General features: G+C 43.9%; 4 protein-coding genes and 2 long non-coding RNA genes across 8 annotated transcripts; 2 read left to right on the top strand and 4 right to left on the bottom strand.

Annotated features, from left to right (window-relative positions):
* The first annotated feature begins 96,860 nt into the window (after positions 1-96,860).
* On the top strand, positions 96,861-112,869 carry GJA5 (gap junction protein alpha 5). The gene is made up of 2 exons (XM_082662304.1): positions 96,861-96,974; positions 109,755-112,869. Exon 2 carries the CDS (start codon positions 109,787-109,789, stop codon positions 110,861-110,863), a length of 1,077 nt encoding a protein of 358 aa, XP_082518430.1. The 5' UTR covers positions 96,861-96,974; positions 109,755-109,786; the 3' UTR covers positions 110,864-112,869.
* Positions 110,360-177,732, bottom strand: LOC309827572. Of its 2 annotated transcripts, none has more exons than XR_014297226.1 (3): positions 177,647-177,732; positions 172,432-172,521; positions 110,360-110,475 (listed from the first exon to the last, which is right to left on the bottom strand). It is a non-coding gene; the product is annotated as an uncharacterized lncRNA (long non-coding RNA). The 2 variants fall into 2 exon arrangements; XR_014297227.1 differs by lacking the exon at positions 110,360-110,475 and adding an exon at positions 171,370-171,499.
* Positions 177,733-177,949: 217 nt separating this feature from the next.
* On the top strand, positions 177,950-196,706 carry ACP6 (acid phosphatase 6, lysophosphatidic). The gene is made up of 10 exons (XM_082660930.1): positions 177,950-178,554; positions 185,439-185,567; positions 185,686-185,816; positions 186,398-186,477; positions 189,570-189,657; positions 190,511-190,643; positions 191,883-191,983; positions 194,108-194,203; positions 195,705-195,870; positions 196,515-196,706. The coding sequence occupies exons 1-10, from the start codon at positions 178,357-178,359 to the stop codon at positions 196,656-196,658; spliced, it is 1,266 nt and encodes a 421-aa protein (XP_082517056.1). The 5' UTR covers positions 177,950-178,356; the 3' UTR covers positions 196,659-196,706.
* Positions 196,707-207,935: 11,229 nt separating this feature from the next.
* Positions 207,936-210,949, bottom strand: LOC309821911. The gene is made up of 3 exons (XR_014296664.1): positions 210,788-210,949; positions 208,466-208,592; positions 207,936-208,064 (listed from the first exon to the last, which is right to left on the bottom strand). It is a non-coding gene; the product is annotated as an uncharacterized lncRNA (long non-coding RNA).
* Positions 210,950-218,730: 7,781 nt separating this feature from the next.
* BCL9 (BCL9 transcription coactivator) lies at positions 218,731-233,645 on the bottom strand (the record flags this gene model as incomplete). Of its 2 annotated transcripts, none has more annotated exons than XM_082662091.1 (7): positions 218,731-221,076; positions 222,405-222,665; positions 223,849-226,090; positions 229,853-229,952; positions 230,847-231,036; positions 232,458-232,552; positions 233,520-233,645. In XM_082662091.1, 7 exons carry the CDS (start codon positions 233,570-233,572, stop codon positions 219,959-219,961), a joined length of 4,059 nt encoding a protein of 1,352 aa, XP_082518217.1. In that variant the 3' UTR covers positions 218,731-219,958. The 2 variants fall into 2 exon arrangements, with proteins under 2 accessions (XP_082518217.1, XP_082518216.1); XM_082662090.1 differs by having other exon boundaries at positions 232,236-232,552; positions 233,520-233,572.
* On the bottom strand, positions 233,614-238,300 carry LOC309827458 (uncharacterized protein; the record flags this gene model as incomplete). The annotated part of the gene is made up of 2 exons (XM_082662110.1): positions 238,207-238,300; positions 233,614-233,832 (listed from the first exon to the last, which is right to left on the bottom strand). Exon 2 carries the CDS (start codon positions 233,818-233,820, stop codon positions 233,614-233,616), a length of 207 nt encoding a protein of 68 aa, XP_082518236.1. The 5' UTR covers positions 233,821-233,832; positions 238,207-238,300.
* Positions 238,301-288,358: the final 50,058 nt, after the last annotated feature.

Below are 288,358 nucleotides of genomic sequence, written 5' to 3' on the forward strand. Positions count from 1 at the left end.
AGCAAACAACTCTTGTTGAGTTCCCTGCTGTCTCTCAGCTGCCCTGTTAGCCCATCCGACATCTGTAATATCATAAATCAGAAGGGGAGAAAAAAAAATATTGTACTTTTATCTCCATTTTATCAAGCTCTAGTGAGGCTAAGTAATTTGCTCATGGTCACAGAAAGAAAGGGGCAGGGGCAGGACTGGAACCAGATCTGCTTGACTCCAGAGCCCGTGTTTGCTCTGGCTGCTCATCTTGTCTCCTTTAATTAGGAGATTCAAGTCTACAGTGCTGACCCTTCAGAGCATTTGGGATCTCCGGTCTTTGTGCTAACCAGTTAACATCTGGGTATTTAAAAATGTCTTTTCGTTTGTTTGTTTGTTCTGAGATACCAGCATCATTGCAAAGATTTTCTAAATAGATGAATTCACTAGGCACATATCCATATTAAAAAAAATTACAAAGGTATGGCTTGTGTACTTGCACGTCGGAAAAAAAGAAATCAAACAAGATAGGAGCCTATAGGATAAAAAGTAAAGATCTCTTTTTACCCCCTTCTTCCTATCCCAAGATCACTGTAACCATGCTTAACAGTTTGGTGTGTGTTCTTCCAGACCCTTTTTGCTTTTTTCACTTGATATATCTTGATATCTTTGAAGTACACATAGAGATCAAAGGCATCCTTTTAATGTCTGCAAGAGTATTCCGTAATAAGGACATCCTATAAATTTGTTCAGTCTGTTCTCTATTGAAGGACATTTAGGTTGCTTCTTTTTTTTTTTTGGCTATTACAAATTTTAAAAATAAACATCCATATGTACATATTTTTGAGCACGTGTAGGAATATGTTTGCAGGATGTCTTCCTAGAGGTAGCATTTTTGGTTCAAAAGGTAGGTAAAATGGAAAAGTTGGCGGGTACTCCCAATTACTCTCCATACAGACTGCACCAGACTATGCTCTCAATATAGCTTGTGATAGGGCACTTCATGATATATTCTTACCATCACTCGCTATTGTCTATCTTTACATTTATTTGGCAATCGGTTGAGCAGAAAATATTTTTTTATTTTAATTTGCATTTTTCTGATTACTGGACAGAAGGAGTGACGCATTACATGTTTACTAGCCACTTGCATTTCTTTTCCTCTGAACTGCCTACTCATATCCTTTGTCCATTTTTGATGGGTTATTTGCCTTTTCCCTGTTGATTCATAAGCTCTTTTTATAGACTATGGTTATTATTTCTCTGGCATGTATGTTGTAACATTTTTTTCAAAGTATCCCTTGTAACTTCATTTTTAGTGTGTTTTGCTATAACAGAGGATTTATATATATATATATATATATATATTTTTTTTTTTTTTTTTTTTTTTTTTTTGCGGTACGCGGGCCTCTCACTGTTGTGGCCTCTCCCGTTGTGGAGCACAGGCTCCGGACGCGCAGGCTCAGCGGCCATGGCTCACGGGCCCAGCCGCTCCGCGGCATGTGGGATCTTCGCGGACCGGGACACGAACCCGCGTCCCCTTCATCGGCAGGCAGACTCCCAACCACTGCGCCACCCGGGAAGCCCCTATAGACTATGGTTATTATTTCTCTGTCATGTATGTTGTAACATTTTTTCAAACTATCCCTTGTAACTTCGTTTTTAGTGTGTTTTGCTATAACAGAGGATTTATATTTTTATCTAATCAAATCTGTCATGAAAAAATTTATGGTTTCCTGACTTTGTGCCTGGCTTGGAAAGGCCTCTCTACCTGTCATTCAAATTCAGGAAACCAGTTAGAAAAAAAAATCTGCCAGAGTAGATTCTGTTTCAGTTCAGCGTTTAAACCCGTATCCTTGAAAAAACTGAATTGTCAGAGCAATGTGAGTACTGCTGATTCTCCTCCTAGTTTTTAACCTCTTTTTTTTTTCCTCCTGGCCCTTTTTCTTTATAATAAAGGAATTATACAATTTTTATTCGTCAACTTTGTGTAATTGGCCACAGATTTCATCATCATCTCCATTTTCAGGGGCCTGTTCTGATTTGCGAATCAGAAAACCAAACCTGGGAATCATCTGTGTCCTTTTGCTTCCTGTAGGTGTTTTTGCTTCGCCTCTTTATGATTCTGGATGCCTGATTTTTACTTATATTCAGATATCATGTGTGGGTGGAGAAAGAGAGAGCAAGAGTGTTATTATTTTCTGTTTTACAGGCATATTTTCTACTCTTTTATGAGGAGGAAATTTTCTCTTTTACAGGCATATTTTCTACTCTTTTATGAGGAGGAACTTTTCTCTTTTTCTTTTTCCCTTTGCCCCCTTTTTTTTTTTTTTTTTTTTTGGTGGCAAATAAAATAGCTATAGTCTGGGCCAGTTACCGTGAATTCCTAAAACGCCTGACTCTTACCACTTGATTTCTTTCTTGACTTAAGTGAGGGGTTTGTATCTGACCAGATTCATCAGGAAGAATATGGTTCTGGCAGCAGAAAAACTTCATTGTCTAGGGCTTAGTCTAGTTGCTCTCTCAATCACTAAGGACTTCAGTTTCTCCATCTTTGGAGTAGGGATAATGCCAATCTCATGTAAATCATCTAACATGGCTCCTAGTCCAAAGAAGACTCAAAACAAGTGGTAGTTCCCATCAAGCCCTCAGTTTCCTGACCTGTAACATGGATGAACATTGAGACACACCTTGCTGAGTTGTTCTGAGTGTTAAACAGGAGAATAGAGAATTTAACAAATAAATGGGACACAAAGGTTCTTCCGAAGCAATCTTGGTTCCTTTTAGAGTCATGCTGCACTTGTACCACTAGATGGCGTCATCAACACGGCCAGCTGGCTAAGATGGTTCTGCCTGAAGTCCGAGCGAAAGGGGATCCCTAATTCATTTTCTTCCCTCTGAATGCAATCAGTGTGGCAACAATTATCACGGTTTAGCTTTCATGTTTGCTGTAAATCATTTATTACTGTCAGACCTTTTCTTAGGCAATAGACTTGCCCTGAGGAATGGTTGGAAGTGGGACCCAGAAGCCAGAGAGGTCTTTCTGAAACACAAACTTGACCTGCCTATACTAAGAACCCTTCTGTAGCTTGCTATTACACACAGAGGTATTGTTCAACATTTTTACTTCAAATTAAACCTTACTCTGGAAATGAGTATGTAAAATAAGTCACTCAGGTGGAGGGAGACGGGCCCCAGATCCTGCCTCTCAGGAGCTCCAGGAAACAAGGCTCATTAACCACTGCAGGATGAAGCTTGTGCCTTTTAACAAGGCGTATAGGGCCCTCTGCCGTGTGGAGCCTGCCTATTACTCCAGCCCATCTCTTGCCACTCATAGCTTTGCCCTTGACCCTCAGCATCCATGATCTACTGAGTTCCCTGTACATGTCACCTGATTTTTGCCTCCATTCCTCTGCCCATGCAGTCCCCTCTACTTCAACCTCCCTTCCCCAACTGACTCATCTGTTAAGGCTCAGTTTGGGCTTTACCTTCTCGAGGAATTCTTCTCTGACCTTATCTAGTTTGTTTTCCAATAGCTCATTTATGTTTCTGTCTCCCCCACTAGTCTATGAGGTTTCTGAGTGCAGGAGATGTGTCTTCCCTGTGTCTATTGTAGGGAGGCTGGGCAAATGAAAGAACTCAATTTGTTTTCAGTAAACAAATAAATGAATGATTGTTGAGTAGAGGGAGAGCAGTTCAGGTGGATGAGATGGCAGGAGACGAAGACGTAGAAGTGGGAAAGGAAAAGGGTGCTTCAGGGAGTGGATGGCTTGAATCTGGGAGTAAGGGGAGCACTTCCCAGGCTCCAGGCTGAGCCTCCCCCGGGAGACCAGGGTGAGCTCTCTCCTCTCAAAGCCCCAGTGGTAGCCCTCATGAGGAGTCACCGGGGGTGGCGGATTGTAACTCCTTCAGCCATACGGAAGCTGTAAGAGAAGCTGCAGCAGTGGCCTCTTCTAAGAATCATCTTAAGGAGCCTTGGATTGAGGGTCTAGAGCCATATAGGTTGCACCTAAAAGCAAGGACCCTGCCAGGGATGACCCCTGCCAGAATTCTCTTTTCCCTTCCTCTTCTGTGGTAGAAAGATACCTGAGGATGTCCACTGAGGGTACCTGAGAAGGATAGGAAAAAGTCCCTCCAGGTTAGTGAAGGTGACCTTTCTGTGATGGGCTGATATAGGGGAAGCAGCCAGTATAGTTCCGGGGGAAAATCCTGCAGGGAAAAAGGGGCAGAGAAGCAGACAGGTGATTCTGGTTACTTGTGGTTTCAGGTATGGGCATCAGTCCTGAGCTAGCGCTGTGGGTGGGACCCAAAAGAGCTGACCACAAAGCTGTCACCCTTCGGTCTCTAGCCTTATAGGGCATGAAGCTTTCAAAGCACTGGGAGATTTGTTTTCCCCCTAAAAACAGCAATGGAATTGCCGTACTCCCTTGGTTCCAGGTCGGCCTTTTGAGGTATTATGTCACCTTCCCGTTGCCTCGTCCTGAGCCTTTCCCATGCGGACGGCACCACAGTGTCCTGTCGTCTGGTCCCTGAACGTGGAGTCTTTACTTGTTGACGCCTGTGAGGTTATAAATCCCTGCAAAAGCTTAGTTTGAGGGTCTCTGGCCAACTCGTTCCCTACCCCACCCTCCAAGGTAACGCGGGGAAAGAGGCTGCCCATTTCCTGAAAACTGGCTACCTCAGGGCTCTGTACTTCCTCAGATACTGTGGCTTCTGAGGGATTTCCCTCAACTTTTGTGCTTCTGACATGACTCGCCAAGGCCAGTCTCCCAGGTACCTGGCCCTTTTACTCTAGGCTGTCCACCAAACTAGGTCAGAGCCAGGTTATACTCTCACAGGCATGAAGGGACTCTGGACACATAACAGGGAGGGTGTGGGAGCCCCAGAGGAGGGACCTCTAACACCCCTCGCATTCCTGCAGTCAGAGGGCTTCAGATGTGCCCCTGGGACCCACTGAGGCGTGTTTGTTGCTCCCCCAAACTGTGTAGGGGGACATCCTGGTAACAAGCCCTGTTTTACCTTATGTGTGAGAGCTGGCAAAGGATAGAGAAGAGTGTTGAGAAAGCAGAGATGGAACTGTAAATCCTCCAAAAGGAGGAATTCCGCTGGTGGGTAAGTGCAGCTCATGGCCGGTTTTGCTCACATTAACCCAGGGCTCCAGGGAGGCAAATGCCTTCCTCTCTCAATTTCAAACAAGAACCTCCCTGAAGGGCTGAGGGGGCTCTTGGCCTGAAACTGGGAGGGAAGCCACTTGGAATTTATTTTTTGTTGAATTTTTTCTTCCTTTTCCTTCTGAGAGGGTCCCCAGGCATCCAACACAACAATGCCTCTGCAGGCAGCCTGACACGGCTGTCATCAAATGTAACTGAAATCCGTATCTATGGAAACAGGCTGACTCCTTCTGCCTCCCTCACTCCCCGCTTCTGCGTTGGCCAGGATGGGTCTAGACTCTGATGTAAGGGCTGCTCCAGCCGGCGCCCTGACCATCCTCTGGGGTCCACCCACCTCTTACCTTCTCCTATCAGATACAGATGAGGTGCTGGGAGGAGGGTGACCTCAGTGTGGCAGCAAAGCCTCAGACAGTGCCAGAGAGACGGTGCAGAAGGAAGAGTGCTTGTGTGCAGGGATTCCAGGGAAGGCAAGCAGGGCAGCTCCGTGGAGACAGAGCAGACCTGGGTACTCAGAGCTCGATGCTCCTATCCTGGCTTCTGAGCTCTGGGCCCAGACATTTACGCGGTCAACAAAATGTATTCCCTGCCTCCTTCCACTCCCTCCCAGGCTTGGCTAGCATTCTCTGGGCCTTTCTTTCCTTTGCCTAAAAAGGTAATTCATTATTCCTTAGGGGTCATATGTGATGGTGTTTGGCTTGAGAGGTTTATTTATTTATTTGGATTTGAGACAAATGAAAAACAGTCTGCTTCAACTTGGCCGAATGGACCGAAATGGAAACAAAGACAGCAGAACTGTTTTCCTCCCCAGTCCTGATCTGCTGACTTACTAACTCACAAGTTTTCTTGCAGAGGCAGCATACCTAAGAATATGATACAAATGAATTTATTTACAAAACAGAAATAGATTCACAGACATAGAAAACAAACTTATGGTCACCAAAGGGGAAATGGGGGAGGGGGAGATAACTTAGGAGTTTGGGATTAAAATATACACAGTGCTATATATAAAATAGATAACCAACAAGGACCTACAGTATAGCAAAGGGAACTATATTCAATATCTTGTAACAATCTATAATGGAAGAGAATGTAAAAGAAGAATATATATATTTATGTATGTATAACTGAATCACTTTGCTGTACATCCGAAACTAACACAACAGTGTAAATCAACTATATTTTAATAAAAATTTTTAAAAAACCAGACACTGCAAACAGTTTTAGTTTGTGCGGGGAAGTTGGCTGGGAGGCGGGGGGTGGGCAGGGTGATGATATTTGGAGACCTCGCCATTCAGGCAAAACATGTCATTTAACAGTCAGAGGTTCTAAGGAAATTATTTCGATTCCATCTGCGTGCCTCTGCCTGGGGAAGTCCAGGAAAGCTTCTAGAACTCCACAGGTATTGGCCTTGCGTCACTAGGGGGCGATGCTGTCTCTCTTTTGCTCCAGGCACAGTTTTTAGGACAACTTCAGACAGTGGGCCAAGAGAGAAGCCAATTCCAGGTCTGTGAGGAAGTTGAGTGAGCCTTATTTATCACACCAGAATTGATGGGCATGGTCTCAGTGGGACAGGCTGAGATGATAGGAAATGCAAAGGGGCAAGACCTGGGCCTTCTCTGGGGTACTGTGTATTGTGTGACCACATTTCCTGGGCTAGTCTTCTGGTGCCCTCCCTGGTGGAGCTGGATGCCCCAGAGGACATCCTCCACCCACCCCCTGCCCTCCTTTTCTTCCTACTCACTAGCCCCTTTCATCACTGAAATATTCGTCCTGTCTCCCACAGTCCCCCAAACCCCAAACTACCAAACCTCAGAGTTTCTCTGCTACATCTCCCTTCCCTCTCCCAGGCTTGCCCCTGTTTCCTCTGGTCCTGCACAATTCTGCTATATCCCTGATTATACCACGGGCAATATTCGATCATAAAATGGCAAAAGTTGGGCTTTCTTGGTGGCGCAGTGGTTGAGAGTCCGCCTGCCGATGCAGGGGACACGGGTTCATGCCCCGGTCCGGGAAGATCCCACATGCTGCAGAGCGGCTGGGCCCGTGAGCCATGACCACTGAGCCTGTGCGTCCGGAGCCTGTGCCCCACGACGGGAAAGACCACAACAGTGAGAGGCCCACGTACCGCAAAAAAAAAAAAAAAAAAAAAAATGGCAAAAGTAGATTGTATAGAGTGTTGGTTCATGTCATGGCAAAGCAAAGGATAAACTTGAGCAGATGGCAGACCCCGATCTCGGAGATTAGAGGCACAGGAGATAGAAACATTCTGGGGCCATTCTGGTTAGAGTAACAGAGAGTCCATTCTAAGAGTCAAGGCTGAGACTGTGTGAATTTAACTCATCCACCTGAACGCTACAGGAAGCCTCTGTTGCTGGGGGCAGAGTTGGTGGATCTGCTGGGGCTGTGGAATGTGGTCGGAGAGGACTTTCTCTGCTGTGAGCTACCTACCATTAGCCTTGTCCTCCAAAAGCCTGCTGGCTGATTACAAGCGATAGCTTGCATCAACAGAGACTCCAGGCACCTACTTGGGAGTTCATTCTCCCCTTGGCCTGTCTGCACACCCCTTAGAGTAGAGACTCCAGAGGAATTTCTCTCCTCACCAGATCCAGCAAGCACATTTGCACCACCTTCTGCAGGATGAGGGAGTCTTGCATGGAAGACCCCGTAGTTAGAGTTCATCATTGGCTTTCTCAACATGGTCTAGTATTTTCTTTGTTCTCAGATGCTAAAGCCAGACAGCCTGGCTCTGAGCCTCCCACTCACTAGCTATGTGATATTTGGCAGATTAACTCTTTGAAGTCTCAGTTTTATCATCTGTAGATGGGGATGATTGTTATGGGGATTTAATGAGATAATCTCTGTAAAGTACTTGGCCCGATGGCTGGCACAGAAATGGTCGTTATCATTATCTGGAAATACAGTAGAGTGTGGTGGCTAAGCCAGCTGGCTCAAATCTGGACTCTACCACTTACTAGCTGTGTGATATCAAGCAAACCATTTAATCTCTCTGTGCCTCAGTTTCCTGGTATATAGAATGCAGTTTAATAATAGCACCTACGTCATAGAGTACTTGTTAGGATTGAAGAGCTAATGCACGTAAAGCACTGAAAACAGTTCCTGGCACATAGTAAGTACCCAAAGGAGGCTATAGCCCTCATTGCCTGTGGAGCAGTGGGTTAGATTATCCAAATGTGATCTGCATCTGGCTCTGGAATGCTATGATGTGTGTTTTAGGAGAAGTATTTCAACTTACTTTGCACTAAGATGAATCTGTGCTTGTTGCTTATACAGCTAGTAAATGCTGGGGCCAGGGACTCAGTACACAGTTGAGGGAAGCTTGTTAGAGATACAAGATGTGACACAGAGGGTTCAGAAAATGGATCATTTTGAGGTGCTTGCATGGCAACTTTTCACCAGTGGTCCTGGATAGTTTATGTTTTACTATATATCCACGTGGAGAGACAGATTTTATTGTCATACCAGTTTTGCAGGTGGACAGATAGGTGAAAGAGACAGATTATGTGCCCTGCTCCAAACTGGCAAAGGCAGGATCTGTACTCCACCCACACACCAATTGCATTTAAAAATAAAAATTAATCAAAGCCGCTTTTGGCATTGCCTGACAAGACAGGTCATCTACAGTGTGTATGACATGTCATTCAGCCCTGTTGGCAGCCTCAGGCACAGCTGCAGTGCACCTGGGGTAACGCCAGGAACGAAGCACGTCTCAGGGCTTCTATCACACATCCCTGATTATTTATTTATTTTCAGAGTCTCCAATAAGAAAATGTTAAGAAAAAAAGAAAAAATAAAAGAAAGAAAGAAAACCTATGGGTAGGAATCAGGAAAGCCCAATCTAGAGCAATCTAAGAATTTCTTAAAATTTAAAAAAAAAAATGTAATGAATTTTAGGATGCTTTCTAGGTCCTGGACCACTTTGATAAGAAAATCTCTAAATTATATTGTTATCTTCTAGGAGGAAGATATTGAAGAATAGAAAGATCAGAGTGGGGGTGATGTGCCGTCAGTCGTTCTAAAAAAGTGAGCAGAATTAATCTGCAGAAACAACCTATTAGAGTCGACAACTGTTTAAGTAAAACTGATGAAGTGGAATTGGGAAGAAAATACTCTGCTCACTTCTTAAATGAGATGATGATTCATTAGCAGAGAGAGTTAAGGGGGTCTATAGTCCTTTTCTGATGATCTGTGGAGCAGTAGCCTGGATTATCCAAAAAGATACTTACTTTTGGCTTTGGGAAATGTCATGACATTTGTTTTGGCAGTAGATTAATTTTCCAGCTAAACTTGTTAGCTTGATTAAAAATATTTTATTGAAGATTGATGGGCAGGGCTTCCCTGGTGGCGCAGTGGTTGAGAGTCCGCCTGCCGATGCAGGGCACACGGGTTCGTGCCCCGGTCTGGGAAGATCCCACATGCTGCGGAGTGGCTGGGCCCGTGAGCCATGGCCGCTGAGCCTGCGCGTCCGGAGCCTGTGCTCCGCAACGGGAGAGGCCGCAACAGTGAGAGGCCCACGTACCGCAAAAAAAAAACCAACAAAAAAACCCCACTTTGTGCCAGGCACTGGGTTAGGAGTGGAAATACAATGTTACACAAGTTAGACATGGTCCCTGTCCTCCTAGAGATAGACATGGACCAAATAATATGTATAAGTAATGGGTTAATTAATATTTTCTCAATGAAGAAGACATAGGGAGAGTTAAACATACATACAGTGAAAAACTGGCCTTCCCAGAAGGTTAGAAGTATGAAAGCCCTTTGAAAACTGTGAAGTGCTAACTGAAAGATGGAGCAATCCCCTGCTCTGTCTTTGTCTAGACTCATGGTTAGTTTCTGAATGGACACAAGGTTGCTCCTGCATAAAGTCTGGGCCACTGTTTCTGCTGGAACTTTCTCTCTTGAAGGAGGCCAACTTCCTTCTCCAAACTCTACATGGTGAATGTGAAAGGCCCCAAGGTTGGGTGGGATTAGGTTAAGAAATTGTTCTGTCCATTACTGGAGCAGAAAGATCGGTTCAGCTGTATGAACTCATCACCCAGCTTGGCTGGAAATCTGACACACAAGAAGAAAGCACAACAACTTCTCCATCAAAATTATAAGTTGGAAGTTCTGCTACTGTCCATCACTCATGCTATCAGGGACTGACGCAATGTAGTTCTCATTCACCAATAATATTCTAAGAGTTAGACATAGTGGATGTGAATGTCAATGTTATTGTGAGAATGAAAACAGTACACGCCTAAAATTCAAGAGTCTTTTTTTCCTAATAGTTAGCACTTACTAAATATACATTAAGTGGCTTGCACGTTTACATTTAGCATTTCGTTTAATCATGGAAGCCCTATAAAGTAGCTCTTTTATTCCCATTGTACAGATGGGGGAATGGAGGTTAAATACATTGATTCACTTGTCCAAGGTCACAGTGCTAAGAAGTGACAGAATCAGGATTTATACTCAGTTCCCCCTGAACTTTAAAGCCTGTGTTTTTTCCACCACGTGGTACTTGTCCTTTGGAGAATGTAGAGATAGAGATAACAGCTGGAGTTCAAGACCCTGGTAACATTATTTGCTTTCCCTTGATAAAGAGACAAGCAGGCGAGGGGAGGAAAGAGTCTACAACTGAGCTTTAAACTGGGGATTAGTGGAAGCAGATCCTACATCATTTTAAGTTCAGCATGTTTTATTGGGTGGGCCCTGGAATGAAAGGCTAGGAAATAAGATGTCTGCTCTGAGATGGGGGTGGAAGATCCTGTACTCTCACATGCCCATTAAAGTGAGAGATAAAATATAATCAGTCAGGAGAGGGCTTGGATAAAAGAAACCGAGACACATAACTGGCAAATATAAAAGAGCATACAAGGGACCAAGAGGCAGAGGATCACAGAAAAAAGGGACACATAGCTCATCGCCAAGCTCGAGTTATTTCTGTTTAGAGAGACACCAAAGTCCTCCCCTTCCCCTTGTCCCTTAGCCTTGGGAATGTGAAACTCTGGGGGTCATTCATGCCAACTCCATCTCCTTTATGGCTCCTTGTATAATTAGATCCAACCTTTTAAGGAAGAGGGCCCTGGCAGATATGTCTCATGGTTTATGCATAACCCAGTATCTTTCCTGTTTCCTGCTGTAAATTTTTGCTTATAAACTGCATTTTTGAAACTCTGTTGCAGCCATTCCTGGGGGTGGGGAATTCCTTTGTAAACAGACCAGTCAGCTGCTATTTGGCTGACTGCTAGAGTAGATTGGAAGAAGAGGCTGTAGAAGAACTGTGCAGGGAGAGCAAAGTAAGAACCTTGAGAAGGTTAGTGTCTGGGGATTTCTCTTCTCCAATCTTCCTTCATTTTGTTCTGTCCATAAGAAATCAACCTTGGGGGACTTCCCTGGTGGTGCAGTGGTTAAGAATCCTCCTGCCAATGCAGGGGACACAGGTTCGAGGCCTGGTCCAGGAAGATCCCATATGCCGCGGAGCAACTAAGCCTGTGCACCACAACTACTGAGCCTGCGCTCTAGAGCTGGCACGCCACAACTACTGAGCCTGCATGTCACAACTACTGAAGCCCACGCGCCTAGAATCCGTGCTCTGCAACAAGGGAAGCCACTGCAGTGAGAAACCCGCGCACCGCAACAAAGAGTAACCCCTGCTCGCCCCAACTAGAGAAAGCCTGCACACAGCAACAAAGACCCAACACAGCCAAAATAAATAAATAAATAAATTTACAAAAAAAAAAAAAAGAAATCGACCTTGGACTGCCTTCTCCTCTGAGTCCTCTCCATGTGCCTTATAAAATGTTAGACTTCCAACCGTATGATTTTGCCTGTTGCCATTTCTTCTATTCTTAGAAATGAAAAAGCTTTTGCCCCAAAGGGATCTTTTTTCTCCCTCATGTTAGTTTTAAGTTTAATAATTTTTATAACCTCTTTAAACTGGCCTTTTTTCCACTAGCATAGTCAAATAGAGTTCATGATTATACCTGCTTAGGAGTTAATTAGCTTAGCTTAAGAATGGACTTAATGTGGCTCTAACTTAAGAACCACTGAAATAATAACCATAATAATGATAACACTGAATATAGTCAATGAAAGAAAATTGTAGTGCAATAGGGGATAGTGGCTGATTCATTTGTAGTATTTGTTTCAACACACCCAGCTGTTGGTCTGACAAAGATCTAAAACCCATCATTCTTGACAATCTGTTCAAAGTCTGAAAGTGTTTACAATGAAGATGATCACCCTTGTCTCTTGAAAAACTTGAAAAAACAATTAGTTATCCCCTTGTTTTGTTGGGATAATCCCATCCTAGCCATACCTCTATTATGGAGTTTATTAAATTGCATTATAATTATTGGTTAACTTAGCTAGCACCTCCAATAAAATGCAAGTTCCTTGAGGGCATATTAATTAAAATTCATGTCAGTAAAATTTCACTGATTCTTAAATAGTGTCCAAAAATTCCTTGAGGGCATATTAATTAAAATTCATATCGATAAAATTTCACCGATCCTTAAAGTAGTGTCCAAAAATTCACTAACAAATAAAAGAGGGGTCAAATTAATTAGGTTAATGAAATAATTGGGGCTAGCCAGTGCAGTCAGCCAGCAGGGAGTTCCCATCCAAATTTATCACCACCTGGCTGAGTTTTGGCAACTCCTGGTGGCAGTTATCTTTTCTAGCTTAAATATTGATGCGGATGCTTCCGGGTCCTATTGTTGAAATTTCTAGGGCAAGAGCAATAATTCTAGCAATGTCCTGGTTAGTAGTGCCCATTTGTTGGCCCAGTTCAGGTAGATACATCCAGAAGATACTGGGGATGCTGGAATTCATTCTCTACTTCTCTGCTTCCAAAGGGAAATTTATCTATTATTTCCCCAATTTTTCCCCATCCTGCCTTCACTTTCATTCCACATTCCTTCTCTTTTCCCCAAATTAAAAACAAAAAAAATTAGACTACCATATTTGAGAATGGGGGCTGGATGGAGGATAGGAGCCAACGTTCAATTGTCTTAATCTAGTTCATTGTCACTGCAGGAATTTTACTGTACTAGGTGCTCAAAAATTGTCAAGCAAATGAATAAATGTAGTTTGTCTCACTTAACATTGCCAAGCACTAACTTGAACTTCTTTGAAACTTAGACAAAAAAAAGTATAGATAACCAATAGAAGAAATCAACGTTTGGCCCCATTAAATCTTAGGTATCTAGAATACAGACTAGCCAATAAGGTACAATGACATACCAGCAAGTCTAGATTTAAAAACCTGAAAGAGCTACGTTGCATATACACCAGATTAGCCTAAATTCTATAGTCAAAACTGTGACTAATTCTAGCCTAAAGGGAGGCTTGCATTTGGGTGGAGCTGAAGGTGGCTGTGGTTGTGAATCTGGATTGGATAATTGGTGCCAAAATAGAGCAAAGTGTACTAAAGCTTCCAACATGGTTGATGGCAGGAGCAGAAAATAAATGGCAAAGAAAGAGAAAGTAGACATTTAATTTTTGAATATATATTATTAGATCCTGGGACCACAGCATTCATCAAATTATGTTGGCAAAGACTATGTACAACCATTTGTACATAGCGTGTTAGGAAAAGCATGTTCAGATGTATTGGAACAGTGTCATCATAACAGATCAACAAATCCTGGCCAAAGATGAACTAGTTTAACAAATGATGATGAGACTTAGTATTAATGGTTAGCAGGTAAATTGTCTGTGGTATAAGAAGAAAAGCAAGAACAAATGTGATGGCTGAGACATGTGGAAGTGTTTCCAATGATCACCTGGGTGACTACAGTGGTTTTGGCTTCACTAGGTAAGCAGCTTTGGGAACTGGGGTTTCTTTACATGATACTATCAATTTATACAATATTCCTTTAGAATCATCCACATGTTTATCACTTCTGTTGCCTCTTTTCCTTTTTGCATCTCCAATCTACCATCTGGGATAATTTTATTTCTCCCTAAAATACTAACTTTAGTTTTTCTCTCAGTGCTAGCCTACTTTTGATGAATTCTCTGTTTTTGTTTGAAATGGAAGAATTTAAAATTCATTTTTGGTGATGGATTTTTTTTTTTTGATGGGTTATAGAATTCTAGACTAGCAGTTATTTTCCTTCAGCACCTTAAATATGTCATTGCCTTACGGTTTCTATAGTTTCTGGTGGGAAGTCATCTGTCAGTCTTATTTTGCCTCTTTGTAGGTAATGTGATTCCAACTCCCCCTTCCCTTGCCCCCTGCCACAGATTCCTTTAGTTTTTTCTTGATCTCTGTTTTCAGCAGTTTTGCTATAATGTGCCTAGTTGCAGGTTTTTGTTTTTTCTTGGTTTCATTTTGTTTTTATATTTATGTTGCTCGGATTCATAGAGATTCTCAATATGGGGTTTGATGCCTTTAATGAGTTTTGGAAAATTCTCAGCTATTATCTCTTTGAATATTTCTTCTTCCTGTTCACTCTCTCACTTCCTTAAGGACTTAAATATCATGTCCATTGGACCTTGCACCATGTCCATATGTCTCATGCTCTTTTTCATATTTCTTTCTCTCTCTCTCTCTCTCTCTCTCTCTCTCTCTCTGTGTGTCTGGAAATTTTCTATTGATTTTTTTCTAGTCTGTGAATCTACTTTTCAACTGTGTCTAATGTGCTGTCAAATCTGTCCATTGAATTCTTAATTTGAGTTATTGTATTTCTTTCAGTTTTAGAATTTCCATTTGATTCTTTTAAAAATAGACTCCAGTTCTCTGGAGAAAGCTTTCCATCTTATCTATTTTTTGAATATATTATTCATAGTTATTTTAATTTGAGAATGTCAAGATCTGATTCTCTCATGGGTCTGGGTCTGGATCTCTCATGGGTCTCTCATTTTCTGGGTTTTTTCCCTCTTGTTTTTCACATATCTGGTCTTGTCTCCTGATGCACCCATACCTTTTGTTTAAATGCTAGGCATTGTGTATAAAATTGGGATAATTTGAGGTTCTTACTGACATTATTTTACTTCAGAGAATATATACATTTGCTTCTAGCAAAAGTCTAGAGGGAAATTATCGCAATCCAATTGATGATTGAGTTCATTGAGAACTGAGATTTATCCTTTTTGAGATTTATCATTTTTTGTCTATTTCTAGTTCACATTGACTCCTAAAATGTAGCCTTTCAGAGGTCCCAAGTGAAAGCCTAGGGTGTTATCCGAGCTTCTCCTCCTTGGTGGACTCTGACCCCAGTTTTTGTTTCCCCAGTGTTTAAGGCTGCCATGGCTCTGCTCAGTCTCCCAGCCTCACAGACAGCACTTTTGAATCAACAAACTTGTCTAGGAGAAGAGTGAAGCTGAACGTCGTACTCATCTCTTCCTTGTCAAGTTCTTTGTCCTCAAGTGTTTGATCCCTTGGTAGATCTCTGAACCTTCAAATTGATGTTTTTCTTTCAAATATTTTATCCAAATTTTCTATCTGGAAGGAGAATTGATCTGTACAGTTCCATTCACAGCTGGAAATCTCAATTATGTCAATTTCAAATATGAATTTTCCAGATGCCTCTGATGTGGTCAGTCTGTATTGAGCTCAGCAGTAAACCTGGCTTATAATGCTCATATTGCATTAAGAATAAACAACAACAACCCAACAACAATAACAACTTACTTTAGGTTAGGTGCCCAGGGTAGCATGAGGATGGTTTTTCATGATCCAGTAATCAGTATGATCCCCCACCCCTGGTCCAAGGTAATACTGCAAGGAAAGAGAAATTCACCTCCCTTTCTGTACCTTCTTCTCAGAAAATCTACAATCTCTCCATCAGGGTAGAATCCCTGCTTGATTTATCCTTGTCACCACAGCACTTACAGTATCTTGCACAAGGCTTGTGCACGTGTTCGATGACTTACCCCTCCATTACTTTCTGTTACGTAGTAGCTGGAGCAAGATCTCATTATCCAGTGCAACAATAGCAGTCTGGTGGTTTGCAGACTTGTATTCTTGTCACTGTGTGACACAGGGAAAATAATTTCCTCTCTCTGGGACCCAGTTTCCTTATCCACAAAATGAGAGGTTTGGACTAGATGCTTTTAAAGAGACAGCTTAAATTGTAAATATTTATAAATATAACCATCCTAGCCATATTTCAATCTTTAAAGTAATTTTTAAAAATGAATTTCTAAGTGATAGGATATGTGCCGGATGATTTTGAAATAAGAATTCCTTCCCCTAGGAAGTTGTTCCCATTATCATTACCTCTACTACTTCTACCTGGAAGGAAGAACACTTACTGGGAGCTTGCTGTGTGTCAGACACTGTGCTAGTGATTCTCAGCCTTCATTCTCCACTAGAAACTACTGTGGAAATTTATACACTGTCCAGACCACATCCCCAGAGAATTTTTTAAATGACCTAAGTGGGGCCAGGGATTAGTACTTTTTGAAAGCTCCCACATTCTAATTCTAATGTATAATCAGGATTTAGAACCACTGTGCTTGGCACAATGATGCTTACTGCATCCTTACAACAACCTGATGAGGTAAGTGTTACCAACTCTATCTTATAAGTAAGGAAACTGAGCTCCATTAAAGAAAAGAGTCTGGCTCATGGCTACACAGCCACTAAGTCTGATCTTTTGATTGTAAGTCCAGAGCACTTTCCTCACTCAGCAAACACTGATCGAATATTTTGCAAGTTCAAGATGCTAAATTAGGTACTTGGAGGGATGCAAAGATGATAGGGATATGGTGTCTGCTCTCCAGGTGAAAGAACCCTGGGCCAAATGCCTATTAGTTAATTAGTTAGGTGTTTTTATACACATTGTCTCTTCTGGTTCTAAGAATTACTCTCTAATGGGGAATATCATCAACTCGAATTTAATACGAGGAAGCGGAGAGTCAGAGAAATTCAACAATTCAGTAACTTGCCTAACTCCAAATAGAAGTAATAAGTGATAGAGCCTGGATTTGAATCCAGATCTATCTGTCTCCAAAAGCTGCTTCACCAGGACTTGTACTTTAGTAAAGTAGGTGGGAAACATACACTAATGACTATATTATGAACTGGAATACAATTAAGTGTAATAACAGAGCACAACCTGGGTTAGGGAAGGTTTCTTGAGGGATGTAGCAGTGTTTTGGTAACTGACTTCTGAGGGATTTCCAGCTCTGCCTTCTCCTGTAGAATGTAACTACCAGGATATTTTGAAGAGTATGATAAATGTAATCGTGTCAATAGTTTCCTATAGAATTGGTAAGAAGGACAACCCTTTAATATCCAATTAGCAAGTGGAAAAACATCTTCTCCAGCAAACCACAGGGTGATCCTGGCATCAGAAAGCAAGTCAGTGTCACCCTGGTCAGGGGATTAATCTATACTGCCTCACAACCCTGGAAGGAGGCTGGACCCAGCCCGAATGAAGACTTTAATTGGCAGTAGTATCTATCTCCTCAACAGGAGCACTGCAGCTCAGTCATTTGAGACATGTTGCTTGGCTCTGAAGGCTCAGGGTTCTGCTATTCTCTTCTCTAACCTGGTAGTTAGGACGCTCCATGTTCTGGGCCAAGATGTGTCTTCACTGAGTGAGAGAGCATGCCATGGATGTCCCCTGGCCAGCAGAACCTAGAGAATTACAAACCCAGTCACTACATATACTTTGTGTATGATCATACTATAGTACAGTGGTTAAGAGAAGAGGCCTTAGAAACAGATCTGGGCTTGAATCCTGATCTTGCTGCTTACTAGCAAATTACATTTACTCTCTGGGCTTCAGTTTTCTCATTTTAAAGTGTTAATAACAATACCTAGCCATAAGGTTGTTGAAAGGAATGAATAATATAATGTATTTAAGATACCTAGGTCTGTATATACATAGCACATAGTAGATATTCAGTAAATATCAATGATAATAAAGCATACTTTTCTAAGTCTGGCTTTTAGTTCTGGGAAAGCATTTCATCATGCTCAGTTTCCATTTTAAAAAAAGGGAGAAAGAGATCTGTCCATCTTGTAAACCTAGCTTGATTGAGATAATTGGTTCACAAGAATAGAGAAGATTTCAAGTGACTATATAGTTCATTCCTCTGTCTACAAGCATTGCCTGATTACATTTTAAAATGTCCCAGATAGATGAGAATCTATCCTATTTTAAAAGATTTACAGGAAAGGGATACAAATTACAAAACTGCTGTGTTGAACAACTGAGCAAACCCTTTCTTAGAGCTATTCTAAATCCTTAGTGCTAAAGCCTAGATTTATTTCTTCTCATCACTTTGCTAGATGAGTAAATTCCAGACAGAAACCATGTCTATTTTACTCACTGTGTTATTCCTAGCACTTAGCACATAATAAGCATTTGGTATTTGTTAAATAAATGAATGGATGAAAGAGAACCCCAAAATTTTGAAATTGAATTATAGAATACTAGAGTTTGTTGAAAACATGGATGTTGACTAGCCCATCCCTAGGCCAAAGACAGAGCCATCTTCTCCAGATTCTTTGTAAGGACTCTTGCTGCTCGTATTTCGATACTTCAGTGACGGTTAACTCACTTCTTTGAGATAGCCTATTTCATTATTAAACAACTCTGATTATAAAAATTTTACTTAGGTAGAGCTAAAAAATTGATTTAATTATTGTTAGGTATCTGTGCATTTTCTCTTCATGAGTCCTTTCTGACTCCTTATCTTTCAGTATAATAATACTTTAACCTTTTCTCGTGGCTTTTTTTTTTCTTGCCTCCTTGTTCTGGGTATCTAATCCCAATATTCTCCAAGGTCTTCAATGCCTTCTTAGCTGGGAAGCTGGGAAATAGGCTAAAGTATAAGAAGAAATGTTTCCAGAGATTTAATCTACAATCTGAACATGCTGGTCCAATTTCAGTGTTCATCAATTCAATTCCTGTTCAGGAAATTACATCCAACTGATGAAAATCCAAAATAAACAGAAAATCTTAAAGCATCCAGATGCAGGGAGTGGACAAATTAGATATAGGAGAACAAAGAAAAAATTAGAGTTGACTTCTCATAAGAAACAATGGAGGCTAGAAGAAAATGGAATGACATATGTAATAGGTGGGGAAAAAAACCCCTGTCAACCAGAATTCAATATTCTGTGATAATATCCCTAAAATCTGAGGTGGAATAAAGCCTTTTTAGATAAATAAAAGCTGAGAGAATTTGTTGCCTGCAGACCTGTATTACCAGAAATGCTGAAGGATACTTATTAGGCTAAAGGAAAATTATACCAGATGAAGATTCAGATCTACAGGAATGAATAAGGAACATAAATACGTAGGTAAATGTAGAATACTATCTTATTTTTTTCTCTTAATTTCTTTAAGAAAAAAGTGACCACTTAAGACAAAATGAAAAAATATATTGTGGGGTATATAATATAAGTAGAAGTATAGTATATGACAATAATAGCACAGAGAATAAGGGAGCAAATGGAAACAGAATGTTGTAAGATTCTTATATTTCATGTGGAATAGTACAATATTAATTCTAAGTAGACTATGATAAGTTAAGGGCACTTATGATTATATCTAGAGCAACTACTAAGAGGAAAAAAACCCCAAAGGGATAAAGCTTAAAAGCCAATAGATGAAATAAATTAGAATACGCAAAATGTTCAATTAATCAAAAAAACTAAAAGGCTGGGAAGGAGCAATAGAGAGGGAAAAAATCCAGATGGGACAAATAGAAAAGAAATAGCAAGTGGTAGACATAAACCCAATGATCTTGATAATTACATTAAATGAATATGGACTAAATACTTTATTTAAAAGATAGAGAGATTTTTTCAGATGAGAAAAAAACCCAAGGCTCAATTATATATATCTAGAGGAGACACAGTTTAAATACAAAGAACACACATATAGATTCACAGTCAAAGGATGGAAAAAAAGATACACAATTAAACAGTAGTATAAGCAACTTAATGTGGTTATATTAATATCAGTAGACTCAAGTCAAGGAGTATTTCCAGAGATTAAGAGGGATGTTTCACAAATGATGAAAGGGTCAATTCATCAGGAAAACATAACAATCCTAAATATAAATGCATCTAATAACAGAAGCAAAACGTGGCAGAACTAAAAGGACAAATGGAAAAATATCCAATTATAGTGGGAGATTTTAATAATATTCTCTAAGTAATTTATAGAACAAGTAAATAAAAAAATCAATAAGGATAAAAAGCTTAGAATAACACAATCAACAACTTGCCTTAATTGACATTTATAGAACACTCCACCCTATTACAGCAGAATAAACATTCTTTTCAAGAGCCCAGGGAACATTGACCAAGTTGGACCATAAGCTAAGCCATAAAATAGATCTCAGTACTTTGAAAAGATTATTATCTTACAGAATATATTCTCTGACTATAATAAAATCAAATTAGAAATCAGTAACAAAAATGTAACAAGAAAAATTTTCAAATATTTGAAAATTAAACAACACATTTATAAATAATCCATGTCTCAAAGAAGAAATCACAGGAGATACTGGAAAATAGTTTTCACTGAATGAAACAAAATGTTGGCATATATCTAAAGAAATGTTTGAAGAGAAAGTAAAAGCTTTAAATACTTTGAAGAAATGTTTAAAATTGATGGTGTACATTTCCACCTTAAGAAGCTAGAAAAAGAAGAACAAATTAAACACAAAGAAAATAGAAGGCAGGAAATAATAAAGAGCTGAAGTCAATTAAATAGAAAAAAAGGCAAATAATGGAGAAAGTAATAAAGTTAAAAGTTGGTTCTTTGATAAGATTAATGAAATTCACAAATCCTTAATAAGGCTGATCAATGAAGAAAACTCCAAAATTAGGAAAGAAAGAACATAATTATAGATACTACAGATATTAAAAGGACAATAAGAACAATTTTATAAATAATTTATGCCAATAAATATGACAATTTAGATTAAAATAGATAAACTCATTGAAAAACACAACAAATGGACCCAGGAAAAACAAAAAAAATTGGAAAAAAAGATCTAATTATAAGCCTTTTCATGAAGAAAACGTCATGTCCTTATGGTTTGATGGTGAATTTTATCAATCATCTAAGCAGGAAAAATACTATTCCTACATAAACTCTTTCTGAAAACAGAGGAGGAGAGAACACTTCCCAAATTATTTTATGAAGTCGGCATTTCACTGATTCCAAAATCAGAAAAAAAGACTTCACAAGAAAAGAAAACTGAAGACTGTTATCTTTCAAGAACATAGATTAAAAAAAAAATCCTCAACAAAGTACTGGCATACTAAATCCAACAATGTATGAAAGGATAATTTAAAAAAAAAATTTAAGGTTAATTTATTAAGACCAAGTGGAGTTTATCACCAAAAATACAAGGATAGTTTAATGTTTGAAAATCAATCAGTATAATTCACCACATTTAGAGAATAGAGAAGAAAAGTGATATGATCAACTCAATAAATACAGAAAAAAATGGGAAAAAATCCAACACTCATTCACGATTAAAATGCTCACCAGAGAAGGAACAGAACCTCTCCAATCTGATAATAGGCATCAATGAAAAATTCTACAGCTAACATCATATTTAATAGTAAAATATTGAATGCTTTTCTCCTCAGATCAGAAAAATGCTCCCTCTACTTCTACTCACTATTATATTGAAGACCCTAGCCAGTACAATATGACAAGCAAAAGAAATAAAAAGCATATAGTTTGAAAAAGAAGAAAAGAAGCTATCTTTATTCTCCAATGGCATTATTGTTGTGTATTCTAAGGAATCTAAAAAAAACCCCCAAAACCACAAAACCCTACTGGAACTAAGAAGTGTACTTAGAAAGTCATAGAATACAAAGTCAATATGAAAAGATCCGTTATGTGTGTATATACTAGTGGCAAAATATTGGACAATAAAATTTTAAAATATTGTTACAATAGTGTCAAAAACATCAGTTACTTAGGAATAAATTTAATAAAAGTGCAAAATATCTACCCTGAGAAGTACAAAACATCACTGAAAGAAATTAAAGAAGACCTAAACAAATAGAGAATGATATCATGTCCATGGACTAGAAGAATCAGTATTGCTAAGGTGCCCATTCTCTGCAAATTGATCTATAGATTTAATATAATCCTAATCCAAATTCTAGTGGGTTTAAAAAAAAAGTAAATTGACATGTTGATTCTAAAATTTACATAAAAATCCAAAAGACTTGAATAGTCAAGATAATATGAACAAAAAACATCCAAATTTGGGAGTTCCCATTATCGGATTAAATAAATATTTTAAAACTATAGTATTTAACACAGTGTGGCATTGATATAAACATAGAAAAATAGACCAATGAAAGAGAATATAGAGTCCAGAAAGAGACCCATACATATATGGTCAATAGATTTTTGACAAATTATCAAGTCAATTCAGTAGAGGAAAGGAAAATCTGGGGACTTCCCTGGTGGTGCAGTGGTTACGAATCCGCCTGCCAATGCAGGGGACATGGGTTTGAGCCCTGGTCCAGGAAGATCCCATATGCCACAGAACAACTAAGCCCGAGTGCCACAATTACTGAAGCCCGTACACCTAGAGCCCATGCTCCCAGCAAGAGAAGCCACCGCAGTGAGAAGCCTGCACACTGCAACGAAGAGTAGCCCCCACTTGCCACAACTAGAAAAAAGCCCACATGCAGCAACAAAGACCCAACGCAGCCATAAATAAATAAAAAGGAAAATCTTTTCCCAAATGGTGCTGGAAAAGCTGGGTAAATGTATGAAAAAAAAAAGAACATTTACTCTTCCCTCACATTACATGCAAAATTAATCTGAGATGGATCATAGACCTAAACATAAAAGTTAAAACCATAAAAATCCCAGAAGAAAACATGGGAGAATATTTTTGTGACCTTGGAGTGGAAAATATTTCTTAGAGAGGTCACAAAAAGAGTTAACCAAATAGAAACAAAATGTCGATAAATCAGATTCATCAAAATTCAAAACTTCTCATCAAAAGGCACCATTAAAATGAAAAGGCCAGCTACAATCTAGGAAAAAAAAATTGAAAAATATATCTGACAAAGAATTTCTTTCCAATATATGTAAAGAATTCCTACAAATCAATCATAAAAAGATAACCTAACAAATAGAATGGGCAAAAGACTTGACACTTCAGAAACGAAGATGTATAAATGGCTAATATGCACATGAAAATGTGTTCAACATCATTAGTCATTAGGAAAATGCAAGTTAAAACTGCAATGAAATATCACTACATACTCACCCGGATGGCTAAAATTATAAAGACTGACAACACCACATGTTGACAAGGATGTGGAGCAACTGGAACCCACATACATTGGTGGGGGGAGTGTTAAGTGGTACAACCAATTTGCAACAGTGTTTGGAAGTTTTTTAAGAAATTAAACATACACCTACTCTATAAGCCAGCAATTTAACACTTAGATATTAACCCAAGAGAGGTAAAATCATGTCAGCAAAAAGACTTTTGCAAGAATGTTCATATCAGCTATATTCATGAAAGCCAAAACCCATAAACAACCCAAGTGTCCATCAACAGGAGAATGATTAAACAAATGGTGGTATTTCCATACAGTGGAATTTTATTCAGCAATAAAAGGAACAAACTACAGATATACAAAACATAAATGAATTTCAAAAGCATTATCCTAAGTTAAAGAAGCCAGGCACAAAGGATTATGATTTTATGATTCTGCTTATATGAAAAACTAGAACAGGCAAAATTTTAGTGAAGGAAATCAGATCCATGATTCCCAGGGGACAGGGAATGGGGCAGGGGGAGGGGGTTGACTGTAAGGAGGCTGGGGGAATTTTCTGGAGTGATAGAATTGTTCTGTATCTTGATTGTAGTGGCGAATATATGACAGTATACCCTTGTAGAAACTTAGCGAATTGTATGCTTTGGTGGGTGAACTTTATTGTGTGTAAATTATATCTCACTAAAGATGATTTAAAAACACAATCTTGTGAGGATAGGCACTATTATCCCTATTTTACAGATGGGAAAACTGAGATCAGAGAGGTGATATTAACTTGATTAAGTTCATACAGCAAGTAAGTGGCAAAGCCAGAGTTTAAACTTCCATATGTCTTTTATGCCAAAGGCCAAGATCTTTCTGTTACATAAAGAAATTAAAAATGATTTGTGTGTGTGTGTTGGGGGGGTTTATACATGCAGGCATCTTCTATTTCTTTAACTAGCATGGAAGCTCTTCAAAGGCAGGGGCTTTCATATATTCCTCTTTTCTGGGTCTAGTTTGCATAATGCTCTGTAACAGAGTTAGAAAGTCTGTAGACATGAGCTTGCCCATCACTCCTGTGGGCAGTGACTTTGAATAGATCACAGGTGTGTCTCAGGTATTGATACCCTTTTCCTACGGGCATCTGGGGTCCCTGGGCTAGTTGCCCTGGCTGAGATCAGCTCCGTGTGTTTAACCCTGGGTGCTATACAAATATTTTTTTCTATTCCATGAAAAAGATAAAGAAGCACCGACTTAGGAAGTGCTGCTGGGATTTAAAAGTGAGAAAGGATAACTCTGGCTGAGATGCTCTGAGTCAAGGACCCATGGGGAAAAACTTGCTAATCAGAGAGGAAGGGAAGGGAGTAGGTAGAAGGGGAAGAGAAGGTTGGACTGGAGCAAGACTGGGCTTGACACATGTTTCGGGACAGTGAGCAGAGCCACTGGGTTGGAGCTGGGCTTATGGAGATGTATTTAAGTGAGAGAGATGGATGCTTTTCTGGTGAGAGTCTGTCATCAGGTCTAAGGAGCTGGAATGTGCTTTGCAGTACAGAGCTCCCTGTTCAGATTTCACACAGGATTTAACGTGTGAGGCTGGGAGTAGGGAAGGAAAAGTGTGCGTTTTTAAGAATAACATGCTGTTCCTGTACTTTGTGGCTAAGGGTCCTGCTGGATGCTGGGAAGGGCCAGTCCCTCAACCTAGAGCCTCTGGTGTAGTCCAGCTTTCCTTTCACACAGCATTTGTTCCCAGCCCCCGGCTGCCTCCCCAAGGGAGGACATCCGTGGGGACAGTTCCTGTTTCCCTGCCTTTGCAGCCCTTGCCTTCCTGAATGTGATACGATTGTTTCTCTGGGCACGGTGAAAAGATGCCAGTGGAGAACGGAAGTATCTCATGCCTCAGCAATTTTTTTAAGGCAAAATAGAAAAGGCTATTGAACTTGGGAACCCTGGACCTGGAGTCCTCTCTTCCTGGTGTGGGAGCGGGGACATTGTACGGAGTCTATCTATCAGCCCTGTGGGCCAGATACCCAACATGGGAACGATTTGACTCCCATCCATCAGCTAAACGGTGACAATAGTACTACATTCTTTCTTGCTCTCAAACTGCTATATTTATGCTTTTCCCCTTGGGAATCTTGGGACATGGAAATGGAGGACTTTATCCCCCTCCCCCTCCCCCTCCTCTCTTTCCACATCCTCATCCTCTTTAAATATTCTTTCATTCACTCATTTATTCACTTGTTCAACTAATATTTCTTGAGTATCTATTACGTGTGAGATACTGTGCTAAATATTGAAAAAAAAGCATTGCTTAAGAGAGACCCCCATTCTTGACCTCATGCACTTATAGTCCAATGGAAAAGATCCTCCACTGTGTGAAGGTATAGTTATCCCAGGCATGGAAAGACAGAAAATACAGAAAAAGAGATATGACAACATAAAGGAGTATATCTCAAAGCTCTTTGAAGGCCAGGTTTTTGTCTAATTGATCTTTAACCCTCTTATAATACATACATGCATTGCACATATTAGGTACACTATGATTGTTTGCTGAATTAGTAATGACAAAGTGGGTGAGAAATCACATAATATAAAAAGAACATAGGCTCTGGGGTTCCACAGACCTGATTTGGATGTTCAACTCTACCACTGCTGTGACCTTGAAGAAGTTGCATAACCTCTCTGGGTCTCAATTTCCTCATTCGAAAAATGAGGATGACAATACTATTGCTAATATAATATACTATTACACAGTAATAATAATATTACTATGGGAATTTGGTAAGAATCAATGAGTATGTAAAGTATGTAAGTATGGAAACTACCTGGCACGCAATGATCAGTAAATAGCTTACATAATTCTTTGGTGTCATCAACAGTGAATAATAAAGGTGAAATGAACAGTAGAGAAAAAACGTTAAACGTTATAGAAATACGGAGAAAGCCCTCTGTGGTTACAGAGGGCTGAGGCTCACATAGAGATGGAGAGGCACTGAGCTGTGCCTGGAAGTTCACCCCCAGGTGGATAAATGGAGAGGAAGAACGAGGTAGTGCAAAGGGCATAAGCAGCAGTGAGGTGCTGGACATGATCATGGCAAGCCTCTGGGACATGGCAGAGGAGGGGGTGGACTAGCTTGGAGGGCTCCTTCAGGACTTGGCTCCAAACCAGTGGAGTCTTAAAGGTGGAGCTGGCATGTGCTAAGAGGTGTTTGGAATAATCAACCTGGAGCAGCATCTAGGGTACCTAGAGAGGAAGGTGGGGAGAAGTTAGGAGATTATACAATAATCCAAGTGGCATGGGGGCCTAGATTCAGGGGACAACAGAATAAAAAGGAAAGTGTGGATGTGACAGAACTTGTGGTAGAACAATGAGCAGGACCAGCTTTAGAGAAGCTTGTCTAGGGTCACAGAGTCAGGAGGTAAAAAAAACTCCTCCTCCCAAAGAAATGGAGTTCACCAGGATCCTTCAGAGGTCTTTTCCAAAATCTCTGCCGTATTGAGTCTTGTTCTGATACTTTTTTTAAAAAATTTAATCTCTTCAGACTATGTTTTTCTACCTCTAAGTATGCCTTGTAATTTTTTTAAAAGGTTATATCATATAGACTATATTTTCTGTTCAAAATGCAGTTAAACTAGAAATCAATAACAAATTACAATATATATTTGGAAATTATGAAACATAATTCTAAGTAACTCATAAGTCAAAGAAGAAGAAATAATGGAAATTAGAAAATATTTACATCTTAATGATAATGAAAAATACTGCCTATCCAAATTTGTGGGATTTAGTTAAAACAATATGCAGAGGGAAATTTATAGCATTTAAATGCTTATGTCAGGGTAGAAGGGCTGGTGACTAATGAATATATTATAATAGTTTCTACTGTTGCAAGATGAATTACACCAAAAGCTAACGGTGTAGAACAACAATAAGTATCTATCCTCATAATTTTTGCGGCTCAGGATTTCAAAAGCATGGCTACGTGGTTCTGGCTTGAGGTGTCTTGTGAGGTTGCAGTCACATCATCTGATGCCTTGTAATTTTTTGTTGAAAGCCATATGTGATAAATCTGAGGAAAAGGAACCAAGGGAGATTGGTCTTTGGTGTGAGGCTTTATGTTTATCTAGTGAGGAGTTAGGCTGTGTTGACTATTTGCTGTAGCTTCAGTGTCAGAGGATAAAATGTTCTCTAGTGTCCTTGTTTTTGTCTCCCCTGTTGTCTCTGGGTTTCCTTAGAGATTCTTCCCAAATAAGGTCATGGAAGTTTCGAGGGGGCAGGAATTGAGCATTTTCCTTCCCCAGGTCAGTTAGGCTCTGGTAAAATAGCTTTCCTTGAGGGAAGGCCTTATTAAGGAGAACAGAGAGCTCTGGGCATATCTGAAAATGGTTACTTTCTCCACCCTCCACCCCCTTGCTGGAAGAATGACGAGATTTTTCTCTAATTTTCCCAGTGAGAATCCAGTGAAACTCAGGAAAGTGTGGGGGACTCCTTAAGACTGCCATCCCTTCAGGTTTTAACTCTCGAGCTATTCCTCACTACACCTCCAGCAGTTCATCAATTGTAATTTAAGTATTGGCTCCATCTATGGACTTCTGCTCCTAGTAAGTGGTGATTCTCTGTATCTGCCTAGTAGCCTCTCCAGTTTTCAGGGCAGAAGTTTGCTCTATGACCTCATTCTCTGATGGATCTGAGAAGAGTGATTGATTTTCAGTTTGTGCACATTTTTTTCTTGTTGTGAGGAGGGGAGTGATGACTTCCAAATTCTTTACACATTGGACGAGAAACCGGAAGTCCCAGGGGTCTTTCCCATTTGAAATAAACTTACTTTTAACTGGCTGGTCGGAAAGCCAGAGAAAAACAGTTACCGAAGTTTCTAGAGGCAAAGGGGAGGAATCGTTTTGTTTTGTTTTTTTTAATAATGATTATTCATCATTCACTTATTCAAAAACATTTCTTGAAGGCCTCAGAGTGCATTGCATTGTGCTGGGAGTAATAAAAAACAGTAAGATGTGGTTCCTGATCTAAAACTCATGATATCCTCCCAATTTCATTCTCCCCACCTAAAGTTGTCTTCCACATCTGAAACTTGTTTTTCCTCTCCATTTCAACCAGTGTAGCATAGGAACTAGCACATTATTGGAATCAGAGGGATCTCAGCCCAAATACTGGCTCTGCTACTCATCAGCTATGTATCTTGTTTACATTTCTTAGCCTCTCTCAGGATAATAGTCCATATCAATGGATTTTCATAAGGATTACTTTATAACCACATGGCATGGAGGAGGTAGTTAGTAAATAGTAGCTATTTTAATTATTTTCTCTGATAGTACCAGAATGCTATCACATAAAACACACACAACATAAAATTCACCATCTCAACAATTTTTAAGTGTATTGTTCAGTATTGTTAAGTATATTCACATTGTTGTGCAACCAATCTTGAGAACTTTTTCATCCTGTGAAACTGAAACGCTATAGCCATTAAACAATTCTTCATTTTCCCCTGCCCTCAGCCCCTGAAACCATTGTTATGCTTTCTGTATTTATGAGATAGCCTCTTTTCTGAAAAAACATGAATATGAGTATTCATCTTGAATGGGCCTCTGGAATGAGACCTGAAGACATTACATCATTCCCTGGGCTGGCCTTTGGTATATTCATGCAAGAAAACTACACTTTTCCCAGCTGAATCATGGGCTGAGCACTGGGTTCTCCCAGCAAAATGCCAGGCTCCCTGGAATCATCAGGAATAAGCCAGTGATCCCCCACATTGTGATCTCCATGATTTCAAGATGAAAAGGGTGGGGACACGATCCCTGAGCAGCTCACCTTCTCATGCTGTGTGTTAAGATCGTTGCTGGGTCGCTTGAGCTCTGATCTGCAACCCTTGTCCCCATTAGGAGCAGATTCTGACCTTCATGTAGGTGACTCCAAACTTCTGGCTTCAACTTTAGTCTTTTTTAAAAAACATTAATTTATTTATTTGGCTGTGTCAGGTCTTACTTGCAGCTCATGGGATCTTCATTGCAGCGTGCAGGCTTCTCTCTAGTTGCAGCATGCAGGCTCTAGAGCGCGTGGGCTCAGTAGTTGTGATGTGCGGCTTAGTTGCCCCGTGGCATGTGGGATCTTAGTTCCCCAACCAGGGATGGAACCTGCATCTCCTGCATTGGGAGGCAGGTTCTTAACCACTAGACCACCAGGGAAGTCAGTCTTGAGTATCAAACTCTTTAAATATTTCACTGGCACTTTAAACTTAACAGGTCCAAAGCTGAACCCATTATCTTTCCCTCAAAATTTTCTGTGCTTTTCTGTCTGTGCTCTTAATCTCTATAAATGATATTTCCATATTTCCAGCTTCCTATTCCTTATTCTTTGGAATCTTCTTTTAATTCCCTCCCTCTTCTTCATCCCTACATGCCATCAACAGCCAAGACCAGGCAAGTCTACTTCACATCTTCCCTGTCTTCCCTCTCCTCTCAATGGCACTATTCAAGTCTTCTTTGCTTCTCACCAGGGAATCATGTGTTCATCAAGAGTTTTGTATAATTTCTTAACTTGGAAGTCTTCATTTTCCAGCTCCTCTTGTGTATCACTGCGAGATCAGTGTTTGAAAACCTGTTTCTGTTCACAGCATTACTTACAATCTTTAATATTTCACAGTTGCCTATCAGATATTGGCAAGATATATCAGTCATAGGTCAGACATATCAGTCTGCTATTGAATGTCCTCCGAATCTTGCCTCTAATCCTTTCTATGTATATTAACTATCTGCGACTGCATAACAAATTATTCCAAACTTAGTTGCTTAGAACAGTGCATATTTACTATCTAACAGTTCTTATGGGCCTGGAATCTGGGTATGGCCTAGATGGGTTCTCCAGCTCAGGGTATCTCAGAGACTGCCATCAAGGCGTCAGCTGGGGTGACATTTATCTCCAGGTTTGACTGGGGAGGATCTGCTTCCAAGCTCACCTGGTGGTGGTTGGCAGGACTCAGTTCCTTGTGGGCTTTTGAACTGAGAGCCTCAGTTCCTCATTGGCTGTAGGCCAGAGGCTGCCCTCAGTTCCTTGTAAATTGGGCTGTTCCATAGGGCAGCTCATAACATGGAAGCTGGTTTCATCAAGTTGAATGAGAGAGAGAGGAGAGAGAGAGATGATGAACAAGATGGAAATCAGCCCAGTCTTTTATAGTCTATTGCATGGTGGGGGCGGGGAGGGATTACACAGGGAGGGAGTGGATATCAGGAGGTCATCACTGGGAACCATTTCAGAAGCTGCCTATTCTACCAGCCTTCTTGACTGCTCCTCCACTGTTGATGCCCTGGGTTCTGGCCCAAATCTTGTGCTGGCTGAGACTTGAATACCTCCCACTCTTTCACACCTCTATGCCTTTACTTAGGCCATTCCTTCCACCTAAATGCCCTCTCTACCTCCATAGCTATCTATTAATCCTTATGAGCACAATTCAAATGCCACTACTCCTGCAGAGCCTTTTCTGACCAGATCTAGAGTAGATCTTCCACTTTGGAGTCCACTTTAGGAGCGCCCAGGGACACATCTCTTTATTGGCTATTATCACGTTCTGCTCTGTGGGAGACTGGTTTGTTTAAGTGTACTCCTCAACCCTCAGTAAGCTGAGTTCTTTGAGGGTAGAATTATGTCTTAGTCAACTTGTAAATCTCTTCTGGCCCTAGCACAGTTCCTGAAACACAGTAAATAGTCAAACATTTGTTGAATTGCGTACAATTCTGAGGCCTGAGAGCCCAGGTTCTATGCTGTTAAGAGCAGTGGCAGGAGAAAGAAACCCCATGCTTCTCAGAAAAGCAAGTCCTGCTGCGATTCCAGGGATTAGTCAGGGACTGTTCTAGTCCCCCACAGCCCATGGTTCCTGTAGATGGATCTGCTGGGGACTAGAAGTCACTGATATCTGATCCTGTATAGGAACTCATGAAGAATAGAGTCAGGTTCCATTTAAAGAAACTCTCCTCATGACCTCAGCAAAGCCAGTGAACCTAAATACAGGACTTTACATTTATCTTGATTATATTTCATCTTGTTATATTGGGGAGGTCATTTTGGATCCTGACTCTTGTCAATCTTTGTGTTTTCTATTCTCAGCTTCATTTGTGCTATACGTTGATAAACATATCCCTGTGTTTCCATCCAATTTATTGTTAAAAATATTGAATGGGACAGGGCTGAGGCCAGTGGGCCGAGGCAGACAGCAGTGGGTCTATAATGTCTGGGTACAGCCCTCTCCTACAGCAGCTGGTAGGGCTTGGCAGGGACACCTCTGGTAGGCACAGTGACACACTTGGCCCCCTCCACCCAGAGTGGTCAGAGCAAATGAAAACAACCACTTTCAAGTGTTGTATAAGACTCTGCAACAATAAAAACTCACATGTCTGCATTTTCTAATTGCTTTCACATTGATTATCTTGTTTGGGCTTCACAAAAACCTCATGAAAGAGGGTGTAAAAGTATTGCTAAACTGAGTTTCAGAGAATTTTGATGAAATTAAGGCTGTCAGAAGTGACTTCCTGAGGCTCATGTAACATTAAGCAGGAGAGCTGGGTCTCAAATCCTCTTCTGACTCCCAAACCTGTGATTTTTTTTTTTTACTTGTCTAATAATAATAGCCATTTTCATTGAAAGTTAAAACTTCTTTTTTCTCTCTTATTGTCGCTCACCTCACGTGTAAGGACTGGCTAGTTGTGTCTCCCCACTAGACTCTATACCGCATGAGGGCAGGGACCATGCTGTCCTGTTTACAGCTGCGTCCTTTGTGCCTGGATGGTGGTCAGCACAGTGTATGTGCTCAATGAATATGTGTTAACAAATAAATGATTAAACACAAACCATTATCTATAATGTAATTGTTAATAATACCAATCTTTATTTTATTTAGAAAGGCTAGGGTTTAAAATTGCTCCCTTCCACTAAGCACTGAATAAATACAGCAGTAGGGCTATACCCTGTTCTCTTAATAAAGAACTCAAGACACTTTCTAAATACACTCTGTTTATCCTCACGTGCACCTTGACAATAGGTGTGGGGTAGAGGTGTTATCATCATATCATCCACAAGAATAGAGAGATCCTTTATCTCACCGAAGACTGCACAGACATTTTCAGAGCAGCTGTTAATAGATTTTATGTTTCTTTATCTTCAGTCCATTGCTGAGGCCGCTAAAGCCTACTAAAGCTATCAGGCACCAGAGCCTTAGGCAGCTTTTCAATTCTACAATTCTCCCAAGTTCATTCACGGAAATGGCTGCAGGATTGTGCAAAAACAGCTGGTTACCTCCCAGCAGAATTAGCTGTAACCAGTTTAGTCACTTGCTGAGAGAAAGCAGGAAATCTCATGCAAAAGTCAGCAACATTCCTCATCATATAATAGCAAGTAAATCTATTTCTGAGGAGACCCAGGTGCCTGGCTGGTTGAGGAATATTCAAGGGCAGACAGAGATCTGTAATCTAAAGAATGGGAGAGATTTTAGAGCCAGAACTGGGTCTTTGATTTGGTGACTCTGGTATAGATGGGCCAAATATTTTGAGAATGGTGAGAATGATTTGTCAGTGAAATTACAGCAGAAATGTGGACAGATGGAAAACCTTGAGCCCCACTCAGGCAGCGGCTGCTGTGCTGACAATAGCAGCTCCTTTCCCCAAACTGAGATGGGCAGCAAACTATTGCTCTCCATTCCCACAGGTCGGTGATGGCTTGCAAGGCAGAGATGGAGGACAGTTGCCCAGGGGGAGTCAGACCATAGCCTATTTTTCAATTATATATATATGTATATGTTTTGTTTTGATCTTGGTTTATAATTCCTAAAAGGGTTTGTTTTTGATTTTTAATTAATTAATTTATTTATTTTGGGCTGTGTTGGGTCTTCGTTTCTGTGCGAGGGCTTTCTCTAGTTGCGGCAAGCGGGGGCCACTCTTCATCACGGTGCGCGGGCCTCTCACTATCATGGCCTCTCCTGTTGCGGAGCACAGGCTCCAGACGCACAGGCTCAGTAGTTGTGGCTCATGGGCCCAGTTGCTCCGCGGCATGTGGGATCTTCCCAGACCAGGGCTTGAACCTGTGTCCCCTGCATTAGCAGGCAGATTCTCAACCACTGCACCACCAGGGAAGGCCCCCTAAAAGGGTTTTTTAAAAAATTTTTATTGAACTATACTGATTTGCAGTGTTGTGTTAATTTCTGCTGTACAGCAAAGTGACTCAGTTATACACACATTCTTTTTCATATTCTTTTCCATTATGGTTTATCACAGGATATTGAATATAGTTCCCTGTGCTATACAGCAGGACCTTGCTGTTTATCCATCCTACATATACTAGTTTGCATCTGCTAATCCCAAACTCCCAATCCTTCCCTCCCCCCATCCCTCAGTAGCATTATGTATTTTTCAATTAAATTTTTTGGAAAGAATTATGAAGTTCCAGAAAAGCTACAAGTACGGTAGAAGTAACTATTTTTTCTTAACCGTTTGAGAATTGGTTACCAACCTGATTCCCTATTACTCTGAAAACTTTGGTGTGTATTTCCTACAAATAAAGACATTCTTCTATATACCAACAATACAATGAACAAAATCAGAAAATTAACCTCAAAGCATAACTGTCATCATACCCCATTTAAAATTTGTCAAGTGTTGCAGCAATATTCTTTATAGCAAAAGTATCCAGTTCAAAATCATGTGTTGCATGTGTCAAATCTCTTTAGTTAACTTCAGTTTGGAAGGATTCTGTGATCTTCCTTGACTGTCATATCCTTGACACTTTTGAAGGATTATAGGTCAGTTATTTTATAGAGTGTCTCTTCATTTAGGCTGTTTCCTCAGATTAGATTCAGGTTATGCATCTTTGGAAGGAATAACACAGAAGTGATTCTATGTTCTTCTTAGTGTATCATACCAGGTGATACAAAATTTCACTTTTTCTGGTTACTGATGATGTTAACTTTGGTTGCTTTATTAAGATGATGTTCCCCAGGCTCTCTAGTCTTAAGTTACTTATTTCCTCTTTGTAACTAATAAATATTTTGTGTAAAAAAAAGTAAAACGATGTAACTATCCTATTCCTCAACAACTTCCAATTTATTCATTTACTATTTTACTTCTGTAAGGATTCACTGTTTCTCTCCTAATTTATTCAATGAATTATAATTTTTACTATCATTATTTTGACATTCAAATTGTCCTCAATTTGACCACCGGAAGCCTCTTTAAGCTGGCATTTGTGTGGTTTTTACATATCTTTATCATTCTTTGAGTACTCTGTTGTCTCTGGCCAAAAAAAAAATGTTATAGGCTCATCTTATATTCCCTGCCCCAGTCTTCAACTCAGACATTTCTCTAAAGAGCCCTAGTTCCTTTAAGTGGAGAATGATACTTAGAAGCCAGGATCTGGGCAATAGGTGTGCTTATTACTATGGGATGTTGCTGCTCCCAAGACCCCTCAATGGAAAGAGCTAAGGAATATGTGTGTATATATATATGCACACACTCAATTCTGTATTTATATGTATAACTATATATATATTGCAAATTATACCTCTACTTCCAATCCAACATCACGGAGTTTATTCTAATTTTCTTCTTTTCTATATTTGTAACTTTGTTTTGTGATGATGAGAAACCTGGCTCCCACTGTCTATAACATATATATATATTTTTTTATTTTTAATAAATTTACTTATTTATTTTTGGCTGCATTGGGTCTTCGTTGCTGCACGCTGGCTTTCTCTAGTTGTGGTGCACAGATTTCTCATTGCAGTGGCTTCTCTTGTTGCGGAGCATGGGCTCTAGGTGCGTGGGCTGCAGTAGTTGTGGCATGTGGGCTCAGTAGTTGTGGCTCGTGGGCTCTAGAGTGCAGGCTCAGTAGTTGTGGCACATGGACTTAGTTGCTCTGAGGCATGTGGGATTTTCCCAGACCAGGGCTGGAACCCATGTCCCCTGTATTGGCAGGCGGATTCTTAACCACTGTGCCGCCAGGGAAGCCCCTATAACATATTTAATTACTTGATCAATACCGCTGTGTGAAGCCAATCTCCCGTCTCCATGGCCATCCCCTCACCTGCAACGATGCTCTCCTCACTCTACTCTAGCTCTTCACACAGGCTAGGAAGATGGTCCTGAGCCTGGAAGGAGACTCATAAAACTACTCAACTGCAAATGTGTGCTACCTTGGGTGAAAAAGGAAGTATGACTCAGAGTCCAGAGAGTGAAAGGCTATAGAGGATTTATTCCCATGCCTTGAAACCTAATCAAGGAAGTCTAACATTTGCCTAGCTTAATGTCAGAACTGTCATGGACCAGGGACTTAATTTTTACCTTCTATTTTCCTCATATTTGAACCAGAATGTCTATAGATATCATCCTATGATGGTTCCACTATTGCATGTTGGGAGTTGATAATTGGTCTCTTTAGTTTCACAGGTCCTTAAATGGAGAGTAACTGTGTCCAGGAGTGGTACTTAATAGGTTACACCCAGGATCCTCATCAGCACCTGATTTAAATGATTAGATATTGGACTTTGAGATGATGAGATTTAGATTTGGATGATGAGATTTTGTTGATGATGTGATGGGATAAGGATCATGGGATGGTGTATTAATCAGCCAGGGCTGCCATAACAAAGTACCACAGACTGGGTGGCTTAAAAAATGGAAATTAATTTTCTCACAATTCTGGAGGCTAGAAGTCTAAGATCACAGTTCAGCAGGGTTAGTTTCTTCTGAGGACCTCTTCTCTTGGCTTGTAGAAGGCTGTTTTCTCTGTCTTTACATGGTCTTCCCCTGTATACCTCTGTGCCCAGATTTCCTCTTCTAATAAAGGCACCAGTCATATTGCATTGGGACCTACCCTAATGATCTCATTTTAACTCAGTTACTTCTTTAAAGACCTTATCTTCTAATACAGTCATAATTCTGAGGTACTGGGTGTTAGGACTTCAACATATGAATATTGGACGGGTACAGTTCAGCCCATAGCAGATGGGCTATTTTGTATGTGGGAGGGACATGAATCACTGGGGACTCAAGGGGTTGACTGTGGTAGGCAGAATTCTAGGATGGTTCCCAAGATTCCTGCCCTGCCTCCCTGGGGTGTATACCCTGTATAATCCTTTCCCCTTGAGCATGAGTGGGACCTATGAATATGATTGGATAGTCACTCCTGTGATTACCTTGTGTTGTATAAGATTCCACTCTAACTGACTGGAGAGAATGAGATTTTCCTTCCATCCTTGAAGAAATAAGTGGTTAGGTTGTGAGAGAGCCACATGTCAGGGAACTGCGAGGACCTCTAGGAGCTGAGATTAGCTCCCACTGACACCCAGCAAGAAAGCAGGGACCTCAGTCCTACAGCCACAGGAATTGAGCTCTGCCAACAGCTGTATGAGCTTGGAAGAAAAGGCAGAGCTCCATAACAAAATGCAGCCCAGCTGACACTTCAACCACAGCCTTGTAAGACCCTGAGTAGAGGACCCCACTAAGCCATACCTGAATCCCTGGCCCACAGGAACTGGGTGATAATAAATGTATGTTGTTTTAAGCTAAGTTTCTGGTAATTTGTTACATGGCAGTAGAAAACATTACACCATCCATAGTTTCTAGCCCTTGTCTGCTATTAGCTGTCATTCTCTGCACTTGCTACACTCCCAAGATCTAACCAACTTTGGACTTCCTACCAACAAACAAGCATACAAACAGTTTTTGCAATTAGTATTGGGATTCATTAAGCTCATTTTTGCTTCTTGGGAATCTCTAGGGTTGGGTTTCATGGAAGGAGCCAACAGCTGGTACCAGTTTGTTATCCTGTCTCCATAGTACCCAGATATGCATTTGAAGAAGATTGTCCTTGATTCTATGTGGTGAGTGAATTGGCAAGACCAGCTGCAGAGAGCAATTAGGAGGCTGCTGTAGAAAGCCAGGTGAAAGAGGATAGTGACTTGGTGATGGCAAGGAATATGGGGAGAAGGGGTTGGATTTGAGGAAAGGCAGTAGAAGTCACACTCAACCTCAGTTCCCAGAGATAACCAGTGTTAATATTAATATCAACCATGTTAATATTTTGGTGTATTTTCTTTCTGTCTTCCTTTTCTAAATATCAATATGTATATATGTAATACCCTATTTTTACAATGATGGGATGACGTTGTGCTTATAATTTTGTATATTGACAATTACCCTTATCTTGTTGTGATCCATTATCTGAAGCATTAGATATTGTTTTAAAATATTATATTTAATAAGTGATTGTCTTTTTCATGGTCCCTGGGGCCACACTAAAACATATTAATGGAAAATACCTAGAAGAATTTAGGAGGGGGAGAATGGAGTGAATGATGCTGAGAGCTAGGGGGAATATACACCCATAGATGCCACTGATTATCTTACTGTGAGAGAGGGTAAGAGTGGATGCCATCTGTATTGACCGTAAAGCTGGGAGGTGTGGTTTGGGGAGCAGCCCGTGACAACGGTACATCCCACCCACTGCATCAATCATAGCTCACTGTCCCCAGCTGCCAGATGCTGGTTATAATCTACAACATCCCATACCAGTCAATGTTTTTCACATTGTAACTACTCACTGGGTGCTTAATGTGATCTGGAGTGGATAAGGGTAAATTTTCAAATGGCCTTTTAGAAGGGAAGTTGGATATTAGGAGAGCAACTAGCTGTTAAATTAAAAAAAAATCCATTAAACGACAAATCAACTATCCCTCGAGAACCCATATGTTCTACTCAGGTCCCACCAACTTCCCTGCAATCTTCTTCTCAGAACTTGCTTTCTGCTTTCCAAGAGTCCTTACATAGGTAACACAACACACACACACACACACACACACACACACACACACACACACACACACACACACACGACCTTCTGCCTCTCCCCTGACCCTCTCCCACCAGTACGTAGGAGTGCAGGGCAAGCAGAGCAAGTGGTCAAGTTAGTGAAGACTTATCTTTGGTCTCCTCTAACAATTCTCCCTTCCTACTTTTCATTCTCCCAACCTATCTCCACTCTTCGCCTTCCCTTACCAGGGACAAAGCAGGGTCTCTTTCCCACACACACTTGGAAAGTTGTCAAATAATTTAAGCCAAGGTGTTTGCTGATAACAAAGGTGCTGTGGCTGATAAGGAAAGTGTTAGCTGATAGGCTTAACATCCCAGAAATATTTGCATTTTCATAGGGGCCTTCTGAAGGGAGAAGCTGTCTGGGGCCTCAAAGAAAGAAAACACGTTGGGATGGCTGTGGGGCCCTGAGATTTGGGGGCACAGTTCCCTGGCCTAGTCTCAGACCATGCTAGTCTTTGTTGAAGTGTTCCCCACCCACCTGCAGCATCCCTTTCAAATAAATGTCTAACTGCTCCTAGATGGATAGGCAGAGCAGCTAGCTGGACTCCTGCCCTGCCCTCCAGTTCTGCTTTCCTCCTGGTCTCTCTGGGAGGTTGGGGAGTGCTTGTTTCACCCAAAATTGGGAGATGTGATATTAAAAGATTATTTCCTTTGTTGGCTGCATAGGTATATGGGAAACAAGTTTCTATAAAGACTGAGATTTGAAATGAGCTACTTAAACAAGCTGGACTATCAAACTCCACTTCTTATCGCGCTGTTGAATATAAATCTCCAAACGGGCAAACAATCACATACAACTTAGTATCATAAAATAACAATTGATCTTGTACTTCTTCTGTGTTTTGTTGGTATAGGTTCTAAATAATCTTTCATGGGAAGAACTTAATTTTATTCTGAGATTCTCTCCTATTCTTCTTTTTTTAAATTATGCTACTATTTTTTAAAAAATAAAGTTATTTATTTATTTACTTTTGGCTGCGTTGGGTCTTCATTGCTGCCCGTGGGCTTTCTCTAGTTGCGTTGAGCAGGGGCTGCTCTTTGTTGCAGTGTGCGGGCTTCTCACTGTGGTGGCTTCTCTTGTTGTGGAGCACAGGCTCTAGGTGCACAGGCTTCAGTAGTTGTGGCACGCAGGCTCAGTAGTTGTGGCTCACGGGCTCTAGAACACAGGCTCAGTAGTTGCGGTGCTCCGCGGCATGTCAGATCTTCCTGGACCAGGGCTTGAACCTGTGTCCCCTGATTGGCAGGCGTATTCTTAACCACTGCACCACCGGGGAAGTCCTCTCCTATTCTTTAAAACATCCTTCTTTCCTGTGTTTGCTATTTTTCCTATGTTTGGTGCTATTATTTCCAACCCTTTTTCTTGTGTTTTATATTATTATTATTTCTATGTTTAGAAGTATTATCTATGTATGGTATTACTATTTCCCATGTTTTTATACTAACATATCTTTTAAACATCTTTTTGGTATTAAAACATCCTTGGTATTAAACATGATACGTGATAATGACACGAGGCAGAGGCTTGGCTTTTTTCACTGCTGTGCCCCCAGCCCCTAAGACAGTGCCTGGAACATAGTAGACACCAGTGAATATTAATTGAATAAATGCCTATATGAATGATATATCTTAGAAATTATTTTCTTATCTGTCACAAGGTTGGCAACTTTATATCACTTCCTAAATTTTTAAAAAGTTATTGATTCATAAAATCCATGGATTTAGAGCACAGCATTGGGAGTCAGACTAACCTGGTTCCACTTTGACTTGATCTTGTGCAAGTTGTTCAATCTCTACAGGCCTCAGTTTCCTCATCTGTGAAAAGGGAGTAATGCCAATAGTTACTTCACAGGGTCATTTGAGGGTGGCAGGAGACGGCATGCAGGTGCTGGGGGGTGGGGGTGGGGCCTCCGGTCGGGATTTTCAGATTCCATCCCGGGATGGGACTGGGTGCTCCTCACCCCGGGCAGTGAGGTGTGACTTTGCATCCCTGTTTATGCTTGGGTAGCCCTTTGGAGGCAGCTTATCCCCCAGCTCTAGTAGCTCTGCTCCTTACATCTGAAGACATTAGTGGTATCTTGATGGTAGAATTACCGGACACTAGGCTTTCCTTAGCGGTAGATAACGAGAGTAAACTGAGCATGCTCTTCAGTGAATTATGATTTTCTTTCTTAAAAGTTTAAAATTTACTTTAATTTTTCAATAATTCCTATTTTTATTACTCAAAAAACTAAAAACTTAATATTAGCAATTTTATTACCTAATTATTGTTTTTTAAACTCAAAATAACTAGGAAGTATTATTACTGTTTTATGGTTATGGAGACAGAACTCAGAGATATTAAAGAGCTTGTTCAAGGTCTCTAGTTAGTAGGTCAAAGAGTTAAGGTTGGACCCTAGGTCTGCTTGACTTCCACAACTGTGCTGTAACTACATGTGCTGCTGCATGGTAGAGAGAAAACATCTATTGTTTATTTTAGTGGAAATTTTGGAGATAGGACTCTCTTTATTACCTCCCTTGGTGAGATGAAAGTAAAATAATCCATTCAGCCTTTTAACTAAATCCCTTTCCACTCTCAGCGCTAAAGAACAAGCCTTGCTTCATTGCAGCTCTATGTACCATAGCCCGGAGATGGAAACAACCTAAGTGCCCATCATCGGATGAATGGATAAAGAAGATGTGGCACATATATACAATGGAATATTACTCAGCCATAAAAAGAAACGAAATTGAGCTATTTGTAATGAGGTGGATAGACCTAGAGTCTGTCATACAGAGTGAAGTAAGTCAGAAAGAAAAAGACAAATACCGTATGCTAACACATATATATGGAATTTAAGAAAAAAAAATGTCATGAAGAACCTAGGGGTAAGGCAGGCATAAAGACGCAGACCTCCTAGAGAACGGACTTGAGGTTATGGGGAGGGGGAAGGGTGAGCTGTGACAGGGCGCGAGAGAGTCATGGACATATACACACTAACAAACGTAGTAAGGTAGATAGCTAGTGGGAAGCAGCCGCATGGCACAGGGATATTGGCTCGGTGCTTTGTGACGGCCTGGAGGGGTGGGGTGGGGAGGGTGGGAGGGAGGGAGACTCGGGAGGGAGGAGATGTGGGAACATATGTGTATGTATGGCTGGTTCGCTTTGTTATAAAGCAGAAACTAACACACCATTGTAAAGCAATTATACCCCAATAAAGGTGTTAAAAAAAAAAAAAAAGAACAAGGCTTGCCACTTACTAGATGTGTGACTTTGAATAAATTACATACCCTCTCTGAACTTCAGCTTTCCCCCCTGTGAAGTAGGAATAGTAACTCCTGCTTCTCTCTCTAGGTTGTTGTATGTGAAGATACCTTGTAAAGTGCTATATACACCTGAGGTCTTTTTGCTGTTGGTGGGTCCCCATGATTTCCTAGCTGACTTCCTCTCTTTCACGGAACTGTTTTATTGATTAGAGTCCCTTGTAAGGCTATTCCTTATATATATATATATTTTTTTCCCTTATATATTTTTAATTAACTGGTTTCTACTTTACCCCTAATTGTCCGCTTTCTTCAACTTTCCCTTTCTTTTCCCCCCTTGGACTGTCTTTCCATTACACTCTGCTGATTAGTCAGGGAGCAGAAGTTTTTCAAGTGCCTGGTATTTTGGTCTGTTTCATACTCCCCCACTATTCCCCCACTAGTTCCCAATCTGCCGCTGCGCTTGGCTTTCAGTTAGTTGTGCGTAAGTAGTCTCCAGAGGCTTCCGATGCATTACTGCATTTTAAATTCTGCCTTCCAGTATTTTCCTTTTTTTTTTTTTTGCGATATGCGGGCCTCTCACTGTTGTGGCCTCTCTCGTTGCGGAACACAGGCACCGGACGCGCAGGCTCAGCGGCCATGGCTCACGTGCCCAGCCGCTCCGCGGCACGTGGGATCTTCCCGGACCGGGGCACGAACCCGTGTCCCCTGCATCGGCAGGCGGACTCTCAACCACTGTGCCACCTATTTTCCTTCTTAATACTCCCTGTTTTGCTACAATTCCTTTTTCCAGGCGAGACAGCTGATTGCACTGCATAAACGGCGGGGAACAGTGGCTCCTGACCTTGGACGGTGGCGTGGCTAAAATAGGTGATGTTGATACAGAAATGTCTCAACGTTAGGTGGGATTCAGTCCTGCTTCTAAATGGGTTTCAGCGGTCTGAGTCTGCATTTAGGATCGAAAATGTAGAGACATGCTCCCTTCAAAATGATCCTTATTGTAAGTGTTAAAGAAATTCTCGAGCCACCACCCTCCTTTCATCAGAGAGCGACTGCACCGGCTGCCAGGTTCTGTGTGTGTGTCAGGAAGGAGGCACAGTCCCTGACCAGCAGGGCGACTGGGGGCCACACCCACAGACAGCAGAGATACGAGCCACAGCTAAGCGGAGGCATTCATCCCCGCTGGGGCTTCTTCCCACGCCCCAAAAGGGGTCAGTGTCAACCTGAACTCTCCCAGCCTGTACAAACCCCAGGCTTCTGGAGACCTCACCAAAATAAAAATGAATTCCTCCTTTTCCTCCTCAAACAAATGAAAGTCAATCTCATCACAGTACTTCCAGGGGTTCATATGTAACCTCCAGTATCTACTCGGAGCAATCCTGTCTAAGGACGACCTCCCGAGTGGAGCCTGGTCTCAGAGCCCCGATCACAGCTGTGAGTTCGCCCCAGAGAGAGGCCTGGCCCGTGTGGGCCTTATGTGTGTCGGCCTCACACTCCTGCACCCTGTCCCCACAGTGCCCCAGGGAGTCAGGCTGGATGAGGAAAGCAGGTGTTCCCTGGATGGGGAAGGGAGGAAGACTTTTCCCATTTGATTTCTCCTAAGCTCTGGCCCAAGCGCCGCCCTTACTGCATTATCTCCCTGGACTTAGCTGGAAGCCTCTCTCCAGAGGCTGTGTGGCATGAGGAACACGTCTTCTATTTCCTGATGGGCCCAGGCCACTGTGCTAGTTTGCCAGGGCTGCCATAACAAAGTGTCGCAAACTGCGTGGCTTAAACAACAAAAGTTTATGCTCACAGTTTTGGAGGCTAGAAGTCCGAGATCAAGATATTGGCAGAGTCGGTTCCTTCTGAGGGCACGAGGGAGAATCTGCTCCATGCCTGTCTCCCAGCTCTGACAGTATTTGGTGATCCTTGGCTTCTAGATCTATGACCCCAATCTCCGCCTTCATCTTCACGTGGCGTTCTCTCTGTGTCCAAATTTCCCCTCTTTATAAGGACACAGTCACATTGGATTAGGGCCCATCCTGCTGACCTCATCTTAACTTGATCATCTACAAAGATTCTACTTCCGAATAAGGTCACATTCACAGGTACCAGAGGTTACGACTTCAACATCTTTTGGGGGAGATACAATTCAACACATAACAGCCACCCATCTCAGATTACTCAGCTTCTCCTCAAAATTCCTTGGTATTTCCACACTCTTGCCCCTCTCTGTTCCTGGCCCAGGCTAACTCCTTCCCTGGGCCTCCTAATTCCATCCTTTTTAACTTCCTCCTGAATCCTCCTATGTCAGTTAGCCTGTCTTAGGCCCCTCTTTAGGATCTCCCAGACTTATACATTTGTTAGGCTTTATGTCTGCTTCCCTTGGCCCTGCCATTGCTGTTTTATGTTCTCTTGTTTGTTTTTTCTCCTTCACTACCTTTTGTGTCCACTTCCCCATAACTCACTCCCCGCCCCCGCCTCCACCCCCCAAACTTGCTCTGTTGAAACAACACTTGTAGACGCAGTAGAGCCTGGTGGCCAAGACTTCAGGCTTTGGAGTCAGACTTCTTGGGTCCAAGTCCTTGTTCACTCAATCTCTTTAACCTGCAGTTTGGTTCCTCTGTAAATGTGGATAATGACAGCGTCTACCATAAGGGGTATTGAGAGGATTAAATGAGATAATGCATGTATTACCTTAACACAGCTCCCGGTACACAGTGAAGACTCAGCTATGCGCTAGCATTTCAATTTTTGGTGATTTCAACTACTCCTGTTGCTATGAAGATGATAATTATGTCTATATATTCAGTTGCAATTTATTTACTTTCTATATTTTAACTACCGGCTAGACAGTTTATTTAGATACATTACTAACATTTCAATACATCCCCAAACTAAGCCCTCTCCTTGCATACTGTCTCCTACCATACACAGTCCTGAACTTCTATCTGATTTTTCTATTTCTGTTAATGACACCGTTACACTTTTATCAGTTCTGAACACAAAGACTTGGAGTCACTACTCCCTTTTCTGTACTAAATGTATCCAATCAATAGCTATGTTCTGTAAGTTTTATCAATGAAATGTTAAAAATTTTTGTATCTATATCTATCCCCTCCTTCCATTTCATTGCCCCAAGCCTAGTTCAGGCTATTGCTCCCCCTAGACTATTCCAGTAGCCTTCTAACTGGACTCCTAGTCTCCAGTCCCTTCCCATCAGGATTTCTTACACACACTGCTTCCAGCCTACTCCTTTTAAAATGCAACTTGATCGTAAATCTCTCCTTCAGGAAAACATTCAATGGCTCCCTACTGTCTGCCAAATAAAGCCCAAACTCCGGCATTCAAATGCCTTTATTATATGACTTTTCTTCCTTCTAGCCTCATCTCCCTGAAGCCCCCTAAGAGCTGACTACACAAAACAAATTGCAATTGTTTCAAACATGCCCAGTGCTTTCCCACTTGTGGATCTTAGTTTAAGATATTTCTTTTTAATTGGAGTACTTTATCCCACACCTTATCTTTCAATGGTTTTCTTAAATATACTTTCCTTTGGTAGGCTTCCCTGAGCCACTTTTACAGGTGAGTTTTCTCCTTTTGCTGGCCCTCAATATCTTATTTAACATCTACCCCTCCTGTGGCCCTTAACACAATCTGTCCTGTATTTCCCAGTAGGTGAGAGGACAGAGACACTCCTGTCTCATTTTCATATCTCCTGTACCTTCTAAATCAGCGCCTCATACCCATAAATGCACAGAATTGTTAGGACTCCTGAGCTGACTTGAAGAGTACTCAACTTTCCACATCAGGTTTCTTTTTCAAAAGGACTTCAATGGGCTGAGAGTGACAGAGCAAATGTGAATGAATACTGCAATGAAGTGTAAAGGCAGATCGTTACCCTACCCATCACCTTCCAGTGGTATAAATGAGTAGAGTCTGGGGCTGGGCTGGGAATGAGAACAGGGAGAATCAGGCATTGGCTGGGGAAAGGCTGGCCCACTGGGCTGGGTCATGGCCCCTCAGGCTTCCTCTTTGTCATCTCAGTGCCTTCCTCACTAACTCAGGACCCTCAGACAAGCAGCAACTTCTCTTTGTCCTGTTGGCCTGAGTTAATCAAGAACAGAGAGGCTTTCAAAGCCATGGCTTTATTCACAGAGACCTGTGGAATGCAAAGTACTTTCTTCTTCCATTTTCAGAACAAACAGCTGAGGGTCAGGAATTCTGCTCCCCACCCCCCAAGCCCCGCTAGCCATCCCTTTCCTCCCCCTGGTGTCTCACCTCCAGATCCCTCTACCCAACAAGTGCACTATCATATGACTGTGGGCACCCCCAGGGAGGTGCAATTTAATCTTCAACCTGTTTCTCCAAGGAGATGACTTTTCTGGAGCACATTTTTGGGAGACCATAAATGTTTTAGGTCTGATCGTCCAGCATTCCTTTTCCTGCCCATGACCAGCCACTCTATTAATGCATGTCCTTGCTTCCATCAGCAGTCTCTTTGTAAACTTGTTTTGTTATCTCCAGCTGCACTAGTAACCCTTCCCTTTCTATCACGATTCCTCAAGCCTAGTTTACCCCAAATCACTTATGTGTTTAGAGACCACTGCACTGGGCATGGGATGGCTCACTAGGGCATGCCCAGGTGCACAGTCATCCTTGGTCTGTCATGGAAACAATCCCAACACACCGTGCACTTCAAATACTCTCAAATCAACCAAGTCTTTTTAACCATTTGTGAAGCTGAATTCTGCTTCTGGTGAAGTTGAATTCTGCTTCTGGGGCAAACATTTTCAGAAACTAAGAGGACACTTTGTAAAGTATTTAAGCTCACCAGAAACATTTGTAAATAAATCTAAGGTATTCTTTATATCCTTGTCACTACTATTATCACTCAGATGAATCTGGTTTTAGTACATTATAACAGAAAGGCAGTATTCCTCAAGGGCACTAGAACTAACCCGGTTCGATCCAAAGTTCTTGTAAATGTAGCAAATGTCAAGAGATTTTTGCTTTCTGAGCTGACCTCAGTAATATGATGTCAGTAACTCCCAGGGCCCTTGGGGACAGCCAGCTGGTGCAATAGCCATCTTTTGAAAGGGGTTGGTCAACTACAACCATACCCAAAAATATGGATGAATTTCACGGAAAAAATATTGAGAAAAAGAGGCCAGCCCTAAAAGATAAAATACTATATGATTCCATGTTTTAAAGTTCAAAAGCAGGGAAAACAAAACTGTTGTGCTAGGTGTCAGAAGTCATTACCTTGGGGAGGTAGTGACTGACACAAGATGTGGCAGGTGCCATGGATGTTGGTAATATTTCTCGAACAGGTATGTTCACTTTGTGAAATTCCATAGTGCTCTACATTTGTAATTTGTGTATTTTTCTGCATATGTGTTATATTCAAAATACAAAAGTAAAAAAAAGTGGGGGGAGGGGGTGGTGGTTTGTTAAGGTTCTGGCTGCTATGCTGGGGATCAGGGTGAGGTGAGAGCATCATGTTACTACAGCACTAAATTAGCTACTTTAATGACTCTTGAAGGTGGCAACTTCCTTACAATTCCCACACATGGCCATAGAAGGGCAAGTAAGAGCATATGGTAAAAACTTAAGGAATTCTAGGAATTGTACTGGGCATTCCTCGTGTTCTTGGATACTCTGCTTTTGAATCCCAAAATAAGGAGGCAGGCTGAGAAAGACAATTCTCCCACTAGGAAAGCCGAAGAGAGGAAAGCAGTCTTCTTCCTGCTCTCTGGACTGGGGCACGGCTATGTGGCCCAGGCTTGGCCAATGGAGGCTTTGGGCCTGACCTTTGAATCTTTGGGGCAGCTGAAAATGTTTAAGGCAGCAGAGGCAGAGATTCAGGTACCTAGGGATTCAGTGTTGAGTTTCCAGTAGAAGCAAGAGTCTCTCAGCAGTGGAGCTTACCACAGCTTTCTAGATAACCTGTTTCTGTTGCTTGATCTAAATGAGTTCTCAGGTACCTAGCCTTTCTTGGGTTCTGTCTGACTTTCAAGCCTCCTCATCAGTTGAAGATAATACCTAATATCCTTTCTAAATACCTTTTCTGATTAAGGCAACCAGAGTAACTTTCTGTTATTTGCATTCAAGGACCTTGACTAGCACAAAAGCCCCCCCAGTAAAAGAGATGTCCAATTCTGCTTGCATTTCTTTACCCCAACTTTACATGGCTTCTAATTCACTAACCAGAGATTATTTGGGGTTAACTATGCTCCTGTTTCAAAAATACCAACATTTTTGCAGGGCAATTAATTATTCATACTTCATTTCAAATCTAGTTGCTTTATCCCTTATACCTATATAAGATCAGTACTTTAAGAAAATAGGATGGAGGAGGGAGGGGGAGTTCATTTTGGAACCTGGGGCATTGCAGGGAGGACAGGAATGTGATAAGATTTCGAGGTGGGGAGCCTTGGGAAGTCAGAGGGTCTCATGAGGTCACAGGATTCGTATGGGGTGAGGAAAAGAGGACACCGTGAAATAGGAAAGGGCTCAGAGCTATGTATCAGGGAACCCGAGATAAATTCTACAATTTAACTTTAGGCTGGGCTTTTGCATTTAAGTAGTTTTTGTTTGTGTTAGGATAAGTAACTGGGAGCTCTGGCCTGTTAGAGTTCTGGGAGTGATTCTAAGTGATTTATCATGTTATTGCAACTCCCAGTTTATGTACAGACACCATCAGGAGAAGCTGTGTGGGTTCAGGATCCACCCTGCCAGACTTTGATCTTTGTGAAACAACAGGAGCTCACTCAGAACAAGTTATGCCAGGCTAAGCTCATTTCCTTTGTTGACGGGGTTACCAGGCTGGTGAGTTTCAGCAGGCTATAGACCTGGGAGCCCAGTACAGTTAAGTGGATTTGTAATTGGTTGAACAATCACACACAAAGACTGATGATTAACGAATCTGTGTCAACTTTAAGGGAGGTCTCTAGTCATTTGCTGCAGGGTCTCCGTCAACGTTTTTATTAATGACTTGGATGGTTTCAGAGAACATACTGATCAAATTTGCTGAGAGGGTAAGCGGCTATGTTGGACGATAAGATCAGGATTTAGAAAGCTCTCAGCAGACTAAAGGATGTCCCAGATATAACAAGATGGGATTTAATAGGGATAAATGGGAAGTCTTACACTTAGTCCTAAAAAGCCAGTCCTAAAAAGCGTGTATGTGGACAGGCTGGAGATGACTTAGCATAATAGGAACACAGCTGAGGGAGACTTACCCTGAAGCGGGGGGCACCATGTGCCCTAGTGGGTAACGCTGCTCAGGCCACACCTGGAGAGTACGGCTTGTTCATGGTGCTGCCTTGGAGAGCAACCGGGACAAAGTGAAACACGTTCCGAGGTGGGGGTTAGAAGCCATTTTGTAGATGTCTCCTGAAGGATCTGTAGCTTGGAGACGAGAGGGCTTGGACTCAGGCCACCTGTTTTTAATTATTTGTAGGCTGGTAAAGTGGAAGGTGAATTAGGTACGTATTGGTGGTCTCAAAGGGTAAAACGCACAACTGTGGGTGGGAGTTGCAGCTTCCACCTAAACTATAAAACTTAGGAAAACCTTCCCACAATTAAGGAAGCAGGAAGGCCTAGTGGTAAGACCACAGGCTTAGGAGTTAGACCGTGGCTCGAGTATCTCAAATACGTCACTTATTAGCTGTGCCTTTGGGCAAGTTTGTTTTACTTTTAAATTTTCATGAGAATTAACTGAGATACTATGGCACCTACATGTGGTGTGCTACACATAGGAACTCAATAAATGAGAGATCTTTTTCTTTTTTTTTTTTGTGGTACGCGGGCCTCTCACTGTTGTGGCCTCTCCCGTTGCAGAGCACAGGCTCTGGACACGCAGGCTCAGCGGCCATGGCTCACGGGCCCAGCCGCTCCGCGGCATGTGGGATCTTCCCGGACCTGGGCACGAACCCGTGTCCCCTGCATCGGCAGGCGGACTCTCAACCACTGCGCCACCTGGGAAGCCTGAGAGATCTTTTTAAGATGGCAGTTATAGTTGCTTAAAAGTCGAATGAGTGGCCTCAGGTGGAAGTGAGTTTGAGCACAACTGGAATGATGGAGAGGGGATTTTATGTATCTTATGTGGTGGTAGTGCAGAGGTTAGTTAGTAGGGCCCCTTTAATTCTGAGATGTGATATCTTTTGTATAAAGTGACGTGGGTGTCCCAGCAGATGAGGGAGAAAGTGGTATGCCTCATAGCTGTAATTTCTTTCATTTCTTTCCAGAACTGCTAGGTTTGTGATTTACAATGCCCAAGAAGTTGTTTTCTTCCCCTCAAACTGTGTACACGTAAAACTTGACCTAAGGGTTAGATATAAAGTGTAATTCATAATCTTAATAATAGCTTCTCTTTATGGAGGCTAGATTTTAGGATAGTCAGTGTGTAAATCATCTTCCACATACCTTTATGATAACATTTTAGTCTAATGACATAAGAATATTGTATAATAAATATTATATAACATTTTAATATAATCCCATGAGAATATTCTACAATAAATGTCACAGGAACATTGGGAAGGAAGCAATTAATTCTAACTGGAGGATTAGAAAAGGCTTCTTGGAGAAAGTGGCATTTGAGCTGGGTCTTAAAGAATGAGTAAAACTTTAATTGATGGGTGTCATGGGGCAAAGGCCTTCCAGGCTGGGAAATGGCTTAAACAAAAGCACAGAAGTAATTAGTGGAGATAACAAGCCATCTTCCCAGGGCAGACTCTGCCTTTTTTCTTATGGATGCCATCATCCTTGCCATCACTGACGGTAGTATGTTAATATGAAAATATAGGAAAGGTTTTGTAGTCAGTGACGTTATCATTGCCCCCATACTGACTTTTTTGTTTGTTTGTTTGTTTTATTATTAAAATAGATGGAATGCCTATAATACATATGCAGAGCCCTGAGGTCTGAGGCAGATGACCTAGGGCAACGCAGGGAAGGAGATTCAGACAGTGAGATATGCACAGCAGGAAAGGAAATGTCTGATCTCACGCTGAAGTGGGTCTTCTCTGCCTGCCTGGGAGAGGCTTTTGTGACTTTAAGAAGGCCATTTCTGGTGAGATTAAGTCCACCACCTGGAAGGGGCTCTGTGGATGGGAATCCATCAACACTCAGGCTTGGAGGCCCTTCACTGTTTTTTCATACATTGCTTTATCCACTGGACAAGGCCTGGAAGATGAAAGTGACTAGGGGCCAATGTCAGGTCACAGGGAAGCAAGACCCAAGGCCAGGGTGGTTTTCCTATAAATGGAAGGAAAAAGACACCCTCTCTGCCCACCCTGATCTGTTCGCTCCCAGCAAACTAGACCTTCTGGGAGACACTATACCTAGCTCTAGACCAGCCTTAGGATGGGACCACAGCTGGTCTATCAGTGAGCAAGGGACATGGTTAGTGATGACTCCAGAATTTCCATATTGGTGGCACTTAGGGACAGAAATTAGGTTGGAGGGGATGTTAGGATGCATGTCTTAAAGCTATTTTTGCATAGAAAGCACTGTTTTTACTTAGATTGTATAGTATAAATCAATAATGATGTGTCAATGTAGGTTCATCAATTATAACATTGTAACAAATTTTACATAAGATTAAGAAAATGACCATTGTCCACATCAATGGGAGAGGTGTCCATGGAAGTGAAAAGGATTGGGCTTTAAGTCACCCCTTAGCTGATGGGCCATGTAGAACCTGGGGCAGAGCACTGATTCCTGGGATTATTCCTGGGCTTGAGTCCCAGCCTAAAATGGGATTCAGGGGTAGGACTCCAGTGTCTTTGGTAGAGAAAATGTTTAGTCCTCTCTGGAGAACTGGGAAACTAGAAAGGAGCTCAGTCAGAAGCCCAGTTGAAGAGGAGCTGTAACTTAGGGAATAATTCAGGAGCCCAGGAGTCAGCCCCACTACACCTTATCTAAGAGTATTGGTCCCATTCCATCACCCAGCATTTGTTTATTATTATTATTATTTTAATTGGCTGCACTGTGCGGCTTGTGGGATCTTAGTTCCCTGACCAGGGATTGAACCCAGGCCCTCAGCAGTGAAAGTGTGGCGTCCTAACCACTGGACTGCCAGGGAATTTCCCCATCACTCAGCATTTATTGAGCATACACTTTTTGTTAGATGTGGGGAACTGAATAGGGTGCCACAGATGGACATATTAAGATCCTGACCTCAAAGTACTGCAGGTTCAGGGAGAGAGTGATCAAAACTAAGTATATGATTGAGGTGGAAGTCAAGAACAGGGGAGGTGAGCATAAGAAGGTGGGATTGCTTAGATCAAGAGTAATAACAGACACCTTTTATCAGGCACTTACCATGTTTCACGTCCAGTACTAAACCCTTTGTTCATATTATCTCACTCACTCTCACAATAACCCCAAGAGGTAGGTATTCATTGTACCCATTTTACTGAAAGGCTACGTGAATTTTTCAAGGTCACACAGCTAGACTCCAAAGCCTGTGCTTGTCACCATCACACTAACAGCCTTGCAGTGGGTCTGAGAAATTGGGGAGGGCTAAGACTGGAGGGAGGTGCCACTAATTAAGGGGCTGGAGAAGAGTAGGCAGAGGCAGGAGCTGACCTACCCCTTCAGACTAACAGATGCTAACTGATGTATATTTATCCAACATAATTTATCTCCCCAAGGATTCGTCCTGATAAGAAGAAGTAAGATCTTGGGCACTGTAGCCACGATGGAAGTGGGAGAGGAGGCAGCAGTATGGTGAGAAGATATGGGGGAAAAAAGAGTTTCAGACACATTTTGCTAAACTCATAATTTTTGTCAAGGGATGGCCCTGGCTATAGATAAGACTTGTCCAGCAATTGGGGTGAATTTGAGAATTGAGCCAGCCGAGAGGGACATCACTGTGCTTCTCAGTCCAGTCAAGCTGGAGCCATTCCATCTGAGGAAGAGAAAGCAGCTGTAGAATTCTCTGCGGACTTGGGGATTAGCTCCATGAAGAACGGTGCTGGCCAAAGAGAAATAACTAGTACAGGTCACCCAGCCGGGACTTTGACGTCAAATTCATTAGTTAAGTAATTAATTAGGACTTTCATTCAATCTTTGAGTTCAATTTTTTATTGGAAGGCACAGTCCTTGCCCTCAAGCAGTTTTTCTCTGAGATAGTAGGGAGGGTGGGGGACAGGAGGATGGGAGTAACCAGTCTTTTTACCTCAGCTAAAAGTTGTAAGAAGTGAGACACAAATGAGCCATAGCATTAAACCACTAAAAGCAACAAAATAATACAGTGATTTGACTTATTTCTCAACCTTCCATCTGTTTATATTTTATTTTTGGAGGATTTTTCCCTTCCTTCCCATCACTTAAACACTGACCTCTTTCCAGGCATCTCAGCTCAGTCACACTCACAGCGTGTGCCACCAGATCCATGGTTCTGAGGAAATGGCAGCACACAGCCAGAGGCCAAAATGTCCCAGGCTTCTGGGCAAAGAGAGGTCAACCTACAGCTGGCGACAGGGACATAGCATTGTTGGCAACCAACTCCAGCCATCCTCTGTGATCAGCAACTGAAAAGGTGTGTCTGTGATGACTGTGCTGTCTCATACAGTCCTGATGTCAAATAATCCAGGATTTTTTTTTTTTTTTGCTGAATTTGCTTTCTTTTGATGTAATTTCATTCTTCAAAAAGATAATTCTTTATGTATATAATAGAATGTACCTCAATTATTTTGCTTTTAAGAGACTTTTCACATAAATAAGTTAACATATCTGAAGTAGGAAAAAAACCCAATCGTCCATATGGGGAAGCCCTGCATTTTAATCTTTGGTTTTGGAAAATACGGTCATGGGACAGTGAGGAAATCAAGAATGAGATTTAGGAGTTTGGGCATGGTAGCTCCCCAGAGTGAGTTCTGGCTTACAGTCTGTTGAGAGAAATTGGAAAGGGAGCTAATATCCATGGCCACCTCCCTTGTGCATGGCTGTGGCCAAGTGCTTCACACACCACCTCATTTAATCTTCCTCTGAGGTGGGCACTATTAACCCCATTTGTAGATAAAGACACTGAGGTCCACCATTAGTGCCCCTTGAAAAGACTGAACAGTGGATTCCTTAAGTTCAAATTTTCTTTTTCCAAGGTGCACCTATAAAGAAACTACATTTTTCCCAGCAGAAGAAAAAAACAAAAGCAAGGGAAAGTTTAGTTTGCTTAGAAGGCATGAGACGTCCTTCCCTGCTCTGCTGGTGTCACAGCCCCTACTCTTCCTCCAGTAAATCTACAGGTGATATGTCATTTGGCTCGATGACAGCTTTGGAGATGATCTTATATTTGCACCTTCTTCACACCAGAAGGGGAGCTTTGAATCTCCCCCAGGACTCCGATATCTTGCATGTGAATTATTTGAGATAACTCCCTGGACATAGCATGATAAATCTGTCCTGGAACCTTCTGCTTTGACTCAAGAGAAACTAAATAAAAGCTTTCAGAGTGCCATTGTGTATTATCCACACTGTTTCAAAGGGATCCCAGGTGGAGGATACAATATATTGTTTTAATTACAAGGGGATAATAGCCTAAAGTAAAGGAGTTTTACCAAGAAGAACTGACTCTCACAAAAGGAGCAATAAAAGCTAGTGTGATTGTTATTATTGGTTTTATTCAGGGACAGACCTCAGTAAGATTGGGACAGTGGCCAACTTGTACTTGAACGCCATTCTTCCCTGCCCCATACATTCCATTCTTCTCTGGGCATCGTTTCTTTCCTCCTCTTTCCTAATTCTCAACCCCCAGAGGAGCCCAGTTCTTTCTATTAAGAGGAAAACCTGGGTTAAATGCATTTATACAAAAGTAATAGGGATGTAATGTGTTACTTCTCCCAGCGGTATTTACATTTTAAAACTTTGGCCCAGGGAGGGCAATACTTAATTCAAAGGAGCAAGTCTCCAGTGGTGGAATTGCAGGCCTTATGGAAGCGAGAATTTCAAAAGATCTTTTGAGAGGAGGATACCAAGGGGATCAGAGGACGGACAATAGTATCTTCTTATTTTTCATGCAATAGGATAATGGCCTAACATAAGGCATTTGAGTAGGATGAAATTAGTTTCCTCATTTCCCCATACCAAATTTATGAAGGTGTTTGTTGGCCTTGCCTCTGCATAGGTATAGCCCTGGTTTCACTGACTGCTTTCTAAATCCAAATGACTCATTTGAGAAGTGGCATAGCTCAGCTCAAGTCAATTCAACTGGTGAGGATATAAATTCACCATCGAGTGGTGACACAAAGGAGTAAAATGTGGTCCTTACCTTCAGTGAGATTATAATTCCCCTGGGAGAGGGTGATGATTCTCCTCAATCTGAGATAGTGCATTATTGAGGGCTGTTAGCTTTAAAACATGAAACTCAAAAACAGCCTTCCATCTTTTCCCTCTGCTCCCTTGCAGCAAGATTGCCATTTCTAACACACTATATAGAAGATTTGAGCCTCTACTTGGTGTTACCAATTTGCTTTGGGACACAAAGGCATTTACTAAGAAGTTTATAGTGTCCCTTTCTCTGCAACAAATCAGCTTGATGCCATCAACAGTTCTTCCATTTCTATGGTGTGATATTGTGGTTCATAATAAGGAATATATATTTGGTCTTCTCCATTTTTGGCACAGATCTCCTAAAACCCTTGGGATTTTCTAAGAGATAAGAATGATAAAGGGATCTTTTGTTATTAATAACAAGCTCCTTTCAACAACACCTGAGTTTATGTTAATAAAACCCCCGTCCATAACTGTCTTAACCTCCCATTCACTCTCTCTCTGTCCCATTGATTTGGGTTCCAGCCCTTTAGCCTCATCTTTCTTTCTGGACCATTGTGGATTGGACACTTTAGTTGGACTATCTCTGGGTCTCAGGCCCTCTTTTACCCCTCAGTGCTGATTTCTCTTCCCCGTTTTCTCAGTAATCCCGCTGCAGTTGCCTCTGGTCCCTTGACCAGTTCAAGCTCTAGGAGACCAGTGCAGGTCAGAACCCTAGGCCTGTGTTTACTTACGAGGGAAAGTTAGGCACCATGACCTTGCTTAGCAAGAGTGGCAGCAGTAGCCACTGTTCTTGGAGGTTATTTAGATCAACTGACAGGAACTGAGTGATTGGGTAAGCCCCTGGAGAGTCCTGAGATCCTAAAATAAATTTTGTACCATGCAGTTTCTCCATGAGGTATTGTGGAAGTCAGGAAATCCTCCCACATCACCCTGGAGGGATAGAGTGAGGAATATATAGGTATTAAGTGTAGAGGATGTATTAAGCTTTGTACAAAGGTAGTACTGATGGTCAAAACTAAAAAGAACTATGAATCTGAGGCATCTACCTGAGTCAATCGAGGTCATCCAGCTCATGAAAACGTGTTTTTTGCCATACAGATGGGATGTCTGCCATCATTTTAGAGCCAAGTTTCTCAAAATATGATTCCTAGACCACCTGTATCAGAATCATCTAGGGAGCTAGATAAAATGTAGACTCCTAGGATGGGGCCAAGTTAGGATGCTCTCAGCTGCAAATAAGAGAAAAACTCAACCCAGAGGGACTCTAGGAAGTCGTTAATTCAGAGGTTCAATAACCTCTTCAAAGACATCCTTTCTGTCATTCTTCCCTTGTGTCAGCTTTGTCCTCAGGTTTGTTCCCGTCATGCTTGGAAAATGGCTGCCACATCTCCCAAAGGCAGCCACAGTGATGTCCAGCAGAGGAAAAGACCCCTTTAATGAGCGATGAACACTTTTCCAGGAGTCTCCCCGCTAGGGCTGGCTTTACGGGCATGAAACCTGTGCAGTCACATAGGGCCCTGTGCTCAGAAGGGCCTTCCTTGTACTTGGTTTAATGCTTGCTTAAGACTCTCACTGTCTTGAAATTCCTGGTAATTTTATCTTTGAACTTGTGTTTTGTAAGTGAAGTCTGATGGGACAATGGAGCGTGTACATGAGCAGAACAGTTATGTGTCTCTGCCCTTCTTTGCTACTCTATTCGCATGTAGCATTCGCCGTGTCCCGTGAGCACAGAATGTGTGGACGTTCAGCAAGACTCAAAGCTTGTACAAAGTAAGCATGTTATGGAAGCTGTTGGCTTCAATGGAGTGTTCATAGAATGTGTGTACATCAAGAAGTAAAATAAAACAGTTGAGTTTTGTACAGACTTTTCACTGTTCTGGTAAGAACAAAGTATGTCTATGAGCTATATAATACAAACTGTGTGATTTCAGCGATTCTGCAAACAAGTTAAATGTTCTTATATTTGTATTTAAAATTGCTGTTACACAATATAAAGGTAAACACATGATAATAAAGAAATACCATGACAAGATTAGAGAGAGATTACAGAAGAAAGGAAAAATACAAAATCTCCCTCCATTTTCCTCAAAAGTCAACAAAGGCCTTGTAAGATTTGTGGGGTGTGTCAAGGAAAGGGACTGAGTTTCACTTCTGGGTTAGAAGAGGGACCACTTGCACAGGAAGGTGAGAGCTGATGAAGTGAACTAATTCCAGAACCAGAGACCACAAAAATGTAAGTGTTCTGAGAAAGTGCAGACATCTTGGGGAGGGCACTGAACTTTCCACAGGATGTGGACTGGAGATTCAAACCAATCTTATCTGGATCTCAAGTGGCAGAGTGCCTGCAGCTGACATTTGGGTTATGTTTGATTTTTATTTTATTTATGACATCAAATTCATTTCCTTGGCCTTCCATAATCTTGCCTCACCCTATGAAGCCAGCCTCAACACAGAATCCCTCTGCTCCAGCTAAGGTAATGCTGGAGTCATCTTAAGAACAGGCTTCGCTAACTTGGGGCACCCAGCCTTGCCTCCATTTTCCCCGGTTCTCTAATGCTCTTCCTTCCCTAGTATGCAAACTCTATGTCCCTCTGTGCTTTGCCTAAGCCTCCTCGTAAAGGTTTGACTGCTTCCTGTCTACACACTCTCTCTGTTTCTGGCTGCTTTTTGCTCCTATGAATCGTAGCCATGAGGTCTCTCTCTCTCTCTTCTTTTATCTTCCAATAGACTGTTTTTTAGCGCTGTTTTAGGTTCACAGCAAAATTGAGTGGAAGATACAGAGATTTCCCATATACTTCCTGCTCCCACACATGTATAACCTCCCCCATTATCAACATCCCACACCAGAGTGGCACATCTGCTACAACTGATGAACCTATATTGACACATCATAATCGCCCAAAGTCCATAGTTTACTTTAGGGTTCACTCTTGGTGTTGTATACTCTTGGTGTTGGACAAATGAATAATGACATGTATTCATCATTATTATATCATACAGAGTATTTTCACTGCTCTAAAAATTCTGTGTTCCACCTGTTCATCTTTGTCGCCCTCCACCAACCACTGATCCTTTTATTGTCTCCATAGTTTTACCTCTTCCAGAATGTCATATTGTTGGAATCATATGGTATGCATACCTTACAGATTGGCTTCTTTCACTTAGTAATATACATTTAAATTTCCTCAATGTCTTTCCATAGCTTAATAGCTCGTTTCTCTTTAAGTGCTAAATAATATTCCATTGTCTGGGTGTATCACAGTTTATTTATCCATTTGCCTACTGAAGGACATCTTGGTTGTTGGGTCTACTGTTAATCAACATACTGTTTTGCATATGTCTCCAATTACTGTTCAGATTTGCTTGGCTTTCAACACTGCCATGCTGTGGGCTCATTGAAGCCAGAGCCCTTCTTGTTCCTTGGATGCCCCACAGTGCTTAGCAAGGTGCTTCAGCCTGACTTACATCTTTACCTTTGGGGCAGTCCATGCACCAGACCCTCTGCTTGTTCTGCTGCCTTGAGCCTCGCAGTTTTGTTCCTACACTCAGCGAGGACCCTCCTCTTCTGGAACTGTTGAAGCCCCTGCTCAGCTCACTTTCAAATCAAATTTCTCTGCAGATGCACTGATACCCCTGAACCGAGGAGGTGGGTATTGCCCGGCAGAGTCCACAGCCCTCAGTTCATGAGCGCCCAGTTTGCCCTTAATGTGTTGGTAGGATCAACCCCAGCTTTGGAAGACCCTCTGCCACAGTCTGTAATAGGTACTGCTCTTTGACGGGCAGACTTTGTCATAAGCACAGTACTTCAAAGGGTGGTCACTGGGGAGAGGTGCTGGTTCTGGGTGATCCCTCCCCTTGCAGCCTCCTGCAGCCTTGCAAATTCAATGAAGGTAAAGAATTAGCACGAGAGACATCTGAGTCCCCTCACTAGTCTCTGGGCCAGGTGGGCAGCTTCCTGTAGAGTGACATCCGAGAATGGGTTGGGGGTTCTCTAGTGGGGGCTGAATACTCCATGCCTTGTTGTACTGTGAGCTCTGTGGACACTCAGGACAGTATCATGGTGGTGTTCAGTAAATGCTTATTGAATGGATAATTGAAGCGTGATGACCTCCTGTTTCCATAGTTCTTTTTTGGTGGCTACTGACAAGGGAAAGGCTCTGGGGAGAGGGACGATGGGGAGGAGGGAGGGACGAACACAGATTCTCACCACCAGTGACACTTCTGGGTGGTGAAGCAGCCAGGTGTCAGCCTTGCAAAAGGCAGACACTGGCCGGGGTGTCCCCTGGGCTCCCTCTGCAACCAGAAGTGAACCTTCTCAGTGAGGGTCAAGGGCAAATGCAGCCTTTTCATGGCCTTTGCCCGTGGACAGCATTCTTGGGGCTGAGCGGAGGAGAGACTGTGGGGCAGGAAGAGGGAGGGAGGTCCTGAGGAGATAACACCGGCTGTGGCATTTTATCAGGGATGCTGCTCACAAAAGAAGAGGTGATGAGGAAGCGTTAAAAGTCAATAAGGTGCTACTGATGTGCTCTGGGCCAACCTCTTCCTGCCGGTCATGGTCACACAGAGTGGACAGTGGCCCTGTTCAGCCCTCTCCCCAGGGCCAACCTCCCCACCTCCCAACTCAGTGCCCTCTCTGGGCCAGGACACAAAGCTCTGCAGGCCCGTAGGGTGCAGGGATCCTCTCCACGCTGCTGCCCTGATCCTGGGAAGCAGAAGAGGCAACTGCTGTGTCTCCATGGCAACCTGGAGGGCCTGTCTCTCCTTGTGTGGGAGTGTGGGCCACCCTGAGCTGGGTGACCTTGGGCAAGTTATCGAGTTATTTTAATTCTATTTAAGTGACCTCATCGGTTAAATGGGGCTTGACAATACAATATAGTTTCTGTGAAGATTAAAATGAGGTTAACTTATATAAAGTCCATAGCACATAATTAATTAATTAATTCAACAAATATTTAATGACTAGCTGTTACGTATCACTCTCTATTCTAAGTGCTGGGGATACAGGAGTGAACAAACCCTGCTCTCATAGAGCTTATATTCTAAAAGGGGGAGTGAGATAATAATTAATAACAAAAATAAGTAAATATATAAAACATCAGATTGTGAGAAGTGCTTTGGAGAAAAGTAAATCAGGGTAAGGGCCACAGAGGATGATTGGGGAGGAGGTTGTTATTTTATACAGACTGATCAGGGAAGGTGTTATGGACTAAATGTTTGTGTCTCCCCAAAATTCATATGGTGAAGCCCTAATCCTCAATGTGATGGTATTTGGAGATGGACTCTTTGGTAGGCAATTTGGTCATGAGGCAGAGACCTGATGGGATTAGTGCCTTTATAAGGTGAGATGCCAGAGAGCTTGCTTTCTCCTTCTCTTTCATGTGTGGACACAGCAAGAAGGTAGGCTTTGTAAGTCAGGGAGAGAGCTCTCACCAGAAGCCTGGCTGGCTGGCACTCTGATCTTGGACTCCAGCCTCCAGAATGCTGAGAAAATACATTTCTGGGGCTTCAGCCACCCCATCTGTCTGACATTTTGTTATGGCAGCCTGACTAGACTAACACAGAAGGCCTCTCTGACAAGAAGACATTTGAGCAGAGACTTGAAGAAGTAAGAGAGCAGGTCATGCAGATGTTTGGGCAGAATATTCTCGGAAAATGGAAGGGTAAAAGCAAAGGCCCTGAGGTGCCAACATGTTTAGTGGATTCAAAGACTATCAAGGTGGGGCTTCCCTGGTGGCGCAGTGGTTGAGGGTCCGCCTGCCGATGCAGGGGACACGGGTTCGTGCTCTGGTCCAGAAGGATCCCACATGTCGTGGAGCGGCTGGGCCTGTGAGCACGGCCACTGAGCCTGTGCGTCCGGAGCCTGTGCTCCACAACGGGAGAGGCCACAACAGTGAGAGGCCTGCGTACCGCAAAAAAAAAAAAAAAAAAAAAAAGACTATCAAGGTGGCCAGATTGCCTGGTGAGGAGTGAGAGGAAGTGAAATAAGAGATGAGGGAGCAAGAGATCTTAATAAATAAGAGATTATCATGAACCCCTTTAAATAATCAATTTTTTTTCACCTGCTCTTTTCCTGAGCTTTGCATTTGGAACAACAGAACAGGCTTGTGGGGAGAGGGATGGACTGGGGGCGGGTGGGAATAGGAATAGGGTTTGACAGAGCCCTGCCTTTCCTTCTGTCTCCATCCTTCTCTAAGTCCACCTGGACCTCTCAGTTACCTGTGAGTCTATTTACTGACTCAAGAGCAGTGGCCAACAGAAGGCCATGTGTGAAAGACTGCTTTACTTGTTGACAAATATCTCCCCTGCGTTTGCCTCGCTGCTCTGTAGGTGACAACCCATCCATTGGTTTCGGGCTGGGCCATGGGACTTACCTCTGGCAAGTGGAGCACGGGCAGATGCATCAGAGCTGAAGGTTTAAGTGTGCTGGGGTGGTTTGGCTTGTCCCCTTTGGAGCCTCTTCTCCTCCGGGAGTGGCTGCCCCTTCATCATGGGTCACTGAATGAGAAGACAGGCGGGAAACCCGTGGAGTCCCACCAGAGCCACAGCCAATCCACAGCCCTCAAGAAAGAATTGTCTGTGCTTGTAAACCACTGAAATTTGGGTTTTGGGGTTGTCACTGCAGCAAAAATCTGACCAATAGAATCAGATTCTGAGCTAGGCACTTTCAAATGTTACTTCATTTAATCCTCACACCAGCACTTGCCTGGACATTCTCGTCCCAATTTTGTAGATGAGGAAGCAGAGGCCCAGCAAAGTCAAGCAACTTACCATGATTGTACAACCCACAAGAGGCAACGTTCACACATAGGTCTGGCCGACCTCCCATTCCATGTGCCACTTCTGCTCTTTCACACACGATCCAGTGGAAGATTAATAGACAAAGCTGTCCCCATGACAACCCCCAATCCCCTCCGAGTAAGGTTGGACCTCTTTCCCCCGCAAGCCCAATGGACCCCTTTCCTCTCTTCGGGCCCTCCCTCCCCTAACCCCCACCCCTTCCACCTCCACTGCTGAAAGTGTTCTTTGCCTCTCACTTTCTTCCAAATGGCTATTCAAAACTACCTTTTGGGGGGAAATCTTTACCAAATGACAAAAGAGAAAGTTTGGTCTCTCTTGCATTTATTATTTCCAAAAATATGTGAAAAACCTCTTGGCAGTTTCCTCCCCATTCTTGATCCCCAAATGCACTAATTTTTTTCTTTATACCATAAATGTGTAAATGACCTACTAGGTACCAGCCACTGTACCGGGACTGGGGAGTGAGAGGTGAGTGAGATACTTTGTTGGAAGACTTTAAAACCTAGCGGGAGCCAGCAAGTAAACAGATCGTGTTATTAAAAGTGCTGTAAAGTAAGTAAGAAGAGGGTTATGGTTGCACAGAGGAGGGGTCAGTGCTCAGCTGGAGAGCGACGAATAAGAAGGTTCTCTGGGGAAGATGGTACTGAGGTGAGTCTTGAAGGAAAAGTGGGAGCCAGCCAGATGAAGAGGCAGGGAAGGGGACAGCATGAGAAAAGGCTGCCAGGGATTCTTGGAGAACCTCCAGAAGTTGGGTTTAGCTGAGGTATAAATTGCAAGTGAGGTCTGCAGTGGTGGGGGGAAGGTCTAGAGGGACAGAGCAGATGTGACACCTGAGAGCCTGGTACATATAACTCAATGGGTTAAAATGCCAAATGAAGGTAAGAGAGTCAGCCCACACCCTGGGGTGTAGCATTGCTTGAGTCAGAACAGCACTGCTGTGCAGGCCTTAAGGACAGTTTTCGTTTTCTTGAGCAGAATTTTTATTTATTAAAAAATTTTTATTTTATATTTGCAGGATAGCTGGTTTACAATGTGTTAGTTTCAGGTGTACAGCAAAGTGATTTAATTATATATACACACGTATCTATTCTTTTTCAGATTCTTTTCAAATGTTACTTCATTACAGAGTATTGAGTAGAGTTATTGTAGGTTATTACATATAGGTTATTACAGAGTATAGGTTGTTACAGAGTATTGGTAGAGTTATTACATAGTATTGAGTAGAGGTTATTACAGAGTATTGAGTAGAGTTCCCTGTGCTATACAGCAGGTCCTTGTTTATCTCTTTTTTATATAGTAGTGTGTATATGTTAATCCCAACCTCCTAACTTATCCCTTCCCAACCTTTCCCGTCTGGTAACCATAAATTTGTTTTCTAAGTCTGTGAGTCTGTTTCCGTTTAGTAAATAAGTCCTTTTGGGTCATTCTTTTAGATTCCACATGTAAGTGGTATCGTATGATATTTGTCTTTCTCTGTCTGACTTACTTCACTCAGTATGATCATCTCTAGGTTCGGTTTTTTTTCGATGCTTCCAGTCCCCTCACACCCTTTCCCCCGTTGCATCCTGTGTGTTCCTCCCCTGACCCCATAGCTTATCAAAACCTTTTCTGATAGCCTTCCTTCACCCTAGAGTGCAAGGGTGAAGCACCCCTGTTTCCAGGCACGTCTACATTCTCACAAGGGGTCAACGGTACCCACAGCAACAAACATCTGCCGACGCTCCATGAACCAGGCTCCGTACTAAGCGCCACATGGGCACACGTTACATCATTTGATCCTTAAGATTACCCTGCAAGGAAGGCACTATAATTATCCCTGCTTTAGAAATGATAAGCTTTAGGGAAGACCCTAGGAAAAAAGCAGCCAACAGGTGGGAGAATTTGGGGGGGAGACTCAGAGGGTGAGCAGGATTCAGGGGATGGGGAGCAACTTCCAGCTCCCACATCCCATCACACAGACTGACTATTGACATGTATTCCTGAGCTCATCGTCCTTTTTTTTTTTTTTTTAATATTTATTTATTTATTTGGTTGCATTGGGTCTTAGTTGCGGCATGCGGGATCTTCGTTGTGGCGTGTGGGATCTTTCGTTGCAGAGCCCCAGCCCCTAACTTGACCTACTCAGATTCCTCCTTCTGGTTCTCTGGGTTCCCTTGGTTCCAGCGCTCACTGGATCTGGCTCAACTCATGCAAAGCCAGCTTCTTACCCTCAGAGGCAGGCAGACTGGATGCTGAGCAGGGATGCTGATACAGTTGGGTGCTCAATAAAGCATACTGATGAAGGAAATATGGTAGCTGACATTACTGAGAACACCTCTGACCAAGTCTCATGGGTTATGTCAGTTAATCAACAAAATCCCCATGTTGCTAAATCCCACGGTTAGTTCTCAGTCCTCATCTTACTTAAAATGACCTATAGGCTACACTGACTTTCTGTATTTGCTCTCCAAGACACCACACTCTCTGCAGTGGTGCTCTAGTTCTCTCAGTGTAAAAGCCAAAGTGCTCACGGTGGCCTATGACACCATCTGGTCCCGTTACCTTTCCCACCTTATCTTCTACCTTTCTCCTACTCAGCTCCAATCACACTGACTTACTAATGAAGGGAATCAGAATATGCCACCCAAAAATATGCTACTTTGGTGTATGGATTATTCTGAGCAGAAGACAATTGAGAAACAGCAGATGTAGGCTGAGCTCTCTGTCCTCTCCCTGTTGACCTAAAAGCAGGGTATAAATTTTCCCTTGGGAAGGCGTCCCCTGATCCTCTTCCCATATCAGGAAAAGGAGACAACTCTTACTGGAGATGGCACGGACTTGAATCTGCATAAGTAAACGTTACCGAAAGAACTCTTATCTTCCATTAGCTTCTCTCCATGTGTTTACCTTCCCACAATTTACTTCCCCAAGAAGCTCTAAAGTGTTCCTTTGTCTTGTCACTTCTCCACAAATTTATTGTTTTTTTTAAAAATGGTATATAAGATGTTAGTCCTAACTACTTCTTTGGGTTTTCACTTCTTTTTCTGTGAGACCCCTGTGTACATGCAAACAAAATTAAAATGTTAACATCAAATAAAATTTGTTTGCCTTTCCTCCTGTTAATTTGTTTTTTGTCAGTTTAATTTGCAGGTCACCAGGTATAGAACATAAGAGGATAGAGGAAAGTTTTTCCTCCTCTACACTCACTATTCCTCAAGCATGCTAGGTGCACAGCCCCACCTTAGGGCTCTCGTACCAGCTGATCTCTCTGCTATCATATATAGGTTTGACCCACTCCCTTTACCCTCAATTCTTTGCTCAAATGTCACCTTGTCTACCTAAGAGGCCTACCTTAACCACCATGTTAAAGACTGTGACCCACCCCAGGCACTCTCAATCTGGCTTTCCCTGCTCTATTTCCCCCCTTAGCACTTGTCGTCTACTAACATATTGAAATAGTTTCCTTGTTTATGACTTTTTGCCCCTACCTCTCATTAGAATGTCAATTTCAACCAAGAATGCTGTACCTAGAAAGATAGCTAATAGTTATGTAGTACTGTGTTCCAGGCCCTCTTCCAAGCCCTTTACATATGTTAAGTAATTTAATCTTATATCAGCTCTATGAGGTAGGTACTCTTATCTCTATTTTATGGCTGAGAAAACCAAGGTATGGAGAGGCTAAATGACTTACCTAAGGTCACATAACTAGTAAGTGGTGAATCATGGACCCAGATATTATGACTCCAGAGTTCATGCTTTTAACCCCAAAATATACTGCCTTTTGTTGCATAGCACACAGTAGGTGCTCAATAAAGGTAAATAGTGTTATTGTTACCTTACAGATACGGGCACTGAGGGACAAAGCTCGTGATTTAATAAGTAACTTGCTCACACGGGGAGTGGCTGAGCTGGGCTCTGAACCCAAAGTGCTGCTTCTATTTCCAGCTCTTAACATCATGGATGGGGGATGAATATAAACTGCTGATAAACATCACTTTTCGTAGTTTCTCACTGCATGAGAAACTATGCAAAATTTCCCCTTAACGCCCATGTCCAGGAGTTCTCATTCAATGCCACAAAGGAGGTAGGAAAGAGCATCAGTCTCCAACATACTGATACGCAAACTCATCTCATACAGGTCAATTAAACACAACTCAGGAGCAGAGCTTCTGTTTCCCAGAAGGATTCCAATTTCCCAGTAACCTACAGAAATGCAGAGGAAATGAAGAATTACTTCCACTAACCTTACTCTTTTGTCTAAAGAAAAATGCTGAAGTTGAGACCTGCGTCATATTATGACACTAGATCTGGGTGGAGACTGGCTGTGCACGGTCATTGCTGTTCCTGATTCTGGCCTGATTAGTGGCTCAAAGTCATTTTTGTCAGTTTTCCAAGTGTGTGCTGGTTGTGTGTATTCCAAGTAGTCCTGGTGCTTGCCCAGCCAGCTCTCCATCTCAGGGAGACATTCCCACTCTGAGAAGGTCATTTATTTACATGTCTGCATTCCTGACTTTGCCCGCCATCAAATCCGTTAAGAAGCACTGAAGGCAGATGCCAGGGATATCAGGAAATGGGACCCTGGAAGAGTTTGTGTTGTTTCTGAATGCTGACCACACAGGGAGCTTAGAGAGAGAGGGCAGAAGGTAAAACCTCTCCTGGCTAGAGCAGCATCTGACTGCTAGGTCTTATGCAGAACTGTCCTGTTAAAGGAAGAGTCTTAAAAACCCCTCGAAATTTCTTCTTCTTTATCCCCAGCTCAGTCTGTGTCTTCAGCTCTCCCCGGCAATGAGTCATCTCCCCTGGGCTCCATGATAGCCCTCCTCACCTTGGATTGCCACCATCTGTTCCCTGTGTCTCCCCAATTAAACTGTGAGATCCTTGGTGGGCCTTATTCATCTTTGTATCCACAGAGCTCAGTACACAGTCACACAATATTGGGTATGAAATGATAACAGAAATAAAACCCCATGTGGTCTCAGTCAAAGGGAAATGGTGAGCACACGGCATTTATTTATTTTTTTTAATTAATTTTTTTGGAGTATAGTTGATTTACAATGTCATATTACTTTCTGGTATACGGCAAAGTGAACCAGTTATACATATACATATATCCACTCTTTTTTAGATTCTTTTCCCATATAGGCCATTATAGAGTATTGAGTAGAGTTCCCTGTGCTATACGGTAGGTCCTTATTAGTTATCTATTTTATATATAGTGGTGTGTCTATGTCAATCCCAATCTCCCAATTTATCCCTCCCCCACTTTCCCCCTTGGTAATCACATGGCATTTATGTTCAAGTTATGGGACCCATTTTCAGCTCTGACCAACCTGTCAGTTACACTTTTTGCAAGAAGTTTACAAGCCCTCTCTCCTCTGCCACATGACAGATAGGACCACACAGAACATGGGGGGCGAAAAGAAGGCAGGCAGCTGAGGGACTCTAAGATGATGAAGGGATGCTGGTGGATGAGGTACCACATGTATTGGAAAAGATCAAAACCTTCGTAACAGTGAGGATACATTCTCCGTATTCAGGGTGTGCTCAGACCAAACTTCTGGTGATGACGCTGAGATTTTCCTGAAAGCAGTGATGAGATTTTCCTGAAAGCAGGGAAGTGACCTGTCCCCCAGGTAGGGCTGAGACAAGGATAGTGGGGAACATGGGAAAGGAAGGATCAGAAGAATCAGGGTAAGGGAAGGAGAAAAATCTGGATCCACCAAAACTGGGACACTCCTTTGAGTACTGTTGGCTAAGAGCTCTCATCAGTTCCTCACTGAGGAGGGGCTGCTTGTCACCAGCAGGGTCCTGCTGTGAGGCGATTGCACCTGTATATAATTATGTCTGCCATTTACCAAACAGTAAACCATACACAGTTCCCATCCCCTCGCAAGGATGAAATTCATCCTTTTAATGTTTTCATCACTCTCCAGGTGTTGGATCTGAACCCTGTGGGTCTGACCACTATTTTGGTCCTGATCCTGCAGTTCAGTCTGGGTAGGACTTGGCTCTTAACAAAGCTTATTCTTGTACGTGTGTGCTCTGGCTAAGCCTGGAACATAGTAGGTACCCCATGGTTGTTCAATGGATGAATGAGTTTGGCTCAGGTACCTGATGCTATTACTGGTACAGCCTCTCCACAGTGCCCACTCAGGACCATCTCTCCAAGGCTTGTGCCCCCTACGCTGAACCCACCTGTCTCTAGTGTGTTTTTTTCAAATCCTAAACAAATGGCTAAGCATTAAGGAATCAGGGTACACCTCACAGTACAGCTCTCTGCTTTGTCACTTCACTGAAGAGAGAAAAACAAAACCCACTCAAAGGAGTATCTGAATGGCTGAAATTTATTCCGTCCAATCATGTCCTCAAGTTCAAGTTAAACAGTGACAGATTCTGTTTTGGTTTCCCTTCTTTCAATTCCCCAGATAGGAAAGCATCTGCCTTGATGAAAATGAGTTATCACTGGAATTGTGTGTAGTGGAGAGAGAGAAATAGGGCCTGCTTGGCGAATACTGACTGTGAATTTCTGGTGTGAACCAACCAGAGCAGCTCTTCAGGTGGAGGCACCACTGGTGAGGACAGGTGCACAGCCAGCTGACTCTACCCTTCGGACTCAGGCAGCTCTGCATTTGAGTCCTGGCTCTAATGCTTTCTACCTGTGGGAACTTGGGTGTGCTCCTCAGTGTTTCTGAGCGTCACTTTCCTCACCTATAAAATGGGGAATTATGATGCCTATGCGACAAATTGCTCTTGTGAAATCATATTATTATGGGAAGGAATCTCATCAATAAATTCACCCAAAGGTACTGATAATGGACTTCAACTTAATGCACTAGATCCTTCCAAAGACATTTTAATAGGGCCCAGTACATTACTCCAGGGAATGAAGCTCTGATGGGGGCACAGGACACTCAAGGTCTTGGGAAAATCACACTACGCGAGTTAGAAAAACAAACGCTTCCTAAATCAACAGAGCTAAGAGAGTGGGCCTCCGAAACAGGGAGGGTAGGATGTGCCAGGCACTGTTCTTAGGACTGGAGATCCCGTGGTCAATTGAGACAATCAAACCCTTACCCTCATAGAGCTTACATTCTAGTTGGGACAGACAGGTAATAAGCATATAAATAAATTAAATATATGGTGTGTCAGGGGCTTCCCTGCTGGCGTAGTGGTTAAGAATCGGTCTGCCAATGCAGGGCACACGGGTTCGAGCCCTGATCTGGGAAGATCCCACATGCTGTGGAGCCACTAAGCCCGCGAGCCACAACTACTGAGCCTGCGTGCCACTACTACTGAAGCCCGTGCGCCTACGGCCCGTGCTCCACAACAAGAGAAGCCACCACAGTGAGAAGCCCATGCACCGCAATGAAAAGTAGCCCCTGCTCACCACTACTAGGGAGAAGCCCGCGTGTAGCAACGAAGACCCAACGCAGCCAAAAATAAATAAATTAAACAAATAAATTAAAAAATATATATATATGGTGTGTCAAAAGATGTATAAAGCAAGGGAAGTTTTGGGGGGTGGGGTGTCGCTGGGATTTATAATTTTAAACAAGGTGGTGAAGTATACCATTCTGAGAAGGTGACATTTGAGCAAAAACAGAAGGGATGAGGATGTCTCTAAAAGGTAGTGGGCAGTCTGGGTGGGGGTGGAGCTGGGTAGACAAAGGGTAGAAAAGGTTGTTACCAGGTCCCAGCTTCAGTCCTACTGTCAGTGTCTGGTGACATTGGAGAGAGCCAAGGGCAGTCTTCGTGCTCATGATGTTTTTGTATAGGACAGGTTGGCAGGGATCCTCTCTGCTCCTTCCCGTCACTGCCCCACTGGATCTCTGCCTCTGCTGCCTCTCCAGCAGCTTCACTTTAACAAAGCAGATGGGTGAGTCCTTCTCCGGTCAGATTGCTATGTGTGGTTGTGCAGGTTGAGTACTGTAAGGATGACACATTGAAGGAGGTTCCATTTATACTTTACACATTCTCGATTTGTATACAGTATTACAATTTTCTGGCAGGTGGCAGTAAAGTGTGTGTTCTAAAGAAAGCAGTATATTACAGTCCTTTTCTGACGATTGGAATAAAGCATCTCGAGGGCTTCCCTGGTGGCGCAGTGGTTGAGAGTCCACCTGCCGCTGCAGGGGACACGGGTTCGTGCCCCGGTACGGGAAGATCTCACATGCCATGGAGCGGCTGGGCCTGTGAGCCATGGCCGCTGAGCCTGCGCGTCCGGAGCCTGTGCTCCGCAACGGGAGAGGCCACAACAGTGAGAGGCCCGCGTACCGCAAAAAAAAAAAAAAAAAGAAAAGCATCTCGAAGAAGGGGAACGTTTTCCCAATTCACATTTAAGACACCTTGGAGCCAAGGGGCAGCCCTGAAGTTCCAGATTTTCAAAAGGTCCCACCAGTGGTTTGTTGGGGATAGAATGATTGGTTAAGTCAAGTCCTTCCTCTGCTGAAAATTCTACTGTGGCTCCCATCGCATAATGAAGAAAATGCCCCAGAGAGGCATATAGCAGTGGAAATTCTAGAATTTCTGTGCTGAAGAGGCTCTAGGTAGCAATCTGATTGGAAGGATGGAGAAGCCAAGGAAACACAGGGTGAAGGGGCACTATTGGGACAAGCATATAGTGTTCATTTAGTTTGGGGAGCAGCACAGCACACTGTCCCTTGACCCCAATTCCTTCTCAACTTGGTCTCTGCTACTTTCTCTTGCCTCATCTCTCATTAGCCCTCCACCGAATCTGTGGCCCAGTGGCACTGGCTACTAGAGGTGGCAGATCATTTGCACGCAAGGCGCAAGATATTCACTCCCCTTCCTGCCCCACTGTGGTTGCCCTTAATCATTGCTTCCTCTGCAGAGCCTTCCCTGATGCCCAAATCTCGCTCCATGCACACTTGGTCACTCTATTCTTGTGCTCACAGATATTTTATAATAGTCCCTTTTAAGTATTGTTTTCTCTCTCTGTAATAAAGTGACAGGTTCATCTGTCTATATACCCCACTAGACTTGGAGCCTGGACTGTGTCTTATCAACCTTGGTAAACCCTCCCTGACCCTGTAGTAGCTCAATAAATGTGCCAACAAGCACTGTTTCTCAAGTACAATTCCTAAGCATCTTCTGGTGATAACAAAGAAAACGATCTTTTAAAATCATACATCTCAAAACTGTGGCACATGTCACAAGCAGCTTCTAAATCCTTTAAGTCCTAAAAGGCTGTTTTTTCCATCTGCCATGTCTGCGTTGAGCCTGATAATTTCTCAGGAACTGAGATATAAATATACGTCAAATGAGTACACATGCAGAGAAGAATAACACCTGCGATTATGGGGTCATGGATCAAATAGCCCAGGCTACAGTCTTCATACCTGATCGTATATGTTCAGCCCCCTTTGGGATTGGAGAGAAATCCCATACCCCAATATGGCAAGAATGGGTTACCGAGAGCCCTGGGTCTGTACCACTGGGCAGCCCCCTGGGTCTCATTGTAGCCGTCTCTGTAGGCCTTGATCACTGGGGAAACGTACAGAGTATGTGGCCTTTGTAACCCCAACACATAAGTCTCTTCGGAAAGTTGCCATTCTCAGGCGTCAAGTTCGTCGATGGGCCAAGTCCCAGGGTGACTCTGGGGCAGAAATATCCCAATTTAAAAATATTCTCCAAGTGGCTTATAAAATGTGTACAAGTTCATTTACTCTCCAGCCCCATGTGCTGTGGCAGCTGGCCTGTCTGTGTTTATTTGTTCCTCTGACTCGTGATTATGCAGAGGGACGGCGTTTGTCTCAGTCTCCTCCATGAGAGGCAGGGAGCCCCTTAGAGCAGAGGTCAGCCACCTCACATGAGTGGTGGGCCCGGCTGTGGACTCTTGTACTTCAGGGGCGGAGGTCAGGAGAGTGTTGATCTTCCTGAGGAGGCTGGGGACAGGTTAGGCAGCAGTGGACAGGACCGGGTATCATCTAGGTGGCAGTGTGGCCACCAAGAGAGGACAGTGTGTTTGTGTTTTTTCCACTGGCCGTGGAAGCCAGCCCTGGTGCCACCTTAATTCCACTTCCTGTAGGTGGCCAGTCCTGCCTTTGCTGTGTCCTCGGAGACACAGTGGAGGGAGTCAATAGTCTAATAAGGCAGAGTGTCAGAGGATAGTTGGCAAACATGCATATGACTTAAACAATAGAACCCACAGAGTTGAGAACAGAGGGCTGTCTCTACATTCCCTTTGGCTGGCAAGCTGACCTGGGGATAGCTCAGCTAGTGGGCCAGGGCTGGAGAGGGAATTCCTCACCTAAGGTTTTGGGGAATGCCATCCAAAAAAGACGTTCAAATAGGCTGCAAAAAGCAGGGCGACTGGGAAGATCAAATAAGGCCTGGCCTCCGTTCCCCAGTCCATGACCTCAGCAGCCCATAGGGCCCGACTGACCTGAAGGGGTCCTGGACCCAGCTGTGACTACAGCCACCTCAAGTGCCCCTGGAGGGATAAAGGGGCCATATTTTAAAGCTTGCCTACGTTACTTCAGTTGCAATTGATTCTCTACTTCATGCCTCTTCTCTCGTGTTTGATGTGATCCTCGAACTGAACGTCCTGACCTTGGCTTTCAGCTCTCAATGCCGGGGCCGTAGACGTCCCACCTTGGGTTGCTCTGATTTGCTCCTCACCTCTATGTGGCTCATTACTGTTTGTAAAGCCTTTCACATTCCTGACCTCATTTGATCAACACATCAACCCTGAGACGTAGGTAGAATTACTAGCCTCATTTCATGGATGAGAAAAGTGAGGCTTGGAGAAGAGAGGTGACATGTATGAGGTCACTCAGCTGCTAAGCAGTGGAGCCAGAACCCAGACTTTCTATTTCTGTTTTGACATGTCAGTTATGTCTGTACATCACCGATAGCCACACTTTTTTTAGTGTCGTATGTTTGAGCATGCCCTCCAGTGTATGTATGCTTAATAATCTATAAAGTGTGTAAGGGTGTTAATATAGTAAGTACCTTATACAACACGTAAAAACATATTCAAAAGGGGTTAAAAAAGGAAATAAATAATATTAAAAAAAAAAAACCCACAGGGGCCAGCATTCGTTGGCAGGAGCTGGGAACTTGGGGATTAATTTTATTATTTGGATTACTGTTGCATATGTTTGAGATCTTCCATAGTAACACTTTAGAGAAAACAAAGAAAGAACAAAGAAACAAGAGAGGACCAACAAACAGCCATGGAAGCTTTGGCTGGGAATCTCAGACGCAGGCCACGTAAACAGAGAGGGCCTAGGAATTGCCCCCGGCACCACCTGGCTTCTGTGTGGCACTCTCGCCGGGCACGTGGGGTGACAAAGGCAAGGGCTCAGTTAATTCTGCTTCTGTGACTTCAGCAACATCACTGGAGTTTGTCTCAGCTCCTCCCTTTGCAAGAGGCTCTGCGGTGTGGTGGTCAAGAGGCTGGACTCCAGTGTTGGACTGCTGGGTCGCTCTGTCCCTCACCAGTTATTTAATCCTGGGAAGTTACCTAACTTCTGGGTGGTTCGGTTTCCTACTCTGCAAAGAGGAGATGGTAACAGTGGCTACTTCACTGGGGTGTTGTGAGGATCAGATGACATGCGTATCATTTACATAAATTAACATATAAAGTAGTAAGGCAGGGTTTAAAACATAGTGAGTGCTACATGCACGTGCTATTGTTATGAGTTATTGTTCCCTCTGCCCTTAATCTTCCTAGACATAACGGGATCTGAATTCTCAGGGACTCTGCTTTCCCTGTTTCCATCCCTGACTCAGTCTCTGAAAACGTCTGAATTAAGAAGATGCCAGCCCTTTCTGGGTAAGTGCAATTTGGAAAAAGGGAAAACGACTCTGCCATACGTTACACATCATAGGAAACAAAATCTGGTGGAAAGAGGTAAGGTGGAGATTCAGGAAAGCAGATTGTAATATAAGTTTGGCCCCACAGGACACGCTGTCCACTTCAGTGGGTCCCAGTTTCATCATCTCTGAAGGGAGTGATTTGGAGCAGGTGGTCCCAGAGGTTCCCTTCAGAGCTGACTTTTTTTTTTTTTAATATTTATTTATTTATTTAATTTTTGGCTGTGTTGGGTCTTCGTTTCTGTGCGAGAGCTTTCTGTAGTTGCGGCAAGCGGGGGCCACTCTTCCTCGCGGTGCGCGGGCCTCTCACTATCGCAGCCTCTCTTGTTGCGGAGCACAGGCTCCAGATGCGCAGGCTCAGTAGTTGTGACTCACCAGCCTAGTTGCTCTGCGGCATGTGGGATCTTCCCAGACCAGGGCTCGAACCCGTGTCCCCTGCATTGGCAGGCAGATTCTCAACCACTGCGCCACCAGGGGAGCCCCAGAGCTTATGTTTTTTGACTGTGTTCTGGTTTACGTTCAGATGTGATCACTTAAGATTTTGAATTTCAAACACTCTCTTAGGTTTAGAGCCCGATCATAAGCTCTCCCGACCTATGGTTCTGACATAGGCCATGTTCCCATGTGCCCACACACCAGGTTACCCTTCAACACAACAAATCATGAATTATGTATTAAACTTTTGAAAGAGCAAATGTATCATATTTTTTATTATATGTACATGATGATTGATTGATAATGTAGGAATTCATAGCAGAATTCCAAATAAAAATACACACGTCATATAAGCTGATCTCTATTTAGGCAGTTATACATAGCTAGCTATATAAATCTCTATCTACTTATAGATATTTTATGATACATATATCTAGTTATATACAGGTTAGATAAATCTGAGATACATATCAGATACCAACCTATTTCCAAGATCCTTGTGTCACTAGGAATATCTAGAAGACTGCACTGAAGAAAAAAATGGTATTCATAGTTTAAAAAATTTCATGAAAAGTCACAAAGTGTCTATATATCTATATAAATATAGATGTTGATATGTAGATTATATAGATATAATCACTGTTAACGATGATTATTTCAGGGTGGTGGCATTTCAGGTGATTTTCTACATTCTTCCTTATGGTTTATGTATTGCGGAATTTTTTTTTACACTGAGTATCTATTATTTAAATAATCAGAAGAAAAGGCCCTTTTTGTGATGAAAAGTAGAGTATCTAAAGGACACTGATTAGATACTGGTATAAAAGATAAAATTATTAAAGGAAAAAATTAACAAAATGTCTGATGTAATGACTAAACAAAGAATACCAAAATCTCCTGAGGTAAGAAACCTCTAACACATGTTTTTTTTGTTTGTTTATTTGTTTTTAATAAGAAACTTTATTTATTTACTTAGGCCACACTGCATGGCACGTGGGATCTTAGTTCCCTGACCAGGGATTGAACCCGAGCACCCTGCATTGGAAGCACAGAGTCTTAACCACTGGACTGCCAGGGAAGTCCCTCTAACACATGTTGTTAAATGCAGTGTTTCAGATCTTTTTGTTTACGGTAGAGTTCTAGGGCTTCTTGGATCTCTCAGAGGACTGACTACAACTAGGAAATGCTAGAAAATGTTCGAAGCTGGAACAATTTAGCCTTTTGAGGACGATCAAGAACTTTGACACTTGGGTAAAACATTTCTTAGTGTAGACTGCTAATTTTCTTTAGTTTCATGAAAGTATTCAATTCAGTCATTTGTACTGGGTGTTTCAACGTGTTAATACTGGGGCACCCTTACACTGGTCCCCCATCTCAATCTGCCTTCCCTCCACAACACACACACACACACACACACACACACACACACACAGAGAGAACTCAATGCTCCTTTGGAAGACAGCCCCTCCCCACATGCAATCCCGCCCCTGCATTGACCCAGGCTGCCATCTGGGCAGCAGTTCCCACAGCCAGGCTATTGGGAGAGCAGTGAGGGCTAAGCAATAGCAGAGGAAACTGGAGCAGCTCTGAGCTGATAGCCTTCCAGACGTTGCATCTGGGGCAGGTGAGGGACCTGGGCACACTTCCTCCACAGTAGAGCTTGTGTCCTTTGCTCCGGAGCAGATTCTTTTGGGGAACAGAGTTTCGCTGAACAGAGTCTCAGTTCTCTCTGCTCTGGGGGTGGGTGCAGGGGATGATGAGGGCTCACATCATAGGAGCTGGTGCCGCAGGACTGCTTTGGAGCTGCTCATCTGTCCCTTGTGGCCTTGGGTGAGGACCCCCCCAGAAGCCAATCAGGCAATATCCCATTTGGCGGGAGAAGAATTTCCCTTAGCCTCATGCATTCCTCTTACCTGAACCCACTCTTATTAAAAAAAAAATTCTACACAAAATACTCATTTAGTGCTTAATATAATAGTAGCAGTGAATATTTACTATGCACTCATAAAGTGCCAGGGGCCAAGGTAAATGCTTACATGTGGGGGCTCATTTAACCTTTACAATAGCTCTATGAGGTAGGAACTGTTATCACCCCCATTTTACAAATGAGAAAACTGAGAAATAGAAGTTGCTTTCTCTAAGTCACACAATGAGTAAGTGGCTCAGTAGAACTCAAACCCGGGTCTATGTTTCCCCTGACCCATGCTCTTAACTGCTGATCTGTGTGTAGCCACAGACTCTGTTCAAAACTGTAAACAAGACAGGCATTGTCCTTGTCTTCATGGAGCCCATAATCTAATAGGAAGAAAGGACCCCCCAAAAAAGAAGAGTTGATTATGTGTGTGAAACAGGAATGAGAGAAGAGAATGCAAGGTTTATAGCACTCACAGTAAAGAGAGCTGACCCAGGCTGGCCAGATGGTTCACCTATATGTGTGAAGGTGAGGCAGAAATGCATGTAAATTCAACATGGAAATTAGGGGCTCTCCTGCAGATCCTTTACTTCATCTTGTCCAACAATCTTGGAATTCCATCTGGCAAGGAGAGTGGGGGATTCTTTTCTCTCCAAAACATTTCTTTTGGCAAATATTTGAAGATTCTAAACTTGATCAGTGATCTACTGGGACTTTGTGTGAGAGGAAACAGTCCTCTCGTAATCATAGCACAAGCACAGCCTTTCATCAGTTTCATCCCAAAGCCTCTTTCCTTTCCAAGGCTCAGTGTGGAAGTTTGCAGACCAGAGACATTAGGAAGGGCTAATCTTGAGTGTTGGCCTCCTGGAATAGAAATTTAATTTCAAAAAAGTACATGATTATTCATATTTCTGCCTGTCTCCATGAAAATCAAATGTATTTTTATTCTCAGTACTCTGATAAAGAAATTATTTTTTTCCCCTAATCTTTTCCTTGCAAAGATAGCAGAAAATAGGGTCAAAATATGCTACATCTGATGGAGCTTCTTCAAGGCAGGAAAATGGATTGGAACTTTATGAAGCGTTTATTAAGGGAATGGTGAAAGTCAAAGGTTTCTCCTGAAGCTTATAATTGCCAAGTCAACAAGTCTGGAAAATTTCAACCAAGTTCTGTGCTGCCTGGTAAACATGCTTTCACCATTTTGATTCATTTTAACACTCGTTTATTGAGCCCTTACTACAGAATGCAGTGGGAGAAAGGAAATTTAACTTGCAGTCCAAAAACCTAGGTTCTGAACCCATTTGTTAACGGCTTGGCCTTGATTAAATTCTTTAAGCTCTCTGTTCTTCAATATCTTCATCTGTTGAATAAAGATCAAGCTTACCCGACAAGGTCATTTAAAGGATCAATACAGTGATCTCAAGGGACCCAATAAATGACATCCCCATTTTCTGCCCAAGTTGGTTAAAATGGAAGAAAGAGACAGAGGGACAAGGAGTAAGGAGGACAACATGTCTTTCTTACTGATGAGACGATGTTCGATCCTTAGCTTAGGGTGTATAGCTACAGTGGACTTTTCTTCCCAGTCACCCAGCAATGCTGGACACAGCTGTGCCCCTGTCAAACGATGAGGATGGAGGAGCGGGCTCAATGCTTGCTTCCCGCCCTCAGGCAAGGCAGCTTCCCAAGAGGAAGGCGGGGAGGGGCTGAGCTACCCACGCCCACAGAGTTGCATCGTAATGTGTGTGGGTAACAGGCACTTTGGCCTTCGGGGCCCTTTCCCCCATAAAAAAATGTTAAAAATTATATATGCATTGGCATAAAGATGAATATATTAATATTATATTTTAAAACACTTTCTTTGACTTAACCTAGACATTTATTTTTTTCTTATTTTAAAAGAAATTAAAACATTTTTTAGGTTTAGGGTGGGCCCCTAAAAGTATTGTGGACACTAGCCACTGTGCTGAATGGATAAGTCAGCCCTGCATGCCCAGTCCTTGTTCCCAAATTTCCCAACTAGATCATCCCCTCCTGCCGTCTCGAGGAGGATTGAGCGAGGCCAACGTGGAGGCACTAGGTGTTGTTCCAGATAGAGACGTGAATTCAGGGAACAGAAGGCTCCCAGACCCCCATGAAAGTAAAGTGCTAAAGAGAAATGTGTGATGTAGCCTGGACTGTGAATAACACCAAGGTGAGTAAGATGTTCTCTCTGCCTTCAAGAACTAATTACAACACAAGGCAAAGGGAAATAAGTGCGAACACAAGTCACGTGCTGAGGGAATTTCCAGAAACAAATGCTTGAGGTAGCGATATTTGAGCTTGGCCTTGAAGGATAAAAGACTTTTTCTAGACAAGGTATAGGATGGGGAGAGGTCATTCCAGGCTGTGAGACTGGCTAAAGATCCAGATTCACTAGAACACAGGGATGTTCTGGGAATTGAATTCAAAAAGCATCCACTCACCATCCTCTTCCGGCTTCCGTGGACTGTCTGTTTGTCGTATCATTATTTTATAACAATGGATGGGAGGGAGGAAAGTTATCATTTATTCAGTACCTACCGTGTTCCCAGTGCTTTATGGGCATCACCTCATTTAATCTTCACCCCAGTGGTTTGAGGTGGATATCGTTATCCCCACTTTTTTCAGACAAGGAAGTTTGAGACCCTGAAGGTAGAAATGACTTTACCCAGGGCCCCAGAGCCTAGCTGGCATCCGCGGAAGCCAGAACCCAGGGCTCTTGACAGCCAGCCCAGGGCTCTGTTCCCCACTCCTTGGAAACTTCAAAGGGGTGTTCCGAGACTATACAAAGAAGGGTTTTTACAGTAATATTCTAGGTAGAATGTTGTCTCAGAGCTTTATTTCCAGTGTTCCACCATGCATGCTCTCAGACTCCTGGGATGTTTCTCCTCTCCTCACACTGATCGCCTGTCTGTTGACCTTGGCCTCCCATGCAGGATCCAGACCTCTGCTGTTTTAGGACCTCTGCTTATGATTCCCCAGGAGGGGCTCGTTCTAGGCACCCGACCACAGGTGTTCCTGCATGCCGGTCCCAAGACCACCGTGGACTCGTGGGAGCTAACGTCTAATGGTCAAGTAGCTAATATTCAGGTACTGTGCTTAACACATTCTTACTCGCTTAATCCTTTCAACATTCCTCTGACATAGGCATTATTAAAATTTTATAGATAAGGACTCTGGGACTCGGAGACACCATGTAACTTTTCCAAGGTGAACTGGAGGCAGGGTTTAATCCCTGCAGCCTGACTCCAAACGTCCACCCTGAACCACAATGGGGTCCAGCCTCTTGTAACACTCAGAGCTTCACATCGAGCCTTTAATATTTGGGAGAAGTTGACCTCCCTGCTTTTCTCCAATTAATTTCAGTTTCTCAAAGTGCTTCAGTATTTGGGATCTTTTCTTTGTTGTCTTTCAAGTTATCTTTCATAGGCATGCCTTTTATTCTCTTAGAATTTTGTCGTTTGAACAATTTCTTGTTCAGAAATTATTCCCTTATATCTGTATTTCATCCATTCCTTTTGTTCTGGTCCTTTTGTTATTTTCTTTTTTCTTTTTTGCTCCTTGCTTTTTTCATCTTCTCCTTGCAATGGCCAGGGGGTAAGGATGGAAACTTGAATGTGGAATTCTTGGGCACAAAGGCACCTCAGAAGTCCTCCCTTTTCCCTCCAGCAGGACCAAGCCATGAGGAAGCATCTGTGGACTTTACCTCTTAGCATCCGTCACCCTTCTTCATCAACACCAAAATTCTGCTTTGGGGGACCTGACCTTTCCCTATTGATAGTCAAGGAAATGTATCCTGGGGGCGCCACATTGCCTCTGCTTGAATCCCAGCTCTGCCACTAGACCATCTGTGCAAACTTGGACTGCTAGTTCAAACTCTGTGGCTCAGTTTCTTAATTACAATAGTACCTGCCTCATAGGGTTACTGTGAGAAAAAAAATATGTGTAAATATAGTGCTTAGAACAGGGCCTGGTAGAAAATAAACGCACCATAAACATGAGTGGTTTGTATCATTGATCTTTTCGAAGGCTTGGCTGAGAGAATGTTCTTTCCCTGGAATTTGAATCTTGAGCAGAATGACAAAAAGACAGAAAGCCATTAAAGCTGATTTACTTGGATAATTGTGCCCTGAAGAAGTGGTTAATCGGTTCCTGCTCCCTGGATCCTAGGGCCGTCCTAGTTCCCGTCCTTCTTGAATCTGGATCTGCAGAAGTTTCTTTTCTTCTGCATCCCACTCCCAACACTCTGCCAACAAATGTGCCCCCCTCCTCATTTTGCTCTTCCTCTTCAAAGATCTTTCTTCTCCTTCTCCTACTTTCTCTCCTCCTCCCTAGTTTAAAGTAGTAAACGTTGGTATCAGTAAACGTTGGTTTCTGATACTTTTTGCCAAGGAAATTTACTGTGCCAGCATCCCTTGAAAATGGTCCCTTAGCCTTGGCTTAAATACTTCCATAAAACAGCTCTCTCTCTTTTTTTAAATTTCTTATGTTCTCTCCTTTTATTTTTTATACATCTTTATTAGAGTATAACCGCTTTACAATGTTGTGTTAGTTTCTGCTGTACGACAAAGTGAATCAGCTATATGTGTACATATATCCCCATATCCCCTCCCTCTTGCGTCTCCCTCCCCGCCTCCCTATCCCACCCCTCTAGGTCATCACAAAGCACTGAGCTTATCTTCCTGTGCTATGTGGCTGCTTCCCACTAGCTATCTATTTTACATTTGGTAGTGTATATATGTCAATGCTACTCTCACTGCATCCCAGCCTCCCCTTCCCTCACTGTGTCCTCAAGCCCGTTCTCTACATCTGCATCTTTATTCCTGCCCTGCCACTAGGTTCATCAGTACCATTTTTCTAGATTCCATATATATGCGTTGTCTCTCTCTTTTTTTAAATTGGTAAACTCTAAAAGTACTTCCTCATAGTAGGCAGAAAGCCCTTATAGGACCCTGGAGGCAGAATGTTTGGGTTGGGAGCCTGGCACAGTCATTTACTTGCTATGTGGCTTGGACAAGCTATTTAACCTCTATGCCTTGGTTTCCTCATCCGTAAAATAGAGGTTAATAATAGTAACCACTTCACAGTATTGCTGTGATGATTAGCTGTCAGAATACTTGGGAAGCACTTAGATGCCTGGGAAGAATAAGTTGTTAGACCCCTTCCTCCTCCTCATTCCCACCTCAGGTCCTAGCTCCAGCCTTTTGAGCTGCCCAGAATGAGCCAAGTCTTCCTCTTCATGCCAACCTTTCAAACACCAAGATGCTCTGTTCCTGTCCCTCTTTCGTGCAGGCTCAGCCCTGCTTCCTCCTGACCTCACTGTGGACCTCCTCCCAGACAGGGCAAGCCCCTCTTTGTGGGCTATGCTGATCAAACTGGAGAGATCCAAACCCTAGTCTTCAACTTGCCTGCCTCATTACTTTATCAAAAATAAAACACAAACAGACATCTTATAAGGCTTTGTGTTAAAATTTACCCACACCCCCCCTACCCTTGGAGAGGGTCTGTGCCAACAACTTCTGGACTCCAGCGTCTTTGAGCACGAATTCAGGAGAAGGATGATGCATGAAGGCGCAGAGGCACAACAGCCATGGGAAAACCTTCTTCCTTCCCTGCCTGGCTCCACCCTGGCTTGTGCAGAAGCAGATATACTTCTTGCATGTTGCCTGCTCTGCTCTAGAATCATGGGCACGGCTCTGTGCTAAGCTGTTTCTGGTTGCTGACATGCCACTGACAAGCCTGAATGGTTTCCTCTCATAGGAAGAGCTTTCCCCACGACGTGGAGAGCAAGACTGATTGACAATAACATCAGTTGCGTGGTACTTTGTAGTTTGGAACACATTAGTTCAGTACAGTATTGTGATGGATTTGTCAGAGCCAGAACAGCCTTTTCACAAAAGGAAGACCCTTTTTACCGTGGGGGCATTGAGGTTTGGAGAGGTTAAAGGACTTGCCCAAGTCACACAGCCACCTAGTGACAGAGGTTGCATTTGAGTTGAGTTTAGAGTTCTTTGTGACATGCCTTGTTCCGAAGGCTTTGGGGCTGCTGTTGGATTCATATTCCTGTGATTGCATCACTTTGCCCTTGAGGCTGCAGGACCTCCAGTAGCCTCTTTCTCCATGGTCAGCAGAGACACCAAAAAGCAGGTGGCCTAAGAGCCTTGGGACCTACAGATTTTTGAATGTAGAGACACAGCTTGTGATCTTAAAGACTCATTATGCTTGGTAGGTCTGCAGGTGTGTCCGGGAGAGAAGAAGAATAGACCGGTGGATTGAAAATCATGTCCTGGGGAAAGTCAAGTTCCATTGTCTGTTCATTATTCCACTTAAGAAGGGAGGCTTCTGACTGAGAGGCTTGTTCTTTGAGATCTTTACAGAGATTTTAGGGAAAATAAGTTCTTTGTTGGCTTCTACTCGGGTTTTCTTGGATTCAGGGCTCCCAGGATGAAAGAGGAGCCCAGGATTCTATGGTGGAAAGGTGCTGGGGTATCCTGCCCAGCTCTGTCTTTGACCAACTATACATCCCTCACCTTCCAGCCCTGGACTGGCAGTAGAACGGAAGTTACCCAGCCCTGAGCTCTACCTGTAATTGCTGGGTGGGGAGGAAGGGGAGACCAGAAGCGAGGAACAGGTGGGCAAAGCAGAAGTGATTTCACATTGGGTGTGATCCAGGATAAGGCAACTGGGAAATCGTCCTCTGGATCTCTGAAAATTGGAGAAGAGTCCTGACTCACCCCTTTCCTCAGCTCCCTGCTGCCTGCGGAACAAATTAACGTGGTTTGCAAAGCTCTTAACAATCTGGTCCCACACTTTGGCTTCTTTGCAAGCCAAGCTCTCACATACCTTTCAGTCCATCTGTGTAGAATTATTTTCTGGTCTTCAAAAATGCCAATTTCCTTTCTCGCCTCAGGTCTTTGCTCATGCTGTCTCATGCTGCCTGGAATGGACTGCCCCCCATTCCTCTGCCTGGAGAACTTCTGCTCACTCTTTAAGACAACACAAATGTCACCTCCTCTGGGGAGTTTCCCTGGCACTTTTATTACTTGTTACTTTCTCGGTTCCCACAGCATTCTGATCTTAGCTCTATTTGCAGCCTTTCTCATATTTATTTTGTGTATAATTTATTCTGTCATGTAATTTATTTTGTGGTTGAGTGAACAGACATTGAAACCAGACCGCCTGGATTCAAACCCTAGCTCCACCACTAATCAGTTGGGTGACCTTGAGCAAGGTCTCTGTTCTTGCTTTCCTCCTATGTAAACTGGGGATATAACACCACAGAGGTATTATGAAGATTAAATGAGCTCATGTGTATTAAGGACTTAGGTCACCGTCTGGCACTATAAGTGTCAGTTGTTATTATTATTATCATTATCTGTTTGAAGTCACCTGTCAGGGTCCCCTCCTATTCAGGTCTACCTGTGCTTCAACCTTCATGATTTGGCCTCTTGCAGGCCCATAGTCAATAAGCCAGACCTGGAAGTGAGTGGGACTCTCTCTGCACCCTTGCGTGTAGGTGAATAGTTGCCGACATGCATGGTTCCTGATTTCCATTCTATGTTCCTCTGAGATCAGAGCTCCAACTTGATCCCTTCTATGTTCCTTGCCAGTTCCTGCATTGCCCAGCCCCCTCAATCCAGGTAGACCTGTTGGATGTCAAAACGTCCTTGTAGACTTGGCAATCTAAACCAAGATAGCATTTTTCTTCCAAATAGTTCTCCATGCCTGTGTAACTCCCATCTGGTAACACCACTCAGAGGGGTCTAGGAGCACCTGGAACTTTATTACACCCTTAAGTTTTGGTCTCTTTTAATGTATATGCTATGTTTGAGTCCCTTGAATATCTAGTTCTCAGCACAATACCAAACTCTGCGCATTTTTTTAAATAGATGGATGGATGATGGAAAGAATGAATAAATAAATGGATCAGTTATAAGTGAGCCGTCCATCAGCATTAACGCACCCTATACATTCTCACCGTATAATGGTGTATGAGGTTGACTGCACCTGGATTTTCCGTTACTGACGGCTGAAAGCATCCTAATTAAAACACACCTCTGAGCGTTTGCTCATTTCTATTCTCCTTATCTGGAATAACCTTGAGTTTTCAACACAGTGCCATCATCTGGAAGGTTCTAAGAACATATTTTGTGCTCCCAGACTGCTGGATGGGTAAGGGAGGGGAACAGCTCCAAGAGCAGAACAGTCAGACATCCAAGACAAACTTCAACTTCTTCCAAGCTCTGGTTTAGTAGGGAGAGAACCAGTCACTTAGAATCATAGAGATGTTGAATTTTAGAACTGGAAGGAACAGTCAATTTAATTTAACCCAATTCCTTCCTTTTACCAAGATGGAAAGTGAGGGCCAAAGAGTATGAGTGACTTCTCAAGGTCACTCTACTCTCTAAGTGTCAGTTAGGACCTGAGCTCAGGTCTCCTGAGTCTGTGATTAGCACATTTCTCCCCAGCCTCTCACTGTCCCATCAGCCTCTGTCTTCCACACATGTCCTCACTGCCACAGGCACAGCTGGTACCTCAACCTGAGGGATGCGTGGGAGCTCATGGAAACCTGGGCAGGACTGGAAGCAGGAGGCACTGGTGGTAACTGTTCTGGGGGTAGTGGGCTTAATGGCGGTGGCAAGGGCTTTGACAAAATTTGGTTTAGCTGTTCAGGATTTAAACACCTACTTCTGTTTACCCACAGAAGTAATCTCCCAAGATTTTTGAAGGGTTTTCTCAGGATCTGTCAAGGTCACCCTTATCTCTCCCAGTGTTTCGCCACTCACCCAACACACTTCCTTTTGTGTGTTATGTTGTGGTGGGGAAGGGGTTGTTGAATAGGGGAGGCCAGTATTTTTTGTTTTGTTTTGAATTGTTTTGTTCAGAAATTCTGCTTTTTCCCACGAGCTGTCTGCAAGGCTTTGAAACGAGGGCTGAGAATCACACGGAGTAATTTATTTGGGGCAGAGAAAGGAATGTGTCAGCAGCACCAAATTACCTTGTCTTAGAAATTAAAAGTACATTACTTACCTTCAACACGGTGATATTTATATTTACAAGAAAGTTGAAATGCCCAATAATAGGACATTACATGAACTTTGTTAAATCTACAGAGTAAGAAATTATGGAAGCCAAGGACTTAACAATAGTTGGAGGGGACATATCTGCTGGAATCAGCCTAGAGGGTCCCACTGGTCTTTGGGAATTCTAGTGCAGTGCTAACATCCTTGTAGAGAGAAGCCACAAACATATTATACTGCCTTTGGGTGCCGTTTCCTCTCACTACACTCCTGATAATCATTAAAAAGGTGAAGATGAAAAAAAAAAAAGGTGAAGATGATGTATATCTATTGACATAGAAAATGTTCCTGACATATTGTTAAGTAAAAAAAAAAAAAGCAGATTACAAAGCAGTGTTCATAATACAATTCTAATTTTGTAAAAATATTATAAGAAAAAATATATTAAAAATATATAAAATATATATTAAAAATATATAAAAAAATAGATATCAATATTTTAACAGTGGTTACAGGTGATTTTAACTCCTGTTTATACTTTTTCTGTATCACTAAATTTTTACAATAATCTGCTATTACTTTTCATAATTAGGAAATACTATAAACGTTTGAAAAAAAATAAAGCTTTCTGTTTGTGGGTGGGCTTAGGGATTGGTTTATGAAAGGAATATTACTGAGGGGGGTCAGTCCTTGCGTTAAGAAACTTAGGTGGGGCTTCCCTGGTGGCTCAGTGGTTGAGAATCTGCCTGCCAATGCAGGGGACACGGGTTCGAGCCCTGGTCTGGGAGGATCCCACATGCTGCGGAACAACTGGGCCCGTGAGCCACAACTACTGAGCCTGCGCGTCTGGAGCCCGTGCTCCTCAACAAGAGAAGCCGCGATAGTGAAAGGCCCGTGCACCGCGTTGAAGAGTGACCCCCGCTTGCCACAACTAGAGAAAGCCCTCGCACAGAAACGAAGACCCAACACAGCCAAAAATAAATAAATTAATTAATTAATTAAAAAAAAAGAAACTTAGGTGATCAATGAATGTTATTATCCTTTCCTATGAAGAGAGGGAGGCAGGGGGAGGGTATCCTTGGCATAGTGTGGGGTAGAGATTCTTGAATCTGAAATTCTGGAGAGGGAGATGTACTCCTGGAGTCCCCAGTCAGAGCTTGGCATCATTATTTCCCACCCAGAGACCATCTTAATTAGTTTTCTCATCTCGATAGTTAAACATTAGTCCTTAAATAAATGTTTAGGGCCTAGCCTGGGAAGCTAACTACCCTTTAAGACATTATTTCTATGGGAAAATATGTTCCAAATTCCACACCATCAATTCACATTGGAGGTTTTAGGATGCAACCATTTTCAGTTTGGAGCCATACTCACCCCTTTCCCCTTAATTCACTAATTATTTCAAAAATCCCTATCAGTTTGTAAAAGATTGCAAACTTGTGAACAAATCCTTCGGCTTACGCTTCATTTGTTAGTCCAGCACACAGTCAAAGGATTTTCAAGACCGAAAGGGATCTTAGAGATTGGCACCAGTAACTAATTTTTGAATGAATATTACTTCTCATTGGTTGAGCTGCCCAGGGATCAAGCAGTTATGCTAGTGATTTATGTCTTCCTCAGAATTCCTCCTATCCTTACTATAATAGTTAATTTTATGTGCCAACTTGACTGGGCTAAGGATGCCCAGATAACTGGTAAAATGTTATTTCTGGGTATGTCTACGAGGGTGTTTCCAGAAGAGTTTAGCAGTTGATTCAGTAAACTGAGTAAAGAGATCTGCCTTCACCAATCTGTGCCGGCATTACCCAATCTGTTGAGGGCCTGAATAAAACAAAGAGGCAGAGGAAGTTGGAATTCTCTTTATTCTTGAGCTGGGACATCCATCTTCTCCTGCCTTTGGACATTTGGTCTTGGGCCTTCGGTTTTGGGGACTTATACTAGTACCTCCCCACCTACCCCCACCCCGGTTCTTAGGCCTTTGGCCTTAATCTGGGAGTCATACCATCAGCTCCGTTGATTCTCAGGCCTCTGGACTCAGACTGAGTTATGCCACTGGCCTTCCTGGCTGTCCAGCTTGCAGATGGTACATTGCAGCATATCTCAGCCTCCATAATTTCGTGAGCCAATTCTCACAATAAATCTTCTCTTATATGTCCATTTATCTCTATATATCCTATTGGTTCTGTTTCTCTGGAGAACCTTGACTAATACACTCCCCTTTCCCCAATTGTTGAGAGAGGCTTTAAAGAAAAAATTCTTTGTTTTAGGCAGGTGTGTTTATTTTCCCAATACATTTACAAATTCACTGAGGTCAGAGCTGGGTCTTGTAATCCTGCAGCTCCTCTAGCATTTGGGACAATTTCATGACCATCTAGAAGGTGCTTAATAAACACTTGGAAATGTTATGAGGCAGTGGAAAGAGTGCTGGATTAGGTGTGATGAAAGGTGGGCTCTGGTTTTGGATAGCTGTGTGAGTTTAGAAAAGTTATAAAAAGGAAGGAGTGGACAAGCTGATCTCATAGGGTTTTTCCAGACCTGACAGATGAAGATTGAACAGAGAAACTCACTTCATGTCAATGGGACAGATTTCATCCTGTTTGCTAAGAGGCTTCTAGGTCAGGGGAGAGGTAGAACATGTTGGCCTCTGTTAGATTTGTCAACCGTTTCAATTACTTTGGAGGTTGGTGGCAAATAACCTTTCCTGACTTTCTAGATCTAGAGCAATGATCTTTGACCTTTTCTGGGGCAAGAGTGTTTTGTGAATCAAATCAAGAATATGGTCCCTCTTCCCCTAAAGCTTTGTGTATGAATATAGGGGTTTCTAGGCTCCATGAAGCCCACCATAAATCTTCTAGAGGTCCATGCATGTAATAGTAAATTTAAATCCTCTGGCTAAACTCCAAATCATCAAGTACATGATTTGGCCAAAGATGTTTAAAAACAGCTCAAGATCCAAAGTTTTGCATCTCCTCTCAGAAACCTTCAGGATCTAGAGTCATCTTCTAGCTCTTGGAGACAAGTTGTTCCAAGATCTACAGAGGTCAGGAAATCATGTCTTTTCCCTAGTTTTGTTTTGTTTTTTTTTTTTTTGCGGTACGCGGGCCTCTCACTGTTGTGGCCTCTCCCGTTGTGGAGCACAGGCTCCGGACGCGCAGGCTCAGCGGCCATGGTTCACGGGCCCAGCCGCTCCGCGACATGTGGGATCGTCCCAGACCGGGGCACGAACTCGTGTCCCCTGCATCGGCAGGCGGACTCTCAACCACTGCGCCACCAGGGAAGCCCTTCCTAGTTTTAAATAAGTTAACCTCCAGTGACTTTCAGCTAAACGCCCTAGCAGAGGTCAGAGGGTCTATTATCAATCAATTGGCTTGTTCAGTCCCAAGGGAAGTTCCAGGTTTCCTCTATTCTTTGAGAGATCTGGCTTCTGCTGCTGAACTTGGACAAGCTGCTTCCCCACTGGGGGCCTCAGGATCCTCATCTGGTCCAGTCGCTCTTTAAGTTCTCTTCAAGCTCCAGTGTCCTGTTATCTATGAGTCCTTGATACCTGTGAGACACCCCTCTAAAGGAGTCATGATTCTGGATCCTAACTTTGGTCCACTCCTGCTACTGAGGAGATTCCTGCCCAGAGAAGAATTTCTAGAGCACCCTGCCTGAGAAGCATTTGGCTTCCCAGAGGCCTGCAGCGGGAGGGCAGGAACAGGGCTTTCTTTTGGTTTTCTGCTCTGGGAAGAAACTTACTAAGAGCCATCTCAGAGAGCAGATGTCCACTGGCACATTTGTATCCAAATGAAACCCTCACCCAAAGGACCAGAAAAAGCAGGCCAGCATCAGGGATTTAGCTATACCCTGAAGAAATAAAAATCTCTTCTCCACTCTCAGGCATTCTCCCACTTCCATGACTCACCTCCTGTCATTCCAGAAAGTCATGCACAGGAATTAATTTATAGGTCCTGTCCAGAGGTCTTTAAGTAAACAGTGGTACCAGTCCTTTTGGCTACCCAGAGGAGCTTGATTTCAGGCCCCAGGGAGGAAGCTAATGACTTGTAGTTACTTTGCTATTGTTTTCCGAAAACAATTTGACTTCCTTTCTGATAGCTTCAGAATTCCTTCTTTACAAATTAAAGCTCCGGAGCCCGGGAAGGGCTGAGCTCACCAGCTCAGCTGCACAATGCTCCTTGCTCAGCAGCAAGATCTCCGTTCTGTGAAAAGTTCCAGAGGCTCCTGAGAGGATGGTGGGCAGGTATCTCTGGGGATGCAAGACCTGTATGAGAGTGGAAAGGACCTCTGTGTCTCTGCCTCTCTCCTGAGATCTCACCTCCAACCCAGAGCTTGCAATAGTAACAAAGCTGTATGGTGTCCAAAGAACAAATTTGTGAAGATAGTGTTATTATGACCATTTTACAGACAAGGATGTTGCAGCTCAGTAGTTTGCCCAGGATCACACAACAAGTAAGGGACAGGGTTGAGATTCCATCTCCAGCCTTCTGACTCCAAATTACGACCTCAAAGAGGCTGTGCAGTTGCAAAGAGCGGCCAGCTGTCCAGAGCTGGCAGACTTCAGTATATCATCTGAGAACTGAGCCTTCATGTTAGACCAGAATCAACATTTGAAATCCACTGGATTTGGGATTTAAGTGATAGATGCCTGTCCATTCTCCAAAGCTGGGGCTGGGTTGGGTCTGGTGTTGAGGGAGCTATTTCCGAACCTTCCTTCTGCCAGAGAAGCTTGATGGAGGTTCTCAGCAGAGTGGCCAGTCCTTTCTTGCCATAAACTATGATCCTCACTGGCTTTCTCTGGCGGTCTGGACCCATTACTTTTTTTTTTTTTGCGGTACGCGGGCCTCTCACTGCTGTGGCCTCTCCCGTTGCAGAGCACGGGCTCCGGACGCGCAGGCTCAGCGGCCATGGCTTACAGGCCCAGCCGCTCCGCGGCATGTGAGATCTTCCCGGACCGGGGCACGAACCCGTGTCCCCTGCATCAGCAGGCGGACTCTCAACCACTGCACCACCAGGGAAGCCCTTGACTCTTTCTTATTAGGGTGCTTGTGGGGATTTTATTTTTTTATTTTTATTTGTTAAAAAAATTTTATTTATTTATTTTTGGCTGTGTTTGGTCTTCGTTGCTGCACACGGGTGTTCTCTAGTTGCGGCGAGCGGGGGCTACTCTTTGTTGCGGTGCATGGGCTTCTCATTGCAGTGGCTTCTCTTGCTGCGGAACACGGGCTCTAGATGTGCGGGCTCCAGTAGTTGTGGCACACGGGCTCAGTAGTTGTGGCTATTAGGCTCTAGAATGCAGGCTCAGTAGTTGTGGCGCATGGGCTTAGTTGCTCCATGGCATGTGGGATCCTCCCGGATCAGGGCTTGAACCTGTATCCCATGCATTGGCAGGCGGATTCTTAACCACTGCACCACCAGGGAAGTCCTGGGACTTTTATTTTTGAAGGGAAGTAGACTTTCTCACTTTTTGCCACTGTTGATTACCACTATGCCCCCAACCCCACGACTACCACCACTTAGAAGGAAGGCTGGTAACCTTCTAACCTCTTGTACCTCTTTGGTGCATATTGCTCACTTTTGCATTCATTACACTGCATTCAGCTTATTGGTGCACTGGGCTGTCTCCCAGCCTTGCGGAATATCAGGGCAGAACTTGCATCTCATTTATCTTTGTATGCTCTGTCCTCACATATAGTAGGTCCTCAGTATACCTTCACTGAATTAATGATTAGTGAATGAATGACTCTACAGAGCAGGTTCTGTTCCTGAGACTCTGGGAGGATGCTGTGAGGGAAGTACGGGTCTGCCTGGAAAAGCAGTCGTCACGTGCTTTCAGGGACAAAGGGAAGGTAATATGTGAATGGCACTTTTGGATGTGCGCAGTGCACAACCTGCATGGCCATATCTGGTGGCCTTGCTTAAAGGTGGCCATAATAGTTATAGCTATGATAATAGTGATAACACCATGTTCCACTGTTAATCTTTTATCTCTTTACAAAGTAGTCTCCCACCTGTAATTTAATTTTCATCTTCAGAACAGACACGTGACTCATAGTATGCTGTATGTTTGTGTGTATCTATCTATATCTATTTATCTATCGATCTGTCTACCTCTCTCTATGTATTCTACATGTGTGAGAGAGAATATTTATTTATTTAGCACTCACTATATGTCAAACATGATATACATCTCATTCGATCTTCGTAACCAATCTATAAGTTTGATAGTTACTAGCATTATCCTTACTTTAAAAATGAGCCAGATGTGGCTGTCAAGGAGAAAATAAAATTGTCCTCTATCCTTTAGGTTCAGTAATTTGGGGGCATGTGAATTAAACTCACGAAAGAGACTAAGAGCAGAAAAAGAGATTTTTTTCATATGCATAGGGGAGCTAACAAAAGTAGTTAGCTCACTAAATGGTTAAAGTTAGGGGCTTATGTATTTAATTTAGGGAAGAGAGGGGTGGAGTAAAGACTTCTACAGGAGGAATAAATAGGTTTCTTTAGAAAAGACAAATAGGTTTTTAGGAGACCAAATGGGAGATAAGAAAGTTTGTGATAGGGACTTTCCTGGCGGCGCAGTGGTTAAGACTCTGCGCTCCCAATGCAGGGGGCCCGGGTTCCATCCCTCAGGGAACTAGATCCCACAAGCCGCAACTAAGAGTTCACATATCACAACTAAGGAGCCCACCAGCTGCAACTAAGACCCAGCGCAACCAAATAAATATTTTTAAAAAACAAGAAGAGGTTTAAAAAAGAAAAAGAAACTTTGTGATAATGTTTGTTTATGCATGTAGAGTGGTCTTTCCATCTTCTTCATGGCCATGAAACTCCCCTGGAGAGGGTATTTATAGTAGCCTCATTTCCCAGAAGTTTCTGTTTCTAGTCAGATAAGGGAAGCTCCAAGAAGGCTTCTTTCTGCCTCTGATGAATCTCAAATATCTTCAACTTAAAATAATCATTATACCAACTCTGAGGTCCCAAATGGGTCCCCACATGGCAAAAGAGGTCCCACCTCTTTTGAATGGAGTCGAGATCTGAACCCAAGCACTCTAACCACAAGCTTTTTTGCCCCAAGTTCTGTCTACTCTACCTTGAGTATTTAGCTGACTGAATGTGAGACTAACCTTTGGGGAAAACAAAACAAAATAAAACAAAACAGGGAAGAGTCTTCATCTTCTAAATGCCTCTAATCCTCTTCAATAACTTGACCCCAGGAGCCAGAGCTGAATCTAGACACTCATTTGGGAGGAGATGTAAAACTTTTGCTCTTGAATTGGGTTTGGAATGTTACTGGCTAAATTATCAAGACAGGCATGGGGTATTGTGTCTATTTTACATGCAAGGAAATACCTCTACTTTGGAGCGATTTGTCTCAGGGCACTTGTGTTAATGGCATATCTGACGGAACGTTTCTTGAGCTTGTATTTTAAGAGACTGGCCAATAGATCACCTAGCACCATATCTTGGACTTGACTGAAAACACCTTTCAAAATGAAGGTGAAGCAAACCCTTTTTAGTCCTCGTGAGGCGGGTAGGTGGGGGTAGACCAAGGATGCATCATTTGTTAGAAGAGAAAGGGGTGTGCTCCGAGTATACACTGTACACTCTCATCACTGCTTATAATTCAACCCAAATATCATAAGACTCCCAGTCTTCTTGCTTTCAAGGACTTCCATTCAGATCTAGAGGACAAATGCCGTTCTAAGATTTCCCAGAGGAAGGTCCCAATTTTTGTCCTAGGATGCAATTCTTGGACCTGGGACTCACAGAGCCCCAGTGAGGCTGCATCCAGCTGTTGCCTTCATGTCCTGACTTCAGGGGGAGAGAATCAGGCTTGGCTGATACTGGATTCCCCCTCCTCCTTCTCCTCTTCTCATTTCCATGGAGGCTGCAGGCCCAAGCCCACCACAGAGTTCAATTTGTGAACCCAAAAGATCCCATCTGCTTTAAGCCCAAGAAGAGGTATGGGTATGACTCAGACCTTTTCTTTGGGGCTAAAACTAGAGATGTGTGGAGAGTAGACTCATAGGTCAGAGTACCAGGGGCAAGGAAGTCTGTGTTTCTTTTGCTTTCTACTTCTTGGAACAGGGTGTTCTTTCCCATTTTAGCCACTATCCGGAAAGTAAAAGTCTTAAAGGGGACAGCTTATGCCTGTGGTGTCTGAATCTCCACTGGCAGAAAAGTGTGACCTCAGCCCACAAACCAGGCCTCCAATTACCCATTTATGCCCTCCAATGAGGCAGGGGCGGGGGGACTCATCACTCTCGCACGTAGATGCTGGCAGAACTTATTTGCATGCGTTATCCTGTAGGCACTAAGGGAAGTGGCTCTTTAAACATCTGGACCTCAGCGTCTTGGGAAGGAAACTCATAGTCAGAGATTCATTGGATAGAGGAGACATTGAAAGGTTTGTTCATTCGCCCTCTTGTCTATAAGGAGACGCAACAAAGATGCACTTTTCAAAATGCCATCTTCAAAAGACTCGTAGAAAAGGTGACTGTGTCTCTTCCCGGAAATCTCAGATGATGCTGGACCACCTTCATAGTCATGTCAAAGACAATCTCTCCTGCTAGGGCTGGAGCCCATCCTTCTTGTGCCGTCTGCAGGCCTGTTTGCTCCCAGCTGGAGGGCCCCGTGCTCCCCTCTGTGACCAGATAAACGGGTTTCATGAGAATTTCCTCTACAGCCATGGGGAGAAAGTGCCTGGCCTTTAGCATCAGGCAGACATTTTCTCCACCTATTAACTGAATAATCTTGGGCAAGTTGCAAAACTTCTCTGAGTCTGAATTTTCTTTTCTGTAGAATGGAAATAATAACGCAGTGTTGTGAGGTGAGAATGCCTGGTACATAGAAGGCCTTCAGTAAATGTGCCTTTCCCTTTCCCCTTCATTACAGCACAGCAAAGACATTGCTCTATATGAAGCTGTTTTCCAAATGATTTTTCCTTACATAATTTAACAGTTTATTGCATCATTATGCATTGAGGACAAATACATATAGATACTGCCATTTATACTAATTGTTTTGTCTGAATAGCTCTTTTCTGCAACTAGAATGTCAGCTTCTTGTGGACAAGGGATCGTCTTACCTCCCACTTAGCGTAGGCTGGGCCCATGGGAGTGGCCAATGAATTCTTATCCAGGAGACCCTGATGGATGGTTCAGGTGAGCTTTAGAAGGTCATCTTTCTGTCTTTTCCTCTCCAAGTACAATAATGTGAAGTGTGCCTAGAACAAAGCCTAGCATAGGGTGAATGTAGAATGAAGACCATTTTGCCATCCCACTTCTACAGCTTTCTTACAGGTATTCTTTGACCAGATTTTGGCTTCCTCTCTAAATCCTCTGAGTTCTCCATATTTTTTGAGTGGAACACAGACCTTGGCACCCCTAAGACCCTTTCTTAAGCTGAACGTGAGAATGACGGGGAGGACATGACAGAACCTCCGTGCCCACCCCTGGCTCTTTGCCTACACCTTCTTTTCCGGGGCACCGGGCATCCGCTCATGGCATCCTTCTTAATATGTGGTGATAGCCGGATTCAGCCCCTTTAGACAATCACCTTGGATCTATAGCCCAAATGACAAAAGTTTCCTAACTTTTGTCAGAGGCCTTATGGTGAAGAATAAACCAGAGTTCTGAAGACCTTGCCAAAGCAGCTTAGCTTTGGGCCATCAAATACACTCTGTCCTAGATGCCATCTTGAGCAGAGTACCTGGCTGGAGGGCTGCTCGACTTCGTTGAGCTGGGATGATCTGAGTTCAAGAACTCAGTCTTCTCTCAGCACTTACTTGGACCTCCTGGATCACCTCTAGCAACCCATCCAGTTTCTTCACTGTCTTATTCTCTACCTGCCAAGCAGAGTGGAAGCATTTATTTTCTGTGCCCTGCACTTGCTCCAGGATCTTGGGTGTACCTACATCTCGGCAATTCTTCCCTTCTGGGCACTCAGAGGAAAATGGCATCCTCTCTTCACCTTCAGCCACGCCCTCATCTGGACCCTCCTTTGACAGCTGATGATCTAGGAGTTAATACTCCACTAAAACTTCCCCACTCTCAGATTATCCTTCAAATGAGACTTACGGGTTCTTTAACTGGCCATCTCCTGGCTGAAGATAATAAGGTATTCCCAGGAACCCACAGCCTTTTCGAGTGACTGAGATGTAAGGACAAAGCCATAGTGTGGAGAAAATCTCTGCTTTGGAGAGGAAACTGGATATCACCAGGGTTCCCTATGTTTCACATGTTGAATTCCATCCCAGGAGTTTGCACCAGCCATGGGAAGTACAGGCAGGAGGAGGCAGGCATTGCATTGTATTGCATTGCATTGTATTGCATTGTATTGTATTGCATTGTATTGTATTGTATTGCATTGCATTGCATTGTATTGTATTGTTTTGTATTGTATTGTATTGTATTGTATTTTGCAGTCACATCCACAACACTTACCATGTACCAGACAGGTGCATTACACATCTGCATTAGTCCTCATGATAACCTAGGAGGTAGTTATTATTATCCCTAATTTACAGTTGAGGGAACTAAGAGGCATAGAGTTTATGCTAACTTGCCCACTGTTACATAGCTGGTAAGTGGTAGAGACAGGATTCAAACCCAGACAGTCTGGTCCCAGCACCTGCTCTGAAGCTACGTAGGAAAAGAGGTGGGGAAACTCTGGCTAAGGAATCAAGAATCTTGAGTTTGTTTTCAGCAGGGCTGCTGTCTCCCTAGACACAGGAAATTTGGCCCCATGTTCTTTCCCCTCTTGCTGATCCTAAGCTTATTCACCCATGAAAAATATCACCCACTAAAGAAACAGAGTTTTGCAAACTGTTGGAATATTTGTGAATATATGTGAACGTGATGATGTGGAGCAAAGGAATGGATCTGGGTTCTGGTCCTGCCTCTGCCATGTACTATGTGTGACATTGACGAATGGCCTTGAGTCTTCGGGCCTCAGTTTTCCTGGCTGTCCCAGATGATCTCTGGGGTTTTCTTCTAGCTCTCACAATCTGTGGGCTCTTGGTCATTGGTTTGTCTGATTTCAGTCCACTCGTAGTCACCTCTGTCGTTGACTTTTATCACGGTCCAACTGGGTCCGTGGCTAAGCATGTAAGTTGAGGAGTTGAGGAAAGTAGTTGAGAATGAGGGGAGCTTGAGGGTACAGATGCCTCACGGTTTCCAAATTTGCCCACCTGTGACATGTGATTTAATAAGAGACAGGCTTACTTCCGTCAGCTCAGTTCCAGCTGGGAGGCCTGTGTGCTTTTGTGGAAAGAGCAAAGAGGTGACTTTTGGCATTGGCTAAAACTTCTAATCCGGACTCTCCCATTTACTAACTGGGTTACCATGATCATGATTTCTCTGAACCTCAGTTTCCTCAAATGTGAAATGTAGAACTGTCTACCTTGAGAACTGGACATCGGAATGATGAAGTGAAATAAAAATATTATATCTAGATCTATATCCATATCCCTCTCACCCCTAGCCCAGTGCCTGCCACATAGAAAGCACTCTCTTTTCATTAGAGGAGAAGGAGAAAGGAGTCCTGGCCAGAGGAGATGCCCTCTCCCTGCCCCTTTGAGCTTTCAGGTTACCTCTGATGTCTGTTCTGGGTGTGGGTGCTTGTGACTTGTGAATCTCAGCTCACTCGTGTGGGCATAGTAGAGGTTTCCCAAAAGACCCGCTCTGGGAATGAGCACTCTTTTTTTCTGATGACAGGAAAAGGATGGGGAAAAGGGATCTCCAGGGTAGTGCCAGCTTTCCCGCTGACGCCCCAGGAAAGTGGACCGGCAGAGGTTGAGCAGGCAAAGACTAGAGAGGCAGCGCACCACCAGCCGGAGGGAGAGGGGGCCAGCGCGAGGACTGTGGTGACGGTGACAGGGGCAGGGCGGGGGGGGGGGGGAGAGGAGGACTCAGTCTCCTTCTGGGGAGAACGCGGCGAGGAGAGGCTGCAAGGAGGTAGACGGGAGAAAACTCATTAAATGAGCAAAGATTCTAGGAGCACAAGAGAGAGAGGGGAGGGAGGGATCTCGAGGGGGAAGGGGGAGGAGAGAGAAAGAGTAGGAAGAAGTGGGCGGAGGGAGGGTGACAGATAGCGATTAAAAAGAGGGTGGGAGAGGAACGACCGACAGGCTGGAGAGCAAGGAAGAGTGGGCAGCGGGGGAGAGGCGGCCAGAGAACCAAGAAGCCAACTGGAATTCCAGACAGGAGGAAAAGAGGAAGGTAAGGGGAAACTTGAATTTTAAGAGATAAAACTACCAGTTGATGGGAGAGAGGCAGAGAGAGAGCCTTGAATCTCCAGCTTTGTTGCTGGATCACAGCAAAACTCTGTCTCTGCACCTGTGGGTTTCCTCCCTGCCCCTCTCAGCAGTCCCTGTGATGGTGAGCTTTGGGTATATTAAAGAGAACAGCTTATGAAGCAGCCGATAAATCACTTACTCAATTTAGAAGGAGCTGTAGAAATGCAAGCGGAGGGCCTTTGCCGTCCATCTACCTCTCACAGATGCGCCGTGCTCCAGGGGCATCTTACAAGCAGGACACCAGGTCATTTCCAGGCACTTTTGTGAAGATTGGCATTGGCCCTTTAAAAACCCAAGCCATCGCTGTTTTACCATGCTTCCTCTAGGCCTGGAATTCTTTTTGAAATGCTTTCCACAGCATCTAGGAAAGTGTTTTGATTTTTCCCCCCTAGGGCATGTTGGATGGTTTAAAAATATTCCCTGCTTAGTTTCCTATGGAGTATCATGTCCCCGCTGTCCATTGTGAGCAATCTGGTCACTTGCTGTTGGAGGAAAGAGGCTGGTGAGATCCGGAGAGGAAGCCGGGGAGAGGTGCCCACCGCAAGGTCTCCTTTCCTCCTGGGCGCAGGGCAGGAAGGTTCCTGACAGCCCCTTGATCTCCCTTCCGAGCATGTGGTAAAGGAGCCTGGACTCAGGGCCCAAGAGACCTGGGCTCTGGTGCACTGAGGGGCTGTGTGACCTTGGGCCAGACAGTTCCCCCTTCTGGGCCTCAGTTTCCTCATCTGTAAAATGAAAGGTTTGAAGTAGCAGGATCCCTCTGGTTCCCTTCAGCAGTAACACTGTCCAAGGCTGAGATTCCTTAGCTCAAATGCACCTCAGAACCACTACAAAAGGGGAGGCTGACACAGGAGTTTACATCCTTACTGTGCCTTTGTTCACCTTTTCCTTCGTCCCCCCTCTCTCAGTATCCTGTCATAATGGAAGAGTTCTTGGTTCTGACCCGTCAGCATCTCACTGGGCTGTCTCCTGAGCACAGCTCTGGCACAGCGGGCCCGACTGGCCTAAGAGAAGGAAGGGCAGTGTGGGGAGCGCTGGGCAGGGGGTCAGGAGGCCGGGGTGGAAGCCAGTGACACTGAACACAGAAGAGACCAAGGCCACCCCCATCTGCCTGGGGTGGTGGCTTCACGGCTGGGGACACAAGCTGGTCTTTAGAAGCATCCTAGCTTAACTTTCACATCATCAGGCCAAGTGGTCGCCATCTCTTTCACCCACTAACCCTGGAGTCACAGCCCAGCCCAGACCCTGTTCTCGTGGGACAGCTCTCTCCACCCTGTGGCCAGGTTCCCCGCGGTGGCATTGCTGTCCGGAGCCTTCTCCCCTCGCTGATCCTCCAAGCCTTTTCCTCACTCAGCAGCTGTAGAGCAGCTCCAGTGACCACTGGGCATATGGCAGGCAGTACCGGGACGTGTGTTTCCTGGCTTCTAAACCGGCACCCTCAGGGCATCCCCTCCCCGAGACGCGTGAAGTTCAGAGAGCCACGGCAGTAACACAACTGTGTTGCCCAGCTTGGCCGCTGGCTTGGAACCCCAGAGATGTTCTTGCTGGGCTGTTGAGACTGGTTATTGTTCTTGTCTCCTAACTGCCTCACTCCTGTCCCCCTGCCAGGTACTGGTCTAAAGTCCTAGGCCATTAGAACCAGAAGAGGTCTCCTAGATTGCCAGTCAACATCTTCTTTGACAAATAAGGAAAACAAGGCCTAGAAAAGGCAAGTGACTTGTTGAAGACGACACAGTGAGTCAGGGCCATTTGAGTTGGGAGAACATCCCGCTCTGTTCACGCATACCTAGGGCTCTTCTGCCTTCCGTCCTTGGCTGTGTTTTCTGAGCCTCCATTTCTCCCCAAACCTCCCTGCTTCCTGCATGGAAGCATCTCTGTAATCCTGCTTCCTGGCAGTGACACCACCTGCCCACCTGCTCCTGCTCATCTCCGCCGGCTGGTGGGGGGCACATGCCGTGGAGGGTCCTGGGCTCTCGCAGCCAGCCGGGCTACCGCAGGGCAACCTGGCCTCTTGGGTCCTGACTGATCCCCGCTCTGGGCCCAGCCAGTTAACACAGGGCAGGGAGCCTGTCTGTGTGGATCGATCAGGACAGGAACTAGAAGACCTGCAGTCCTTAGGGCCAGGGAGATCCAAGGCCCAGGCTCTGCCTTCCGTCCCAGGAAAGAACTCCCCCACCGGGGAGTCCAGCAACTCTCTGTATGAACTGGCTCCACTCTGGGCTCCAGGATTGAACTGACTGAAGGGGAGAGATGCCCACTTTCTCGGGAAAGCTTCAGTTCTCCTAGGAAGGAAGGTGACTTCCTTTCTACAGTCAGAAGCTGCTGGCTCCTGGCAAATGACCGCTTTATGCCACTTCGTGAATCAATTGTTTCTGACATTTTAGCAACTCATGGGGAAGAAAAATTCAGCCTTCAATAATCCACTCACCTTCGTAAGGAAAGGGAGTCAGGAGGTCTCAGAATCAGAGGTATTGAAATAACACAGAGGCATCTTAGAGTTTATCTGATTCAGGGGTAAGGCAGAAGGAAGGGCCTAGGCATTTGGAATCACATTTGGGTTAAAATTTCAGCTGTGTAAACCTTGGGAAAATTATTTAATGTCTCTGATCCTCAGTTTCTTCATCTGTCAAAGAGGTTAATAATAAATAATTTCCTTGTAAGGTTTTATGAAGATTAAATAAAATAATGTATTTTAAATGGCTACCCCATAGTAAATGCTCAATGAACAACAGAACAATAGAGTGGAATCCAGGTCACCTGGTGCTCAGTCCAAGTCTCTTTGAATTGAGACTCATTTGATGCAAAGGCCTTTCCACAGTGAAGGCTCACCATGACATGAAATTCTGAGAAGGTACTGCTTGGTTTTTATGACCACAGATTTTTTTTCTGGGTCGACTTTTGCTGACCTCTAAGTTGGGAGTCAGAATATCTAGATTCGCCTCTTGGCTTTGCCACTTTGCCACTAATTTGCCACACCATCGCAACTGGGCGAGTCGCAAATGTTCCCCAGATGTTCTAACTTAGAGCTGGAAAGGCCTTAGCAACCATCCAGCTCAACCACTTAGTTTTACCCATGAGTGAACTCAGGCTCAGGGAGGGGGAATGTCTTGACTAGAGTCACAAAGAAATAGCTGGAACCAGAAAGAGCCTCTCTTCTGAGGCTCTTTTGTCCATAGAGGACTTAGAGAATCTTAATCCAACCTGGCATCTTCATGATTCAGGAGAGGACAGGTGTGTTTAGGGGTCAGGATGCCTCTTCTCCTCAGATCACAGAGTAGACAACCTCCTATTTCTCTTTCAAGTAGAACTGAGCCAGCTTCAAGCCTACACACAATGTGGACATGCCTTTGGATTGGTGATCAGATTCCAAAGTGCTGCAGCTCCTCAGAAGGAGGGAATTATATGAAGCACATATTTTATAATATGGACTCATGTGGAGTCCATCTCTAGGCCCCAAAGCTCGAGTTAAAGAAAAGTTCAGGGGCAGGCTCGACCAATTACGAGAACACAAGGGACCTGATTGGAGTGGGATTCTACGCCTCCCTTCCTCTCCACCCCACCTCTCTTCTTTCCACCTAGTGAAATAACTGATTTAGAGTTAAATTAATATCCTTCCCGTTGCCCATGTTTTTCCCACCTCTGATAGTCACCCTCCCCCACTTGGTGGCACACAGGGCGTCCTTGCTGTGTCCCTCTAACCGGGCTGCTGCATGTCAAATGCTGCATCAAGCTGACTAGTTGGGTCATGTTTGAGAGTTTTTACTGGAAATGGCAGAAAAGAAAACAAGGAACTAACATTATTGAGTGTCTACTATGTGCCAATTACTGTTCTAGATGTTTCCACTTACTCACACATTGTTCAATCCCCATGAGGAAACATTCCCCTTTTTTCAGATGTAGAGGAAACTGAGAGGTTATGTTACTTGCCTGAGGTCACACAACTAGAGGGTGATGGAAGCAAGGTTCGATTCCCACTCTTCCTGGGAACCACGAGTCCCACCACCTAACTCTTTCTGTTCCCGTTGCTCTTGTTACGATCTGACATCAGGGGAACACCAGAGCCTGCTGTCCGGCCAGCCAAGAGCCCGGCAGTCGACACGGCCGCAGCCAAGAACACTTACTGGCTAAAAAAGGAAATAACTTTCTATATGTGAATTCTGGCCAAAGGGTGGCAGATGCTGCAGAGTCTGGGAATCCTGACCACTCTGGGCTGAAGGCCTCCACGTGACCATCAATTCTAGGAACAGCATATGCAAGGGACGGCCAATCCACAAACCAGAGGCTGAAAGGAAAAACCCTGGGCCTCTTACGGGAAAAGATCTGCTCGGGGGGTTAAGACACTGGAGCTCTGGTCACAGGTTTGTCACCAGCTGTCAGTCCTATCAGTCCTAGGGCCTCTTTGCTTTTCTTTCCCTTTAAGAGACACAGGGTGAGCTGTGACAAAGCGAGAGAGAGGCATGGACATATATACACTACCAAACGTAAGGTAGATAGCTAGTGGGAAGCAGCCGCATAGCACAGGGAGATCAGCTCGTGCTTTGTGACCGCCTTGAGGGGTGGGATAGGGAGGGTGGGAGGGAGGGAGACGCAAGAGGGAAGAGATATGGGAACATATGTATAGCTGATTCACTTTGTTATAAAGCAGAAACTAACACACCATTGTAAAGCAATTATACCCCAATAAAGATGTTAAAAAAAAAAAGAGAGACACAGAGAGAAAGGCAGGAGCCAGGCAGACCAGGTTCAAGGCCCTGATGCAGCATTTGCTACTTGTGTGACTCTGTACAAGTTACTTAAATTCTGAGTCTCAGTTTTCTTGGCTGTAAAATGGAATAATACTGCTTTCCTAGCAGGGCTGAAGTAATGGTTAGAAAGTAATGTTAATGTCATGTAAGAGTTAGTATAGTTAGTATAGTTATATAATACTATATATAATAACTATATATAGTTATATAATATATATATAACTATAAAGTATAGTTATAAAATGCTTCACACATGGAAAGCACTCAACTTAGTGATATCTGTTATCATGATTACTTAACTTCCCCGGACCTTTGTCTTCATCTTGTATAGAAATAAAGGGTTGAGTTCGCTTGATCCCTAGATCCTTTTTAGCTCTACTGTACTATGAATCAATGACAAGATGTTGGAAATAATAAAGCATTTCGTCAATATAATTTTCATTAATAACTGCATAGGTATTAATCAACCCCTTCCGGTAATTAATAAAGACCTCCTGATAGTTCATTGTCATTGACTATCTCCATTTGCCAGCCCCTCCCATCCATTCCTTGTACATATGTCTTCTCCTAACTTTTTAAGAAGAAAATTACTTATCCTCGCATAATTCTCTTTCTCTACTTTGCCTGCTCCCTTCTACCTCCTTGGCTTTGAAACAACTGTCGGCCGGCAGGATCTCTGAGTGGACCACTCTGTCCTTACCATAATCAAATAATTAAATTTAAAGAGGAGTTAATTATCTGCCCTTGGCTGGAGTAGCAGGAAGACTAAAGTGATAGTTAATCTCCTCCATCTGTCTCTTTTTCCCTCTCTCTCATCTCTAGCTCCCTCTCCCCTCTCTAGTGGTCAAGGTTCAGGGGTGCAGGCCCCCTCTGGACTTCTCATTCTGAGAAAGTTGCCCACACTGCCCAACTCGGTAGCTGTAGGTATATCATACATCTATCTGGTTGAAGTAGCTACCCCAAACCTAAATCAGGAAAAGAATGAGAATTCTAAATGTAAGAGTTACCCTGAACCCTGCACAAATCAACTCTGTGTTCTAATAGTTATCTCACAAATAGCCCTGTGGCAGTTATCTTGTGTCACAGAGGCCAGCCTTCGATGAGTAAGGCTCTTCAAAGAAAGGAACTTAAGGTGAGTTAGACAGAATCTAATACAGTTCTTAAGGCAGGGGCATCACTGTCAGAAGAGACAACAGCTGGCTTTGGTGACAACTTCACCGCTTACTAGCAAGTCATCCTCAAGTGATTTTGCTCAAAACACCCTCTCTGAGCCTTGTAAGAAGGGGACGGGGCCAGTCCCTAGTTCCTCCAATTACTGTGAGAATCAAATGAGAATACATATATATCAAGAAACTTGCAGAGTGTCTGGCACATAGAAGGGTCTCAATGAGTGTTAGGTTTTCTTATAATTATTGTTATTATCACCTAGATTCAAATTCTCTTTTTGTGTAACTCTGGGTAAACTAGCAAATGAAGCTGAGAATCTCGAAGGATAATAAAGATTGATGAGGTAGCTGAGGACCAAGACCACTCTCTCATGTAATCCTCCCTACATATCCATCTTAGGGAGAAACTACTGGGGTGAGGGAAGATTAGAAAAATGTACATTAGTGAATAAGCTCCAAAAGAGTTCCAAGATGATGGTTATAGTTGGCACTTCACTTTATAAAGCCACCTTTGATGTCTGGTGTAGCATTGGGGCGCACAAGCACTTTCTGAACCGAGCTGCACTGACATGATACCATGTCTAAGGCATCCTTTGAGTGAGGCCCTTTGGGTCTTTTTACAACAGAATTCTCGTCATTGGGAAGCAAGTCAACCCTGCCCTTGCCGCATTCCACTGTATGGTGAGAGGAATTAGAGCACGAGCCCAGGGGATTGTTACTATTACTGTGAATAACAATCTTTATTGAGAACCAGAGGTCTGTTAGATACTATCCAGTACATGTGTCATTGTCCAGAATTAAGACTCAGCCTCTGCAGCGTGGTCTTAAAATCTAATGTTGACAAACTTGGGTGAGTTTCCCAGTGAAGTGGGGGAGGCAGAGAAAGAATAGTCCATGGTGACCAAGTCTCTGCTCTAGACATGTTCAGTCCTGCTGAGCCAAGTGGAGGACTCTCTCATGGGCAGAAGGACGGCTCAGTGGCTTTTCTCTCCCTGGTGTCCCAGTCACCATAGTCATTGTGCAGATGTCCCTAGGGCCAGCTTCCCAGGGAGGTGCCTCTAGTGGCATTAGGTGTTTTGAGTGACCTGAATGCTGTCATTCATCCACTGTTGTTTCTAAAAAGTACACGAGGGCTTCGCTGGTGGAGCAGTGGTTGAGAGTCCGCCTGCCGATGCAGGGGACACGGGTTCGTGCCCCGGTCCAGGAAGATCCCCCCCAAAATGTACATGAATCGACCTGTCAGGTGCAGGGCAAGATATTAAGCAATAAGGGGGAAGAGAGGGTAAGGTGATTCGGGGGAGGATCCAGTGATGAACAGTTACGGGGCTTGTCTTCAAAGACTCAGGGTTGAGTTGGAGAGATAATACACAGCAGAGCAAATAATTCTCCTTAGGTGTGTGAAATCCCAATGGTTTTACCATTTAACCCAAGGCCCAGCTGCTGACTTGGGGGGCCACAGAAATTGCTGTCAAATCGTAAGGGCTGTTATATTTGGTTTCAGAGGACAGAACTAGAATCAACAGAAGGAAGAGAATTTTCAAGGCATCCCCATGGTAGATTCTTGCTCACTTGCAACATGTCTTCTTGAGCAGGAGAGTCGGGGGTGCAGTTTCAGCTGTGTGCTGGGTGTCGCACCTGTCACCTGCAGCCTGCCTAGCTTATGCTGCAGCCACTACTAAAGGACTGCAACGAGCGGGGTGACTACCGAGTGCAGTGCCTTATGTCCGCACCCCATTTGGGGGCTTTGTCAGAGGTAATGCAATCTTACTGCCAGACCAAACATTTTTTTTCAATTATTAAGAAAGCATTTATTATGCACCTAATGAGAAAGCCTAATGCAATAAGAATACAAAGCAGAAGACAGGCTTTTGACTTTGAGAATTCTACTACCCATCTAAGGGAAAAAGCCGTTAAATCCTTGAGGGCAGGAGTCATGCCTGATCTGTTTATTAATCTAACAGATATCACTGCGTGCCTAGTATTTGCCAGGCCTGGGACCTGTGAGGTATTATTTCAGTACCCAGAACGGTAGTAGACACATAGTAGGGACTCAGAAAAAATACTTGCGGGTTGGCTGTTAGACAAGAAGCTTTTGGAGAACAAGTGTAAGGCAGCATATAACCCAGTGTGGGAACGTATCCTGCCTGCTGCATGGTAATTTAGCATCTTCAGAGTTCGAGAGTCATCCAAGAGGGACGAGAGCAATTTGCAAAGACGTCTCCATTTCCACCTAGATCTGTGGGGTCAGTAGAAGAGGTGCTGGCTCTGAGTTCATGTTAATTTGGGTTGCTCTAAATTGGTTGTCTTTAACAACAGTGGCTGCCTAGGGCGGCAACAGTGCCCACATGGAGGAGCACCAGACTGGGAACGTAGACCCTGAATTTTATTTCTAGCCATATAATACATGAAGTAAAGGAACAAAATGATTCATGCTCACTATGCACAAATACCTTCCTCTGGCCCTTTCCCTCTTCTCCAGGTGTAATGTTACTATTACCAAAGACGTTCCCTAATGACTTCTCCAAAATTTTTGCTTTGTCCCAGGACATGACACAGTAAAAGAGGATGTGGAAGGTCTTGGAGTAAAGAACTTTCAGAGTTGGGATGTTCTTGTCCAGGTTCTAGGGAACATCTCTCTTTGCCTTGGGGACTTCAGAACTTGCATCAGTTGCAAAGGGCTGTAGAATTCAATTACCCAGGGCTCTATGGAGGGTCCAGGCCCCACCCTGAACCAGAGTCAACCCGCCTTACATTCCCATAGCCCCCTGTGTCTCCCTAATGTCAACACACATCGTGCTTTATTGCAATTATGTGTTTGTTCTCTCTCCTTAATTAAGGGAAATAAAGGCAGTTAAGCTCAGTAAAGGCAGGGACTCCTTGCTTGTCTTTTTAACTGTTGCATCTTCAGTGCCATCATCACTGCATGATACCTGGTAACTGGTAACCACTCAACAAACTTATTAAATGAATGAACGAAAGGGAAGGACATCATAGGCAGAGGCAACATGGGGAGCCAAGATAAAGAGGTGAGAAACTGTGGGCCGTGAATACACGTGTGGGGAGTTGTGTAGCTTAAGTACTGAGTATGTGAGGGGAACAGCAGAAATAGAATGGATGAGGCTGTGCCGTGGAGGGTCTCAAGTGCAAGTTAAATCGTTTGGACTTTATAAGCAGTAGGAAGCCAGTGAAGGTCACAGATAAAGCAGTGGGGTATACTACCATTTTTATTTGACAGAATTTATTCATGGCATGGGCGGCTGCCTTTGCCCGTCCTAACACACTTCCTGCCAAGAAATGGATAATAATCTACAAAACGTTTTATGTGCTGTACACCCAGAAAACTCAATGAGTGTCTAATCTACAAGTTTCTTTGGCTGAGTTTGTCGGGGGTCCAAAGGGACCCAGAGGTGTTGGGAAACTGACTTCAGCCGGGGACCTTTCATATTATAAGCTGAGCAGCTGGTACATGATAGCAATGTTAAGTTTCTCTGACCTTGTTTGAGTCATCCAGGATGTCGCAAACGAGAGGTTTTTCACCCTATATACTGCTGCCAGGGCCCACGGGGTCTGCCCTAGCCCACACCTCCCCAGCTGGTTAGTTTCTCTTGTTCTCTCCCAATGAGGCATCCTAAGACTGTCTTTCTGATATTCTGCGATGTTCCTTTCTTGTACCTGTGTTTTACTTCTTCCAGGTGGGACTCCTTGGACTACAAGTGAGGCAGTCAGCAGGCAAACCTCTTGGCAGACTAGACCAAAGCATCACATTCTTTGCCTTGAACTATTTATATATTTCCTTGGGGACTTGCAAGGAATGAGTGACAGAGTCAGAAGATCAAGGGGAAAATCTTCAGAAGTTGAGGAGAGTTTGGAAAACTTGCCCCAAATCCTGGAAGAATATAACATTTGTTTCTCTCTTTCTTTCTTTTTGATTGCCATTTCTCTTTCCTTCTGGCTTTCTCCCCTTCTTCTCTTCCATCTGTTTCTCTCTGCTTGGTAATGCACATCTCTCTACCTTCCACTTTCTCCTATTCTTGTCCTGCCCCACCACTTTCCTTGCTAGTCATGGCTGCCTTTTATTCAGTTCTTATATTCTGAGCACTGTGCTAAGTGCTTTTTACCTATCGCCTCATAATACTCTATGAGCTAAATGATAGTATATCCATTTCACAGGTGAGGAGGTTGAGACACAGATCCAGTAACTTCCCCAAGCTCAGCAGATATTCACAGGGATTTGAACTCCATTTAGCTAACCCCCAAATTAACTTCCCTTAATGGTTACAGGATCTCTTTTCTCCCATTTCCAACTCCCCCTTGTCTTTTCCCTCTTTTTGCTCCTCCTCTCTCCCCTTCTCTCCCTCCCTTCTCTCTGACACTCGCCACATCCTGGCCTTCACATGCGTGCTGATGACCCTGAAGGTGCTGAACACTGCACACGTGCCCAGAAGGGATCACAGACCATTCAGACTCTTATCTAATCAGTCATTTTCCTTTTGGACTAACGCGCCACAATTTTCCACTTTTGGAGGCGATGGAGGGGGCCCTTCATCATGTGACGAAAAGGGCAAATGTCTGATCACAAACCAGAGGAAAGGGCTCAAGACTTGGAAGGGTCTTTGATATGGAAGGGAACAGAGATAAGGCCCTTTCCGCTTACTCATGGACTCTCTCATTCCCCGGGACGCTGTGTACTCTCAGGGTTGGGGAGTGGAGGGCTGGGAGAAGACAGAGCCGGGAGGCTGGTCTCTGTCAAGGTATCAACTCAGAAGCCAAAGCCTGGACCGTGAAATATGGAACCTCGCCCTGTCCCTCCTCATATGCATAAGGATAGGAACTGGGACAGGATAGGAATCAGGGGCACACTGGCAGCAAAGATGTGAAGGTTAAAGTTTGAACTTGACAACCTCTAAGGTCCCATCGTTATCAGAGGTTTTAAGATTCCAAGAAGAGAATATTTACCTTCAATTCCCACCCCCCACCCCGCTTTTTTTTGGGTCATTCTGTTGATTAGGACTGGTTGATTAAAGGCTTAAGCCATAAGGACATTTATTGTTCATCAGGTAAGAATTCTGGAGGTAGAAGGTTCAAGAGTTGATTCAGACGTCTCAGGGCACTGGTTGGCATTTCTGAGATTCTCTGGGAAGCTTCAGGCATCTTGACTCACACAAACTGTCCACAGGCAGGAAGTCGTGGGGGTGAAGAGGACTTCAAGTGAGGCTCTATTTACTGGGGATGGTAAAACATTTTCTAGAGCAATCCTTCCACATCAGACTCTCCCCACACCTCACAGACCAGAACTAACTGCAGTGGAGGCTGAGAAAGTGATAGCTGGCCTTCTCACCCTGCTTATGGGACACAGCAAGGAACAGGGGATTGGTTTGCCACCGGGTAGAAAACACCAGTGCCTGCCACCCCCTCCTTCATTCACTCAACTAAGATTCACTAAGTACCCACTCTGGGCCGGGTGATGATGGTACAGAGGACAAGAGAATTCCTGTTCTCAAGGAGCTCCTATTGGAAGAACACAGACAGGCAGAGGATCACAAAACAAGATGGCAAGTGCTGGGAGAGGACTGAGTGTCCCCAGGGCCACCACAGAGCTGAAGATGCTCAGCTTGAGGAAGCAGGGAGGGCTGGGAAAGCAATGACTGGGTTAAGTTTTGAAGGGTAAATGGGATTCAGCTAGAGGTGAGGGAGCATGTAGGAGGTGGTTGAGTGGAGAGCATCTGGGAACCTTCCAGGGCTTGGCATGCTGGACACGACAAAGGCAACTGAAGGGGATAGGCAGGAAACGAGGCTGAAGAAGCATGCCAGGACCTGATGAGGGAAGGTTCTGTGTGGGACTTAAAGGTTTGGGGCGTTTATTCTGGATGTGTGGGTGAGCAGGTCCGTGTGTGGGAACCTTCTGTCTGCAGAAAGACAAGCTGAGCTGTACAGCTGGAATGGCTGCACGGCAGTGACGTGTAGATCAGCACTGCCAGCTGCTAACCAGCTGGGGGAACCTGTGAAACCTTTGAATGTTTTTGTTTCCCACCTCCCGATAGAGTTGGCCCATGCTGGATGGCTCTGATGGTTAGTGAAATAGAAATAGAAACAGAAAATGCTTCCTAAGGGACCAAATTTGCCTCTCCCACCCTCACCTTTTTCTCTTCCACCTAGTTCTGGCCTCTGGAGTCAGAAATATATATATATATATATATATTTTCCACCTGACAGCAGCTCAAACACATGGAACACGTGAATTATGATTTTCAGCATATCACATACCTCATCTCATTTACCCCTCCAAGTCCTCTGGTGTAGCTCTTCCCATTTTACAGACAAGGAAACAGACTCAGTGAGGTAAATGTCCAGAGTCACATTTGCAGGCTCCTGTCCTGTGCTCTTTCCACTACTCCAGTGTTTCTTGGGTGAGGTCCTTGCACTGCCTGCATCAGAATAATCTAGGCTTCCTGCTGCAAATCCAGATTCCTGGGGGCCATCCCAGACCTCCTGGAGTAGAATCTCTGGAGATAACAGCACAGAATCCACATTATAACACACATCTCAGGTGATTTCTAGATCCATTAAAACGTGGGAATCATACTCTAATCTTGCTATCATGACTACTTTGTCTTCTCTTTCATTTTTGCTGCAGGTGGGGGAGGAGGAAGAGAGCTTTTTAGGTGAATCTGACTTCTAAGCTGCACTCTCTTAAGGAACGCATTGGTATGGGTCAGTGGAATCACAGAGCATGATTGGACCTTCCAGATGTTTGCAGAAAGCATCCCTCTGTTTTTCTCTCTGTCCCATTTGCAGGAGTCTTGGTGTCTGTCTTCTGCTGAGCCAAGATGGGTGACTGGAGCTTCCTGGGAGAGTTCCTGGAGGAAGCACACAAGCATTCCACGGTGATCGGTAAGGTCTGGCTCACCGTCCTCTTCATATTCCGCATGCTGGTGCTGGGCACGGCTGCCGAGTCCTCCTGGGGGGACGAGCAGGCTGATTTCCAGTGTGATACGATTCAGCCTGGTTGCGAGAACGTCTGCTATGACCAAGCCTTCCCCATCTCGCACATTCGCTATTGGGTGCTGCAGGTCATCTTCGTCTCCACACCCTCTCTAGTGTACTTGGGCCACGCCGTGCACACGGTGCGCATGCAGGAGAAGCGGAAGCTACGGGAGGGCGAGAGGGCCAAAGAGGTTCGGGGCGCTGCCTCTTACGAGTACCCAGTGGCCGAGAAGACAGAGCTGTCCTGCTGGGAAGAAGCGAATGGAAAGATTCCGCTCCGGGGCAGTCTGCTCAACACTTACGTCTGCAGCATCCTGATCCGCACCACCGTGGAGGTGGCCTTCATCGTGGGCCAGTACCTCCTCTATGGCATCTTCCTGGACACCCTGCACGTCTGCCGCAGGAGTCCCTGTCCCCATCCTGTCAACTGTTATGTGTCCCGGCCCACGGAGAAGAATGTCTTCATTGTCTTTATGCTGGCTGTGGCCGGACTGTCCCTTTTCCTCAGCCTTGTTGAACTCTACCACCTGGGCTGGAAAAAGATCAGACAGCGATTTGTCAAGTCACAGCAGGGCATGGATGAGTGCCAGCTTCCTGGTCCCTCTGCCCGCATAGTCAAGAGCTGCACACCACCCCCTGACTTCAATCAGTGCCTGGAGAATGGCCCTGGGGGGAAATTCTTCAATCCATTCAGTAACAAGATGGCCTCGCAGCAGAACACAGACAACCTGGCCACTGAGCAAGTGCGAGGCCAGGAGCAGATTCCTGGGGAGGGTTTCATTCATATCCGTTATGCCCAGAAGCCTGAGGTACCCAATGAAGGCTCCCCAGGTCACCGCCTCCCCCATGGCTACCAGGGTGACAAGCGCCGTCTCAGCAAGGCCAGCAGCAAGGCCAGGTCAGATGACCTATCAGTGTGACCCACCGGTGTGGCGGAACCAGGACCAGGTGGGAACAAAGGAGGCTCAGAGAGGGAAGGTGTGTCCCTTCTGACCCCATCTCTCTCATTCTCATCACTGCTCTACTCAGTTTTGGCCCTGGATCTCAATGGCATTGCTCATTTTTTCCAGAAGCTATGACCAGGTCTTTGTGGGTGCAGTAAGAGACATGGCTACCTACCCAGGCTCCTTCACCCTCCACTCAGAATCCTCAGTGAAGCCTTTCATATTACTCAGTGAATGGGATAGAGGAGGGGACGGGGACCATGGCAAATCTGACCTGGGAGGGACAGCCAGGGGGATAGGATGACTCTCTACATACCAGCCGCACACCAGATGGATTCTCTAAGCCCCTCTGGCGTCGTTGACCCGATCACCCTTCCTCCTGCAAGGAAGAGCCCAAAGTTCCCGGCCAGCAATGAGCATGAATCAAGGAACTTGCATTATATGTGCTCTTGAATCTGTTGTCTCCTTGGACCATACCTTGGGGTGGTGGTCAGGTCGCCATGGGATGCCCTTGGCTGCCCCTCCCTCTACCCAGTCTTACTTAAAAAGAGGCCCTTAGAACTCGACCAGCAGCCTCAACTTTACAAGTGCCTTGGTATGTACCTCTGGCAAATGTCTCACCTTGATGATGTTGCAGCCTTTCCTTCTGCCAGGGTGTACAACGAGGCCGGGGAGGGGGGTGAAAAGCTCTCCTAGGGAGTCACTGTGCACACTGACTCCACTGGCATTCCTGCCACCACGTATCAACCTGCAGCTCTTTTACAGTTCAACCTGATGGCAGAAACCATCCCTTCCAGTCCTCCCTTGGCTGTCCATCCAGTGCTCCCCTAAAAACCTTATTGACCAGAATGCCCAAGAGGCCATCATCCTCTCTCACATTCTGACCCGATCACCAGCCATGGAGGCCAGTGGAATTTCCCCAGGTCTTATTAAAACAAAGAGGGCATTGTGCTTCTCAGATTCCCCTTGGGAAAAAAAAAATAATTCTGCTGTGAAGATAAAAATGAAAAAGGAGAGAAAATACTGGAAAACTATTTTTCCCTCCTGTTTGCTTCCCTTGCTGACTGCCAGCTTAGAGTGCCAAGAGGAGGTGTGATGACAACTATGGAGGCCCCCATATCTCTCTTTCCCTGGAGGATTTAGCAGGGGCACGAAAGCAGAAAGGGAATCTCCAGCTCTCTTGGCAGGGCCCTTGTTTAAGAGCACAGAGATGCCTGTGTCTCCCCAGTGCTCCTAAAGAGACTGCCAAAAAAGCAGTGGGGACTACAGAAAAGCCCTGCCTTCCCAGGGACTGGCCAGGTTTCTCTCTTCAGTCCATCTGTAATAGGTGGTTGCCATTTTGGATGAAGGTAGAGGATGCTCAGAAGTGGCTGCCGGAACTTATAGGGAGACAGTTACTTTTTAAGATGCATGTGTGTGTTTGTGTGTGTATGTATATGCTGGGGGAAAGGGAGGGAAGTCCTGAAGTAAGGAAAGCATGCCTTAGAGACACTTGTGTCTTCCTGCCCTTTCCTCCAGATGCCTGGCAGAGGGGCTGAGTCTCACTGTTTTCAGTGTCATTAACCTAAAGAGATAAGCATGAGAGGTCGGGACAGAGGAGGCTGAAGCCTCAGAAGGAGGCTTCAGCCTCTGCCCCACCTGCCCATCTCTGGGCCCCTCTGCTGATACTTGGTTGTTATTGGTGGGTGGGGAGAAGGATGAGGGTAGAGGGGTGGAGGAAACTGACTGGGATGCCATTTAGGGAAGAATGACTGGTCATCCCAGGTTCCTGGAGGGGACACCTTTTAATCTATTCTCTGGCACTGGCATTAAGACTCTCTCTCCAAAACAAAGCAAAAAAGACTCTCTTTCCTTCCATCTCTGAAGTGTGTTTGTTTTGTGAAATGAGTGTTCTTGGATTAGAAATTCTGTGAGATCAGTCCTGATGATGGGGCTTTCAGGAAGGAAAAAGGAAATAATATGTGTCTTTTGTCCTAATAAAGTCTGGCCCTACATTTATCTCTCCTTTGTGTCCCTTTCATGCTGTGACTACAAGAGAAGGATGGCAGACTTGGTGGGGGAGGGGAGCACTTGGAGTCAGTCACCAGTCGATCAGTATTGCGAAGAGCTTTGGAATCACACATGCCAGCGTGAAAATCCCAGCTGCTGATTTGCAGCTGGACTCCAGCAAGCTCCTTAATCTCTGAAGCTTGGTTTTCTCATCTGTAAACTGAACCTAGTAATATCTACCTCATAGGTTGTTAAATGAGATACTATTTATAAAGAGTACAGCAGAGTGCCTGGGAAATAATAGTCTGTCATTAAATGGTTATTATTGTTGCTATCTTCATTATTTTTGTTGCTATGTTGAATACATAGTATTTGAAAACCTGGGATGCTGAGGGATGGTTACAGAACTTACCTTTATGGAGCTCACAGTCTCCCTAAGATGATCAACTAAACCACATAGAGGAAACAATTAGAATAGAATGAAATAGGAATTCATTGATTATCAATTCTAGGAACTATAAGGCTCCAGGAAGTGATACATAGGAAAATACTACATAGAAGAGGACAGACCTGACCTGAGCCTTAAAGAGTGGCTAAGGTTTTAGAGAAGTGAGACCTCAAGGATGACACTGTGAAATAGGTCTAGGTATCCCCATTTTACAGACATGGAAGCTGAGTTCCAGGAAGTTTCTCTGACAGTGGGCAGCTTCTCACTGGCTTCTTTGGGTGAAATCTCATCTCTCTGGAAGAGCAAAAATGATTCTTGCTCCAAACAAAGGGTCCAGGGACCACTCAGTCCTTCACCAGCAAATGGGTGCCATTTCCTAGAGGAAGAAACAAAGGCTGGGAAGAAAACAAATGGAAGTATTATCTGAACTACCAAGTGGTCTTGTCTATCAGGGCAGGAAAGCTCTTACGGGGACTTCCCTGGTGGTCCAGTGATTAAGAATCCATTTTGCAATGCAGGGGACTCCAGTTTGGTCTCTGGTCAGGGAACTAAGATCCCACTTGCTGCGGGGCAACTAAGCCCACGTGCCGCAACTACTGAGCCCGCGTGCCACAAGTAGAGAGAAGCCCACACACCGCAATGAAGACCCAATGCAGCCAATAAATAAAAACATATTTTTTAAAAAAAGAAAGCTCATGTAAACAGGGCTAGCAAAGAGGTCATAGAACACATCTTGTGACACCAGTGTTGAGATTCAAGGGTGTTCCTAACATCTGGCGTCTATCCGAGGGTAAGGTGCTCAGCCCAAATGTGCCTGAGCAGTCTAACTGGAAAAAGTACCTGGGATCCATTTTTCTTCCTAGAAAAGAAGTAGAGAATCTCTTGGTTTTATAAACATAGCTATTAACATTTGACAGTTTGTGTAACACCGCGACTGCAAAAGCCAAGGGACTTATTTTATAGTGAGTAAGATTTCAACCTCATGTATCTACTCTCATTTTATTTCCTTTCCCTCTCTAAATGTTCACCACTAAAGAGGTAAGCTGAGTACTAATCTAATGAACACACTTTGGGTTGTAGGCTCCTACAGGCCCCTTTCCTTAATTTCCTTCCTCCAGTGCCAGATAAGACCAGAATTTCTACCACTAGTGTTTCATTCCTATGGCTGAAGTATTTAAGTGGTTAATGCTAATAACACTACTATGAAGAATCATACTATGAATGAGTTTTCAGATTTCTTCTTAATAGCGGATTTTGATAGCAGAGGGAAAAACAAAAGAACAAGGGCACCAGGTACTTGGCAGGTGTCTTGAAGGATTGCTTTCATGAAGTAGAAATGAAGAAAACAGCAAGACTAAAGAGGGGAGCCAAAGATAAGCTGCCCACTTCCCAGTGCCCGGTAGGTCCTGGAAGCGCCTGCATTTAAGTCCATGATTTGGCCCTTACTGTCCATGTATTGGACAAACAAATTTACAAATGACAGCTACGTAAATAGAACACGATCGACAGTTTATCCCCATTGGTCACCTGATGGTCAGCACAGATGGGTATGGTCTATAGTTTTTTCTTGTCATTTCAATTGGAAAAGAGAAAAACTTGCATTCAACAAATATTTATTGAGCACCTACTTTGAAGTGGCACTCTGTTGGGCTTTAGGAATACAATTTTATAGAACAGGTACTGTTCCCTCCTTTTGGAGCTTATAGCCTAGTGGGGAAGACTCCCTCACACAAGTAAATGAACAAAATAATTACAAATTGTGATAAGCGCCTAGAAAGAAACAGACTGGGGGGTGGGGTAGCTAATAAAGTTGGAGGGAGAGACCTTCTTCAGATAGGATGGGCGGAAAGACCTTTCTGAGGAGGTAATTTGAGGCTGAAATCTGACAACTGAGAAGAAGCCAGCTACTGATGAGCAGGAGAAGAACCCAGGTAGGGGAACCCAAGTTCCTTCCAGGAAACTGCAGAATCCAGCTGTCCCTGACCTCAATCTGGTCCAACATTTTTGAAAGACATAATTCAAGCAGCACCTAGATAGCACCTAAAACAACACTGTTGGGCACCAACTGTTGCAAAACACACCAAGCCTCAAGGGACAGAGAAGTCTTTTTGCTCAGAGAAGCAAAAGGAACATACAAAAGGTCTTAATTAAAACAACTAAATATCATATGTTAACATTCTAGAAAGCCCTATATGATGTTGCAACTATTATTTCCATCAGTATCAATTCCTGTAACATACTTGGGGCCTTCTAAACTAGGCCTGTTTCCTAGAGTCCAGGCTGGTAGGCAGAAGACTGTGTCCAAAGGGGCTCGGAAGGAGCCAGCAAGGCATGGTCCAGAGGAGCCTTGGCATCAGAGGAGTCAAAACAGCAAAACATCGAGTGCACAGAGAGGGGGAAGTGAGGAGGGAGGGGGAGCACATCCGCAGGGAAGCCAGGCTACGGCAGCCGTGCAAGACGCTGGTCGGGCAGGCCCCGCTGGGGACATCTTTCCGCTGGATCTGGATTTGGAGCTAAACCTCCAGACTCAGAGGAGGCAGTTGACATGGGCAAAGCAGGGCTTCATCCTAGGGGCTGGATTACTAGGCGGACCACCAGGACAGAGTCTTGGACAGAGTACAAGGTGGGCGCCCATTATCAGCCTCAGTAAGGTGCTGATAAAGTCATTGCCAGTAATATACATGATTTAATAGATGCCTTCAAAACCTTAAACCACAGGAAGGACCAATCGTGAGACTTCCAGGCACCTCAGCAAGCATGGTGGTGAGCAGGGAGATGATTTTTGGCCTGGAACCTAATATTGCTCTGAAATCACCCCAAGCTGGTATCTACTTCCTTCACCTACACATAAGGCCAGCACAGCCCTGGGGAAGTCATGGCTTGGACACAAGGTTTAAGTCCCCTCTGTCCCTTCAACCTTTTCCATTACCCCCATTCAAGACCCTTGTGTGAAAGGGCACCCGTACTTGCTAACAAGGGCTTCCTCAGAGAGCAACTGAGAGCTATGTGAGAACCCATTCAGGAGAGCGCATCGCCCTGGGCACTGCAGCCTGACCACTGCTAAATCCCCTTAGGTGACAGCTGCTGTTCCAACAGGGGACGTTCAGGGCAGGGTGGAATTGCTTTATGCCTTCCTGGGACTCTTCTTCAAATGAGCGGGAATATAAATTGGAGGGGTTTAAGCTTACAAATGTTTGAGGTAAAATTCTGCATTCGAAAACCAATGTAAAAAAATGTTTGGGGCGTGACTTGCTAGGGAAAAGTCCATTTTAAAAACCCTCATATTTTGATAATAATTATGAAGCACGCTTGTAGTTGTTAAGTGCTAACTCTTTTCTAGGTTCTGTGCTGAGATTTCATGAATTACCATTTCATCCTTACAATAATCCTACAAGGTCAGCTGACCCCACTTTACAGATAAGGAAAAAGAGTCAGTAACCTGCACAGCTAGTAGGCGGTAGAGCTGGGTTCCAAACACTCATCTCTCAGTCTACAACGTGCTTCACTTAAGTGCTTACCATATATTCTTAAGTAAAAAGGCGAGATACAAAATTGTATGTACACCATGATTACAATGAGTAAAATAGGTATTTATAAGAACAAAGACCTGAAAGGAACAAACAAAAATGAAAGCAGTTTTGCCAGTATGGTGGATCTGTGGGGGTGCTTTAATTCTCCTTATTTTCTAAACTATTTTAATATTATCATGCTATTTTTGTAATTAAAAAATTTTAATTATATTTATATTCAACCTTTGGTCTAAATTTGGTGCTCCCCTGGGGCGGCTGCCAGGAGCTGCCTCTCTTCGTTTCCGCAGTTCTCATGCCTGGGAACATTTTTCTTTCTTTGGGCTCTGGCTGCCACCCTTAAATGGAATAAGATTAAGCAGGAGGCACCCACCCCAGGGTCTGGGCTACCGACCGTGTGACAGTGGATGGTCTGCCTCCGGAAATAGCTGAGCATCAGAGGGAGGGTGGAAGGCACCGTGCGCACCCATGAGCTCCTGCACACCCTCAGTGTGGTGGGTGTGGACAGTGTCCGCTCCACGCCAGGTCAGGGCCATGGACCATGCACTGTTTGGGTGGTTTAGAAGGATATCAGCAGGAGAGAAGCCTGCCCTCAGATGCTCAGACCTAGTAGGAGAGGAGAATGATGCCAAAGCCCAGGGGACAAGCTCAGTATGGTAAGCACGAGAAAAGCAGCAGTGTGGTTCTCAGAGCAGGGAGGGGACCTCGGGAGAGGGAAAGCTCGGGGAAAGCTTCACAGAGTAGGTGCTGCTTGAACTGCGCTGTGAGAAATGAATCAGGTTTTATTGGACTGGCCAAAAATTTCGTTCGGGTTTTTCTGTAACAGCGTATGGAAAAACCCGAACGAACATTTTGGCCAGCCCAATATTACATAGAGAAAGAAGACTTTCTAGTGAGAAGAAATAGCGTGGTATGTTCCAGGAGCTGGGAGGAGCTGAGAGGGGAACACTGGGGGAGATGAGGGCAAGAGGTGGGAGGATTCTTGAAAGTGTGCCTTTCACCTTGTAGGTGGTAAGGAGCTATTGAGTTTCTTCGGGCATCTGGGGAGTGGGGTGATCAGTTCCTGAGGTCGCCTAAGGCAGCAAGACGCTGTGGAGGGAAGACCCTGGAGGCTGATTATCCGTGAGCCTCCCTTTAATCTGGGGGTGAAGTGAGGGGATACAGACAGAGCCTCAACCGGGACTTGGTGACTGGTGAGGAATGGGGTGAGGATGGTGGTAGGAGAAGGAAGCCAGAGATAACTAAGAGGTTTCAGGTCTCTGTGAACATTTATTCATTTATTAAACAAAATTCACTCCAGGAGAGGGTAATGGGTATATTAGACCACTTTTATGTATCACTTCAGATCCTCTCAGTCTTACCTGCCTCTTATTCCAGCTGCCCGTGGGTGTGGACCAGCTGCACACAGGAGCATCTGACCTCCCTCCAGGGTGCACCTATTGACACAGTAGTAGAGATCTGCTCAGCACCTATGCCGGCACATGGACACCCAGAAGTAGGGGATAATCAGTGCAACACAGGGCAAACCTCTGAACAGGGGGAAACAGAAGCCCTTCCTCTACCCCTGCTACCACTACCCTGGTGGTTCCAAGGCCTGGTTATTAGGGCTTCTCCAGGGTGTAGCCCTTTGGATTGAGCACCCCACTTAGCAGTGCCTGGTTCAAGAACACATCTTCCTATGGGCTCCGCCTCCTTCCCTGCCTCTCTCTCCTTGCTCCCAAACTGTACACCATGATGAAGTGTAAACACAACAGTTCTGCCTCAGGCTCTGCTCCCTGGGGAATCCAGACTGAACCAATGATTCCATTTTGAAATCTAGTGGTTTTCACTCTACTCAGAATTGTAGAACATTCAGACCAAGCCTGGAGCATCAAGGTTGGTAGCGATACTTCACTCCTAGAACAAGTATCGGTATGTAGGTCACAAATCCTGACATTTGATAGAATTCTGAAGTCCAGCATTTATAGGGATTCTCATAGTTTCTTGTGTGTTAGTCTTGTCCACCTGGATAGATCTTCACCTCCAAGACTCTGTACCTCACAGCATTTAGGACAATGTTGGGCAGGCAGAAGATGCTAGAAAACATCTGCCAAGTTGAACTGCACTTGTTCTCTTTTATTTCCCTGAATTCCACATAGTCTTCAGCCGCCTCACTTAATCTACAAACTAGTTTCCAAAAGGGCATGTCCTTCTCTTTGTACTGCTAGCGCATGGTGAAATGGCACCGATGGAAACTTCCACTGCGTCAAAGTGTGACGTGACTGCGCTCCAACAGACACTGTGTGATTATACAGTGGTTTATCCAAAGAGCTCCCCTCCCCGTGGATCTGGAGCTTCTGCCTGGGAAATATCCAAGCTGGTTGCGGCTATCGTGCCCCTGCGTCCCTCTTTCCAGGACATCCCCCCTCCCGCCCACCACTGACACACCATGACAGCGCCTCAGTTTTGTTCGAATTTTCAGTGGGAAAGGAAGTTAAAAGTGTAGAAAGAAATTATTCTCCCCTCATCAGTTAACCAAGGACTTCATTGCCACTAACTTGTCTCTCTTCTTCCCCATCCCTTAAATGGTCTCAAGATTTGGGGAAAATAAAAAATTACTACACACATACACATACACACACGTGCGTGCATGCACGCGCACACACACACAACGGGGCCTCTATCTTAACATTTATAGCAGCCTTTAACCCAAAGGGCTTTCTGGGAGAGGCAGGCAGCCAAAGCGATGCTGGCCTTTCTCTGGGCCTCCTGTGTCAGGCTCAGGCAGGAGACCATGAGCATGGAGGTGTTGAGTTTGGACCGTCAGGGCACTTCAGCTGGTAGAGAGTGAAAGGCGCCCTCTGATAGCTGGGGCTGGGGGCTGTCAGGGCGTGGAGAGAGCTGCTCAGGTGGCAGCTAAGCTTTCAAAGGAAAACACCTCTGGCTTTTCAAACGCACACTCTTTCTGCTTCCTTTTCCTGGCACCCACTTAGACCCTGCCATTCCAAGTCCCCTGCTCACTCCTTCCAACACCTTCTGTCCACCCTGCTGACTTTCCCTTCCCACCCAGCAGAGCACTGGGTCATGGGCAGATGGATTCATGTGCATATGACTCGTCTTCCCGACTAAACCCCAGGACGTCAGAGTACATCTGACATTTTTTTTCTGTTGCTCACTGTCCCTAGCATAAGAATCATAGGATTTTTAAATAGGGAGAGGCCTCTAGCAATCAAACTTAACTCTTATTTTCCAGGAAACTGAACCCTGGAGAATCAAGGGTTCTAGAACCTCAGTGCTGAGCTGCCATTCAGCCCAACCTCCTGATTGCTGCTGTGACCTTCTCTCCACTGCCTGTCAGCGGTCGTCCAGCCTCTCCTGGGCACTTCCATTGGCAAAGTCTGCGAATGGTTAGGTTTAATTGGCCTGGCTTCCCAGACCCAGGGTCAGAGCCCAGATTTCTACTTACATAACCTCTTTGAGCTCTATGAAATAGTATAATAGTATTTAACTCATAGGATTGCTGTGAAGAATAAATTAAGCAAATAATACCTAGTATCAAATGATTACTTAATAAATGTAAGTTATCATTACGCCATTTTCTAAGACGGCCCAGCCTGTCTTCAGATGGATCTGTTAGAAACTTAGTTTTCTTTTAGTTAAAGTCTTTTTCATGTAGTTTCCATCTTGTGTGAGTTGCCCAAAGTCACCCAGTGAGTTAGTGGCAGAACTGGGACCAGAACCCAGATCCCTTCACAGGCCAGGCTCTCTCTGAAGCACCTGCTGCATAAATGAAAAAGAAAACAATCTGCCATAATAAAACACTGTTATCATTATTCCCTTTTTTTTTTTTCGCAGTACGCGGGCCTCTTACTGCTGTGGGCTCTCCCATTGCAGAGCACAGGCTCCGGACGCGCAGGCTCAGTGGCCATGGCTCACAGGCCCAGCCGCTCCGCGGCATGTGGGATCCTCCCGGACCGGGGCACGATCCCATGTCCCCTGCATTAGCAGGCGGACTCTCAACAACTGAGCCACCAGGGAAGCCCCATTATTCCCATTTTAAAAGGTGAGATAACAGAGTGATTTTTGACTAGCCTCAGAGCTAGTTAGGGACAGAACCGGTAACCATCGTCTCCTCTCTAGTCCGGTGCTCTGTCCCACTACACATGCAGCTTTAATGGGGCTCTCTCTCCCCCTACCATCTTAGCAGATCAGACAGGATGGCATTTGTAGATGTAGATAGATAGCAGCCTGCCCTGAGATCACACCCATCTCCCTGCACACCCTTTCTCAGGCTGGTGAGTTGCTTAAAGAACAGGAATAGTTCTGGCCAGCAAGTATGTTGGAGAGACAAGATTAGTCCTTCAGTTCTACAGGTGGTCTTGCATCAAAACCATAAATAATATTCTGCTTACAGCTCTATTTAAGGGTGGGCCCTAAAGGACTGTAGGAGAGAAATCCTTCCACTGTGCAGAGCTTTGACTGGTTCCTTTCATGGTGCACCTTGTCTAGAAGGGGAAATGACCTGACATCTGGATCAAAGCCAATTCTAATGACTGATGATTTGGAAAAATAGGGAATTTGAAGGGATAAGACCAAAGGATGTATGACAAAGAGTTCTGGGAAAGAGGTATATGAATGGACCAGTCATAATGAGCCCAGGATGTGAAAATAGGTTTGTTCCATGAGAATGTTCTCCCAAAGGTGTCCGTAGTGCAGGAGTCTCTCAAACAGTGTACAAGATATCCTGCCCTATGAACGTTAGTCAGCCTCTTTCCCAGTCACCTCAGTATTTGCTCAGTGAGGTTATGAACCTCAGCATCGTGGCAGGGTTAAGCTTATAGAAAGTCTACAACATGCAATAGGCTTCATCTAGGCTGACCTGGCCACAATCACTGCTGAGTATCCAACTTCCCAGAAGCACTGACTAACCTTGAACCCTCAATATGGTACCACGACCTAGAGGTGCCTGTCTACCACTTGCCTGGAAGGCTGACTACATTAAATCCTTTTATCATGAAGGGGGCAGAAATTTGCTTCTCATTGGAATAGATATTTATGCTTTTTCCATCTCTGCCCACCATGCTTCTGTCAGGAATATCACTTGTAGGCTTAATGAATGCTTGATTCAGTGTTGTGGAATTTTACATGAAGTTGTTTCTAGCATTATGGTGATGCTAGTTTCTGTAACGAAAAAAAATAGTGGTTTAACACAAATAAATATCTCTTTCTTGATCATGTAATTGTCCAATGTACATGTTTCTTCTTGGTGGGTTGCAGAATTCCTTCATGTAGTGTTTAGGAGCTATCTTGTGGCTCCACTCTTCCCTAGAAACTCAGAGTTCTTAACGTTCACGTGGCAGACAGGAGAAGAAAATATGGATTTCCGCCGTCAGCTCTTAAAAGTCTCAGCCTGGAAATGACATCATTACTACTCATATTCCATTGGTGATAGCTAGGTACATGGATACAAGGGATGCTGGGAAATGTAGTCTACCCCAGTGTCAATTCCATACTATATGAATACTGGGTGGACAGCTAGCCATCTAGGTCTAATGTTATCAGTCTAAAGGCAGGTAGACTGGTCATCAAATATCAGCTCATATCTTTCTTCCCATAGTTACACACTTAGTGCGTGTACACACACACACACACACACACACTCAAAATCCCATCTAGTCACCTTATCCAGCTCAAAGTCCAGGATGTCTGGGTGAGGTACAGTTCTCTCTTGCAAGTCTGGATATACCTCCTTGTGGTTCAGAACTCAAAGACAAGTATCTTCCCTCCACTAACCACCACTCAAAATACAATGTGGAGGCAGAAACAGGACAAATGCAACAAAATTCCCTTTCAGAAAACAGAGGAATAGGAGCCACATGGTAATCACTTGTTCATACCAATGATGAAATCTTGCTGGGTAGACACAGTAAGGACTGTCTGCTCCAGTGTGTAGGTGAAATTCCTTGCTTAGACCTTAATTCTGATCTCTGGAGGAATTTCCTTGTCCATTGTTCTTCCTGGTACCTGACTTCACCTTTGGAGGGTTTGTCCATGTCCATTTTCCTCCGTGGTCTCATCAGCAGTGAGTATTGCTGGGCTGGCCATCCTTGGGACTACACAGCACTCACAGCTTGCTTTCAGCTAGTACAAATTTGGGAGCCTAAGACCTATTTTATATTACAAGGTGGTTTTTGGTTTTTGTTATATTTTTGCTTTTGTGTTTAGGTGGTCAGGATCATGATTTCTCTGACAATGCAATTCTCTTAAAAACAGTAGTCTTGTAATCTATTTGCTTCCAGTCAATTTTATGTGCCAGTAGCCGTACCCAGAAGTCTCTCCTAGACATAGGTCTCAATGCTGCCTTATTTCTTTGTTTCTTCATCCTCTTGCTTCTCTCAACTCATTGGCGGCTACCCTGAGGTACTCTGAAGCAATAAACTTGAGTACAGAGGTAATAACTTGATCTTTTGAATAGACTACGTCACTCTATGTAACTGAAATCTGAATGAAACCTTCTTTCACAAATATATTTCCATCTTAACTCCCATTGTTTGAGGCCCAGCTGGATTTTCCCATCCCTGCACAACATCCCATATCTCTTTATTATCCTTATCACCTTTAATTTCCACTTCATTAACAGATCACTAAACCAAAATCATCTCAGTGTCTGCTTGTGAGAAACTTGACCTAAGATCCTGGTGTATGTCTGTCTCCCTTTTAAGATGTAAGTTTCACATCTTTCATGGCAAAGACTTAGTCTGTCATGCTCATTACTGTATCTCAGTGCCTAGACCAATATCTAGCATGTTATTTGAGGTGCTGAATAATATCTATTGATTGAAAGAATGGAATAGGCACAACTAAACATTTATTTAGTAAATGAATGAAACAAATTTAGTGTTCTCCTTGAGACATGTTCTGATACACGTATTTTCTTTCATTTCATTACATTCAGTGATGGTTTACCACCCAGTAATGTTTTGGCAACCCTTGTAAACGGCGCTTTGGAAACCTGCCTGGTTGGCCCATGCCCAGCCCTCGTTGAGTGAATGAACATGGTGTGGGCCTAGGTCTAGGAAGAGCAGAGGACACACAATGGGGGGAAATGAGGTCAAGCAGGGCTTGCCTACTAGGTTCAGTCCAGTTGGGGCAGCTCCACCATTGGCAATCAGTATGGAGAGAGAGCTTTGCAAGTTGCCACCACCCCTCAGTACAAGGAGCCTTACTTCCTTTTGGCCAAGCAAGGAAAAGGCAGGTTTCCTTGCAGAGATGTGGGAGAGAAGGGAATATGGCAGTTCTAGATGTTCCCCTCTGATAAGATTAAACTCTGGGGCCTGATGTCTGGTGCCTCTTTAGAACTTTGCAGAGGGTGGAGCAGGGCTGGGTGCAGTTAAAATTGACTAAAAATAAACGCTGAAACAGACATTGTCAGGAACAGGTGCTTCGGGGAAGTAGAGTTTGACTCCTGAAAACAAGTACCTCATAGGGCTTTGTGCGGGGAGGCGGGGCACCTGGCGGCGGCAGTGAAGTTTGCTTTCCTGCCCAAGACTTTCATCCCACCCTCCACCTCTAACACCACCACATACCAGGGCCCCGCCACGGCTCTCCCCCCATTGCTTCACCACCTCCTGCCCAATATAGATTCCCGAAGCCATCACCTTCTGACACAAGGATTATAGAGTTTCTCAAAATAAGTTGTACTGAACAACTGCTGTCCCCAGAAACAGACTGAGTGGAAATTCCAAGGCCCTTGGACAGGGTCTCCCACTCCCTCATGCTTAAGCCCCTGCCCCCGTGCCCCTGTAGGCGCCTGACCAAGAAGCAAATGGAAAGAGCAGGTCTTTCCAACCCTGTACTTCCTTTTTACATCAAAAAGAGGTTGGTCAGGTCTAGGTCAATGCATTGAAAGCCCTTTGGTAGTGTGAAACTCTTTAAATACAATGTCCTGTAAGCTCATGTATAGAACTGGCCGAACTGAGCAGCCCTGATTGAATTGTGATGCAGAGAGAGATGTGTGGCTGGGCCTCACCCACTTTGCTCCATCTCAGTCTCTCCCTCCTGTGGGCCTGGAGGAGCTATAAGGATCCCTTCCATCGTAGCTCAGGGAGGGAGAGTGTGAGGACCAGACTGCCCCAGCAGGAAGGAAAACACCGAACAGAGCCAGGAACTGGAACTAAATTATACACAGGCCAATCTTCCTACCTTGTGTCAGGATTGTACCAAGGAAGCTGGGCTGAACTGAGCCTTCAAGCCTCTGTGTGTGTGTGTGTGTGTGTGTATGCGTGTGTATGTGTGTGCGTGTGTGTATATGCGTGTGTGTATGCATGTGTGCGTGTGTGTATGCATGTGTGTATGCGTGTGTGTATGCGTGTGTGTGTGTGTGTATGGTGGGGGGTGCAGATGGGGCGTCAGGTGGCCTCGCCTGAGGGGAGAGAGGCCTTCGGGGCCAGGAGCCCAGGCAGAGCCAGAGACCATGTGCGCATTGTCCCAGTCCAAAGAGAACTACAGTGTCCACAGTGTCAGCACTTGCAGACAACAGTGAGGAGGCCGTCGTGAAGGAACCAGTTAATGGACAACGCTGAAGGTCAGTAAGGGAAGCCTGGATTTGATCCAATAGGCAATAGGCACCACTGTAACTTTCTGAGCAGAGGAACATCTCATGAAAGGGCGCGCAGAAGAACAGTGGCTGTGCTCAAGTAAAATCAGCTCGAAAGAGGCACATGTCTGCACTGGAACAAGCACTTCATGGGGTCTCTTCTTCCCTTCTACCATTTTTGCTTGTCTAAGTTTAGACGCCCAAATGTGCTGCCTAGGCTTTTGCTCAGAGGCCCAGCTTCCATCACCCAATATGAGTCCATCCTCCATCCTGATGCTGTGGTGATTCTCCTGAAGCACAGACGTGGCATGACATGTGCTCCCTCCTTCAGCTCCTTCAGGGGATCCTCACTGATTAAATTCCAACTCCTAAGCCTGCTCTCACCTCCTCCACAGTTACGCTACAGCCTCCCTTTCCAGTTTTCTCCTGGGCACATCTACCCACACCTGCCCGTCGACGCCCCCCACTCCGGCTCTCCCCACCTTTCCAGCTGATTCATGCTGCACCCTCCACCTACTCTCCTTCCCTTCTGCGGCCTCCCTTACCGTCTCTCAAGCCTGCTGTTGAAGATCTGTTCTTCTTTAAGGCCCAGTTCTAATCTCATGTCCCTTGAAAATCCTTTTAAGATCCTCTAGTCTGAAATAGTCTCTCAAGACACTGCATTTGTATCACCACTGTATCTAGTCTAGCACTTATCTCTCTGCCTAGTACCAGAGTTATTTATAAATGTCTGTTTCTCCTATTATACTGTGCACTCTTAGCATGCAAAAACAGAGTTGAAATAGATACTTGAATGTCCTGTATTAGCTAGCAGAGTTTATAAACTTTTGGGGGGAACAGTTCTATAGATATTTGAAAACTAAGCACAGCCATTCTGAGCCCAGGACACTCTGAACTTTCAAGCCCCGAACGCTTCCTACCCCTTGTTCTATGGTAGGTGAGGTCAGCACTAGATAAGAAATGCTGCTGAGAAGGCCAAGCATCTCCCGCACCCCTCCCAGCCCAGTGCTGTGTCCAACAGTGGATCCAGGCTGGCGATTTGGAGAAAGGCGCGACGTCAGTATCCAAACACCAGGATGTGATCCACCGCACAGCTTGAGTCCCTTGGTTCCCACCCTGGATCTATAGCCTGAGGCTGACATGCTGCTTAGTGTATGAAGACTTTGGAGGGTGGGGGGGACACAAGCACTTGGCAACGAGGAGAATGGTTATTTAAGAGAAACAGCAGAGGTCATTTATCGAGCATGCCTATACGCCGGGCTCTGGACCAGAGACTATGGGAGACATAACCCTGAGAGATTAAGAATGATGGTTAAGTACAAGTCAGGACAGTCTGCAGCCTACAGATAGGTTGTGTTCCTGAACCACATGTGTTGAAACTTAGCGTGTTTGCTTCAAATAAACTATGAACAGGAGAGTGAGGCTTCGGGTTATCCCACAAGAGCCAGTTGAACTCATAACGCAGCTAACTATAGTACCTGAACACTACAGAACTCAAGCAGCCTTTAAAATCTGATTACAACAGAAGAAGTCATTTTGCTTTCCAATATGGGATGCTCTCTCCACCAAGCACAGCCCTAGCCTAGGCTTGGAGGTCCTCTCCTCTGCACAGGACCACTTGCTGTGGCAGAAATTCTGAGTGCCTTGGACCCTCAGCAAGTATAAATGGAAGGGAGGGAGAGTCTCTGAAGCTTCTAGTGTTAAGTGGGTGCCTAAGTGTCTCTAGCAGCAAGGAGGAGAGGGGAATTCAAACGCTTCTGTCTGAGGTGGGAGTCCTTGGCTGGAATGGCCATCTGTATGGAATGGACATTCGCTGACCGTGACTTGTAAGCCGAGAAGAGCCTACATACTTAATTAGATGAACTGAAGAATAACAGAACTGAAAAGGTATTTAAGATCAGCTAATCCACTGAGGATTTTATAGAGGAGGAAACGGACACTAAGGAAGTTAGATGACTTGCCTGTGGTTACACAAAATGAACGGCACAACCAGGCTGTGAACCCAGACCTTCCACAGGTGAGCAAATCATTTCACCTGAGTTCAGTTTCATCATCTGCTGGGTGGGAATGATGATCCTTCCCCACTCCCAGGGCTGTTGGGAGGTGTGCATGAGGACATCCTTAAGAAATCTTTGTAAACTGTAAAATGCCATGCAGGTGGAAGCTACTTTTATTTCCTCTACTCCCAACTGCCTCTCATTCCTCTCTTCAAACTTAGTGGTGCAATGAAGTGATACAGGAGCCAGGATGTGTGGAGGCAGGATACCCAGAGGCAGCCCCAAATCCTCCTGGTCTACCAGCCTAAGAAGCTGTGTGGCCTGTTAACCTTTGTCCCCTGTTTTTCCTTTCTTTTACCCCCAAAGCTGACATTTCTCTTTGGACAGGCAGTAAAAAATATATGCTCACTCTTCTGACCCAAGCAAGAGGAGCCCAATTTCCAGGAGAAGGTTTCCAAGCTTCAAATAAGATGCGTGCTTGCAAGAGACAACACTAGAAACACCCCCAGGTGCCTATAAGAATGGCACTGGGAGCCCCTTGGTGTCTCCCAGTAGGAGGCAAGAGAAAGCAGGGAGTCCTCAGCAGAAGGCCCTTGGGAAACAAGCCGCTTTCCCCCAGGTACCCCCTTTGCCCTTTTGAACATGCTGGTTTAGGGTCTGCCTATGTTCCATCCCCTTCCACTTGCAGATATTCTTGCAGTTAAGTTAAACACTATTTTGTAACTGCTTTTTTCAATTGCTCTATGCCACCTTCAGAAGTGTTTCATCCACTACCACTGTCCAGTTATGGGATTCCGATAGCTGGTGGGAGCCCATACATCTGGGTGCATGTGGCTTGTAAGGAAATTCTTGCTGAGTTCTGATTGGTTGATTTTCCTTGTGATCCAGTTGATCCCAACATCTCTCTGAAGGCAGGTAATGTAATTTCTTGGTGAAGTCACATGGCAAGTGTGTTTATCTCTTGTAAAGTATAGAACAGCTGTAAGTAAAAATCATAGTGGGAGCTAACATTTATGGTGCAGTGAATGTGCTGGGTCCTGTGATGCGCTTGTTACTTGGAAGAACTCATTTAATCTCACAATAACCCTCCGGGGTGGGTTAGCTATTATTACTCGCATTTTACGAAGGAGGAAACTGAGGCTTAAATAACTCGCCCAGGGTCCCACAGCCAGTAGGTAGAGGAAGTGGGATCTGGTAATGTTCATCTAGGTCAATGGACTTGGGCTGTGAAATTCCCGGAAAGTGACTTAAAAATAAAGGTATATTTAAACTATTGATACTTTGTTTATGAAAAGTGCTCTTGTGTGCATAAAATGGAAAAATGGTCACCCTTCACTGTTCTGAGCTCAGGTCAGGACCTACTTTACTCTGGTCTGACATGAGTCCTGCAGTCTGAGGAGGACCTTGCATGTAGCAGGCTGTGGATGGTCACCAAGTTCTGATGACAGTAAGGTCACCTCTGTACGCCAGTCTGAAGTGCCCCCAGAGGTCTGAGCTGGATCCTTCTCTGAGGTCACGTGATTCTGAACAACAAGAAATTATAGGAGAGTTCCAAGGAGCGCCCTCCTGCCCCAGGCACCCGTGCCGTTATACTTGTGAGTGCCCATCCAGTCTCTGGGCAGGAGCTGTGTGTGCTCCTGCAGGTACCGTGTCTGAGCCACACCGGCCATCGCAGCACGTGTGACAAAGCGGATACTAACCCTCCTCGCTCCCTCCTTCCCCTCTCCCGTGGCCTCCACCATCTCCCTTGCCTCTTTCAGGCGGCCACCCTGGGGGATCTGTTGCTGGCATGCTCACTGAGTAGGGAACAGTCAGGAGAGGGAAGTGAACGGGACTGTGGCAGTGTCCTTGTCACCACAGCACAGCTGAACCTGGGCCTTATCCAGCCACACTCTTAGCTCCAGCTGCCACGGCAACCACACCCTCGGCTCTGTTTCCAAAAGTCAAAGTGGTTGTCCCCAGTGACCCCTCGGGGACTGATAGAGCTGAAAACTCAGAGCGAAAGTGACTCAACAGAAAATAGACTGAGTCAGAGCTTAAAAACTATGCCTTTCTCAGTCCCCCACCCCAATTCTTTTTTTTTTTTTAATAATTTTTTTTATTTATTTATTTTTGGCTGCGTTGGGTCTTCGTTGCTGCGCGCGGGCTTTCTCTAGTTGCGGCGAGCAGGGGCTACTCTTTGTTGCGGTGCGCGGGCTTCTCATTGCGGTGGCTTCTCTTGTTGCAGAGCATGGCTCTAGGCACGCGGGCTTCAGTAGTTGTGGCACACGGACTCAGTAGTTGTGGCTCACGGGCTCTAGAGCACAGGCTCAGTAGTTATGGCGCACGGGCTTAGTGGCTTCTCAGCATGTGGGATCTTCCCGGTCCAGGGCTCGAACCCATGTCCCCTGCACTGGCAGGCGGATTCTTAACCACTGTGCCACCAGGGAAGCCCCCGCACCCCAATTCTGCTTCTATCTCTGTCCCTTATCCAGTAGGTGTGCAAGCTGTCTGTTCTATGCAGTGGAAGGATACCACATGTATGAAGTGAAAATGTTACGATGGTCCTTTAGGACTTCTCTGGAAAGAATCCCAGTAAACATGTTGCAGACACACATAGGCCTACGTCACACAGATCATGGGGTGATCTCATGGCCTCTGCCAAGATTTGAGGCTCTGTTAAATATTAATCCACAAAAGCGCATTTCCTCTCCTTCAACAGGGAATAGCATGAAGAAAACTCCAAATATCTAAAGAGATCTGGAAAGGAGGATACTGCCAAATTACCGAACAAAAACCTTTCACTTCAAGGTGAAACTGTATCCCCCTCTCGACCCTGACCAGCCCCACTCCAGCTCTCTTACAGGTGGTCATGGAATCTGTAGGTAGGGCTGAGAGTGTCTGATGCAACCTCATCTCTAACCTCGGACGTGATCCTCCAGGCCGAAAAGGGGCAAAAGGCAGTGAGCCCACAGTTCTGTCTTCCTGTGATCTGGAGAATTCCTCACTCTTCAGGAGATGCTGAGACCACTGCACTTCACAGACAAGTCTCCATGACGAGAACAAGGCAGGTACCAGGGAGCCACTCAGCCCACGTTTTCTCCTGGTGAACACCTTCTGCATCGCGGCTTGGCCCATTTCCTGATTTGTCAGTAAAACAAGGTCAAAGTAACCAGCTCAGCCTGCATTGCCATTCTGACCAGTCCTCCAACCTAGATCTAATAAATGTACGAAATGTGAATGGAAAGGATAGATGTTAAAAACACAGGAGCAGGGACTCATGGGGCAGAGGAGAAGACTAGAGAGGGGATGAAAGGGGAAACAGAGAAAAGTGTAAAAGGTCCTTGAATAAACCAGTAGTGCTGAGGAGCCACGCACTGGGGAGTGTGACCAACTCAGTTCACTGTACCTGAGATCCCATGGAAAATAAATGGATGAGTGAATAAGGAAAGTGTGTCTCAGAATTAAATTCTGAGAGAGTGCTGTGGATTGAGACCGAAAGATGGCATCACTCATTCACAAAATAGACAGCCCACTGGTTATTTAAAAACTCACCCGTATTGGGTCTGATTTGATATATTTGAAAACGTAAAAAAAAATTCCCCTTGCAATTATAATATACTGAAAAAAAGTCCAAGTTATTGCAGAAAATTCTACAACTTTTCTTCGGTCAAACGCATAGAGATATAGTAAAAATGCCAAGAAAGGAAGAAATAACCATGTGTGTGCCTGGTACACAGCAAGTGCTTAATAAATATTATTGCATAGTGTACTAATTCAGTAATGCATATCTCGTCTACTGTATATACTATATACATACACTCTTGTGCATGCTTTATGTATATTTACTTGTATTTTTTTTAACTGATAAAATTTCCTTTATTTTCTTCATTTATATAACTCATGCAATCTTCTCTCTTTGGGGCTTTTCTTGCTTTAGTTTTTAAACTGGCATTTGCTTTCACAAAATAACCTCAAGGAACTTCCTTATTTCCCAAGCCTCTCTTCTCAGTGTATCTCAGTTCTGTTTTCTCCCTTTCGTCCTCACACATAGTCACACAACAAACACACAGCACAATCTAATTGCCTTTATTTAACTTCCTATAGACAGCTCAACATATACCTCTTTATCAGAATTTAACAGTTATCCATAAAACATTAATAATGTTTTATTTATTTACTCATATATTTTATTACAAACACAATTAATCTTGTACTTAACAAGATTAATTAAGTCCCCAATGGGGACTTCCCTGGTGGCACAGTGGTTAAGAGTCTGCCTGCCAATGCAGGGGACACGGGCTCGGGCCCTGGTCTGGGAGGATCCCACATGCCACGGAGCAACTAAGCCCGTGGACCACAATTACTGAGCCTGTGCTCTAGAGCCCACAGGCCACAACTACTGAGACCGCGTGCCACAACTACTGAAGCCCACGTGCCTACAGCCCATGCTCCACAACAAGAGAAGCCACCGCAAATGAGAAGCCCCTGCACCGCAACGACACTTGCCGCAACTAGAGAAAAGCCCACGCGCAGCAACAAAGAGCCAACGCAGCCAAATAAATAAATTTATTTATTTAAAAAAACAAAAAAAAACAAGCCCAGTGATAAAAGTCTTAAGAGAGCAACATACGGTTATTAATACATTAATACATATGTTTATGATGGCATAAATTGTTTCTATAAAACGACTATTCCTTGACAGATTTGAAATATGTTCAATTTTTTAAAATACTTGTATGTACTGTATTACACAAAATGGGTGATTTATAGGAATTCTAACGTTATTTTCAAGAACACAAGGTAAAAAATGCTTCTAAATAGAACTTCTTACCTGTTAACCTGTCAATATCTAAACTATGGTTTTCATGGTTACTGAATGTCTGCCTATTCATTGGCTTGGCTAGTCACCTGAGAGCCACACCCCACTGAGTCCTGGGGGAAATATACTTAAATATTTCAAGTAAAGCAATGCCTTATAACAGTACTTGATTCTCCTCAATATGGCCTAGCGTGCTGGTCTCATCTTCAATTTTTCACCTTTGTCCTCCCTTGAGGTCCAGCCACCACTGACTATGAATGTTCACAGCCTGGAATGCCCTGAGTAATTTGGCTGACACTTACTTCAGGGTCCAGCCTCAATGCCACTTCCTCTGTAAGGCGGCCTCAGTAACCACGACAGAATTAATCACTCTCTTCTCTGTGTTGCCTGGTGCTCCCGTGGCACTTTTCACCCACGGATGTGAAAGTCACATATTTTTCCCCATGTGACTTCTCCTTTGGCTTCAGAATTCCTTGAAGACCAGGATCAGGACTTATTTGGCATTATATTCCCCCCCAGGGCTTGGCATATGGTAGATAGGCAGTAAATATTTGTTGAATAGACTGATTAAGGCATTTCTGGCCTGCATTCAACATCTCTTTTTATACCTCTGCTAACTACGATGCCCAGCAGGTACGGTCCAAGCCGACCCCAGCCTCAAGAAGCAGAAGCTGAATGTCCTAACTCCTTTGTTGGGTCGGCTCCCTTGGCAACAGTGAGCACCCTCTAGCTCCCCCAGTCTTCTTTTTCAGTTTCTCTTTTCTGCTCATCTCTCTTCTGTGTTTCCCCAGAAGTGAGAATAGGAACAAAATCTCTAATGCACACTGTATAAAAAGGCTTACGTTCTAAAAAATATTTCTGTAGAAATGCAATTAAGCTACATCTTATATACCTCTGTAGCTCACCCCGCAATGCCTAGCACAGTTCTTGGATCAAAAAATATTTCATCAGCTGATACGTGGTTTTAAAATACCAGGGAACTTCAGATATTTAAGATAGTAAAAATGATTCATTATTAGGATATCATTTTTGCGGGGCACGTAAGTGGGGTTAGGAGATTAAGTGCCTGAAAACTCTGTGCCTGCTCTATCACTGCCCCCATAAGCTACTGGGAGACTTGGCATATGCTACTGTAGTTAGCAAAACTTGTTTCATAAACTCAGTAAAGATGGACTTCAGTTCAACCCATGAGAAAGTAACACCAATTTTGAATGACAGCATCAAAATGGCTGGAGGTTGACTGTACTGTGCACAGAACCACAGACAGCCCCTACAAGCCTCTTCTGGCTGGATCTCCAGCCTCTGGGCATTTCAACTCAGCAACCACACAGGGATGTCACAGGTTTAGAACGTTTGTGGAATAGAAGGGACTTTAGAGATCATCTAGTCAACTTTTTCCAGCCCAGAGAACTTAGACTCTCAGGAATACACTAAAGGGACAATGGGAGAGCCAGAGCTATTTTCAATACTTCAAAAAGTCCAGTGGAATTCATGCACTTACCAAGAATCCACGACAAAAGCTCTCTCTTTTTTAAAAACTAATTAATTAATTAATTTTTGGCTGCGTTGGGTCTTCGTTGCTGCGTGCAGACTTTCTCTAGTTGCGGCGAGCGGGGGCTACTCTTCGTTGCGGTGCACGGGCTTCTCATTGCGGTAGCTTCTCTCGTGGAGCATGGGCTCTAGGCACGCGGGCTACAAGGGCTGTGGCTCACCGGCTCTAGAGCGCAAAGTGGCGCACGGGCTTAGTTGCTCCCCGGCATGTGGGATCTTCCTGGACCAGGGCTCGAAACCCGTGTCCCCTGCATTGGCAGGCGGATTCTTAACCACTGCACCACCAGGGAAGCCCGACAAAAGCTCTCTTTAAAAGTCTGATTTATGTTTGCTTTTCATTAAGCTTCGTCAGTTCTGTGTTATCAATCTCTCTCTGGCTGTTTAAAGTCTCTGATTAATTACATATGGAGAAATAATTCTTTAAAACTCAGGGGTTAGGGGAGGGGGAGATCAAATCTTTCAAAACATGAAGTCCGTGCAGAGAGAAACAATAAAAGAGGTCCGTAGCGGTGAGAAGTTTGCAAACTACTGACCTCATCCAACACTCTCACTTTCTGACCCAGGGAAGGGAACCGAGCTGCAGAGTTTTGCCTGGGTCACACAGCAGGCTGGTGGCACAGTCGGGGTGAACCAGACCTCTCTTTCCTGGACCAGTGCTTTCAGGGTTCCTACACTGTAGCATTCTCAGTTCCTTGCCCCGAATCTGTCTTTGCTTCCTGATTTCCTAATATCACTGGATGGCGCAGGGAGAAAGGAGCACGCTGCACCCAGAGGGAAGGAGACCAAGAAGAGCCCCAAGAGAAGAAAAAGCTGGAGACTAGCGACCCCCACTGCTCAGAGTGTGATGAGAAGTGCAAGTGTTCTGGGCAAAGGACCTCAGGACAGGAGCTCAGGAGGATGGTGAGGAAGACAGACGGAGGTGGCTGAAGGAAAGTACACTGGACAGGAATCAAAGATAAAGATGGCTGTTTTCTGGAGGCCAGGCCTTCCTTATGAAAGGGGCATCAAGGATGCGAGACACTTACTCCACTCGCTCGTGATGGCAAATCATTGGCCCTGTGGGGTGGGATGAGTAAGGACGTGGTTTAGTAGAGACCCAGGAAAGACAAAGGGAAACAAAGGCAAAAATGCAGAATCGCCACTGATTGTGTAGGGGACACACTTGCCTATTGAGATTTCCCTGGTCTCCTCTCCCATTGTACCTATTACCTGTCTCCATAGCTCAATTAGTAATAACAAACACTTAGATACAGTCTATCCTAGGCAACTCACTCTAGCCTCACAATGACCCTAGAAGTAGGTATTATTATTATCCCCATTTTATTGATGAAGAAATGGAAACAGAGAGAGGTTAAGAAATTTGCCCAAGTCTCACAACTAGTAAGTGGCGGAACTGGGATTTAGATCCGAGCGGTCTAGCCCGAAGTCCGCACTCTTAACCACTTGCTATATAATGAACGCCCCCTGTTGAAATGTTCCTTGGCCCTCTCAGTCTCTGACTGTGAATTCCTGAAGGTCAGGAACTTGGTTTTACTCATTATTGTATCCACTCTACTTAGTCAAGTGCCTGACATATGGTATATTCTTAACAAATGTTTGTTAAACTGAACTGAAATCCCCCTCTTTGGCCTCAAATCCTCCATATTTCTAAGATTCCAGTAGGTCCCCTAGCTGACATAGATTTTATTCGACCATCTCCACCCTAATCCCTACTCACCCAACAGGCTTCTTCTCATGAGCAGTGCCCCCACTTAGACTACTCTTATTTCTCCTCCCCTCACACCCCTAAATACTACAGGGCCTCCCATTTGACAAGATTCTACACTCAGCAATCAGAAATATAATTTGTGCTAATATTAACAGCTTATAACTTGTTGCCTCTCCTAGTGGGATTTCCTAACCCAAATGGAAAAACACAAATTCATTAATTCAGACAATTCAACAATTCTTTACAGTCTGATTCATGGAAGGTTAGGGCAAGGCAGGATTTTAAAGATCATCATGTTCAGTCTCCTCTTCCTATAAAGGAAGAATCTGAGTCCTGGAGGGAGAAGTGACTGGTTCTCCATCATGCTGCCAGTTAGAAGCAGAGCCAACTCTCTTTACTGATGGATAGGAAATGGTCCTTCCCTTCAAGGACTTTGTGATGGAAAGATTGCTGCAGGTACTAGTAGGGGTGGTGTTGGGAGTAGAAAGACCTTGTCAAATCATTCCATGTAGGTGGCCACCTACTTGGTTGTCCCCTGCTTTGGGCACCTAGTGGTGGTTCCTAGCATTCTGGTCCGGAGTTGGGGAGCCTGCAAAAGTAAGGAAGCTGTGATAACAGCTAGAAGCCAAATATTGCAAGGACCTCACTTAATGTGTGCTTACAGTTTCGGTACAAGTAGCACCAACTTTCTGCAAACTCATTTTAAGATCTTTGAATTGACAGATCAAGAAGCAGGCATTTATTTGTTTCAAGTCTTCGGTTTTGGGGAACACTTCAGTTGAGTAGGTTTTTATTTTAGCTAGTCCTCTCTGTTGGCTCCCTGTAAAATCCTGTTTTTCTTCATGGCTCCATTCCCGTCTTTTCACTTATACACTTTTCCTGACTGCTCTCATCCATTCTCATGGCTTCAGCTTCTGATTTGGCCCTCAAATCCTTACCAACTGGCAGTTTTCTCCCCTGAGCCCCAATCGCTATATTGAATGCTTTCTGGACATCTTCACCTGGGTGACCCACAGTCTATTAGACTCCATAACCTTTAGGAAGGCTTCATCAGTCCTTTTCTCCAAGGCCTACCCTATACCTACTACTCCAGATTGATCAATATCCTGTGATGTACTCTCATAGCACTCTGTGCCTACAGTTTATTACTATTGATAACAGTTGTGATGGTCAATTTTATGTTTCAACTTGACTGTGCTATGATGTGCCCAGATATTTGGTCAAACATTCTGGGTGTTTCTGTGAGGGTGTTTTTGGATGAGATTAACATTTAAATCGGTAGACTGAGTATAGCAGATTGCCCTCTATAATATACGTGGGCCGCATCCAATCAGGTGAAGTTCTGAATAGACAAAAAGCTGCCCCTCTCCCAAGTAGGGGAGAATTCTCCTGCCTGATGGCCTTTAAACTGGGACATCACTTTTCCTGGTTCTACAGCAGCCTGCTGGCTTTGGGACTTGAATGGGGACATCAACGTTGCAGATTTTGGACTTGCCAGCCTCCGTGGTCACCTGAGCCAATTCCTTACGATAAATTTCATATAGTCTATTGATTCTGTTTCTCTGGAAAATCCTGGCTAATACAATAGTGAGAGCTATTTATTGCCTTGTTTTACTATGTGCTATAAGCACAAACACATCCTAACTGCACTTAACATTCTCTACAACCATACGTGGCAGGTATTATCTCTATCTTATAGATGAGGAATCAGGTTCAGCATGGGATAGTAAGTGTCCAATGTACTCTCATTCCAAAGTCCAGCACTAGGCTGCACTGAAGGACTCTTCAATTTTCTGGTTACCTGTGTGTCCCTTTCACTGAACTGGAGGTTTCCTTTCCTCTCTCTGCATCACTCAAATTCATTAAATCCTAGAAAAGAATACTTTACCTTGTCATCCAAGTTGCTTATGACAGATATTCCAGTCATCTGAGGAAGAGAAGTTAGGGAAAGTGGTAGAGAGCACTAGAGGCCCTAAATTTTGGGTATGCTGTAATGTGTTACCACAGAACTCTAAATATAAAGTGAAGGAAACGTCCCATGACCAACATTCTCAGCACAATGCTTCATGCCTACTAATGTCTTCCTTGCCAAGGTTTTCAAGTCTGTCCATTAATTAATTTTAAAGTTTTAACCCTGAGAACTCTAGTTTTATGATGAAAGTCAGTGGAAAATAGAAGGAGCTTCACTCATTTATCTACTTATCCATTCATATCTATTGAGTCACTACCATTTGTAAGTATTGGGCTAGGCATTGAGGGTGACAAATATTTCTACATTATTGATACAGGTAGATCTCTTTTAATGAGAGTATATGTTCCTATATGTTACCAGGCATACTTTATTTTCAGAAATAGAAATGAAATGAGATGTGCTATACAAACATAAGATATGTTTTTTTAGGAAATTTGAAGACATCGAAGGTTTTTGAGCAGTGTCTGAAGGCTGGCAGCATTCTGCAGAATGAATTAGAGAAAAGAGAGAGATTGACGGCAGGGACATAAATTAAGAAGTAATTGCAATAAGTTGGAGAATGTTGTAATTAGGCAACAAGTTAATAATGTTCTGGCCTCAGGTACTGAAAGCAGAAATGAAAAGGAAGTGGGGTGGGTGAAAAAGTATTGCAAAGGAAGATTTGGCAAGATATGGTGACTAGCAGATGTTAAGGGAAGGAAGACAAAGTGACTCTAGGAGTTTGAGTATGGGTGACTAGAAGAATGGAATTTTGGAAGGAGGGAATGGTTTGGCGGCAAAAGCCCTGTTTCAGATACACTGAGTATGTGGGAATGTGGTCTCTGGGAGGGGCTGCCCAGTGGGAGATTGGTGAGGTGAAATGTGGGATTACCCAAACCATGTCTTCCTCTTCCATTCAATTACCCCTTTAGTTGATTCACAAGAATATTATACGATCATTTAAAATGATGTACTTGGAAATATATTTATTTATTAACATGACATGAAGTTTGCACATTAAGTGGAAAAAACTAAATAGAAAAGTCTGGAACGGCTTACCCCAAATGTTAACAGTGGTTGCCTTTGGGTGGTAGGATTACGGTGATTTTTCCCCCTTCTTTATGAATGGCATTTTTAAACGTTTGGCATAAATATGCTATTTTGCCCTCATCTGAGACCAGTCCCAGATCAGGGACTGAATGAGCTCTGCTCTTCCCTTTAGTCTGTGTGGCTCACATCCTCCTGGGCTGGTGTCTGAGAGCTTCCCACAACTCTCCCCTTGAAGGACGTTCTCACCCTGCTCACGGGGCAGCCAACAAAACTGCAGTGGCCACAGCTCAGCCAGCTGCGGCATCAGTCCCCTCCCTGATGGCAAAGCTCCCCACGTGCAATGTGTGGCTGGGACATCGTTGGGGCTGTCATCCTAGGAGGCGGCCTTCTCTTTGAAGAAGTCAGGCTAAGAAGCCACGTGAGAAGAAGTGATGAGGGGACCCTGTCAGAACACAGGAAGCTCAGAGCCTGTTTCTCCTGAATGAGCAACAAGACCTATCAGTGGCCTCAGGTGGCCCTGCCCAAACTCTCTTCTCTCTCCCCATTACCCCAAGAACTCTCTGAGTGTGGAAGACTTTCCCCAGGCCTTCCTGATGCAACAGAATGAGTGCAGGATTGGCACCAAAGCACGAGAATTTGCATTCTTGCTCCCCCACCTCCTAATCGAATGTGTGCCAGGCACCGTCACTCTATGTGTATTAACTCATTGAATCCTCACACCACCCCTAAGAATCTGGTGACTATGATGTTACTGTTTCTCCTGGCCCCAGAGAACTGTTGACTTCTCCCCTCACCCTGACCTTCTCTCTGGCTGCTACCCTACAATGCTCTTCCATCTCAGCTAAGCTCCTGCCCAAACTGTCTCTAGCTTCTCGCTCAAGGTTGCTTCTCATCCCACTGCAATCCTCTTCCCTCCAACTCCCCCAGTAATCTTCAGGCTGCCAACTCCTATGTATATTTTTCCTCACTTTACATCATCTCTCTGTGCATTTGATTAAGTTGACCAGTATCTCTTATTTGGCTTCCAAGATATTCTCTGTTTCCCCCCACTCCCTCGTCCTATATTATTAACCTTGTTGAGACTCCACGTCTCTAGGAAACCATCTCGGATTCCTGCCTACCTTCTGTCGAGCCAATGACACCCTCTTCTGTGTTACGTCTGGACCTTGCACATGTCCTCTTTGTTATACTTATCACATTACATTATAATTTGTTGACCTGTGTCCCCTATTAGGCAGAGTGCTCCTTACGGGCAGAAATCATACTCCATTTCTCTCTTCTACGTATTTAATACATAATAGGTCCTCAGTAAATTGCTTATTAAATAAATAACTGAGTAAATTGATGAGAACGGCCAGGCACACAAATAGCTCATTTAATAAATTTGCTAAGGAAAGCCAAAAGGTGGTTGCAAATAGGAACAAATGGTAGAGAAATGTGGTTTTGCGTGTGTGTTCATTTTATTTGGGGGGTGGCTAAGACCCGAGAAAAAGTGGTCCCAGGAGAGAGAAGAGGTTTTTAGGATAGGGGAGAGCTAATCATGTTTGCAGACTGAGGGGGAAAGCCCGTGGTGAAGGAAGAAGCAAGGAACGGGTATGAGGAGAAGGCTGAACAAGAGCTTGTAAAGAAAATCAGGATGGGCCCCAAAGCACAGGTGGAAGGATTAGCCATGGACAGAGGAGAAGCCAGGGCTGTCTCCTCACCAGCTCGACCCTGCCCTTCTCAGTGGCCGCCGGCCCCTCTACCAGCCCCCTCAGCTGGGGCTCCCACCTCCTCAGGCACCAGCTTGTCTGCTACCACCTCAGCTGCCTGCACCGCCAAGACCCAGCAGGGAGGGAACAGGTGGTGCTTCTCTGCTCAGTAATTCCTGAGCTCTAGTGGCACGGTAGCCATCAGATGCTAATAATTCCTCTCTTCGACCACAGAACAAGGCCTTGGTTCTCTTACGGCCACCCGAACCCCAGAATGCCTTCCTTTGACTTCCTCTTACTTATTATCATTCTCTCCTTAGCTCTTAGCCCTGACAGAATCAGAAAACATTGTGGGTGACACCCTATTACTATTATATATACTGGGCATGAAACGGTCAAAGAAAACTCTTAGTGTGTGTGTGTGTGTGTGTGTGTGTGTGTGAGAGAGAGAGAGAGAGAGAGAGAGAGAGAGAGGGAAAAAGAGAGAGAGAGATGGTGGTGTTGTTGGGGGGGTGGGTTCCAATGGTGAAGAATTTGTTTTTAGCTCAGATCTCAATCAGGAAGTTATTCACTCCAGCAAAGGCACTAAATAGATTGGGTCAGAAAACAAAGATGGGTCACTGAATGCTCAGAGAAGTGTAAAAAGCCGTCTGGATCTGCAGCCTCTTACAATTTAAGAGTGAGAAGCAGCTCCAGAATAATAATCAGGGTAGGCAGACAGGATTTTACAGAACTTTATATCCAATCATTCATTTGACAAATATCTGAGTGCTTACTATATGCCTGGCACTGTGCTAGACACTTAGAGGTAGAACTCTCAACAAAACAGATCAAAATCACCACCCTCGAGGAACTTACATCTAGCGTGGGGAGACCAAAAATAAATGTCTGAAATAGGTAAATGATACGGTGTGTTTGAAGATGATGAGTACTATGGAAATCCATAGACTCCAGCATGGCCCCTAGTGATCCCACCTCCTGGAAACACAACTTGTGTCTCCTCCCACACTAAATAGGTCTGGCCTGTGAGACTGATTGGATACTACAGAAATGATGGCATGTGACTTCCAAGGCTAGGTTATAAAAGACATTGCAGCTTCGGCCTGGCTGTCTCTTAGATTGCTTGTTCTGGGGTAGCGGTTGCCATGTCATGAGGCATACACTCAAGCAGCCCGGGGAGAGGTCCACGTGGGAGGAAACTGTGGCTTCCTGTCAACAGCCATGTGAATAAACCATATTAGAAATGAAGCTTCCAGCCCCAGTCAAGTCTTCAGACGACTGCACTCTGGGGCGACATGTGACTTACAACCTCATAAGAGATCCCAGCCAGAACCACCTAGAACTCCCTAATTCCTGACCCACAGAAACTGTGAGAGATAAGACATTTCTATTGTTGTTTGAAGTTTTAAGTTTGGGGGTTACACAGTTACTGTGTAACTATTACTGTTATACAGTAATAGTTAATACTATTATTAACTATTAGTAATTGTTATATAATAGTAATAGTTATTACTATTATAATAGTTACTGGGTAACTACTACTGTTACACAGTAATAGTTGACTAATAAAAAAAAAGTCAGGATTGACAGCAGATGGGATGGGGGTGCAGTTTTAAATAGGATGGTCAGGGTATACCTCGCTTCAAAGGAGACACTTGAGCAGAGATTTGAAAAGCAGTCTGGGAAATAGGCAGGCAGATATCTGGGGAAGAGCGTCATGGGCAGAGGAAACAGCCAGTCCAAAGCCCTGAGGAGAAAAAATTCTTGGAGGATTTGAGGCACAGTAAGGACTGTGTGGCTAGAGGGGGAGAGAAGTTGGTGATAAGGTTGGAGAGGTAATGGGGGAGGGGCAGTGGCTGATCATGAGAAATGAAAAATGACTATTGGATTTAGCTCCATAGAAGCCACTGTTGACCTTGATAAAAGTAGTTTCAGTGAACTAATGGAGATGAACGCCTGCCTGGAGTGGGTTTCCAAGATAATGGGAGAAAGGAATTGGAGGCAGCAACTCTTTCAAGGAGTTTCAAGGGGAAAAGAGAAATGCGGGGCTTCCCTGGTGGCGCAGTGGTTGAGAGTCCCCCTGCCGATGCGGGGGACACAGATTCGTGCCCCGGTCCGGGAAGATCCCACATGCCGCGGAGCAGCTGGGCCCGTGAGCCATGGCCTCTGAGCCTGCGCGTCCAGAGCCTGTGCTCCACAACGGGAGAGGCCACAACAGTGAGAGGCCTGCGTACTGCAAAAAAAAAAAAAAAAAGAAAAGAAAAGAAAAGAGAAATGCAATGTAGCTGCAGAAGAAAGTGGGTCAAGAAAAGATTTATTTTTTAGATGGGAGAAATAACAGCATGTGGGCATGCTGGTGAGAATGAGCCAGTGACAGTGGATGGTGGGGAGAAGTACTGGAGTGACGTGCTTGAGTAGGTGAAAGGGGACGGGATTGAAGGCATACGTGGAGGAGCTGGACTTACAGAGAAGACGGAGGGTTCGTCTTAGGAAACGTCGGAAGGCAGAATATGAAACAGGTACTGGAGGAGGGCAGATGGCATGGTGGGAGGCTGTACAGTTCTCGTCTGATTATTTCTCTTTGCTCATTGGAGGAAGTCAAAGATTATAGTAGCAATACAATGATAAAAACTGTGTATAAAATGAACCAGCATATAACAAAGATAGAATAAAGGCCCCAGCAGAAGAAAAACACATCTCAGTACAGCCTGTTGTTTAGAAACAAAGGCATGGAACATAGAAGAGAATCTACAGAACTGGGATAACAGAATTACGACTTCAACAAGAACACAGGGGAATCTCTCAGCCAGACCTAAGGACTTGTACCAGTTCCTTAGAGAGTCTCCTTAAAACCTTCACAGTTTACATATGCACTTACATGTGAGTTAGCTATATGGTAAGACGTATGAAGTTTAATTGCAGAATGTGAGTTATGTCATTCTTAATTTTCACATCTTCATCAAGACCTAAGGTCAAAAGATTTTTTTTTTAGGTCTTGCTATAGAAAGATATCTGGATTGGATGGATCTTACCTGGTTTTGAAGTCAACACGTGGGTGTCCAAAGTTCTTGTCCTGAGGTTTTACCAGGAAGGTATACTCTACTCTATATCATCATATAATGTTATGCTCAAAATCATCCCTCCAACTCACCCAAACAGCATCCTTGGATTGAACTGGTACCCTTGTCTGTCCCTTTCCTCCAGGTAAAATGTTCTAGTTTGGGACCTTCAAACGTATCCTTCTTACTGCCTGCAATTATTAAAATGAGGACCAGTCATTAGCTCTGACTGGTCCTGGTCCCCTCTCCCTTTAGGTTCATTAAGCCCGCATTCAAACAGAACCCATGGCCAGATGCCCTAAGTGCTCTGACATGCTTTGATATGTTTGAGCTCCCTAAACAGGAAAGCAGCTCAGCTCTTCCGTCCTGGACACTCCCATACCTTTTTATTCCATAAACTGAGGGCAGGATAATTCTTTTTTATTAAGACCCATCTAGGATAAGTTAAATAGCCTGCTGACTTCCCCCGAAATACCATGAGTTATTTTCAAGTCTCCTTAGGTAGCACTGAGGGAGGCTGGTGGAGAAAGAGGCAGGGGGAGTGTTTGACTCATGTTTGAGAATTGTTCTACAATAAAGAGATTTTTAAAAAAATAATTAGATTCCTTCTGTATGTGACTTTCATTCAAACACAAAGCTTCTCTTTAAGTAAAAAAAAAAAATCCTATTATGCTTACAATTGTGCATTACCAAAAGCCTCAAATTAAATTGCAGGAGAATTGAGAAAATAGGGCTATTAAAATATTTCAGTTATTTACTGAAGTTGAGTAAGGAGGAAAAAAGACTGTTCCAGCTTCTTCCTACCTTCTAACCCCCTCTCTCCCACACACTCTCTTCCTCTGTCTGTCTCTCACATTTTGACAGGGGAAATAGCTTTGGAGAATGATATGAGGGGACCTAGGGAACATGATCCTGCCATGGCTTTAACTGGCTGCCATACGGACCCTCAGATGGAGTGTAGAGTTTGTCCTCTATCCTGCTCTACTCCTCCTTTTCATATCATTCCAATTGGAATCATCCATTCCACAGGCACTGAGTTCTTACTATGTCTAAAGCACTATGGAAAGACATAGTCTCCTTAGAAGGAAAAACTACACATGAAATAAGTAAAGCACTAGATTTTTAAAGTCTATACATTTAAAGACACCATATTATGTTACGAGCGGAAGACAGAGGAGAGCTAAGATTTTTCCTTTGCCTCCTATTTTCCAGGCACAGAGCTACAGGATTTATAATCTCTCATTTACTCTTCACATTAAAACCATGACATAGATACAGCTCACTTTTACAGTTAGTGGGAAAAAGCCTTGGGAATGATGAAGAACTCACCCAAGTCCGCACAGATGGTAAGAAAAAAGACGTCACTTTCAATGAGAATAGATGAATATGCAAGAATTTTAAGGATCGACAGGAAGGAGAGAGGAGAGCAACCTAGGTTAAGCTGAGGAATTCCTGGAGCCAGCTGTAAGCAGTGGAAGGATTCTGTCAGGGAACAAAGTCAAAAGTCCATTATTTACCCCATAATGGATCCTACCCACAGTGCGACATCCATTATGGGCTAAAGTCCTGCCCTTGCTGGAAAACACAACCGCTAGATCCAGGACTTGTGAGGGAGAAGAGTCTCAAACTCACCACCATCCAACATCTATTAAAATCTAGACCAGCAGATCTTACTGAACTGGTCCCCTGGAGAACTGCTTTTACTGAACTGAGCTTTGGTATGGTCACCCCAAACAAATTCCATCCCAGTGTAGACCATTAGAATTGTCGAGGAACTCCCCTGTCACATTATATAAGATCTTTATGAGCTTGAGAAAAATTTTCTTTCTGGTTTTAGGAATAAGTTGAATATAAATATATATTCCTGATATCTATAACCTATCAAGAATGGGTTGTGGGCTTCCCTGGTGGTGCAGTGGTTGAGAGTCAGCCTGCCAATGCAGGGGACGCGGGTTCGTGCCCCGGTCCGGGAGGATCCCACATGCCGCGGAGCGGCTGGGCCCGTGAGCCATGGCCGCTGGGCCTGCGGGTCCAGAGCCTGTGCTCTGCAACGGGAGAGGCCACAACAATGAGAGGCCCGCGTACCGCAAAAAAAAAAGAATGGGTTGTTATGGCTTGTTTTTACCTCATGACCCCTGTGAGCTGGGCAGTTAGTTAGCTCCTCTCTTTCTGATTGATCTCCAGAAAGCCTGGACCAACTGGCAGCCTACCAGTAGCCAAGAGTTGGGACTCTTAGGAGTCTATATATATATTTGTATCCCCCTTATTCCTCATCCTTATTTTTCCTTTCTTTTATTAATCTGCTTTTAATTTAATTTAATATTTTACATAAATTTAGTATCTTATCTTGATCAACTGTATCTCTATGAGCATCTTAAATCCTTTTTCAGAACAGGGGAGAGAAGGAGGAAAGAAGGAAGAAAGGTGGAAGTAAGGAAAGAGAGACTACTAAAAGTCCCAGGATACCATGAAAGTCTAAACGTCAGAAAGGGCAGCCAGCTCTTAACAATCACAGGGTAATGAATAGTACAGAGACAAACAAAAGTCAAGAGTAGAAACGGAATCAGATTTCTATTTCAGCATCAGAGCTGGTCCATCGCAGGAGCCATGAAGCAAGATGCACTGTTAGGAGGAGCACTGTGAGGCAAGGGCTCTGTGACCCCACCCAGATTTCCCAGTGCAGCAAGCTGGGGTGGGGAGTGGGGAATAGAAGAGATGAAATGTCATTTCTTCATTGCTGGTCATTAATAATGATTTGGAAATGCCAGATCGTTCATATTATCCTTAGATTAAACTTCTGCAAGTTTCAGTGATTTTGTTAGACCTATGGCATGGAAGTCTATATTTATATTTCCATAACCTGGAAATGCTCAAATTCTCTGGCTTTTTAACACCCCGATAACAATCGCCCAAGCCCCTGTCCTCTATGGCTGCAGGAAATCTAGCCTCTTATCAGGCTCACCTTCTCAAGTATTGAGAAGTGGTCACTGAGAAAAGCTTACTTGTCCCATAAATCTTCTCTGTCACATGTCATCTCAGCCAGAGCTCTTGCCCCAGAACATCAAGGTGCCAAGACCCTGCTTTCACCTCTTGTCATCTCAGAACTTGATCTTCCAGGAATAGCAGCTCACTCCACACACTGTGTCTTAAGTGTGGGCACAAACATGTTCTTTAACTCCCCAAACATGGCTCACACTGGACAAGGGACGTGCAACAGACAGAGTAGCTGATACATGCCATCACCTCTCCATGCTTCGAACCTCAGCCCCACCTCCACCAGACCCAGAGCTCTTCCCCTCTTCCGTCCAGAGCCCACCTCGTTTCTCTGCCTCTCCAGATGGGAACATCCACTGTCTTCTGCCCTCCTACAGGGTACATTGTGGTTCTTCCTTGGTGACAAAAATGGCCTGTTTGGTATTAAATAAAAGCACGCAGCACACCAACCACCCAGTCCAGTTTGTTCCTCGTGTGTAGCAGGAAATCAGGCTTGTGTGGCCCAGCTGCTGTCCCCTGGTCCCCCGGTCTCAGAGTGTAAATGCTTGAGCAAAAACCCCATCCATGCCTTGCATGCATTCACGTTGTTCACAATAGCACAGCTCAAATGCAAGTGTAGAAGAAAATGTTCTAATACTGCAGGTAATAGATCACACTCAAGATAATCCAAACAACATACTTAACATGTCTGAAGCAGGCTTCCCCAGGGACAATGAATGGATACTTGTCTTACAGCTACCTGACCAAATCGATCACTAAAAGGACCCTCTCAGGACAAGAGCAGGTACTCTCATTCTCCAGCTTCCCCACCCAAGAGGCAGAAGCTGATGCCAGTCCCCAGCTGGCTGTTGTCCAGCTCCATCAGGGTTAAAACCCATTCTCTACCAGGCAACATATTACCCCTTTATGACTCCTTCATTGTGTCTATTTCTGATTCTGGTTCTAACATTCTTTAAGGGGCAAAAGATCTCACATACCAAACTAGGATATCTAAAAATGTCCAAACCTACCGGTAAACTAAATCTTTAGTGTCACAAGCAATGCAGTGGTGCTTGTGATATGTTGTTACTTATGCTTTTTTTAAATGTGAACTTGATCATTTTAATTTAAGGCTGTGTCTCTCTATATAGTCAGTTGAATATGACAATAAGTAATTGTTTTCTAAACTTCATAATTTTTAGTTACTGAGTAATGGATCAGTCTCTGAGTGAGTCATTCCAGTTAACCTAATGACTAGAATAACTGTATGAGTTTCGTTGACTTGAGTCAGGCTTCTAAAGCTTGGACGCCCCTGGGGTACTGATAAGATAGGCCCCCTGAAACTGAAGACCACCCCCAAATTCATAATGAGCTTCCCAAGTGCAGCCACAGTTTGAGGACCTTCCTGAGCCATCACTCGCCTCTCTGACACCTCTTTAACGATAGCAGCACTCAGGTGCCAGTTAAGGACACTTTTCACTGAATAACAAGGACCTTTCATCAAATGTGGTCTGACTAGATAGAACACCCACAGAACATCCTAAGATTTATTTTCAGCTCTTGACCACTTGCTTCTGTTTGTGTTGGCTCATTTATCGAGTTGCTATGTGCCAATCTCTGTGATAAGCTATTATGTATGTTATCTATAATCTTTAAGAAAATCCTGTGAAATGAACATCATTTTCCTATTTTACATGCAATTCATAAAGTTTAAATGCCTTGCCTAAGGACATATAGAAGTCAGTGGCAAAACCGGGATACAAATGCAAATCTTCCTAGATCCAAAGCTTTCACTTTTTCTTATTTCTGTTCTGGGTATTTCCTGCTGGCTTATCAGAGAATAAGTATTAGTGGCCACCTGTGTAAGTCAGTGTGCGATAATGAGAGATACCACACAGTAATTTGAACAGGTGAAGTTTAATATAAAGAATTATTAACTACATCAGGAGATTGGAATAATGAGAAATTGTCTAGTAAAAAAGTAAAGCAGAACTCTTATATCTCAATGATAAGACAAACTACTTATTTCTTTTTAATGGGCAAAGAGTTTGAATAGATATTTCACCACAGAAGATATATGAATGGCTGGTAAGCACATGAAAAGATGGGAATGTAAGATGGTGCGGCTACCTTGGAAAACAGGGTGGCAGCATTTCTTAAAAAGTGAAACAAAAAACGTGTAACCCAGTGATTCCATTCCTAGGTATTTACACAAGAGAAATGAAAATGTATGTCCACACAAAGACGTGAACGTGAATGTTCAGAGCAACGTGATTCATAATAGCCAAAGCCTTGAAACAAATCAAATGTCCATCAACTGGTGAAAGACTAAATAAATGGGATCCACCCATACAGTAGACTATTATCCAGCCATAAAATGCAATGAAGTACTGAAACAAGTTCAATGTGGATGAACTTAGAAAACATTCTGCAGTGTGAAGGAGGCAAGAGACAAAAGATCACATATTGCATGATTCCATTTATATGAAAAGTTCAGAATAGACAAATCTGTAGAGAAAAAGAAAGTAGATGATTAGTGGTTGGCTGGGGTGGAGAATGGGAATTGACTAAAAGTGGGTATGAGGGATTTTTATGGGGTGATGGAAATGTTGATAAAGTTGGATTGTGATGATGGTAGTACAGCTCTGTAAATATGCTAAAAATTATTGAATTTTACACCTTAAATGAGTAATTTTTTTAAAGTAAAGAGAACTTTAAAGAATACAGGAAAAGTAGATATGAGGAGCAGCCACTACCACAAGGGCTCAGAGCACCCCCAGAGGAGCACGTCCCACACCAGCCACTCCACACCCTCAGCACTCCTCCCATCACCTGCCTTGCCTCCAACTTCAAAGAAATTTGAAGCAATCAGACATGAATTCCAACTTCCCACCTTTTTACTTGCAACCTCCTTCTCCTGTTTTCTCCAGACCCAGAGGGTGAAGGGTCCCTTTTCCCAGTCTAAGCTGGTCACGTGCTCCTCATTCCATCCTGCGCTGTCCTCCCAGGCTCTGCTCCACACTTAATCCACCACCACCACCCCCCACCACCCCTCAAAGTCAGCCTCTCCTTCCCCACTGCCCTCTGCCCATATCAAAATGCACACACCTCCTCCATCCCAAGAAAAAGAAAACGCCCTCTCCAATTCTGCCACTCCTTCCGCTACTTCTTTGTCTTCTTTCCTTCTTAACTTCTCAAAAGAATGGTTGGCAATCACGCATTTCCATTCTTCTCCCACTTATGTGTCAATTCACAGAAATAAGGCTTCTGCCGCTTACCCTTCAACTATTGCACTCTGAAAACAAAAAATGACCTCTTCCCAACTGCCCAATCAAATAGATTCTTTTTTCAGACCTCATTTGATTTGCCCTCTCTGACCGCTTCCTTTGAGAACCTCTCTTCTCCCAGAGTTTCTCCTGGTATTTGCCACTGTGCCGACTCCCCTTCTGCCTGGTGTTCCCTAGTATTCTGACTTTGGCCCCATTCTCTTCTCAGACCACATCCCTCTCCAGGGCCATCTCTTCACTTTCATGGCTTCATCAACCACCTCAGGGCTGGTGGCTTTGCAAACTCTGTCTCCAGTCCTCACCACTGAGCCTGGGAGTCAGAGAACCAACTGCCTTCTACATCTCTCCATCTGGGTGGTCTCCCAAAACCCGCTTCTCCTCCAGGGCTCCCTCTACCCATGAATGTCACCACTAGCTACCTAGTTTCTCAACCAGAAACCTTGGGACAATCCTAGTCTTCTTTTGCTCCCTCACTCCCCATAATCAAATCAGTAAAGTGTATTGTTTTTATAATACAATTCGAAAATCTCTCTTTAAAACTGACCCCTCCTTTCCATCCTCAGTGCCACTGCCTGGGAAAAAAGCAATATCACTTGTAGTGTGTGTGTTGTTTTTTTTTAAAACCCAGACATGGAATTATCACTGGTGCAGAATTGATCACCTCTGAGGCTGGAGCCCCTTCGGTAATGCTGATGGGGAGCCTGGTTTGGACCCTCTGCACTGGGTCAGGGTTTGTCATAGAACAAGAATCACAAACCCAGTCTAGAAGATCCAGGCAGGTCACCCTCACTGGGGTGGGGTAAAGCTGGGGAGGCATGCAGACAGCGGAGAGGTAGGGACTGAGCTGAACTGGAGAACACGTGCCCTGTCTGAAGGCAGCGATGTTCCTTTGCTCCAGTCAATTACAATGTGGAAATGCAGGCCTAGAGTTGCCAATTTTCCCCTCAAAGCTAGAAATTCAGATTTTTATCTAAAAATCTCCCTTTTACAATGTTGGAAATGAATTCAAAAGATTTTTTTTAAAGCATCATGTAGTCAAACAAAGTATATCTACAGGCCTGAGAGGACTTGTCTATGACTTCCACCATAGAAGGTTTTCTATCTGGGGAGGGACGTGGGAGAAGCAGTGTTTTGGGAAGACGTTTCGGTAGCAGTGTGCATGGTCTCCACCGCAAGGAAAAGGTGAAGGCGGGGAAACTAGCTGCGAGCCCAGGTATGGAGAGCAGTGGACCCGGACTAGGGGATGGCAGTGGAGCGCGAGCATGCCACGGATATCTCCCACGCCACAGACCAACCGAACAAGACCCAACCAGAGATGAGGACTTCGTGGCATCGTTTTCCAAAGGAACCCGGTGCAGTCTGAGTGCCCGCCTCCATTTCGAAGTCCACTCACCTACTGACATTTGCCTGCATTTCCTCAGCCCCACCCCCATCCTTCTGAGGTGCCCGAGGGACGACCTTGGCGCTGTCCACGTGGCACTGACCAGGAAGCGTGCCCGCTGGTCCCAGAAGTACCATCATCTCACTCCGTTACCTTATGCAAATGGCAGGCTCGCAGAGCCTGCTTCTCCATCTGGACACCCGAAGGAAGCCTTCTGGACAGCCTAACCTTCTTCTCAGAGACAGTGAACGGAGCAGTGAGGAAACGTCCGCAAAGCCTCCACACCCACCTGTTTGCCGAGGGAAGGAAAGTTGCTATCTAAATTATTAAGGAGCCGGACCTGAGCCGAAGGGAGTCATGGAAACTTCATTATTATGCGTGCTGTGTGGCTGTCTTTTGAATATTCTGCTTGCTTGGTTTCTAATTTCCTTTTCCTACGGAAGTCTTTTTCTCGCTCATAAATCTTTGCATCTCAATGTTCTGTTCTTTCTTCCTTTGTGTTCTAAACTGGGAGTTCTCACAACCCCTCCAGGGTTAATCTACTCCTCCCAACATTGGTGGCTCTGAGCGGCACTGGGGGCGATTAAGAAGAGTCCTGGAGGGAAGGGAATGGAGGGGGCGTTGAGGAGAGTGAGGTGGGCAGGGAACCCTCCCATCGCACCCTCTGCCTCTCCCAGCTGGCCAAGGAAACACTCTCCAACCGTTCTCCAGAACAAACAAACCAAGTACCACAAGCGTGTTGTGAATCTGACAGCAGGCTGATCACAGAAGCGGGACTTACTACCCGCCCCGCCCCCGCCCCCGCCGAATGGCACGTCGCCCAGAGTCAGCAGCAAGTGCCCTCTAGTGGGAATCAGCGGCACACTACCTGAGAGGCAAATTCTCACGTCCTCTCTGAAACGGGGACAGAAAGCCTTGGCATATGACGCTGATAAATAGAGTATTTACAAATGGAATGGAATATTTATAAATAGAATATTTCCTGCCATGTCAATAAACAAAGGGTGTCACAGTCACCAATGATTGCCGCCCTCCAACGTGAGCTGGTGAGCCCTGAGGAAACTCAGGGCTGAAAAGAATATCTGCCATCTAGCAGCCATCAGACTGCAGCCACTCCCTACGGTGAGCACGGAGGAAACTCAGGATGTGAAAATACAGGCCCCAGATAATCTAAGGTGCACATCAAAGGAATGATTTCAGTGAGCCCAGATTCTTGCCTCTTCCCCTACACAGAAAAGCACTAAATTCCTTAACTTGAGATAGCTGGTTTTCTTTATATAACAATAATCTTTTGACGGTCCCAATTACCTGCTCTTTGTTGCAAAACTCCTATATATCCTGGCTCTTCTCGGAGCAGTTTCTCAGAGCAATCTGAAACGCTGTCTCTCAGAGCTATCTGAAACGCTGTCTCCCGGGCTGCAGTCCTCATTTTGCCCCAAATAAAACTTAACTCGCAACACTCACGTTGTGTGTATATTTTTTAAAGTCAACAATACAACAAACAAACAAACCCCCCAAAACTGGTGTCTTCATTACTAAAAGCCAGAGAGAAAGGCGTCCTTTGGTATCAAGAGGAATCTCACGTATGAGCAAATGTGTGCCACTCTAATTAGGTCACATTCTCTGGCAGAAGCAGTACGCACGGGAGGGACCAGTGGTGACCCCTGGGTGGGGTGCCAGTGTGGGGTCACTCCACTGGCTCACTCTGGGAATCTGCTCCCCCTTTCCCCTTGCCTTTGAAATGTTTTGAAGCAGACACAGCTGTTTAAACTGGCATCCCTGTTCATCTTTGTGTGCCCAGTGCCTAAGAGTTAAATGCCTGAACGGACTTTAAATTGCTGTAAGCTTGTTAATTGCAAAATAACAGAAAATTTTCAGGGAGATCGTGGTTGCGGCTGCATTTCTACCACTCTGCTTTCTTATACAGACATCCCACTCCCCAGAGCTTTGGCCAGATAATCAAAAGAGGGTTGGTGTTAGGCTTAATTTTTTATGTCCTGAGGGTCAACATGGTGTAATGGGAAAATCTTGGGTTTTGGAGTTGGATGCAACTAGATTTCAATAGGAGTTCCTCCACTTACTAGTTGTGGGACCTGTAGAAGTTTTGAAAACTTTCTGCACATCAGTTTCTTCATCTTTAAAATGAAAACATTAGTACCTATTTCAGAATCTATATAGTTCATTTAGCACAATGCAAACTAAATCATGCATAGACCCATATTTAATGACATGGAAATTGTCGTGGTCGGAATGCGGGTTGGAAAAGAATTTCCAGACATAAGGCAGAATGTAAAGAGGACAGAATTTATTAGAGGGACACTGCCAGAATGAAAGGCCGACTTCCTAGTAGTCTGGGTGACTACTTCCAGTTTGGGCTCAGCTTCCTAGTTGAGCCCGAACATGTGGTACTGATCAGTTTTTATAGCCAGAAAACAAAGGAATGGTCAGAGGTGAAAATTTCGTTCACTGATTGGTCAAGGCACATATACCTTCCTTATATAGGGTGGGAGTGGGACAGCCCAGATGCCTTTCCTTATTTGGGACAGGTCCCGTAGCCCAGGTGGGCGTCGCCCAGGTGGGCTCAGGAATTTCATAACCATGCAACCTGGTGCGGAAGGCTGATTAAGAGTCCGGCAGTGGTGTAATGCTGACACTTTTTCAGGCAGGACTGTCCTTTGTCCTTGAAGCACCATTGTCCTTGGAGCACCCCAAAATTTTATGACTCGTTAAGCAAAAAAAAGAAAGTTATTTGGGAGATTGGGACTGACATATACACTAATATGTATAAAACAGATAACTAATAAGAACCTGCTGTATAGCACAGGGAACTCTACCCCACTTCGTTGTACAGTAGAAACTAACACAACATTGTAAAACAACTATACCCCAATTAAAAAAAAAACATCACGGGCTTCCCTGGTGGCGCAGTGGTTGAGAGTCCGCCTGCCGATGTAGGGGACACGGGTTTGTGCCCCGGTCCGGGAAGATCCCACATGCCGCGGAGTGGCTGGGCCCATGAGCCATGGCCGCTGAGCCTGCGTGTCCGGAGCCTGTGCTCCGCAACGGGAGAGGCCACAACAGTGAGAGGCCCGCGTACCGCAAAAAAAACCCAAACATTATAGAAAGTGTTACAGAATGTCACCATTTTGTAAAATGAAATAACATTTTATTTTGTGCAGTTGTCCCAAGTATTCTGCTGTGTTTGGGTCCACTGCTACCACATATATGTAGAAACAGGGGGACCCACCTAGCCCACAGGTCCCCTTCCACTGCTGCAGTCTCTGCCCAGCTGGTTCTTTTTTTTAAGCCTAATTTACTTATTTTTTATTTTATTTTTATTATTTTTTTGGCCGTGCCGCGTACCATGAAGGATTTTAGTTCCCCAACCAGAAATGGAACCCATGCCCCCTGCAGTGGAAGCACAGAATCTTAACCACTAGACCTCCAGGGAAGTCGTTTCCCCCACCCCCACCCGCCCCCCTGGTTCTTTTAAAGGCCCCTCCCTTTGTGATTTATCTCTACTGATTCCCCAGGGAGGAATCTCTGCACTTTTACCATCACTACCTACTCACCTCCTTCCCCACAAAAGCATCCTCTGAAGATTGGCATTCCATGCCTGAGAATAAAGAATACTGGTGAGCTGATGAGAAGAGCTGCTTTACACTTTTAGGTTTTATACGCATTTTGGGCTAACGAGAATTAATGTAATCTAAATTCACAAATTCATCTAAATTTGTGACAGAGACACTACACTGTCACAAATTACTATTTAACCAGTAATTATCTTGTCTATAAAATCATAGAGAAAATGCACTGAAATGGGAATGCCACTGCCATGTTGTACTCTGTTAATGATAGTGAAAGCTGGTTCAACCCTCTGAAAAACTATCCAACAAGAGCCTTTAATATGGAGTACCCTTTAACCCAGTAATTCTGGGAATCTATCCTAAGAAAATAATTTAGAACACATAAAACCTTTATGCACAAAATGTTTATTATAGCATTATTTATGCTAGGGAAAAACTAGAAAAAAACTGGGAACAGTAATAATCATTTAAGAGGTAAGTAAATTATGATACACTCAAAGGTTGGAATAGTTACTTAAGATTGTTATCACTGGTCTCCAAAGGTGGTGGCCAATATGCATGATGTTTTTTTCTTTCTACATAAATATTTACCTATTCTACAAGAAGTGAGAATAGTTTTGAATTTGGAAAAAATAATCTTTATTATCTAAAAAAGATAGAGTTCAGACTAAATAATCTCTAAGGTTGGGTTCTTTGGAAGCAGATGTTGAGATGGAGTTTGGTATAAGATGTTTTAGGGGTATCAGCACTGTAAAGAAAGGGAGAGGAAAAAGGATTAAGCAGAGGAAGACATTAAACTGTAGTAAAGACCTGAAAATCTTAGCCACCTCAGTAGGAAGTTAAGAGCAAGCAATGCCCACAAGAGTGTCCCACATTGGGTCAAAATGCCCTGACCTTTATTCTCTCAACCCTCTCAATCACCAAATGCAGGCTGCATGCAGAAGGGCATGACCTCTCTGTTGATCACACTCCCTGCAGGTGGGCAGTAAGTCTTCCTGGAAGAGAGATCTAGGTGGTGTATTTCCATTTATACTACATCCCTCCTAGGTCCAAGTTACTATGCTCCATTTTTATATGCTTATTTACTGAACAAACATATTAATAACAATAATGCAATCTTACATAGCACTTTTATAATGCTTTCACATATGGCATGCTTCCCTAATTTACAGTACTGAACCAAGAAGACTCTGAGGGATGTTTTTTAAAGGCACCCCCTCACAGCTTTTTCATGACAGTTGCTTTCACCTTACTTCAATAAGACCATTTCATCTGTTAGTGCTTCCTCTTCTCAACACATCTCTCTCCCCCTACCAGGAACCCTTTTCCTTTTCCCTGTTGGAGAGCTATTGCTCTAGTACTGGCAAAAGTCCTTTCACTCATTGTGACATCCTACCCCAACCTCTTCTTCAGGTACCTTCCTCTCTTTTATCTACAAACTGACTGCCACCGGCTAAAGTTAGAAAATGACCAATACATTATGCATACATGTTCTAATGACTAATGATAAAGCACTGTTCTTCCAAATACACTCACATTTCAAACACGATCACCAGATATCACACCAAAAGCACAGGCAACAAAAGAAAAAAATTAGACTTCAAAATTTATAACTTTTGTGTATCAAAGGACACTATCAACAAAGTGAAAACAATAACCCACAGAATGGGAGGAAATATTTGCAAAGCATATACCTGATAGGCGACTGATATCCAAAATATATAAAGAACTCCTACAAGTCAACAACAAAAAACAAACAGCTCAATTCAAAAATGAGCTTTTTGCTTTTGGTTTTGGTTTTGTTAGTTTAGTTTTTATTGTTTGTTTTCCTTTTTAGGTTCATTTATTTGTTTGGTTGCTCTCTTCTTTTTTGTTTTCTATTTTTTGTGTATGTGTGTTTCTTTGTGTGTTTTTGTCTGTTTGGCTTTGCTTTTACCATGCGTCTTGGGGGTTTGTTTGTTCATTTTTTTTCTTTCTTTCTTTTTTCTTTTCTTCCATGCTGTGTGGCTTGCAAGGTCTTGGTGCTCTGGCCACGGGTCAGGCCTCAGCCTCTGAGGTGGGAGAGCTGAGTCCAGGATGTTGGACTGCCAGAGAACTCCTAGTCCCAGGGAATATTAATCAGCAAGAGCTCTCCCAGAGGTCTCCATCTCAACACCAAGATCTGGCTCCACCCAATGGCCAGCAGGCTCCAGTGCTGGATGCCTCATGCCAAACAACTACAAGACAGGAACACAACCCCACCCATTAGCAGACAGCCTGCCTAAAGTCATACTAAGCTCACAGACACCCCAAAACACACCACCCACCAGAACTCAGGCACCAGTGCCCCCTACCAGGAAGCCTACACAAGCCACTGGAACAACCACACCCACGGGGGTCAGTCACCAGAAGTAAAAGAAACTGAGACCCTGCAGCCTGCAGAAAGGAAACCTCAAACACAGTAAGTTAAACAAAATGAGAAGACAGAGAAATATGCTACAGATGAAGGAGCAAGGTAAACACCCACAAGACCAAACAAATGAAGAGGAAATAGGCAATCTACCTAAAAAAGAATTCAGAGTGATGATAGTAAAGATGATCCAAAATCTCAGAAACAAGAAGCCGCATAGCACAGGGAGATCAGCTTGGTGCTTTGTGACCACCTAGAGGGGTGGGATAGGGAGGGTTGGAGGGAGACGCAAAAGGGAGGAGATATGGGGATATATGTATATGTATAGCTGATTCACTTTGTTATAAAGCAGAAACTAACACACCATTGTAAAGCAATTATACTCCAATAAAGATGTTAAAACAAACAAACACACACAAAAAATCTTGGAAACAGAATGGAGAAAATACGAGAAACATTTAACAAGGATCTAGAAGAACTAAAGAACAAACAAGCAGTGATGAACAACACAATAACTGAAATTAAAAATACTCTAGAAGGAATCAATAGCAGAATAACTGAGGCAGAAGAATGGATAAGTGACCTGGAAGATAGAATGGTGGAAATAACTGCCACAGAACAGAATAAAGAAAAAAGAAAGAAAAGAATTGAGGACAGTCTCAGAGACCTGTGGGACAACATTAAACGCACCAACATTCAAATTATAGGGGTCCCAGAAAAAGAAGAGAAGGAGAAAGGGTCTGAGAAAATATTTGAAGAGATTATAGTTGAAAACTTCCCTCACATGGGAAAGGAAATAGTCAATCAAGTCCAAGAAATGCAGAGAGTCCCATACAGGGTAAACCCAAGGCGGAACACACCGAGACACATATTATTCAAACTATCAAAAATTAAATACAAAGAGAAAACAGCAAGGGAAAATCAACAAATAACACACAAGGGAATCTCCATAAGGTTATCAGCTGATTTTTCAGCAGAAACCCTGCAGGCCAGAAGGGAATGGCAGGATATATTTAAAATAATGAAAGGGAAAAAACTACAACCAAGATTACTCTACCCAGCAAGCATCTCATTCAGATTCAACGGAGAAATCAAAAACTTTACAGACAAGCAAAAGCTAAGAGAATTCAGCACCACCAAACCAGCTCTACAACAAATGCTAAAGGAACTTCTCTTAGTGGGAAACATAAGAGAAGGAAAAGACCTACAAAAACAAACCCAACACAATTAAGAAAATGGTAATAGGAACATACATATCTATAATTACCTTAAATGCGAATGGATTAAATGCTCCAACCAAAAGACACAGACTGGCTGAATGGATACAAAAACAAGACCCATATATATGCTGTTTACAAGAGACCCACTTCAGACCTAAGGACACATACAGACAAAGTGAGGGGATGGAAAAAGATATTCCATGCAAATGGAAATCAAAGGAAAGCTGGAGTAGCAATATTCATATTAGATAAAATAGACTTTAAAATAAAGACTGTTACAAGTGACAAGGAAGGACACTACATAATGATCAAGGGATCAATCCAAGAAGAAGATATAACAATTATAAATATATATGCACCCAACATAGGAGTACCTCAATACATAAGCCAAATACTAACAGCCATAAAAGGGGAAATTGACAGTAAACACAATAGTGGCGGACTTTAACACCTCACTAACACCAATGGACAGATCATCCAGACAGAAAATTAATAAGGAAACACAAGCTTTAAATGACACAATAGACCAGATAGATTTAACTGATATTTATAGGACATTCCATTTGAAGCAGCAGAATACTTTCTTCCCAAGTGCACATGGAACATTCTCCAGGATAGATCACATATTGGATCACAAATCAAGCCTTGGTAAATTTAAGAAAATTGAAATCATATCAAGCACCTTTCTCAACCACACTGTTATGAGATTAGAAATCAATTATAGGAAAAAAGCTGTTTAAAAAAAAAAAACACATGGAGGCTAAACAACATGCTACTGAATAACCAAGAGATCACTGAAGAAATCAAAGAGAAAATCAAAAAATACCTAGAGACCAAAGACAATGAAAACACGATGATCCAAAACCTATGGGACACAGCAAAAGCAGTTATAAGAAGGCAGTTTATAGCAATTCAATCTCACTCAAGAAACAAGAAAAATCTCAAATAAACAATCTAACCTTACACCTAAAAGAACTAGAGAAAGAAAAAAAAAACACCCCAAAGTTAGTAGAAGGAAAGAAATCATAAAGATCAGAGCAGAAATAAATGAAATAGAAACAAAGAAAACAATAGCAAAGATCAATAAAACTAAAGGCTGGTCCTTTGAGAAGAGAAACAAAATTGATAAAACTTTAGCCAGACTCATCAAGAAAAAGAGGGAGAGGACTCAAATCAATAAAATTAGAAATGAAAAAGGAGAAGTTACAATGGAAACTGCAGAAATACAAGGATCATAAGAGACTACTACAAGCAACTCTATGCCAATAAAATGGACAACCTGGAAGAAATGAACAAATTCTTAGAAAGGTATAACCTTCCAAGACTGAACCAGGAAGAAATAGAAAATATGAACAGACCAATCACAGGTAATGAAATTGAAACTGTGATTAAAAATCTACCAACAAACAAAAGTCCAGGACCAGATGGCTTCACAGGTGAATTCTATCAAACATTTAGAGAAGAGCTAACACCCATCCTTCTCAAATTCTTCCAAAAAAAAGCAGAGGAAGGAACACTCCCAAACTCATTTTATGAGGCCACCATCACCCTGATACCAAAACCAGACAAAGATACTACAAAAAAAGAAAATTACAGACCAATATCACTGATGAATATAGATGCAAAAATGCTCAACAAAATACTAGCAAACAGAATCCAACAACACATTAAAAGGATCATACACCATGATCAAGTGGGATTTATCCCAGGGATGCAAGGATTCTTCAATATATGCAAATCAATCAATGTGATACACCATATTAACAAATTGAAGAATAAAAACCATATGATCATCTCAACAGATGCAGCAAAAGCTTTTGACAAAATTCAGCACGAATTTATGATAAAAACTCTCCAGAAAGTGGGCATAGAGGGAACCTACTTCAACATAATAAAGGCCATATACGACAAACCCACAGCAAACATCATTCTCACTGGTGAAAAACTGAAAGCATTTCCTCTAAGATCAGGAACAAGACAAGGATATCCACTCTCACCACTATTATTCAACATAGTTTTGGAAGTCCTAGCCATGGCAATCATAGAAGAAAAAGAAATAAAAGGAATACAAATTGGAAAAGAAGAAGTAAAACTGTCACTGTTTGCAGATGACATGATACTATACATAGAGAATCCTAAAAATGCCACCAGAAGACTACTAGAGCTAATCAATGAATTTGGTAAAGTTGCAGGATACAAAATTAATGCACAGAAATCTCTTCCATTCCTATACACTAATGATGAAAAATCTGAAAGAGAAATTAAGGAAACATTCCCATTTACCATTGCAACAAAAAGAATAAAATACCTAGGAATAAACCTATCTAGGGAGACAAAAGACCTGTATGCAGAAAACTATAAGACACTGATGAAAGAAATTAAAGATGATACCAACAGATGGAGAGATATACCATGTTCTTGGATTGGAAGAATCAATATTGTGAAAATGACTGTACTACCCAAAGCAATCTACAGATTCAATGCAATCCCTATCAAATTACCAATGTCACTTTTTACAGAACTAGAACAAAAAATCTTAAAATGTGTATGGAGACACAAAAGACCCCGAATAGGGCTTCCCTGCTGGCGCAGTGGTTAAGAGTCTGCCTGCTGATGCAGGGGACACGGGTTCGTGCCCCCGTCCGGGAAGATCCCACATGCCGCGGAGCGGCTGGGCCCGTGAGCCATGGCCGCTAAGCTTGCGCATCTGAAGCCTGTGCTCCGCAACAGGAGAGGCCACAACAGTGAGAGGCCCACATACTGCAAAAAAAAAAAAAAAAGACCCCGAATAGACAAATCAGTCTTGAGGGAAAAAAACAAAGCTGGAGGAATCAGACTCCCTGACTTCAGACTATACTACAAAGCTACAGTAATCAAGACAATACGGTACTGGCACAAAAACAGAAAGATAGACCAATGGAACAAGATAGAAAGTCCAGAGATAAACCCACACACCTACGGTCAACTAATCTATGACAAAGGAGGCAAGGATATACAATGGAGAAAGGACAGTCTCTTCAATAAGTGGTGCTGGGAAAACTGGACAGCTACATGTAAAAGAATGCAATTAGAACACTCCCTAACACCATACAGAAAAATAAACTCAAAATGGATTCGAGACCTAAATGTAAGACCGGACACTATAAAACTCTTAGAGGCATAGCAAGAACACTCTTTGACATAAATCAGAGCAAGATCTTTTTTGATTAACTTCCTAGAGTAATGGAAATAAAAACAAAAATAAACAAATGGAACCTAACGAAACTTAAAAGCTTTTGCACAGCAAAGGAAACCATAAGGAAGACAAAAAGACAACCCTCAGAATGGGAGAAAATATTTGCAAACGAATCAACAGACAAAGGATTAATCTCCAAAATATATAAACAGCTCATGCAGCTCAATATTAAAGAAACAAAAACCCAATCCAAAAATGGGCAGAAGACCTAAATAGACATTTCTCCAAAGAGGACATACAGATGGCCAAGAAGCACATGAAAAGCTGCTCAACATCACTAATTATTAGAGAAATGCAAATCAAAACTACAATGAGGTATCACCTCACACCAGTTAGAATGGACATCATCAGAAAATCTACAAACAACAAATGCTGGAGAGGGTGTGGAGAAAAGAGAACCCTCCTGCACTGTTGGTGGGAATGTAAATTGATACAGCCACTACGGAGAACAGTATGGAGTTTCCTTAAAAAACTAAAAATAGAATTACCATATGATCCAGCAATCCCACTACTGGGCATATACCCAGAGAAAACCATAATTCAAAAAGACACATGCACCTCAATGTTCATTGCAGCACTATTTACAATAGCCAGGTCATGGAAGCAACCTAAATGCCCATTGACAGACGAATGGATAAAGAAGATGTGGCACATATATACAATGGAATATTACTCAGCCATAAAAAGGAATGAAATTGGGTCATTTGTTGAGACGTGGATGGATCTAGAGACTGTCATACAGAGTGAAGTAAGTCAGAAAGAGAAAAACAAATACTGTATATTAACGCATGTATGTGGAACCTAGAAAAATGGTACAGATGAACCGGTTTGCAGGGCAGAAGTTGAGACACAGATGTAGAGAACAAACGTATGGACACCAAGGGGGGGAAAGCCGCGGGGGTGTGGCGATGGTGGTGTGATGAATTGGGCGATAGGGATTGACATGTGTACACTGATGTGTATAAAATTGATGACTAATAAGAACCTGCTGTATAAAAAAATAAAATTCAAAAATTAAAAAAAGAGAAAAAACAAATATATATATTAACACATATATGTGGAATCTAGAAAATGGTATAGATGAACCTGTTTGCAAGGCTGAAATAGAGACACAGACGTACAGAACAAATGTATTGATACCAAAGGAGGGAAAAGTGGGATGAATTGGGAGATTGGGATTGACGTATATACACTAATATGTATAAAATAGATAGCTAATGAGAACGTGCTGTATAGCACAGGGAACTCTACTTAGTGCTCTGTGGTGACCTAAATGGGAAGGAAATCCAAAAACGAGGGGATATATGTATACATACAGCTGATTCACTTCGCTGTACAGCAGAAACTAACACAACGCTGTAAAACAACTGTACCTCAATAAAAGTTAAAAAAAAACAAAACAAAAGAAAAAACAAAGTGAGCCTTTTGACTTAAATACAAATTTCTCCAAAGAAGATATACAAATGGCCAACAGCATATGAAAAGATAATCACCATCATTGGGAAAATGCAAACCCAAACCACAGTGAGATTCCTCTTCACCTCATTAGGATGGCTATTATAAAAAAACAAAAAGAAAACAGAAAATAAGTGTTGACAAGGATTTGGAGGAATTGCTACTCTTCTGCATTCCTGGTGGGAATGTAAAATTGTGCAGCTGCGATGGGAAATATTATGGTGATTTCTCAAAATATTAAATACAGAATTACTATATGACTTAGCAATTCACTTCTGGATGTCTCCCCAAAAGAACTGAAAGAAGGGATTCAAATAGATATTTGCACACCCATGTTCATAGCAGTACTGTTCACAATAGCCCCCAAAATGGAAATAACACAAATGTCTATCAACGGATGAAGCGGTATATACATACAGTGGAATATTATTCAACCTTAAAAAGGAAGGAAATTCTGATATGTGCTACAACATGGATTAACCTTGAAGACATTATGCTAGGAGAAATAAGCCAGACGCTGAAGACCACATATTGTATGACTCCATTTATATGAAACGTCTAGAAATGGCAAATCCATAAAGACAGAAAGTCTGGCGGAGGGGGAATGGAGAAAGACTGCTCAGGAGTACGAGGTTTCTTTCTTTTTTTTTTTTGCGGTACGCGGGGCTCCCACTGCCGCGGCCTCTCCCGTTGCGGAGCACAGGCTCTGGACGCGCAGGCCCAGCGGCCACGGCCCATGGGCCCAGCCGCCCCGCGGCATGTGGGATCCTCCCAAACCGGGGCACGAACCCACGTCCCCTGCAGGCGGACCCTCAACCACTGCGCCACCAGGGAAGCCCATGAGGTTTCTTTTGAGGGTGATGAATGTTTTGGAATTACAAGGTGGTGATGGTTGCACAACCTTGTGAACATACTAGAAATCACTGAATTGTATACTTTAAAAGCATGAACTTCATGATAAGTAAATTATAGCTCAGTTTTTTAAAAAATTCAAGTAGTTCCAACTTCATGAAGACTTCCCTGAGCATCCTGGTTAGTTAACCACTCCCTCCTATGCACAACCTTTAGATCACACCTTTATTGTAGACTTATGTAACTTTTTGTAATATACCATCTCTTCTGCTGATTATGAGTGCTTCTAGACAGGACTTTGTCTTGTCTGTGCCTGTATCCTCAACTGGCCACAGTGCTTAAAACTCAGGACGGTAGATAGAGGTTGAATTGGAAAGATTGTCTACTTTCCAAGACTTTACCATACACAGCAATATTGAGCGATTCATTTCTTGGATATAACAAATATTATTTACATACTGTGTGTAAGACTTTAGTGATATAAAAACAAAGATGCATAGTGTCTACCTTAGAGGAACTTAACAAATTTTTGGTGGAAATAATTGTACTTAAGTAAGTACAATACAAGGCAGAAAATAAGTACCATGTGAATGGCATAATGATCCACACCTAAGAGTTTGGCAAAGTAGAAAATTACTACCTTGGGGCTGATCAGTAAGATTTTGTGGAGGTAGAGGCATGAAAGTGATCTTTAGGGATGTAGCAAGATGTTAAAATAAAAGCTTCAGTTGAGGCACATTCCAGAGCTATGTGTTGGACCAAAACATAGATGGTAAAAAGGGGAGAAGGGAGAGGCAGGTAACTCTCAAATGGTCACCAACATTGATGGCATAAAGGGATGCGATAGGAAGCTTTTTGAAATGGATTTCTTTGGAAAGAACTACTGTGTATGAAGAATTCTACCCTCCTCACTAAGGGTGAATGAGGAGGAGAAGGGATATCCGCTCCTTATCTCAAACCAAAGGACAGGACTTTGAGGGAACCATCTGCGGAGCTTAATGTGTGTCTCCTACAGTTTGAGGGACACAGGTCTGCTGACTGGATCACACTGGAGAAATCAAAATGTCGAGGGCTGAGGTGTGGGGAGGTAGCTACACTCCCAGAGTCTGTCTGGGTGAATGGTGTTTCCTATGGACCAAATGAGATCCCTGAGGGAAAGGGAATTGACATGGTTATGCTTAGCCCCTGGTCGAAATGGCCTCCTGCAGGGGTGAAAGCTAGAAATGAACTGCTGCTGGACGTGTAGATGCTGCAGAAGCGGGGAAAGGGAAGGTCTCTGAGGAACCCATGAAAAGTCCCTCAAGAGGGAAACTGGCTTCAAACATCTGCAAGGTCCAGAGAGCACCAGCTAGATCACTTCCACAGCATCGATCAACCAAGAATTCTATGAATCCACGAATTCCCCTCCCCAGGCTCCAGACCCTGAAAGGGCCAAAAACAAGTTTGTAAGATGGGAGAAGAGAAGAAGGAGCATGAAAGGAGGAAAGAGAGAAGCCAAGAGCCCCTCTCCCCCCGATCTTCAAATTTCAGACTTCTAGCCTGCAGCCAGCTGAAGCTGGAGGAGAGGACACACTTCAACTGTAAGTTGAAGTTACAACAATTCTCATCTCGGACTCCCATTTAAATGCCTGGTTGACAGTTTGTGCCCTAAAAAGTGACAGCACTGTTATTACCTCTGAGGGACAACCTTTGTCTTTTCTAAATGTAAGAGAGAAATAGCCCCTTGGTGCAGACTTAAAAAGATAGTGCGAGACAAAAATGAATTTGCTTTAAGATTCCATTCTACCAGTTGTGCTCGTCCCATGTAACCTTTATAGGTAAAAATTGAAGAAGGAGCCTCCAGCAAAGGAATAGAGGTGACTGGATCCAAGCTCTACTTGGAAAAGGAAACACAGATAAACATACCCATCCCCGGGATGGGGATGCAGGAGGGCGGCTGGGACTGTAGACAAGGGGCTGCCAGGAAGGGCCTCCAGCACCAAGCTAAACAGTCATTTAAATACTGGATAAAATTTCAGGAGGTTTTGGTACTTATTTCACATATTAAGTACCCGAGATCAGGAAAACTAAGTATTTATTACATTTCAAATATAAAAATTCATAAGCATAAATGCAAATATACTGAAATATATTAACCATATCACTTTAATATAAAAATAAAATATTGCTTGAAGGAAATTCTACATAAAATAGTTTAATTAGGGTTTAAAATGAAGTAAAATTACAATTGTTTTTAAAGTGATATTAGTCTATCAACGATATCATCAAGCTGTGAAAAACTTTTCAGTTGCTAAAAAATTCTGAATGTATGCTGGTTAAGGGAATGATAAGGAGATAGTTATAAGACGTTCTTAAATATCAGTATTTTCTCTAGTCCCTTATCTTCAAACAACCCTATCTCTTGGTTAATAAGTTTGAGGAGATTTTTGGGGGGGGGGTCAATATTTTCTTTCTTTGCAGGGACAATATTTGTTTGTAACAAGCTGTTTTTGTCTGTTTGCTTCAAAGAAAGTATTTCTCACTTGTCTTCATCTTCCTGTCTCATCTTACATAAATGGAGATTCTAATGTGGACACCATATTAATACCAATAGTGTTCTGTTCCTATTCCATTTGTTGGAAATCTTTGTGATAGATAAGAACTATTCTTGCATTAGAAGCTTTGCTTTGGTGGTTGTTATTTTCTTCTTTTGCTTAAGGATTATGGAAGTATAGAAGATGGCTTTCTAAACAAGCGCACTTATATCTGATTCAAGATTTTAATGAAGCATGTCTCTGTGTATCAAGACATAAATGATTCAGACTTTTTAAACTCCAAAATAACCGTATCACACCAATAGAAATGCCAGTATTCCAGGACTTTAAAACAGCATGGAAGACCAGAGTGGTGGACCATCAAACACTGATATTGTAAATCATTCTTCCGTGGGCAATGTGGAGCCAATAGAGACATTTAAACAAGGAAATGATAAAGATGTATAGACACAGATATGACCGGTAAGAGTTGTATAGCGTATTAAGCCCACCTTCTTCTGCCAAAAGGTCAGCAACTTCAGCTTGAGTCACTGACATCACATAGGAAGGTGATTAATGAGGGGAAAAAAGCTGGGAGAGAGGCATGCAAACATCTGTTGTTTCCCCCTCATCATCCAGTCACACTTTTCTGGTAAAAACAATTCCGAGTCTCCTTTGAAGAACTACCTGTACCCTTTTTGCTCATGTGGGTGGGTTTGACTTCCTCTTCAACTCCAGAGATGGTTGGAAATGATTTCTTATAACTTAAAAAACACGTCTCATCTTGCAAATGACCGAGGCCCAGGACTTGTTTATATGGGGGGAAATCTTTGTTTCTAGATATACTGAGTGGTAAAGAGATAGAACTGCTATAGCCATTGTGTGACCCAGGGAGGAGCTAGGAGTCACCAGATAAAGTTTCACGGAAAACGCAAAAGAGTGAGAGATGGAGCTGAAGGCTTCAAAAGAACCAGAAACCATTATTATCTGAGCTTCTACCCAGCTAAGCCTTCTGAAGTTTTCAATTACATGGGCTAATTAATTCTTTTTCTTTTTTCATATTAAGCCAGCTTGAGTCAGTTTTCTGCCATTTGCAACAAAGTTCTAAATGATATTCAGGAAAAAAAAAAGCCATCAATCAGGACTGAGGTGATGGTAGGAAGAAAGACTTACGGGTGAGAAGTCATGAAGGAAAAACAGTTTCAATCTCCCATGCTACCATGTTGCATGGTATCATCCATGCAAAATGTCACACAAATTACTACCCCTTCCCCAATGAGTTGAGCAGTATAATATCTGTGGCTCATAGTGTAGGCTCAGATGTCAGACAGACATGGGTCCACATTCAGACTACCTAGACTCTGCCCTTAAGATCTGTGCATCCTTGGACAAGTTACTTAACTTCTGTTCTCTAACCTCAGTTTCCTTCTCTATGAAATGGTGATAGGACCTTCCACTTAAGTTACTAGGAGGATTAAATGACACACTGCATGAGAAAGATTTAGCATAACGCTAGGTATAATGTTATTGATAGTTTCTCTTTTCCAAGCTTGCTGGAGATTATCACTTATAATGTTATTGATAGTCTCTCTTTTCCAAGCTTGCTGGAGATTACCACCAGGGAAAAATTTTGTTGGAAGTGAAACTACCAATGTTACCTGCCTCCATGTTTATCTTACCTCCTTTCCCATCTTAATGGAAAGAGGTGACCCTTAATGAAAGAGGATTTCAGGCTCTCTCTGCCTAAGGCTGATCTTAGTTGGAGAGGTGACACATCTCCTGTCCAAGACTGATCCTTCCTCCTTTCTTCTTTATCACAACTCCCATTTCCTTAGCGATTTTGTCCCATCAATGATACCTTTTTGTGTTAATTGTCCCCCCCCCCCGCCCTCGCAGCTGGCAATTTTCTCCCATTTTGTAAAAAACTCTCCCAGAATAAAATAATCCCCTCCTATCAGTAGTTCTCGAAGTGTGATCTGAAGAACTCCTATATCAGAATCACCTGGGGACCAGCTAAGCCTCTGGTTACCTCGCCATCACCCTCTCTCCCATGTATGCTGTGGCTATTTCACTTTCCCATGTTCCTCAAATCTTCAAGAAGTACCAAACCTAACCCCCCACCCCACTGATTCTGCAGAAAAAAAGAAACTATCCCCCCGCAAACCCCTCTAATTCCCACACTATAAATGTAACTCCACTTATGCCTGTTCTTTCTTCTTTCCCACCTGTCAACATTGACAATATGTACCTTCTCCTTCTGAGGCTAATGACTTTTACATTTATTTCTTATCTTTTCCTACCCTCTTAAGCACTTCACTCGATTATCCTGTCTTTTGTATTTTCAGCCTCTCCCTATCTATAGCCTTCTTTCTATCAACATTTAAACATACATAGAAACTTATCCCATCTTCAAAAGGCAGTTCTTCCTTAACTTCCTGAATCAAACACGTCCCGATACTGTATTTGTTCACCTCCTCTTCTCAGCTAAACTTCTTGAAGATGTCTACACTTACTTCCCACTCACTACCCACTTCTATTTAATTTTCACCCCACTATTTCATTGGAACCGCTCTCACTTTAGTGACCAAAGAATATTTTGTCAAATCCAGGAGACACTTGGTCCGTCCATCACTTGATTTCTCAGTTCCATTTGACACTGCTGTCCATTCCCTTCTTCTTCGAACCTGTCTTCTCTTGGCTTCCTTGATACCTAAGTCTTTTCTATCTCTGCCACTCCTTATCATTCTCCTTCTCAGGCCTCTCTTTCTCTGCCCTTCCCTTAAATGGTGGTGTCCCTACATTACTGAGCAAGGGCTCGCTGCCTGATGTGCATAGAAGCCAGTACTATGGCACTGATTTTTGAGAAAAGAAAGAGCTTTATCACAAGGTCGACTGACAAAGAGACAGGAGGCAAGGTTTTCAAACCTGTCTCCTCAAGCCGGAGTCTGGGGTGAAATTTAAGGGGTTAGTGGAATTTGAAACCTGGATGGTGATTGGTTTGTTTTGAATTAGTCCATATGAACTACTCAAGCTGCTGGAAGTCAGCTTTTCCTTATTGAAGGACTTCTCACTTTGTAAAGGGCTCTGGTGGCAAGATTTCTATTCTTTGAGTTCTGTAGACTGAAGATTCTTGGTTCCAAGGTCATCCTGGAGACACAGGTTCCTGTCTTGCACAGGCACAGTGCTATCTCTGTAAAATAACTCCAGCTTTGATTAATCAACAACCTGTTTTAAGGAAGTTAAACCAGTTTAAGCCGGTGCTATTTCAGTTTGATTAATCAACAACCTATTTAAAGAGACAAAAACAATTGAAGCTGGTCGATGTTTTACGTACTATTTAAATTCCCCCCTTTTTCTTTGTACATTCCTCAGTCTTCTTTTTTTGGTACGCGGGCCTCTCACTGTTGTGGCCTCTTGCGCTGCGGAGCACAGGCTCTGGACGCACAGGCTCAGCGGCCATGGCTCACGGGCCCAGCCGCTCTGCGGCATGTGGGATCTTCCTGGACCGGGGCACGAACCTGTGTCCCCTGCATCGGCAGGCGGACTCTCAACCACTGCGCCACCAGGGAAGCCCCATTCCTCAGTCCTGAGGCAAATAGGGCAATGACCATTCTAGCTGTTCCTGCTGATTGGGGGTGTGAATTTTTATAACAGGAAGGAAATTGTTTTGCATTTAATTATAAATATTTGCAAATTCTAGCTTGAACTCTTGTCTTGAGCAATCATCATGTGAGTGGGGGAGGCCTTTTTAAATATACATGATAGACAGTAAGTACAAAATCTGATGAGTGAAAGGATTAACCCTGAGATACACAGAACTATGACTCCTAACTTTAACAGTCCTTCAAAAACAGACCTTACTCCTTTGGGAATCCATGTTATAGTATCTAATTCTTCTACAATTTGAGCTACTCATGCTACATGATCATTTTCAAAACTGCAATAATACTTTGTCTTAAGGAAGGGTTTCCCACATAACATTTCATAAGGCCTCATTTGGAGCTTCCCTCTAGGGGCTACTTTCACCCTAAGCAGGGCAACTGGTAAGACCTTATCCCAAGTTAAGTTGGTTTCTTGACATATTTTGGTGATTGTCTCTTTTAAGGTAGGATTCCTCTTTTCAGTCTTTCCCGTAGACTGAGATCTCCATGAAGCATGTAACTTTCACTATATTCCGAGGGTCTGAGACACCCCTTGAGTTATCTTGGCTATGAAATCTCCTCCACTGCCACTTTGAATAGAAAGAGGCAACCCAAAAGGAGGGATGATTTCTCTTAGTAGGCCTCTGTTACCTCAGAAGCTTTCTCTGTTCAGCACAGAAATGCTTCGACCCATCCTGTGAAGGTGTCCACAAATACGAGCAGATGTCTATTATTTCCCATGGTTCTTGGCGTAACAGTAAAGTCTACTTACCAATCATCTCCTGCTTTTGTCCCTCAGGTTTGCACCCCTTTCATTATCGGGCGTGGCCTGGTTTTAGGATTGTTTCTGATGCAGATCAGGCAATTTTTTATTACTTTTTGGATGGTCCTTTGAATTTGCGAACCAACAATAAACGTTTGTAGCCAATGATAGGTTGCATTCCTCCCATAATGGGCTCCTTGATGTAGATGAGTAATAATTCTTTCCATTAAATGCTCAGGTGTAAGCACTAGTCCCTATTCATTATAAATCCAGCCTTATTTGGTTGTTTGGTACCGAATACCATCTAAGTCTTCCGAGAGTCATCGTGAAATCCCCATTAGTCTGCTCTCTCTAGATCCATTTCCATTTCTGACTGCCTGTTTTAGAGCCCGGTCAGCCAAATTATTTCCTTTAGCTATATAACTATCAGTCTTTTGGTGGCCCGGGCAATGTGCTATGGCTACTTCTTTCAGCATTATAACAGAGTCTAATATGGCCAGTATCTCCTCTCCGTGTTTCTTTTCTTCCTGATATTAGTAGACCTCTCTTTCCATATGGCCCCATGGGCATGCACTACAGAGAAGGCATACTTAGAATCAGTATAAATGGTAACCTGGGGGACTTCCCTTATGTTCCAGTGGTTAAGACTCTGTGCTTCCACTGCAGGGGGCATGGGTTCAATCCCTGGTCAGGGAACTAAGATCCCACATGCAACATGGTGTGGCCAAAAAAAAAAAGCAAAAACACTATTAAAAATAAATAAATAAATGGTTACCTTTTCCTTAGCTCCAAGGTGCAGGGCTCTCATGAGGGCTATGAGCTCTGCCTTTTGGGCAGATGTACCTGGAGGAGGGCTTCTGCTTCTAGGACTTCCTGATGAGTTACTATTGCATACCCAGCCTTTCGAAGTCCCCCGTCCGTGAAGTTGCTCCCATCCATAAACATTTCCACGTCTGGCTTTTCTAAAGGCTGAACAGTCAGATCAGGTCTGCTAGAATAGACTTCTTCAATTTTTTTATGGTATGGAATATCTTATGGCATTCCGGAGTGCAGCCTAATGGTTCATTGTCATTTCCTCTAAGTGCCTCATATAGGAGTTTGGCCATGTGTCCAAAGTTAGGAATCCAAATATGACAAAACCCAGCCATTCCTAAGAATCCTTGCAATTGCCTTCCGGTGGTGGGTACAACCACCCTAGCTAATGCTTCCCTTCGATCCGGCAGTCAGTTTCTTTGTCCTTTTGATAACTCAAATCCTAGATATTTTACAGTTGGTTAAGAAATTTGCACTTTTCCCTTGGACTTTATATCCCTGGTCTGCCAAAAATTTTAAGTGAGGATTGTATTTTGGTCTGAAGCTTCCTTAGTTTTACTAGCATCCACATATTGAAGGAACATTCCCTCATTTAATTGGAGGTCCCTTAAATCCTTGGCTAAGGTGGGAGCGTTCTTAAATCCTTGCGGGAGTGCCATCCAACAATATTGTTGTCTTCTATTAGTCTCTGGATCATCCCATGCAGAGGCAAACAGTTCCTGGGACTCGGGACTTAGGGATATGCAATAAAAGGCATCTTTTACATCCAGAACTGTAAACCAGCAAAGGTCTCCAGATAAAGCTGCCTAAGGATTTGGCACACTGAATGTATCCTCTACAATTTGGTTAATGGCTCCCAAATCCTGCACAAAATGATAATCTTTTGTCCCGGGTTTTCATACCGGCAGGATTGAAGTGTTATATGGGGAATGACAAGGTCAGATTAATTGGGATTTAAGACAGGTGGTTAGCAGAGGCTTTATACCTCCTTTCGCATACCTCTTTAAAGGGCACTGCTTTAAATTTAGAGCCTTGGTGTCTCGACAGAGTTCTGCTACTATTGGGTCAGCCCAAATGTATGCTCTTACCTTTTGTAGAATTTCTTCAGGGACTTCTGGTTGAGGCTCGTCTCCCAGTTGTAATAGTGCAGCTTGGAGGGTGCAGGCTTACTTTTTCTGCTGAGAAAGTCATTTAATTTTGTTAGTAGACCTTGCCTCAACAAGGGAGTAGGGCATTCAGGCACATATGGAAAGCTGTGCTTTAAATATGCTTTTTTCCAATTATACAGATCAGAGATAGAAAAGGAGGAGGGCACATATACAGATCCCCTGGGTTGACCTTGGTCATTTAGACCTGTGGGAACTTGTCTCCATGGATATTGCCCTGCCTGAAGCAGAGTACCCCCTGGGTCAAACTGAGTACCCTCGCGGGTATGGGGAGGGGAGACCCTGTTGATTATCTGGTAAGGAAGGGTACAGGGCTGGGGCCAGACCTGGGGCTCTAGGAGGATTGCTGATGGAAGCCTTGGCAACACTCGGACGGATTTCCCCCTTCATAAGGCGGGGGAATGGCGGGAGGCACCAAAGGAGGAGACAAATGTAGTTAAGTTGAGATCATCACTGGCTCTGACTCAGGGAAAACAGGTTTTTTCTGAGGGCCTTCCTCTGAACCATAACTTTACGTATCTTCTGCAAATTCTTATTCTGATATAGAGACTCAGGTTTCGCTGCTGAGAACTGTTCAGCAGTTTTAACTGCTGAACAAAATAACTTAGAAAAAGCAGTCGAGGTCAAACGTCGTGAGCCCACTACCTGTGCTTGCCTACTCCTGAAGAAAGTTGATAACCACAGTGCAAGGCAGAGCTGATGGTAGGACAGCCAAGGGTTCTCCATCTGGGAGTTCCTTCTCTGAAGAAAAACAAGCCCTTCATGAAGTCTGAGTTTTGTAGCTGGCTGACCAGATTTCCTTCACTATATTGCTCAAAATAGTATGTGACACACACACACACACACACACATACACACACACTTAAAAGCAGTTCAATGCTAGCTCCTTGACAGCTTGGCTCATACAAAAGAGGGTTAAAATTCTCAATGAAGACAAACTAAAATGTGTCTAATTGTAAAAGACTCCTCCCTTGTAAGAAACAGGGATAAAGCTGATTTTGTCCCATTTCTCCTCTCTTTTGCAAACCAAGTCTAATTGTAAAATAGTCCTACAATTAGAAGACCCATTCTTGGGCCCTTTTCCCCTGACCCCAGTTGATACTGGGCCAGGCAGTGGTACAAAAGAAAATCATTTTCTTCTTTTTCATAACTCCAGTATACCATACACAGTAGGAAGTCAAATAGAACACCAAGAACATAATACATTAAAAATTACAGAATAAAAGCACATCACTAAAAGAACCATATTGTTATCAGAAAGGACAGGTACAAACAGAACAAAGCACAAACTTACTGATAGAGATCTATACCCAGATGACTCTAGTTATTATCTGCATTAGAAACATTATCTCCATCTTCAAAATACTTCAATCTTCTCAGGCCATTCTCTAGATGTATTTAAGAGCTATTTTCTCAAAAATGTTCTTGTCAAGTTTTGCTTGTGTTTTGGAAGATTTTTTGCTTTATTTTACAGTTGGCTAAATGTAGGCCAAGTTTGACTACTGTATTTATTTAAACTGCAAGTAATTATATATTGTAAAATCACTGTTTGTCCTGTTACTACCTTAACAATCTCAACTTTCCTAAAATATCTATTTGTCTAATAATGTTGCCCCACCTGTTTTGTTTCTCTTTAATCTGTCTTTCGTCAAATCACTCTAAAGACACAAAGCTTTGCTTTTTAATCCATGCTGACCTCCCATTTGGAAATTGATGATTTCTCCTAGCTCCCATTTCACTGATTTTACTCCTTATATTTCCTAATTACTTTTACTGTGCTTACTCTATTCCTTAGACTGATTGATATTATCATTTTTTTTTTCTTTTTTCCCCCTTCCTGTTACATTAGCAGGGGTACTGTTAACATTCCCCATTTTGGAAGTGTTTTCTCCTCAGGATAACCAGAGCAAAATGACAGGAAGCAGATTCGGCAAAGCTTTGCTGCAGTCATCCAACAGTTAACCCTATTGGCCAATTCCTCACAAGTAAAACAGTCACCGACAAACACAGACAAGCAGAGAAATCCAAAGACCGCAGGCTCTAACCCAGGGTTTGGGACTCTAATCCTTTGAGTACGTCAGCAGCTGTAACCTTTTATATGGGCTCCCTTAGGGTGGGGCTTGAACCCACAAACCTGAATTGCCTCTGGAAATGTTGCCACCAGAGCCCTTTGCAAAGTGAGAAGTCCTTCAATGAGAAAAACCTGGCTTCCAGCAGCATGAGTAGCTCATATGGACTAATTCAAGGCTAACCAATCGCCATCCAGGTTTGAAATTTCTCTAACCCCTTAAACTTTGCCCCGACGATAGATCAAGGAGACAGGTTTGAGAGCCTTGCCTCCCGCCTCCTTATCAGTCGACCTCAAGATAAAGCTCTTTTCTCAAAAGCCAGTGCCATAGTATTGGCCTCTATGCGCGTGGCACAGCGAGCCCTTGCTCTGTAACACTCAAGAGTCCTGTCCTAGCCCCCTGTTTCTCTCCTACTCGACTCACTCACCCTGGGAGTCTTAACCGCTCCTAATGTTTCAATTAATAGCTATGCGTGGAGGAGTTTCACCTATATATTCCTACTCCAGATTTATCCTGAGTTCCAGATCCATAAAATCTAGAGGGCATTTGTATTTAAATGCCTCACAGGTAACCTTATAATGTACATATTCAAAATCAACTTGCTAATTTCTGCTCAACCTCCTTCCAGTAAAAGGCATCCTCTGCAAGTTGCCCGACCCAGGAACTAAGAAGTCATCCTTGACGCCTTCCTCCCTCTCGCTCTCTATTGTTAACTCTGCCTCCTAAAGGTTTCACACCTGGAAGCCTGCAACAGCCTGACCTTTCTCCAGTTTTGCCCCCTTCCAATCCAGGGTGATATCCTAGAGGAAAAGATCACAGTTACACTAGCTATTAGGTTCTAAATATTTGCTGTGGTTAAGGTTAAAATTAAGCTCCAAGCTTCCTATCAGCCGAGGCAAAAATGAAGGAAAAGTAATCTTCATACGTTTTAATGTTTGTTCTAATGCTAACACTAAAACAAATTTCTCAGGGGAGCAATAAGTGATGTAATGAACAATGTCCTCAACAACATTCCTACGATATATTCTATAATTTCATTCCGCAAGTATTTACGGAGTACTTATGACTCAGGCACTGTATTCACTACTGGAGATAAAACGGTGAATGTGGTTGTTTCTTATCTCATAATTCAAACCGAGTTTTGGCATAATATTAAAGCCAACCCTCTGAGGACAATTTGGTGGGAAGAGGGCTTATTTCCCAAGCCAAACCTGCCTGATGGTAAAGCCAAGGTCACAATATCAGTTGCTCAGTCCCCCACGGCCTACCACCCCCCCACCCTTGCCACTCTGCAGCCCTAGAGCATGATTTCAGGATTTCTACCCTTTCTTTTAAATTGCAATTTACTAACACTACCAGCACCACCATACATGACACACCAAATATTTACAGGGCTTCCCAAGTGTTGTCTCCCATGTGCTGACAAACAGTGCCACATGGAATCTGTCATTTTCCAACCTCTCTTGCTCTGGCTTCCTGCAGAGATCTGTTGCTAAGACAGTCACAGCACTGCTCCTCAACTACACACGGGCACCCCGGCAGCACAGGCTCATCCAGGTCAAAGGTGCTGCTCGTGATGCCTGACAAGTCTGTGCTGAGGCTGCCAGGGTAAGGGTGTGGACTAGGGTGGCCTGTCCATTATGCAGAAGGGAATGGCATCCAGAGGCCAACATTACATTGCCTTGAAGCTGCTCTGATGTGCTAGCACAACCAGGACTGCTGAAGCTGCTCAAACACCAGGGCCCTTCTGCACTAAAGTTACACCATGTTTTCACTCAACTGCTGAGAACAGCTTTCCCCACTGAGGTTACATTTCATTACACAGGTTCCGAAGCTGAGTTGTCTGGTGCTCCTGATACCTTACTTCAGCTAGAAAAACAGCTTTCAGTTTTTAATAGCATCAGGACACACAGTAAGACTCTGAGAAGTAAGTCCATGGGCTAGGCCAGGGGGAAAACTGTGACAATGTGCAGTGTTCCAAACTGACCCTACCCGACAGTAGGACATTCAGAATTTTCTAGGTTAGTGAACTAGTTTAGACTCAGGTCAGGAGCCATACTCCATAAGTATGTTGCCCTCACATCTTGCCCAGTTTGATTCAATGACAGAATCTAGAATGATAAAAGAATTGGTTGGATGGTGTTAAAAAGAAAACCACAGGCCCAAAGTGGCATCACTAGTGCTAAAGCCCATGATACCAAACCTAGATTTATTATCTAGGTTTAGTACCCATGTCTAATTGCAGTTTCTGCCTCCCCCAGCAATGTAATGTTAAGGGACCAGTATGGAATTTTCTGGTTAAGCACCAGTAAGGTAACCTGTCACGTGGTCCCTCTCCATCAACCCCCATTCCCACCCCCAGAAGAGGCAATCTGCATGATAAAACCCTTGCGGGGGGCGGGGGCCCTTCCCAGAAAGGGAACCCATGTTTTCTTTTTTTAATACCTTCTTGCCCCACCCTCCTGCCTATTAAAAGCCTTCCATTTTGTACAACCACTCCCAGCATTCTTCTAGTTGCTAGATGGGATGCTGCCCAATTCATGAATAGTTGAATAAAGTCAATTAAATCTTCAAATTGACTGAATTTGTTTTTTTTTTAATGTAACATATTCAGACTCTCCTCACAACTTGACCTTTGCCTTGAGATAGGCACAGATGGTTTCATTGTGCCCTGTTGCAAAGATCTGGAATAGTGGTTTGGGCCGCTGTATATTCATGAGAAACCAGACCAGCAGGTGGTTGAGGCTTAGCTAAGGTGCTTAGTCACTGGGACATCTGCACGCAGAGCCTGGATTTTTCCACAGGAAATATTCTGGATGTAAATAAACACATCAATGAGCTTGAAGTTCTATACGTTTGCAACGATTTAAGCCTCTAAACATAGAAGGGAGACAGCAAATGAAGATTAAATATAAAGCGCCTAGTGCCGCCCTTCGCAACCGGTACTTGGCTCTTAATTCAGGAACCCCAACTTCCAGGACTTCAAGGAAGTCTTCTATACTCAGTAGACTCAAAATAAATCGGCTCCACTACCCAATTCTATCTCCCCCTGCCTTCATGTCGCCTACCCAATCAGCTTGGCAAACTCGCGGACTCACTCCTACACACGCTGACCGCCAGCTCCTGGAGACTTCCAACCTGCGCCTGAGGGGCTAGGCCCACTGCCGGGGGCGGGGTAATACCTCCCGGGGAGGGCCAGCGGCGCGCAGCATTGTGGGAGTTGTAGTTCTCGCAACTCAGAGCCTCCGGATAGGAGTCACCGCGGGACTCGTTTTCCCGTGCTCCTCTGCGCGGGTCCGCTTGGGGCAGGTCCCCGGGTGGGTGAGAAAGTGGGTGGGAGCTTGCTTATAAAAAAGTGGAGTCGAGTGATCTGTGTTAATGGAGTCACTGTCGCCCAGGAACTCTGGGCAGGTTCCTGTCCCGTCAAGAGTGCTGGAGGCCGAACTTGGAATCCAAGTTTAAGGTTCCCTAGAGGACGAAGGATAAGGAGCTGAGCTCCCCGCTCCCCCTCCCAGTCTGCGGCGGGAGAGGCCACCCCCGACCCTGGTTAAAACTCCCGGGGAGTCATCGCTGCTCCCACCTCTGCTTCTTCCCCCACGCTCCCACTCGGGGTCCCCTTCACAGCTGGGAGTCGCAGCGGTCGCAGCTTGGGCGGGTGGATGTGCTCGCCCACCGGTTCCCGGGAACTTGGGGGCGGCTGCTGAGCCCCGTCGATCACGGAGGACTTGTATTCGCTTTCTGCACCCTCACCCCGGAGAGGAGCCGAGGGGTTTCCCCCATGATCTCCCGGATCTTCAGGGTGCGCATGTGGGCCCCTGTCGGCGTCCTGACCTCGCTGGCGTACTGCCTCCACGAGCGGCGGGGGGCTGACGACCAGAATTCCGTCGACCGAAGCCTGCTGGAGCTGAAAATGGTGCAAGTCGTGTTTCGACACGGGGCGCGGAGCCCTCTCAAGGCGCTTCCGCGGGAGGAGCAGGTGAGAGTTCGGCGGGGCTGGTGGGGCGAGGACTGTGTGGCCAACCAGTGGCGGGCCGGGCTCTTCGCCCCAACACACACCACCTTTGGAATTTTACGCTCACGGAGCGCGGGTTCGGGCTGGGTCCAGACAAAGGGAAAACAGTTTGAGCAAAGGTGCTGGCCTGGTGCCCGCCCCTGACCCCCCCAAGACCCCTCGGACTCTCGGATTGTAGGACAGACCGGAAACTTCCAGTTACGCCCCCCGATGGCTGTGACGAAGCACAGCTAGAAGTAGTAGTGTGCTTCCCATGGTGCTATAAATCTCCTAGGATCTTGTTAAAATGCAGATTATGATTCCGCCGACGTGGGGTAGGGCCTGAGATTCTGCATTTCTAATAAATATTTGTGGGAACTTGAGTACAAGGGTGTAGTGCATTTATGTGTGACCATTTTGGCGGTTGTCAAAGAGTTGCAGGGACCTTTGTGCCAGGAACCACCCTAAGTGGGATCGCAGTGGATAACAGGTTAATACCTTTGGGAACAGAATTTACTGCAGCTTTCTCTCAGGGTTTGCTGGATACCATTTGAGATCCTGAAGATTTTTTTGGTAATAAGTGCTGTATCTTGGAGCTCTCCCTTTTTATTTTGGGTTCCTAAACCTATTGTGGAAGGAATCTGAGGTAGGAAAAATAATTTTTAATTGTTCAGTCTTGTGGCTTATGTCTTAAAATCTACCTGGTTTTGGTCAGGATAATTATGATTAAAGTACAAGTAGTCAGTTTTGAAAATGATTACCCTTTCTGGATTTGATTCTTGGGGAGAGCCAGTAAAGATCTCTGGCCTTTCATAGCAGGCAGGCCTGTGATTGAAGAACTGTCTTCCTAGAGAAGATAAATAGGAAACCTGAAATCCCCAGGCACCCAGGTGTCAAACTTAACCTGTGGGGTGCTTTTGCATTGTTGGTTCTCCAGGTTGATGTTGGAGCAGGTTCAACAGGATGTCCAAATCTGATACTAGACATACTCATGGTGATAGCTGCTTTTAAGAAACCCTCAAGGTTGTACAACTCACATTGTACAACTGAAAACCCAGTTTTTAAAGCTGGCCACACATGAAATCAAACCTCTAAAGCACTTCCCACACAAATGAATAAATTTTGTCAGGCATTTAATTCTATTATCAGATTTCTAGTTAGCCTTTCTATATGGCTATACCACATTCTATCTGGTGCCTGAATTCCATTCCTTTCCTTCTCTTTCTTTCTTTCCTTTTTTTGTATACTTTGACCTTTTTTTCAGTCTCTTACTTTGCCTTTTTATATTAGGTCACTAAATTTTCCTTATAGTTTTGTACATAGCCCATCTCTTGTGTACTCTCCTTTCTTCGCCATTTATTCTCGGTACAGAAAGGCTGTATGGAAAATAACATACAAGAATAGAAGACAAAGTTATCAGTGATGGCAGTGAATAAAAGTCTGAATGTCTAGGCCTGGACCTCCTACAGACAGTATATGTGCTCCCTAAAGGACCCAGAAAAAGATTTAGATTCTTTTAGATTCTCCTGAGCCAGTGGATGTGCGATGGGTATCTTCTGCCTTTATGCTGGAAGCGGCAGTTGTAGCTCAGGTAGACTGCCAGCTTCATTCAATTTCTGTCTTTGTAGCCACAAAATATAGAGAATCTGAGTCCTCGGTGTTATTTTGCAATTAGATAAGGCGCATTACCTCTTTTGCCTGCTCACATTCTCTAGACTTTAGGCAGATGCACTGAACGTCTTTGGTTATCTTGTATGAAGTCTTGTGCATAAAAGCGAGGGGTAGAACCAGCTCTTGTTCAACTTAGGCTATGAGCAAGTATCATCAGCCTCCTGTAACTTGTTTCTGGATATTCTCTCAGGTTTTTTTTTTTTTTGCAAGCTCCAATTTAATAGAGGTTGTTATTGGGATTTTCTAATCTTTGTGGTTCTGCTATTAATTATAGTCAGAAAGGACTTTGACAACAATTCTAAAACTAAAATTGCCTTTGGTAGATATTTCCAGACTTCTGACTAGTTTATAGATAAACTTATGTGACAAGTCAATCCGTTCAGTTATCTCACAAATCCTCAGAAAATATCATTGTTTAAAACTAGTTGTTTTATTGAGTTGTTTTCTTATGGCTTGAATGGCTGATGAATTAACCTATCTTCCTAAAAGTTGTATCTGTGCTCTGGAAATAAAACTCTGGAACTTGATTGTCCATTTCTTCTGGTTGTTAGATTAGATCCAGGTACGCTTTCAAAAGATAAATTTGGCCCTACTTTTGGATTTCCCTCAGCGCCTCTCTATATGATGGCAAAATAGCCCCCAACCCAGGAAGATTCCTCAGTTTTTATAAAATAAAGTCCGACCCATTCCAGCTCCACCGTTCATGAAGACATTTGGGTCCATTTTTATTTGATAGTGTAGATGAGCTAGGAAGGATAATGTCGGTATCAGTGTTGACTAATACTTATTCAAAACTCAACTAAGAGCAACCGTTTTCAGGAAGCATTACACAAAGTATGTCCCAGTCAATCCATCCATTCCTGTGCAGTGGTGGTTCTTAACCTTGGTGGGACCTCGGACTCAACTGGGGAGCTTTAGAAAATACTGATGCCTAGGTCTGTCTCCCAGAGATTCTGATTTCATTGACCCAGAGCATCCAGATATGGTAAAAGGTCCTCTGGTGAAGCCTTAGAGTCATCTGGACTGGGTAGCATTTAAAAAACGGAGGCCCCATCCCCAGGAGATCTGGATGTCATTAGCCCAGGAGGGGGCTCAGGCATCAGTAACTTTAAAACAACTTCCCAGTGATACTACTGTGCAGTGTGCAAGGTTTCAAATCATTAGTTTATTCTAAAATCTACACCTGCAAGTTCTTGTTTACTTTTACGTAGATTGTTTTTCTTTTACCTGAATGTAGCATATCGATCCCAGTGTAGTACCGTCTTCACGGAAATGTGCTTTGGTGAGATGCTATCATTCTGTGTCGAGGGAACAATGAGAAGCAATCCCACAAAACTCATTGCTGCGACTACTGAAAAGATGTTCATTATATCCTCTTTATGAGGACCCTTGGGAGGAATTTGTCTGTTAGCATGAGAAATGGTGTGCTTCTCCTGAACAGTTGCCTTGCTTTTATCTTTAAGCTTGTCTAGCTGATCAAGTTTCTCCTTGTACATAAAAGCCAGAAAGCTTAGTGCTGACTCTTTGGCCCACCTACAGTAAGTATATGGATCTTCATAGCATGTATTTTTTTGAGAAACTTTATTACTCTATCCGTATTTTTGGTCCCTATATACTCATTTGCTTTTGTCTTTCTTGTCTACCTTGAATTGCTTATCTTACTATATTTTAGGTATTGCTACCACTTACTTTATGTTAATTCTTGAAAATGGATAAATAAATAAAATTATAAAGTTAGTCTTTGCCACTAACTCCGAAGCTGAGAAGCAGGCACGAGAATGAGAGTGTGTATGTGGGATGGACACCGTGTATGGAGCTCATGTATCCTCCATCCTTGAAAATTTGAAAATGTGTACTCTAGGCTTGACGTCACCTAGACCTCAGGAGTCATCTCCTAGGAAAGCCAGAGATCCTCTCTTGGTGAATGCACCTAACAGGAGGAGGTTTCGTAGTGTGGCCGAATGGGCCCTGTGGACCTGGTATCAGGACCTGTGCTTAGACACTGGGCTTACAAGGATGGATAATTCAATCTCAGCTGTAAAAGAGAGAAGAGTTTACAATGGGATGAAGGAGAGAGACAAAACAGATTCCAATTATAGGAATATGCGGGGAGTGCTGGGAACTCAGAGGAGGTGTCTGAAACATAAATCGTACAAACCTGAACTCAGTTTGTCAGCTGTTCTTCTGTCTTGGCCTTAGTTTTAGTCAAGGAGTTCCTCCATTACCCTTTACCACCTTAGACACCCAGACTCAAAATCAAAGTCATTTTCTCTTTATTCTTTCTTGTTTACCTACCAGTATAGCCTCCAAATAAAGCTTTTATCTACTCACTTGCCAGGTTTGACTCACAAGTCTTGAATCCACCCCTTCTATTCCTGCTGCCTTAGATGAGGCCTTAGGCTCTCACCAGCTCTATGGCAGACGTCTTGAAATTGGCTTTTCTGCGTTGAGTCTTTCCATTTCAATTGTGATCTATACTGATGGCTTTCAAACTATTCTATGGAGCCTGCTGGCGAAGGGGATGCTGAGTGGCTAGGGTTCTGAGTTCCCACTCCCACTTAAACTAGAGGAACTCCAGTTTTTGCCTTTAAATATACAAATCTAACTCAACCTGATACTTGCTAATTTAAAAGTTTGAAAACCACTCCCACGTTCAGGCAAACCAAGCCACTTCTTTCCTCTATATATTCTTCCCCATCTCTGCTTTGCTCAAGCTTCCTACCTATTCTTAGAATTCTGAATACCACCCTCTCTTCTTACCTACCTCTTACTCTCACGTCCTGGTCTCTGCTTGTCTAAATCCTATTCATTTCAAATACCATTCCTTCCATGAAACTTTTCCTGAATCCTCAGCCAGAAGAGAAGGTCTGTCTTGCCTTTGAACTACAATGGCCTTCCTCTGGTTTCTTGTAGCACATAGTTTCTATTTTAGTTCTGCTATCATTTACATACATAGCTTGCTGTCTCTACTAACCAGAAAATCCAAAAAAGGCAGGGTCATGTTATCTCAATCTTGGTATCTTCCACAGGATCTAGCAAATCGTTGAAGCTATTTTTTCCCCACCTTGGCCGCGCAGCTTGTGGGATCTTAGTTCCCCAACCGGGGATGGAACCTGTGCCCCCTGCAATGGAAGTGCAGAGCCCTAACCACTGGACTGCCAGGGAATTCCCTGTTGGAGCTGTTAATTATGCCTACTGTGTGCCAGGCCCTTTGTTGGACATCCAAAATGCAGAGGTCCATAGATGACACAGGCTCTGCTCTCAGGAGCTAAGTCTACTGAGCAGGACAGACTAGTAAAGGGACTTGTCTAATACAGTTTGGTAAAGGCTACCGAAAAGATCCACTGAGGCTGCTGTGAGAGCACAGGGCCAAGGTCACAGCTTCTGGGAACATTTAAGCTGTTTTGTGGAATGAACAGAAGTCTTTCCAGACGAAAGGGAAGAGAAAATTCCAGGTAGAAGGAACATGAGGTTGAAAGGCCAGGAGGTGTGGGGATGGTGTTCTAGGAAACAGAGTTGTGCGGCTAGAGAAGAAGTGTGTAGGGCAGGGAAGAATTGGTGAAGAGAGAGAGGCAGGGACCATCATGCAGCCATGAGCCCTTGAAGGGTTTTATGAAGGGAAGTTATAGTATTAGAACTTTGAAAGGAGGAGCAGTGATTAAAAGATTGTAGGAAGAAGGTCTCGGCTCCGAACACCCAGTCTTCTGATATCAGTTGCTGTAACACCAGCAGGGGAAGAAGCTTAGGTGTTTGGAGACTGGGTGCAGGTGAGGCTGAGACAATGCCTTTTGGAAGACTCCCAGTAGCCGTCTCCTGGGATATTTCTGGGAGGCACCAAGATAAATACAATGCTGTGTGACATCGTAGGTTTTCAAAAGTTAGTCTTAAAACAAAATGAAGCAGTAAGAAATTGAGTTATATATTGTAAGTGCTGTAGGAATTCAGATAAGAAGACAACCACTGAAAGCTGGCGCAGTCACAGCTGGGGAGGTAAGGCTTGAGCTGTCATTGAACCTTGGAGAGAAGCTGGATGGACAGAGACGGACAGGAGTCCCTCCGAGCAAGGGAAGCAAAGCTGAAAGCAGATGTAGAGGAAGCAGTGGGTATGGTCTGGCCTGGGTAGGGGAAGAGAGAGGCGTAGTGGCAGTATAGCTGGGGACAGAGGCTGGGCCAAAAGTCCTGAAAGGTAGACGCTTCTCTCTTGGAACATTGGGAAAAAGCTATTGATATGATGAGAGTGGCCCAGCAAGATGAATCGGGTGGTTATGTATATATGGTTTGGGGGGTGGGAGGGAGAGAGCCTGTCACAGGACTTTGCCTGAGGTAATAAGGTTTTATACCCTAATAATAAGATAAAAGAAGGACCAGTGGGAGTAACATTTTTTCTAGCCAGTGATCCACGGGGTTTGGGGTGGGGATGGGGGAGCAGCGGGGCGAGTCAGAGGTTTGAGTCTTGGCACCTGGGAGGATTGGGGTAGCCTTGAGAATCATAGTCAGTTGGGAAGAGGGGCTGGTATATGAGATTAGAAGAAAAGACTTTTGTTTTTAAAATTGAAGGCATCACATCGGACTCAGTGCGTGTAAGAATTTTATGGGCAGTTGGCAGTTGGAGCTGTGAGGCCTATGACTACTTGTTATGTTTCGAAAATCAGTACAGTTGGGGCAGGAGCCAGACTGCAAGGAAAAAAGGAAGATGGTGAAGAAGTGAAGGTTTCTTAGAGGGCAGCTACTTACTTGAGAATTTGGATGAAAGGAAGGGAAATACGTAGTAGTTACCAGAGTCCTTAAGGAGGGGCCATAAAAGCCTGCAGGTTGATTTCTTAAAAATTCTTAAGTATACGGTCACTGAAATTATATCATATTCATTCACTTATTCCGTCATTAGTTCATTCATTCATTCGCCACGGCACGCTGGCTGCTTCTCCCCTTTACTTCAGTCTGGGCTTAGTGCCAGAGCAACACCTTAACAGTGAGTACTAGTGTAGCAATAACAGGACTTGGGCTGAGGACGCTTGGAATAATAAATCGCAGTCTTTTCTTCCCTTAATTGGAGCTGGAGTGAAAGTTTCTTTCCTTCCTTCCCATAGGAAGGTTGCTTGTCTAGTGTCAGTGTGATTCTAGCTATGTGCTGCTGGATATTAATGCTCTAAGTTTCAAGAAGCTTTTAAACAATGTGTTGTTTTTTGTGGTCACAACAGGTAGAGTGGAAACCCCAGCTACTAGAGGTCCCACCCCAAACTCGGTTTGATTACACAGTCACCAATCTAGCTGGTGGCCCGAAGCCACATTCTCCTTTCGACTCTCAGTACCACGAGACCACGCTGAAGGTGAGCGATGCTTCCCTGCTCTGGGAAGCCCCCTGCAGAGCTGTGATGGTTTGCTCTGGCCTGAGGTTAGCAGGCCACCAGATGTTTTCATTCTCCTCTCCTTCCTCCCCCACCTCAGGGGGGCATGTTTGCTGGACAGCTGACCAAGGTGGGCATGCAGCAGATGTTTGCCCTGGGAGAGAGGCTGAGGAAGAACTACGTGGAGGACATCCCCTTTCTTTCTCCAACCTTCAACCCACTGGAGGTCTTGTGAGTCACTTGAAAAAGGGATGTTGCACCCAGTGTAAGGTCCTGAGCATGAGAAAATCTGCCCTGATGCCCCAGGTGGTTCCCACTCTCATCCAAGGTAGTCTGGGGGGCTGCGAGGGCGATCTGGCTGTGACATCTGTCATCCCATTGATCGCCAGGGTTTGATTCTGCTGATCTGGCTGGCTAGGCGGGTGTCCCCTTCCTCTCGCACCTCTCCATGTGTGTCCCTCCCGAAGCTGCACGCTCGGTCGAAGAGGACGACCTTCCCCGATAGAGGAGGACCATTCTCCGGTCAAGGGTATACGAGAAGCTGCTCTCCCCTGTTAGAACCTCCAAGGTAGTCTGGGAGGAGTTACCCTAGTACAGTAGGATTCAGTGAACAAGTGGTCACCGGAGGTCACATTCATTGGCCTTCAGGTCCCTTGGGCAGCCATCCCACAGAGAGATAAAGGATACTTCCCTGCCCTATAGCTCCCCTTATGTAGTCTTGAAAGCCTCCCAGCTGCTCTGTGGAATAAGGTGGAGTGTACATATGAATCTTCCTTTTATGAGTTAATCTACCTTTTTGGTTTTTTCCCCAGCATTCGTTCCACTAACATATATCGGAATCTGGAGTCTACCCGGTGTTTGCTGGCTGGGCTTTTCCAATGTCAGAAAGAAGGTTTGAGTTTGGGCTCTACGAGTCAGCCCCTGTCCCTGAGGAGCCTCTTCTTCTCACTTCCAAAGCCCCGCTCCCTCTTTCTTGGTATCTGTCCCCTTGGTCTCTCTCCTCCTGCTCAGGTAGCTTCCATGGTGTACCTACTCCTCTGGCAGGCCCCTCCCCGTCTGGCCTGCTGCTGCCCTTGTCAGCCTGACCTGCACACCTGCAGCAATGCGTCAGCTGCTCTGATGCGCCTCTGGCTCCTGACTTCTCCTCTCAAGCGTCTACACAAGCTGCATGAGGCAGCCCCAGCCAGGTCTCGTGAACAGTCCTGGGGCCTTTTTGTTTAGTAGAGACGCTGCTGAAAAGAAAGGAGGGCAGGAGGGACCCTTTGCTGGGTCCTGGGTCTGCTGCTACTGCCCTGGTCTTGGTGGTAATCCACAGCGTGCCCCAGATGGTATTAACAGTACTCCGTACCGCCTTTCCTAGTTAAGAAAGTCTGTCGAGTTTGGGTTTTGACCTGTTCAGCCAGTGAATGAGCACAGCTAGTGATTCTCAACCTTTTCACCACCAAGAACTACATTTAGTATTTTCCTTTATGGATCTCATGTGTTGAGGCCCTTTGACTATCAAATGAAGCCATATCTTGTCATTTGTAATTGACTGAAATTTACATTGAACTGCTGGTCTAAGTTTCAGATCATCATGACCTCACCAATATTAAAATACTAAAACGATGCCATAAGGCAGAGGTTCTTGTTATTTTCTTTAGCTTCTGTAGCAGTATCTCAAATAGAGATAAAACTTCCATCAGGCTTTTAAAAAATTCGTAAAAATACAGAACCTCCAGGCCAAAGGAGGCTGGCCTTGCCCCCAGCTGGCTTGGGTACTGCTGCTAGTTCTGGCTGAAGTTGGCGGAACACAAACAGCGAGCCTAAGTAACATAAAGCAAATAGGATGGGCTGCTCCTTACCTCTTGGGAGCCCCTGAGTTTAGGAATAATCCATAGTGCCTGGCCTTCTGAAAGCTGTTCACTTGCTCAGCTTCTAAAAGGCAAATGTCCTCTCCTCAGAACCACCTAAAGTGTAACTGAGGTAGGAAAGGGGTTTCTTGGTGCAGGGAAGGAAGTGGTATCATCACCAGCCTCTGGTGTGGCTGCCTGGGTAGCCGCTCCCTGCACTGGACCCAGACATCCTCACAGTCCAGTTTGACTCCTGTCACAGCTACTTCCATGCCTTGACCAGTATCAAGGGATTTGAATAGACCTAAGAACCCCACAAGGTGCTACCATTGGTGGAAGTGGTGCAACTTTGGGATATTGTTTCAAGAGTAAAATCCTAGAGAAGGCCCAGAGGGTTTTGAGTAAACTACAGAGAATCAGGCTGGTGGGGGGAAGCTGGAAGGTGTTGGTCTGCACCGTTTGGTCTTTCATTCATTCAATGCGTATCTGAGTGCCAACTCAAATGTGCCTTATTTACGATAAACTGTAGGTCCATTATCCAGACACTAATGTCAGGTACCAGGTAGGAATTATCATGTGTTAATTAGAGGTTTAAATCATAGTTACTATTATTCTCACATTTAAAGGACTTACTATACATAAATATTGTTCTAAGAGCTTTGCGGATATTAACTTGTTTAATTCTTGTGATAACCCTGTGAGGCAGGTAACATTATCCCCATTTTACAGATAAGAGAACTAAGGCACAGAGAGGCTAAATGACTCTCTGAGGAACACAAAGCTGGTAAATGGAGGAGCTGGGATTTAAACGCTGGCAGTCTGGCTTCACAATCCATACCCTTCCCTCTTGTGCTCTCCTGCTTCTCAGAAAACATGTGTATCTGGAGAGGGCCTCTGATCATTTGGTCTATTCTTTTTTACAACGTTTCCTGCGGAACCCCAGGATTCTTCAGAGGGGTCAGAAACTACAGAAAAGGAGGGGGTTGGGGCATGCAGGTAGACTATACTTTGGACCCCTACCTTGAAGCCATCAGCACCTTTTCTTTTATTACCTTATCTAATAGTGGGAGAAAGAAGCTTCCACTGCTTTAGAAACAATTGAAAATTGCTGATACTAGTCTCATCCCTTCGATTTACACGTGAGCCCCAGAGAAGGGAAGTGACTTCCCAGGGCCATCCTACTGGTTAGTTATAGATTCAGGCCTAAACTCATGACTTTCAGTCTGATTTGCTTTTTCTGTCCAGACCAACATAGTGTGTCTGAATACTGGTATTCTACTCAAGTCACCATAGGCTACTGTTAAATACTGAGGTTTGGGCTATCAATAATTTGTTCGGAAATAATAGCTCTTTGGGGTTTAGATTCACCTAATCACTCCATGGATTGACCTCAGTGAATTCCAAAAAGCTTCTCTGCCATCAGAGAAGGTGAGGCTTGAGCTGGGTAGAACAGGGCGCTACCACAGGCCATTGCCATCTCTGGCACAGAGCAAAGCATGGGAAGGTGCTAGAGCACTTTTCTTGGGCGTTGTTGGACGGGACAAGGGTACTCGTGAGCTCTGAACAGGAGCAAGGTGCTGTGAGGTCTGTAAGAAACACTGTAGTCTAGTCTTTGGTTCCTGGTAGTTCATCTGGAAGCCTGGGTTTTCTTTTGGGCGAGGCCATGGGGTCTGAGAGAATTTGTGACCCTGTGGCCACCCTTCTCAGATTGTCATGTCAGTCACCATACTGGCCTATAGGATCAGACTTTGGGAAGCAAGAATGTCACCTAGTTCTGATAAAGTGAGGGAGGACGCATTCTTTATTAGAATCCCCAGGTACTGGTGGTACCTCGAGGCGACGTTTTTTGGACTGGGTCATGGACGTGCCAGTCTGATCGGCACCTGTACCTGCTCTCGGCTATAGGTGGCCCAGCAGGAGAGGTTGTGCTGGACAAAACAAGGCTGCTACTGCTTTCTCCATTGCTCAGACCGCAGCAGAGCTCCTGTTGGCAAGGCCAGGGCATGTTGAAGGCATTCACTGTCCTTAAGGGGATGATCTGCCTCTGGGAGCAGCTCCGTCTGTATAGACAGAGAGAAGAAGAAGGGGGTGGAGCTGCTGGGAAGAACAAGCTGAAGCCTCTTCCCACCTGTGCTTCCCACATTCCTTCCAGGACCCATCATCATCCACACTGATGAAGCAAGCTCTGAAGTCTTGTACCCCAACTACCAAAACTGCCAGAGGCTCCGGGAAAGAACCAGGTAACTACCCCTGATTCTTGCTCACCAGGGGTGAACCGGCAGCGTTTTACCACCTTAGCTGGCAGGCGCTCCCTGAACTGAGGGCCTGCCCAGGCTGGCCGTGCTGGTGGATAAGGAATGAAAGAGATTGCATTAAGCTCAGGTCTGCCATCAACTGCCCAGGAAGTGAGGCAGCTCTTACTCACAGTGACAGGCTAATAGTGAAGGTACAGGATGCCTGGGGAGAGCCACACACTGGGCTGGAAAGATGGTGTATACAGCCGTGCGTGGGGCTTTGCCGTTTGCCAAGCATTATCCTCTCTTCAATCGTTCAATGCTCTCAGATGGGGCAGATGAAGAACCTTACAGAAAAGATGATTAAATAAAGATGAGTAAGTCAGTCATCAAACTGCAAATCCAGATGGACGAGCAGAAGAAGACACAGCTTCCCCTTTTCTCACCAGCGCTCTGCCGTGTAGGATAGACTGGTTTGGGCTGATGGCACTTGGCCGTTTTCAGGTATTTCTGGTCTGCACTGAAACTATGTAGTATGTGTTCCCCCAGAAGAAGGAGAATGCTGTTTTCAAGCAGACCTGGCCATGCTTGCATTGTTTTTGATAATGCTAGAGTGGGATTTGGAAAATCCAGGTTATTATTCTAGTCCTGGTACATACTAACTTCCTTTTACAAGTCATTTGACCTCATAGAGTCTTAGTTTATTCATCTATACCATGGCAATAATACTAGCTAACCCCAGTGAGTCGTCGTTGAAGGTTAAATGAGATCCCAAATGAAGAATGAGATACACTTTGTCAACTGTTAATCACTATACAGTATGATGAAATATAAGGAGTAACTTTTTATTTTTTGGCAGAGGCCGGAGGCAGGCTGCTTCTTTGCAGCCAGGGATCTCAGAGGATTTGAAGAAGGTGAAGGAAGGGATGGGCATTGCCAGTAGCGATGGAGTGGACTTCCTCATCCTCCTGGACAACATGGCTGCTGAGCAGGTGGGCTGGCTGTCCTCCTCGGGCCGTGGGGGTGGGGGACCCTGGGGGAGGCTTGGTGGGCTGCCTCCTGAGTTAGAACTGGGTGGAGAGCTCCTGGCTTGGAGGCAGCTGTGATAGGACTTGCAGACAGAATGGACGTGGGAACTGAGGGATAGGGAACAATCAAGGAGGACCCCTTACTGGGTTGGGAGCCCAGACATTTAACTCTCAACCAGAGTTTCTTAAAGCACATTCACCAGAATGCTCATGATGTGAGTGTGTATTATGTGGGCAGGCAGGGGTGGGGTGGGTGATGGTAGGGAGAGATTATTGTCTAAAAATTTTGGAATCCCTCTTTAATGTATCACTTTTTGGAGAGTCTGTACACACGTCAGCATATTAAAGAATCTGAGAAGCCTGTAGTAAAGAAAGTTGGTTCATCCTTAAGTCTGTTTTTCTCAAACTTGTTTAGCCATAGAATCTTTTTTATCTAATAAATACTGAAGACCGCACAATAGGAAATGCTGTCCTAGATTCAAAAGTCGGAAACCCGGGCTTTCCTGGTGGTGCAGTGGTTGAGAGTCCGCCTGCCGATGCAGGGGACACAGGTTCGTGCCCCGGTCTGGGAAGATCCCACATGCCGCGGAGCGGCTGGGCCCGTGAGCCATGGCCTCTGAGCCTGTGCGTCCGGAGCCTGTGCTCTGCAACGGGAGAGGCCGCGGCAGTGAGAGGCCCGTGTACCGCAAAAAAAAAAAAGATCGGACACCCAAAGGCAGTATAGCCTGGATCTTCCTTCCTTCTCTTGTGCAGTTGATGGTGTGCCCTGAAGGCAGAAATGCACCTTGTGCTTATGTGTAAAATAGGTTTAAGTTTAATAAGCAAGAGTTTGCATATATAACATATTTATATGGCATACTTTTTAGAAATCATCTTGGGGAAAATGAAGGCCAAGTAGAAATTTATGAATTCCTTGCCTTGTATTCTATTCAATTTTTTGTTTTTTTTTTAGCTTAAGAAAATACAGATTTTTTTTACTTTGGGGTAGATGAGGAGTATCAGAAAAAGGAAAAACAATTTTTTTTCCTGGGCCTTTAGATCTCGAGGAATAGCTTCCGACAGGCCTTGGGGACATAGATTTTTGAGCTGTTAAGGCTCTCCCCAGGAGAAGACAGGCCCCTAGGGCTCCATGGAAGCTGATTGGCTGCCAGGCTCAGTGGAAGAGAAGCATTTCTTTCAAAAACTGTACCTTGGCCCTTTCAGGTGCACAGCCTCCCGAGCTGCCCCACGCTGAAGAGGTTTGCATGGATGATTGAGCAGAGAGCAGTGGACACAGCCTTGTACATCCTGCAAAGGGAAGACAGGTAAGGAGCCTCTTCAGCTGCTGGCATAAAGTCACGCTTGGTCATACCTCCCAGTATGTGGGGAAGGGGGCTCATCAGGCCTGCTCACACTTGTTAGCTGGCGTCTCTGTGTGCAGAGGCCGAGATCACCCCATTCTCCTGGCCTTCTGAATGGACTCGGCCCTAGGTCCTTACATTTCCAGAGCTGGGACTAGTGACCTAGTGCTTCCATTCACTGTTACACAGACCCGGGAGCCACCACTCGACTGGATTTCTCTTAATCACTGACTTTTTCCTTTGCTTTAAGTTTCAAAAGATTGGGGTGGCGGGGATGCTGAAGGAAGAATCATTATTGCTACTTTATTCATCACATTACAGTTTACAAAGCACCTTCCTGTTCTCGCTGTGAGGTGGGTGTCATTATCCCTGACAAGTCCAAGTCCTCGCTTTAGAGATGGAGAAACTGGACCCGAGAGATGTGGGCTACCTTGCCCAGGCTCCGCTAGCAAGTGGCAGAGGCGGGACTTGAACCCAGATCTTCTGACCGCCAGTCCTGTGTTTTCTCTATTTTACTGGTACTTAGGGCTCTGTTTTTAGAAGACATATTTCCTGACTGCCAGAATGGGGAATGCCTCTCTTACCAAATCTCAAAAAACACCTTTCTGTGATTGGTTCAAAGCATTCAGCTTGTCCTCAGAATAGGTGACTTGGTAGAGAGGGGAGATGGGAAGTAGAGGAACAGTCCTGGGGAAGATGAGTGGGAGGAAAAAGCAGCTAACATTTCAAGAATTTGCTTGGTCTTGCATAAGCATAGGAGCCTCTGCCTGCTTTTCTCCCACGCAGAGTCAGTGTGTCCACTTTGCACTTGCCTCCGGCATCTGGAAGGCTCCAGTCGCGCCACTCAGCTTGCTGCCACTCCCAGTGACTTGTCTCCTTCCCTCATCTTTTCCTGAAGTGGCCCCACTGGACCTAAATTGTCACTCACTGCCTTCCCCTCCACCAACACATACACACATATTTAGTAAATATAGCTTTGCGGCCCGTGTATTGTCCGTTGCATCCGCTCATCTCAGCCCGTGTAGCGTGAAAGCAGCCATAGATCATACGCAAACAAATGGGCACAACTGTGTTCCAATAAAACTCTCTTTACAAAAACAGGCAGGTGGGTTGGATTTGGCCCATGGCCATAGTTTGCTTTCTCCTGGTGTAAAGCGTTTCACACAAGACCTGATCCATTCTCCTTTCCGTTAGCCCTGGTTTCATAAAACTGATGTTTCTTCAAGGACAAATGGTTACAACTTCACAGTGCCATCCAACTTGGCTTGGCCTGCACACATTCTTCTGGAAAGCGTATCTGCATACTCCTCAGCTATTGCTTCGACTTTCCTTGATTTATAAAGGTGGCCATTTACCCAGTCACCATGAGTAAAGATTGGTCTAAGCCAATCATGGCAACCCCGTTTCCTTGTGTCAGTGATTGGGTTCTGGGAATTCTGGGAGAGGTTTTTTTTTCCTCTTTGATAAAAAGTGTGAGGCACCCAAACCAAGCCTTTTTGCTACTTACTAGCCCCCATCTTTCAGCTTTATTTGCTACTGTGAGAAGACATGCTTTTGAGTAGAGGTACCACCTTGTGATCATGAGGTTGACAGTCCTGAGAATGAAAGTGGTGGACCCACAGCGCCAAGCCTGGGAGCACTAGTGTTGAACTTCTTGTTAAATAAACAAGAAAAGTCCTTATGGTCTAAATTCCAAAGAAGCGTAGGAAGTGTAGTTTAGGCAGTTCCTTTGGATGACTTTTCTAAGGGCCTTCTGGAATTCCTGGAATTCATTACACTGTGTCCTTCCCAGTTTTGTTCTTTTAACCGTGAAGGCCTGGTTCTCCATGACTTATCCTGTCTCAGCTGTGTTCTTACCAGGTCTATATCCTGCTGCTGTTATTGTTGGCAGTCTTTGCGCACAAAGAGCCCTCAGACTTGTGGCAGCGCTGTTTTGCTCCTTACCGCCTGTCACTGTCCCCCATGCATCCCTTGTCTTTTCTCAGCTCTGTCTCATTGGGCTCATGAGGTGCAAGGGGGCAGAACTAGCCTGCATCCCTTGTGTGCCAGGTGCCCGCTAGGTACTTAAATATTGTTTACTCGCCATAGGGAAAGCCTTCAGATGGCAGTGGGCCAATTCCTCCACATTCTGGAAAGCAACCTGCTGAAAGTCGTGGACCCTGCCACCCCGCCCGGCAAGACCAGGTACCTGGCCCAGCAGCTCAGCTAGGTGTGGCTGGGGGCAGTGGGGGTGGAGGTGGGGACGGGGTGGCGTCTGGCTGCAGGGAGAGAACCCAGGTTCTGGGAGGGCAAGAACGAGGCTGTCAGTGACTGAAAGTAGATGTTTAAGAGGCCACGTGTCCCAGAGACATTCACAACATTTCTACCTTTCTTCCTGCCACACCTGTCCTACCATGTTTGGAAATTTTATTTTAGTAAAAAAGAACCCTAAATTTATTTTTCCTTTTTTTTTCTTTAACTAATTGAACATGTGTCCAATGGAGTAGCTAATTAGGACATCACACTGATTTGGTATTATAATAGCCCCAAACACTGATAATTGCTTAATAGATTGTTTGAACACCTTCATTGAGTATACAGGAAGGTAGGATTTCTACTGGGCATTTAAAAATGTTGGAAGTGGCTTGTGAACATCCACTGCCACTTTTGGAGTGCCTGGAACCCCAGGTTAGGGACCATGGATTTGGAATGTTGTGTGTCCTGGGCACTTGCTAAGCAAAGTGTGGTCTGCAGATAAACAGCTTCACTGTCACCTGGGGTTGTTAGAGTTTCTGGCCCCAGCCTGACCCACTGAATCAGAATCTGCATTTTAACAAGACACCCAGGTGGTTTGTAAGCGCCCTAATATTGGAGAAGGACTGTTGTAGACTGCCTTCTTGAGGGAAAGAATTGTACGTAGTTAGAAATGCGCGATGAGTGTGGGAAAGGTAGGGGACAGTGAGTTGAAATAGGAACTTTCAGGAACTTAGGGCCTAGATTTATAATAGCAAATCATGTGAATGACCTTCCCTGTCCTTCACAGACCTGCAATGACAATATATTTCTTACTGACCTTTGCCACCTTGCCCCGCCTCAGCCTTGTGTCTGTAGAGTACTGTAGGGTCCAATGCTAGCCTTCTAGGTTGAGGGTCAACAAATAAAATCCTCAGTGTTTCCCAAGAGACAGATACAGGGTTCAGGTAGATATAGATTAAAAGGCAACTTTATTACTGATTAAAGCCCATTTAGAGAATGTATTGAGGGCCAAACAGGCATATTAATGAAATGGACTTAATTCCCCCAAACTGCAAGCTTCCCCAACAAGGAGAGCTTGCTCTGCTAAACTCATCACACAGCCGAGAGTAGGAAGAACATTTGCTGTAGGCAGGCGGGTCCCGAAGAGAAGAGAGAGGTAGAGCTGTGCCACACATGCCCAGTTTCTTCTTCAAAACTCACCGGGGGAGGAGTAGGTGGTTGGTCGGGCCCGAGGAGGCCAGGAGAGCTACTCCAGTGGGGATCCCTCCTCATGAAAACAAGGGGCATGCGGATGAGGGTCCTCCCCACGATCTACTTCAAAGGAGTTTTTTAGTAGGCTCAGCTGATTCGTAGATGTCACCGGTGTCCTCGCTCACGAAGGCAGCAGTGTCCTGGCCTCCAGAGTCCTAAGGTAAAGAATTAATTGTGAAGAACTGTTTTCTTCTTGCAGAAAGCTGTACCTCTATGCAGCTCATGACGTGACCCTCATGCCTCTCTTAATGGCCCTGGGGATTTTTGACCACAAATGGCCCCCGTTTGCTGTGGACCTGACCATGGAACTCTACCAGCACCGGGAGTCTAAGGAGTGGTTTGTGCAGCTCTATTACCGCGGGGAGGTAAGAGCTCTGGGGTGGGGTTGGGAGGTGGCTGGGCGACCCCACCCGCCCGGTTTAGCACCAAGTCTCCCTCCTTGGGCCCAGGGAGTCTCCACTGGCACCTGAGCTCTCTGAATTCTCTCAAGGCTGTGGCCCAGGGTTAAGGCAGAACTGGGCATATAGTGGCAGGCTGGGACTTGGGCCTTATCCCTTATCTTCTAAGAATAGGACCACCCTTCTCTTCTCCTGAGTGTCTCCGCCAGGATGTAACACCCTGACTGTGAGGCCTGCTTTGAACATTAATGATGGTGTCTCTGGGAGGCGATGTTTACGGTCAGCACTCTTGGTACCTTGGCTGCTTCAGTAGGTTGCTGTCCAGGGCAGGGGCGAGAGCACTCCCCACGGCTTAGACCTTTAGCCTTCCCAGCTCACGAGTAAACATGAGTGTGTTTTCCCAGTCAGTTCAACCAACCGTTCTTGAGGGACTTTCACAAGCAGGGCATAGTGCTCTTAATCTGAAAGTTGACCAGTTAATGGGACCTTCCTGGCTGTTATATGTGTGTATACGCACACCATTGGGTCAAAGCCTTTCAGAACCCCGGGCACAGCTGAAAACAGCCAGACAGGGTCCTCAGTGCCCCTGCTGAGTTCTGTCTCTTCCGCAGGAGCAGGTGCCGAAAGGTTGCCCTGACCGGCTGTGTCCGCTGGACAAGTTCTTGAACACCATGTCGATTTATACCTTGAGCCCAGAAAAATACCACACACTCTGCTCTGAAGCCCAAGTGATGGGACTTGGAAATAGAGAGTGAGTGATTTGTACAAGTAGGATGTGTTGATTTTTTGAATAAAATGCCTTTATACAATGCCTCCAGCTGTTGTGTTTGGGAAAGGCAGGAACAAGGGTTAAGGTACTTTAACATGAGGGAAGGGTATTTCCCTCCTGTAGGTATATTAGGGTCTCTTCTTGAAAGGAAAAGACATGTAATGTTGAGACCAGAATGATATATCCTATTTTGTGGCTTGATTTCCATGGCCAGAAGCAGCTGCCTGTGACATAGGCTGGGGACATCATGACCCTGTAGAATTGAGTGTGGGTTTGGACTTCAGTTCTTTTTTCTTATCTTCATTTCACAAACATATATTGAGCACCTACTAAGCAGTGATCATTATAAAGGTGAAAGGTTACTGCCCTCAAGTTGTTTCAGTCCAGTAGGAGAGGCAGATAAGTAAATCAGTGATGACAATACAGTATATTTCATTCTGTGATAAGGTACATCAGGGTCTACTTGGGTACAGAGAAGACAGCCCCAGCCCCAGTTGGCAGGGGCTGGGGGGAGCAGTTAAACGCTTCTTGGGAAGTTCTGTCCTGATCTGAATAGAGAAAATGAGGGAGTAGGAGTTAACCAGGTAAGCAAGAAGGAAGTGGTGTTATGTAAAAGGCAGGCTTGAAGGTCAGGGCATGTTGCTGGGCAATGAGGTGCAGCCCTGCTGTGGGGACCTGGCAGGAAGGGCACTGGCTTCTGGTGGCTGGAGCTCCAGGAGCGTGGATGAGGGCTCACTTGGCGGGTCGGGACCACTCTCAGCATAAGTCCTCCACCTTGACCTGGGTTCCCAAGGTTACCTGGTGATCCCCCTCTTTCCTTATCAATTTTCTCATTCTTCCCCAGAATCTATTTCAAACTTTCTCTGATCTCAAGCCACCAACCCCTTTACTTCTCAGAGAAAATAGCAAGCACAAAAACCCCTCTGCTTCCTGTCTTTATGTTGTTGACTCCCAGATCTACTTCTCTAGTTCAAGTTTTCTCTTCCGAGCTTCAGACACTTACGTCCACTTGGATGTCCCACAGACACAAAATTTTCCCTCTCTCCTCCTAGATCTGCTCTTCCTACAGCCTTCCCTATTTGAATGGAAGACGCCTCCACCATCCACTCAGTTACTAAACCAGAAATCTATCCTTGTCTCCTTCCTCTCACACTTTTCTATGTCTAATCAGTTAAGTTCTATCAGTCCTACCTGTTTATTTCTTGAATATGCCTCCACCATCCACTCAGTTACTAAACCAGAAATCTATCCTTGTCTCCTTCCTCTCACACTTTTCTATGTCTAATCAGTTAAGTTCTATCAGTCCTACCTGTTTATTTCTTGAATATACTCTTATCTTTTTTCCTCGATCTTCAATATCCCCTCACCCTACTAATTGCTCTATTTCTTATTTCACTAAGAAAGTAAAAGCAATCGGAAGAGAACTTCCATATCCATCACGCCACCCCCAACCTGCTAACCCAGCTGCATTGGTGCCTATAAGGCCCTCCTTCCTGTTACTAAGAATGAACCATCCCTACTCCTATCCAAGGCCAACCCTCCAGCTTTGCAGTAATTCCTACAATTATTTCTTTCCCTATTGTTAATTTTCTCTTCCTACCAGTTATTCCCATTAGCTTACACATATGCTCTAAAATCTGTCTTAAAAAGTTTTCCCATATCTTTGAACTACTATGCTCTTTTCTTCTTCCCTTTGTAGCAAAACTGCTCAAAAGAGTTGTTCATACTTGCCGTCTCTGATGCTTCCCTTCCCCTTCTCTCTTGAACCAACTGTGATTTGGCATTCACCCCTCCCACTCCACGGAAACAGCTTTGGCAACATCATCAGTGACCTCTGGGTGCTAAATCCGTGGCCAGTTTTCAGTCTTCGTACTCAGCTTCTCATCGGCACTCTTGGAATATTTTCTTCATTTGGCTTCCTTGACAAATACTCTCTCGGTTTTCCTCATTTCTCAAATTCTCAGTTTTTGCTGAATCTACCTTTTAAAAATCTCTAAGCGTTGGAGTATCTCGAGGCTTAGTCCTTGGACCTTTTCTCCTACACTTACCCCCCTAGGTGATCTCAAGCAGTTCCACAATTTAAAATATTATTTACATAATGTCTCCTAAATTCATACCTTCAACCTGGACCTCTCCCCTGAATTCTGGTTCCATTTCCAGCTGTCTACTCAACATCTCTGCATGGATATTTAAGCTATTTAATATGTACTGAACTTCCCATTGTCCATGCTAAACTCTCAGTTCTCATGCCTCTTCGACTTCTCCCACACACTTCCCCATTGAGGTAAGTGGCATCACCATTAACCCAGCCGGTTGGGCCAAGAACTTTGGAGTTACCCTTAACTCCTCTCTTTTTCTCCTGTACTACATCTAATCCGTCAGTAAATCCTACTGCACCTCTCTTCAAACTTTATCCAGAATTGACCACTTCTCGAGACGTCCATTGCTACTATTTTCATCCCAGCATCACCTCTCACTTGGATTATTGCAAAGTCTCCTGTTTCTGCCCTTTCCCTCTCTGCTAATTTATCCTCAACACAGGTGTTGCTTTTAAAATATGAGTCAGATCATGTCACTCTTCTGCTCAAAATTCTCCCCGGGCTTCCCATCTCAAAGCGAGAGCCAGTCATAATGGTCGTCAAGGCTTTTATGTGACTTCTCTCCTACCTGTCTCTTCTTACTTTACGCCGGCTGCACTAGCCGCCTTACCGTTCTCGTCTGCCAAGGACCCCCAAGTCGTGTCCTCACCTCAAGCTCTTTGCACAAGCTCTTCCCCTCTCTGCAGTGCTCTCCTAGACATGGGCATGGCTAGCGCCCTTTCTTCATTCAGATCTCAGCTCACTGTCATCTCAGGGAGGCCCTTCCCTGTTGTCCTACATAAGATATTTCAGATCCACCCCTCACTCTACCTCCGGCCTAGTTACACTCTATCACCTTGTGTTATGGGTGGAATTACGTCCCTTCAAAATTCACATTTTGGAGTCCTAGCCCCCAGTACCTCAAATGTGACTATATTTGGAATAGAGCCTTTAAAGAGGTAGTTAAGGTAAAAAGAGGTCATATGGGCTTCCCTGGTGGCGCAGTGGTTAAGAATCTGCCTACCAATGCAGGGGACGTGGGTTCGAGCCCTGGTCCAGGAAGATCCCACGTGCCGTGAAGCAGCTTAGCCCATGCACCACAACTACTGAGCCTGCACTCTAGAGCCTGTGCAGCACAACTACTGAGCCCACGCATCACAACTACTGAAGCCCGTGCACTTAGAGCCCGTGCTCCGCAACAAGAGAAGCCACCGCAATGAGAAGCCCGTGTACCGCAACGAAGAGTAGCCCCCACTCACTGCAACTAGTGAAAGCCCACGCACAGCAGCAAAGACCCAACGCAGCCAAAAATAAATAAATTAATTAATTAATTAATTTTTAAAAACCATATTTCTCAACTTAAAAAGAAAAAAAGAGGTCATATGGGTGGGCCCTAATCCAATATGACTGGGTAAAGAAGAGAACATTAGGACTCTGACACAGAAGGAAGACCATGTGAAGACACAGGGAGAAGATGGGCATCTGTAAGCCAAGGAGAGAGGCCTTAGCAGAAACCAACCCTGCTGACACCGTGATCTTGGACTTCCAGCCTCCAGAACTGTGAGGAAATATTTCTGTTGTTTAAGCTACCTGATCTGTAATATTCTGTTACAGTAGCCCAAGCAAATCCAGGATCCACCTTGTCCTGTTTTCCCCTGTGGTATTTCTCAGTGCTTGATATTACACATCTGTGTATTTATTTATCTCCCTCATGAGAATGTAAACTCCATGAAGGCAGACTTTACCTTGTTCACCGATGTGTCCCCAGCACTGAGAATAATGCCTGGCATGCACTAGTGCTCACACATTTGTTGAGTGAGCGAGCACCTCTGACACTGCTCTCCTGGGCCCATAATCATCCTCCCAGGTTACTCAGTGCCTTCCTAACAGGTCACTCCCTTTTTTGTGCTCCGTTACCCTTTGAGACGTGGCCCCTGCTTATATCTCCAGCCTCGTCCCTCACGCCCCCTCATGCATCGCCCCCCGGCCAGACTGAACTCTTTCAAGAAAAGTTAGTCCCGCTCCTCTGGCTCTTGTGACACACTGTTTCCTACCCTGGCCCCCAACACACCCTCCCTTTGCCCATGTATCCCTCTCATCTTTTTTTTTTTTTTTTTAATTAAGCAATTTTTTTTTGAGGAGAGAGAGAGACATTTATTTTAAGAAGTTGGCTCACACAATCCTGGAGACCAGCAAGTCTTTAGGAAGTAGGCTCAGGTAAGAGATGGTGTTGCCATCTTGAGTCTGATGGTCTGTCTTGAGAATTCCTTCTTCTTCTTTTTCTTTTTTTGGCCGTGCCTTGTGGCATGTGGGATCTTAGTTCCCTGATCAGGGATCAAACCCTTACCCCCTGCATTGGAAGTGTGGAGTCTTAACCACAGGACCACCAGGGAAGTCCCTATCCCTCTCATCTTGATGCCTCCCGTGTTTCTGTTTGTCCCTCAGTAGGGGGCTGCCTGTCTTGTCCATTATTGTGTTCCTAGAGCCAAGTACAAGACGTGGCACAAAGTGGACTTCAGCCAAGATTTACTGAACGGATTCTGACCTCTCCGTCTCCTTGTTTCCGCTTTGCACAAAGGGGCTTCTATGTACTCTTCCCCACTCACCACCAGGGGGAAGCATGGAGTAAAGAAAACACGCGGCTTCTACTGGGTTCAAATTCTGAAGCTAGTATTTGTGACCCTTGGACAGGTGTCTCTGAGCCTGTTTTTCCTCTCATGTAAAACAGAGATAATTATACCTACTAATTAGGGTTGTTGTGAGAATTGAGTAAATATAAGGGCGTTCAAACTTTCCTTTTTGCCCTTTGGCTATTTCTTCCCCACTAGATTCTTAGCTGTAACAGGTTTCCTCAACTAGTAGGAAACTGGGATTGTTCTTTCCAGCCACCCTCTCCGTAGGCAGTGTCTGCCCTTACGGAGAAGAGTGAGCCTGTGTGTGCGGGAGAACTCTGGCCCCTCGCCCACCAGTTGTGCAGCTGTGGGCAAGTCATTTAACTTCTCTGAGCTTATGCTTTCCCAACTATAAAACAGTGACGTTGCTATTTGCCTCCCTGACGATTTGTTCTGAGGATGGATGTGCAAAGCACTTCATAAACTCCTAACCAGCCCTTGCCCTTGACTCCTTTCTCTTAATGCTTTTGAAAATGAGTGTTGTTAAGGTTAAAATAATTTCCAGAGGGGATCTCATCCTTGGATGGCAAAGTAAAGGGCCTCCCAGGATAGAGGAGAGCGGTCACTCCTCTTCCCCCACATAACTGGGCTTGCTCGGGTAGGCTGATTTCATGGGGAACTCACCTGTCAAACCCTCCTGAGGGCCTCATGGCTTATCTTACTCAAGAGCTCTTGGTCTGGTACGCAGTGGGATGAAATAGCTGTTAGTAGACAGGGCCAGGCATTGCTATGTGCCGGCACCCCTTTAATAGTTGCATGTAGACAGTTTAAAAGAACAGCAAGGACATCAAAACTCTGAAAGTTCCACCTGGAGAGAGGGAGGAAGAAAGAGTTCCCACCCCACCCCACCCCCAGACCTCAGAGCACTGGGTCTTGGCATGGTGACCTGTTTGTATTTATTATAAGAAACTTGGGTCTTTGTAAGTGATACCTGGCCCCCCTTTTCCTTAGCTGGACTCCTCTAGGGCACTGCCCGTGTACCTGCGAAGGAGGCTGGGAGGGGCTAAGAGCAACTACTTTGTTTACTATATGCCAGGGACGTATCATTCTTCAGCTTTGGGGCCAAGAGCTGTGGTTTGCTGTGTACCCTGGGTCTGCTAGGGCGAGTGTGAGTCCCTTTGGCTGGCTGGAGAATTGTCTGGGGAGAGGCTGTGTGCTCTGTTCAGACCCTGCCTTCTAGTGGCCAAGGGGACCAGCCATGCAGTCCTGACCCTCTCAGTCCACCCCGCCAGCCTCTAGGAACCTGGTCCCTGTCCAAGGGTGAGTGGAGAGAGGGGAGAAACACTTTCCCCAATAAAAAGCTGGTCTTCCCTGAGCTCCTTTCTCTCCACCTGGCTTTTGAAATGTACACTTCCCTGAAGGTGGGAGGTGGTGGAAGAGGGCTGGTGGCATGGAATCTCCATTTCTGAAGCAAAAATCCAAACTAATGTGTAAGGACTTGAGAGAGAACTGGTCTTGGAGTCACGAGCTGTGAGTTCAAGTCCTACCTCTGTATGTACTTTCTGTGTGACTTTGGACATTCTGTTAACTTTCCATTAACAAGCCTGCGTATCCTCATTTGTATGGTGGGACTCAAATATAGCACCTCCCTCACAGAACTATCCCAGGGGTCACATATGTAAAGCACTTCATAATGTAAAAAGTGTTATAAAAACGTGAGGCATTGCTCAAATTATTGCCAGAAAAGCCTCTTTGTGGCTCCTTCTGAGTGTTCCTCAGGCAGCCGTGGCAGTGGGCTAGATGGCCCTAGATGGCCATCCTAGATGGCCTGCCATTGGTGGTTAAGATTGTGGTGGTTAAGATTGTGGTGACTGTTTTAGAGGCACTTAAGCCACTTGTGGGATGGTAAGAGAGCACCCACCTTGGAGTAAAGAACCAGGGACTTGAATTCCAGCTTTACCACTTTCCTGGGCTCTGTGACCACGTGCCACTCACTTAACATGGCCAAGTCTCTCTTCATCTGTATATTGAGGATGATGATACTCTCTGCACGTTGGAGAGGGAAAGGGGTGGAGAGTGTAAAGCAAAATCACTATATAAAAGGGTCTGGGACATGGTAGCTTCTTAAGTACAAACTTTGAATCTGCATCTTCATGTACTTGGGGCTTAAAGAAACTACAATTCAGCAGCTTGTTACATGCCCTGAAGTTTTGAGTTGCTCTTTGTGGTGTAGGGATGTTTAGAGAGTGCAAGCATGTGCTTTGAAATCAAAAGTAGGGCCTAGGTAAACCAGTAAAGGAAGTGTGCTGCGGGGTAGGTCTGTTTATATTGGTTGGAAAGCAGGGCATTTTTCCCTGAGGCAGGTTTTCCATGGAGGAAAATCTGGATTCAAGAGAGATTAAAAGTCTCAAATGTAAAGGAAAGATGTAAGAAAATGGCCTGTACTGAATCACTGCAAAGGACAGTATTCATCAGAGAATTAATTTGGAAGGAAATAGAGTGTGAAATAGCAGCAAGGCTTTCAACTCTGGCCTTAGAAACCCAGTCGGTGCTTCAGAGGCCCGCCAAGGCCCAGCCTGGGAGCTACCCCCAGAAAAGCAGCCGGGGGATGCCCAGAGACCACAAATTGCTGAGCTCGGGAGGAACTGATTGAGTGTGTAATTAAGGGGAGGGTTGTATAACACTTGGGTAAGTAGAACTTGATGGGGTCAAACCAGCAGGGCTTCTGGGAGATGAGAGAGCAGTCCCTGGAGCTGCTAGTAATGGAAGCCAGATGCATCATGTTAGACACAGCTTACCTGGGCCTGTGGGGAGAAGGATGGAAGAGATCAGGAAGGAGAAAGGTTGAAAGAGTGATTGCTCCCTAGATCAAAGTGTCCCCAGATGCTTAACACCCTCGTGGTTCAGTTCTAGGTGTAAGGTGGCATTCTGGAGCAATGGGCAAAATCCCCGGAAACTGAAGATCGGAGAGGCTGTGACTTGGCCAAGATCCCATAGCACGATGCAGATGTAATGGATGCTGAATCTTGACTGTGGGTCCAGAGTGTGTCTTGGTATACACCAGTGATGGTGACAGCTAGGAGGGAACTGTCAGAATGTAAAGGGGGCATCTTTGATCATGTGTGGGGATTAGGAATGGAAATCATTCACGTTATATTTGTGGAAAAAATGGTCATGTGGAGGCTGAACACTGAAGCAATTAGGCATGTTTAGGAACGCTTGAATTCCTATAGCTGTATCCCTAGCATTCCCCTAGTACAAGAGGCCCCTCATGATAGGCCCTCTGCCCACCTCTCCTACCTCTTGCTCTTCCCTCAGTTCTTGAGACGTTGGCTCCCCCTCGTCATTCAGACCTCAGCTTAAATGCGACTTTTTCGTATGAGAATATTTCCTTATGTGTTTATGTGTATGTTTAATTTAGTGTTTATATTTGCAGAGACACAATAGAAACTCAGTGGTTAGACAGACAGGCTCTGGAGCCAGACAGCCTAGGCTGAAACTCCATCCGTTAGGATCTGTGTGATCTCGAGCACGTGTCTTAACTCCTCTGTGCCTCAGAACACTTAATCTATAAAATGGGAATAATGATAGTACTGTATTTACTTCATAAGATTTTGTGAAGAATAAACATGTAAAGTGTTTAGAAAAATACCTGGCCCATAGGAAATGCTCGATAAATGTTAGCTATTAGTATTAGTAGTATTAGCATTATCCTGTCTCCCTCTATAATCAGCAGGAACCTTGTCTGGTTTGTTCACTGCTGTGTGTTCCTCCAGCACATAGATCATGACCTGGCGCGTGCAGCCTCAACACATATTAATTGAGTGAATTTTCTGAATTAATAAAGTAACTAAATCAGTGGTCAATCATTCTTCAGGGAGATGTTTCATGTTGTACGGTAGGCCTCTGCCCTTTTGGACATGTTTTTCAACGGTTTGCGTAAAAATATAACTGAATAAACATAGAGCGCAGGCTAGTCACATTTACTAAGTGCATAAAACTGGGAGGAACAGGTTATTGAATGAATGAATGAGAGTGAATAAATGATAAGTATGTTAGATATGTCCAGATATGTCCATGTTGATATCTTTCTTTTGTTCCTGGGCCAAATATTACAAGATGTAACTTACTGGGGATAAATACAGAGTTCTTGATCTCACAATCAGTTGCCCACAACAGTATACGGGTTGTAGTGAGCAGTTTGTTCAGTGTGAATCAATAATATGATGTGTTCCTCAAAATTCTAAGTGTGCTATGTCTGCACTGGTCCCTGAAATGAAGGAGGTGATGGCCCTGTTTTGTCCTGCGCAGCCCGGAGCACACCCAGAGGGCTGTGCTCAGATCTGAGAGCCAGACTTGGTAGCAGAGACAGACAAACATGTCAACTGGAAAAGGACCATCAAGGGGGAGGAATGGAGGCGCTGAGGGAACATGGAAGATTTTTTTATGTGGATCCCAGGGACCACACTCAGACCAGTATGTAAGCTATAGGGACATGTAGACTTTAGATCAATATAAGGATAGTCGATGAAGTAATCAGAGCTGCCATGCATGAACTGGGCTGTCACTGGAGGATTTTGAGCTTATGCTGGCATTTTGCCAGACGATGGAAAAGGGTCGCACACCAGCCAGGCGGTGGAATAAATGGCCTTAAAGTCTCTCCCCACCCTGAGAATCTGTGCTCCTATGATTCCACAGCATCCTTCATTCCCTGTGAACAGTCTGAGTCAGAGGCAGGCCTCGTTTTGTTTTTCATGTGGTCAAGGATGGGGTTTGGTCCTCTAATTTGATGATTCTGAACTTTAAAGAAGAGGGGAGTGCTTGAGAATCTGGTGACCTCAGTATAACCCTGTTAAAAGTGTTGCTACCATCACCTTGGGCCGGTTGGGCTTTGAGACTCCAGGGAATAGTGGCCCTTGAAATAGTACCTTCTTGCTACTGCTCCCACCATCCCGTCTCAGAATTTACACTCTGGTGCTTCTTTCTCTAAGGCTTTTCTGTGCTGCCTTTCAGTGCCCAGGAGAGCAGCAAGAGGGCTCCCTGGGTCTCTCTTCTGAAAGAAGAAACACAATTTCCAGCTCCAGCTAGAACCTTCCTACTGCCCAGCCGGCACACATCTTGTGAACTTTTGAATTTACTCACTAACGCAGCCATTTCAGATCTTCTCTTTCTGCATTGTGAGCCCCGGGATGAATCTCAAAAATGCTTTGATAACTCAGCTTGTACAAGGCATATGCATGTATGTTACCTGATATCAGTCTCATAAAAACTCTGTGACATCCAAATGTAAAGCTGCTGGTTCCGAGAGAACAAAGCTCTGAGGGATCAAAGTCAGTGTTCCAGGGAGAGGCAGAGGCAGGACTCAGAGTCCCACCTTGGACCTTGAGGTCAGCTTGGTTTTCTCCCCATATCCCCATACCTGTCCTCTGGGATGTGGCTTTCCTTTTGCTTTGCCTCCTTCACCACATGTGGTACCTTCTTCTTTTCACTTTCCAGTATCTTCCTTTCTCCAAAGCTTACATCCACCTGTGCTCTGGTTCCTTTTCTGCTTCTTGTGATCTTCCTGCCAAGGATGGTAGGAGGACTCTTGCATCCTCAATCCCTCCCACTCAATTGGTTCCTTCCTTTCTGTCTTAAAATAGTAATATTTCCATTATCTTAAACTTTATTTCTCCTTTCCTTCTAGCTATCATCTTATTTCTCTTGCCTAGTACTGCCAAACCTACTGAGTGTATTATAACTCACTATCTGTCTCCTTGTCTCTTTCACACTCAAACCCTTCTCCCTGATACTTACCCTTGCAATCTGGCTTCCTTTTTTTTTTTGCTTTATCAAAACTGTACTCTGGAAGACCAAAGCATCATTTAATCAATTTTGAGGCCCATCCTTAGTGCCCTCTCATTCTTCAATTCCTCTGTACCATTTGGCCCTGTGGACCATCTCCTATTTCTTGAAAACCACTTTCCCCCCGTCTCAGGACGTATACAACTCTATACATTTGTAGCTATTCCACCGACTGATTCTTTTTTATCTGGACAACCATTTCCTCATCAGTTACACGAGAGAGGTGGGCTAGATCATTTCTAAGCTTTCTTCCTATTCTATGAATTTCAGTTTCTTTGGTTGAAACTTCTCCCCGCTTCTGACTGTGCCAATCCTTCATGACTTAGTTCTTGGCCTTCCATGTGACTCTCTTTTCTCCCACTTCCATGGACAGATAATCTATACTCATCTCCATGTGGAAAAATTCACATCTCCATAACCAATCCAAACCTTTCATCCCCCTGCCTTTACTTCCAGCTGTGCACACACAGATGCCACGTCATCACTCACTTCATACTCAGCACTTCCTCAACCCCCAACAAGCACTTCTCCCCAACTCCCCCAATTTTTATCCGTGACACCCGAGGCTTGGGTAAGGTGGGGTGAGGAGGGGAAGCTAACTGCTTTTAAACTATATTCTGAGAATATAATGAAAAAGTAAAATATAGGCCCAAGTATCTGGGGGAAAAGATTTAATAAAAGAGAGAGACAAAATGAAATCACTTAACTCCAAATCTCTTTGCTATAAAGGGAACCAATCTTCAAGCCAAAAATGGCCAAACAAACATGGTTAGGAGGGATCAAAACCTTAAAGAGGTGAGCACGTAACACCGGGTTGCTTTTAATGACTTCAGATCTTCATATCCAGTGAATAATACCCTGAGGTAGATAAAGAAGTTATAAATGTTACTTCAGAGAATTATCTATGAGAAATTAAGATATTTTCAGATTTTGAGTCTCAGAGAGCCAAAAATACAGAGGCAAATGTGGTCCTAGTTTTTTAAAACCCGTGAAATGTTAGATTCCAGAATCTGAAGACCAAGAGCTCCTTGGCCCCCGGTAGAGCCTAGAGTGGACTCTGAAACTAATAAAAGTCTGTGAGCACTTAGAGAAGAAAGCAATAATTACCATTCGGAGTCAGTAGTTAGCTAAAGTATTTTTTTTGTTTGGGTTAATAGACCAATAAGTCAAAGATTCCCAAGAAATTGATAAAATCTTTTTGGTTAGTTTATGTTTCTCAATCTTACATGTTGGCAGTTTCCTTTTCTTTCATGTCATACCTGTGCTTGTAATCACCTGTTCAGTGTCTGGCTTCTTCAATCAATAGGCTATGAGCTTGGTGAGGGCAGGGTGGGACCATTCCTGACCACTTCACTGCTGTATCCATAATTCTTAGCTTTGTAGGTACTGATTAAAAGAATAGATAAAAGGATTAATTGCTTAATGGGTAGGTGGAAAATGTGAACTGGATGATAATAGATTTATAAGTGATTGCAAAAGTATACTTAAAATATTAATGAATTACTGAATTAATGCCAATCTAAAGATTAGCTCTAACTATAAAACTCTTGGAAGAAAACAGGAGGAAAGCTTCATGACATTGGATTTGGCAATGATTTCTTGGATATGACACCAAAAGCACATGAAAGAAAAAAAGTGGATAAGTTGGACATCATCAAAATTTTTAAACTTTGTGCTTCAAAGGACACTATCAACAGTGAAAAGGTAGCCCATGGAATGGGAGATACAAATCATGTATCTGATAAGGAATTGATACCCAGAATATATAAAGAACTCCTACAACTCAACAGACACAAACAACCCAAGTCAAAAAAGGGCAAAGGTGGGCTTCCCCGGTGGTGCAGTGGTTGAGAGTCCGCCTGCCGATGCAGGGGACACGGGTTCGTGCCCTGGTCCGGGAGGATCCCACATGCCGCGGAGCGGCTGGTGAGCCATGGCCGCTGAGCCTGTGCGTCCGGAGCCTGTGCTCCGCAATGGGAGAGGCCACAACAGTGAGAGGCCCGCTTACCGCAAAAAAAAAAAAAAAAGGGCAAAGGTGACCATATGTGTGTGTGTTTATCTCTTAGCTTTCTATCCTGTTCCATTGATCTATATTTTTGTTTTTGTGTCAGTACCATACTCTCTTGATTACTGTAGCTTTGTAGTATAGTCTGAAATCAGGGAGCCTGATTCCTCCAGCTCCATTTTTCTTTCTCAAGATTGCTTTGGCTATTCAGGGTCTTTTGTGTTTCCATACAAATTGTGAAATTTTTTGTTCTAGTTCTGTGAAAAATGCCATTGGTAATTTGATAGGGATTGCATTGAATCTGTAGATTGTTTTGGGTAGTATAGTCATTTTCACAATGTTGATTCTTCCAATCCGAGAACGTGGTATATCTCTCCATTTGTTTGTATCATCTTTAATTTCTTTCATCAGTGTCTTACAGTTTTCTGTATATAGGTCTTTTGCCTCCTTAGGTAGGTTATTCCTAGGTATTTTATTCTTTTTGTTGCAATGGTAAATCGGAGTGTTTCCTTAATTTCTCTTTCAGATTTTTCATCATTAATGTATAGGAATGCAAGAGATTTCTGTGCATTAATTTTGTATCCTGCTACTTTACCAAATTCATTGATTAGCTCTAGAGTCATGTACCACAATGTCCATTGCAGCTCTGTTTACAATAGCCAGGATATGGAAGCATCCTAAGTGTCCATCGACAGATGAATGGATAAAGAAGATGTGGCACATATATACAATGGAATATTACTCAGCCATAAAAAGAAATGCAATTGAGTTATTTGTAGTGAGGTGGATGGACCTAGAGACTGTCATACAGAGTGAAATAAGTCAGAAAGAGAAAAATAAATACCGTATGCCAGCACATATATATGGAATCTAAAAAAAAAAAAAAAAAAGGTTCTGAAGAACCTAGCGGCAGGACAGGAATAAAGACGCAGACATAGAGAATGGACTTGAGGACACAGGGAGGGAGAAGGGTAAGCTGGGATGAAGTGAGAGAGTGGCATGGACTTATATATACTACCAAATGTAGAATAGCTAGCTAGTGGGAAGCAGCCGCTTAGCACAGGGAGATCAGCTTGGAGCTTTGTGACCACCTAGAGGGGTGGGATAGGAAGGGTGGTAGGGAGACGCAAGAGGGAGGAGATATGGGGATATATGTATATATATAGCTGATTTACTTTGTTATAAAGCAGAATCTAACACACCATTGTAAAGCAATTATACTCCAATAAAGATGTTAAAAGAAAAAAAAAGGGCAAAGGACTTGAATAGACATTTCTCTAAAGAAGATATACAGATGGCCCATAAGCACGTGAAACAATGTTCAGCATTACTAGTCATCAGGACAATGTAAACCCAAACCACTTCACACCCATTAGGACGGCTATTATTAAACAAACAAACAGAAAATAACAAGTGTTGGCAAGGATGCAGAGAAATTGGAAGCCTTGTACATTCCTGGTGGGAATGCAAAATGGTATAGCCACTGTGGAAAACTGGCAATTCCTCAAAATATCAAGCTTAGAATTACCATATGATCCAGCAATTCTACTTCTGTAAGTTAATGAAGTTGACTTACATTAAAGATTAAATAAAGGGCTTCCCTGGTGGCGCAGTGGTTGAGAGTCCGCCTGCCGATGCAGGAAACACGGGTTCGTGCCCCGGTCCGGGAAGATCCCACATGCCGTGGAGCGGCTGGGCCCGTGAGCCATGGCCGCTGAGCCTGCGTGTCCAGAGCCTGTGCTCTGCAACGGGAGAAGCCACAACAGTGAGAGGCCCGCGTACCGCAAAAAAAAAAAAAAAAAAAGGATTACTTAAAAAAAGTTAAAGCAGAGACTCAAATAGATATTTGTATACCCACGTTTATAGCAGCATTATTCACAATAGCCAAAAGATGGAAGTAACCCAAGTGTCCATTTCCAGAGGAATGGATTAAAAAAAATGGGATATATACACACAATGGATTTACTCAGTGCTAAAAAGGAGGGAAATTCTCATACATGCTATAACACGGATGAACCTTGAAGAAATTATGCTAAGTGAAATAAGCCAGTCACAAAAGGACAAATACTATATGATAATTCCATTTATTCAAGGTACCTCGAGCAGTCAGATTCATAGAGACAGAGAGTAGAATGGTGGGTGCCAGGGGCTGGAGGGAGGAGGAAACAGGGAGTTATTGTTAATGGGCACAGAGTTTCAGTTTTGCAAGATGAAGAGTCCTGGAGAGGGATGGTGGTGGTGGTTGAACTACGATGATATACTTACTACCACGGAATTGTACACTTAAAAATGGTTAAAATGGGGCCTTCCCTGGTGGCAGTGGTTGAGAATCTGCCTGCTAATGCAGGGGACACAGGTTCGAGCCCTGGTCTGGGAGGATCCCACATGCCGCGGAGCAACTAGGCCCGTGAGCCACAACTACTGAGCCTGCGCGTCTGGAGCCTGTGCACCGCAGCAAGAGAGGCCACGACAGTGAGAGGCCCGTGCACCGCGATGAAGGGTGGCCCCCGCTTGCCGCAACTAGAGAAAGCCCTCGCACAGAAACGAAGATGCAACACAGCAAAAATAAATAAATTAATTAATAAACTCCTACCCACAACATCTTTAAAAAATAAAAATGGTTAAAATGGTAAATTTTATGTTAGTTCTTTTTTAGCACAATAAAAAGAAATAGGTGAAAAAAAAAAAGAGTAACTCTAATTGTGAACTTCAGGACTTTATTCTGGGCCCTTTCATCACTTGGAGAGAACCAAAACAAACAATGTTAGAACAATTTTCTAAGGACTTTAAGATTCTGGAATAATGGATTAAAATTAATATTGAAATTAAGGAGGAATAACTGTAAAATTCTGAATGCAGAATATAAATAAGCAAAATTTATATAGGATTAGGGCAATGACTTATTTTACATGAAAAAGATCTTGGCGTTTTCATTTCCTAAAATTCCAAAGTAACCCCACAGCAGAAATATATATATATATATATATATATATATATATATATATATTTTTTTTTTTTTTTTTTTTTTTTTTTTTTGCGGTACGCCGGCCTCTCACTGTTGTGGCCTCTCCCGTTGCGGAGCACAGGCTCCGGCCGCGCAGACTCAGCGGCCACGGCTCACGGGCCCAGCCGCTCCACGGCATGTGGGATCTTCCCGGACCGGGGCACGAACCCGCGTCCCCTGCATCGGCAGGCGGACTCTCAACCACAGCGCCACCAGGGAAGCCCCGAAATATATATTTTTTAAAGATAACTTTCCCCTATTCGTAGAACCGTGTTCAGGTAAAAGGAAGTAACAGTCTCACTGTGCTCAGTGCTGATCAGACAAGACTGGGGCACCGCTCTCTTCAGTTCTCGGTATTGTACTTTCAAGGAGTTTATAAGCTGTAATAAAGCAGGATAAAACTGTGAGAACTGTTAGGGAACTCAAAACCAGATCTCACAGTTTTTGGTTGATGAATAAGGGGATTTAGCCTGGGGAAAAGAAAATTAAGAGGGACAGAATAATTGTTTTCAACTATCTGAAAGGCTGACCTGTGAAATAAGGACTGTCTTTATTCTGTATTTACTCTTAAGAGCAGAATTGGGATAGACAGAAAGCTAAAAGAAGGCTGATTCTTCGTGTGGCAGAATTTTCTAAATATTAGAACTGATGACATTCGGTAGAATGGCCTCCCCGGTACTGGGTGGCCACCTGTCAGGAACGCTGTAGGGCAGTAGGTGGGTCCTTTCCGACACCATGATTCTAGCTTCCTTTCATTTTCTCAGTCTTGGCATTGTTTGACTCCTCCTTCTTTCCCCCAGTATCTAATGACATTTTCAGGGCTCTTCCTTCACAGCCCTCTTGGCTTTACCCTTTACTCTTCACCGCCATTGCCAGCAGCCTGACTTCCTCATCCCTGGATGACTTGTGCGTGCTGCCAGTCAGCTCTTCCAGCTTTAGGGCTGCTTGCTTCAATCCATTCTGCATGCTCCTGCCAGACTCATTTTATAAAATATTTACCATGTAATTCCCCTGATCAAGACCAAAGAGTGGTTTCCCAGTGCCTCCCACGTCAAAATGAAATTTCTTTTCTTGCCTTTTGGGGCCATTCTTCTTTCCCTGTCTTTTCCACCTCACATTCTATTACTCAAATGATCTATTTTGGTTAAGCTGTTCGCTTCAATGTCAACTAGCCTGATTGTCTTCACCGGTTCATTCCCACGCCATTCCCTCATGTGTGCTGTCCTTCTGTGTATCCCCCCCCCCCCGCTTTATTATAGAGACCACCTCATGTACCACAACCATACAAAATCTTTCCTGGCCACCCAAACTCACGCTGATCCTTCCTTTCTTTCATTCACCGAATAAATATTTACTGATTGCTGTTAGAATGCAGGTACTATGCTAGATGCTCGTGAACAAGTGATGAGCAAGAAAAATTCGGTTCCTGACTTCATGGAGTGGGTGAGATAGAATAAACAATTGCTGTAGAGGACACAAATAGGATGTTGTGCTACAAAATGATGATGTGCATATGTGTGTGTGTGCGTGTGCGTGCTGAGGATGGGTGGATGTTTTGATGGGGTAATCAGAAAAGGCCTTTCTGAGGAGGTAACAATTAAGCTGAGACCTGAAGGATGTGAAGGTGTCAGTTCTATTTTACAGCCATTGCTAGTATATATCTCTTCAATTAGATGTAGGCTCCTTGTAGGCAGCTGTTATACTTTCCTTTTACTCTGCTGTGCCCAGCACAGTGCAGGATCTAAGATAAATGCCCAATGTTTCTTATAAGGCCCTTGCTGAAACCATGGATTCTGTTATATAATGCTAAAGACCATTTCTTTCCTGGGCCAAGTGACGCCTAGTTCATACTTTGTATGGATGTGATCCTTGTATTTCCTTATTGGTATTATTACACTTTTAAATAATAATGATTATATTTTAAAGGCCTTGCAGACACTAAGTATAATAGGAATGAAGAGGATTGTAGGAATTCTCTAGCTTCATTGACAAGGAAAAGACAAACTAATCTTTATGACAGTATATTGACATTTCAAAACTAGCATTTAATTATTTACATACTGTAGTATATTAAAAGTACATATACATTTGTATAAATAAATCTGTGTGTGTGTATAAAATTTTTTAATAGCTCAACTACTGACAGCTGTAACAGAGAACTTCACCAAAGCCTTGGAAGAACTTTTGCAGTTTGGAGAACAAAATAAATCACAGTAATCCATGATTCCCTGTAACCAAATACACTTTGAATGAAGGCAATGGTGATGACTCAGTGTCTAGCAAGGTGCTGGGCCCGGCTGGACTGCATTTGATGCTGGGAACTGAGCCGCCAGAGGCCAGAGCTCCAGAGATTTTAAAGCCCAGCCGAAAGCACATGCTTAGATCAGACTGATTCATGGGGAAGGGCGAGAGTTTCCAGGAAAAGAAACTCTCGGCGGAGCTGTGGGGTTTCTATGTGGGAAGCGGGGAAAATGAAAGCTCCTGAAAGCTTGGCAAAGACTGAGAAATAAATACAGGCTCCCAGGAGTCTTCAACGGAAGAAACTTAGGCTGTGACCAAAAAAAAAAAAAAAAAAAATTTTTTTTGAAAAGTTAAATCCACCCTCAACACTAATTAACTGGACACTGAATACCACTGAGATTTCTAAGTCCTTTTTGCCTTTGACCCTAGCTCCAGCCACAGGAGAAAGAAAGAGGGAGTCTAGCACAGAGCTGTGGGCAGGTTGTACAGTATGAAGAACCAAACTTCCTGGAGTCACACATCAAACCAGTCCAGTCCTGTCCCCCTCTCCCCACCATGGGGAAGACCTGCACTTTCCTAAGGCTGGGCTTTTTTTTTTTTTTTTTAACCTGTTCTTTGGAACCCTGGGGTCCCTCATAATTGCTTCAGGCTCTGAGGGGGGATTTTGCAAGGGAAGCCTGAGTTCTTGTATGTTTGGTGAAATAACTGAATTTTTCCATGCTTTAAATACGTGTGAGGGACTCATTTCTGAACCTTCTCTTTATCTTCTTTCTGTGATCATATACTCACCTTCTTCCTCTGGCAGTATTTGTTGCCAAGCACAACTAAGCACTGAGCCAGAAAGTTAACAGTTCAAGTGTGGTTACCTATAGGCAGAAAACAGATCGGGTCTGTTACAGTAACCCAGATAAGGAGCCATGTGAGGGGGAGAGAGTGAGAGAGAGAGAGAGGCTTTTTTAATTTACACAATCCTCATAGCATACCTTCTTTTTAATCTAGTTTATGATTTAACTCCCTCCAGTATAAAATATTGGGCCACAAACTGGCTTCTGGGCTCTATAAACTGTTTGCTTTAAATGTGTCATTAAAATTTTACCACCAAATTAAGATTCCTTGACTTTTCTTAAATATAAGTGTTTGTGATTTTGAAAAACATGACTGGTCTGGGTTAGAGAAAAGAAAGTGACAGTAGGCTCAACTTATTTAAGCAGCAGAAGAAATATGATGCAATTTGATGTTTTTTAAAGCAAAAGAGATGAGTCTGTGAGTTTAAAGATTTCGTAGAATAAGCAAGTTTTTGCATGTGATCTTCCTGTGGTTCTCTCACCCCTCCCCCAGCCTATCCTCCACACCCCAGGGCAGTAATCTTTCTGCAGAGCCAATCTCATCACCAGATTCCCGTGCTTAAAACTTGGAAGTTCAAACTCCTCAGCGGGCCACCCCAGGTTCTCCTGTGGCCTGTTCTCTTTCTGAGCTAATTTCTTCTCTCCACCCCCTTTGAAGAGCCCAGCTGGCTGCAACAAGCAGGCCTTTGCTGCCCCCACTTCCTGTTTAAAAGCCTACCACCACCCTCCACCAGGAAGTACTCCCTCCTTCAAGAGTAAACTCAAAACCACCTTTCGTGGAGTCTTCACCGTACCTTCTTCTCTGGCCTGTGGCACTCTGTCCGCACCTTCACTATGGCAATGCACGGAATGGTCAATTCACACACGCACTTCCCGGTCCCAGCCTTAGCACAGTTCTTGACACACACTAGGCACTCTCTAAATGGTTGCTGGTTGCTGAATAAATGAGTCTTTGGGTTAAATACAGCTTTCCTCTCCTCTCAGCACTTTAAAAGTAGTCAGAAAAGGAAAAGGAAGTGACTAAAGTGTAGACAGTTTAAACGGAACACAGTACCCACCCTGTCTAGGGTACTCCCGGCCACTGGGAAGGAGAAAGCAAGAATAAAGATAGAGACCAGGATCCCAGCTCTGCTTGGAGCTGCTGGAATTTCTCACAACAGCCAGGACCGGCTACTTCATCTGTGGGGCTCAGTACAAAATGGACATGTGGAGCCCCTGGTCAAAGATTATTAAGAATTTCAACATGTGGCAGCAGAGCATTAAACCAAGCCGGGCCTTGTGGAGCTGCACAGGTCGCATGGCCAGGAAGCTGCCCTGATGACAGAAGTTGCATCACGATCACAATATCAAGAAGTACAGGAGAGCAGGGAAGCTGGGAGAAATTTTGGATCAATTTTTTGGATCATAGCTTTAAAATATGTAAAATTGTTTTAAACCTTATTTTCTCTTGCCCCAACCCCTCATAAGGCCCCTTCAGTTATGTTTGCTTGTTTTCATTTATAAGTGCAGATCCTTTAAAAAAGTAATTTTATTTCACATTGTTTTAGGGAAAATACCACATACGCTTCATTAGTCCTTAAGAAATAATGCTATGATCCACACCTCACGACTTACCCCAGAAATGAAGTTACACATCATTACTGTATCTCCTTCATTTAATCCCAAAATTTTGGCAGGGGCAGGAGTGGGAGAGACTGCCTTGGCTTTCACGGGATTATGTTAACGTGAAACATCTTTATCACCCCTTCGCTGTTTTAAAAAATCTTGCATCATTAGTTCTCCATGCAAAAGCATCCAACCTCTCAAATGTGATTTTACTTCATAGCAAGAGTGGCAAATTAGAAATTGTTACATTTAAACCCCAAATGAACTTGGTTTATCAGATGTCATCATGATGAAATGTATAAGCTGATAATGTAAATGAATGAAGATTTATTGAAGGGGTCTTTTCAAAACCCAGCTCCTTTGAAACGGGTAAGTTGGTCTGCACTGCTGCAAGTTCTCCAGCAGGGGGCAGCGCGGAGTGCCACATCCCCAGCCTCTCCCAGCAAGGGTCCACAAGACTCCTGTCTGCCTTTGGCTCCCTCCTTGGGACAGACGCAAAGAGACCACACAGCATTAGTGACCACAGCACTATGAGATGCAGCAGGAAGTGGGGATGCCCACGAAGCCGGACCAGTGGACAAACGCCAGGTCCCAGCCTTCCTTTCAGGGCTCTCATCTCACGCTCCCCATGCCTAGCTGTTTCCCTGTTCTCTTCTATTACTTCAGAGCCAGAGAACCTAGGAACAGGGCTAAATTCATGAAACAAAATGCTCGTTGTACTCTTCTAATTTCTCCACAAGGTAAAATTTTCACCGCCCAGGACCCTCTGTAAAGATCTGATTGTGTCAGAATTCTTAAACCAGTGAGCCCAGTTTTCTCAACTGCAAATGAGATGATTACGACCTACTTCCTAGGGCCCCTCAAGAATTTGCAAGGGAACGCAAGTAGAGTGGACGTGACTGGTAGAGGAGGTGCTCAAATTAAATCTCACTTTTGTGGTCTGGGGCTCTTGTGTTACTGAGAAGATAGTGCTGCTGAAGGTGGAAGAGAAAATGACTCTCAGAACACTCTCGGGGAGAGAGAGAAACATTCACAGGTAAAACTCAGACTGTGGAACACCAGCAGAGCCCCATCTGTACAAGCCTGTCTGCAGACGACTCTGCACCTGCTGCTCCTCGCTTAGATTCTCTCACCTGAGAACAAACACGCACACAGACGCCCACTTGCTTAGCTAAAGACGCCTACAACTCAAATACACACACCAGAACAAACCTAACTGTACAGAAACACAAACAGCTGGTCCCTTAGAGGCGTACCTTGCGGGACACACGCTGACGTGCCGAAGGTGTGTGCGTGGAAGTGAACTGTGTAGACTGAGCAGGGCCTGCAGAGGGGACGCGGACAGGCAGTGGTGGGGAAGCAGAACGGACGACAGAGACCCACGATTGCGGGTGCAGTAAGAATACTTCACCTTGACAAGCTCCAGGGACATTTCATGGCTTTTCAAATAACTAAAAATATACCTTTGGCCTCTTAATTACTTCACACCATTACATTGGCTCTCACAAAACTTCCCAGTAAAGACCATGAATTGCCTCTAGAGGTGGGGCATGGGGACCAGGGCTGCTCTTCTGCCTATAACTAGGATTTCCTGATTGGGACAGAAACAGCATAGGATCAGTCTACACGGGTAGTTACTCCTCAACAGCAAGCAATACGCTTCATCTGCAAAAGCACTTTTATGTACTTCCCCTAACCTTCACCCAGATCAACTCCGATACAAAGCTACTATGCTTCTGGGTCACATGGCAACTAATAAGCCCAATACTGAACAAACAGGAATCCAAATGGACAAAAAAGGCAATTCAATTTTGTAAGAAACAATATATTTTATTTTTCTGACACCACAGCTCTGGTGAGTGGTTTTGTACCAAATTTAATGGAGGTTACACAGAACGTTTGACGCATGGGACGGGGAGGAAAGGGAAGGAAACACAAAATTAAAAACAAAAACAAAATCTTGGATAGCTTTTAGCATCTGTTCCACTCCCACATTAATAAAATTCACTTGGGAATTCCTAATAAAAGGAGAACAGAAAACAAGGTGGGCAGGGAAGGGTAGGCTGGGGAAGAAAAGACGAAGGGCAAAGAAGACCATTGAGCATCCCAAAGACAGACCTTTCCCTCCCAGAGCCGGGACAACGCTCGGCATGGAAGGCGAGGCTTCGTTAGATTTATTTCCCCAAAATAACACCGTGTATTGCAGCTGCCAAAGGGAAAAAGAGAGGAGGGAAGCAGGGGGTCACCAGTGGGGGACACAACAGGAGGAAACTCACTTAACCAAGAAGATAGGGAAGGAGAGAGGAGGGAAAACAAGAGAAAAATGTGAAGGTGGGTCTTCAGATTGGGAGAGACAGTGCTGAAGAGCACTTGAACTGAAAAACAAATGTCCTAAGCATCATTATTTTTAAAAAGAAAAATCTCCCCCCTCCCCCCACCCCTCGCTGAACTTAGTTCCTCTTTTTGTGCTTTTCATTAATACTCTGCTCTGAGGTCGTAGTTTGGTTTTTCTATACACTGGAGTTGAAAGAAAATAGTCCAAAGGTCTGAAGATGGATTCTCCACCTAAAGTAAACAGCCCAGCATTCCTGTTCTCTTGTCCCAAAGACTAAAGTCTCTGCTAAAATCCCTTTTACAATATAGTACAGTACACACAAAAAAAATAAAGCCCAAAGCAAAAACAAAACCAGAAAAGAATCCTGGGAGAAGCCAGTCCAAAGGACGTAAACATACAGAGAATGGTGCAACACATGGCCCATGGCAATTCTCAAAGCACGGCTACAGATCCCCAAGTAGGTGCTATCATGGGATACCCAAGTCCACAAAAATAATTCTTAAAAAATAAATCTTAAAAAAACACACCTGTTGATTAAATGAATAATTTGTTTTCAGATAAATCCATACATTCTCGAGTTCCCCCCTCCCCCAAAGCAGCCCTTGGGTCTCTGTTCTCCTATTGCATGACCAACAGTACTCCTGGAACTCCCTCAAAGCAGCTCTCAGGACCTGGAATCTCATCTTGACAAGGATCGGCACATCCAATCTTAGCAGCTTAAAACATCATGTTTCCTGGGTTGCCAGGTCCTTGGCTAAATCCACCCATGCCCACGTCAGCGGCCATGCTCCGGGGCCTCATCTGTGGGGGGATCATGATGTTCTGTTGGGGTCCCATCATGCCCTGCATGGACATCATCATGCCTGGAGAGCCCACAGGCCCAGGGTGGGTGTAGAGCCCGGCAGGCCCTCGATCCTTGCCAGGAATCATGCCCACGGCAGCAGCTGGATTGCTCATCAGGGTGGGCTGGCCGGGCATTGTAGATTGTGCTGGTGACATCATCCGATGGTGAGGTCCCATCATGCCTTGCTGGAGAAAGGCTGGTGGTCTCATTGGGTTGTGGCCTGGCATGGATGGAGCTGTACCAAGAGGGATGTCCGGAGTTCCCACCGGCCCTGGACCTCCCATGCCAGGTAATGCTAGTCCCATTCTGGGGGCTTGTTCGCCCATCATCCCCTGCATGTGCGAAAACCCAGGTCCAGGACCCTGGGGCTGTTTACGGCCTGGGACTTCCCCTCGAGGGAAATATTGCAGTGTCTGGCTAGGCTTCTCAGATGGAATAATGCGAGACAGATCAAACTCAGGTATTCCGGTGGCTCCAGGTCGGATGACCTCCTGTAGATCTGGGTCTGTAAACACTGAAGGCATGCTGTTCCCCAGGACAGCGAAGGAGTCAGGACCCCCTGGGCCTCCAGGCTTGCAAAGTGCTGCATCTGCTGAACTTTGGGGCAGGTTGCTGGGGCGGCCGAGGGGCCCTTCTCCTGGGAAACCCATCCCTCCTGGGAAGTTGCCCTGGCCCCCACTGGGGCCATTGTGAGGAAATGGAACCTGCTGTGGAGGAGATTGAACTGGAGGGAAGCCCTGGGGGAAACCCATCCGTCCTTGAGGTACCATCGGAGGCTCCTGGGACCCATGCCCCATGATAGGATTGTGTGACATCAAGCCAGGCCCCATCGGGACCCCATGAGGAGGTATGGTGGGTCCCATGGCATTCGGAGAGGGCATCTGATTGGAGTGAGAAAGTGGCTGGGTCATTCCCATTGGGCTGAGGGTTGGCATTGGAACCACGGGGTTTGGACCTGAAATTCGAGGATTCTGTGTATTAATGCCCAGTCCTAGAAAAATAAAGATATCAAAGGAATCAACTTAACCGAAAGCAACTCAGGAAAACTATCATAAATCAAATTAACAAAAAAACTATTGTGCATCGAGTGTGCATGGTACTGTGCTGGGGAAACATACAATGCACAATCTCTGCCCTCAATAAGGTTATAATACATTTTGGGGCACAGAAACCAACAGCTCTACAAGACAATATATCATTGAGTCTTAAACTGTAGGACATAAAGGTATATAGAAGACAGCTAGGAAGAAAGTCTCCTGTGTGAAAAGTTACAAGTGAACATGCAAATGAGTACAGTCTTCTTCATTGGAGACATTTAATATAGAAGAAAACAATTTGCCTGGATGACTTAGTATGGTCCTTTTTGGAGACTAATCAGTCCTATGAGTCTAAGAATCAGCAATAACAACAAGGAAACCAAACAGGCCTTTTTCAATTGATACTGGACATCACTATTTTATATTACCTTACAGAGAGAGCATTTCGAACTCTACGTTACGTGAAATGGTAAAGAAAAGCCAACTTTTAATGGAAAAGGAAAACACACAGGTTCTACTATGGTCTCTGGGACATGTAAATATTTGGTCTCTCCATGGAGTTAACCACTGAGAATGGTAAGGATGGTGCTTGTGCCACACACAGAGCATGCCCTAACCTGCCTGATGATAAAGAGCATCCCTAACAATCAGAATGGAACTGGAACCAGACACCCATGGCTCAAAAGTCATGGTCTCTTTACTGACCACCTTCACCATCCCAGATCATGTCCTATTAGTGAGATTTGGGGAGACAGGAGGTGTAGGGGTGAAGGAGAACAGAATGAGTAGGGAAGGGAGGAATTTTATTCTCTCTCTAGTCCTAAAGAAAGTGATTCTCTAGGAAATAGGGGCTTTCCATTGTCTGAAATCCTGTGGCTGCTTGTGGTTTGAGGCTGCCCTTCCAGGAAAATATCTGAGGACTAAAGACATTCTGATCAGCATGTTGAAAAGATACCGCTCTCAATTTTGTGCCAGGAGGACCTCCCCAACCTCTACCAAAAAAAAAAAAAAGCATCTAGGTACACAGAAGCATCAAAATTTCCATAAGAAAGTGACAAGAACTATAAAGAAGCCTGCTTTCTTATCAACAAACACTGAATTGAGCTAATAAAAAATACTGTGATCATTCTCTTCCTCTAGGCAAGACACTTTAGTTTTACTGAAACTAACTCAGATAGTATACTTTTCCAACTTGGTGAACGTCCAGCCATCAAGAAAAGACTTCAAGAAGTTTTTCTTTTGTCCAGAGCTAGCTCCATATCCTATCTTCCTGATTTCTTACCTGGCATATTATTCATTGATGGCAAGTTGGGAGAACGAGCTGGAGGGGAGTCGTCATCTGAGCTGGCCACGGTCTTGATGGCATCGTGGTATAACGGGGTAGAACTGGGCATTGCAAACTTGGACATTCGAGACATCATAATAGACAGTGGGTTCTGGGAAAGGGTCGGCTCTGGAGGCATGGTGTAAGGTGTACTAGAGGGAAGACTTCCCGGGATGCTCACAGAGGCAGACTGGCTGGCTGTAGGAGGTGGGGGGCCACCTAGGAGAAGAAAGCAAAATAAAAAAAGGGCAGGGAATTAGATTTCTCTTGAAAGCTACTGGGCCTATCGTTATGAACGAGCAGGGCCAGGAATGAGACAGATGAACAGGACAGTGTTATTAGGCCCAGGACATGAATCATCAGTCTCTAGTCAAGCTCCGTGTGTGTGCAGAGGGAGACTGCAGTGTGAGATGGAGGTGACAGCTCAGCAGATGGGAAGACAAACGCACCAAGAATGCATAAGAAATATTAGTTCAAACTTGGGAAAACCATGGGTTACAGGCAACTCTTATGGATCTCTTTCCCTTGCCAATCACAATTTAGAATTCGACTCAGGCATTAGTATGCTAGGAAGCCAGATTAGCAATCCCACCCCAGGTACTAACCGAATCGCCCTACACACGCTCTTGATTGATTTTCTGCCACCAAGGTGTCTGAACTGAAAAGGTCTGAGGGGGCAACTCCACTGTACTGCTTTTGTGAACTGCTACCTAACGGAGAGACACACTTGAGCTTGGGAGGATAAATCTATCTTATTCTGATTCTAGTCTTCCTCAAGTGGAGACAGCACAGACCTAGTATTTATACCTCAGTGCTCATCTTCCACTGACCTCCTCTGGTCCCGTTCACAAAACCACCATCATCAGTGAGAGCTTCTCCTAGGAAGAAAATACTAATAAATTGTAGCTGATCTCTGAGAACAGCAGTTTACCAAGGAGAATGTTTCGGTAACAGTTTCTATGGTCAACACATATTTACGAGAACCACTCAAGTCTCTCAGCAGCCTCTCCTCTTTGCTTGGGATGATACTCAGACTCTCTTGACATGATGAAGGGCAGCCCTCTGAAGTGGGTGGATCTAGTATTTAAAGGCACATTTACCCACTGTTGAGACATTCTATTCCACCACCGTGAGTTCACTGTGCAAATGTAAATCATTCAGTGAAATGACACACATTTCCCATTTTCCTCCCAGTCCTATCTGAGAAACATATTCTGCACTAAGAGCATAACCCCATGGAAGTACTGATTACGCACTCTGCCACAAATACGTCCATCTTGGCAAAAGCCACCTCCTTTGGTTGCATAATCAGGTTAAGACACCAGTTTTCTTAAAGGATGTAAATCAGGCTTTTGCAATCTCTGGCTTTAAGGTGCAACTGTGAGGATGAAAGCATACTGACCTGACTCTACACTTCCCAGCATGGCTGGGGAGGCCATGGTGAGGGGTGCTTTATGGTTTGGAGGGATCCCGGGGCTCTGAAGGGGAGGTTTTGGAGAGGAGGTCCATCCCGGTGACGGGGCGGGAAGTGATGGAGACTTGAGGTGAACAGGCGAAGCAGCAGCAGACCCCAAGACAGGGGGGGACTTAATGGAAGCAGCAGCAGCTGGGCCCGCCAGCATGCCTGCCAGCTGCGATGGAGTCTGGGGGGACTTGAGGTTCCCCGAGGGCGAGCCCAGCATTGGCGACTGGACTTGGCGCATCGTGGGAGATTTCAGAGGGTTAATGCCTGGGGAATGCACCTGGCTGCCTGCCACAGAGAGATCCACGGGCTTCCGCCCCAGGCCGCGCTGAACGGAAGGAGCGGTGTTGAGGCTAGTGGGGTTACTAGAAGGGTTGAGAGGTAGTGGTGGCATATGACTGAGCCGGCTGTTAGTCCTTTGGTCGGGCCCAATTGGTTCTCTGAGATTCCGCAAGCCACTGTTGCTGCCTGGACCCTGAGACATGGGGAGGAACGGCCTGGGGCCCATGCCATACTCTTGCTGAGGGTGCTCGCCAAAGGGCAGGGGCACCATCTTCTGCTGAGCAGGCAGCATGTCTGCACCGCCGGCGCGGAGTTTCATCATCTCCTCGGGCCCCACCCCAGCCTCTCTCATCTTCTGAGGTATCATCTGAGAGTTGGATCCCATGTTGACATTTAGACTGACATCTCCCTTCATCCCACTAGGAACCATCCCAAACTCGAGTTCCCGACCGGGGCCCATCTGTGGGGGCATTCCTTTTGGAAAGTCACCCCTAGAAGGGCTCAGCGGGCCCTCTACTGGTATTCGAGGGAAGATGGGATTACTCCCCGGCTCCATGTGTCGCTGGGAGCCAGGGATCAGCCTGTTCATCTCCATGCCGGGCCTGATGCCTTCCATGCTCATCCCCGGGGGCAGACCCAGCTGTTTCTCTGCCAGCTGCTGTTGAAACATCTCTTCAGACAATCCTTGGGGGTTTGGGAAACGTTCCCCTCGGCCAGGACCACTGAACACGCCCTGGCCAGGCGGGAAGTTTCGACCGTCTGGGATTTTTGGCACATCGTCTGGCCAGCTGACTCCAGAAAGACCTGGTCTAGATGCTGGGTTGGGGACATTAGGCCCCTCCATTTCAGAGTTCATCATTCCTGCAAATCCAGGGAGGCGCATCTGGCTACCTGGCATGTTGGGGTGGGGAGCCATGGCCCTCGGGGGCAGAGAATGGGGCATGTTGATACCGTCAGCAAAGGGCTCTGCACCCCCAGGCCCCCAGGCCTCACTGGGGGTCATCTGGTACGGAGGGGGAGGCCCTCGGACCACTCCCCGCGGCCCGTGCTGATGGACCATCATGTCCTGGAGGGAGCACTGCTGCACGACCACTTGCTCCTGCTTTCTCCTCTTCTCCTCATAGAACTCCTGCTGCAGTTTCAGCCACGCTATCTGCTCAGGGGTCATGTGATCCAGGTGGTCGGGTCCAATGGGCCCAGACTGGGAGTTCATGGAAGGTGGAACCATTTCATCCGGAGAAAAGGGCACATCTCTGTGTCCCTGAGGGCCAAATGGAGCCCCCACGTCTGTCCGGGGCCCAGGTCCCTTACCTAGGCTTTGGGATTGAGCCATCATGGCCTGTATTGGCCCTTCTGGTTTTTTCTGAGGTCCATCTAACACCCCAGTATTCTGCTGGGGTCCCCCACTCTGTCCTCCCGGGAATTCTTTCTCATCAGGGAAAAGCATGCGCTGGATATCTCTGAGCGTTTGTAAGGAGCGCTCCCGGTGCTCCAGCTGCTCCTGAGACAGTCCGTCGGGGTTCTCTCCCAGCGGGGGGGGCTCTCCACTGGACACCGGTGGAGGTGGGGGGCCTTTGGGATCTGCTGAAGAGCTACTGCTCCCCTGGGAAACAGGAGTCACTGCTCGGTTGTTGGGCGTCGAGTTTGGCCCGGTACCGTCTGGCGGCAGTGGAGTGGAGCTGGCAGGGCTGCCTACAGAAGGAATCAGTTTGTTTTCTACCCCAGGACTATCCCGGTCCAGGGGACGCGGGGGGGCGGCAGGCTTGGGTGCTGGTGCCGGAATGGGTGGAGTTGGCTGCAGTCTGGTGTTCTGGGAGGAAGTCTGGTCCTGGTTGGCTGGAGTGGGGGGCTGTTGTGGGAGAGGTTTCGGATCATTCCGAAGGGCAGATATCTGTGTGTTCTGAAGATAAACGAGATTTTAAAAATCATTGGTGAACTGAACAGAAGGGCAATGAAAAGAGCAAGATATGTTATAAAGGACTTGTCCCAGCCACATAAATCTACACTGACACTTGCTGTAGAAACTGCTCATGTACAACCCCACTCTGGACATGCAGACATTTTGATTTCTTTCTCACACTTTGCTGTCAAACGGCATCCTCTTTCCCTTGCTGAATAACTTTAAAGCATGCCAAGGGAAAGCCACGCTGCCAAAGTGAATACATTTGAGTATCTATTTCGAGGAACAGGTTTGATATCACATGTCTACTATGTGTTTCTGATTCAGGGAGAGATTAGTTTCTTGGTATGTGGGAGGCTGTACCTAACACCTTTTTCTTTCCCTGAAAGTATAACTGGATATGTAGACTTCTCATTGTCAATCAAAAAGTCTAATGTTTTCAACTGAAAGAGAAAGTCGTTGTCACCTCCAGCTCTGTACTCTGCCCGTCAGAGGCGGGAGGTACGGCCGCTCCACTTCAGTGTTTCCCCTGGCACGGTGACTAGTGAGGTACTCCTATCCTTGAGTTTCCAGGGGCCTGACATCTCCGATTTCTGTTTTCAGTTTGTGATCACTGATTCCGTACGAGAATTTGTACATTAACTGTAGTAAGACCATCTGTAGGCAGGAAGGGTCTGCAGAGAAATCTGAGGCTATCTAGCTTGTGCTGTCCCTTGATCTGTTCTTTCCAATAGACAGCACGCGGCCCTTTCTACAGGCTGGATGATCGCCTTATTATTATTTATTAAGTACCGATGCTATACTAAGTCCTGGGTAAAGGCACGCTCACCTACAATAGGTGACACGGACACTGTCAGTGTCTGGAAGAGGGACTTGTAATGTTCTGGGTCTACACCTCGGCACTGCTGGAGGTACTGGTACTAGAGAAGGGCGGTAATGAAGAACAGACAGGCCCAGTCTAGCGACTCCATCAAGGGATCTCTCACCAGCCTCCAGTGAGCCGCGTGATCCCTTTTTGATGTTCACTTGCTCCTACCTGTTCGCTTAAACCAGCCTGTATTTCCAAACCCCTAACACTCTTACTTACATCCCCACCTACTCTCTGGAACGTTTATCAAGGCGCAGATTTGTACAGGAATCATCATACATATCCCTGAACACGAACAGTTCACGTTCCGTGGGTATGTATGCAAATGTTCCACTTGCTGGTATTCTCCATGCATCTGTGTCTGCAGACCGAGACTGGTGGGGGTAAGACTGGCTGAACTTGGATGACTCTGGATGTTGCAGTGTCCTCTGTCTCTCTGACTCCTTAACTGGAGTGTGGAGGTCACCTTAATTTCCTCTCCAGTGCTAGTTTAAGTTTGGTTCTGTTGTTAAGGGTGGTCACTGATTTCCTACAAGGTGACCGTGACAGAAGAAACAGTTTAGTACCACCCTTTATATTTTAGATTTGGAGCAATGGTGATTGGACTATTCCCAATTCACTCCTTATAAACTCCTTTTCTGATTTCATTTTAGTACCAGAGAAGGTGGAAGTGAAAACTGTCTTAATGACTTAAGATCTGTCATTAAGTCAATAAAATGTCGGTTTGAGTTGCAATGTACCCCGTGCATTCCGAAATGATATAAATTATAAATAAACAAATATTTTTAAAGTATAAATTTAAAAATATATACATTTAAAATATTATACGTATCCATCGTCTACCCTTGAGTAGCAGAGATGCAGAGTGACATGAAATTCTTTTCCTAGGCCTAGGAAAGCCTAAGCCTGCTATGTCACAGGGGGGACTTCTATGTTCATATACAACAAGGACGAAATGTCATCCATTCTGTATTGAATTGTCACTTCAGTCGTTTATTGTCATTTAACTTTTCCCATGTTTAAGACTCATCCAAGTTTTAGATTTTATGCTTCCTGAACTCAGGGACTGTACCTTGAACCTCTAGTGTCCCCACAGCATTTGGTGCAATGCCTTGACAATGTAAGACACAAGAAATATCTTTTGGTTCAATTTGGAACACTACATGTATTAAAACAACCATTATATGCATTTTCTAATGTAATTTATAGTAGGTGCTTAAGTTCCAGAGAGGAAACAGACTAACATTTACTATAATTTTGGAAATATCAAGCAATTAAAAGCATTCAATGGTTCTCTCACTTTGAAATAAATAAGAATCATTTTGAAAGTCACTGAGACCTTAATTATGGTATCATCAGCATGTACTCCAGTACTGCAGTTTTTGTTGCTGCTTTTTCTCTGTTCTTCAAGTAACTCAAGAGTGTTTGCTATTTTTTAAAATCCTGCTCTTTACAGAGGGTCTGAATTCAGAATTTCCCAGAGATGGCTACATGACAGAAATCCTAAGATATCTAAATATCTCCTTTTTTATGTTGTACCTCTTCTCTCCTAGTAATTCATCAATATATCAGTGTGTTAGTAGAAAAGGCCAATGCAGTGTGATATGCCTAAAACCACACAATTAGGTTAAATGCTCAGAATGTAGTTTATACCATCAAGATTATCTCCCATTGAACCTTCATACACTGTTGGTGGGAATGTAAATTGGTGTAGCCAATATGGAAACCAGTGTGGAGATTCCACAAAAAATTAAAAATATAACTAACATACAATCCAGCAATTTCAGTCCTGGGTATTTATCCAAAGAAAACAAAAACACCGATTAGAAAAGACATGTACCCTTATGTTCACTGCAGCATTATTTACAATAGCCAAGATATGGACACAACCTAAGTGCCCATCAATAGATGAACAGATAAAGAAGATGTAGTACATATATACAATGGAATATTACTTGGCCATAAAAAGAATGAAATCTTGCCATTTTCAAAAACATGGATGGACCTAGAAGGTTTAGGCTAAATGAAATAAGTCAGACAGAGGAAGACAAATACTGTATCATTTCACCTACATGTGGAACCTAAAAAACAAAGCAAATGAACAAACCTAACTAAACGGAAACAGAGTCATAGATACAGAGAACAAACAGGTAGCTGAAAGAGGAGAGAGGGGTTGGGGAGAGGAGAGAAATAGGTGAGGAAAATTAAAACGTACAATCTTTCAGTTACAAAATAAGTAAGTCACGGGTATGAAATGCACAGTGTGGGGAATACAGTCAATGACTATGTAATATCTTTGTATGGTGATAGACAGTAACTAGACTTATCATGGTGATCATTTTGAAATGTATAGAAATATCAAATCACTACGTGTATACCACAAACTAACATAGTGTTGTAGGTCAATGACCACAAAAAAACAAACAAACTCATAGAAAAAGAAATCCGATTTGTGGTTACCAGGGAGGGAGAATTGGAGGAGGGTAGTCAAAAGGCACAAACTTCCAGTTATAGAATAAATAAGTACTAAGAATGTAATGTACAACATGATAAATATAATGAATGCTGCCATATGTTCTATATAAAAGCTGTTAAGAAAGTACATCCTAAAAGTTCTCACCACAAGGAAAATACATATTTTTTTCTATGTCTTTAATTTTGTATCTATATGAGATGATGGTAATCATTTTGTCACGTATGTAAGTTAAAGTATACAGTATACAGCACAGTAGGCTGTACACTTTTAACTTATACGGTGCTGTCGGTCAGTTGTATCTCAATAAAACTGGGAGAAGAAAAAAAGACTATCTCCCTATCAGTGAAATTCACCATCTCCCACCTTTACAGTCACTGCAGAACCTTTAAACCGTTACTCCGTTTCCAAAATGACATACCAGAGGGGCTGTGCTTCTCTCTGCCTTGCTGTTAGAGATGTTCTGGATGTGGAAAGAGACAATAGTTTCAACCTGGCCCTTCAATACAGCTTCTGCAGCTCTGCAAAGACAGAAGAGATGCACACACTAGGACTTGTTCCTATTTCACTAACTGTAAATTTAAAGCACTTTAACCGATTAAACTGGTATAAGAGAGGAAGGAGAAGTATAAAGAACCACCAGCAATGTTGAATGAGAAGAAATCAAGAGAAAAAGGTTTTCATTATTTGTCTATCATTTATCATCAAACTTCTGAAATTAAAAGATAGCCATTAGCAAATCTCAAAAAGAGGTACTAAAAACCCCCAGGATTTTCTCCTTCAAAGCCATCCACTCTAGTAGGTGTTTTATAGAGCATCCTAGCTCAAAATCCCAACCCAAGAAGGGTAAAATGAATTCTCACACCTAATAATAATTAAAGGCTGCCAAGATTCATTCTATATCTTAATTTTTAAAACCTTAAATGAAAAAAACTAGGGTATATTCACATTTTAAATAAATAAATAAATATCCATTGACCCATCCATCCACTAGAGACGTATGTACCAAAATGTTCACAGTAGTTATCTCTGTAAATTCCTGAGATTTTTTTAGTTGTTTACATTTTCTAATTATTCCAAAATGGACATTACTTGTGTCACTTTAAAAAGAATACTAAGTTGCAGAAAAGTGTATAGTGTGCAATCAATCCCTTTTGTGCTTAAAAAAGTATATATATGTATATTTGTACAAGCACAAAAAATTTCTGGAAGGAAAGCCAAGGAAGTAGCATCAATGGTTGCCTCTGGGGAGTAGGGGTGGGGAGGTTTTATATTTTATTTTACCTCTTTCTGTAGCGTTAACTTTAAGTAATAACACAAGTGGGCAAAAAAAGGATCAATCTTCAAAGGGAGTAAGAACTTAGATGCCCAAACACACAAGCCACGCCAACAGCAAGACATAGCCATCAACTTACTTATTGGCCATCTCAGTAGAAAACACATACACCACTTTGGCGGGAGTCTTCTGAGCAGGTGTGGGCTCTGGGGCAGTAGTCTGGCCATGGGAGGGGGTGGAAGACCTGGGGACTGTAGCATTTGACGGGGTCATCGAGTGTGGCGTGTGCTGGGAATCCTGGGACTTTATGTGGTCAGCAGAATTACATTCTAAAAGAATGAAAAGAGTCATGTCATAGAAAGAATAAAACTCTTTTTTCTGCCAGCATTTACAGCATCATAATGCAAACACCTTGAGAATTTCAAGGAGGAAGTACCTTGCTAAGAGGAAACCTCTTCTATTCATAAAAACACTTCTCCCTAAATGACTAATTACAAAGCACTCCTCCCCCACCTCCTTACTTCTCTACTATGCATTCTTCAGATATTAGCATAAATGTCCCTCCTTCCTGGAAACCCCTTTTGGATCCTCCTGGACTGGCTGCCCCTGCTAGTTGAACCCATAGCCCCCGAACTCCCCTTATTTCAGCATTTATCAAATTTACTGTAATTGTTTAATGATCTGCTGTTTAGGTGCATTCAAACCCTTGAGGATAGCAACTGTTTCTGTTTTGCTGACCATGGCACCCCCAGCCCCCAGCATAGTGCTGGTGCTTGTAACAGGCCTCCTACAAACACCTAAAGAAGAAAGGAAAGACAGGGGAACGATCACCCAGGTTCTCATTTCAAATTTGGGTCGGGAAGTAACACTTCCACTGCTTGAATACTAGTTTCATGTTCTGGCCTATAGTTACGATTTTTTACTTTATACTAGGAGGAAAAAGCCTAAAACCACAGCCATTGGTCCTATACTCTTTCTGGCTCACTCCATTTTGGTGCCTACTGTATCTCTACTACATGTAGCCACTCGTTCCTGCCACACTGAAACTGACTGTGACAAACCTGGACTAGTGCCAGGGTTGCCTCTTGTGCCTACAACTCTGGCCAAATGGCAGCCAGAGTGCACAAAACCCAAGTCTTGAAGGATGGATTTGATGGAGAGGAGGAGTGTCAGAAAGACCGCTCCAGGGTGGACCCTGGCATAGACAAGCTGGAGCTACCGGCTTGACACTTAAGTACCAAGAGTATGGAGGCCAGAAACATCCACAAGAACGTGGCTAGGGCCGTGGAACATCCTAAAACGCTTGCATCCTCAAGAGCAAGAAGTCAACAAGGTGGTTCCAAACTATTCTTAGTTAGCAGGAAAACGACCAGAAATAGTTCCATCTTAAACTGCGAGAACTCCTGAATCTGACGCGCCTACTCTCCCCACTTGGCTGCTATTAGGTTCTCTGGCATCCACCAATGTCAGAGGCCTTTCCTCAGGAATACCTACTTCCCTCTGAGTCTCAAATATCTTATAGACATACCTTTCATGTCAGAGTCATCGTTTGGAGTCCCAGGATCTCTCTGATCAAAGGAGTCGGCGGAAATACTTCGCTCCCTTTTCCCCTTGCCCTTGGCACCATTTCCAGCCCCATTCTTCAGCCCCATGCTCCCACCTGGGCCAGGGAGTGCTTTAGGGGTATGGCCCCCACTCTTGGAGTCACAGGGGGATGGCTGGGATTGGCTGGCTGAGCCCCCCTGTTTACCCTGATTGGAGAATTTGGAATCCAGCTGGGGGTTTCCAGATGGGGACATCACTGTAGGGGGACGGACCATCACCTCCTGCTTTGACTTAGGGCTACTAAAAGAGACAAATAACAAAGGGAGATCAGACAGCGGATGCAACTGGGCAGCACAAATTAGGGAGGACTGATTTTTATCATGGGTCAAGGAGACCTGGACCACTAAGTAACCACCCCACCTTTCACCGCAGCCACTTGCTTGCTCCCTCCTCCCCTGCTCTCATCTCAGAGCTCTCAACAGAGAGGAGGATCAAGCAGAGTGGCCTGCCAGGCCTTGGGAACCCTAGAGTCACATGGGGACCCATCTCTAGGGCTTCTGTCAATAAAGGACAACGGTTTCTATGTACATAGAGAAATGACTCTCACACTAAGACTAGCTCAGAGTAAACAAACAGACATCGTTAAGATCAAAATACCACCCGCCCCTCAGCTGATGACAAGGAACAGCTGTAACAGGAGACTAGCCTCCCTGCTGGAAAATACGAGCAGGTCCAGGAGAGCGCGAGGAAACCTGCCCATGACTGGCAGGTTAGGGAAACGCTCCAGGACATACTCCCTGAACAAGCAGGATCACACCAGAGCAGACACACTAACCACTGCCGCCAGGGGAGAAGGAAACAATTCTTTTAGGGCGTCAGCTTAACTTCCATGGAACAGAGGAAAAAGCCTCACGGTGGGAGTCCAGGGGCTGGTGTTTCAGTTCTAGGACCTTAGGCCTCCTCACCATTCCAGGTCTCGGTTTCCTCATTTGCCAAGTTTAGCTCACTGTACTGGCTGGTCTTTAAGGTCTTTTTCTTTATGTTTTGGTGAGGAGAGGGGTGGTAAATAGGAGCGGCCAGGTAATAATGGACAAATAATAACAGAGGAAAACTCTAACCTAAACTCTGATTCACTATTCTATCACTATTTAATTATCTTTTTTTCTTTCCCCATTCGCTTCTAATTCAACATGTTGTTCCACCAGTGAGCATTCATGGTCCACTATGACATCCCAAAGGGGCAGCTGGGCCAGGCCCTAGCCCTCACCTCTGTGTGTTTCCTGACGGAGAGTTCCTCACTTTAGGGTTACTGGAATGCATTGATTGAAATCCTGAGCTTGCAGCCACAAACAGGGACGGGCTCACCGAGTTCCTCTCGGGCTGCAGCAGAAACAGCTGCTGAGGACAGCGGCAGTGGCCCACTGCTTGTTGGGTGAGTCCCTTAGCGCTGGCCACCTGCACGCCTTTTTCCTCTTTGTTTTTCTCCGCTGTGGAAGTGGGTCCTGTCCCCTTGCGGCTCCAGCATTCTCTGGGTGTGTGCCTCCTGCTGCCAAAGGAAAATCTCGCATCTCCAGGGCACACTGGGAGCAAAAAGAGCAAAAACAGAGACATCAAACACCCTTACAGCAGGACCAAGGCTAAAGCACCGCCAACTTGATGGCGCAGAGCTAGATGGTTCCTCAGCTTCCATCAGGGTTAAAGGAAAGGGAGATGTTCATATTCCGGCCAAAAGGCCCTGGTGCTAATGCAGCTGAAGGGTGACTAAGACTTTCTGCCAAGCATACAAGCCTCCCACCCAAGCTTCGTGTACCAGGCGTTTGTAAGCAGATGAGAAAGACATTTTTATCTTTAGCCGTATATCCTCCCTTACATTTCTCTACGTCCAAATACAAAACCCTCAAAAACCTGGGTTTTTCTTTCTTCAAAACAATGCTTTGAAACCACTGAGTACTCCAAATCCATAGCAACTATCTGGTGTTTCACCTCTGATGGCTCTGAAATGTAACCAACCCAACCCAATTTCAAACCATGAAACAAATTACTCTCTGTTTATATTCTCAGGGCCTCAGGGTGGGGAGACATTAAAGGAGGTACTTCTGAAATCAACTATTGAGCCAATACAATCAGTTCTGTCCCCTGATTTCTATCATCTTTCTACTAAATTATGCTGAGTACGTGTCCTGTGTTCTCACTGCTTAATGACAGGAGCGGTAGGCATGGGTAAGCATCGGAATGATCCATAATGCGGAAGGTAAAAGAACATCTTTGAAGGCTAAGATATTTTTTGAGCCAATTTGCAAGGCTAATTTGAAGCATAAAGGTCAAGAAAATATTCCCAAACCTAGCCAGAGAACAAATGAGAAAGCCCTTTATTTAGGGAAGCCTAAACAGGGAAAACCAAGATATACTTTCAGTCACTGGTCCTTCCAGGGCAGTTCCAATGTGGTTTTTTGGTAACCACTGTCCCCCCGCACCTCCCGCTCTACCTTCTGGTATCTTATCCATGGGGTATAGGATTGAATAAGGATATTAGATGCAGGATTAGTGGCTAAAGAATCAAAGGGAGTTAGAAGTAGCTTAGGTGTTACATACACTTTGAGAGGCTCAAGAACTGGACTAAAATTGGGAGGGTCCATTATATTCTAGGACTTGGCACTGAATATGATCATTGTCAAGTGTTAGATGTCTATTTCTTCATTTAGAAATTTGCAACAGTCCCAGCGATTTTACCTGAGACCATGAGAGGAATTTATGGAAGTTCTGAGTGCATACAATCACGTTTTTTTCTTTTAAATGAAGAAGTCAGGAAAAAGAAATAGAATACAATGTTACGGAATGTTTCTATGCTGACCTTGGGAGAAAGCATCCTAAAAATATTTTGGTCTTGATTATATTTAAGGTTGTATGTTTATCCCCCACCACCTTTAGCTTTTTTTGTTTTTCCAGTTTAGACTATAAAACTGATTGTAGCTGTCAAGTTCAACATAATATATGATCATACACCATATCGTAACCTCCCACTAAACATCGGGAATCACTGGTAAAACAGAAGTGGTAAATGAATCTTGCATGGACAAAGCCATCAGAAAACATTCACCTCAGGAAAAAAAGAAGTTATCACCTATACAGTCCCCTTCTGTAACTTCTGGTACTTTCTGTCTGCATCACACATTCTAGCACTCAATCATACGTCGAATTGAATAGTCCCATGTGTATTTTTTTTTTTTTTTTTGCGGTACGCGGGCCTCTCACTGCTGCGGCCCCTCCCGCCACGGAGCACAGGCTCCGGACGCGCAGGCCCAGCGGCCATGGCCCACGGGCCCAGCCGCTCCGCGGCACGCGGGACCCTCCTGGACCGGGACACGAACCCGCGTCCCCCGCATCAGCAGGTGGACTCCCAACCACTGTGCCACCAGGGAAGCCCCCATGTGTATTTTTTATCTCCCTATGTAGACTATGCTCTTTGAAGACAAGAACCTTGTTTTAAAGTTCTTTGGTTTTTCTATAATACTCAGCGTGACGTACTAAGAATGTGGTTGGACTCTTGGTGATGTACCCAGTTCCTCTCAGAGCAGAAACACCTGGCACTTGTGTTGCACTCTCCTTCCAAAGAAACTCTAAACATATTACAAATATCAAATCACCTCAATCTGCCAGGCATTTCTGATGAGCTGGTAGCAAAGATTATTTCTAATAATAATAATCAACGGCATTTTACATGAATGAACGGAGCACACAGGTGTGAATAGGCTTCTCCCAGGTTTCGCATCAGTGCTCTCTGACTTGCTCTTTCCTCTAAGCCGTCTCCTTACCATTACTTTACGGGTGGAGAGACAGCACAGAAGGCTGAAACAAGCTTGTGGGCTCACCTAGTGATGGGAATAAAATCCAGGTGCTTTAACCCCTAATCCAAGGGAGTTGTTGAAGTAAGTCACCCTAGCTTTAGCCTGACACCAAAAACAACCGAGCAAGAAATCTGCCAAGTATCTTATCATACAACACCAAAGAATAAAATGAGGCTCTTTCAGCTCCTACATTTTCAGGTTAGTGCTCAAATGTTTACCTTTAAGGACTAGAAAAGATCTTCCACAGAATGGTTAATTGTAGCCAGAGTGAGATATTTCCCCAGTATAACTAAATCTCCTAACTCTAAGATCTGCTTATATAATTTTTCTCTCTTTTCTTCTTAAATAATACTTAAAATTTTTACTATGTGTACATACTAACTCATTCACAACAACCACAGAAGGCAGGTCCTACTACTATCCCTATTTTAGAGATGAGGAAACTGAGGCTCTGAAACAGTAAGTAATTTGCCCAAGTAAGTTGGGTCGCACCCCAGTAAGTGGTGGAGCTGGCATTCAGCCAGACACTGGCCATGCTCTTCATCACTGCAGTGCCTGGCTAAGCATGGACTTGGTGGACAAGGTGAGCCAGTACACAGAAAATGCTTAGCAGCACAACATAAACATTCAGGTTAACCATGACTACTGCCATTCTCTAGCAAGCTCACCTATCCTGCCTAATGGCATTTCTTACCTTCGCCGTCTCCAACCATCATCCCCCTCTCCTAGTGCATGGCCTTGCCCAGGACTTAACAGGGATAAGAGAAGTCACCAGGCAGGATTCCTCACCACCAAATCTGCAAATCTCTTTTTATCAGTACCTATCCCATCTTTCTTCCCTATTAATGAAACCGAAAAAAAAGACCACTTCTCCCCAAAGGTCAGTCCTACCACAGGTGATCTAGGTCCCATCCCTTCCAGCTTACTGAGCACCCTCACGCTCTCCGGTGGCCACGTCTCTACGTCCTGCATCTCCTGGATATTTCCAATCAGCTTTCAGACATGTTGTAGTATCTTCCAGATTAAAAAACACAAAAAAAATTAAAGCAGAACAAAACCAGCTCTGGCATTCTATTCCCCTTTGGAGCCAAGATTCTCTACCAGAGTTGATGAGACACAGTCTTCAGTTCCTTACTTGCCATTCACCCTTTAACCATTTTAAACCAACTTCTACCCACAGATCACAAAAACCATGACTTTTGTTAAGGTCACCACTGACCGCTTTTCTAACCTCATCTTACTCCATCTCGTAGACTCTGCCAGTTGATCACTTCCTTCTTGAAACTCCCCTCTCTTGGTTCCCATAATACCACACCTCCCCAGTCTTCCTCCTTCCTCTCAAGTCACTCTTCATCTGCTTCCTTTGCTGGCCCCTTCTCTATCCAATCTCTACAATTTTGAGTTCCTCACGACTCTACCCTGGGGCGTCTTCTCTTCTTATTCTATAAGCTCTTTACATGCCAACAACTCCCAAATTTCCATCTCCGGCTCAGCTTCTGCTCTGCTGACCTGTATACACAACTGCCAACTTGACATCTAACTAGATGTCTGAAACCTAACAAAGACAAAGATGAATTCTTCTTCTGTACATAGCCTCCCTCCCAAAAGTATTTTCCCTTCAGTTTTCTATGTTTTAGTAAATGGCACCTTCATCCACCCAGCTGCTCACGACAGAAATTTGGAGTCATTCTTGACACCTCTCTCCCTCACCCCTAACCTTCCATATCAAGTTGAATATTTTTGCTGAGTGAAGAAAATCTCAGCTTCAGTGTTTCTTCTTCAGAGAGAAAGGATACTGTATAGCCACTAATCTAGACAAAATTCTCCATTACACTCTTTTCATAGCATCCTGTGTTTTTCCTTCACAACATTTCCCATGTTGTATGATTATGTGATCATTTGCGTAACATTCATCTCTCATGCTAGACTCCATGAAGGCAGGGATCAAGACTGATTTGTTCATCCTTGTATTCCTAGCACTTACTATAGTGTCTGACACGTGCTATTTGCTCAAAAAATATCTGTTGAATAAAAGTTGAAGCTTTCCCCCAAGATCATCTTTCTAAGCCACGCATGCTCTCTAGTGCTATCATCCATCAGGCTACTCACCAAAACCCCAAGGGTCACGATACAGCAGTGCTCATCCTGGAGGGGAGGAGCTTGCGGAGTCCAGGAACCCCTGTCTCAAAGGTGACCCTCACCTGGATGAGGATAAAATAAAGAAGAAGTTTCTAAGTGATTAAAAAAAAAATCAATAGTATCATTGTTACTATCTTAAGAGAAGAACAGGTTTCCTATTTATTCTAGAGTATTAGTTGAAGAGGAAGTTATCACCTCTCATGTAAACAGAACCACCTTCCAATTATTACAGGGTATATTATCCAATCTATAGATATCTCAAGGGCCTTGTGACTTTCCCTCCTTCCCAACTGCATATTTTCTTTTCAGAAACTGGAAAAATATTAATAGCAAATAAAATCAATTTTTCTACTTTTCTGAACATTTAGTAGGAAAAAAACCCCTCACATTTTTGCTTCTTCCCATTCCTAATTAGTACAGAGAATTGAGAGCTGACTGTAAAGGTGAAAGATTCAAAATTCCAGATACACTTTTGAATTCACAAAGTGCACACCATTCACAGTTCCTCCCTACTCTCAACTGTAACTCTACATGGCAAGCATGCAGCAAGGAAATTTATTTTCACATACTTTTGTGGGAACATATGACTGAACAACAGGACCAGATGATTTCCTTTGCTTGAGAGCCTACTGTGTGTGAAATGCTATACTGACTTGAGCTAGATAATTCAATAAAACACTAAGTAACTCACCAGGCAGAACAATTTCCAACATTAGTCCTTGTAAACTAGAATTATAACACCAAGCCTCCCCCTTTGCCCAGAATTTATAGTTTTGAAATGGCAAGGAAGAACCAAGTTCCAGATTGTCCTAAGGCCAAATTATTTAGGAATCTTTAAAAGGAAACTCTATAAGGTTACCACAAAGTTGTAAATAAATTCACAAATTAGTCTAACTTAGGTCAAAATCACCTCTATAATTCCGATTTCAACTCTTCCAATGATCCTTTTCCACTCTCCTGCTCTAAGAAGTCAAGTTTATTACAACTATGTCATGTTTAACAAATTTCGTTTCTATGCTATGACCACTACACCATAAAAGGCATAGTATCAAACTTAGAATGTGGAACTAAAAGGCCTCAGGATTCCATTCCTAGCTCATTCTTAACTTCTGGCATGCCAACTACTCAAAGGCTTCCTCTCAGAAAAAGCACACAATAGGAAGAACCAATCTTTCCCAAACATGTGGAGAAAAGAAAACTATACTATGGACTTATATAGAAAACTTTGGTCCAAACAAAATGCTAATATATGTTTTCATATTCAAAGAGTAAAAACTCACCTACTGTCCTTCAAGCTAACGAACTTTAAGCAAGCAAATAAATTTATATCAAGCTCAAGAGTTTCGACAGAATTTAACCATTCAAAAACGAACGTCATCTGTCATCATTTAGAGTAATGGCTACCCAAAGTAAAATGTCAGCACAAATATCCCTTCTTTGTGAAATTTTCCTTGATTCCAAACTATCCCCAGGAATGTCCTCCATGGCCCCATAGCATTACATTCATGACACTGTTAGAACACTTTAAAAATTGTTTCCCTGTTACATATAGTCAGGGAACCCCCTGAGGAAAGGGTCATCATCTCAGGGCCCAAAAGAAACTCAATAAATGCTGGTTGATTTGTGTATTATAACGAGCTTGAGGCTTGTGTATTGCTACTCTTGCCTCACATTCATACAAATCAATGATGACACAATAAATACTTGTTTAACTTCTTACCATCTGCCTTTCCTAGGAAATAATTTATTGCAGAAGTCCCTGTTCATAGAAAAGTACAAGGTAATTGCACTTACAGTTATGACTTGCATTTAACTTGATGACCCCTGCCTTGGGAACTGCTACAGTAATGAACAAATATAGTTTTAACTTACAAGAGACCCTACAGAAGCAGAAACAAAATCCAAAATGCACAGACTGAATCACAGAAGTTACGTGCTCATCATCGGGCTCTTTACCTTTCAAGATGTCCAATTTGCTCTCTCTTCTAACATTGGGACACAGAGGAACTTTCCAAGAGTGATCTCTGCCTCCCAAACAGAAAGGAATTTTTAGGTCAAAGTGGAGTAACACCAGCTAGTCCCACATTCAGTCCTACAGGAATGAGAAGAATGGAAAAGTTCATAGCCCATCACACCATCGGCAAAGAAAACCACCCATTCCCCAATGCTCTGTGACCAAAACAATATTTGGAAGAAGGAATAGTAAGAAAATAATTAGGTCAAAAATGGGGAAGGAAGGTAAAACCACTAAAACTCAAAATGCAAGAAGCTGGAGCACTATAGCCTACTTCTATCCTATTGAAGACTGGGAAGTTTAGAAAAGCAAAATCCATCAGGCACAAAAGCCTCATTCTAATCACTGTTTTTAACTTTCTCCCCAACCAAGAACAGTTATCACAGGTTGTAAAATAGACTTTTATTTCATATCTTCTCTATGCCCTTGTTCTTAGCATGGTGAAGATGCTGAAAAAAAACTACAAAGCTTAAAAGGCAAGTGGCCATTAGATAATTCAACTTTCAAAAATCAGCTGGTCTACAGCAGGACCTCTTAACCTGGGATCCACGACCTCTTAAGGGGTCTCTGGAGAGACTTGGGAGGGGTGGCACCTGTGAACCTGGCTGGCGAAAATTTTGATCTTCACACTCATTAACCTCCAAGTAAAAGTTAGCACCACCTTTAACTGTGAATGTAGGTAACAACCCACAGTAGTATTAGCAATCCCCTGACTATGTCACCAAGAGGAACCACAAAACACTTCACATCACATTACAGTTGTTGCAGATCTCTCAACATAATATTTACACTCATCACTACTTCAAAATTATAGTATCATTAGGCCTGAAGCTACATTTTGTTATTTAATGTGTTGTAAACATACAAACTACTGTATTACAATTGTTTAACAGTTTGATAACTGTTTCCGTGTCATTTGTAATTCTATATATTTTAAGTCATACATTTAAAAAACATGATTCTCAGAAGAGGTCCTATGCTTCATTAAATTGCCAAAGGAAAACATGGGAGGTAGAAGATTAAGAACTTCTGATCTAGAGCACATAAAGTTTCTATAGACCCTAACATAGTCACCAAGGCAGACAGACAAGTAAGTCATTCCATTAGCAGTACTTCATAGTTGAAGAAAATTAAGCCACCAGGAAGCCAAGTAACATGTCCAAGGTCACACAAATTTAGAGTCAGCATCAGCCTAGGTTAACACTCACAGCATGTACAGTCCCACTCTCTCATGGGGACCTTTGCTTACATTTCTACAATTGTCATCACTATCCTGTTTTACCACTAAATGGGGAAGAGGTATCACCTTTCAAAACTAATATAAAACCAAAACCTGGACAACAGAACAAGGTAGATGTATAAGGTACTCCTTTTTGTTCCCTGATCAAGCATGCTGCTGTAATTGTTACAGAAGCTGAATTTGGTCTGTTCCAGAGATAGCAGTTTTTTACAAGTGAGAAAAAAGTTGGGCTACGTAAACTTTCATTCCCAGAAGTGTCCAAGGCACCGTGCAGATAAGCATTAACTTGTTAAGTGCTACAATGCATTGTGAGTGGTTAGGGCAGTGGTATCCCCACTTCATAAATGGGAAAACTGGAGAATAAATATGAGAGATTTGTTTAAAGTCACACATAAGTCAATGGTAAAGCCAGCTTCCTGATTCCAAGTTCAAGGCTCTAACTACTATCCCAGATCACCATGATCAAATATTAAGTTGATTATAATGCTTGTGAAACCTCTGTACTTTTTTCCCCTACAAGCCAGAGAGCATTTTCTTTTTTTTTTTTTCTCTTCGGTACGCGGGCCTCTCACTGTTGTGGCCTCTCCCGTTGTGGAGCACAGGCTAGGGACACGCAGGTTCAGCGGCCGTGGCTCACAGGCCCAGCTGCTCCGCCGCATGTGGGATCTTCCCGGACCGGGGCATGAACCCGTGTCCCCTGCATCGGCAGGCGGACTCTCAACCACTGCGCCACCAGGGAAGCCCAGAGAGCATTTTCTTTTGATCCATGGGAACAGACACACTTTTGAAGGCTATGGGAAAAATATCCCATAGAATAAATTCCAAAGTACGTAAGTGCTTTTTCACTTACACTAGTCATCTAAGAATCCAGGTCAGGAATCCTTAGCTCAGGAGCCAAGTTACTACATAAAACCTGCCTTATAAGAAGAGAACAGTATGGAAATTGTTCCTTCATCTTTTAGTCAATGACCTTCTTATCGATCTACCGTTATGTTTAGGAACTATTATCATCTTACATTCAACACTGTTATTACAAAATAATATTCTAATGGTTCAATACCATTAGATCCTAGATTCTAAAACTATGAAAGGTCATCCCTATCTCAACTCTGCATTAAATTTTCTCTTATCGAAACCACTAATTAATGGAATTCTCATTCCCCAAAGCATCCTTATGCCATCTAACTGCTTTTATTAACCCATTTCTGTGTTTTACAGATTGGGTCTTTTTCAATAGTTAGTAAGGAGGTCTTTCTTAAATTTGTACTTAGGACCATAACATTGTTCACACTAAATCCTTGTTAAACCTTCCCATATCATTAGTATCCAGTCAAAAACCAAAATCAACAGAACAACCATGTTGTACAATCTCCATGAAGAGTGAAAAGTTCTTGTCCACACAGGAGTCTTATCTACCAATATTCATTTGCACCCCCTACCCCTTACTCTCAACTACTTATCCTTCCTACCTGCTAATTCTGATTCATCACTTTGTGCTCAGTGTACAAGAGTCCAGATCTCTGACCTAAGAATAAACACTTAATTCTTGAATATATCAAATGCTAACAAATACTCCATCACACACCATTGATCAAAATGTAACTCTTTACACAGCCACTCAATCATTTTCCCACTAAAGTCATTGCCAGGGATCTGTCCATGTCTGCCCTAACCACAGTCTAACTCTGCACCAATTCTACCCCACCTTAGTCTCTCGCTACCAACACATAGTTATGTCCATTTCTCTACTTTGTTTAGTAACTTTAATAGTCCCCAACTGTCTGCAATCTAGGCTCTAAGTCACTCCTCTCTATCACAGGGCAGGGCTCTGGAGGACAGATTTCAGGCCTCCTCCTTCAAGGCTTGGGAGCCTTCACCTAAGGCCCCCAGCAACACAGTTATAGGCCTCTGGCCCTTCCCTCTGAACATAATAACCAACCCTGCTGTTTTTTCCTTGGGATATCTCCATTTCACCAGGCTCGCCCAACACTAACCAGTGAAATCTTAATAGTCTTTGCAACTTTCAAAGGTTAATGGCTACAGCTCCACTTTGGAAACCACTGGTGTGTCCACGACCCCCACAATGACTCAGTGACCTAGACATCCCCACCTCACCTGCTGGAGCCCTTTACTACATGAACATTCTTCTTCACTTTCACTTCTCCCCAACCCTCCAACAAGTCACTGGCCTGCAAAGTCCCCTGTACTTCACTATCCATCTCCGGGGTCTAACAGACCCCACCAGACTCAACTCGAATTCCCTCATTTAGCTCTCCATCTCGCCCCTCGAATGCCCCTTCACCCCAGGACCCTGGGACCGTCCCATCTCATCGTTTAGTCTCTCCAAGCACCGCCTGGGACATATCCTCTAAAAAATAAACCGAGAGATGCCTCCGTCTCTCCCCACCACTCAGTGAGCGGTGGGCAGAGGACGCCCCCCCATCTCCCCCTACAGGTTTCTCTAGACTCAACTCTAAATCTACGACCTCGACCCCCACCGCTTCTCTCTCCTCACCCCACCCCCCCAGCCCTTGGCGGCTTTCGCTACCCCTGCCCTCAAACCCGCTCAAAACACGCGGACGCGGACCCGGCCCCCCCACCCCCGGCTTCGGTCCTTCCCCTCCCCCTCCCCCTGAGGTGCCACTTACCCCCGTGGCAGGAGTGGGGGAGGGGAGAGGAGGAACAGAGTAGGGGAGGGGGCTTCGGTCCGGGGCGGCTCTCAGCCCCGGGGGGCCGGGGCCCGGGCCAGCGGCAGCGGCGGCGCAGCGTCTCCCCCCGGCGGCGGCAGCGGCGGCGGCGGCGCCGTCCCACTCCCGCAAGCACACATAGGCTCCATTGTCCGCCGGCGCCTCCCCCTTTCCGGCACCCCCCTCCTGGTACCGCCCCTTCCCCCTCCCCTCGGCCCTCCCCCAGCCGCACCGCGCCACGAAAGGTACCGCCGGCCCCGCCTCTGACGCGAGCGAAGGAGTGCCCCCTCCCCCCGGCCCCGACGTACCGCCCGGCGGGGGAAGGGGGAACGCCCCTCCCCGCCTCAGTAAGGGCCCCGCCGCCGGGAAGGGCCCGCCCCCCTCCAAGGGAATGTCACTTGTCCCCCTTCCGGAACGCGCGTAATGGTACCAACCGGCCGCTTCCTCCTCCCCCTCCCCTGCCTTCCCGAAGAGGCACCGCCCCCTTCGCCCCGCCCACCAAGTAGCCTCGCCTCCTCGACCCCGCCCCTCCCTCCAATATTTTACTATGGGGCCGCCCACCGCCGGCACCACCTCCTGCTTTGCATGGACACGCCCACCAGGTCCCCGCCCCAGTTCGTCACCCGGCCAGAGGTGACGCCTATTCCCCACCTTAAAGCGGCAGAGCCCCCTTTCTCAACTAAAAGAACCTCCCAAAAGGCCGGTGGGGGTGGGAGGGGCGGCCAGGGAGGGTCGCTTCTTTCCCGCACCTTCCTCCCCACGCACACACTCACCCGGACCTCCCCACCGCCTCTCGCAGCATTGAGAAGCAACCCAGTGGAAAAGGCGCGGAGGGGGGAAGGGCAGCGTGGAATTTGGCCATCTTTGACAGAAATACATTGGGAGCTGCCAAAGGAAGGGGTCTTTCCCTCACACTTCCCTGCTGTCCTGGTCCCGGCCTAGTCCTCAATCTTCAAGGCGACCCCCCGCGCACCTCCCGGATGCGGTTCCACCCTGCCCCATCCCCTCTCCCGTCCCTTGTCTTCACCCCTCAATCTCTGCACTGCCTTTGCTGTTGCCGGCTTTCTCCCCTCCCAAGGGTGCAGGCCCCTCTTGGGGTTGAACTCTCTTCCAGCTTCTCCAAAGCACATTCTCGCCAGGTCCTGCAGATGCGTTGGCTGGTGCAGGGTTTCCCCTTCCTTATGGGGCCCGGCCCAGCCCCGCTCACGCATCGCTACCTAGTGCCCATTGAGGACCTCTACCTAGATCCTCGAATCGCTTCACAACCGCTTTTTTAATCGCAGCATCACTTCCCTGATTTTTGGAAGGCCTGTGCTTTGGAGAGCTCAAAGCCCGGGCATCCCGGCACTGTCCCCTGTGAAGTGAGAGGGTAACCCATTAGACTGCACTTTTTCTTAGAAGGAAAAATGATGGCATCATGGTGAGCGCATGTTGCTGAATAAAGCTCAGATTCCCACTACTCCTGTTTTATCTTTGTGGCCCTTGTTGCTGCCCTGCCCAACTGTTATTACAGACCTGTCTGCTCCACAGCCCTCCCCAGAACACAGTGTTACATCTCTGTGTTTGTAGAGTCTTGATCTAAGATGTTTCTGCAACTATATGCACTGGCCCGGCAGCTTTTCTGAATCAGTTAAGCGAAGACTGCTTATGTTATAATGTACTGTGTATTCTCCCCGAAGATAGATGGAGGCAACATGGCCAAGAGAAGTAGATAAATTTTCTTCTGCTTTTGCTTCTATCACCATGGTTTTAACCAGGTACTTATCTCTATGTCACTTTCCCTGTCTAGAAAATAGGAAACCTTCCTTAGGGCAATCTTTTAACGAATGGTGCTGGTTGTAAAGGATGGTACAGGAGAGCCCAAAATGATAAAGCTTTAGAAACCATTTAAAACTGTAAGCTGGTCATGTAAGTTTCTATACCATGGCTCCCCAGCTTAGATTCTATGAAAAACTGTTTTTTTCATAGCAAGATGTTTTCTCTTTGTCTTCTGTTATAACTGAGCATATAAATAAAGAAAAAAGACAAAAGCAGGTATAAACAATATAAATTTAGGATCGATTGAAGGATTCCAAATGGGAAATAATTAAAATGCTTTCTTGTCAAATTTTGGTGATAGAATATTTGATGAAACATAGTAGGCACCTCTGTAAAAGAAGGCAGGAGGAAAAAGTCAGGTATGGACATATGAAAAGACAACTAAATCCAGAAATACACAAGAAGCATTTGGGATTGCTAAGGTAGATGGAAAGAAGGGATTCACAGACTTATCTGTAAGAGAAAACCACTACTAAAATAAACCAGATCACCTCTGCTCAGAGAGCTCAAAAAACAAGCTCATTATAATAATGACACACATGCAAAAAAGTCTTAACCATTTTACTAGGCCTTACACCCTCACTTAACTTTGACACTTTATATGTGTCAAAGTTCGGAATTATTTATTGAACCAGAAGAAAAAAGCAAATGAATATTAAATGTGCAACACTAGGCTAAAAGAGCAATAATACTGAGAATTTAAGCAAGCTGAAAGTCATGTTAATTTAGCTGCCTTGCACAAGGGATAGAAATGCACTTTAAAATATTATTTATTGTAATGAAATAGTTTATCTATTTTTACTAGAATTTTTTCCTCTGAATTTTCTAACTTCCATGCATGTCCATCTCACTTGAGAAAGAATTCTATTTTGCTGTACAGGGATCTAGTACACTGTATATACATAAATACTAATGGATAATGATGAAATCATTGTTAAAAGCATCCTCTAAATAAAAGCTTCAAACTATTTCTGTCACTCTAGAAATTCTAAGGTAAATCATTTTTTAAAATCCAAATGGTAGTATTGTTAAAAATAAAAGCTTTCAACACTAAAGAGATCTGGGTTTGAGTTTTTACTTTCTGAAATTTGCTTCTCATAATGCTGATATGCACTCACTGTGATACAAACATGGGTTGTATGTCTGGCTTCTTAGTTCTTCAAGTAATCACAGCATCTGTTATTTAAGTGTGCCGCCAGTCTTTTCTACCTGTGAACTCCACCTTCGAAACACTTTTGTTCTCTCAGCTCTTGATAAACGTATACCTAAATTTTAGGGTTGGAAAGAAACACCTCCTACTTTACAGAAGAGAATTCTAAGACATAGAAGTTTAATGACTTGCCAAAATTATGCCCATTTTTAGGGACTAGAATTTAAGTCCAACACTCTACAGCACTGTTCTAACCTCCAAGGATTATTCATTCCTAACAATATTTACTATTGTAGGAGAGAACATGAAATTCTACCTTAGGAATGATGAGATCAAGACTCAGAAGGGTTGAACCCACTCAGGCAGCTGCTGCTAGGTTTATAAGAGGCCCTAATAAATCCTTGCCTTGGTCAAAGCCCTTAGTTTGTCCACGATTTCCTGCTGCTTATACTGTTTCTTACCAATTCGTCTATCTCATTGTCTAAAGCAAAAGTGGCAAATTTCAACCCCAAAGGAATACTACCAAGATAGTCATTTATGACTGAAAATGAGGGATTAGAATGGAATGGCATCTTGACTTTCACAGTGCTGTAATAAAATAGTCAGGAAGGGATTTCTTCTTTAGGTTGCCCATGGAGGAGAAAAAAATCTCCCTATCCTAGCTTTCACCAGTCCATTTAAGCCAATGGGGAGTCCCAGAGCTTCATCCCCGCCAGGAAAATTGAGGGCTAAGTGTCTCTTTTGTAAGGAAAAAATCAAAATTCCCACCTCCTGCCTTCCTGCAGCTCCACCTGGGGCCATTGGCACTCTGATGTGAGCTTGGGTCTTGTTCTGTGTCCCCACATATCTGCTTTCCACAACCTGGGAATTAGAGGCACCCTATCTGTAAAAGCTCTGACAGATCTGTGATGTGACACTCAGATCCCTTTAGACAGTACCACCAATGTTTCTCCTTCACATTCACACTCAAACCTTCATGGTTGTGCCTCCTACCCTCATTGCCTGCCTTCTAAAAGTCAAGCTTTGTGACATTCAGCCCGCAGATTCCTGAGCCCTAATTGATTGATATATTAAATGCTGATCCCCTTCCCCAGCTTTCCAATTTAGCCATAGTCCATCATGGCTTAACAACCTATGTGTTGCATCTGCTCTAACCATTTCTCCCCAGATTTCTTGGTCTTCAGTCCAGTTCTTCACATCTGTCCTTACAGTCTCATGTCCCCTTTCCTCTTCAGTTTCCACTAATTAACTATTTCATTTCTTATTATTAACCTCTTTCCCAAGAATAATTCTGGGAGAGTATTTCTACTACTTCATTTCATTTTACTCTGCTAGACATTTCTCTAGGAATTTTGCCCCTCAGATACACTTATGTTATTTTTCCTGGGTTCTGCCTTCACTGCTGAACTCTTCCCACTTCCCACAATCTCTTCCCAGCCTCTCTGTGATTGGTACCCAACTACTGCAGCTTTGACCTCACCTCCATGGTTTGCATCCAGGTTGCTCTTATTAGCCACGTTGCCTTTTGGAATCCTTGACCACCCATCATCCCAGCAATGGAAATTCCTAAGGCTGAGATGTACCTACATTTGTTTCCACTCCTGGGCTGGCAGACATTACTAGAAAAAAACCATGAAAACAAGAAAATGGATCTCAATCAAATTTCAAGTGATGAAACTTCAATTGAACTTTATTAGTTTTTACTTGGCAATCCTTTTATGCATCCTCATTGCCTCCTATGTCATTTCCCACAGCAATTATTCCAAATTTTATCCACTACTTCTCCTACATTGCAGGACCAACCTTGTCATCTCATCTCACCTCAGAAGGGTTTTGCTCAGTTCTCTCTCTTCCATTTACTTTCTCTTTACTTTAGTATCTTCAGTAAAATCTTTCGTACACAAATACTCTTTTTTTCCCCTTTCTTTTCATTCCCAACTTATCCAAAGGGTAACCTACGTTCTCTACCACAATTCCTTTTCTTCCTCTGTAATTAACCCAACCACTTACCAAAATTCTTTCTCCAGTATGGCCAAACCTAATCACCAAATCCATCCAATGAATATCCTTTCCTTACTCTCTTACAGTTTGAATTCCAAGATACGATGATATTCTGGTTTTTTCTCCCTCCCCACCCCCCAACTTCATTGAGATATAATTAACATATAACATTGTATAAGTTTAAGATGTACATATAATGATTTGATATATGTATACGTCGTGAAATGATTACCACACTGTTTAGTTAACATCCATTATCTCACATAGTTACAATTTTTGTGTGTGTGATGAGCACTTTTAAGATCTACTCTCCTAGCAACTTTCAAATATGCAATACAGTATTGTTGGCTATAGTCACCATGCTGTACATTACATCCCCAGAACCTATTTATCTTATAACTGGAAGTTTCTACCTTTTGAATACCTTCACACATTTCCCCCAACCCTCTACCCTCTGGTAACCACCAATCTGTTCTCTGTTTTTGTGAGTCTGGGTTTTTTAGATTTCACATATAAGTGAGATCACACAGTATTTGCCTTTCTCTGACTTATTTCACTTAGGATAATGCCCTCAAGTTTCATCCAAGTTATGGCAAATGGCAACATTTCCTTCTTTTCTATGGTTGAACAATATTTCATTGTGTGTGTGTATATATATATATAGTGTATATATATAGTATATATATATAGTATATATATATAGTATATATATATGCGCCACATTTTCTTTATTCATTCATCTCTTGATGGGCACTTAGGTTGTTTCTATGTCTTGGCTGTTGTAAATAATGCTGCAGTGAACATGGGGGCGCAGATATCTCTTCAAGATCGTAATTTCACTTCCTTCGAATAGATAATTAGAGGTCTGTCTTCTTTTTCTAATTTTTAAATTTATTTATTTAATTTATTTTTGGCTGCGCTGGGTCTTCGTTACTGTGCGCAGTCTTTCTCTAGTTGCAGCGAGCGGGGGCTACTCTTCGTTACGGTGCGCGGGCTTCTCATTGTGGTGCCTTCTCTAATTGCGGAGCCTGGGCTCTAGGTGCGTGGGCTTCAGTAGTTGTGGCATGTGGACTCAGTAGTTGTGGCCCACGGGCTCTAGAGCGCAGGATCAATAGTTGTGGCGCACAGGCTTAGCTGCTCTGAGGCATGTGGGATCCTCCCGGACCAGGGCTCGAACCCGTGTCCCCTGCATTTGCAGGCAGATTCTTAACCACTGCGCCACCAGGGAAGCCAGAGGCCTGTCTTCTTTCTTGATTTTAATACTTCCTTGACCTGAACATTCCCTGAATGTTCCTTAAACTCCTTGGTTCTTTGATCTTTTCTGTCTCCACTTCTCCCTAGGATGTCTCTCTCTCTCACTCTCCTAACTTCAGCCATCACCTCTTTGCAGGTGATCAACACATCTTCAAGTCCAGCTCAGCGCTCTCTTGAGCTTAAATCCTGCGTTTCTATCCACTCAGCTTGCCCACCTAGAAGTCAGTTTAACACATCAAAAAACAAACTCACCATCTTTCAAAATTGTCTCATTTCTGAATTCACTGCCTCTCACTTAAGCTCAAAACTTTGGAGTAATCCTGACTCAAAGTTTCCAGCTGTCTATGTATTTTTCTCAATCACCAATGTCCACAAATTCCCACTTAAATCAATTTCTTGTTTTCTGTTCCCAAGTTGAGACTGACTGTTGTAATAATTTCCAAGTAGACATTCCTGCCTCCAGCTTTTCCCCCATCAGTCAATTCTCCATGCTCTTTCCAGATAGAGCTCCCTAAAAGACCTGTGTGTGTGTGTGTGTGTGTGTGTGTGTGTGTGTGTATAATCATCATATATAATGATATATGATATCATATAAGATATCATTACATATGTGATATAATTATCATAATATATATATAATATGTATATTATCATTTGTGTAGTACCTATTCGTCTCTAATTACCCTAGCCCTACTGGTTCTTCTGGGCCCAGCTAGGGCCCCTCTACGCTAACATCTCAACAATGTCGTATAGCAGGAACAATATTGGCTTTAGAGTCACCTGGACCTGGGTTTGAATATTGGACTGCATTTTACTGGCCAAATAACTTCAAACTTCAATAGGAAAAAACGTTATTTTCTTCATCATTAATTTCAGTCGTAGATGTCTATATCACCAATTTTAGAACATAGCCTAGACACGCAAACTTTTAATGTCATCTACCTTCAATTGTAGTTGCCAATCCTCCCCTATATCCTGAGAGCAGAATCTGACACCTCTTTGTGTTTTGCAGTCATTTAGTCATTGCTATATTTATTGAGCATCTACTAGGTTCAGGGCATCTTGAGGGGGTCAAAAAATGAATCAGATATCCAATTTTGTCCTCAAAGTATAATTAGACTTATATGGAAGATTCATTCATTGGGAAAAAAAAAAGTTTAGTAAATGCTTAATTTGTGCCAGGTATTGTGCAAAGTACTGAAGATTCAAATAAGAGGACATGTTCCCTGATGTTAGGATCTGGGATCTATCTAGTTAGGAATACTAACAAGTAAACATTTATAATCAAGTATAGTAAATGCTGTGATATGGATAAATACCAGGCATTTGGGGCACACAGAGGAGGCGTATCTAATCCAGACAGCAGAGCCAGGAAATGCAATAAGACCTGAGTGGAATCTTAAAGAATGCGTAGGAGTCAGCCAGGCAAAGGACTCAGCAATGTGCAAAGGCTCAGCTGTGTGACAATGTATATAAATAACCACAATACAAGATAGAAAGTAATATAATAAATAAGTGGCAGAGCAGAGGCAAAAAGTGGCTGTCAGAGGAGATCCATTATTGGGAGTTCCAAGAGGTGAGCAGAAACTGCTTTGTGGAAGTGGAGGCATTTGAAGCAACCTGAAGGGTTCAGGGGTCAGGTTCAGACATGCCGTGGAGCCAGATGCCTCTTTGCCTTCTCAGCATTCTATGCAGTGCCCTGTACACAGTGGCACAGTGCCTTGTTTGCTGTGATGATGGTTATGATTATGATGATGATGGTGATACCTAGGTTTTTCTCATGAAGTTGCCTCTTCCCTCTTCCCAGAATGTTTACAAGGGGAGACTCATGATTCAAAAAAGCCATTTCTGGGTGGAGGGGCTCTCAATCAGACTGCCTAGCTTTGAATCCCAGCTCTGCCATTAGAGGGCTGTGCGACTCTAGAAAAATTACTTAACTTCTCTAGGGTCGAGTTTTTTCTTCCATAAAATGGAGTAATGATAGTATTTCCTCACAGGGTAGTATGTGGAACAAATGAATGACTAATGTAGATGTCTAGGAATAGTGCCTGGCATACAGTAAGTGCCCAATAAATGTCGGTTATTATTATTACATTTGTTCATCTCTGGATTATCCACAATGGGATTGGCCTTCAGAGAGATTTTTGGAGCACCAAAAAGGCCATCTCCTCAATACTTCACTTATTCTGACATCAAATCTCACTCACTGGTATCTCTTCAACTCTCCGAATACACTCCTTTAAATTCTATCATTAGAAATTCATACCTTTGGGGGACTTCCCTGATGGCACAGTGGTTAAGAATCTGCCTGCCAATGCAGGGGACAGGGGTTTGATCCCTAGTCCAGGAAGATCCCACATGCTGCGGAGCAACTAAGCCTGTGCACCACAGCTACTGAGCCCGTGAGCCACAACTACTGAGCCCACGTGCCAAAACTACTGAAGCTCGCATGCCTAGAGCCCATGCTCTGCAAAGAAAGAAAGAAAGAAATTCATACCTTTGGATTTAAGATGTCACTTCCCCAATCCCTTGGGAAGGAACATAATAGGGCGTTCGCCCTGTTTTATTTTAATAATTTATCTGGCCAGACCTCTATCTTTCTTAACTGCCACGTGTACTGAGGAAATATTATGGAGAAGAAAGAAAAGGCTAATTCTGAAGCTTGGAGAACCTTCCCCAGAAACTTAAGCTAGAAGGAGATACTCAGAGGGCTTTCTGAGGGCAGTAGGTCCTCTGGGATTGGAGAAAGAGGTGAGATAGGAGAGAGATGACAAGAAGTAATGAGGACAACAAAAACAAGGTCATTTGTGTCAGTAAAGACAGGCTTTACTAACTTAACAAACAGTGCTGACCTTGACTTTGGAACTCTTCATCCACCACTCCTTTCTCCACTCTGTGCTGTGTTTTGGAATAAATCATTCTTTTCAGGATACATCTTGATTCTTATTAATGAAGGAGACTATACAGTGACCAAGTATCCCTGGTTTTAAAATTCCATAATGACTTTTACATGTTGGCTTTCTTCATGATCAAAAATTAATAAATACCTACTATCTGTCTTACTGACAAATTAAGTAGAGTGAGAATTTCATTAGAGGCTGAACAAATAGTCCCTCTCAGGGACCTTACAGTCCAATTGAGGAAGCAAAAAGATTTCAGGGCTTCCCTGGTGGCGCAGTGGTTGAGAGTCCGCCTGCCAATGCAGGGGACGCGGGTTCGTGCCCCGGTCCGGGAAGATCCCACATGCCGCGGAGCGGCTGGGCCCGTGAGCCATGGCCGCTGAGCCTGCGCATCCGGAGCCTGTGCTCCGCAACGGGAGAGGCCGCAACAGTGAGAGGCCCGCGTACCGCATTAAAAAAAAAAAAAAAATTAATTCCTAAATTGTATTACAGACATGACACAAACTCTAGACTTGAAGGAAAAAAAAAAAAAAAAAAGCAGTGAGGAAAGTCTGGAGTAGCAAGCAATAATTTGAAGGGTCAGAAGTTGAACTGGGCCTTGAAGAATAGGATTTGGGCAGTTCCAGGAGGGGACAATGACCCCAGAGGAAGAGAGACAAGGAGTAAGCCAGGGACTGAAAAGAGAATAGCATATGTGTGGACCAAAAATTACAACAGTAAAGGTCATTTCCAACAACCATAATGACAGCTGTCCATTATTGAGTATTTAGTATGTGCCTGTAACAAGCACTATTCTGAGCACTATGTTTATATTGTCTCACTTAATACCCATAATAACATCATGAGGTATGATCTGTTATTCTCATTTTACAGTTCAGGGCTCAGATGGTTCAAGGAGTATGTAACTGTCCTAAATCGTGCAGCTAATTGGGGGCTGAGATTATAACCCAAGTCAACCTGAGGTGAAATCTCTCAATCACCCCACACTACAGCCTCTCTTCAGTGCAGGTATTAGGATGCAATGGGCATACAATTGGTTAAATAAGTTGGGAATTCATGACACAAAATATAATTTAGAGAAAGCATGCAAGAAGGATACACTGTGAGTTTAAAAAAAAGCCACATAAAATAAGCTATAAGGATAGATTCTACAACATGTGGAATGTAGCCAACACTTTATAATAATTATAAATGGAGTATATATAACCTTTAATAATTGTGAATCACTATATTGTACACCTGTAACGTATATAATAGTATACAGTAACTATACTTCAATTTAAAAAAGAGTAACAAAAACCCTAGTATTATAAAAGTAACACGCTTACTTTTTCTTCATGATTTATCCTGTTGGTAACTTTCAACCAAAAGATTGTTCATTCTAAATAAAATAATATTGTAAAAAGAAAAGTACCATGCTTAAAAATTTACAGCCTCAAAAAACAAAACAAAAACAAAAAAAAATTTACAGCTTTTCTATGAATAATTTTTATAATGTCATTTACTGGTAGACATTTAACAAAGATACGTGTATTTGAAAATACTAGCAAATATTGCAATAGATGCCTATACTTATCAAAACAGAACCAAAAACATGTGTATATATGCATTTATATAGCTAAAACAACATTCTAAATCTCCACTAATAAGAAAAAGTCATAGTTTACTGAACACTGCTCGTGGAACCAGGACCTTCCTTTCAGTATCACCCTGCATGGGATTTATAATTACACCCATTTTACAGGTGAGAAAACCAAAATGAAGAGGTTAAATGGCTTGCCCAAGCCTCACAATAGTTAAACAGCTCAGTCCAGACTTGAATGCTAGGCTGGCGGCAACGCCTGTGCCCTTGCTGCTATCCTACACAGCCTCTCTCTTTGAGCAAGGGAAAAACTGTGTAATAATAATACCACTGCAACATACATGGTATTTTTCAAAGCATTTTCACATTCATAGCAACAGCTGGTCCTTATGATAACCATGTGACAGGTTTGGAAGATACCTCCAGCATAGTGAATAATAATAGTAGTCATAATAATCATTAGAATAATAATATTAGCCAGCACTGATTGAGTGTTCCCCATACACCTGGCACTATGCTAAGACCTTTACATGGATTGTATGGTTGGTTCATAACAACTCTGTAAGATAGGCTCTATTATTATCCTTACTTGCGCATGAGGAAACTGGGGCTCTCCTAACTGGGGTTAAGAGAGGTTACGTAACTTAATGAAGGAGGCTGGGCTCAGATAAGTTACAGAACTAATTCAAGGTCATGTGATAACGAGGGTGATTCCTGGACTAGAGCACAGATCCCCAGATTCCACATCCACACATGCCCTTTTCATGTTACTATTCTAATAATGAATCTGCAACTACAGGAAGGACAATTTGAAGAGAGAGCTTCAACCAGCAAGAAGAGCAGCTGGAAGACTAGTGTGTAGAGATGATGCAGAGCCAGGTAGCATAGTGTGAGGGGGAATGAAGAGGTGGCAAGGCCAGGGGCTATCTGAGGAAGGTTATAGCAGCTCACTTCTGCAGCATGTAAATATAAGAGGAAGAAAAAATAGCTTAAGTTTGTCTTCTAGCCATAAAATTGGTGAAAAGAGGGGCATTGTGGCCAGAAATGAGAGTGGTTCAAAAATGGTACCGGTCCACAGTAAGATAACACTACACACCAACATAGGATGGATTTTAAAAAAGACAGACAATGTCAAGTGTTGTGACAATGGAGAGATGCTGTAACTCTCATACATTGCTGTGGGAAGGGAAAATGGTGCAGCCGCCTTTGTAAACAGTTTAGTAGTTTCTTAAAAAGTTAAACATAATTTACCATATGACCCAGCAATTCCACTCCTATATGTCCACAAAGAATTGTATGCGAATGCTCTACAGCGGCATTATTCTCAATAGCCAAACTATGGAAACAATCCAAATATCCATCAACTGATGAATGGATAAATAAAATGTGGTACATCCATACGATGGAATACGTTCAACAATAAAAAATAATCAAGTACTGGTACGTACTATAACATGGATGCCCCTCAAAATCCCTATGCTAAGTGAAAGAAGCCAGATACAAAAGACTATATATTGTATAAGTTTATTGACATGAAATGTCCAGAAAAAGCAAATCTATGAAGACAGAAAGCACATTTAGTGGGACTGGGAATAAGGATCAACTGCCAATGAGTATGAGGAACCTTTTTGGGGTGAAGTATATGTTATAAAACTGGATTTTGGTGATGGCTGCACAACACTGTAAATTTACCAAAAAATCATTGAGCCATACCCTTAAAATGGGTGAAATTACGGTATGCAAATTGTATCTCAATAAAGATGTTCTTTAGAAACGTGAAGCTGGTTTGTGAAGGCAGAGAGTTTTAGAATCACAAGTGACCATTAAACACTAAAGTGGAGATGTCCCACCAGGTAAGAGGGTAGGCTAGAGGTGCAGAGGTGAAAGCCAAAGCAATAAAAATGGATAAGATCACGAAAGAAAAAAAAAAAAAGCACACAAGACAAAAGGAAGAAAGGAAGATGCCAATGGCACACGTTTGGTGTCACTACCATTTAGGGGCAAGGATGATGGTTTACCTGGGCTAATGTGGTATTTACCCTGGTAGCGACGCATCTATAGCTAATATTCAGATTTACTTGTATTCTCTAAGCATACACCCACTGAGAGCAAAGGTACGTGCCCCACAGCTTGGCAAACAGGGGAAAATTGCCTCTAAGTGACTAAGATACACAAGGATAATTGGGAATGGACTGAATATGTTCCCTGTATTTTGATGTTAAAAAGAGAACTGCACAAACACTTTTACCCACATTAGAAGTAACATCAGCATTAGGGAGTGCAGTTTTCAAGAGCAATGATATTTCACTTAGTTACTAACAACCAAGAAGGATCGATATTATGCTGGACCACCCCTGGAATCAGACTCTTTGGCCCCAATATTGACTTTTGAATTTAGGAGCCAGCAGAGACTCAGGTAAACTCTACACCTGCTTTCTCACCTCAGAATTAGTGGACCCTTACTCCTCCTGCCCCCACCCCATCTCTACCCAAAGCTTAGAACTTTGGGGAGGAGACCCTCCCAGGCTAGGGACTAAAGATGTCTTCCCTCCCCCAAGGCCTGACAATCCTTTTTGTTTCTCCTTCTGTCACATTTCTGGTATAAATGAAGCAAAATTAGACTAGAGACCTTGGCTGTGAAAATAAAGGATTAAAAAAAAAAAGATTCAAAAAATCAGGGAGCTCGGGCTTCCCTGGTGGCGCAGTGGTTGAGAGTCCACCTGCCGATGCAGGGGACGCCGGTTCGTGCCCCGGTCCGGGGAGATCCCGCGTGCCGCGGAGCGGCTGGGCCCGTGAGCCATGGCCGCTGAGCCTGTGCGTCCGGAGCCTGTGCGCCGAAGCGGGAGGGACCGCAACAGTGAGAGGCCCGCGTACCGCAATCAGGGAGCTCAAGATAGGAATGGAAGCCCAAAGTTGGAACAACACTGGCTTCAGGACCACCTACCACCCACATCATATGGGGGTGGGGGTGGTCAGCTCAGCAGGGGTTCTCAATCCCGGGTGCAAGGTGGACACCAAGGTAGAATTTAGATGAAAGGAAAATAAACCTTTATTTTCACTAGCTTCTAACTGAAATTTATAATTTCCTTCAATTCTGAATGTAGGCAAGAGATCAAGGTAGAGCAATTCATGACTTTTTACCAATAGAATCACAGATATTTTCACATCATCTTACAGCTGTGGCAGATATCCTAAATATCACTTACACTCATCACTATGACAAAATTACAGTAGTTATTAGATCTGCCAGTAGATCTTTTTTATTAATGCTCTAATAAAGAAACACATGTAATACTATATCACAAATTTGATGCCTTTAAAATTTTGATATTTCATTATAACTATTTTTGTTCACAATTTATTTTGTTTTATGTGTTTAAAATCATTATTCTGTCCATAGGCTTCACCAGACTGCCCAAGGGGTTCCATGTCACAAAAAAGGTGAAGGACTCCCTGGCTGGAAAAACTCCCCAGTCCTCATCCAGCACCACCAAAAATGAGCCTCCCTGCTGCGCCTGCAGTCCCACCATTAGTGAACATTTCCTTTGGGTTTTTAAGATTCCCATTAAATTGCAAATGCCCCCAGATGAGAAGAACTTCTCCAAGTGTTATTAGTTAACCCCTTAAATGGGGCTGTTTAGCAGCTAGCTGAGCACAACACCCTACAATTCAATTAAGCAAACATTTATTGAGCTCCTGCAAGCGGTAAGGAACCAGGCTTGGGGATGGCAAGCGAAACTCTGCAAGGTTTCTCCCCTCAAGGGTGCCAGCAATCTAGTAGGAGGCATAAAACAAGTACAGAAAAGACAGGGGAAAGAGAAATGCTAAGGGGAAAGTGCAAAGAGCAAAGATCGTTCTGGGGGAGGGATGGTTCAGGAGGAAAGAGACTCCCTCATGCTTGCATTCCAGAAGCAGTGACTGACTGTTCACTCGGTCCACAGAATACAACCTTAGTCAAGGTCACTGCCTAGGGTTAAGTTAAACAGGTAAAACACGAAGTAAGCTACTGGCATTGAGTTCTCTATGGGGTATAAAAGGCCGGGGAAGCACAGAGGAGGGAGTAACTCAGTGCCGGTGGGGGCGGGGAAAGCCTAGAAAGACTGTTGGTTGCGATGAATGTGGCACGGAGGAAGTGACACATGAGCTGAGTCTAGTAGGATAAGTTTTAAAAAAAAGGGAGAGGAGAGAGAGAGAGAGAGAGAGAGATGGGGGAAGGGAGGAGGAGGGGGAGGGGCACCGCATTCCTGGCAGAGGTATGTGTAAAAGGGCCTGTTCTGAGAATGCATTTTCAGTAGGAGTTTAGGGATAGTGGAGGAACCCGGCAGGAGACGGGGGGTGGGGGTGGGGGACGTGGAATTGTATAGCCGGGCTGTACTGTGTGAACGGACCTTACATTTAATGCTGAGGAGTTTGCATCCTCTCCCTCTGGAACAATCAGAAAGGCTTCTTGAAGGAGGAGACATTTGAGCTGGGCCTGAAAGCCTGAGAAAAATTTCAACAGGTGGAGATGGGGCAGGGAGGGGAGTGTTTCAGGAGAAACGAACAGCACAGCCAGGCACAGGGCCGATAGCATATGGCTTGGTAAGAACGGTGCTGGAGCCGCGCGTGATCCAGAGCGCGCGGCACGCGGCGCACCTGACGGGGGTTGGGGGATGGGGGGATGAGTGTTAACAATTCAGGTTCCCGGCCGCCACGCAGACCCGCCCAGTCGGGACCTCTGCCGGCAAGCGCGTGGTTACCCATATCTTGACGCGCAGTTGTTTAGTGACTTAATAGGAGAGAAGGCTAAAAGGATGGTAGGCTTTGAATGCACGGTAAGAATCTGCATTTAAATCGGAAGGCAGTGGGGAGCTCCGGAGAATGGACCCAGAGGGAGAGTGGTATTTATCAAAGCCGTACTTACGAAGATTTAGAGACACGAGAGATGAGGTTGGAGAGTGCGGGGACCGAGGTAAGGGCTGTTACAGACGTCCAGGTAGGGAGTATAATGAAGTATGGCAGTGGCAGGGGGAAGAGGAGGGAAGGGACAAACGGAAAGACGTTCAGATGACAGACTCTACATGGCTCACTGGGCAACTGAAGTGGATGGAGGGGCTGAGTCACAGAGGACTCCAGGGATTTGAGTTGGGCAGTGAGGAAAACAGTAAGGCCTTTAAAAGCAAAGGAGGGGAGGAAGACGCCTTTACTATAAAGCAGGTGAGGAAGCAAGGTGTTGAGGTGTAAAGTGGCGGCGCAGAGTCAGAGGCCAAGAATAGTGATACTTCTTTTAAGGGAGCAGCCGCTGGTTAGTGGTGTACAAAACGGGGCACAGGTCACACACCAAGACTGGGATGGGGCAGAGGAAGGCTGCAAGGGCTGCCTTTATCACCATTTTGTTGAGGGTCCCCTAACAAGGTGAAGGGCAATCTGAGCTGTAAACCCAGGCAAGCCCCTTCTCTTCTCAGGAGCTCCCGTTTCCTCCTCGTTGGAAAAGCAGATGATAATAAAACTTATCACCCACTCATCTCATGGGAGTGCTGTGAGAGCAACCAATATACATACATAAATAAGTCCAAGGCACTTGGCAAGAACAAAGTGTGCTGGAAACGCTAAACAATAATAAATTCAGCCACTTCCTCGTCATGATAGTAAACAAGGTGTCTTTCTAAAAAGCAGATATGGTTAACCAGATACTAAATTTGAGGCTGTCTCTAACAACAGGTAATTAAATCTAAACTCTTGGTTTTCAAGAATTCCTTCATCAGAGAGTCTCAGAGTGACCCTAATATCTCTATCAAACTGAGGCCTGGACCAAACAGCAATTAATAAACATGAAAATTACTTTATCATCCCCCTCTGCCATTCTTAGTATCAATATGTGACTAATATTAGCATCCAAACTACAGACAGTCCCCACCAGCCCCCTACACTGTACTCTTTGTCACACCCCTGAGGTCCCTCTCTTGGCAGAAGGGTGCTGTATAAAATATTCAGATCCTAGGTAGGATATGCGCAACCTACACGGGAAAGAAGGCTGTCAGACAGAAAAGAACAGTACTCCTAAAATGACAAAGATAGGACATCCATTTTAAAGGAACACATCTCTAATTATATGTTCCATGCATAGCAAATCTCTTAATAAATCCCACCACAATCTCTGCTCCCCTAAAGAGCAGACCTGATAGGTAATAACTCCCCTCCTCTGTGGTAAAATCCAATTTTCACACCTGGTAAATGAAATAACTCCACTGTGAACCAAGGTCGGGTTGGGGTGAGCCGTTAACAGAAGGTTAGGGGCTGTGCATCATGTAACAGCTCTTCTGGGAGCCCCTTCCAGAGATTTGCTCCTTTTATGCCAGTTGATACTACTCGGCCAGAAAACCTCCAACCTCCTAGGTTACAAATGCTATTTGTCACCTGGAGTGGTTATAAATGAGTACTACGGTTCTGGGGTCACATAGGTGCGAGGCCTGGCTTTGGCCTTTATCTCTTGTTTGGTAGGAAGGTTCCTTACCATTTGTGTACTTTTAGGAGATAAGCTTATACCACATTCCTGACAAATTGACCACGAGAAGGGGAGATGCTACTGAAATTTACAATGGTAAAGGAGTAAAACACTGGAGGAACAAAAAAATATAAAGCCAAAAATCCAGCCAGGATGTGTGTACTGTACAGACTTAATCAGGAACAACAAAAGTGGACATCCACAAGGAATACACACACACACACACACACACACACACACACACACTCACACACACACTTAAAGATAACTAGAATGTGGGCCAGAAACACATCTCAGGATACATAAGAATTTAGTAAAGGGGATATCACAGATAAGTAGAAAAAGGAAGGCTTGCTCAAGAAATAATGTTGAAATAATTGTCCTACTGTTTGGGGAAAAAAATTCAGATCCTTATCTCACATCATATAATACAAAATTCCAGAGGGATTAAAGAGATAAATATAAAAATGAATTCGTTTTTTTAAAAAAAAGTAGAAGAAACATAGATGAATATTTATCTGACCTTGGGGACAGGGAAAGATATTCTTAGAATAAAATCAAGGGAAAAAAATAAATAATTCAGTAGATTTGACTACATAAAAATGTAAAATTCTGTATTTAAAAAAAATCACAAAACTAAAAGTCCAACAACCTAATGAAAACAAAATATTTCCAACAAGTAAGATTTCAACAGATGTGACTGAAAAGAAGTTAATATTCTTAGTATATAAAGAACTCACACAAAACAATATGAAAAATGTAAATACCTGAGTTGAAATTTAACACTTCACATACACAGAAAATTAACAGAAAAAATATCACTTGAACTTACGAAAAATTCATTCTAGCTAGTACTCAAAAAAGTAATATAGGGCTTCCCTGGTGGCGCAGCGGTTGAGAATCTGCCTGCTAATGCAGGGGACACGGGTTCGAGCCCTGGTCTGGGAGGATCCCACATGCCGCAGAGCAACTATGCCCGTGAGCCACAACTACTGAGCCTGCGCTTCTGGAGCCTGTGCTCCGCAACAAGAAAGGCCGCGATAGTGAGAGGCCCACGCACCGTGATGAAGAGTGGCCCCCGCTTGCCGCAACTAGAGAAAGCCCTCGCACAGAAACGAAGACCCAACACAGCAAAAATAAATTAATTAATTAATAAACTCCTACCCCCAACATCTTCTTAAAAAAAAAAGTAATATAATAAATAAATCATATTTTCTATGCAGGCCTGGCACAGGATAAACATGTGGTAAATATTTGTTGACTTGTTCAAATTAACAAAAAATAAGAAAATCCCAATGTTCAGAGTGTGGTCAAATGAGTGCTCTCACATGCAACCTGTAGGATTACATATGAAAGCAGGGGTCAGCAAACTGTTTCTGTAAAGAGCAGACAGTAAATATTTAGGGGTTTGCAAGCCGTACAATCTCTGTTGCGACTATTGGGCTCTGCCATCGTAGGATGAAAACAGCCAGAGACAGTATGTAAATGAATGAACATGACTGTGTTCCAAAAATATGCTATTTATGGAAACTGAAATGAGAATTCCAAATAATTTTAATGTCATGAAATATTATGCTTCTTTGGATTTTCCCCCAATCATTTAAACATGTAAAAACCATTCTTATCTCATGGACTGTACAAAAACAGACCATGGGCCAGATTTGGCTTATATGTCATAGTTTGCCCTGTCCTAGAGCAACACTTCTGGAAATCAGTTTGGCACTATCTATCAAGAGCCTTTAAAGAGGCCATACACAGGCTTGCCAGTATTAAAATAATCTGGTACAAATAATTTTTAAAATGAAAAGTGGAAAGTTTGTACTCTTTTCCCTAATTGCCCCGTAATTCCCTTTCTAGGAATTATTTATAAGGAAAAAGGAAATGAGGAAACTCAGACAGAAATTTATGCAAAGAAGTATCTAAACATCCAGCAGACTGGGAATGGTTAAATAAACCTTGGTACGTTCACAATGAAATATGCAGCCATAAATCTTTTGCAAAAAGTATTTTATGACATTTGAAAAATGCTCGTGATAAGGTTATGTGAAAGAGGCTGGATATAAAATGTTTACATTGTCCTATCCTAATTTTGCAAAACATATGTACACACAATTTATATAGATAGAAATATACACATATATGTACATAGAGAAAAGACTGAAGGAAATGCAATAAAATGTGAATGGTGCCCTGGATGCTGGGTTCATGAGAGATTAAATTTTTCTTTATTCTTTTGTTCTAGTAATTCTCTACAATAAATAGTTATTACCCTTGTACTTAGGAAGACACTAATATTGTATTTAAAATAAAATAAACTGGGAAAAAAAATCCAGAATCTGAAGTTTACACAGAATAGTCAGAGAAGAAAAAAAAAAAGAGAAAAGCCTTTCCAATGCAACCTAGATGTAAAATCTTGACAAAATCTGCAATGAAAAACAGACCCAGGCAACTGAAATTCGCCTGGGTCTAAAACTCAAGCAAAATCACCACAGGAGGAAAAAAAAAGTTCTGATCGAAAGCAGCTGAGACCTGGAATCTATGACTGACCCTACACTGAACATATCCCCCAAAAGAAGCACAGATTAAAGGACCTGTCCTTGTGCACAGTGTGGATGGGGGCACTCAGATGCTTCTTTTTCCTCCCCTTCCAACAACCGCCCTGCCCCCCGCCACCCCCCCCCCATTGCCAACAATAAACCAAAAAACAACCCCTGTCTCAAGCTTTAGAAAGACAGAATTCTATAAGAAAAGCTTGCTTCTTTCGTTTTGTTTTTAAAGAGGTATGGCTTTTGCTCTTCCAAGTGTTAACTAGCCATTTACACTTGGATGCATCTTTTGCTGGAAAGAGAGTGGGGCGTTAGGGCAGGAAATGGAGGGTTCCCAAGCAAACTTCATCTCTTTCAGTTTGGTCCAGAACCTGACCTACACACAAGTAGTGTATGGCTATCTTTTGGGGAGGTTACTGTTTGCTACTTGATATTCTACCCCTTTATGTTGGTTGCTTCATTTAGTTCTAACAAGAAGCCAGTAAGGAGGACTTTACCCAACATTATCTACGCAATTGTCATACCAGTCAAGACCTACCAGATAAGGCCTAGAGGAATCAAATAATTTGTCCAGGGTCATCTAGGTAATAAGGGGCAGAACCTGGTTTCGAATCTTCTAAGTTTGTGGCATTGGTGGCTGAAATGTTTCTAAAGCCAGATTTTAAGGAAAGGCAGGGTAAAGCTCAAGTGTTACCATCAAACACACCTGAGTTCAAGGTTCAAGATCATAGTATGAGTTGATTTTTCTTAGCCTCAGTTTTCTCACCTATAAAAATGGGGATAATAAAACCTACTTCTCAAAACTTTTGGAAGTTCAGAAACAATAGAAGGAAAATACCCAGCACATTGTAAGTGCTCAATGAATGGTTGCTATTAGGAGAACACAACTACTACCAATTTCCTTTGCTAAGTCAAAGCTTAATCAGAAGGTTTCTTCTAGGAAAACAAAGGAGAGTTAAAGTAAAGTAGGGAAATTGCTAAGGTAACCTGGGAAAAGGCTTTTCCTTCCCCTCATTTCCCAGAGAGCTTTAATTCTTTTCTATTTAAGATAAGGGAAGCATGTTTGGGAGAAGTTTGGAAATGGGAGAACGTTATGGCAGGTTCATGCCTTAAAAAGCAAGTCTAAACTCTTTAAGACCACAAACTACGGTGCATGGTGCTTTTCTAGAAGAGTAGAAGCAATAAACATATTCCTGTAGGAAGACTCAGTCTCACAGAGCCCATGAGATGAGCCAAAGGAGAATCTTCTACCCACAAAGAGGAAGGTGGTAACGTCCTTCACTTCCTTTGTGGTTTTAACCTAAACCACAACTCCTCCCTGTTAGTTATGTCTTTTCTTTACATACATTCAGATGTGTGTTAGCTTTCTGCCACCTAATATGTCATTCCCTTCCCTGCCATATGGAAAAACAGCATATGCTTCTCTCCCTCCAAAGAAAGCTTCTTCAGCACACAGAAATGGTTTTGAGCTGCTCTCACAACCCATCTATTCTATCCAGAGCCGGTCTGTTCCCAGAGACCTCTGGAAGACTCCAGAGTTCTTCCAAAGCCCGGGCCTGTGGCTTGGAGGCAGAGAGGGTGAATACATGTACTGTATATCACTCAGGCAAAAGAGGAAAAGCCTTGCTCTGAAATGAATGAGGACATCAGGGCTTTCAGTTGGGGACAAATCGAGGAAATAGAACGTCTTGTTTTGTTTTTGCTTTTTTTTTTTTTTTTAAGGAGGAAAGAATGAATGAAAGGGGAAATAAGCACAATGTTCAAGCCAAGTAAAGGAAAATCTAAAATACCCCAGAAGTGGTAGGTTCAGGAAGGTGGGCGGACGGCTGTCTCCTAACTGCTGCTGTAGCTCCTGAGTTAATATTTGCCAGACTGAGCATTCCTGTGAGTGCCGGTGGGATAATGGGCCCCGCTCAGCATCACGTGAGTTCTCCATCTCAGCCCAGGGACGGGATTTCAACCATATCACACACAGCTCTCATTACTTGTAAGGAAATGATCTTACTGAGGAAAGCAGCACAAACCATAAACATATTTACTTAAAAAGGCAAAGCTGTTAGGTGTACCCCTTAACTTCATGACTAATACCGTGTGCTGGTCTTAGCTGCCGATGTCCTGAGTCCAGAATAGCAATTCCCGGAGCGGATCTGAGAGCCCTTTCAGGTCATGGGCTGTGATATAAGAGGGGCACACTCGGGTTTAACTTTCTTGCCAGAAGGCGTAGAATAAGTCATTTTCTAGGGAAGAATTTATTAAGCACCATCAATGTCAGGCAGTATATCTATTCCATAGTGTAGGAAAAGGAAATTCTTTGCCTTTGAGAAGTCTGTAATTTTGTTAGGGAACCAGTATGCCAAATATCAGAGTTCTAAGCCTAGAATCATTTGATCCATTCTCAACTTTTCCCTCCCTCCATCTTTTAGATTAAACAACAATAACATTGAAACCTAGGGAGGCTGATTGACTGTCCTTGGTCACTCAACCAGTAAATTAGCAGAGATAGAACCAATGTTTCCTAACTCCAAGTCTGGGTACCATTCCCTTATGGTTCACTTTTGATACTTCAAAAGGAACAGCTAGAACAAATAAATACACAAGTTAATATGATACAAACCATGTGTACAGAAGTACTGTGGAAGACAAATTAAAGAAATGCAAAGTCTGAGTTGAGTTAGTCCAGAAAGGTTTCTTTGGAGGAAGTTCTGAAGGATGTGTTTGGTGGGAATTGTCAGAAATTCAGTTTAATTCAACAACAATTTTCTGAGTGCCTAATGTGTACCAAGCACTTGGCATATAGAGGAAGAAGCCCAAAAAGATGAATATCACACAGTGTGTGCCCGAAAAGACAGCAGTACTAACTAAATTTATTAATGGCAAAAGGGGAATGACTGAGGTAAGTTACATAGACAGTTATAAGACAGCAGGAGGAAAAAGCAGATTCTTGGAAATATTGTGATGGCAAAGAAAAGCTGGCCAGGAACCATGAGGAAATATACAGTGAGAGGGAGAATTCAGATTGTATTAAGGTTTTACAGAGAGGCAAATTTTTCTAAATTTAAGCTGGGTAAAACGGAAACAATTAATTAGCTTAGATTTCAAAAATTTTGGAGTTCGTCCTTATAGACATAATGTCTTGATTCATCACATGATCGTAGCCAGATTCATTCAGAGATTGATATCATGGAGACATTTTTTTAAAAACCCACAATGAGACAATAGGTAGAAAACTTTGGAAGCACCGCTCCAAAGCTCATACTAGTAAAATGCTAAAGACAAGAGGACTTAGAGATCATTTGGTCCAATGTCTCATTACAGATGGAAAGATTAAGGTCCAGAGAAACAAAGCAAAAACTTACCTTTTCTCTAAGGAAAGCGAGAAAGGGTTGGGCCCAAAACTAGAGCCACTTTGTTCTAACTCTAGTGCTAATATTTTCTAAGCCAAAAATTGGGACACAAAATACAAGAGCATTTATAGGCCTAATGGAACAGACTATTTAAGATAAAAACAAAAGGTTACTGTGGTCCTTGATGATGCTTCCAGAACATTCCACTGCATTGGTCCTCTTGTTTGCCAGAGGCACGTTTCAGAAGGGAATCACACTCTACTCAGAGTCATGAGAGACTTCCACAGTCATAAGAGAAGCGTCAGAGTCTGTCTCCACCCAAGGTGAGCCCTGGATGAAAAGAAATGCTAGAGGGACAACAGGCAAGTCCTTCATAAACAGAATGAGATGATAAATAACATAAGAGTATCAGTTCCCAGGGCATCAGATTTTCTGCAAAGCCTAACATGCGCAGGGCTCAATAAATTCTAAATATAAACTAAAGTAAACTGATGATGACCTTGGCCAGGGCACTCCTTTGGCATCATAAGATACTCATACAGCAGCAATTTTAACCCTGTTTATCTGTTACTTGTATAAATGCAAATCCAATTATTTGAATATCATGGTTAGATATTTCTCATTATTCAAAAGCCAAAACAAAAAAAAATTCCCCAGTATTAGTGTAATAACTGCCAGAAGATTTGTGGGTTATTCTTGCACTAAAATAAGTCATCCAAGATATGCATCAAGCCCTGTCCACGCAAAATAATATATAATGATGATGTCCTTTATATAGACATTTCTCTTTCGATGGTAACAGATTTGCATGAATTCATACTCATTTTCTCACCTAACTCCTCTAGAGACAGAGACCAGCAGTAAGTTAAGTTGCTAACGTTAAGTGACTGGAACCCATGGCATCTGCCTCATTATGCTGATATGGAATAAACAGCCGTATAGAAACATCATCCTAAGAGTTAGAACAGAACACCCAGGCCGATGCAGGACTCACACTTGACGATGTCATTATTGTCCTAAGTCATGCAGCATTTCTCATTCATTAGGACCATATTTCAAATTTCAATAACCGTGATGTTTAGTAATAGTTTCTAAGAATATAGACTTACAGAGCTTTGTGCTTTTGGTTTCTATATATTGAATTCCTCCCTCTCACTTCCTGTTTTTGCCTTGACTAGGAAGTGAGCTAATTCACTTTTATGATTCAGTGTGTACTATGGTGTTTTATCAAGAAATAATACCTTTTAAGGACTTCCCTGGTGGTGCAGTAGTTAAGAATCTGCCTGCCAATGCAGGGGACATGGGTTCGAGCCCTGGTCCGGGAAGATCCCACATGCCGCGGAGCAACTAAGCCCGTGCGCTACAACTACTGAGTCGGCGCTCTAGAGCCCGTGAGCGACAACTACTGAGCCCATGTGCCACAACTACTGAAGCCCGCGTGCCTAGAGCCCGTGCTATGCAACAAGAGAAACCACTGCAATGAGAAGCCCGCGCACCGCAATGAAGAGTAGCCCCCACTCGCCGCAACTAGAGAAACGCCTGCACTCAGCAACAAAGGCCCAACGCAGCCAAAAATAAATAAGTGAATAAATTAAAAAAAAAGAAATAATACCTTTTAAAATGTATATATTTGCATATTCATCAACTATCTCCAGAAAAACATGGAAAACTGGTTATCTCTGAAGTGGCTGGGGGATGGGACAAGGTGGAAGGGGGCCTTTTCATTTTTATCTTTTTGTGAATTTTATACTTTGGATAAGTATCATCTATTCATTTAAAAAATATGTTTAAAATATTTTAATGAATAAACAAATATTCTTGTCGAGCTTCTTAATCCCAAAATATGTTGCAGCTGTGACCAAGATTAACTAGCAGTTGATTTCCAAAGTTTTAAAGGCATTGGCTCCATTCTGATCTAGCTTGCCTCTTATTCCTCCACAATGTTTCTTGTGCCACATTTCCTTTTAAACATCCAGCAAAGTTAACTTGAAGAAAAACATCCCAAGAATTGTGTGTCACTATTCAAAACAACTGGACATTCTCGGAGTGTGCCAAAGCTCTAGTCAGGAATCAATGAAATGAAGATTCTGACAGTGCTAGTTACATTTTTAAAACTTTGCAGAATCCAGTGGTATATAAACGCACATAAATTTTATCTGGTTTACTCCAATTCTCTTGAGCTTATTAGATTCAATTACCAATTATTTGACTATGGGCAAAAATCTCTAAATTGTAAGATAAGGTTGAAGCATTGAATAGATAAATATGGTGAATGGTTAAGGGACTTACTGCAAAATTGTAATACAGCACTTTAAAATGAGAGGAAAGAAAATCCCCTATCCCTCCCCTCCAGTGTTGTACTTGTACCACCTAGAGACTTAACCTTGGAATTTTAAAAAATAAAAAAAGGAAGCATGATGCAATGGAAAACACACAGACTACAGGACCACACAGAGCTACATCTGAGTCACCCAAGTTATTAGTTGGGTGTCTTTGACAATTCATTTAGCTCTTATTTGTTAAATACCTGCTACAGTGAGGGCACTTCGCTGGGTGCTGGGCACTGGGCATAGAGCAGAGAACAAAGGAGAAATGAGTTCATCATTTGGTGGGGAAGATGGACAATTAAATTATAATAAAGTTTGTGAGGGAACGTGACAAGGAGCTAACCTAGTCTAGGGGTCAGAGTTGGCCTTTTGGAGGAGTGATGTTCAAGGTAAGACCTGAAGGATGACCTGGAGTTATCAGGTGAAGCAACTCCCTCATTTTCAGGTCCTTGTCTGTAAAACAGGGATTATGACTGCTATCTCAGAGGTTTTCTCTGGAGATTTAATGCGTTTTGATATCTAAAGCGTTTGGTGCAGCAACTGGCACATAGTAAATGCTCAATAAACGACAGCTATTATTATTTGTTCATTTTGTACAGCCTTCTCCAGTTTATATATGAGGCTGTGCTCAAAAGTGTAAAACTTACAAAATGAACCTTCAGCCGAATACTTACATTCTCCTGCACGTGCTACACAGGAAGGGAAGGGATAAGCAGGCCAAGTACACATCCTCTCAGCAGGAACGCCCTCAGGCTCAGGGCAGCACACTCACCGTGACCATGGAGGCAGGGCCCCAAATCTTCTTTGTCACAGGGCTAACGTGTTATATGAGTCAGATCTGAAGTCCTGGCCCCCTAAAAGGCTGCTGGGTCTCCCTGTTTAATCAGACATGAAACAAATGGCGTGCCGCGGCAGAGGCGTACAAACACGCTTTAATTACAATATTGTAACACCAATTAGAGATCTGTCTAATCGAGGACTCGGCACTTCCTGCTCGGATATTACTCCCATGTTGGGATAATTACTGCTAATTAAGCTTGGAACTAATTAGGCTAAATGATCTCATTTATACCAACAAAGATGACTTCTAGGAGTTCATAAGAAAAACCGGGGTGATTTTATCATTCCTGGACTATTTGGCATTTCACACTGGAAATGAAACACCATCCCCTGCCACCAAGGTGTGCAGATAGTTTACTCCTCTGGAATTCTGGTCCCAGATGGCAGCAGGTTCTTCATTTGTCTATGCAGATTCTCCTACACAGTGAAACAAATACTGTAAAAACGTTGTCCTCTCAGAGCATGCTGTGTCCTTCCACAGAGGACAGTCTTCTCCCCATGAAGGGGCAGCCACTGAGATCAGTGACAGTAGTAAAGGAGGACTACTCACAGCCTTGTTCAGAGTCCCTTTTGCTTTCCACGTACATTTCATGTACAATCAACAGTCTTACCGCAGTCTTCAGAGCATACAGTATGACATGGGTTTGGGTAAATTATTTATTCTACCTAAGTCTCAGTTTGACAGCTCTAGTGTAGGGCTAATGATAATGCCATGCAGCATTTCTGTGAGGATTAATAAGGTAACACATACGGAATGCAGGATGGTACTTGGCACGTGGTAGCCCTCAATAAGCAACAGAACTTTCTTTTTCTTTAAGGCACCATAATACTCACTTCTGATCTAAGTCCTCATGTTACCTGTCTTGCTACTCTTTTCTGGCATGGTGCAGTGGTGATGGAAAAAGCACATGACAGGGAGTTAGGAAACCTAGTTATTTTCAGGTTTATCTCTAACTAGCTGTGTGACTTGAGCAAGTCACTTCTCCTTCCTGGAAAATAACGACACTTTGCTGCATGTACTGAGCCAGGGCCAGGATTGACTGTTTCACGTGAATTTTTTGACTTAACCTTTATAGCAGCACTCCTCATTTTAGAGATGAGGAATCTGAGACCTAAATAAGTAATTTTCAAAAACTAAAACAATCTATCACTGTTGTTATATGACAAGGTCAGGAATTGAACCTGTGTCTCACTCCAGAGCCTGCCCCTCTTAATCACTGTTATACTGAATTGCCTTTTTTTTCTTTCCCATTTGTAACTGAAGCAACTAGAAAAGGCTTCTCTGAGAATCTGTGGTTCTGTCCTATGGGGTGAACCTCTCAACCGTATTCTTAGCCAGCAATACTAATCAATTATGAAGTCTTTATTGTGTGTCTAATATATGCGGCATTCTAGGGAAAATAAGATGCTCCTTCCCCAACACAAACACCTGACGAACTTCATTATTAGACTACCTGCCTTAGAGTTCCTGTGCTTTGACAAATGTCTGCCCCTATCAGAATTACATATCTTAACTCTTTTCACAACTATGAAACTAACTTCCATCTTGTGGAAAATCCTCACTTATGCTATCTTCTTTGGGCTCTACCACTGGGGCTTTTGTTTTTTTCCCTCAGAAAAAAATTCATGTAAAACCATGGACTCTGGTTCTCTTTTATCCTCAGAGTCTAATTAGAGACTGCATAAATATTGAGTACTTATACACAGACAGAAATTCTTTGCTGGATTGTTCTACTGGGGAAAACAAAACCCATAAATAAAGCCCAAACCTCTGTTCTTAAATAATAGAGAGAATTGAAACCTTCAAACCATGTACCTTTTCTTCTAGAGAAGTGTTAAGGCAATCAAAATGCAAAGGCTGGCTGGTCACCTATGGTCAGTTCAGATCAAGAATTTCCTGCAGCCTATCTTGGAAGTGATTTCTGTTGTTGCCAGAAGCGCCTAGAATGGAAATACATCGGCCACCTGACTCTTAGGGGCCTTTGCAGCAAAAGCCTGCCTCCAGTCTTTACCCCACTAGAACGTAAACTCCAGGAGGACAGAATTGTTTTGTATCGTGTTTCATCTCCAGTACCCAGAACAGAGCCTAGCATATAGTAGATGTTCAATAAATGTATGTGGAGCACTGGGTTCCAGTGCAGGACTTTGGGGCAAAACCAAAGAAGCTTCTACACCTTTTCAGACATGTGGAGCTCTGGGAAGGTGCATCTTTTCTCCCCTTTGGTGCACGATTCTGGCATCTCCTCAGGAGGTAACCTTAAATAGCCTGGGCTGTTCTTTGACTCCTATGTCTGCAGGGCTGCCCACGGCCACATCCTGTGGTGAAGGCAGTCCCTGGGTCTGATTCCCTCACTTCAGGGTCTCTCTGTGGAGGAAAATGACATGGGATGAGGGAAGAGGATGCTTTCTCACCTGTTGAGGAAGAATCCAAGGACCTCAACATCACCCTGCGGAGGGGCTGGTGGGTAGACCCTGCCTGAATGCCCAGAACACTGAGCATTTCCTAACCCAGGAGCTTGGCTTTGACGGAAAAGTGGGTCTCTGTCTGCAGCTAACTCTTTGGAGATTGAAAAACACTTAACTACCCTTGCCTCTGTCTGAAATAGACTACCCAGGGGCAATGTCAAGTTGGTTCCTCACTTGCAAGGTGAGAGCCTTAGTTATGGCTGGTCAGAAAGCACAAAGAGAAGGAAGAAACAATGGAGTTGGGAGCAGAAAACTCAAGTCTCAGACTGGGTAGCTTAACTTTCTTCCTGTGTAAAATGGGGGTAATAAAAGCAATCCTCCCCACCTCAGAGTTATAAGGACCAAAAGGGGTAATGAATGCTACCACTGACCGCACACTGCAAATGTCACATAACAGTGAGTTATTACCTCTTGCCCACTAATTAATTGTCTCTAATTGTAATGGTACCTGCTTGGGAATGTCTGTGACCCACTGTGTCCTCAGGGACGCCTGGGTGGGCCCCATGGTGTATGGCTGGTGGATGGGAGATGCACAGGCAGGTTCCCTGAGACCAAGTGTGAGTCTGTCTTTGCCAGAGATTGGTTTGGCTGCTCATCTGGCAGGATGTTTCCAGAGATTTACACCCAAGCAGCAGATGACACACACAAGGCCTTCTTGGCCTCCATCTCTTACTTTGCTGGAGATGGATCTATATGGCTGAAGACCTATGGGAGCTAAGGAGTCCTTCCTTATTTTCTACCGGTCACAAGGATTGGTTCCTTACCATTCCTAAGAGCATGGGCAACCCTAGCAAGTGAAGGACTTAGAGAAAGGCCCTTGGTCACAGGGAACCCCAGTGTGACATATTAGAAGAGCACAATTTTAAGGAATCCTGAAAGGGAGCAAAAATTAGCACAGGCTTTAAGACATAATAGGTGATTAATTTGAGGATGAAAAATGAATATATTAATGAATAAATAAATATTTGGGTAAAGCGAAGAAACCTTTTATAAGAGGAATCATCATGCCATTCTCCTGATTCTCATTTTGTCTTTTGTGTGAATACAGTTTCAATGTATCATTTTTGTTTAATACAGCTGAGATAACTCAGCTTCCGGTGCTATCTAGGGCATGCCAGACAGAGAGCCAGGGCCTCTGTGGCTAGGGTGGTGAGGGAAATATTCTGAATCCCCAAATCACAGCATAGCAGGTCTAAGGGAGAATTTGGGTAAGTCAGCCAACCCCTTCATGTGACAGATAAGAAAACTGTGGGGCTTCCCTGGTGGTGCAGTGGTTAAGAATCTGCCTGTCAATGCAGGGGACAGGGGTTTGAGCCCTGGTCTGGGAAGATCCCACATGCCACGGTGCAACTAAGCCCGTGAGCCACAACTACTGAGCCCGCGCTCTAGAGCCCGTGAGCCACAGCTACTGAGCCCACATGCCACAACTACTGAAGCCCGCGTGCCTGGAGCCCGTACTTTGCAACAAGAGAAGCCACCACAATGAGAAGCCCGGGCACCGCAACGAAGAGTAGCCCCTGCTTGCCGCAACTAGAGAAAGTCCGTGCACAGCAACAAAGCCCCAATGCAGCCAAAAATAAATAAATAAAATAAATTTATAAAAAAAAAAAAAAAAGAAAGAAAACTGTGGATCAGAAAGGTTACATGATGTGCCCAGGTCCATAGAACTATGCCCCTCTGAAGACAGCATGTTGGGATATTTGCCTGAGAAAACGTACCAGCTTTCCTCATCTGAGGCAAAAGAAAAACAAAAGTGTTTTACATTTGTTGCTACAGAAGGGAAAAAAAAAAAATCAATGAAGTTGCCAAAAAACAAGGCCTCCCATTTAAAGGCGTCAGAGAGACGGCCCAGTGAATATGGGCCTCCGAGCAACCCAAGACTGGTTCCTACAAATGACAGAGGTACCGGGAAGTCGCCTGAGGTAGAGGTGTCAGTGAGACCGTGTCTTGTCTATTCTTTCACTCCATTTAGCCAGGAAAAGCCCCAAATGGGGCTGGTATCTTTAGGACTATGTACGTCCATCCATTCCCCTGTAACGACTATGACTGTCCCTGAAAATATGATCCACTCTTGCTTCAAGTATCTGTTAAAAGAATATGATCACACATCTGGAGGGCTGAAGGGCTAGAATCTCCCTAGTAAGAACCTCACCATGAGGTCTAACTTTAAAATGGGTCTTCCTAAAAAGTCCTTGAAGTTAGTCTTCCCTGGTAGAAAGAAAGTGGTCCTTCTTTGAGGCTGGGGGTCTGATTGACATTTCTCTGCATTCAAGCTTTTGCTCTTTATTCATTTATCCACCTGGCACTTATTGGGTTTCTATTCTGAGCCACAAAATAGGGTAACTTTGGGAAGACAGAATCCCTGAAATGAAGGGATCATTACTCTCCGGTAATTACCCATACCTCTATACCCCTGAAGACTAGATTATCTATCCTTCTTCTTATCTGAGAAATGTTTTCCTCTGTTGGAGGGGTGAAGAGGGGCAAATTTTAACTGGTTGGTTTAATGCATCCAATCATCTTCAGGCAAAGGTCACGTGTCACGCAATTGGAGCTAAAGTGAAGAGGGAGGTTGGCAGGCAGATCAGAGACCAGAAAGGGCAGACCACAGGCAGAGGAAGGGTTCCATAAGCTTCTGGACAGTAAAGCAAATGTCAAATATGAAAAGTCTTGCCATTCATTCATTCAACAAACACGTGTTGAGCATCTACCGGGTGCCTGATACTACACTAGGGGCAGAGTTATAAGATTAAATACGTGGACAACCTTATTCTCAAGGATCCCAGGATTTAGAGGAAGAAACACGAACATACACAACATTATGATGAAATGAAATAAGTTCTAGAAGAAATATGTACACAGTGCTAGATGGAGAAAGAAAATGCTGAATTTGGATATATTTTTAAGGTACAGTCAGTAGATTCTCATGACTAAAAGTAAAAGGTGAGGGAGACAAAGAATTCTATGAGCCCAAGAGTTCTAGCTTAGGGGACCAGATGAAAGGCGGGATTATTTAAGTAGGAAAGGGAATACAGGAAGAGATTCTGGCTTTTTAGATGAAAGTGCATGCATTTTGTTTTGCTCGTGGTGTCCATGGGTGGTTGTAAATGTGTCTGGAATTCAGGAGAGAAATCAGAAAATAATGTTGTATTTGGGGAGGGGGGTGCAAAGGGATAAGATGAGGAAAAGAGGCAAACGTAGAGCATAAATATATAAGAATTTGAAAACATGATCCCTGCCCCTAAGAAGATAATGCAAAGTTCCCATCTACCCCATTGCTTTCATGTAGGTCACAAATGGCTTCAAACTGTCAACTGCAGAAGGCACTTTCCACCCTATCTCCTGCCTGACTTTGCAAGATTCACACTATTGACTCCTCAAGGCCTCTTGCAGTTGTCTCCCTGTAGCTTCTGTGATGCCACCTTTCTAATTCTCTCACTTCCCATTTTTTCCCAGCTTTCTTCTACTTTTGTTTTTTTTTTTTTTCTTTTTTTCTTTGCAGTACGCGGGCCTCTCACTGTTGTGGCCTCTCCCGTTGCGGAGCACAGGCTCCAGACGCGCAGGCTCAGTGGCCATGGCTCACGGGCCCAGCCGCTCCGCGGTATGTGGGATCTTCCCGGACGGGGGCTCGAACCCGTGTCCCCTGCATCGGCAGGCGGACTCTCAACCACTGCGCCACCAGGGAAGCCCTCTTCTACTTTTCATGAAGTATCAGGGATCCCCAGACTTCCATCTCAAGACTTCTCTTTTCATTCAACATGCTACTCCTGGGTGATATCCCATAGCTTCAATTGCCACTTACAAACAGATGGTTCTCAAACCAATATCTCTATCCCAGACATCCTCTGAACACAATAGGTGACATATAGAAAGTATATAATCAACGTTTGTCTGTTGAAACTAACTGAGCTTTAGCCGGACTTTTCCCAGCCACAGGCTGCATTAGGACATCAGGATGTCCCATAGTCTTCAGATTCAGCATAAACAGAAGTAATCTTCTCCTGTGGCTGATCTTCCTTTTTTAATCTCTATTCTTTTCTTTAAATTCAGAAAATGGCACCTTTAATACCCAGGTACCTAAACCGGAGTCCAGAGTCATCCCAGGATCTACTGTCTCACTACCATGTTGTCTTTCAGATTCTACCTCCAAAATGTTTTAAATACACCCCTTCCTCCTCACTCTCACTGCCAATGACCTTCACCCCTTCCCCCCCAGTTTCACTGTGAGAGTCGGCTATTTAATATCTCTGGCTCTAGTCTTGCCCTGGTCCAAAGTGCTGTCAGAATGATCTTACAGGATAAATTTCAAAGTCCTTGTGGTGGGACAGATCCTTTCTCTCCTGGCCCCTTGCTCATTTCCGTCTACTCTCCCCAAAAAGAATCCTTTTTAAGAAAATATTTACTAAGAAGGCTTGGTTCTCGAGTGGCTTTATGACCTCACACATTCTGTTCCCCCTTAGTGGATGCCCTTCCTCCACTTGCCTCCCTTCCCCATTTGTTTACCCAGAAGGCTCCTCTAGACCTGTAAAGCTCACTGTAAGAGTTTTCTTCTTCCCCTGCTTCCCCCGGCTGCCTGGTGGTCACCTTCCCTTCTCCAGGATTCTGTTTATCATTTTTTGCCACTTTATATTGGACTGTTTATTCATCACTACACAGTACGCTCCCTTAAGGGAAGACGATTTATCCATGATTCCTAGGGATCCCTAGCACCTGGAACAGTGGTAGGTACTCAGGGAATGACTGAATAAATGAATGAATGAACCAGAATGATGGGAAACGGGACACACGTATAAAAAAGCCGTGGGAAAAATGTAAGCATGTATACAATGATACACATAAAGAAATGCACCTTCTCTTGGACAACTTCTGCTCTGGGCCTATATAGAAGGTAGCCTTTCTTCAAAGATGTCCTCAAGTCTAATTATTTCACTTACTATGTCTTTTAGAAAGACTGTGGGAAAGAGGGAAGCAAGTAAAAGAAGTCTGCTAAAAGTCCTCTTGAATTTGCCCTCCCATTTCATCTGATCCCTTTCTATATTTGAAAAAAAGAAAAAAAAGGGCTTCCCTGGTGGCGCAGTGGTTGAGGGTCCGCCTGCCGATGCAGGGGACATGGGTTCGTGCCCCGGTCCGGGAAGATCCCACATGCCGCGGAGCGGCTAGGCCCATGAGCCATGGCCGCTGAGCCTGCACGTCCAGAGCCTGTGCTCTGCAACAGGAGAGGCCACAACAGTGAGAGGTCCGCATACCGCAAAAAAAAAAAAAAAAGAGTAAAAGATTCCCACTCAGATAGGTGTATAGAAATCACAAACTATTAATTTTTGTTCTGTTTGGAACCAAGTAAAATGACAAAGAGACTGGCTTGTTTTTGCCTTTTTTCCCCAACAAGCTTTCTGGTTCAACATTGCCCAGGTATGAAATTTAATAAGAGAAGGGTTTTAAGCATTCAGTGAGAGGCTGGACCAAATGTGATTCCTTGCAACTCTGAAATTTTGTGATTTCATGAAGTCCAGCATTCTAGGTTGAATGGTCAACAGGGTATTTGTTAGGAAGAATTTGTTCTGTTAGGTTATAAAGCCTCTAAAGGCTGTGGAACTCACCTTTTATGAGATAATTTGGCCACATTTTTGCCCTAAAGCACTTAAAACAGAGCCCTATTGGGAGAAGTAACGTGACTCGAACTTTCTTGGGATGAGTGGGTCCCTTGGAAGTCTGAAAAGATAAGGCATTAGCTACAAAGGTCAGTGGGATCATTAGCATATCAAAAGCTTGATACACAAGGCCTTCCAAAAGAAAGGAGACAGTAGGCTTTATCAAGGAGAGTGAATGGGGTTTACCAGTGTTCGTGTGCGCAAGTGAGTTACAGAGCAGTATGCGTGCAATTTGAAAGTGCGAGATTATTAGAGCTGAAATGAAACATAAAATTTGAAATAGATAGCCAGCAGTTGAGCAGAAAGGCAGTCAGACCTGCTGGGTCACTAGCAATGCCACCCTCAAAGTAAATAAGGGGATCTCTGCATTAGGAGGAGGAAGAGATTGATTCTTGAGATTGGGGTGGGGGTGGAGGTCGTAGGACAAGAACGGATTTAGGTTTCATTATGCAGGAACACTACTTGCTTTCACTTTTTTTTTTTGATAAATTTATTTTATTTATTTATTTATTTTTGGCTGCACTGCGTCTTCGTTGCTGCACACGGGCTCTCTCTAGTTGCCACAAGTGGGGGCTACTCTTGTTGCGGAGCAAGGACTCTAGGCAAGCGGGCTTCAGTAGTTGCGGCACGTGGGCTCAGCAGTTGTGGCTCGTGGGCTCTAGAGCACAGGCACAGTAGTTGTGGTGCACAGGCTTAGTTGATCCGCGGCATGTGGGATCTTCCCGGACCGGGACACGAACCCTGAGGAGATAACATCTAAGCTGAGACCTGACTGACAAGAAGGGCCAGTTATGTGAGGGCAGAGTGTTCTGGGCATAGGGTACAGCAAATGCAAAGGCCCTGAGGCAGGAATAAAGTTGGCGCATTTCAGGGACTGAAAGAAGGCCAGTGAGGCTAAAGCTGAAGTACTGGAGGGGGTGCCAAGAGATGAGGTTAGAGCGAACCGGGGCCAGATCATGTAGAGCTTACACTAGGCCATGGTAAGGAGTTAGCATTTCATTCTAAATGCAGTGGAAGGCCATTTGGAGATGATTAAGCAGGGAAGCAATGGGATCTGATTTGCCTTTTAAAAAGATTATTCCTAATCCTGCCATCCCCTCTCCCAAACACATAAATGTAAGTACATAAGTGCATGCATCCAGTTTCTCTTAAGAGCATCATCATTTTGCCAGTTATCTGTCATGCGTGAGTCTCTCCCCACCCCCATTTAATCTGTTGCCAAATCCTATCAAGTCGGCCTCTTGTGTTTCTGAAGTTCAACCCCATCGGCGCATTCCCAGTGCCGTCATCCTAATTCAAGTCCTCACCACTTCTCACCATTACTCTAGTAGCTCTCTAACTGGTCTTCCAGACTCTTGACTGACGCTTCCACCCCACATACTACTGCCAGATAAATCTTCCAAAAGTAAAGGACTGCTTATGTCACTTTTCTTGCTCAAGAACTTTCAATGGCTCTCCACTGCCCTAGAAACTCGATTATAATTCTCTAGCCCAGTGTCTAAGATCCTTCGCCATGTATCCTAAGCTACTGTTCTCTCCATACGTGCCTACATTCATCCTATGCTTTGGCTAAACTGGTCTATTTACTTTTCTCAGCACATGGCTTGCTTTTATTTATGCTGTTTCCTGGGTCTGAACGGATGCTTCCTCCAATTACATCTGTGAGATGCCTTAGACTGTTCAATCCCTGGAGTCAAATGATACCATCTTCGCGATGCTTCCTCTGCTCTTTCTGACTAGATGTGAACCTCCCACAGGGTTTTGCCTGACTCTTTTTAAAGCATTTATTAAATTGTTCTTTGTATTATAGTTATCTGTGTCCATGTCTTACTCTGTACTAAATTATTAGCTCCTGGAGGATGTTGACTGAATCCTATTCATTTTTTATGCTTGTTAGTCCCTAGCAGAGAACATAGTGTACAGGAGGTACTTGATAAATATTTATTGAATGAATGAATGAACAAATAGACAATTAAACCTAAAATTCATCTTTAGGTGGCATCGTTCAGTAAGATGATTTTAGAAAATTATGAATAATCATTAGAGGGAATAAGAAGGGCCTAGCCCTTTAATCTTCACCATGGCATTTAAGGGCTCCCGGGAAACACAAATAAGCATGGAAATAGGTTTCCATTGTTTTACATGGAATGGATGTGAGAAAAAGTCACTTGGGAGTTGCCTGAAAATCATGTACTGGGTTAACAGTGCCCTAGGACACAGATTCTGTGTCTGTGGCTCCCACTACCCACAGCCCTTCAATCCCCAAGGTCGGTTTATGGGAAATAATGTAGAACCATTGCCCTTAGCAATTAATTTTGAGTTGAGTAGTTCCTTTTTAGAAAAAAAGATAAAAGTTTCAGCTAATTCCCTAATTCTTCACTCTACTATATTAGCATTCCAGAAAGACTGAATTAGCGTGTTGGGGTTTACCTCAATCAGCTGTGTCGGTGAGTTCATTTATCTTCAGCGACGTTGCTCTGGAAGAAAAGTACTGAATGAACTTCCTCACCGAGCAAAGGTTTCTCTTTACGTAGAAAATGGGCACAACGCTTGCTTGGGAAGCAACAAGGCAACCTTTCCTCATTCACTATCTTTTGCTTCATGCACAGACCTTCACTCTCTTTATGAAGGAGGATAATCAGATGTCCCCATTGTTATTTAACTTATACATATTGCCAGTGCATGGTTTAGTTGCAAACCACCTGTTATTAATTATGTCTGAGACTCATGATGCTCCCATGAACTCATGGTGCCTTGTTTTTATCACTATTTAATGGTTAAAAAGACTCCTCTTGGAAGGTTAAGGAATCCACCAAAGATCTGTCCCTCAGCGAGAGAGCAACGTGGCAGTCAACACTTCCTCAGCGTATGGCTCACCTCACGCTGGAGTGGCGCCCCCTTATGAATCCCATCCATGCCCACACACCTTCTTCCCTACCAACAAGCTGGATACCAGTCATGATTTGAGCAGTAGGGTTGGTTGCCTGGATCTTCTGTGCATCACTTCTGTTGTTTTCTTTTCCTTTCTTTTTTAACTTAACAACTGTAATTTATTTTGAAATACGAAGTCCTCATATCATGTGCTGAGCACTGGAAATTGACTTTATTACCAAGAATTTAGGTAGCTAGCTTTTACCAGCTTCTTAAAATCTCGGTTTTCTCTGGGCCTAGCTCCTGGCCTTCAGGACCAACTACTGTTCAATTGCCCAGAGGGTCCAGGAAAGAATCTTTTCTTTCAGATGCTGTTTTTGTGTCTAAGAGAGATCAACAGGAAGGAAACGGTGCGAGTCCCACCTATCCTTAGAGAGGAATGAGGTATGCACTCGCTTGGCTGGCTGTGGTTTGATGGGGGAAGGAGGAAGAGAGTGCACTTCTTTTATGACGTTTGGCTCCTTGAGGTCGGAAGTATATTCCTGTAGTTCAGGAATATGAAGTAAAAATGCCATTTCTGGATTTCAGCAAAGTCATTTGCAAGGGGTACATCCATGGGTGGAGGAGAAGGGACGTGAAAACATGGATGCAAATCCTGGTTCTGCTAACAAACAATCCTGGGCAAGCTCTTTCACCTGTCTCAGGCTCAGTTTGCCTAACTGTAAAACGGGAACAGTAATATCTGGTTCATGGACGTTTTGCCCAGGTTAAATGGGATGGCATGTGTAAGGCCCCTGATAGTCTTATAAACAAGATAGAGAAATATAGGGTATGACAGAAGAATTTGGTGGATTGGTACCGAACAACTAAAAGATTTCCTACGACCTCCCAACCAGCTCTGTCTTTGGCTCTGTCTGGCTCGATTTGTATAGCAATACTTTTGTTAATGCTCGGAGAAATCTTTTTTAAAAAATCTCATTTGTGGATGTTACAGAATTGGGAGAGATGAGTGTCAAATGCAAAAACAAAAAACAAACCCCAACAAAACAAAAGCCCAAAGTAAAAAATCCTTAGAAAGTCAATTCTAACAAAATAAAGTTTAAAGTCCAGGTTGCCTACATAGCAGTAGGTGTTAAAAAAAAAAAAAAAAAGAGAAGGAGAGTAAAGAAGAAGGGTCTGTGGAAGGAGAAGTTTATACTTCCGTGATGAGGTGCTGGAAACATCAAATGTACTCAGAGGTGGTACCAAGAGAAGTATTGTACCTAAAGCAGGGGAGGTGATAGTTCTCTATTCCATACGAAACAAAATGATCAATTCTGAATGCCTCTCTTTAAAAGGGATACAGACATCAGAATAGCGGCCAGAGAGATTTCTATATCATGTCCTACAAGGAACTCAGATTGTTCAACTTAGAGAAAACAAGTCTTGGAAGGGCCCTCATACTTGTTTGCAAATACGGGAAGGGCCACGTGGTGCTAAGACAGTGTGAGGCTAACTTTAGATGTCTCCACACATAGAACCAGGACCAGTGAGTAGATGAAAGCAAAGCTCACAAAAGGCGCACTGAGCTGCCCAAGTGGCCCTGCCCTGCTGGTGCTTCTCAGAGGCCACAGGGCTCCTTGGGGGAATGTCATCTTCGGGGTTCAAGCACCAGACAGAGACTGAACCAGAGGAACTCAGATTGTCCTTCTCCTCTGAGAAATCCATGGCTCTCTTTGACTCCAGGGTCTCTCAGTTTTCCCCTGAGAAAAGGTTTTGAGGAGACAAGTCCAAAAGTAACTGTTTTTACTAGAATACATTGTTTTTATTATTTATTTTCTAAAATCTCTGAGTCCTGGGCAAGCACTGATTTCCATCAGCGGCATAGTACTGTGGAAAGGGCACTGGATTTGGAGACAGACTAATTTGGGTTAAACTCCAGCTCTAACACTTATCTGCTACTTCACTTCAGGCAAATTACTTGACCTCTCTGAGCCTCACTTTCTTCATCCGGCAATATTAATACTTAATTTAAGGGTTGTTGGGAGGATTGAATGAGATACCACATCTCACTGATTCTAAGATGCATATTTTTCACGTTCAATAGTTCTGAAATCAAGATGTATTTTAACATTGATGGTACGCCATGGTTTAATTGGGAGAAGTTTTTTTTTTTTCTTTCACAGTGTCACAAAAAGTAATGTGGATCTTACAAAAATCAATTGCAACTTATATTCAAAGGAATATGCTCACATATATTAAACACTTAGCATAATAACTGGCATACGAGTGCCCAATACAGTGTTAATTCCATTCTTCCTTTTCTAGACAACTGCTTCAAAATCTCTTGAGGAGCAGGGAGGGCCTCAAGAATTAATTATTGGAATTGGCCTACAGATTCTCAATACAGAAAATTAATGAGAAGGTTCACACCAGATCCTACGGAGGGTTATTTCTACTCTACACACACACACACACACACACACACACACACACACACACACACACACACACACACACAATACACATTGGGACTTCCCTGGTGGCACAGTGGGGTTAAGAATCCGCCTGCCAATGCAGGGAACACGGGTTTGAGCCCTGGTCCGGGAAGATCCCACATGCCACAGAGCAACTAAGCCCGTGCACCACAACTACTGAGCCTGTGCTCTAGAGCCCGCAAGCCACGACTACTGAGCCCATGTGCCACAACTACTGAAGCCCGGGCGCCTAGAGCCCATGCTCCGCAACAAGAGAAGACACTGAAATGAGAAGCCCACGCACCGAAATGAAGAGTAGCCCCTGCTCGCCTCAACTAAAGAAAGCCCACGCGCAGCAACAAAGACCCAACACAGCCAAAAATAAATTAATTAATTAAAAATTAATTTAAAAAAATTAATGAGAAGGTTTACACCAGATCCTATGGAGGGTTATTTCTACACACATACACATATACTATATATGTACATATACACTCTTTCTCATCCCATTTCCTTGTCATATAAACTTTCTGTACTTTTCCAACTGTGCTTGTTCAGTTTATTTTGTTTCACACATTCTTTGAGCGTAAGGCTAAATGTTTTTGCCCACTTTATCTTAGGAAAGAGGATATCCCTGCCATCACCAACACTCTACCCGCTTCTGCAAAACCTACCATCAAGTTTAATATCTTTCAGCTCTGACTTCTTTCCTCTTCTGGTGCTCAATTCAAGATGCTTTACTTTGTCACAAGAAGCATATAATAAACTCAATGCTGCAAGGATACATCAGTCAGGGAAATTTTTTCTTGACCCCGCTGGTCCAGAACATAATCATCAGAGATGTTTTTGTAGTCAAATACTGTGGTTATAAATGTGGATTTTTCCTCATACAAGAATATTATCTGGGCTTCCCTGGTGGCGCAGTGGTTGAGAGTCCGCCTGCCGATGCAGGGGACACGGGTTTGTGCCCCGGTCTGGGAAGATCCCACATGCCGCGGAGCGGCTGGGCCCGTGAGCCATGGCCGCTGAGCCTGCGCGTCCGGAGCCTGTGCTCCGCAACGGGAGAGGCCACAACAGTGAGAGGCCCGCGTACCGCAAAAAAAAAAAAAAAAAAAAAAGAATATTATCTAATCCTTTATAAGATGTTATCAAGTGTATTGTCTCACTATTATTTTGTGTTAGTGAGTTACCTGGGTTAATTACATATTACACAAAATTCACTTCTTTATAGCTGCCTTCCATTTTACTACTTCATGGTGATATATCATCTCATCTTACAGCAATATTAGGAATTCATTTGCCAGCTCTTTCTCTCTAATCCAACTTCTGCACAGTGGATTGGTGCTCAGGACCCTCACCAGAAGATGTGCAGCGGCAAAGCTGAGTTTTGTTTTTGTTGGTATAGTCAGTTAGCTAGTTTATCAACGTTTATTGAGGGCCCACCATACACCCACCACTGTGCTAGGTTCTGGAACTAACCAGAAAGATAAAAGCTAGACCTTCAAGGTATTCATCTTCTAGGCCAGACATGGAACAGAAGCCATACTGAGCCAGGGCTCTCTTAAGTGGCTGACACTTAACTGACTAATCTGTGGTCTCCATTCCCTCTGCAAATGTAAAGACAAGGCCTGCGACATGCTGAGTGATCACAGCCAGTAGTGGCTACTCTAGCAGGCCTGCACCCTGCTACTCCCACCTGTGGAGTTGTCTGCTCACCAGAAGCCAATCTGTTTGTTCCCAAAGTTGTTTATGTTAGTTCTTCCTATTATCGTAATAACACAATTTAATTAAAGTTACTTAAAGTAATGAAATATGAGTGCAAAAGAGATAAGTTGTTTCTGTAAGATCCAAGTTGAATGTTTGGGAAAGGCACATAAAGGTGAATTACTGAAAATGTACTGGCAACTTAGGCGTGGGAGAGCCAATTGTAAAACATCATTAAATCTAGGGCTTCCCTGGTGGCGCAGTGGTTAAGAATCTGCCTGCCAATGCAGGAGACACGGGTTCGAGCCCTGGTCTGGGAAGATCCCATATGCCGCGGAGCAACTAAGCCCGTGCGCCACAACTACTGAGCCTGCGTTCTAGAGCCTTCGAGCCACAGCTACTGAAGCCCGCGAGCCTAAAGCCCATGCTCCGCGACAAGAGAAGCCACCGCAATAAGAGAAGTCACCGCAATGAGAAGCCCGTGCACCGCAACAAAGAGTGGCCCCCCGATCTCCGCAACGAGAGGAAGTCTGCGCACAGCAACGAAGACCCAACGCAGCCAAAAATAAATAAATAAATTTATTTTTTTTTAAAAATCATTAAATCTGGAAAAATCGGATTGCCTCACAAAATGTCTTTAAGATCTCACTCCACTTTAAAGAAACGGAGACAAAATGATTGTGAACGCCTCCGAGGTGTGGCTTATACGAGAAGTAGGATGCAAAGCACTAATGGGAGGCCCTAAACTCAAAAGACAGGCCTTGGCCCTACATCAAAAACTTGAGGGTTGTTTTAAGTTGAAATAAAGGCTTAAGGAATGATTCCATCATTTTCTATGATTCTTGCTTTAACTAACTTGTTCAGCTAAGTCACCAACTATTAACTGAATAGGGTATAAGGGTTTCTACTGTTGTTAACATAATAGCCTGTTAAGAGCTATAATACAGGGTGTGCAGGTAGACAAGATGACTTCTTCCAAGGGAGGAGAGGGCTTAGGATGGGCTCTATGACGGAGGTGAGTACTGAACTGTGTGCCCGAGGATAGAGTAGGAGTTCCTAGGGGAATAAGGAAAAGCCAGTCACTTTCCAGGGAAGGTACTGTCACATGAGTCTGTTTTTAGACTTTTAAAATCAACCCAGAGGCAAGTTAGCATAGGTTTGATTCTTTATTCTGCCATTACTATCTGTCTCTAAGCAAGCTGTCTGTGCTTCAGCGTCTGCATCTGGAAGGTGAGGATAATTGCAGTATGCACCTCAAAGGGCTATTGAGAAAATTACCGGAGATGACCTTTAAATAATCATGCATTAATAAAAACAGATGCAAAATTATCTTAAGGCTTTCTGGGAGCAAGGGAATAGGCATGCTGCAGATGCTTCTGGAGATGATGGAAATGTTGCATACCTCTTCTAAAATCTCCTGCCACTAGCACAAGCAGTAGAAGATTCAAGAGAAGGGAAGGTGTGGTGTAAGCCCCCAGGTGCTGGGAGGGATGTCTGCTCTTGAGATGGGCAAGACAAGTAGGAAAGCAGGTGCACTTGACAACCAGCTCTCAAATTCATACATTACCTCTCACCAACCACTTCCACTAGCTTATTTAGTTCTTTCAACAAACCCGTAATTTTACAGATCCTTCATTTTACAGATGAGAGAACTAACTGGGTCTCATAGAAGTTAAGCATATCACTCAAGGTTGTACAGATGATAAACAGAAATGATAAAATAGAACCCTGCTCACCTTATTCCAAATTCTCTGTGCTTCCCAACACCCCAGACTGTCTTTCTCATGAGCCATTTAGTTGACAAACCATGGGCTGCTATGTCTTGTATTTATTCATCTGTTAAAACTTTTCATAGGACAGGATGCTGCAACTAATAGCTAAAATGAGGGTTGGAGATTATCAAGGATTTCAATTGTCCTGCCTATCTCTGACCTCCATTACCAGGGATAATCAGAAGCTAGCTCTAGCAATTTTCTGAAACTTTCATTAATTTTAAATAAATTTATACAATGTCATTTTCCCCCCTTTATCCAAATTAAAATGTCCTTGTCTTTTCAGTTTCTCATTACAGGCAAATCCCTTGTATGTCTTGCAGACAGTCTGTTGTTTTTCTCTGGATCCTTTGTATTTCTGCTTTGTTTTCTTTGAAATGAAAGGACCCAATGCCGAATTCTGATTTTAAGGTGAAATCATAACATCAATGTATATCATTAAAGTGTTTTATTGTAATTACAGAAATAGTCAATGCCAAATTATGTGCACTATATTATTTTCTGCATTATTCTTTATCCCATTCTCAAAGTTAATACAGCCTATTATATCTCATTCATTCTTCTGACTACGGCTGCACAGCAAGCAGATGTCTCCATTGAGCAATCCACAATGAATCCGAGATCTTTTTCCTGAGCACTTACAAGTAGAGTAATTCAGAGCCCATCAGTGAGTGTGAGCTGTTTCAATTGTTCCTTCCAGTGTACATTAGCGTGTACTTGTCTACATAAAATTTCAAGGAATCACAGATATTGGAGATGGAAAAGACCAGTTTGTTTACCAAGCCTGAAGGAAATAATCCTATCAGTTCATGATATTTTAATGATGCTTATTAATAATAATTACAATAACTGTTTATATTACATGGTTTCTTTCATTCTAAAATCAGTAAGATGATACTTTTTTTTAAAGCAACATTTCTTTTCTAAAAGGGAACTGGGGCTCGGACATCAATGTTAACCATACCCTACGCCAATCCAACGAAGCCAAGAATTCGACTCAGTTCAGTTCAATAAACAC

This window comes from Grampus griseus (assembly GCF_964374135.1).
Source record: "Grampus griseus genome assembly, chromosome: 1".
NCBI lineage: Eukaryota > Metazoa > Chordata > Mammalia > Artiodactyla > Delphinidae > Grampus > Grampus griseus.

Bases quoted from the DNA above. Each gene is read 5' to 3' on its own strand.
- GJA5 (XM_082662304.1), top strand. From the start codon at position 109,787: ATGGGTGACTGGAGCTTCCTGGGAGAGTTCCTGGAGGAAGCACACAAG.
- ACP6 (XM_082660930.1), top strand. From the start codon at position 178,357: ATGATCTCCCGGATCTTCAGGGTGCGCATGTGGGCCCCTGTCGGCGTC. The intron at 189,658-190,510 runs GTAACTACCCCT...ATTTTTTGGCAG, and splicing joins AGGCTCCGGGAAAGAACCAG to AGGCCGGAGGCAGGCTGCTT. The intron at 194,204-195,704 runs GTACCTGGCCCA...TTCTTCTTGCAG, and splicing joins ACCCCGCCCGGCAAGACCAG to AAAGCTGTACCTCTATGCAG.